The following is a 288,358-nucleotide window of genomic DNA, read 5'->3' on the forward strand; positions in this document are numbered from 1 at the left end:
ATTTACCCTAAAGATACAAATAGAGTGATCCGAAGGGACGTGTGCACCCGAATGTTCATAGCAGCAAAGTCCACAATAGCCAAAGTATGGAAAGAGCCTAGATGTCCATCAACAGATGAATGGATAAAGATCCTTCAAAAGAAATGAAATCTTCCCTTTTGCAATGACATGCATGGAACTGGAGGGTGTTACGCTGAGTGAAATAAGTTAACCACAGAAAGATAATCATCATATATGATGTCTCTGATATGAGGAGTTTAAGAGGCAGGGTGGGATTTTGTGGGCAGTAGGGAAGGAAAAAAATGAAACATGGGATAGGGAGGGAGACAAACCATAAGAGACTCTTAATCTCAGGAAACAAACTGAGGGTTGCTGGGGTTTGGGGGGTAAGAATAGGGTATTTAGGTGATGGACACTGAGGAGGGTCTGTGCTATGGTGAGTGCTGTGAATTGTGTAAGCCTGATGATTCTCAGATCTGTACCCCTGAAACAAATAACACATTATGGGTTAATATAAAAGATATATATTATATATTATATTATATATATAATATATATTATTTTAATCATAAGCCTACTAACATCTCAAAGTTGAGTCACTCTACAACTCTAATAGTTTGTGCTGTTGCATCTGAAAAAGCGAAGAATGTTTGTAAAATCAGATTAAAACAATGTTAAAAAAATTTTCCTGGCCCACCTTCTAAACTTGCAAGATGCCTACTGTGATAGGCTAACTAGTAACCTTACCACAGAGATCCAATCCCTGATTCCCAGAATCTGCGAGTATGTTACCTTACATGGCAAAAGGAATTTTATATATGTGGTTATTTAAAGGATCTTGAGATGGGGAGATTATCCTGGATTATCCGGGACACCAAATATTATAAGGTCTTTGCAAGGGAAGTTAGATCAGAGAGGAAAGAGATTTTTGGAGATGCAAGATGTTTGCCTTGAAGATAGAGGTAGGGAACAGGAGCCAAGGAATGAAACTCTAGAAGCCAGAAAAAGGGAAGGAAATAGATTCCCTTCTGGAGCCTCAAGAGGGAGCACGATGTGACCTACACCTTGATCTTGGCCAGTGAAACTCATTTTTGACATCTGAACTCCAAAACTATAACATAAGTTGATGTTGTTTTAAGCCACTAAATTTGTGCTAAGTTTGACAAAGGAAATGAACATACCTGGATTTCTTTTTTTTTTTTAATGAACTTTTTTTTTTAAGATTTTATTTATTTATTTGACAGACAGAGATCACAAGTGGTCAGAGGGGCAGGCAGAGAGAGAGGAGGAAGCATGGTTCCCTGCTGAGCAGAGAGCCTGATGCAGGGCTCGATCCCAGGACCCTGAGACCATGACCTGAGCCGAAGGCAGAGGCTTTAACCCACTGAGCCACCCAGGCATCCCACACCTGTATTTCTATAAAACAAAGCAAACCAAACCAAACTATAACTCTCCCCACTCCAAAAAACAAACAAACAAGCAGATTTAGCAATGAGTGTGATGGACCTTATATAAAGTTTGAGGTTTGAGATTACTGCAAAAGATCTGATATTTTCTGATACTCCTGTACTAGACACTTTCTTCGAAGGGTGTGAGGCTCCGTCCCCCTCACTCAGCCTACAGTGTATCCGCCGTCATCGCCACCTGGCTCTCTCTCCACCCGCTCCTTCCCATCGCCTCTGCCCTCTTTGTCGCACACCTACTCTGTGACGGGCGCTTTCTGACAATTATTTTATTTCATCTGCACAATAATTCTGGGAAAGAGAATTCTTGCCCCATCATGCAGACGGGGCACTGCCATGCACTTTGTTAGCTTTGATATCTGTGCAGCTGGAGGGAACTGCTATGCAAGTAGTTCCCAGTGAGGTCACTAATCCAGAAATGACAACTGACCTCTATTTTGTACAACAAAATGATGGTGGCACCTGGTCAGAAAATATCCTCCTCCTGAGCAGCTTCTCTAACTCTCAATGTGTTCCCGTAGCACACTCTGCTTAATGTCCTCAAACAAAAGTAATAATAATCGATAAAACTAAGCAGCTACGATATGCCAGACACCGTACAAAACGCTTGGTTTGCACCATCCAAATTTGTTCTCCCAAATATCTTAATAGCTGGCTATTACTACTGCTTCCATTGTACCTATAGGGAATCTGAGCCTCAGAGAGGTTGGGTACATCATCACCCACCTAAGGAGAGGTAGGTAGTACATTTGACCTCAAGGGCTCCAGACCCAGCACTCTTAATCACTATGCCATTGTACGTGCCTTTTATGGATCCATTTTTCCCACTGAGTATACGCTGGAATTACTTGGACTGTTTGGTTTTGCTTTTTGTTTTGTTTTGTTTAAAATAATAAGCAGACGTCAATCTAGACCATTTACATCAGAATCTTTGTGCCAAAAGCCTGGGCACTAGTGTCTTTAAGAACCCAGGTGGATCTGGAGGGAAGGCAGTACTGTAAATCATTGCATCATTTTGTCCCGGAGACTGGGTTTAGACATTTCTGTCTCTTGGTATCCAGCACTGTGTCTGACGTGCGGAGAAAAACTTGATAAAGTTTAGTATTTATTACACAGTAGGAACCAATCAGACAGGAATCAATCATTTATAAACAAACATTTATTCAGTGTCTAGTGCACACAAGGCACTATACTGGGGAATAATGATATAAATTAAACATTTCCAGATACACGATTCTAATATTTCCAGTCCTTCCTTCCACAGTAGGGTGAGCAGCAGGGGAAGAGTCTATTTCCCTGTAAAAAGGAAAAGTATCTGAATTCTAAATAGAGTTACTGTTTAGGCCAGCACGGTCAGGATTCTAAACATCTGACAGAGTAAAAATAGAAAATTCACTATACTTACATTAATTGGTTTACTTTCTGGTATATCTTGCTTTCTTTGCAATTTCTACATAGACACTGCTGCCAAGTCAATGCGCAGTGAGTGGTGTGCGTGGTCTTGAGGCAGCAACGCCGTACAGTAGTCACGTGGGGAAACAGGAAGGCACATCATTTGGTGAAGAATGTGTCACCGTGGTCCCAGCAAGGGAGTGTCACAGTGGTCCTAGAGCCCTTCGGCAATCAGTGTGAACCACTACCACAACGTCTCCCTCTTGGGATAACCGTGGAGGAACCTAGGCCTGAACTGAGGAGACATGAGGTTGAGTCCTGTCTTCTGTGCTTACTAGCTCGAAGTTCTAAATAACCCATTTCAGGTTCTCTTTCTGTGAAAGGGGTTAATATTCTCCACGCAAGCTCAGGATTACTATGAGGATTTAATGGTATAATTATATAGGAACACTTCATAAAATATTGTGTATAAACAAATCATGGGGTCAGTAAGGCCAGTTATTTCCCCTGATTCAGATTCCTGAGTTTGTAGGTTATTTCCAGAAGCCTCTGAGCTGGGAGAGATGTTCTCTCCAGGCACCTTCCCCCACCCCTGGCTATGCAAGCCGTGGGGACTAAGACGATCAACAGCTGGGTGACCTTCCACAGCAGAGCTCCCTCCCTGGGCTCTGCACCCTCAGCTGACATCCCACTGATTTGGAGTTCATCACTAGACGTCTCGCTCTGCCTACAGGATCCCCCAGGGAAAACCCAGGCATATGGTTCTCCTGGTAAGTCTTCAGTAAGTCCTGGTTGTTCTAAGCATAAAACTCTAACTCCTGAGCTTGGCCAGCCTTCCCCATCCCGGGCGTGCTTACCTCTCCAACCTCATTCGTCCAAGCCTCCTCCTATTACGTACGCTGCTGTCCTAAGGAACTACTTGCAGTTGTCCCAACACAGTGGGGAGCAAGGACTCTAGAACAAGGCGGCCTGGACTCCGCCACTTGTTAGCCACGTGGGTGCAGGCAGGGTCGCTGACAACTTTGTGTCTCAGTTTCCTCCTCTATAAAATGGGATAACAACTGTACCCAACTCAACATTTGAAGACATTAATTTAACTTGCCCTAAGATAGTTAGCTTAGACCACTTAGGTAGACTAGGCAGTCTAAGTCTACTTAGTAGACTACTTTAGTTACTTAAGTTGCTATTTAACTTAGTACTTAACTTACTACTTAAATAATTACTTAAGTAGACTGTCTAGTCTACTTATGTGGTCTATACTTACTATGGTAGGTTAGTTAATAGATTGTTACAATGATTAATAGTTAATCATTCCTGAATATCACTATTTTTATTATTGTTCCTGCCCTTACAACTTTCCTCTTCCCCTTTCCCCTTATAAATAGCGTCAAGAGCTCCCATTTATCACAAGCCTTTAAAGATTGCAAAGTACCACCCCCAGGAATTTCTAACATAGTGTTTTTATTATTACAACTCTAATATTACCCAACTTTACAGATGTAAAAGGTGAGGCCCAGAATCCAAGTCGAGTGATTTCAGCCTGCTTCATCTGCACGACGTTTCTACTTCACTAATTCCCCCTTCATCTGGGGAGTCCGCCATTTCATCACCTCTTCCTGGCGCCCTGCCTTGGCCTCCTGAGACTAGCAGAGGCGGTGTCCTGCGCTCCCAGGAAGAGGCACAATATGACAGCAGATTTCCACTGCCGCATTCAAATGTTCTGTCCACTAGATAAGATCCCTTGAGAAAAGGAATCTTTTTTATTCATTTTTTAATTCATTCGAATTCATTATTCATTTCTGTGCCTGTTTCCATGAAAGACTGAACGTAGACTCAAGCAATGAGACGGCTATGGGGCCTGAGGAGAGGGTTCTGCCAAAGGGAGAGAAGTTCGTGAGTAGCCAAAGCCGAAGAAATGCAAAGGCAGCTTTAGCTCACTTGGGAGCAGCAACTGCCTTTGGCCAGATGCCCCTGGGCTGGGACCTACGGCCTGCATTGCCATTTGGGGTCAAGAAGGCACAGCCCGCGACCCCAACACATCTTCTGTCGGGGCAGCCAGTCTTCCCTGAAATGCAGTCAGAGCCTTTCGCATCGGAAGGGGAACTGACAAGTACAAAGTGTGCTAATCCGTGGACAAGTGCCTTCATATAAATTCTAACTCCTACAATTCTCATGATAACAATTTAAGGCAAACTTTATTAACACAAGCTTGCACATGAAGACAGCGTCTAAGATTGGACTAAGGTCAGAGAAAGTGCCAGGCAGCACAGGATTCACACACAGCTCTGCAGGACTCCCCAGAGCTGGCTCCTCCCAGAACATGGCTGGAGGTTCTCTGGCCGCCTCCTCTAGCGCTGTGACATACTGTCCACAAGACCCTTAAATGCAAAAGTTATCTGGTATGCGGGTTAAGAAGTCAACAGTAACCGAGTTGCATAACAGTGTGCCTGTTGAAAGTGAAAGATAAAGGGAAAAACAAACCAAATGCCCATCAACAAATAAATGAATAAACAAAATGTGTTTTATCCATACAACAGAATATTATCCAGCCATAAAAAGGAATGGAGTACGATACATGCTATGACATGGTTGAATCTTAAAAATATTAATGCAAGATAGTTGGGAAGAAAGGCAGACAGGGACAAGCCCCGCCCCCCCGCCCTTAATGGAAACCACCCTTAAAAAGCCAAGTTTATTGAGTGATAGTACAAAGCTCCCAAAGACGGAAGGGACCCGAGAGGGTTGCCACCAGAATTTTCTAGGTCTAGAAACTTTTATGGGTTTGTTGGTGGGCTGTTTTGTTCTGATTAACCTTCCATGAGGGTTTCCTTAACCTCCATTAAGGGTGGTTTCCATTAAGGGGCCAGTGGGGGCTCTGCTGTTCTCAAACATTTGATAAATTACTTGTTATCTTAATAAAACTCTTCTGTATGGGCAAAGAAAAAACTTCAGTGTTTTTCAGAGTAAATGATAGTCTTGGAAGGTTGGTTCTTCACTGGTTCCAACTGATTGCAACGATGGATGTCTTTAATTCATCAACCCGTAATTAAAACAATTTTATTTAATCATCTTCTAGACTAGTATTTATCATCCAACATGCCACATCTCTGTTTACTTCCAGTATTATGTGAAAGTGACCATTTTTATTGTTATTTCATTTGATTAAATAGTCCCAACCATTCTTATAAGTGGAAGCTGATGGAAGCCATTACTAGAACCTCAGCTGGGTCTATTGTCCAGAACAGCTATACCCGGCTTCTCTATGCGACCTGGGCTGTTTCACAACTCCGGGAGTGGGGCTCCTATGAGCACAGAAGGAAACGGAATCCCTTTTTTTTTTTTTTTTAAAGATTTTATTTATTTATTTGACAGAGAGAAATTACAAGTACACTGAGAGGCAGGCAGAGAGAGAGAGAGAAGGAAGCAGGCTCCCTACAGAGCAGAGAGCCCGATGCGGGACTCGATCCCAGGACCCTGAGATCATGACCTGAGCCGAAAGCAGCGGCTTAACCCACTGAGCCACCCAGGCGCCCCCGGAATCCCTTTTTTATGACCTATCCTCGGAAGTCACAAAATGCCACTTCTGCTGTAGCCATAGCAACCCAGATGTTTGGGGAAGGAGCTTGGAACCCATCATTCATGAGGAGAGGTGTCACAGTAAGGTTGTAGGAAGAGCACGGAGGATTGGGGGTAACATTGCACCCACTTGGGGAGAATGCCGTCTGCCACAACCCCACGGTTTGTAGCCTTGCAGAGTTAAGAAAGCTGACTGCTGCTATACTCCAACCAGAAGGCCCTACAAGCAGAGTAAAATCAGTGCTACTATCATGTAAAAGTAGAAAGCTTCTGTCGCAGATGGAGTTTGCAATTTCTCAAATTTCCTCACAGCAGGAGCCATCTAAAAAGATAGCACCGAAGGCTATAGGAAAAAGATCAGAATTTTCACGTGTAAAAAGCACGTCTTCCCAAGATCTTTAGCTGTTGTTTCTTATGTGTGGAAATGACTGGAAGCAAACAGAAAGCAGACCCGCAAATCTGAATAGAAGAAATTGGTCAAAGGAGCCCCAAGCCTGGCCTGTAACAGCTTTCAAGTGCTGGAGTAATCTCAGGGCACTCAAACGCCCACCAAAATAAGCGGACTTCGAAAGCTGGGCGAACTCCTAGAAGTGCATCCATCATAATCCTCGCTTTGGAGAGGAAAGATCCAGGTCCACAGAGGACAATGGACAAGAGAGATTCTCCCAGAAAGCAGAGTCAAATCGGGAATTTCCAGACTGACCGACCATCGAGCTCACCCCTGTGCTCGGGCCCAGAGTCCTCCCCACGTCCACAAGCAGACTCTGATGATAGCGACGGGCCGGCGACCACCACATCCCCCACTCTCCTTTCTCCGAACGGTCGTTTCTTCCCACGTTTACCTGCTGCTTCGCCACTGCAGTGTACTCGGCGGTTGGAGGTAGATGACGTCCTATCTGCCTCCTGGAATGTGGTCACTCTACTGCGAAGAGAAGAGCCATGATGTGGAACCACCATGAGAAGCAAAAAGACAGAAGGAGCCTGAGCCTAGTGGGTCATTAAGGGAGTGGATATAAAGGGGAAGAGAGACACGACGATAAAGATTCGTCCCAAATTTCTGTTATTTTACTTCAACTCCAAGGAGTTAAAGCCTGAGGAACTGGATGTGAAGTACTTGGCACAGTTCTTGGCATACATTAAGCACTAAATGTTACCTACTGCACAGAAGATTATTCACAGGCACAAATTCTACGATGCAACACAGTTACTCTATATTAACTGTATTTTTGTACAATAACTTAATTTTTGTCACAAGCCCCTTTTCCACCCAGTGACAGAAGCCTTCTCGGTCCGTTCAGGGGGTTGTCCCCCGTTGGTCCTGCAGGCAGGATGCCAAAGGGCTCAGGGAGCTCCAAGACAGCAGGTGCTCTGGGGACAAGAAAGTGGGTGTAGCTGGCCTTTGCTCAGCCTCCCCACAATGACACCGGCTGACCCGACCTCCCCACAATGACACCGGCTGACCCGACCTCCCCACAATGACACCGGCTGACCCGACCTCCCCACAATGACATCGGCTGACCCGACCCCATGTCTGTCAGGGGTTCTGTCAGTCAACTCTTAGGTCATCCCTGGGCGCTATTCATTCCCATCTCAAGACCTCATGACACTCAGTTGTCTCAGCCACTCAGGGCCTCTCTGACGTAGGAGAAAACCTGTTTCTTCTTCCAAACACCAATTGTGGGACATTAGATGGGGCGCCTAAGGCACTTCACCTTTTATACTCCACTGTCCCCACTTCCTGCCGGACCAGGGAAGCTCTGGGGGCCTATCGGCCTCTTCCCTGCATCTGTAAGGATGGGCCGGAGGCTTAGGTCCTTTCTCCCCTAGACCTGTGGACCCCTGCAGTGCATTCATCCGTCTCTCCCATCGAGAGAATTTACGGGAAGCGTGGCCGGAACCACACTTCCCAGTTCTTTCTCCTGCAGTAAGGAGACAGGTCCACCGGCAGTGGTATTCTTTCAGATCTTTTGTTTATGCCCAGAGCTTACAGGGCAATTCTTATGTATTCTGCGTTCTTTTCCCCCTGAGGACACCAATTTGCTAAGGTTTGGAGGGAGAGGATCATAAAGTTCAGGAGATACTAAGAACAATGAAATCTTTAGTATCAAAATATTGTCCCACTACATAGTTATTATCATTGGTCACATTTACTGTGAATTCATTGATTCGAAGGGGCTTTGTAGAGCAGTAATTAAGCACCATGACTCTGGAGGCTGCTGGCTCGGGCTCAGGCCCCAGCTGCACTACCTGCTGTCTGACCGTGGGTGATTGTTTTTAGCACTTTGATTCCTTCATCTGTGCCACGGACACGATCACAGTACGTTCCTTACGGTGCTGTTTTGGGCGTTTTGAATGAGCTAACTAGTGTCAGAACAAACTACGTAAGGACCATGCACATAGGAAACGCCATTTGTTTGCCGCTGGGACTGTCAGGCTTGTCGTGTTCTTCCAGCGTGTGGCAGCGGTCCCTTACCGAACACGGGCGACTGGTTCCTACGATTATGGGAGAAAACAAGCACCGTGTCTCTTCTAAATGAAAAGGTTGTATGTGAGTCCGTTAAGATGACACCATAATCTCTACTCTTGCAAGCATTAAAGGCACATACGGGACATGAACTTAGAACTAGGGAACCATATGCAGGTGGGAAAGGCTGGCTATCATCATTTCCACACTCAGTTTATTTTTATCCCATCAAGTACCTCTCTGCTAGCACAAGGCCCTGCTCTAGAAACTGGGAGCACAGCCTGGACTCGAGGTCCCCCCAGTCTGGTGGAGGAAGACAAACATAAGTGAACTGAGGAAGAACAAGCAGCTGCCAAAATGGTACCACGTCTCTGCGAAAACAACCCTCCTCCTCTGCCTGTTCTGTAAGACATTCTAGAGTCTTTCTGGAACCCCGGACACCCGCTTCCAGACAACAGAGAAAAATTCTTCAAACCCAGCGATGCTGTATGGGGGGCGGTAGGGGGAGATGAAGGAAGCCTCTTCCGAGAATCACCACATCAGGGGAGGGAGACACAGAGGCCACGGAGAGGTCATCCTGCGCAGTCTCCCACACGGCTTGTGATCCTTCCCCTAGTTGTGGTTTCATGGTGTTTAGTTGCCAATAGTGCCCCCTACCTGGGTACCAGGCAAAATGGCACGTACACCTCTTCAGACGGGCAGCCCCTGGCTGGGATGTAGGTAGTGTTGTCGTTAGTGTGCTGGAGGAAAGCAAGACTCAGGGTGAAGTGACCCGCCCACTGCCACAGACACTGTCATTCCTCCCTAGAGCTCTGACGTGTGCACAGAGAACCGCAGGACACATATTGCCACATAAAACGGTCTCCAGTAGATTCGTGGCCTCAAAGCAAGCACAGCCTAATAACCATTAGTCCTCTAAAAACCTCAGAAAGCTTCATATGGTTTAACTCTTCCTTGGGCTGTAATAAAATTAAAAAGCCCAAATCCACTTCCTCGTGAATGAGTAAAAACTGGACTCTGTCGGCACAGTGAGGGCGAAGCGGACACATGTACCGGGTTTTCAGCTCACGTTGCTCCTGAGTGTCCTGCTGGGTGTCAGGCACTGTTCCAAGGGCTGGGGATGCAGCAGCAAATAAAGCCAAAAGGATCTTTGCCTTTCTGAAGCCTATGTCTAGCAGAAGAAGAAAAGAGAAGAAGAGAAGAGAAAAGAAAAAAGAAAAGAGGGTGGGGAGAGAGGGGGGAAGGAGAAGAGAGGGAGCAAGAAAGGCAGGAAGGAAGCAGGAAGGTGACGGAGGTTCTGGTGCGGAACCATGGAGTCGGTGAGGGGGAACGGGGTGAGAGCCAGCTACTCCACGCAGCCTCTCCTACTCCGCCCATGTCTAATGGTGCAACCGGAAAAGGCCATCGCGGTGCCGGATGCATCCCAACAGCACTCTTTCCCTGTCCAGGAGATCATGGCTAACAGAGCTGCTCTTCTTGGAGAGGCTTGGATGAACGACTTGAGTCTATTTGCTTTGAGAAAGTCAGTGACATGGGGGACTAGGAAAGTTCCAGATGGGAGGCTTCTCCTACACGGATTGGTAATATCCTGTTATTGCTAAAGCTGTTTACCTTAGGAGGTCCAGACAATCTGGCAAGTACCCCACTGGGAGGAGGAATTGGACAGCTCTCCCTTTGCCGAGTCACTTGCCAGTTCCACAAACACACCAAGTTGCATGCCAGATTCTTTGCCTGTGAACTCTCCACCCACAGAATTTCACTGCCATAGGAAACTGAGTTTATAGGGGAGGGAAAGTCACGGGATAATAGCGCTTTGTAGGGCAGACACATCAGATCATGCTTCAGAGAACATTTGTTTTTAAACAGGCCTATATTCATGCAAACCAGGCTTCAGAGATTTTATTTTATGGTTTGAAATAAAAAAACCACTTTCACATTTATTATTTCATGATCGTTTTTTATAAAGGACATTTAGGAAGCATATTGTAAATGGATCCCTCAACTGCCTTCAACGTGTTAAATTTCAGTTTCTTACTACATCGTGAAACTGGTCTTCAGGCAGTTCCTTCGTATTTGTGCTCTGCTTCCCTTTATCTCATGACCTTCAACCCCTCAGGCCCTCAGTCCCACAGTTGCACCCTGGGCCCTCTCATCACCAGGAATTACTCCACCACTCGCACCTTAAATTCAAACAATCCTGCCTCGGGACCCGCACCTCTTATATTTCTAGAACCCAGAAACTTCTCTAGACTTTCTTAGGGTTGCCGTAACAAAGGACCACAGACTGGGTGTCTTCAACAACAGAAATTATTTCCTTACAGTTGTGGAGGCTGGGAAGTCCCAGATGAAGATGAGGCAGGTTTGATTTCTTCTGACGCTGCTCTCTGCTGGCTTAGGTTCTCCAGAGCAGAACCAATAGGGTATTTGTAAGTACAGGAGATTTGTTATAGGAATTGGCTCTTATAATTATGGAGGCCAAGAAGTCCCACAATTTGCTGTCTGCAAGCTGGAAAACCAGGACTGAGAACCAGAAGCTCCAATGTTTGAGGGCAAGAATTGGACATTCCAGCTGAAAAAGAGAGAGCAGATTTAGCCTTCCTCCATGTTTTTGTTCTATTCAGGCCCCCGATGGCCTGGATGGTGGATGGCCTCCTTGGTGAGGGGAATCTTGACTTACTTTACTGATTCAGTACTAACCGGAAACTCTAACAGACACACCGAGAAGTCATGTTTTACCAGCTATCTGGGCCTCACTTATCCCAGGCAAGTTGAGATATAAAGTTAATTTTCACAGCTGCTTTTTTTGTCTTCACATGGTCCTTCTTCTATGTGTCTCTGCCATAGCTACTCTCCTTAGAGGACGCCAGTCATATGGGACCAGAGGCCATCCCATGACTTCATGTAAGCTTTATTACTTCCTTAAAGAAGCTGTCTCCAAATACAGTCACATTCTGAGGTATTGGGGGTAGGATTTGAACAAAGGAATCTGGGGGAACACAATTCATCCCATAACCTTCCTTCCTACCACACCAGGTCTCCACTTTATTGGGACATTCAAACCCTTGAGCCCATCCCCTTACATGTTCATTTCCTTCTCTGCACAGCCTAGGACCCTTGTCTTCCACTTCAGCAACCTTCCTAACAAAAGACACGATACCACCAGCCTTCTTCCGGTGACCTTCTAAGAAGACACAAATGTTGGCTAAATTCACCTGTTACGTAACTGAACAAATATGAATTTGCTCCTTGGTGAAGCACAGATAAGAGACTATGCCAGGTGGGATTGTCAGCTGAAGGAAACTTGATCAGATGCAAATAAGGAATCATGGGTAATAAATTCCAAAGCTGTGACTGCCCAACTGTGGGTGAGTGGGTTTCTTTCTTTTTTTTTTCTTTTCAGCATAACAGTATTCATTGTTTTTGCACCACACCCAGTGCTCCGTGCAATATGTGCCCTCCTTAATACCCACCACCTGGCTCCCCCAACCTCCCAGCCCCCGCCCCTTCAAAACCCTCAGGTTGTTTTTCAGAGTCCATAGTCTCTCATGGTTCACCTCCCCTTCCAATTTCCCTCAACTCCCGTCTCCTCTCCATCTCCCCATGTCCTCCATGCTATTTGTTATGCTTCACAAATAAGTGAAATGATATGATAATTGACCCTCTCTGCTTGACTTATTTCACTCAGCATAATCTCTTCCAGTCCCGTCCATGTTGCTACAAAAGTTGGGTATTCGTCCTTTCTGATGGAGGCATAATACTCCATAGTGTATATGGACCACATCTTCCTTATCCATTCGTCCGTTGAAGGGCATCTTGGTTCTTTCCACAGTTTGGCGACCGTGGCCATTGCTGCTATAAACACTGGGGTACAGATGGCCCTTCTTTTCATTACATCTGTATCTTTGGGGTAAATACCCAGTAGTGCAATTGCAGAGTCATAGGGAAGCTCTATTTTTAATTTCTTGAGGAATCTCCACACTGTTCTCCAAAGTGGCTGCACCAACTTGCATTCCCACCAACAGTGTAAGAGGGTTCCCCTTTCTCCACATCCTCTCCAACACATGTTGTTTCCTGTCTTGTTAATTTTGGCCATTCTAACTGGTGTAAGGTAGTATCTCAATGTGGTTTTAATTTGAACCTCCCTGATGGCTAGCGATGATGAACATTTTTTCATGTGTCTGATAGCCATTTGTATGTCTTCATTGGAGAAGTGTCTGTTCATAACTTCTGCCCATTTTTTTATGTGATTATCTGTTTTGTGTGTGTTGAGTTTCAGGAGTTCTTTATAGATCCTGGATATCAACCTTTTGTCTGTACTGTCATTTGCAAATATCTTCTCCCATTCCGTGGGTTGCCTCTTTGTTTTCTTGACTGTTTCCTTTGCTGTGCAGAAAGAAGCTTTTGATCTTGATGAAGTCCCCAAGTTCATTTTCGCTTTTTGTTTCCTTTGCCTTTGGAGACATATCTTGAAAGAAGTTGCTGTGGCTGATATCAAAGAGGTTACTGTCTATGTTCTCCTCTAAGATTCTGATGGATTCCTGTCTCACGTTGAGGTCTTTTATCCATTTTGAGTTTATCTTTGTGTACAGTGTAAGAGAATGGTTGAGTTTCATTCTTCTACATATAGCTGTCCAATTTTCCCAGCAACATTTATTGAAGAGACTGTCTTTTTTGTACTGTATACTCTTTCCTGCTTTGTCGAAGATTATTTGACCATAGAGTTGAGGGTCCATATCTGGGCTCTCTACTCTGTTCCACTGGTCTATGTGTCTGTTTTTATGCCAGTACATGCTGTCTTGGTGATCACAGCTTTTTTTTTTTTTTTTTTTTTTTTTTTTTTTTTTTTTTTTTTTTTTTTTTGTAGTAAAGCTTGAAATCAGATAACGTGTTGCTGCCAATCTTCTTTTTTAGGTTAGGATAAATATTCAGAAAGGGGAGTTTTGTCATCCCATGTAAAGGTGGGTATAAGGTCATGCATGCGTACCTGGGAAGCACATCCATACGTGCATCACATGTTGTGTCATTAACAAGGCAATGTGTGTTCCTCTTTAGGCAGAGATTTTAACATTACGATGGGATTACTTTAATCTGCGCATACTCCATAATCCATCTGCACAGGTGTGAGTCTGTGGTCAAGCCCAAACTGGTCTAGCCACTGGAGCTTTCCCTGTTGTTTGCACTAAAAGATAAGGTTAACATTTCTGTGAAGAAGGGAGGAGTCAGGGGGGTCTTGCTGGTGATCGTTTTAACCTCATTAACCCTGTGGGGCACAGTTTCAGTTGTATGTCACTTTTCAATCCTAAATCCTAGATGGACATTGCTTCTGGAGAAGAATCACACAAGTACCCAAAAGGCGCTACAGCAGATGAACAAGTTACAGTCTAGTAGAGATGCGCACTCCTTAAAGCCAACTCAACTCCTGGGGCCCCAGGCAAGACAAGTAGATAGTTCCTGCCTCTACCACTTTCCCAAAATTTCTCCCTACACCACTTGCCCCCTCATTCTCAACAGATGACTTTGCTCCCTATATCACAGAAAAAATAAATGCCATCATCCAAGAAACTGCTCAATGCCATGTTCCAGATCCATAAACATTTGCTTCTAGTCCCTTTATCACCCCCAATCTATTGGATTTGGAATCTATTTGATTCCAAAACTCCTGTGTTCTGTTTCTCTCAGGGGGAGGAGGTAGCAGAAGCGGCAGGAGAAAAGGAAAAAGGTGTTATCAGATGGTTATTTCTAATCTGTAGCCAAGCATAAAAATAAAAACAAAATTTGTGTTCATGTTTTAATACAAAGTTTTACATTTATTTATTTTGTTTTAGGAGATTTAATATAAAACCGTATCCTATCCAGTGCTATTAAAATTATGTAGGTTTCTACACCGTATCATATGCCTGAAGCTAATAAAACACTGAATGTTAGCTACAGCAGGATTACAATAGAAAACTTAATATCAAAATTTAAAAAATAAAATCATCAGGGACAAATAAAAAATATGTAGTTTTCTTCTTTCTTGAGAGGATATTATAAGATCTCGGGAAAGTTATGGGTCAAGCTTGAAAACTAAAACCTACCCCGTTGAGCAGCGGTTGTGTGTGTGCATGTGAAGCAGATACGGGCTGGGCCACGGCCCTCAAGCTGTTTTGTAGGGCCAAGGTGGAAGCCTATCCCACTAGGTATCCACCGTGTAGCATTTGGATAAGGATTCCAGGAGTCCCCGGCACATCCCCATCAGGCTTCGCCTTCCTTTTCGGCTTTTTCCCAGCTCTTTGCTTCTTCTTAAACTCATAAAAAAAAATCTTTCATGCTTCTGTTTGTTGGCTCCTTGTGTGCAGTTTCATGAGGCAATCACATAGGAATCACTTTTCTCTCATACCACGGTCAGCTTCGAGCTGTCGAAATGATAGAACTTAACTCGGCCATCACATTTGAAGCAGAGGAGAAAGTCAGGAAAGCTTAGCTGCCAACTTGGAGAAGGTTTAGATCGTGCGTGTGAGATTTTATGACTCACTCCTATTTTTCACAGTACAAATTTACCTTCTCAACCGAGAAAAAAAGATTCATTTCTAAGCATTCACTCTGCATTACTGCAGATCTACATATTGCTAACATGAAAAATCTGGCAGTGTTTTCTAAGGTTGACTTCAGTATCTCTCACATGTTCACGTTTTTACTGACTTTCTTCATTCCCAAGCTGCTTTCCATCTATTCATTTTCCTTCAATACAGACCCAAGTGGTTTTATGTTCAAGTTCATGCTCAAGGCCACATTCCTATAAAGAGAGCATTTAAAACACCCAGAAATAATGTCTCACATGGTTCTTCCACACCTGGTCATAGAAAAATCCCAGAACTCCATGTAGAGACGACTCAGGTTAATTCCACTGCACCATCCCTAGTGCCTCTCCATGTCCAGAGGCCTTCCGTGTAATACCTCCCGTTACAACAACAGGGTGAGCTACACCTAAATGAATGAGGACTCTGATGTCTAGAGACTCGCTCATGGTCAGGTACATAGCTAGTGGGGAGAGTCAAGTCTACTAAATGAATATTTCTCCAGTTTGAACTTTATTGTAATTTTTTTGTTTGTTAGTTGAAGTTTTTTTTAAATTCCTTTTCAGTGTTCCAGAATTCATGGTTTATGCACCACTCCCAGTGCTCCATGCAATATGTGACCTCCTTAATACCCACCACCAGGCTCACCCATCCCCTGACCCCTCTCCCTTCCAAAACCCTCAGTGTGTTTCTCACAGTCCACAGTCTCTCATGGTTCGTCTCCCCCTCCAATTTCCCCCAACTCCCTTCTCCTCTCCATCTCCCCATGTCCTCTGGGTTATTCCTTATGCTCCACAAGTGAAACCATATAATAATTGACTCTCTCTGCTTGACCTATCTCACTCAGCATAATCTCCTCCAGTCCCATCCATGTTGATACAAAAGTTGGGTATTGTAATTTTTATTTTTCATCGTGCTGATGTCTTTGCTTACCAGGTTGCTAACTGATAAAGACCCCCAAGACAATATCTAGAAAAGGTCTATCACCTTTTGTTGTAATCTAGACAGTTATCAGTTACGAGTCAGAGAGATGTTTTACTTTCATATCCTTAGCCTTCTAGGGCAACTCTATGGGGAACAGAAGTGTATTAAGTACCTGCAGCCACGCTGCCTTTCGTCTGTGTAATACAGCCAGAAATGGGTTAGGACCAAAGAGCTGAGGACCAAGGAAGGTCAGAAAGCAGAACTAGTACCAACCAAGATTTGTTGTATACTTATCTGATGTTTTCACTTTTCCCAGCACTTGCTTCCCAGAAATCAACACAAACCATCTGATATTTTATTACTCCCCGCAGCACAGTGATACCAAGGACAGAGCCAGAGGGCTGCAGATTAGAAATCTGTATTAAGGCCACCTAAGGAGATGATGCCCTCTTGTGATTTCCCCATTACAAAACATTATCCTAATTATATGCCTAACAGTCATAGTCATGAGAGATTTCCCCACATACACGAGCACTTTGGCCTACTGACATATATTCAATTTAAGAGAAGACAAGTAAAGTATTTATAAATAGTAAGACAATAAATTATAATATAGTTGACAAGGGACTCTTCTTTTTACAGTGAAATTATGTCAGTTTCATTAAGAGCAACAAAGTAGCAAGACTTGGCATTTAGCCCATTCTTGCGTGGAGGAGGAGAAGGTGACCTTCCTACAACCAGGCTGACTCTGAAAGAGAGAGTTTAAGGAGCTGAACCCCAACAGGCTCAGCTCCTTACCCAAATGCCCCTGGGACTTCGTCTCTCACTTAACTTTCTTGGCTTTGCTAAAGGTGCAGACTCTCCTGCTTCCTCACACTTCCATTCCTGGTGGCTGCCCCACCATCACCACAATATGCCGTCAACCACCACCAGTGCCTGTAACCTGACATGAGAGCAGAGGCAGCTTCGTCTATACAACTCACACATACTACTACCAGAAAAAATGCCCAAATGCCTGCCCTTCTATGAAGTCATGGCTTCATCTTTTTAGGAAAGAGAACACATTTTCTAAACAGCATGGTGAAATATTGTACCTAAAGGCTGGATGAATAAGGCACAATTTAAACTTGAATGAAGAGCCAACACATCCTAGAATCCTAGTCACCTCTTTATTTTCAACAAACAATTCGCTCATCAATTTCCCATAGTAGTAGTGATCTTCCCAACATCATTCTCTCAGGTCATATTATTACAAGGTCAAATCTGAAGGCATTTACAGAAACAGTAGTACCCTTTGAAGATGGCACCAAGGAAGAAAACACTGACGCTGTCATCTTTGCCACTGGTTAGTCCTTCTGTTTACTCTTCCTTGGGGAAGCCATCCTCAAAATCCACAGCGACAATCAGATCTCCCTCTACAAATATGTCGATCTCCCCTCCACAGCGGAAAAAACAACACGGCCATTATTGGCCTCCTTCAACCTCTGGGAGCCATCATGCCAATTAGAGAGTTGCAAGGACACAGGGCTACCAGGGTTTCCAAGGGTGAGGAGAAGTGTGATGGGCTGGAGAACTCAAGAGCAGAGCCTCCTGGCCATGACTGTGCCTCAGTTTCCTTTTCAGTGCTGCTTAACCTCTTGGTCTGAGCCTCCAAAACTCAGGTGACCTCACTGCTTTGCTTCCTTCTCCCAAAGTTAGCTACACCACTTGAAACATAATTCAGGTAGATCCACAATGATCCTTTACTAAGGTGGTTTGTAGGCAAAGTGCATTTAGCATATGTTAGTTCAGGTGACTCAGGCTTCCGGATAGGCTTGAGCAATTTCTACAGTTCATCAGGTATCACTCAATTTTTAATTCATTCTCTACAACATAAGTACCAGATCCAGCCAATGCAGGTAAAGCTTCATCTAGTCCAGAATGTCTCAGTCATTTTACTACTCATAATCCCATTTCTACACCCTCACGCCCTCAGTTTGGGCTACTCATTCCCACTAACTACATCCAAGTCATTCCAAATTTCATCTGTCTGAACTCTTCTATAGAATGCGAGGTCCAGAGTCTGATTTTGAAATCCAGCTGAAACAGAATAGGGGCTGGATTCAGGTTCCTCTGACCCTAACCACCAAACCCAGCATTCTTTGACAACTAAAACTCTACGCCCATTGAGCAGCATATGTTGCAGGAATGCTGAGGCAGAATGTTGACCAAAAAAAGGGACTTGACTACAAAGACCAGCAAAGACCAGACCAAACCAGTCCACACCAAGATGTAACCCAGCACTGAACTTTCACCCACTTCTCCCTCATTATAACACTAAAAATCATGCCCATGGGTAGAGATTTAACATGCTAACTGGACATGCAACCCATGCGGAAGCATGACTTTTGGTGCCAATAAATCTCTGCTTCAACCTGCTTAACCACCACCCCTTTCCCACCAAGGCCTTTTCAAAGCTCTCCTGACCTCTCCCTGAGGAGCCAACCTGAAGTACTGTATCTTGAAGATTATTTCCATTATTTAAAGTTTTTCAAATATGCATTCAAATTAAATGATTAGATGAAAGAAGTTTGAGAGATGAAGATAGGACTTTGCAGAAGCCACAGTCCAAATGTTGGAAGAGATTGAACACCCATGACGTGAACTCTCCTCTACTCTGACACACTTCACTTTGCTCACTGCAAGCTCCTAACTCCTGTCACTACTCTCTAACACTCTTTATGGTGTTTTTGTCCTACATCAAATGACACTTTTATTGACGACTTTTTGTTTCAAGGTCCTATGCTAGGCATGGGCATGTCACCAGAGTGTAACATGTATTCCCTTCCTCTGAAGAGTTTAAAGGGTAATTGGAAAGACAAGACAAACAGGAAATTAAATAATAATGCAAGCGATAATAGTAACAGTGCAAAATGACAAGCAGGGCTGAACATGAAAAGTTGCCATGAAGAGGGAAAGAGAGAAAGCAATAGTACTTCTAACAACCTGCTTATGCCAGCCTCTGCACTGGGTAGTTTTATAGTTTAAGCTGTCTTGATGGCAACATTATAGAACTCATGCTGTTTCTCGGAGTTTTGTCTATTCGAGGCTTCCAAATCTTGATTAGAATAGAAGATAGTCATGTAATGTAGGAATTTACTACTATAACGTATTTCTATCGAGTTGCTATGATTAATAGCCCCATCCCATGAAAAAGAAACTTACAACTCATAGGCAATTTTTTTATTCTAGACTTTATGCAAGTCACATAAGAATTTAAGAGTATCTCAACCCCACACTCTGGAGTAAGAACCAGACGGCCTTCCCTGTAGCTAAGTCAAGCACAGACAGAAGTAGCACTACCTGAAAAGATATGAAGCAGGGTGTTTATATGAATGTGCCGCTGCTCCCTACTAAGGAGCTGACCAAAGTAGCCAGAACCCGGAACTTGTGTAACCAAGGGTACCCAATCTAGCGTGGTCTGGGCAAGTTTATATGCTGGACTTTGCCAGTCCTTTAACTCAGCAGTTCTCATGCCTGGGGAAGGTTTTTGCTTTCTTTCCTTCCAGAGCTAGTGGGTGAGGTGAGGTATTACAAGGGAAGTGATTAATTCCTGGACTTTGCCCTCCATTTCTGACCCAGCAGGTTTAGGATAATGCCTGTTCATGGGAAACTGTTTTATGTTGCTTCATAATCCTTTCAAGTTACTCTTGGTGTTCACTGATGTTTAAGAATCTTTAATGCTCAAATGCATGTGTCAGGGAAAAATAGATTAGGTTTGGCTTCAGTATAAGCAATTAAATAAAAGCCACTTTTAGTGATTCACCACTTGGTATCTCAAGCTACTTGCTTACTTCTACCACGAGTTACAACATGCACTGTTAACCTAAGGAAGCTTCTCTTAAACAGAAGAGCATATTTTTTGTGCCCATATTTTCCCGACCAGCTGTGCTTTCTTTCCCAATGATCATGCTTTAGTGCTAAACGAGTGTGGTTCCAAAAGTACTCTCTGCCGAGTAACATATGCTGCTGTTCCAAGTACATCAGCTAATTTCTCCCTGCGGCCACCTTCTGCAGCAGTCTACATCCCTGTTTTTCTGCCTGAAAAAAAGGATTTAGAAATCAAATAACTTTCTCAAGTTCATGCAGCTTATACCCTCTGGAGCTGAGTTTCAAACCAGGTCTGTCGGAGTCGAAATCACTCTTCGTTGGTTTTTTCCTCTTAGTCGTCATTTTCTTTTCTGTCCACATCTTGAACAACATCGTATTACCCACAGGAATCTCTTAGTCTTATTCCTGGCCCTGAGGACTAAGGAAGTTGAACCTTGGTGCTAGGTAGATTTCTATCTAGACTTTCAGCTCATCTATCAGTCTTTGGATAATTCATTGGTTTGACACACCACTAAAAAGACTAACAAGTTTGCTGTTTGGTAACTTTGACTCTCATTATGGAGACTATGCATAAATGTTGGCTAATGTTTATTCATTCATCTCGTTCTTAATAATATTATGGCTCTGAGACCAATTCCCACATCCCCCTACACCATCAAGCAATTCTCCGGACACCAGCTGGGAGTCCTACAATTCAATTCTGACACTGTCTACCCAGAGATTGCATCAGATTCTACGGGTTAAGAGTTCAGTCCAGCAAGGCTGTTGCCTTACCCACTTCAGATACCAGTGACAAGATTCTATGACCAACTAGCTATAGCTTGGAGGTTCCTATGACTCCCTCCTTGGGTTCAATTTATTTTCTAAAAGGCTATAACTCAGGAACAGCCAGATGGAAGGGATGCATAGGTCAAGGTATGGGGAAAGGGTTGGGGCTTCCATGCCCCTCTTCACAAATGTCCACTTTTCACCAACCCAAAGGCTATAACTCAGGAACAGCCAGATGGAAGGGATGCATAGGTCAAGGTATGGGGAAAGGGTTGGGGCTTCCATGCCCCTCTTCACAAATGTCCACTTTTCACCAACCCAGAAACTCCCCAACCCCGTCCTTTTGGGCTTTGATGGAGTCATGAATTCATGAAGTCATTGGCTTTTGATAGGAATGTCCAGCCCCTCTCCCCTCCAAAGAGGCAGAAGGGTAAGACTGAAAGTTCCAACCCTCTTCAGCACCATGGCTGGCTCCTCTTGCAGCTCCCCGCCATTCTTGGGGGACTTGGGGAACCAAAGTCACTTCCTTGACATAACGAAAGATACCTTTACCATTCTCATCACTTAACAAATTTCAAGGGTTTTAGGAACCCTGTGCCAGGAATGAGGATGAAGAGCAAATATATATTTCTTATTGTAAATCAAAAATGTATAAATGCTTGCTTTTTATTGTAAAGATGGATTTATATCCCAGAAATACAAAGTCTCCAATTGGAAAGAAAATATTTCTCTTACTGGACATCTCCCCCCTCCCCAGGTCTGATCAAACCCCTTAGCAAGGATGTCACAACAGTTGATATTATCAAGAAGGTGAGGACGGTGAGAACAAGTACAACAATATTTGTCCAAGTTTCATAACTTGGGTTTGACTGCAAGGAAGACTTCTAAAGATATCATCTTTATTTACAGCCTTCTGCTTTACTAGGTTTCTGATTCTAAAATTGGGTCCTATTTCTAAAGCTTCAGACCACTCAGTAAATAATCTGGTAAGAATATGTGTTTGCACTGGGCACTGTGCTAGGAATTGTATCAAGAAAAATCCAAAGAAGAATAGAAAACATGGCTCCTACACCCTGAAAAAAAATCTATCCTCTGTTTTTGAAAATGAAATATCATTATGCAATTACAATGATAATGGTAACTAAGGCATGACAGTGTCAAAATAAAATAAGATGGAGATTAGGCTTGAAGATCCCCAGAGCGGACAAAGAACTAAGCCACTTAAGTAAAACTTAATCTAGCTTAGTTCATAGATATAAACGCAATTTAACTTGGATTCTTCTTCGTTACTGTCTCTAAAAATCATAAATGAAATGTATCCTCTTCCTAAATGATATAAGATAATCACTTTTAACCAATCCCCTGCCATCCGGCAACTTCTATTGTAATAATCACTGTCACTATCATCATTGTAAGGGTTAAACAACTTCCTCATTTTCACTTTATAAGTCACCCCCATAACATAACGCCTCTGAGTTTTATACCACTTTTGGGTTGGAAGTCTCCCTGTTCAAGACTACTTTGTTTCTCACTCAATGAAATATTCATATCAGGTAAATCTCTCTGAATTTTCTTTTGACAATGGATAATCAGTACAGTGAGAGTTAAGATGTCAAAATAAGTGGGTGCTTCTTTGAGCCTAAGGAACCCCTTGGAATGAAAAGAAAAAAAAATCATTTTACTATAAAAATAGTCATTATATAGCATTAAGGAAGGCACATGTTACGATGAGCACTGGATGTTACACACAACTAATGAATCATTGAACACTACATCAAAACCTAATGATGTACTATATGTTGGCTAACTGAATATCATCATCATCATCATAAGCCATCATATCACAACTTTGACTTTTGTGGGCTTCGACCACTATCTTGTGGGCTTCAACCAGCAAAACCCACAGTGGCAGAAATAATGACTTGACACTACCAATCACTCAAGAGAGGTGAGAGGGAGCTCCCTGACTCTTGTGGTTATTAATGCAAAGACTTTAGGTAATATAGTAACATACGTCATGCAGCGCGGAGGACTAAGTGCAGAGCAGGAGGTTACAAGCTTCTTAAAGCAAACAAGGCAATTGATCATAAGCAATTCAGAGGGTAAGCTTTACTATTTCTGGATATAAGTTTTCCAGGGGAAAGGCAAAAGCAGGCAAAAATCCCAAAAGTTTGGTTGAGCCTGTATTAGATAAGCGAAGCATGTCCTGTTTCCCACAAGACAGAAAGCCTTTTTCTGCTAGAACTTATTAACCCATGATTGTATTCCCACAGACTCTTATCCCACCAGAAAATGTTAACTCCTGTGCTTAAACAGGGTACTTCTTGTTCTCTGATGCAAAGATCAAATAACCTTTGAATCTCTTCTAACACCTTCAGAAGTCAAGCCAGAAAAACTAGTGCACAAACATACGAAGTTTCATAAAAACAAATGCGTGATAATCTTCAAACCCACTTGATTCATCGGTAGATAACCATCACGACAGAGTGATCTGTCATCATCACTACAACATTTCATCATTACACATAGCATTTTCATAAACTTCAAGCTTTCTCAAGCAACTTCAAAAGGTTTTTTTTTGTTTGTTTTTAAGTGATAATGTCTAAGGGTCTTCTGTGTTACTCCTTGGCCAGTAAGTGTTGGGTCTTCTCTTGATGGTATTCTGGGTTTGGAAGGGATGGTGAAATGGAAGGGTACTCATTTTAATGCTCACAGATGGTATCCTAAATCTTAGAGACAGACCACTGTCGGCAGTCATTGAGGAGTACAGCTGGGAAAGTAACAACGAAGACCACTTAAATATAAGCTGCATGAGGGAATGTATCCTTAATACTCAGAACACTACCTGGCACCATCAGGCATTCATTTACTAGATTAATGACTGAAGAGTACGGACGAATGGAGCTGAAGCTACAAGTGAAAGGCATCGTGTGCATGCTCCTTGGTCATCAGTTCCCACCAGCTCCATGAACCTTATCTATTTGCTGTTTTGCTTATTTAATGTCCTACAACTCAACACACTGGGTAGTGTGTGAATGAGTGTGTGTGTGTGTGTGTGTGTGTGTGTGTGTATAATAGTGAAATTACCTTCTATGTGTCTGTCTCCTCTACTAGACTCTGTACTCTGTCTTACAAATCTTTGTATCTTTAGCAACTAACTCAATACCTGACACAACGTAACAATTATGAAATACTTCTGTTGAATTAGTCAACTACAATTTGAATACATCTATTAATATTCTTCACAATTTTTTTTTTTGCCCCAAAATAAAATAAGTCGGTTGATCTGTAAGTGGTTCTCAGCAAGCCACGACGGGCTACTTTCACACAGGGGCATCCTGAGACATACGGGGACAGTTTTCTGTTTTCCTAATGCCAGCAAGGCATCACTGGTTCTTACTGACCAGGTACCAGCGGAGCTAAATCCACAGGAATCACTAGTCTAGTCCCACACATTGAAGAATTACCCTGCTCAAACTACCTGTGAGACCATTCAGAATTTGATTCCCTAAAGTCCTTTCTAGTTCTAAAACTCTATGATGCTAAGTGGAAAATACATTTTAAACATTATGGTTTCAAAACGCAGACATGAATATCAAGCTAACATCACCTAGTGAGGCTCTTGCTTTGCTTCCGATTTGCCTTGAGCTGTGTTTCTGGCTGACACGTTGCTCTCAAGTACAGTATGTGGACTGTATGAACAAAAAGGCCAGTTTTTCTAGTGTGAACCCCAAACTACTATCCTGGTTCCTCATGGATCCCAAAGTAGCCCAGGGAATCTTTTCTGGCCCTTATGCACCAACGCAGTTCCAGCTGATAGGATCTGGGAAATTGAATAGGGCCAAAAGACTCTTTAATCCGCCCCCCAAAAAATCTATCAAAGCCCCTAAGACAAGGGATCTTCCTCAAATGAGTCATTAAAGTGACCTTGTTTATTCCCGAAGTCTCCCGCTCCAGAAGGAAGGTTCTGGTAAGCACTGCCATTTTCCTGCTGACTTAACTTGCTTGTAACTTGTGTAAAATAAACTCTTCCTCACCTCATTCCCTTAATCACAGCCCTTTCCTGAGACAGCAGAACAGTGACCTTGCCCTTCTGGAAAGGAGCATGGGGTGGAGGGACGGATAACTCGGAGCCTATGGCTCGCTCTAACTTTTAAGTCCATGTTTGTCATCAGTTCATCCAAGGGTCAAAATCACAGTGATTCACAGCCAAACTGTGTTTCACACTCCTGTGGCAATTTTCACCTGTTTGCTAGCTCCAGGATGAAACAGACAATCTTTTTCCTAAGTTCTAGAACATATCTTTTTTTTTTTCCTCAGCAGAGTATTTTCACTTCATTTTATTTTCTAAATGTTTTTGATTGAGTGATTGATTTTGTCCTAGTTCTCCCATCCATTCACATGATTACGTCACAAGGTAAAGCGTATACCAACTTGCTGTATGTCCATTCCTATTTTTATCCCTAATCACAGTCTATTACAGATTACTTGAGTGATGGTACGTGTGTTATGTCCATACAGATGCAGAATTTTTAAAAATCATTGTTTATCTTTGAAGTTAGAATCATATCGTGGGCACTTTTCTATGCATGCTTTTTTTTTTTCCTTTCTAATACTTTATGGGGTATTTTCCTAAGCCATCTGTTACAGCTCTAATTCACACTTTTTGGTACCTGCAAAACATCTCATGGAAGGGATGGAATAATTTGTCCAACTCTCAGACAAAGAACATCCACTCTATCCCCAGTTTTTTGACACTTCGAACAACACAGAAATAAACTTCTTTATGTAATATGTAGAAATACGCTTGTATTTTGATTTTTCTAAGGTAGATACCCAGGAATAAAACTGCTACGTCAAACAGTATAGATATTTTTTCTTTAATAAGAAAACTGGGAGCACGTTATCATCATCACTATCGTCATGATTTAAGTTACAAAAGATAAGTCCACAAAAGGAAATGTTTTATATAATTTTAAATCACTGATCCAGGACCCACAGATAGAAGACCCACGAAAAATACATCTTTGGAAACGAACACAACACTCCTTTGGATATGAAACTCAAGATATAGAATACTTCTTAAGTTTGTAGCAGGAAATGCAATGGACTGTCTCAGCCGAACTCAGCAGTGCCTGTACAAGACGTCCCTCTTGAGACGTTAGCTTCAGAACGGGCACACTGAAGGGACTGCACCTTTGTTGTGCTCTGCAGGAACACCGGGGATCTGGTCTGCATTTTCAAAGGCCGCTGTCATTTCATACAAACCCTCCAGCCATTAAGAATTGCCAGACAGGACAGCAGAGTGTCACAAGAGTTAACCATCCCATCTCTTGTAAGTCAATTAGAAGACAAAACCAAACCCAAAATGTCTTCAAAATCCAGAGCAGATCATGCTTCTCTCCGAGGAAGAGTTAGAGAGACTGATGGGACAAGATATGCATCATTTTTACCAAATGGCAGATGTAGATTTGATCTGCAAGTCTGGTGGAGGAGACACTGCTCTCACTACCCCTGCTGACCTGCAGCAGGTTACAGCTGTGGGCAAGCCAGCAGTCTGCACTCTCTCCACAGCGCCACTTTAGAAGACTTTAACACATGAAGACATAAACCACTGTATTATTCAGCAGTGCCCTCTAGGGTCATCACCCAAGAAGCAAGGTGCAACCTCACTCAGTAGGAAACATGTGTAGGATAATTTAACACAATCTGACATGCTGACACAATCCTACCCGCTATCACCAAACAAGATGTTTTAGCTCCAATCTGTTTCACCTTACTCTTAGCTACTACTCTAAGACTTCATATGTCAAAACAAAAAAGCATAACATTATGACCTCTAAGCCACTGCTTATCCTGGATTCTAGTAGCAGGACTTTTAAAACTAGCATGAATTGGGGCTCAATCAGTTGAGCATGCCTTTATTATTACTGGCCAACTAGAATTGACCTATATTTTCTTCTTATCCTGGTGATCATACCACTTACAAGTTTAACTGAATGTAACCTTCTTAAATTATGAGCCCTTGTGGTGTATTTATTACTCTTCCAAACCAGAAATGGAGACAAATTTCTCCCTAGGACCATCAAGGAAGGAGCCCTCAGCTCCCCCATCAGCACCCGGGGCTGAAATTCTACTTAAACTATTCCTTATATTGTTATATGAAAACAAGAATCATTATTGTCATACGCTAACTTAATATTGAGGGACAAAATTAAAAATTAACCCCCTATATACATATCATGTATTATATGATCTACAACATACTATTTTATTAGTGAATACTGGTTTAATTATACATAATACTATATACAATTATACATTAAGCTATTTGCCCCATTCACCTAAGCATGTACATTAAACTCTTCAACTTACTTAATATATATGATGGTGTAGCCTATGTGAAACCCCAGACCACATGAATAGTCTATACCACATATCATCATTAATATCACATGGTATATCACATTACTGATTATCCATAGCACAAGTTAATCAAATTAATCCTTGTCACTCTGTTTATTATAGCCATTATCTTCCCTTAATCACCAAGCTTTGAGAAACTAGCAACCTACAGGTTATACACTTCTTTCCTCTCCAGCCCTATAATATGTGTGTATGGGGTGGAGGAATGGTTAATGCGAAACTATACCTGGCATCTGGTTCTTACTTCAGGACCACCCAACCTAAAATCGTCCATCCATTCCCTTAAATAAGACATCCCAATAGACTAATGACGGATCAGCTCGTGCTCACACACGAGGGTGGTACCACGCATATGGTATTTTTTAATTTGGGGGGATACTGTGACTCAGCTATGGCCATCAAAGGTCCTAACATAGGTGACTTGCAGCTGATCTTAAACTGAATATTATTTACCAACATTATAACTGTAAAGTATTAATTGGTCAAGGCTCATAGGACATATAAAAACTTCATTATAAATCTGTACACATATTATCTGCAAAAGAAATTAGCTTAGCAAACCTCCTCATCTCCCAATAGACTTTTAGTTGGGTATAATATATGTTTATCTTGCCAAATCCCCAAAATTAGACTCTGTAACACATACAAGACCTAAATAATCCTAACTATTCCATAATTGATATCTCTTCTGCCATTATAGTTTCAACCAAAACATATTGTAGCCCAACTCCTAATTAAATAAAATTTAAAAGCACTAATTTTTTTCTAAATATTAGGCTTCATGGGCTAGAAATCCTTTTTAAATTTTTATTAAGTTTAATTTCACCCCTTTCAAAACTGGCATAGCACTTACTATTTCAAGATTTTTATGGAAAGGAATTTCTCTAGATCTGATTTAGATAGTGTAGCTTAATAATTAAAGCAAGGCACTGAAAATGCCTAGAGGAGCTTATAAAACCCCATAAACTCATAGGCTTGGTCCCACTCTTTCTATTAATTTTGTATTAAATTACACATGCAAGTATATGCATCCCAGTGAAGATGCCTTCTAGACCAGTAAAGGTACAGGAGCAGGTCTCAAGCTCAGTAAGAAGTACTTCATTATGCCTTGCTTAACCACACCCCCACAGGAGACAGCAGTGATAAAAATGGTTCTAAATGGAAATGAGACTAAGTTACATTAATTTATTTTTAGAGTTGATAAATTTTGTACCAGCCACCCCAGTGATGCAGTTAACCCAAATTAATAAAATTTTAGTGTAAAGCATGTTTAAGATAACTTCATAATAAAGTTAAATTTTAATTAAACTCTAAGAAGCTGCAACTAAAACCAAAACAACCTACAAAAGTGACTCTAACATTTCTGGTTACGCAGTAGCTACGACCTGGGAGTAGATAGCCCACCATGTTCAACCCTACACCAAAATAACTAATATAACCACTTTTTCACCAGGATACTACTAGCAATAGCTCAAAACTCAAAGGACTTGGCAGCATGTTCTGGGATTGATAAATCCAGATAAACCTCACCACCTCTTGCTAATCCAGATTATCTACCCCCAGCTTTAGCAAACCCCCAAACAGAATTATAGTAGGCATAAATATTAGCATAAAAATATTAGGTCAAGGGGGAGCACGTGGGTGGCTCAGTGGGTTAAAGCCTCTGCCTTCGGCGCAGGTCCTGATCTCAGGGTCCTGGGATCGAGTCCCGCATCGGGCTCTCTGCTCAGCAGGAAGCCTGCTTCCTCCTCTCTCTCTGCCTGCCTCTCTGCCTGCTTGTGATCTCTGTCTGTCAAATAAATAAATAAAATCTTTTTAAAATATTAGGTCAAGGGATAGCTTATGAGGTGGGAAGAAATGGGCCACTTATTCTACTTTAAGAACATTAAATATTGTGCAAAAACCTTTATGAAATGGAAGACAAAGGAGGAGTTAGTAGTAATTTGGTAACAGAGAGCTTCATTTCATTAGCCATGAGGCATGGACACACTGTCACCCTCCTCAAATATCAATTTCATATTTAAGACAATTTATAATTTATCTAACACGTGAGAGGAGACAAGTGTGCTTGGACAAACCATGGTGTGAACAAAGCACCTTGTTTATACTCCCAAGACCTCTTCTTTAAGAGACCACTTTTTTTTTTAAATATTTATTTATTTATTTGACAGACAGAGATCACAAGGAGGCAGAGAGGCAGGCAGAGAGAGAGAGGAGGAAACAGGCTCCCTGCTGAGCAGAGAGCCCGATGCGGGACTCGATCCCAGGACCCTGGGATCACAACCTAAGCCGAAGGCAGAGGCTTCAACCCACTGAGCCACCCAGGCGCCCCTAAGAGACCACTTTTTAAGATTTTATTTATTTGAGAGAGAGAGAGAGAGTGAGAGGGCAAGCAAAGGGAGGGTTACAGAGGGGAGGGAAAGAGAGGGAATATGAAACAGACTTGCACTGAGTGAGCCTGAGGCAGGGCTTGATCTCACAATCCTGAGACCATGACCAGAACCAAAACCAAGAGTCAGACACCCAACCCACTGAGCCACCCAGGTGCCCCTAAAATGACCACTTGGAACTAAAGCCAATCAAAACTTAACTGCACCTAACAATTATATTTAAATGAAATAAGATATGTATTTACAAAGACAAATATAGGGAGTAGAAATCTTAATGGGCACTATGGAGAAAATACTGGAAGAGAATGATGAAATAAGTATTTAAAGTATTAAAAAACAAAGTTTATCATTTTACCTTTTGCATAACGAATTAACTAGAACAATTTCATGAAGAAAACTGAAGTCAAATATCCCAAAACCAGATGAGTTACTTTCAGAACCATTAAGTAACAAATTCATCTATTTGGCAAAATAGTGAGACGGTCAATAAGTACAGGTGAAAACCTGATGAGCTAAGGATAGTTGACTCTCCAGAGAGATTTTCAGTTCAGCTTTAAAATTAACTAAAAAGGTAATAAGTCCTACATAAATTTTGATATTAATCTAAAAAGGCACAGCTCTTGAGACATAAGAAGTAACCTTCCTTAGTGGGTAAATATTTACAAATCACACTTAGCTTAAAATCAGCCTTCAACATCTGTACCCCAATGTTCATAGCCACAATGTCCACAATAGCCAAACTGTGGAAAGAGCGGAGATGCCCTTTAACAGATGACTGGATAAGGAAGATGAGGTTCATATACACAATGGAACATCACGCAGCCATCAGAAAGGATGAACACCCAACTTTTGCATCAACATGGATGGGACTGGAGGAGATTATGCTGAGTGGAATAAGTCAAGCAGAAAAAGTCAATTATCATACGGTTTCACTTACTTGTGGAGCATAAGGAATAACACGGAAGACATGGGGAGATGGAGAAGAGAAGTGAGTTGGGGGAAATCGGAGGGGGAGATGAACCATGAGAGACTGTGGACTCTGAAGAACAAACTGGGGGTTTTGGAGGGGAGAGAGGTGGGGGGTTGGAGGAACCTGGTGGTGGGGATTAAGGAGGGCACGTATTGCATGGAGCACTGGGTGTAGTGCATAAACAATGAATTCTGGAACACTGAAAAGAAATTTTTAAAATAAAAATTTATCCCCCCCCAAAAAAATAAAAAATAAGTAAATAAATAACCCTTCTTCTATTTTTTTGAATCCAAGCATCATAACCACAATGCTGATATGACCATTTTACATATCTCTTAGGAAAAAAATGTATCACTAATGCTAGCACATGCATATAATATGTATCAATTCCCATTACTAAAGCAAGTATCCTGCCACAAACTTTAAAAATATATCTGATAAAAGAATTACTTTGATAGAATAAATAATAGAGGTTTAAACCCTCTTGTTTCTAGAATTATAGGATTACACCCAATCCTCAAAATTTAAAATCTCCGTAATATCATATCACACCATGTTAAAGTCAGCTAAATAAACGATTAGACCAATACCCCATGGTTTATATTCTTTCCATACTAATAAATCCTCTTATCTTTATTATTACATCACTTACCATTATTACAAGCATGATAATCATTATGTTAAGCTCACACTAATTAATAATCTGAACTGGTTTCAAGATAAACATAATAAACCATATTCCCATTCTAATTAAAAATTGTAACCCATGACCCATTAAATATTTCTCCACCACATCTGTACTTTTCATAAGAGCTATTATCATAGCTATTATGGTCAATGAACAACTACTGAAGTTTTCAATTCAACAGCACCCTTTATTATTATAGTCACCTTTATTAAAAAACCTGAATTTTCCCCATTCTACCTTTGAGTACCAGAAGTTACACCAGATATTCTATTAACGATCAATTCTATCGGCATGGGACAAAAACTTTAAAATATCAGTTTTATATCAAATTTCACCATCAGTTTTATATCGAGTTTCACCATCAACTAATCTAAATATATTAATTCTTGCTATAGTATCAATTATAGTTAGGGGAATGAGGAGGACTTAACCAAGCACAGCCATAAAAATTCTAGCCTATTCATCAATTGGCCATGATTTAGAGACCAAGCATCACAGCTCTAAACCTATTCGTTTACATTCTATTAACATTTACTACATGTGTACTATTTATTTACAGCCATCCACCACAAAACCTCCATACACATGAAATCATGAAATAGAATACTTATAATTACTACTATGGTTTTTCTGATTATATTATCCCTAGGAAGCCTAGGTTTGTTGTTGTTTTTTTTTTACTCAAAACTAGCAGCATTATTATACCAACATTAAAACTACCCCAGCCCTACTTAATCTATAGTTCTACACACAATTATTATTCTACCTCACTATCCTTTCCATCAATAAATAACAGAAATAAAATTACAGTTTGCAAACATAAGCCAAGTAATTTTTTTTACATCCATTCAACATTGAATCAACATCAGTCCTTCCCCTAACACCAAAATCATCAGTGCCCGACTAGGAATTTGGGTTAATGTAGGTGAAACACCTTTAAAACTCTGTGGTCCTGAAATATAGATTGTGGGCTATCTTACATCAACTAAATGCAAATCAAACACTTGAATTAAGCTAAATCCTCCAGTCAACTGTCTTTGGTCTTTTCCAAGGTTTAGAGGAGAAAGATGGGGCAAACATGACAAAACCAAAGCTCCTTTTTTGAATTTGCAGCTCAATCTGTTATTCACCACAGAACTTGGTAAAAACAGGATTCAACCTCCGTCTTTAGATTTAGCCTAATGCTTACTCAGCCACTTCATCTGCTTCCATAAACCACCTGCTATTAACAAACCATGAAGATGTTGGCACATCATGGTTACAGTTCCATGCTTGAACCAGAATGGGAGGAACCTCCTTAACTCTTCTTACTCATGCTGAATTAGGTCAACCTGGAGCTTTATTAAGAAATAATAAAATTTACGCAAATAAATAAGTAAAATCTTTTTTTAAAAAAGAAATGATAAAATTTTTAACATAATTATTACTGTTCCCTTGTTCATAATAATTTTTCCAACAGTAATATCCATTAAAATTGAGGGCTTCGGCAATTGATTAGTACCATTAATAACCACAGGCTCTGATACAGCATTTCTTCAAACAAACAATATAAACTTTTACTTCTACCATTATTCTTTGGTCTACTTGCCTCATCAGTAATTAAGGAGGTACTGACACAGAATCAACAATACGTCTGCCCTTAGCCAGTCATTAGTCCCCGTGGCAGCTTCTGTATATTTCACTATCTTTTCTTTACATTTAGCAGGTTCCTCATCTATGTTAGGTGCAATCAGTCTTGCTACCACCATTATCAATCTAAAACCACCAACTGGGTCTCAACACCAAACACCACTGTTCAACGTGTTCTATTTATCAATGTAATATTATTACTGACATCCCCAGCAGCTGGTACTACTATATTATGACAGATCCCAAGTATCATTTCCTTTGATCCTGAGTGACCTAGTTTTATATCAACATCTATCCTGACTCTTCAGCCACACAGAAGGATATAACCTTATTTATGGGTTTGGAATAAGTTCACATATTGTTGTATATTATTCAGGGGGGAAAAGGCCTTTAGATATGTAGGAATAATATGAGTCATATTATGTTGGGGAGTTAAAAATTACTCACAGATCTTCAGCTGCACAGGGGTCAGAGCCGCTGACCCCGGCATCGTTCAAAGGTTAACGACACTTGCGACACTGATATTACAGCTGGCATAGTTTAGTTTAACCAGAACAGTACACTAAGTACCACACACAAATTAACCAATAAAAGCAATATGTAGACATATTTACTCAGTAGCATTAATTCCCAAGAACTTCTCCCTTGGCTCATTTTGTGTTTCTGTTTCATTTACAGCGAGCTCCAAACTCTTGATTTTTCTCCCGTTGGGACTCCCTTCCTGCCTTTTGGCTTTAGTAGCTCGTCTTGGCTTTGTTACATTCAACTTTTTTATTTTGAAAGAGTTTGAGTTGACTCTCTCCACTTCTTGACACATCAGGTAGGGCACTCTTCCTTAGTTCTGACCTCTTGGGACAGTGAGCCTATTTAGGCCAGCTACAAGATGTGTGTCACCTTGGTTTCCTCCTCAAGGAGATTCAGATAACTTGCCCTCTGTGAGATGTGCTTTTCTGAGTACACAAAGTGTCAAAAATTTATCAATTTAAGAAAAAAAAGTCTACTTCTGTTCAGCAATACCCTGAGCCCCCCAGGTACCCCTCATTCACACATGTTTAAATAAGAATACCCAGTGTCAGAAATCAATGATCTCTTATGAAGCTTTCTTGAAGGAACTTTATCGAGCTGTGGGACCTGCTAGTTAAGGACTTGTTTGACTTGGATTTGTCTCTATTCTGTTGGACTTTTAAACTTTATTTTACATCATTCTTTGTCACTGTTGCACCTCACTGGGGCTTATGATTTCGGTGTGTGAGCGGATGATTAAGCAGATGAACTAATAGCCGATAAGCTTTTCATTAAGATCACCTCACAGGAGCCCCGCAACACTCCGAACAATGTCATTTCTCCAAAGCAGGGGTAAATCGGTAGCCAAATCTGGTCCCGTTTGTTTCTGCATGACTTGCAAGCCAAGAATGTTTTTCACAGTTTCAAACAGTTTGGGGGAAAAAATCAAAAGAAGATGAATATTTCATAACATATGAAAAGTATATGAAATTCAAATTTCAGGGTCTATCAATAAGTTTCATTAGAACACATTCTCACCCATCAGTTTACATACTGTCTACAAGGGTTTTCGGCTACAGCGGCAGAGTGAAACCTGAAATATCTGCTGCCTGGCCCTTTGCAGAAAAAGTTTGTCAAGCCCCCGCTCTAGCCTTCTCCGAGAGGAAAGGAGGCACCAGGCACCCAATCTCCCTGGGCACGTGCAAGATGATGATCTCTTTACAAACTTGTACAGGTGCCTCTTCCATGCAGTTATGGGGACTGAACAAGTCAAGGAATAGAGAAAAGACACGGAGTTGGTCCAGTCTCAGTGTTTGACTCAAATATTCCTTCAGGGAGTCTCAGTTGACAGGCTGAATGACAGACATTCAAACTTCTGCCTGGAAACCCCAAGCTGCAGGGTCTAGAACAGTCGTCAAAGGCTGTGCATGGGGAGTGTGGCTGGGAATTAAGAGTGAGCTTGGAACACACCTGATCGGCCTCCGAGGAGTGCCGTACTGTCTGAGCTAAACTGCTCTACCAGACGTCCTCTCTAACCGGCCCCCCGCCAGAGAATAGGAAGGAAACTGCATAGGTTTGGAAAAGGGGGGCCAATGAAGCAGGGAGCGGCCACTGCCCCAATCAAGCCTGGGCAGTTGAGATTCTGAAGATGAAAAAGAGCTTTGCAGAAAGCTACAGCAAGTAAAAGCTAGGCTGGAATGTCCGGAGAGGGACCAGAGTCAGCGTATGTGTCCGCCACAGATGGAATATACTCCTGAAAAGGTCAGAGAGGGGAAGAGTGGCCTTTTTCACCTGCTAGAGGGAGAAGACAACAGGAGAGGCTAAGATGGAATTGGGTGTGTGTGTCCTGCCCCTCCTTAGATGAACAAGGCTACAGGAATGTTCCTGAGGAAGAGATCCTCTGGATTAGCATTCAAACGAAAAAGAGCTCAATGAAAAATGGGAGGATATAAGATCAGGTCATCTGTGTTGAGTCACAGACCTGTTCCCCTGGGGCAAATAATGCATTATATGTTAATAAAAATAACTTAAAAAAATCATGTGGTCTGAACTGAAGCCCTAGAAAATTTAGTGATCCCTGTGATTAAAAGAAAAAAATCTTACCTATACCCCACATTTACCATTTGGGAATTGCTACCTCTACATGCTGTGTGTGTGTGTGTGTGTGTGTGTGTGTATAAATATACATATACACATACATATAAATATAAATATCCCATAACCCTTGTAATAACTGAGCAAGACAAATGGTTGTAGTGTAGTATCCCTATTTCATTAGCAAAGGAACCAAGAATTAGAGAGGTTAAGTGACTTGCTCATCTGACAACATGGAGATCTGACGTCTTGTCTATTCACTTTACTGTATTTACTTTACAGATGAGCACTAACATCTCCAAAAGACATAAAAAAGTGGTTCCTCCAAAATGAAATATATGCCAGTTTGTGCTAAGTATCACCTGCTTAATGAAGGAATTAATGGGGAGAGTAATTGAGGTGTCATAATTTAAGTGATACAAGAATGTGCTTGATAGGGAATGAATTTTTAGAAATTTCACTGTATTTCAGGAGTGGGAGTTAGGTGCAGCTTGATTAATCTTATCACCATCATAACTTTACCTGGTACTAATGGGTCAATTTATTAAACTTGATCTTTTCCATGATGGTGCACTGTCTCCCCAAATCAAAGAAATACCAATTTGCGAAATCCAGGCCTTTGACCAAAAGTCAAAAGAGAGAACTGGAGGAAGGAACATAGAGAACCCATTTTTACTGCTGGGATATGTCAATTAAGCAGCTAGATTTCTATAGTATTGGGGGGCTACTAGGAGATACCCCTCAAAAAATTAGGACTGAGTAAAACAGGGTAAGCTTCAAAATAACACAGCAGAAAACCAAGTCATCTAGGGAAAACTTCCTGACGCCAGGCCACGTACCTAGAAGTGTAAGCAGCGATCATGTTTACCTGGACTGAAGGGAAAGCAGGCACTGGGCAGCCAGGAGACTGGGCAGAGCCCCGCCTACCTGGGGAGCTGGCGGTGTGGGCTCACTTGTGAGAAGACCAGGAAGTGAGTTCCCCTTTAAAAGCAGTTCCTCCCCCAAAATAAAAAAAAATATATTAAAAAAAAAAAAACAGATAAAAGTAGTTCCTCCCATTTTCCAATAATTTTCATGGAGTGCTGGCCCAGGGAAAACATTCTCCTTCCCAACTGCCCAAACGACCTGAGCCGGACGTAAACATACAGAAGGGAAGGTAAAGAAAAAGGTAGAAGAGGGAAAGGATGAGACTATAATGGGTTGAGAGGGAGGAGGGGCACGGGGAGGGAATCTAAGGTTCCTACCAAATGCAGTCAGAGTGAGAGCGACATAGAATTCAGGGAGATCTTTTTTTCCCTGAGAAGTAAGGGACAAGTTCTTGTCATCCAAGTCTATTTCACTACATATTTAGGTGGTGTTGCCTAAAAAGAAAAAAAAAAAAAGAGAGAGAAATAATAGTAAGGCCTAAAGATCGTGTCAGAAACAGGAAAAGATCAGGAAATCTAATTTTTAAAAAAGAGAATGGAGGTGGAAGGCGCAGCTAGTGGAAAGAAGTTTTTAGAGAAGAGACGGACTTTTCTTTTTAACTGAGACGATGAAGAACATTGTAGGGAGGAATGGGGGGATTGCTGCTATGCTGAAATGCGGACGTGCCCTGACCTTGTTCCTCATTGAGTCTCGTGTCAAAGAGAAAGAAGAAATAAATGTGTGTGAGCACGTACACGTGCGTATTTGTTTCTTCATCCATATACACATATGTGTTTGCGGGTACTGTGTGCATATGTGCTTTAGTTGTGAATCTCCTTTTCTTGCTCATATTCACTCTCTCTGGTAGAAAATCAATGATGAAAGGCCAAAAGCAAAAAAGATAAATACATATGTTGGACCATCCGTCTCTTAATTTGGGGAGTTGACTAAATACAAAGTGCTGCTTTTTTGGGGAAAAAAAAAATTCTCTTTAGAAATCAGAGAGAGAGGCGCCTGGGTGGCTCAGTGGGTTAAGCCTCTGCCTTCAGCTCAGGTCATGATCCCAAGGTTCTGGGATCGAGTCCCGCATCGGGCTCTCCGCTCAGCAAGGAGCCTGCTTCCCCCTCTCTCTCTGCTGCCTCTCTGCCTACTTGTGATCTCTGTCTGTCAAATAAATAAATAAAATCTTTAAAAAAAAAGAAATCATAGAGAAAAAGCAAAATGTAGTTAGATTAGTAAAAAGAGTTCTGATCTATTTTTTAATATTGCTTTGTCAGTGCAAAAATAAAGGTTTTTAAAGATTTATTTATTTGTTTGTTTATTTGAGAGAGAGAGGGAGAGCTCCAGTGGGGGAGGGGCAAAGAAAGAGGGAGAGAGAGAGAGAATCTCACACAGACTCCCTGCTGAGCACAGAGCTCAATCCCACAACCCATGAGATCATGACCTTAACCAAAATCAGGAAGGGGACACTTAACCAACTGAGCCACCCAGGTGCCCCCAAAGTTTCTAAGTAAGCCAAAGAATGATATAAAAAGGAGAAGAAGGAGGAGGAGGAAAAAGAGGAGGAGAAGTAGTAGTAGTAGTAGTAGTAGTAGTAGTAGTAGTAGTAGTAGTAGTTGTTCTCGGCAGTACTGTTGCTAGTAATATTCTTTGGGCCTTTGCACAGGCAACCATGGGGAAGAGAGTGGCCATCATCGGAGCTGGTGTCAGTGGTTTAGCCTCCATCAGAAGCTGTCTGGAAGAGGGGCTGGAGCCCACCTGCTTTGAGAGGAGTGAAGATGTTGGGGGCCTGTGGAAATTCTCGGTGAGTGGGACATCAGTGCAGAAAACCAGGAAGTGAGGTGTGACGTATGTGAGAACACACTGCAGAAGCACAAGCCTCCAAACCAGATTCCACGCGGTTATAGCCCCTCTTAGGTTAGAATCTACAAAACACAGGAGCAGGTTGGAAAGTAAGTTGCTTGCTCACTTCAGAAGTAAATGAGATAGTGAGCTAGTTTTGTAGGTTCTATGTACAGAATTCACTGCTGGTAAACCATTAATAACTGAGCCACTTCTGGGAATGAAGTTCAAGGGCAAATATTGGTTAGGCTTATGTAATGTAACTGTACGAGTTACTCATTTAAAAAACAGAGTTGTTCTCATTGTTTTGTTAAGGTTAACTAAAGGTCCACTTAATGACCACGGTTTTAAGGTTTCAGGCGCTGTTTGGCCTTACAAAAACCATATAATTAATGATACTGCCAAAGGAGGAACCAAGAAGAAGGTACACTGATTTGAAGTTCTTCAATGTCCTTTAGTCTCTGTGCATTCATAATAATGACTCTGTCAGCAGACAGGCCTTCATGCAACCATTAAACCACTTCCTCTGTTGCCTGACAACCTCATCGGCAGGTGTGAGGGGCTTGCCCGTGCCCCAGCTCCCTCACTGTCCCACACCTGAGGAACACTGCATGGCTAAGCCTACCCCATATGTCTTCTTCTTCTTCTTCTGATAGACCATTCATATATGCAAATTTGGGAGGAGCAATAACCCTTTTTAAGCTACCATTTCCTCCTCAAGTGCAAAATAAGTATTATGTTTTATACCTCAAATAGATTGAATTTAAGGAGACAGTATCTGTGACAACTCTTTAAATATTATAAAGACATGAGAATATGGCTATTTTTCTGGGCTGTAAAGAATTCTTGAAACCCCTCAACATTTTGTATGATGTCGTAGAGCCTGACTGTGTTGCTGAAATGTGCTGACAGGGCTTCAGGTGAGCACTCGGTTGATTCTTAGGGATCTTCCAGTGAACGCTTTCTGCATGCCTAACACTGTTTCCCATTGAATTAAATTTTTACAACAATCCTATAAGGGAGGTATGAGTTTTGACAAATGAATCTGAAACCTTAAATAGAAAAAAAAAGTAGTAAACAGCTGGTAAGTGACAAAGACAAGATCCTGATTCAAGCTGGTCTGTCCCTCCAGCCTGAATGTTTAACTCCTCGGTAAACTGCCGGGTGCCATTCTGGTACATGGCCTATTGAACCAGCAGGATTTGCACAGGAATCTTGGCCAGTCCCCGTATTCAGACTCACTTTGCGGAACGTTGTTGGCGGTAGGTATTGCCCATACAGCTCTTGAGAGCAGCTACATATCCTGCTGCTCAGGAAAGACTTTGACATTTGAACCTGGCATCATAGATTGATGATGTCCTCAGCTGCAAACATATGCTTCTCTAAAGAAAAAAAAAAAATAGATAGACACCCCAGAGGTGGAACTGAGACCCAGAGGCTGAAGCCTTAAGACACAGAAGATTATTCTTAAACCTTGAAACCTAATAATGTTTACCCTACTAGATTTCAGAATTGGGACTGTTAACTGCTTTCTTCCTTCCATTCTCTCCCTTTTGGCATGAGAGCATCTATAACTGGCACCCAACACCTGTCTCATTGTTGTCCTTTAGTAGAGGAGAATTTGTGTGCTAGTCCACAGGTCCACAGACAGAGAGGCATTGTGGCCCAGAAAGGTCATACCCAGAGTCTCATTCATACCTGATTTGGGTAATTGAGGTGATGCAACTTGGGACTTTTGAGCTGGTGATGTAGAGATGAGATTCGGGACTTGCTCTGATACTGCAATGGATTGAGATTTGGAGGTGAAGAGATGGGGTGAATGTATTTTGCATGTGGAATAGATGTGAATCTTTAGGGGCCAATGGCCTGTGGTAGGCTGAACAACTGAACAATGGTCCCCCCCATAGGTACCAGGCCCTAATCCCTGGAACTCACAAATGTTCTTAATAAGGAAAACTAAGATATGATTAAGTTAAGAATCTTGAGATGGTGAAATTCTATACTATGTGGTGTGCTAAAAATGTCATAGCATGTATGCTTTTAATAGGAAGCAGAGGGAGACTTGACACCCAGAGATAGAAGGGGAAAGATAATGTGACCACTTCAGCAGAAAGAGAGATTTGAAGATGCTCTGACTGTTCTGACCTCCATCTTCAAGAAGGAGGAAGAGGCCATTAGCCAAGGGATGCAAGTGGCCTCTGGGTACTGAGAAGGCCAAGGAATGCTGGCATCCACCACGAGCTGGAAGGAAACAGAAATGAATTTTCCCCTAGACTCTCTGGAATGAACACAGCCCAGTGAAACACCTTGATTTCAGCCCAGTGATACTGATTTCTGACTACTGGCTTCTGGAATTCTCAGAAAATAGATTCCTGCTGTTTTAAGCCGTTAGGTTTGTGTTAACTTATTACAGTACCCAGGAAACTAATACACTGGTTACTCAGAGTTTCCTAATCACCTCTGTGAGAGGGTCTGCACCGCAGGTGGTGGCATAACTTCCCCTATTTCTCAAACACCACTAGGAGCCTACGCTGTATGCCTAGAATTCACATTATGGGATCATATTGTAAAATCCTGTTAATTTTGAATTTTCATTACCTTTGATTTCTAAAGTCAACACTTTACATTCTCTCAGCATTTTTCCCCCTTTGAGAGGTATCCAAAAACTTCTTAAGTGTGAAAAAATAAAGGTGCGGACCATTCACCACTATGGCTGTTTCCTGTCGCACCTCCCTGTGCCCTCCTAGTTCTCATGTGCAACACTGATCTCAAGCCAGAATGATGGATTTCCCTCACCTGTTTTGATCACTGAGAAAATAGAGTACTTTAGGAGTAGGCCACGGGTCAAAGGGAAATGTCTCTTTTTCCCAGGAGATCCCAGAACAATACATCAATAAAGTGTCCGGATTTGGGCCCAAAGTTTCATGAATAATCCTCTTTTTTTCTGGGCGAATAACCCTTTGTTCACCTCCCCTGATTTTATTCCACCCTTAGGATCAATTTGTTTCTTAATGTGTAATCTCTACCAAGCTTTCTAACCTCACCCAAACCCACAAATCACAAAATTACTAGACAAAAATAAATTGTTTTTATATATTTTAGAGTTAGCAAACTGGCTCTTTTTGTACTGCAGCTAATCTATTTTTTTTAAAGATTTTATTTATTTATATGACAGATAGAGATCACAAGTAGGCTGAGAGGCAGGCAGAGAGAGAGAGGAGGAAGCAGGCTCCCTGTGGAGCAGAGAGCCCGATGTGGGGCTCGATCCCAGGACCTTGGGATCATGACCGGAGCCGAAGGCAGAGGTTTAACCCACTGAGCCACCCCGGTACCCCTAATCTATTCTATTTTATCTATGCAGTTTTTTAGATTTTAATTTAACATTTTAAAATCATGATACTTTACATAAAAATCTAGAGATCTGTCCTCTTTGAAAAATCAGAAGATCATCCAACACTGTATTTCCCCTTACTCAAAGTAATAGCTGGCCTCTTTTAAACTAAATTTAAATTCTCTGTTTCATTATTTTCATTTTTGGCCCATTTCCTCATTTCTTGTAACTTTCTCTGCACCTATAGAATGTGTTACATACAAACAGCAATCCTTTAAATTACATGGAACAAAAGTCACAGCCGTTTACAGAATCTTTCATCTCCTTCTTCATATGGTTTTATGATCTTTTTTGTTTAAACAAGCCTTCATGTTTATATTGTTAGAATCGTGTAAATACTGGTCACTGTGGAGCCACTCAGTAGATTCTGATTACATTTTCTTCCTTGAACAACTTTTATTTGCACTGGAGTTAGTAATTGCCTTGTATGCTTTGTTTAACCTTACAAATACTATCTGTGATTCATCCCGGACCAAGCTCTCCCTCCAATTATGGTTCTCTTCTCAATAGGTTTAAACACACTGGCTGGTCCATCTGCTTAATTCTTCTTTTAATTGTCTCTTAAAGATAGTTCTTCTGCTTGTCTTCCTTCTCTAGTAAGCGCTGCATCACTGCTGCAGGGATAACCCTCTTTTTTGGAGCCCTTATTATACTATTATTTCGTTTAGTCTCTCCTGTTAGTAGATTACATTCAGACTACATCCTCTAGTCGTTCTCTGAGAAGTTACACATGTGAAAAAAAAAAGACTTTAGACCTTGTATGTCTTATTACATCATTGTTAGATCTGGATTCTTATTTGATTAGACCGAGGCTTAGCTTTGGGCTTTCTTTGGTCTGTTACACCCGTCGTCATTCATCTATGTTCAATCTTCTAAGATGTTCTCGCTGGGTTTTGTTTGTTCTTACTTTTCTTTCTTTTTTTACTTCCCTGTGGCTTCATACCTCTGATACTTTTACAGTCGTTTTAATAAAGACTTGGGTGAAAGAAGAGTTAAATACATCTATATGATGAAGTTCTAGAACCTAAGTGAGGTTCAGTGGGCTGAGGTCCAGAGCCAATGACCAAGAAAGAATTCTTGAGACATCTTTGGTGCAAAATGATGGTTTATTAAAGCACGGGGACAGGACCCGTGGGCAGGAAGAACTGCTGCCCCGGGTTGTGAGAGATGGCAGGTTCTGTACCCTACGTGGGCAGGAAGAGCTGCTGCCCCGGGTTGTGAGGGATGGCAGGTTCTGTACCCTACGGTTGGGGAAGGTGAGGGGAAGGGAAGTTTCAACGGAGTTTTCGTGTGTTAAAGAGGGCCTACAAGGTGCCAAGATATCGGAGGCCTTGCCCTTGTGGCTTGATCAACGTTGTCTTTAGGCCAGCCATTAACATCAAGATAGTTGGGAGATTCTTGGTGGGGGTCACAATCCTGCTATCAGTCGTCTTTGTTAGTGAGATTTAGGTTTAGATGAGGTTTAACTATATTTACATTCCCTTCTACCTCCGCCTCCTCCAGTTTTGTTTATCATCGGGAGGGAGACAGTAGGGCTTGAGAAACAAAGTTATTTGCCTCTGGAAATTTGTGCTATTGATAAGGTCAGAGGTGCCTGAGGAATGCTACACATATTACTGAGGGGGAGTGGATGGAGAGGGGGTGCAAGGTACCAGCTTTTTTTTTTTTTAAATTAAATGTATTTCTTTTCAGCATAACAGTATTCATTATTTTTTCACCACACCCAGTGCTCCATGCAATCCGTGCCCTCTGTAATATCCACCACCTGGTACCCCAACCTCCCACCCCCCCCGCCACTTCAAACCCCTCAGATTGTTTTTCAGAGTCCATAGTCTCTCATGGTTCACCTCCCCTTCCAATTTCCCCCAACTCCCCTCTCCTCTCTAACTCCCCATGTCCTCCATGCTATTTGTTATGCTCCACAAATAAGTGAAACCATATGATAATTTACTCTCTCTGCTTGACTTATTTCACTCAGCATAATCTCTTCCAGTCCCGTCCATGGGTATTCATCCTTTCTGATGGAGGCATCATACTCCATAGTAAGGTATCAGCTTTTGCTTTGTCTTCAGCCAACCTCCTGCTCCCTCATCATATATAATTGGTCACGTTTAATCGGAAGCTCGGATTACTTTTCTAACCAGAAAAGAATAAATCTACTTCCATTAAACAAGCAGGGTTTTGTTCTTTGTTGACCCCTCCCTCCAAAAAAATTATATTTAAAAATGCAATTGTTGACTCTCTAGTCATTCCCTAATGAACTTTCTACCTGATCAACTAAGGATCGGTCTATAAATATGGGCTCTGAGAGGCACTATGTAACACTGAGTAGGAACAGTAAGATGTCCATCATTGTTTAAATTGTTTTAAAAAAAGAAAAAGAGCAAGTCACAGATGATGTATTTAATTATGCTGCAGCTCCGTCCTCAGCAATCAGGACTTTGGGGGCCTAAGAAAATCTGCAGATCAATCAAGACTGATATCCTGGAGCAGCCAGTTGCAAAACTACCTCAAACCTGTCTCAAAGATTAGTATCATTCTTACTTTACCTCCCTTGGTGTAATATTACATAATTTTCCCCAACCGTGGCTTTCTCACTTCTGCCCTTATATTAGTTTTCTAAGTCTGCATAACAAATTACTGCAAACCGACCAACTCATAACAACACCCATTTATAACTCTCAGTTATGTAGGTCAAGAAACACAGCGTAGTTCAGCTTCCTCACTTTAAGGCCTCACAAGGCCAAAACCAAGGCGTGGCTGGGCTGGGCTGGGCTCTTACCTACAGGCACTAGAGAAGAACCTGCTTCCAAGTTCACACAGGGTGGTGGCTAAACTCAGTGTCTTACAGATGTCAGGTTAAGGTCTCTGTTTCCTTGCTGGCTACAAACGGGGGGATTCTCTCATCTTCTCTCATGATCTCCTTGTGAGTTCTTGATCTTTTGCAATGCTTTTTATCCATAAATACAGACTAGACTACTAATGCTCAGGTCACTCTTTTGTGTCTAGCACAAATAGGACAACAGATAAATATCCAAAATTACATAGGGAGGAGCATAAAAGCATTCCAAGACAAAAGAAGTACCCCCAATTGGCACAGCTTAATCTCCAAATATCTTTTGGATCAAAATTCAGTCTATCAGATCCTCTCAACCCCTGAATTTTTCCAAGATTGTATCTGAACTTATGGAGAAAAAGGACTTATATGACCTTGGGGTGGAGGAAAGCCGAAGTTTCTCAAATCCAAACACAGATTCTGGGACTATTCTCTGGCCCCTCTAGTCTCTTGGTGCCCCTGTTGTATTTGTTATCATTCATGCTTATCCTTTAGGAATCTTAAATTGAAGACGATAGTTGATGAACTTGGAGACTGTCCTCTCTTAGCTTAGAGGCCAAATGACCTTGCTGATTAAACGCTACTTGCCTCCTATGAACCTCCCCAAGATCCAGTTTTCCCATTAAGTTCCTAAACCAAGTAGGCCGCTCTCCAGCTTTCTCCTAAAACACCACTTAGCCCCCTCCATGGCAACTCTCTGATAGGTGACCTTCTACAAGTCTCAGATAATTACTATGCTTCTATGGAGCTAATAAAACACTGTACGTTAATAAAGATAAAAAAAATTTTAATTTCTGCATTTCTATTGGGAGCAAGTGGGAGCTCCCCGTTTTGCTCGAACTAAATGTGTTCAAGAGAGCTAAGCTACGATCCTGCCTCTTCCTTATCACTGCTCCTTGACTCCTCTGTGGCAACTTCCCCCTACCCAGGTTGGTCCAGGGCGAGTCTTTAAGATAAGTGATATCTTATCAAAATCTCCAATGTGAAAACAGAAGCTTCTCTGCCCTCAGTGTTTGACATGAGGTATGTTAATCTTGACATTTCGCCCGAAGAAGAAACATTAAAGAAGAAACATTAAGACGGAGTGACTGACCCCCACCCTCCTCCCCTTTCTCCCACCCAGTCCTCCACACTTCCCCCTTCCGTTTCTTTTAAATCATTGCTTTTCAAACTAGAAATTAGGACCTATTAGGGTGTTATGAAATAAATTAATGAATCGATCTGCATTTTTAAATGGGAAGGATAGAACATATTAGAATGCAACTCAAATAGTTAGGTATGATTTATTCATAAAACTTATGTTGTGTGTGTGTGTGCATGTACTGTGCTGCAATATAAAATACATCACTAACTATAGGTTGTGGCCAAAAACATTTGAAAAACACTATTATAAATGTACCGTAAGTCCTCTCTGCCCTAGGTACGTAAGAAAATATTATGTTCTAATTCACCAGAAGTACCTCATGATATGCTAAAGAAGATTTTTTTTTACTGTGGTGAGCATACCTCAATAATATTTATCATGTAACCATTTTAAAGTGTGTAGTTCTGTGGCATTAAGCATAAGCTTAATGTTGTACATTGTTGTACATTGTTGTACAATCATACCATCCTCCATGTTCAGAACATTTTACAGTCCTCCCAAACTAAAACTCTGCCAATTAGACAATAACTCCCCTTCTTCCTAGCCTCAGGCAACCACCACTCTTTCTGTCTCTGTGAATTGGATAACTCTGGATATCTCATATAAGTGGAATCATGCAGTATTTATCCTTTTGTGACTGGCCCATTTCACTTAGCATAATGTCCTCAAAGTTAATCCATATCATCATCACATATATTAGATTTTTCCCCTTCAATTCCAGTTATATATTCCTAAAAAGGCTTAATGAAATTCAAAATTTGTTTCCCTTAGAAAAAATGTTAAGAAAGATATATTCGTCCATATTCTAAGTTTCTTTGATTAGCATCAAACTGTTTAAGTAAAGTTAATTTATTCCTCATCTTACTGAATTAACTTATGGGTAAAGGTGAGTGATAATTATTTGGAGCTGGAACTGACCATGGGAAGTTCACCCATTGACAAACTCTCTTCCATTTGAAATGATATATTTACAGGACCACGCAGAGGAAGGCAGAGCCAGCATTTACCAGTCTGTCTTTACCAACTCTTCCAAAGAGATGATGTGTTTCCCAGACTTCCCATATCCTGATGACTTCCCCAACTTTATGCACAACAGCAAGCTCCAGGAATATATCACTGCATTTTCCAAAGAAAAGAAGCTCCTGAGATACATACAATTTAAGGTAAGAGGCTATCAAAAGATTAGTTTGAGGCATAACTGTGAGGAATTCTATATTTATTAGCAGATTCTTATTTTTCCTTTCAGTATTTCTTCCTTATTGTCAACATTTTTAATATTGTGGTCCCCTGACCCTAGATTCAGAGAGTACATTGGAAATTTATAAAATACCACATATTCAGTTCTTAGACAAAAATGTTATTAACTTAGAAATCAACAAGAAATAAATAAATGTAAAATAGCCATGAATTTATAAATTCAAAACTATTTTTTTCTGAACAATTTATGGCTCAAAGAAGAAACTGCAATGGAAATCTTTATATCTGAATGATAAATTCTACGTATCAGTACTTGTGGGAAGCATAAAGACCAAAACTTTCATGAAGATTACAAGCTTAAATACTTATTTAGAAAATAAAAAGTTTCAAAAACAAGATAAAGAAATTAGGAAAATAAAAGTGGAATAAACCCAAAGGAACATAGAATGAACAAGATAATAAAAAGAAATTAATGAAATAGAAAAGCATAATAAGATTAGAGAGTTCATCTTTTCAAAAGGAAAAATTAGATAAAAAGCTGACAGTTTGAGGAAAAAGGAACAAAGATGCAAATAAATAATACTAGAAATGAAAAAAATGGGTAAAACTGATGTGGGTGAAATAAAAAATGTAACAGGAATACTATAAAAGTGTTTGCCAAATAAGGTTTAAATTGGTTACAGTTAAAATCTTTTTTTATTTAAACTTGCCAAAACTCACACAGAAAGAAGTAGAAAGTCTGAATAGGTCTTTTGGAACTTAGAATTCTTTTGAATCAGAAACTAAAATTTTTCCCATTAAGAAAAGTTTCCACAGGTAATTCCAAATTTGCAACAAACAAATTATTTCAATATTTTATAGACCCCAGATACTAAAAATCAAAGTATGACTTCCCAACTTATTCTGTGACATTATAACCTTGACATCAAAAGCAAACAAAAAGAATAGGAAATAAGAAAATTCAGACATAGTTCCCTCATGAATGTCAGTGGAAAAAATTCAAAAGTGAATCCAACAAAATATTTTAAAAAATGAACCATCTTCACTGAGTTGAGTTTGGGCTAAGAATACAGAATATTTCAATATCACGAAATATAAATATGTAATTTAGTGCAAAACCCTGTCAAAGGAAGAAAACAACACATTTACTAACTTCTGAAAAGGCATTAGATAAAATTTAACATCCATTTAACATTTAATGAAAGAAATTAATGAAATAAACTACCTAAAAGAAAAGCAAAGCAAAGAAAAAAGAAAGTGAAGTCTCACCAGACTAAGATTAGAAGGGAATTTTCTTGATCCACAGAAACATATTATCTTAAATCTGCACTGCTCAATGCGGTAGCCACTAGCCAAAAACTGAGATGTGCTGTAAGCTTAAGGTACTGGATCTCAAAATCTTCAGCAGACGAATGGATAAAGAAGATGTGGTCCATAAATACTATGGAGTATGATGGCTCCATCAGAAAGGATGAATACCCAACTTTTGTATCAACATGGACGGGACTGGAGTGAAATAAGTCAGGCAGAGAGAGTCAATATCATACGGTTTCACTTACTTGTGGAGCACAAGGAAACGTGGAGGACATTAGTAGAAGGAAAGGAAAAGTGAAGGTTGGGGGGGAATCGGAGGGGGGGAATCAGAGAGGGAGACAAACTGTGAGAGAATGTGGTCTCTGAGAAACTAACAGAGTTTTGGAGGGGAGGGGGTGGGGGGTTGGGTGAGCCCGGTGGTGGGGATTAAGGAGGGCACGGATTGCATGGAGCACTGGTGTGGTACATAAACAATGAATCTAGGAACACTGAAAAAATAAAATAAAAGTTAACAATAATAGTAATAATAAGCTTCTTGGCCTTTTGGCTAAGATCAAGTGTAACATAATAGTAATAATAATAATAATTAACATAAAAATGTCAGGGAAATTGGTAGTATACAAGATCAAGATATAAAAGTCAATTGCATTTCTGTAAACCAGCAGCCAAAAACCAGAAACTATAATCCAAAAAGGAACCATTTATCATAATATAAATAAATGCATAGTCCTAGACTTATTCTAAATAAATGATATGTAAGATTTTATGGATTCATAAGTGCTTATTTTATTGTATTTCATAAGTAACAGGCATTATACAAATCTGTGTACTGTGTACATTTCACACTGTGTTTAATCAGTATGAAATGCTATACATAATAAAATTTATAAGAATGACTTGTACCAAACAGAGGTCCTTTTCCCAATACAATCAGAAGAGCTGAAAAAATATTTTTGACAAAAGAACATACCAAGCTACAGGCAGCTGTTCAGCTGTGAATAAATATTTACTGATAATCCAATCCAGTGAAACTCAGTATATGGGCCAAATAACATCAACATCTCCTGGGAGTGCATTAGAAATTCAAATTTTCGTATCCTATGCCAGATCTACTGGTTCAGAACATCTGGGACTGTGGCCTGGGAATCTGTACTTTAATAAGCTTTCCTGGTAGTTCTCATGCACACTAATTTGAGAACTCATTCTCTGAATATAGATGATGTCTTTCATTTAAGACAATAATGTTAAAAATTAAAATAACTAAAGAGATATGTCAAGAAGTAGTAATTGTTACTACAAAAATGACTGGCCACCAGATTACTTAGTACATGTGGTACACGCCACATGTAAGCTATGATTGAGTTCACTGTCACATCTCAAAGAGGGGAGTCACTCAGTACAAAACATACGGGCTCTACCCAAGAAGATATGTGAGGATAAAAATGTATATTTACCTGGGCATCTAGGTGGCTCAGTCAGTTAAGCATCTGCCTTCAGCTCAGGTCATGATCCCAATGATGAAGTCCCATAACCTAAGTCAGGTTCGGTGGGGTGAGGAGGTTCGGAGCCGACGACTAAAGAAAGAATTCTTAAGACGTCATTGGTGCAAAATGGTGGTTTATTAAAGCACGGGGACAGGACCCGTGGGCAGGCAGAGATGCGGCTGCCCCGGGTTGTTAGGAGTGGTTGGCTGCCCCGGGTTGTTAGGAGTGGTTGGTTATATACACAGGAGTTGGGTAGGTGAGGACAAAGGGGTATTCAGAAGGGCTATTGGGGCAAAGAATACCATCAGAATAAAGACAATTGAGAGTCTCCTGGTGGAATGTTACATTCCTGCTATCAAGCATCCCTGTTAATGAGATTTAGGTTTCTGGTGGAATGTTACATTCCTGCTAATCTCAAGGACATTTGCAAACCAAGGGAGACTCCTGTCTTGCAGGATTGTGATCTCAGCAAGTTAACTATTTATCATTTTATGGCAGTCAGGGGTGCCTGAGGAATGCTACACCTATGGAGGGGAGCGGATGGAAGGGGGGGGTGCAAGGCGCCAGCTCTTGCTTTGTCCTCAGCCAGCCTCCTGCTCCCTCATCATTCCCCCCTGAACAATTTTGACCCTTAAATCTTTAAGGTGGTTGAAGGTGGAATTTCTCATCTTCTGTAACTTCTTCGTGCTGAATAGGGGCGTAGAGCTGTCCCTACCTGCTCGGGTCAATATTGGTCAGGGTAGGAACGGATAAGAGAGTTATGAAAGGTGGAGGCAGCTGAATCCAGCGCTGACAGTGAAGAGGCGTCCTCGCGTGTGACAAGGATCGTCTGCCGTGGTGTAGTCATTGTAGCAATGGAGTCTCGGCACCAAGTAGAGAAACATGGAACAAAGCAACATAATAAGGCGATAAGAATAAGAAGCCCGAAAAGGAGATTCGGCCATAGTCCTCCTTCAAACCAGGAACTTAACCATTCACTGAGAGAGAGAGAAGGATCTTGTAGGGCCTTAATCTGGGTATTCATATCTTTTATTAGTCCTGTGACATTTTTGTGATAGTCTGGAATGTACACACAATATTCTGTCTTGATAATTGCACATGTGCCACCCTGTGCTGCTGTCAGAACATCTAAGGCCATCCTATTCTGTAGGACTGCCTGGCGTATTTGTGACACTTCGGTATTAAGCAGGGAGATGCTATTTAGTGGATCATTAAGTGCCTTTGTAGTATATTTATTAAGCGCTTCTACATGCCACATGACATCCTCTAGTCCCGCAGATGGAACAAAAATGGATGCTAAGTGATCATACCATTTAAAAACAGATCGTGTCCATCTCTGTTTCAAGTTGGAGAGATTAGCTGGAGTTGTAATGGTTTTAGTAATGCGCCCATGGATCCAGGCAAATCCTAAAGTACAGCGACCTATCCACCCTGGAGGAAGCCAGGGCCACAGGTTGGTTCCACATATCCAGTGGGTTCCGTTTAGAGCTGGCCATCTAATGCCAGGTCGCCTTACCCAATCAGTAGCAAAACATTCAGTAGCCTGGAGTACTATTATTTGGGAACACATTTCTAGTGATAGCCATCCCAGATATCGTGTGTTATTTGCCCAAGTACCACTCGTATGATTCCTTTGTTCCCAGCATAAAACTGCCTTTTTACTGAGCTGTCCAATCGTGGGTGTGAACCACAAATATGTATCTCGGATCTGATATATGCCATCTTCAGTATAGCGATAAGGAGGGTTTTGTAACTTAGGCCCATATTTGATTGGGGAGTTATGGCTTGATAGCAATCCCCTTTCCTTCCAAATAGCTCCATGGGCATGTAGTACCAGGAAAGCATACTTGGAGTCAGTATAAATGTTAATTCTTAGACTTTGGCAATTGCAAAGTGCTAGTGAGCACTATGGCACACCTAGCTTTTCTTATTTTTTTCTATGAAAACTACTGTCATCAGAAAACCAACTGTCATTCATATTTTTAACAGGGGCATCTTAAATCTGGACAAATAGAGTAAGCAAGATTAATAACCTTTTTTGCTCTATAGAGAAACTATAATCTTTTAGTTCATTTAGTCCCATGTTACTAATTCTGGTGAATGCGGCTTTAGTCCGTTTTGGAAATTCTTACCCATTTCAGTTTTAGGATTTTCAAGCATATCAAATATCTGTATTTCTCCTGAAAGTCCTTTATAGGAATCTCCTTGAAGATAAAACTCATTTTACAAGAGAATTAAAACAATTATAAATTACAAAAACTCAGAATGGATATGGTTAGAGCTAAAGAGACACGGGAGTTTACAATTTAGCTGCAAGGAAATCAGGTTATTTCTGTGATACATAACATTTCCATAATTACAGTATCAAGCGGTGATCTCTCAAAACGTTAAAACTTTAGGAAGTGCGTAGAATCTCTAGAATAGTTATAGTATTTTCCCAAATGTAATCCAAGGTTTATCATTGGTTCAGTAGTACTTCATGAGCAACTTCACATACCAAGGAAAAGCCTGAGTTAAAGAGATTTACGATTTAAATCTTGTCAACATTTGCTAAAATCTTAGAAAGTTTTAAAGCACATGCCTAAATATAATTAGGGATGTTAAACACCTGATAAAACTGAACATAGAAACTCTCGTTTTTCTGGGCAGGCAAAGAGAAAACCATTTACATTTTCTTAACAGCAGATCAATTGATCTAAGAAAACATTGTCCTTTTGAACAGAGAATTTCAGTCTTGTACCAATGTACCTTTAAAACCCATTCATTTCAATCTTAATCCATTCTTGACCATAGCTAAAATTCCTTTTCTGAAGATTTCCCTTCACAAACCTTTTTCAACTTTCCTTTGCATTCAGGTTTTGTCCAAAGCCATTTCCTTCTAAACAACCATCTCATTTAGGACAAAATTACCTTCCTTTACCTTCAACAAAATGTATTCCCCTTCCTTAAATCTTTCTTACATATCTCCTACTTTCCTACATACAGTTTCCCTTTATTTCCATCAGTCTTAGTTACACTAAGCAGAACTTCGTATTCTTAGAAACACCTTTAGTTATTAACCAATTGTGAACTGTTACAACAGAATTCTTCAGGTGGCAATTTATGAATCAGTTAAGTGGCAAACAAGTTTACCAACAGATTTAAATACTCTTAGTTTCTTTGCAGTAAGAAGTCAAAAGCACAAACCTACATTCAGTAATTAACGACTTAGCATTTTATCCTGTTTGGTTAAGACCTAGATGTCCACAATTTAATTCCATTTGTCATCCAAGCAAAACTTTAAAACTTTCAGGTTACCAAAGACTTTGAAAGCTACTTCAGCAATTACCCATTAGAACTTTGAGACAGACAATTAACCATCAGTTTAGTCATTTCTTTGCTAACAAATTTTAACAAGTAACACAAGCTTATTTGACCTTCAGTAAACTTTGATAGAATAAAAGCTTCACATTTACTGCTGTTACTTCAAAGACACGTCTTAATTAAACCAACAAACTTAACTTAGTTCCAATAGTGATTTATGTTCCACCTGGGCCCACTCCACTTTGAATGTTTACCTGAGACATGCGTGGGAAGATCTGGAGTGGGGAGTGTTAGGTCCAGGGGGTACTCTTCTTGCTCCTTGACAGTGAAGAGAGAAGGAGCCGTGGTGCATGATCTAGAAGCTAGTCATGCAGGCTGCACGCACCTTGGTGCAGAAACACGTAAGGGGGGAAACAGAGGAAACAAAGTGCTGCCACGAGGCAGAGAAGGGATTCCCGGTTTCAGAGCTCATAAGCCCCAACAGAGAAGCAGACGCCATGCTTTCCCAACAGCAAGGGGGGAGGGGTTAGGCAGTCCAAGTCGGGCCAGAGAACACAGGGAAACTTCCCCGAAACAAAGAGAGTTTCGGCAGCTGCTTGGGAATATTCCTTATAGTCTCTGTCTCGAGTTAGACCAACCCCAGTTGGCTCCAGTTATAGCCATTAACACGGGAAGTGAGTGAGGGAGAAGCACCCACATCTATTAGGAGTAACAGAGAGAAATAAAGCCAGAATCCCCTTTGCTAGGGATAGCCCAGCAACCTGGGTTTACTAGAAGAAGGCTTATTTACGTAATTACCATCCAATATGTCAGGAGAAAGTTTACTAGCTGACTCATTTGGGCAAACACATTTCGCAAAAGCCCCTTAGTCTGGGGTCCTGGTATAGAGCCAATAAAGGCCTAGGTATGAGCAGTGAAGGTATCCTAGGTCCATTTGCCCTGTTTCCTGCAGAGGAGATCTAACTGATAGATCCCACTGAGGCCATGCAGTGTTTCAGGAGCTCAGTCCTTTCCTAAGTTTTGCAATCCAAATTATTTCCAGTGGGTTAAAAGGCACCCCAAGGTAGAGTCCTTGGGAACTGAAGAAGTCTACTGAGGCCATGCTTCCAGAAAAGTAATGAAGGTCCATTACCAAATCCCCCCTGACTCCTGGGTAGCGTCCCACGCAGGATATGTCAGAGGTTCCTGTGTGTCAAAAGCGACCAGAGGCGTCCCTCAAGATATCGCTATTGATCACCGCCATGCCTTAAAAGGCCCTGGAGGGGTGCCGGCGTCCCTCCACTTCCCCATCGCATCCTAGGCTACAGATGGGTGCCTGGTGAATGGACTAAAACGCTTGTGCCATGCCATCGTCTGTCCTGAAGACTGCATACTGTCTTGCCATATTAACCCATGGAAATACTAGAAAAGTTTGGCAAGGGGAAATTACTCAATTTCATGGCTTTAGGCGGTTTGCAGAAGACACTGACGAGAAACAGTAAAGACTGAAATCCATCATGGTCTATGCGACATTCCAACACATGTGGTCCTTACAGCCAACTTCCCTAGGAAACGGTCCCCTGTTGCGTTTTAATTCAATCGGGTACTGGTTTCGGCCGGCTCCCAGTGGAGGTCCCGCGGCCAGAAGTGGCTAGACCGGGCATGTGGAGGGGATCACATTAGATCATTCAGGAGGAAACCTCACACGGGAGTCTTAAGATTGGCAGCCGTCCTGGTGACTTAGTTGGCTGTCCCGTGCCCAAGAGAGACAACTTTCTATAAGAACAGGAATAGAGTGAGGCCATCAAGTTTCTGGGTCTTATTGCCATTCCGGCCAGGGTACTAGCTTACAGCCAAAAGGCAGACGCTCTCCTCCCAGTAGAGTAGCCACGGGCTAGAGGATTACAGCCTGAGCAATTGACATGCAAGTGTTCCAATAAGACCATACTTCTTGAAAAGCCCCTGAAATCAGAGTAAACAGAAAGAAAGTACTCACCAATTTTGCACCGAAGCTCAGAGTCCAAATGTAAAGACTCACAGCCCCACGTTGGGTGCCATATGATGAAGTTCTAGAACCTAGGTGAGGTTTGGTGGGCTGAGGTCCGGAGCCGATGACCAAGAAAGAATTCTTGAGACATCTTTGGTGCAAAATGGTAGTTTATTAAAGCACGGGGACAGGACCCGTGGGCAGGCAGAGACGCGGCAGCCCCGGGTTGTTAGGAGTGGTTGGTTATATACACAGGAGTTGGGTAGGTGAGGACAAAGGGGTATTCAGAAGGGCTATTGGGGCAAAGAATACCATCAGAATAAAGACAATTGAGAGTCTCCTGGTGGAATGTTACATTCCTGCTATCAAGCATCCCTGTTAATGAGATTTAGGTTTAAAGACAATTGGGAGTCTGGTGGAATGTTACATTCCTGCTATCAAGCATCCCTGTTAATGAGATTTAGGTTTCTGGTGGAATGTTACATTCCTGCTAATCTCAAGGACATTTGCAAACCAAGGGAGACTCCTGTCTTGTAGGATTGTGATCTCAGCAAGTTAACTATTTATCATTTTATGGCAGTCAGGGGTGCCTGAGGAATGCTACACCTATGGAGGGGAGCAGATGGAAGGGGGGGGGGTGCAAGGCGCCAGCTCTTGCTTTGTCCTCAGCCAGCCTCCTGCTCCCTCATCACCAAGGTCCTGGGACTTAGCCCCATGGCCAGCTCCCCACTCAGCAGGGGGCCTGCTCCTCTCTCCACCGTGCCCCACTCATGTTCTCTCTCTCTCTCTCTCAAATAATCAAATAAAATCACAAAAAATATATATTTACCATTTGATATTTTAATTTTTTAATTTTAAATTTGTAATATGTATTTTTTAAATTTTTTAATGTTTCAGTTATGACTTAGAGAGAGAGAGCTAGAGAAAGAGAGAGAGAGAGCACATGAGCAGGGTAAGGGGCAGAGAGAGAAGCAGACTCGTGGCTGAGCAGGGAGCCCGAGGCAGGGTTCAATCCTGGGACTCCAGGATTCTGACCTGAGCTGAAGGAACAGGCTTAACCGACTGAGCCACCCAGGCTCCCCCATAATATGTATGTTAATAATGGATGATTTTTCCTAAGGCACTGTTGAGGACTTTTTCCATACTATTTTGTCAAGTTGGTGTCAAATGTACCTGCTAGCATGGAAAAGGCAATCTTTCTGTATTTCTTTCAGACCCTTGTATCGGGTATAAATAAACGTCCTGATTTCTCAGTCACTGGTCAATGGGATGTTACCACCGAAAGAGATGGTAAAAAAGAATCAGCCGTCTTTGATGCTGTGTTGGTTTGTTCTGGACACCATGTGTACCCCAACCTACCAAAAGAGTCCTTTCCAGGTAAGGCTGAAATTTAGTCTGCCGTCTACACATCTGGCATGAGGGAATATCTTCACAGTATTTTTTTATATATTCAAAAGTACAGATCAAATTAAAGCATGCTTCTGTTATTACATGGAATATATCTGGACTGTTAAAGTTCCATATTCTTTTTAACTGCATTCACCCACAAGTCTTTTACAACAGTTTTTTTTTTTTTAATGGAAACCAGATGATTCCTATGTTTCCCACTTTTCACTCAGGACTAAAACTTTTTAAAGGCAAATGCTTCCACAGCCGGGATTATAAGGAGCCAGGAATATTCAAGGGGAAGCGAATCCTGGTGATGGGCCTGGGGAATTCAGGCTGTGATATTGCCACGGAACTCAGTCACACAGCTGAACAGGTACCGTTTCTCAGGTAGTCAGGAGCTGTCTCTGAGGGAACCGAGACAGCTACCATTTGGAAGGTGTGATAAGGAACTAGGGAGGGGGTAGTGGTGGGCAGGGTTCTTGACTGGAAGACGAAGCAGTTTCATGCATCTCAGGTTCCCTCCATAACAGGTGAGGTTTTGGTTTGGTTTTTAGTTTTTGTTTAGATTTATTTATCGATTTGAGAGGGGATGTGTGTGCAAGCAGGGATAGAAGCAGAGGGAGAGGGAGAGGGAGAGAATGTCAGGCAGAATCCCTGCTGAGGCTGAGGAGGGAGCCCCACATGGGGCTGGATCCCCCAACCCTGAGATCATGACCTGAGCCAAAATCAAGAGTCCGGCTGACTGAGCCACCCAGGCGCCCCAAGTGAGGTTTTAAATGGTTTGGTGTGACAAAGGCAGAATATCACTAAGGAGTGATGTCATTCAACAATCTTCTTCAGGACAATTTGGTATCTAACGTGTCAGCAATGCCTCTGACACTAATGTGGATTTAGGGTTAAGATTATGACTCTGACACTCTTGAGTTTAATACATCAATCCCTCTGACTGTTAGTTTTCTCACAAAGATAAATAAAGCAGATAGAATTCGAACCTACATTTTGAGCTTGGTAAGTAGTCAAAGCATTTACATATGATGTCAGCAAGAGAGTTCTATGTTCATTCGCTCACGCATACGGTCGTCCCATACTTCTTTGCTGAGAGCCTACTGTGTGCCACACTGGCTTGAGTGCTGGAGAGAAAGCGGAGAATAAAACAGACACGATGCCCGCCCTGAACTCAGAGTCTAGTGTAACATATAGATATTAAATAAGTAAATGCACGAATAATGTGAAAATTGTGAAAAGTGCTAGTAAAAAAAACAAGGAAAAGCGTGGATAAGGGCCTCAGACAAGGAAGTGGGAAGGCCCTTTCCAGCTGATGGCATTTAAGTTCAGAGCAAAAAGTTGAGAAAAGTGTTCCGTGTCAGGACTCCAGGAAGAAGATCTTAAGCAGGAAGAAGCTTAGAGTCTCAAGAAACGGAGACAAGACCCCTTCGTGGCAACACATCGGGTCTGGAAAAGGCTGGTAGAAGGAGAGGCTGTAAAGGAAACGGAGAAGAGGTGAGACAGGGCCCACAGGGGGAAGGGAAGGAGTTTGAAAAACGGCACCTGCTAGTGGAAGATCCTTTAGGACCGACTGCCCAGAAGCCCACAGATAGGAGTTCTAGCTCTAGAGGCTATGCCTACTGACATCACATTGGGCATCCGCGACACAGGTCCATTTTATTCTTTTTTTTTTTTAATTAAATTATTTATTTTCAGAAAAACATTATTCATTATTTTTGCACCACACCCAGTGCTCCATGCAATCCGTGCCCTCTCTAATACCCACCACCAGGTTCCCCGACCTCCCACCCCCCGCCCCTTCAAAACCCTCATTTTATTTTATTTATTTATTTATTTTTTTAAGATTTTATTTATTTTTTTTTTATTTGACAGAGAGAGATTACAAGTAGGCAGAGAGGCAGGCAGAGAGAGAGAGGAGGAAGCAGGCTCCCTGTGGAGCAGAGAGCCCGATGCGGGACTCGATCCCAGGACCCTGAGATCATGACCTGAGCCGAAGGCAGTGGCTTAACCCACTGAGCCACCCAGGCGCCCCAAAACCCTCATTTTAAATGACGGTGATACCATCGGTGAAGCCAGGCGATCAGGACAGGACAAATGGCATAACAACATGCTCCTGTCTACTGTTCAAAGCACTGTCGGAGACAGTGTAGAGACACAAAGAAGTCAACTCTCTGCCCCTCTCATCAAGGAACTTAAAATCTACTTGGAAAAAGTACATGGGTAGGACGTAAATTAAACCTAACCTCAAGAGTTAAGCAGAAAGTCTAACAACAGTACAAGAGCTGCCCCTGGAACAAGGGACGCCCAGGTGATGCTCCAGGAACGTGCGGTTCTGATTCTGGAACTGCGGGCCTCACAGAGGGGGGAGACCTGAACCAGGCCTTGAAGGATATCCATGAGTCGTACGGTTGCGGAGGAGGTGAAGAGTGCTCTTAAAAGGGAGAACGGCCTTCAGGACAGTGTGGAGACCGGAGTGAGGACAGCATAGTCCACCTCGTGGTTCATCGTGCTGGAACGGAGATGGGTCACAGCAGCAGTTCGTGGAATGCCCACGCTACTCCAGTGCTCGGGTGTAAACGTGCTCCTTCAATTGTGGGAAGAAAGTACGCTGGGTTTTATTATGCCCATTTTACAGAAAAGATAACTGAGGACTAGACATGTCCATCGTCGTCTTGAAAGTACGGGGGAAATTAATGAAGTGTTAGAGGACTGAACGTCAGACCTGATTCCAAGGAACAGAGCAGCTACAGGACCTGAAGACGGGAGTCAGGTTATGTCGTTTATTTTAAGGGACTGAATGACTGGCTAAAGAATTTGAATTTCTTTACAAATGATGGTAAATCACCTCAGCTTCTTGAGCTAAGGAAAGATATCATGAGGCCATAGTTTTAAGAGATTCATCCATTAGCTGTATATATGATAAACTAGCGGAAAGCAAGGCCAATTTCAGGGGCTCTCAGCAGTTTGATTCCCTAGTCTCTCCTTTTTGCTTCCTTTATAGCTAAACATAATACATACATACTTTGAAATAGCATTATATATAAAAATTCTTTTTTAAAAATGCCTGAAAACCTATACCCTTAGGGATTATCATGATAGAAAGGGAGGGAAGGAACACATTCTCCGCATGAGGTGGTGGTGGTCCTACCACATGGTAAGCACACTGCGTTAAATTTCACGCAGGTCCTGGCGGGTACTTCTTATCTCCATTTTACCGATAAGGGAACCGAATATTAGAGAAGTTCAAGAAATTTTCCCCAAACCACATAATTAGTAAGTAGCAGAGCCAGGATTTGAGCCTATAGTACTCTGATGCCAAATTTCTTGCATTCTCTTTGCATTCGCTTTGGGATGAGTACCTCTGAGGCAAGGGAAGGAAGTTACCCTCTACCCTACTCCAAAGCTGTCCTTCTGGATTGTCCCAAGTTGGAGTGAGAGTTTGGACTTTCATATCCCTGCATCAAACAAACCCTGAAGACAGGGAATCCGGAAAGAGAACAAGACTTTGGGGAAGGCCTTCCCTTTTCAACCAAAGCAACTCTCAAAGAGGGCTAATGGCTGATGGTGGCCTTCTGGCAACACTCCCAGTAGCTGCTGTGATAACTCCATTCCAAAAGTCAGATCTGAGGGACATACCACAGTACCCACTGTAGATGGTCACTACTTAATGGTTAAATTGCTGGGCTTTTGTTTTAAGGTCATCATCAGTTCCAGAAGTGGCTCCTGGGTGATGAGCCGGGTCTGGGATGACGGCTATCCATGGGACATGGTGTTTATCACCCGGTTTGAAACCTTCCTCAAGAACAACTTGCCGACAGCCATCTCCGACTGGTGGTACATGAAGCAGATGAACGCGAGATTCAAGCATGAGAACTACGGCTTGATGCCTTTAAACGGGTAACGCCGAGTTAAATACAACATGCCTGCCAACTTTTATTTCAGTGTCAGCATCTCACAGTGTGTGTTGAAACTCCCAAACCAATCAAAATAATATTAGTGAAATAACCACGTCTCACATTTCAGGGGATGAAGAACTGCAAAAATGCAGCGTGATTTCTTGTTTCACAATCCTTGTTACCAGATTTGCACAGCTGGAAAATTATATAATGAGTCAGGAATTAGTCCCTTAAGCAAATATAGTAATAGTTAGGTTTTAAGCACTTAGTGTGACTCCGCAAGGCTCTGACATGCCTCATCTTATCCTCAGAACAACTATGGGGAGGTCTCTATTATAATCCCCATTTTAAAGATGAGAAAACTGAGGTTCAATGTACTGAATGAATTCACCAAAGTCCCATAGTCAGAAGGCAGAAGCAATATTCAAGACGAACCCAGATCTGCTGACTCCAGAGCCCCTCACTCTTAACCACCTTGTTTACTGACTCTCACTTCATGGCAAAGTTCAGTTCAGCAAAGCAGGACTTTTCCTGCTATGCTCTCATCACCTGCCCTTAACTGAAATGTGCAACAACATCTATACCTTCAGCTTCCTCCTCACTTGTTCCTATAATATCCCCCTAGACATATTGCTCAGACACATAAGAAATTACTTTGATGTGTGTTGAAAAATCCAAATTATAAACTGTTTACATCAAAGTTAACTTACTCAACAAATATTTAAGCATTATTATGTGTCAGGTCCTGTGTAAAGCCCTGTGAATACAGCTGTGAACAAAACACAGAAAATCCTTGTCTTCGTGAGCTTACCTTCTCGTAGTAGGAAACAGACAAGAGACAAGTGGCAGGAGATCACATACCGCTAGCATCCCCAGAGACGGCCTTCCTGAGAAGGAGACTTTTAGGCAAATTCCTGAAGGAGCTGAATGAATGAGCCAGGAGGATGTCCGGGGGAAAATATCCCAGAGGAAACGGTTCGTTCGCTGCCTCTTCAGGGCCATGACTGGAATGTTCAATGGCCTTCTCTCCCTGAGGAGAGGGGGATGGTGAGAGCAGCAGGAGATGAAACAAAAAGACATCAAAATGGCCAGATGGCATTGGGCCTGGTAAGCCCTCGTAAGGATTCTGGCTTCTACTTCGAATGCAATGGGAAGCCAGAGCAGGCACCTGAGCAAGCCAGGGACAAGTTCCAAGTTAATCCGAAGAAATCACTCTGGCACGGTGGTCATCACTCAGTGGATAGAGGTAGGTCAAGGAAGGAAGTGAAAAGACTAGGTACCAGACTATTGTCAAAAACCCAGATGACAGAAGTTGGTGACATGGACTAGGACCGTTAGCAGCAAATGCTCAGCAGTGGTCAGATTTGGGATATATCTTAAAGGTAAACCCAAGCAGGACTTCCTGTTAGATTGGCTAACAGATGTGAGAACAAGAAAGAAGTCAGAGATAGCTTCCAGACTTTTGACCTGAGCGAGGATGCCAGGATGGAGTTGACAGTTACTGGGATGTGGAAGACCACAGGGGGAGTGAAATTTAGTCTTAAATATATCAAAGTCGGAATGCCAATTAGTCATCATTATAAAAGAATGTTGAGTAGCCTAGGGATACAACAAGACAGAAGGGAGAGTGAAACCATAGTTTAAAAATGTGGATTCGCCAGAGTAGAGATAGTACTTTAAGCAATGAAACCAGATGACATCTCTTAAAAGAATGAATGTAGGTGAAGAAGAAGAAAGGTCTGAGGGCTGAAGTCCTGGGGTATGTCCTCGTATAGAGGTCAGGAAGAGAAGGAGAATTCAGTAGGAGACACTAAGACAGAATAACAGATGGGTAGGAAAGGAATCACGAGGGAGAGGAGTGAAGACCTGGAAGCAAAATGAAGACAGTGTTTCAAGAAGGAGGAAACCATCAACTGGGAAACCCTGCGGGTAAGCTGCGTAAAATGAGAAGTGACAGTGGATCATACCATCAGGCAGTTTGACCATCCTGGTGGCCTTAACAAGAGCGTTTCCAGGTGGCAGTGGGGCCAAAAGCCTGATGGCAGTGGGTTTAAGATAAATGGCAGGTAATTCTTACAGTTGAATCCAGCCTTTTTCCAACCAGGATTCCACCCCACCCCACTGTTTGACTCGGTTTTGTCCCAGGTAGACTCTCCCTGTGGCTCTCTCTCTCAGCTCCCATAGTAACATAAGACCAAAGCCTTTTTCTTCAGTGTTACTCACTTTCACCCCAAAGTTCAGATTTATTGACACTCACTAAATAATGCTGGACAAAAAATAATAAAAAAATTCTTTTCAGACTTCCACCAACCAAAGATTTGAATTGGGCCCCTCCTTCCTGTGTAAATCCCTGGCACTCCCTCCCTCACCTGACCTGTGTCTTTGTCTGCAAGGGGCTCACACCCCACCCCACCAGAGAGCTCAGGCCAGATCTTTGTATTATTTTGGTTTCCCAATGACCCGAGATGGGCATGACAGCTACTGTCATTCCAGATGAGAAAGATGAGGCAAGAGAAACAGAAACTTTAATTCGAATGAGGTTCACAGTTAATAAGAATTGAAGAAAAAAAATCCAAATGCCCAGCTAAGTACCCAGATTTAGGATCTTTCCTGGTACATCTTTAACAGGGGAGAGGGCATGGGTGCTGATTCTGGGATTTGGAGGTTTGAAGGGGAGAGAAAGATCATGGGAAGTAGAGAACAGATCAGGAAAAGGAGCTTCTCTTACTTCACAATACTGCCTTACTTCAGTTTTGTTTTTCAAAACTGAAAAGTTGAAAGTTGGTGAGACTCCATGGCACAAGGGAAAAAGCTTGGGTAGTTTTCTTCTTCCTTATTAGTTGATTATTAATTATTATGGAGCAGAAAAGCAAAGAGGAAATGTTCCTGTTCTAGCAGTTGTCTCTATTCCCCATACAGAACCCTGAGGAAAGAACCTGTGTTTAATGATCAACTCCCGGCTTGCATTCTGTGCGGCACGGTGTCCGTTAAGCCGAATGTGAGAGAATTCACTGAGACTTCAGCCATTTTTGAGGATGGCACGGTGTTTGAGGCCATCGATTGTGTCATTTTTGCAACGGGCTATAGTTATGACTACCCCTTCCTTGATGAGTCCATCATTAAGTGCAAAAACAATGAGGTCACCTTGTTTAAAGGCATTTTCCCTCCTAAACTGGAGAAGCCAACCATGGCAGTGATTGGTTTTGTCCAGTCCCTTGGGGCTACCATTCCCACAGCTGACCTGCAAGCCCGCTGGGCAGTACAAGTAATAAAAGGTAAGTAGACTAAGAAGGTCATCGATGGGGAAGAGGGATGTCAATAAGAATGCCTTTGAGTCTTTGTGAAAACAATAATAACAACGGGAAAGTCCTAGGTCCTATTGAGTTTTGAATGTATAATTCTATACTTTTGGTACTATCTTCTAAAAGCTTTTAAAAATATATCACATTGGATTATCATATGCAATAGCACAAGATATTATTCAAGAAGTATTTTGTGATTCATAACTCCTTAGAGCTGTAAAATCTTATTAACCTTGAGAACACTAGAGCTTCTGGTCTTAAATGTATGACAATTCTATAAAATTATTATTTCAAAACTCAATAGAATGACCTTGCTTGAAAGGTTAATAAGAGATGTTTCCAAGCCAATATCCAGCCAACTTCAAATATTCACAGTCATGGAAAAAATTATGATTGCTGGGAAGTCAGTGTTGTTTCTGCTCTATCTTCCTCCCTGTCATGTATCAGATAAGAACAAGCAGTGGATCATTAGAAGCAGAAAGTACTAGGAGTAGCAGATCATCAGTCTCTAAGGTAGAGGAATACTGAGAGTCTGTATTAAGAAAATAGTGAAATAAGTCAAGCAGAGAGAGTCAGTCATCATATGGTTTCACTTGTGGAGCATAAGGAATAATATGGAGGACACGGGGAGCTGGAGAGGAGAAGGGAGTTGGGGGAAATTGGAAGGGGAGACAAACTGAGACAGACTGTGGACTCTGAGAAACAAACTAAGGGTTTTGGAGGGGAGGGGGTGGGGGGTTGGGTGAGCCTGGTGGTAGGTATTAAGGAGGGCATGTATTGCATGGAGAACTGAGTGTAGTGCATAAACAATGAATTTTGGAACACTGAAAAAATTTTAAATTAAATTTAAAAAAAATAATAACAACAGCAGCAAACTCGATTGAGGTCAGGAAAGGAAAATGGGCAGCATTCTCCAACAGAAGTTACAAGGCTCAAACCTTAATTCATATTAAGGTTCGAATGCAGTTACATGAAGATTCAAATCAGAAGACAAAAGTCCATGGTTGTAGAACAAAAAAAGGTGTCAAAGTTTAATGTGCAAAGTTTGTTTGGTCCTAGAAAAGGGAGCTTAGCAGGTTTACTCCCTTTGAAATCATATGTAAGGCTTCGGTCCTACCTGACTTGCTGGGATTTAAGTGTTCTTTCATACAGGAAGTTGGAGACTGCCACTTTGTGTCTGAGACCCGCTTCATCGGCAGGCCGTCACCAATATCATGCCAGCAGCATACATCAGTGATCCCTTTAAATCTCCTCCACGCTTTCCTCCAAGTCAGAGATGTGCCGCACCATACAGCAACAGGCAGGAAGGTGGTGGCATGAAGCTCCACTCAGAATTAGGGCTCAGGCTCAGGGAGACTGACATTACAGGGTCAGACACCTACTCTGCGGGGATCATTGTCACTTGGGCTCTGAAGAAAGGAGACAAGGCAGAGACCAAATGATAGAGAACTGATATTCAAAGCAAAGACTCAGCCTTAGAGGAAATGAGTGATAAGGCGAATAATTCAATATGGGGGAATTTAAATGCCAGAACAGAGGGGCCAGATACAGGCACCCCCGGCAGGAGCTGGGGAGCTAGTGAGCACAGTCTCTTCCTTCTTGATCTGACTTTCTGCCCAGGGACAGGACAAGGTCCAGGGTCTGGAACACGGCCATGCCTACCTACAAAGGCTGTTCAGGTGACCCAGCCTGAGAGGACTGCGGGAACGAGGAGTTAGGCCACCATTGTAGGTCCTGAGCCACCAGATCTGCGATTTCTAGTCTTCTTCAAGGTGATCCCAAAATTGCCAAAGAAACTACCCTAAATTTCAAGTACCTCTGGGCACAAAAGCATGCTTTGGCATGGGTTTCAGAGAAGTCTGTAAACCTGTTTCAGAATAAGCCTGCTATCTGGACAGTCCCAATCTGGAGCCGGTGTCTCGGGGCTCCCCCGAGTCCTCCGTGTCCTGAGCACAGCTCCTGTCTTCCGTCTCACCCAGAAACTGTTGGCTCTTCAGAGAGACAGTTGGGACCTAAATAGACTCTGCAACTTACCTGTTGGAAATTTCCTTTTTCTGACAAAGTAGGGTAATTTCCTATGAACTTTTTCCCCTTAAATCTAAAATAGAGATGCTGATAAAACTTTGGCTATAAACTATTAGATAACATTTTTAAAATACAGCTGAGAGACTAGAACATAATCCTTAAAACTGATTTTAAACATTTGCTAACTGGTTTAAGAGCAAAGATACAAAGATACAGAGCTATTTGGTTCTGGGTTTTTAATTATGTCACGTTTCAGTTCTGAGAAAACTGGAAATGACTTACATGTTTCTCTCAAAATGACCACCTGTTGATTTGCTCAAGATTTTATTTTGCTAGGCAATGACCTGAAGAAATGGAAATACTAATGTGATACATAAATCCTTATTAAAAAGGAAAAATAGCAGGCTGATCTTCTGCCAGACTTATTAACGATTATCATGCCTTTCCCCTCCCTCCCCCACCTTTTTTTAGGAACTTGTACTTTGCCTTCCGTAACAGACATGATGAATGATATTGATAAAAAAAGAGGGAAAAAGCTCAAATGGTAAGAGCACCTATTGTGAAAAAGGTCTAGGGTTTCCATAGAAAAATCAGAACCCATGAATCCTTGTAACTCTCTTAGTCTTAAATGGTCCAGAGTGAGTTCTCTAAGGTGACAGCTCTGAGCAAATCCATCCACTCAGCAAGTATTTATGGAGGATTCCCTTGGCCCTGACACAGTCCACAGTCCCGTTTCATCCCTCCATGACTCCTGCGATATATGACAGAAAGAAGACCTAGAAAGGATTTGAAATCAGAGGAGTCTGGGAGTACACGAACGTGGACTTCTATTTTCCAGCCCATAAATCATCTAAGGTACAGAGGTTGCCGCCAACCAGATGGCTCTAAGGAACAGGACTCAGCAAATGAGAACAGTCAGGAGAACAGAGCTCTAGTCCTACTTCTGTCACTAACTAGCTCAGCGGCCATGAACGAGCTTCCTGAGTAAGAGATCATTTCCACTGGTGAACGGGGATGGAAAGGCCTTTCTCTGCATGGTATTGGGGAATGTCCAAATGAGATCAGCATGCAGGTCTCTTGGGAAAGGCTACAAAGTGCAGAATAAATAAGCGAGGTCCCCTTACCAACACAAGGGACCGACGTCGATTCCCTCTGATAAAAAGATGTGAGGCGTTTTCCCTGTTCTTGTTCCTATAAAACTTGTACACAGAGCTTCGGAATCCACAGTGCTGTTTCCTCTTCCCACCTCTAGGTTTGGCACCAGCGAGACGGTACAGACGGATTATATTACATATATGGATGAACTTGCCTCCTTCATCGGGGCAAAGCCCAACATCCCATGGCTGTTCCTCACAGATCCCAAACTGGCTGTGGAGGTGTTCTTTGGTCCTTGCAGCCCATACCAGTTTAGGCTGGTGGGCCCAGGCAAGTGGCCAGGAGCCAGACATGCCATCCTGACCCAGTGGGACAGGACCCTGAAGCCCACGAAGACGAGGGCTGCCGGGACCCCTCAGAAGCCTTGCTTGCTCTGCCGTTGGGCCAGGCTCCTCATTCTCCCTGCTCTGTTCATTGCTGTTTTCTTTGCATTGATCTAATTATCATTCGTCCCGGGCTTCTGAAAGTTACGGACCACACCCAGGAAGGAACTTTTCTATTTAAAAATTAAAAGTTTCACACCTCCTACTTTCCTACTCAACAGACATTAGTCAGTAAAACTGTACTATTTCCAGGCTTTTAAATAAGCCTCTTTAAGAATCATGCGATGATCTAAAGACAGCACTAATCATTTCTCTTTAGGTTCCACTAACATCTCATCATCACAATTACGCTCTTCACCTCTAATCTCAATCGTCTCCTAAAACATTTTGACATGTTTCTTTTCTCCTTCCATCAAGGTTTGAAATACATACTTTAAATCTAAACAAAGAGCAAATTCAGCGGAATAGTTATGGACATCCTCCGGCCACCCCTGCAAACCATTTTCAGGAGGATCAAGTAGAGAATTTGGCTATTAATTCTATTTTTGTTCTACACCAAATCCTCCAGGCAATGAGTCCTGATCCCTGGCCAAAGAGCAGAGCACGGAGGCCTGGTCGATAACGAAAGTTAACAAGAGGGAACTTATCATAGCTATATTCTCAGGACACAAGATTTCCAACATGTAGCAGCAAAACAAGGTCAACAACAATGAGTAGAACATGAAATATGCCTTTTGGATGAATGAAATGTCTCAAATAAATAAATAAACATTTAACCAAAAGCATTACCAAAATTGCTGCCTTTATTACCTGAACTTCTGGGGTAACAGCATAAATCTAAAGTTTGATTTTTGAAAGTATTATCACATTGTATAGTTAAACCTCTGATAGTTTAACATTTTTTAAAGTTTGCCATTATAGAGCAGATAAAATAATCTGTCCTCGTCATCAGTCACCAGAGGGCTCCATACATGGTTACGTTGCCTACTTCTTATGATGCCTTCACTTCTGAAGCCAGGGGGGCAGCAAGATACATATACGGGAAAGGAACAAAAAACCACACTTTTCTTTGTACCTTTCCTTCTCTTTTTTTTTTTAATTCTCTTTACATTTTTTTCTTTGGAGCTAAGATATATCATGGATGTTGTTGTACACAATTTTAAATATTTCCCTTTCCCTAATTGTTTAAGATAACAAAGTAACATTCTGCTTTTAAGGGCTTCTCACAAGATGTGAAACATTCCCGAATGTTCCCAAGTGAAACAGAACTTCTCTTGAACTCCATGTGCTAGCTGGAATCAGATAATGAGAAATTAATGACAGCCCATGGAGTTTATTTTGCTTGATGTTATCAATACTAGCACAAAAAATAAACTGCAGATGAAAATGGTACAATCCAATTTGCTATTTTTCCTCGTGTGATTAAGTTTTTGTAAACACTGATTGACTCATAAAGGATATGATATTCTTCCTAAATTAATGTAGCCAATACATTCTCTTAATGATCACTTGTTTTTATGTATTTTACTGACAGAACTAAATGTATATTTATACCTCAACAGACACACAATTTGGATACATGAAGCACAAAAGATCTTTTCACTCGCAATGTCATCTCACAATTCTTACCAGAACTTTAAAGTGCATGGTCAGATATTAAAACTATACCCAAATAAAAATCAATTGCCTTTTTGCAGCAGACACAGCTACACTGACAAGCCTCAGAGCTGACTGGCATGATCGCAGGGTTGTTGACTGCACCATTTTCCAGGACAGGCAACAGGGATCTGAGGCAGGCTTTTGGCTCTTCGGCCCTTCTAGAGGTCTCAAGCTCCTGACGCCAAGCAGTTGTTCTCAGCCAAATACTAAGCCAAGCGTCAATGTATAGATCTACCCATCTTCTCGCTCCTCTGTTCCTTTCCCCTTCCTCTTTATCTTCCTCTTCTTTCTAAGTATTCTTTCTCCCTTTCTCCTTCTCTAACTTCTTTGTCTTCCTTCTTCCCTTCTGTTCTTTCTTCTGCTTTCTCCTTCAGTAGGAATGACTGGAGGAGGAATATTCACTTTAAAGGACTCTTGGATCTACCCCAAATGGTCTTTCAAGAAGTGAGCATATTGGGATGCCTGGGTGGCTCAGTGGGTTAAGTGTCTGCTTTTGGCTCAGGTCATGATCCCAGGGTCCTGGGAATCAAGTCCCACACTGGGTGCCTTGCTCAGTGGGGATCCTGCTTCTGCCTCCGCCTGCCCGCTCCCCCTACTTGTGTGCTCGCTCGCTCGCTCGCTCTCTCTCTCACAAATACATAAATAAAATCTTAAAAAAAAAAAAAAGTGGGGCACCTGGGTGGCTCAGTGGGCACCTGCCTTTGGCTCAGGTCACAATCCCAGGGTCCTGGGATTGAGCCCCACATCGGGCTCTCTGCCTGACAGGGCGCCTGCTTCTTCCTTTCTCTCTGCCTGCCTCTCTGCCTACTTGTGATCTCTGTCTGTCAAATAAATAAATAAAATCTTTAAAAAATAAATAAATTAAAATTAAAATTAAAAAAAAAAAGTGAGCATATTCCCCTACATGCAATTACCCAGCCAAGCTCAATGTTACATGAGATCCAACCCCAACGATCATTCCAGGCACCACTCAAATGTCAAATCTATACAAAAATACAATCCTTTGTCGCTCTCCACCTCCCGTCCTGCATTTTCCCCCCATGGCATCTGACATAGTCGCCCTGTGTTTGTGAGTGATCTCTCCCCTCTCTAGAAGTAAGATCGGAGAGAGAGAAACACTGTCCATAGCTGTTTCCACAGTGCTTGGAATCGTATCTGGCACCTCATAAGCAGCCAATAAATATTAGCTATTCTTGTGGAAAACAGGCATTATTCAGCCCCAATCAAATGTTCCAGACACAAAGCATTAAGTGTAAGGTGATAAGAGACTGTTTTGCTATGGGTGGCTCCCTGAAAGTGTAGCTTTTATTATTATTCGGCTATGGCGAGGCCAACAGAGCAGGACACGATCGCCATTGAAAAGATGGGTTGTCACTACTCGCGGATCCCAAGAGCAGGGGCATGCCCACCGCACAGGGAGCTCCAGGGTCAGACAGGAGGCCGAGGGAAGAGAAAACATGGGCAAGAGCCTTTGTTGGTTGTGGCTTGTTTTTGTCTTTGGTTTTGGCTTTTGGTTTTTCTTTTGGCGGGGAGGTTCTGTGAGAAGGACCAGGGGAGGCAGCGTAAGCAGGTTTAGGACCAACTGGTTTGAGTAATTTCAACGGGCTCTGGGGTGTATGGAGTCGTGCCTAGTTGTCTGGTAGCTGGAGTGTGAGAGCCAGCAGAGGAGGGATGGGGGTGTGAGCTCTGGGTTGGTGGCTGTGCTTATGAAAGCCACATTCCTTGGGCCCGGTGAGTCTTTTGCTCTCTGTACAGATCAGCTAGCCCTGGGAAGGGCAGTCAGTCCCACCACAGCTACTGGGACTCCAAGATGACAAAGCATCAAAAATACTGAATAAAGAGACATGATTAATACGGTGGTCAAATCCCCCCTGGGCTGGGGCTGGCAGGGGGAGCAGGAGTCAAACCCTAGGGAAGGGAGGGGTTCCTAAAGCCAAATGACAGGGATTCGATGGGGTAGCAAAGCCCACTCACGAGAGCTTACGTCGGTGGCAGAGGCCACGAGAGGGCAGGAGCAGACGTACAACATGAGTGGGAGAGCCTCCTGCTATCTTAAAGCCAGAAGATTCAGTAGAAAACTATCTGCTCTCAAGAAAATTCGTTGAAAGGGGAACATCTAATGCTGGCCTTTCACACGTGGGTCATTTTGTTACTCCAAGTGAAAGTCTTGCAAAACTATGTGTGCTATATACATTTTCATCTATAAAATCAATCTTTGGGGGCACCTGGGTGGCTCAGTGGGTTAAAGCCTCTGCCTTCAGCTCAGGTCATGATCCCAGGGTCCTGGGATTGAGCCCCACATTGGGCTCTCTGCTCTGCAGGGAGCCTGCTTCCTCCTCTCTCTCTCTGACTGCCTCTCTGCCTACCTGTTATCTCACTCTGTCAAGTAAATAAATAAAATCTTAAAAAAATAAAATAAAATAAAATAAAATCAATCTTTGTCTATTTGAATAAAAAATATATAAAGTCCTTTGGTCAGGATCTTTTCGCCAAATATTTTTAAAATACATAATTCATTTTCAATTAATTTTTCCTATTCTATTGTGCTTAATTACAAAACACTGGAGGTATCACAAGTGCTTCTAACAAGGAATTAAGTGTCCCCTGAGCCCCACACTTTGAAGGTACGGCATTCTGCCTTCCCAGTGACCATTTTATTACGATTGTGGCCTGTCAAGGAAAGCAAGAAGCCTCTGGTGACCAAGCAAGGTTTGTACTTCAAAAAACAGGACAGTAACTTTTTCTAAGTCATTCATGCAACACACATTTATGAAGCATTTTGTGGGCTGGGCCTTGTCTTAGGTGATCAACACATAACCTGTCTTCACAGAATTTACAGCCTGGGAGGTAAGAACAGCCATTAACAAGTTTATATTTAAATTTACTCCTTTTCAGGCTGCTTACACCTTGAGTGATAAACATTGTTCATTTTTAGCTATTCTTTTACTTGTCTTCAAAAAATCCGATTCTGCAGGCCAGTGCTAATATTACCATGCAGTAATCGGAAGAAGACAGTATAATCCCAGAGGTGACACCCCATTAAATAAACTCAAGTAGCAGGAGCTGCTATTGTCAGCAACAACTGCAAGAACAAGACTGATAGTGCTTCATTAATCGGAAATAGGAAACATTAATATTAAATAATAAATTCTGTGAAGACAGGTTAAAGTGTTTATCACCTAACACAGGCCCAGCCCTAGAAAATATTAATAATATTAAATATTAATTAGGTCTCTTTGCCAGCATCTTAGATCTGTTCCTCCGGCACTAACAGACAGCCTACTCTGGCCAAGCCACCATGCTAGACGCCATGCTAGACAGAAAAGCCGAGTTAGAAATGGTTCCTGTCTTCAGGCAGTTACAGTCCAGGATGTAACAGAAAACTGAAAAATCTAACTTTGCTTTCGATGAGCAGAAACACTCATACACATCCAGCCTCTGTAACCTCAGTTACCAAAGATTTTTAGAAACTGCTAGTACCTGCTATCATTTTCGAGTTTAATAAAGTATTAAAGCATAATCAATCCCCACATAATCCTTTGACATGGGTCATCACAAGATAATTACTGTAAGTTTTATTACAAAAATAAAAATTCATAATATCTTTATCTTTATCCTAAAGATACGGCTGCAAGTTCAAGGTTTTGGGATAGATCAGTTCTTCTAGTTCCGTCATTGTGAATCTGGGCCTGCGCCTGTCATCTTGTTTGGAGACAACACCCGGAGTATAAGTGCACGGACTTTAGGAATAGGAGTTTGGGCCAAGCGGCCTCCTGGCTCAAGATGCTAGAGGTCAGTGGTCCTCAGCACAATTCAGTGCAATGCCCCCTTTTGATAGCAAGTGCCTTGTAAGTTTTGTGTGTACGAAATGATTAGAAAGTCCGATTTACTTGTGTGTGTACGAAATGACTAGAACGTCCAATTTACTGGCATTGATCAATGCTACTGGCCCCACAAAGTCAGCCTTTTGCATTGGCTTCCAGAAGTGACTGGGAATCGGTAAGAGACGCTCAGTACCTTCTCTGAACTTTTCCTCATCCTGGTAGTGAGACTTCTCCATATACAGCTTCTCAAGCTGGACACCGCAGGCATAACCCCTGATTTCCTTCTTTGCCTCATGCATTAGTTTGCTAGAGCTGCCATAACAGGAGACCACGCCTGAGTGGCTTAAACAAAAGAAATGCATTTTCTCACAATTCTGGAGCCTACAGGCACAATATGCAGGTGTCAGCAGCGTTGTTTTCTTGTTGATGACAACTTTTCCTCCCTGTGTCTTCACGTGGTCCTTCCTCTGTGTGCGGCTGTGTTCACATTCCCTCTCCTGGTAAGGACACCAGTCCTATGGGATTGGGTCTACCCTAAGACCTCATTTGAACTTAAATATCTCTTTAAAGATCTGATTTCCAAATACAGTCACATTCTGAGGTATGTGCATTAGAACTTCAGCACAGGAAATTGGGGAAGACACAGTTCAGCCCCTGACCCCTCACCACCTGCCTATGCACAGCGTCAGCAAATGTTTTCACTTCCTTCTACCTCCACAGTTCCGTCTATTATTCTTGAAAAAAGGTTTAAAATGATAGACCCGGGCAAAGACAAATTTGCGCATTACTTGATTCATTCACATTTATAAAAGTAATTGGGAATACTTTAAAGACAGAAGAAGTTTATCTTCTTGAAACAATCCCTCTTTTTTACAATTATACCAACTGAAGACATTACTCATTTTGATACTATTTGAGAGTTAAAAGTCAAGTAATGAAAGGAAACCCCTATTCCTAAGTCATGTGGCAAATCAGCTGCTGCCTGAAGTGCAGAGGCACATGATTAACCTGGTTCACTGTTCTCACCATCTTTAGCAGATAACCTTTGTGTTCTCCAAGCGCCTTCAAGTTGACCTTGTCCTTTTTTTAAGAAGAGCGTGAAAGCCAGCCAGGACATGCTCCCCGCCCACATCACAGAAGAGGAAATACACAGGAAGGAGTGGTACATCCAGAGATCTTCCAGTTCCCTGGCAGGGTGTGGGCTAATCCTCAACACAAAGCATTGGAGGGAAGCACTTACAATCTAGAAAACCATCTCTCTCTCTTGACAGTTTCCTTAGGTTAAGATAACACTATTTAGGGGCGCCTGGGTGGCTCAGTCTCTTAAGCCTCTGCCTTCAGCTCAGGTCATGATCTCAGGGTCCTGGGATCGAGTCCCACATGGGACTCCTTGGCTTGTGCTCTCTCTTGCTCATTGTCACTCTCAAATAAAATTTTAAAATCTTTTTGCAAAAAATATAACACTCTTTAATAAAGGAAGTTCTGACTATGATTTCTAATCTTTAGATGGTGCCTACACTGCTCGAACATTTTCCTGTAGCCTTTGTCTCTACTGTATTCACAGCTTCTCACACTCAGTTACCAGTTTAAGTTTGGTTGAAGCGCTGAAGATAAAGAGCTCGCTAAGTTGGAAACAGGAGCTGGTCAGGATAATTGCCTATTTCTGATTGCCAAAGGGATTATGCTGTAATACGATAACCGATGTGGAAATCCATAGCCTCCTGCATGTTGTGTAACTGGGTGGGTGTCTGACAAACTGAGATTTCAATTCTGGTTGAGTCCACGACACAAGTATGTAGAAAGCCTAAGGTACTCCCTGACATTGAAAAATCCGTGACAGTAATGGGGCTTTACTTGGAAGTTGCAGGCTTGTCCTTTGGCTTTTGTGCTGCTTGGAATATTTTCTGTGTCACTCAAATATCCACTGCTTTCATCTTTCTTCTGCTTTCACATCAATCCCAATAAATAATCTGTGATTCACTCTTTTTTTAGAAGATTTTATTTATTTATTTGACAGACAGATATCACAAGTAGACAGAGAGGCAGGCAGGGGTGTGGGGAAGCAGGCTCCCCGCTGAGCAGAGAGCCCTGATGCAGGGCTTGATCCCAGGACCCTGAGATCATGAGCTGAGCTGAAGGCAGAGGCTTAACCCACTGAGCCACCCAGGTGCCCCTGAAATTCATTCTTAATAAAGATTTCTGAAAACATGTCATTTCTTTTCTGGGTTACTGGTCCTCTAACTCTTGATACAGGGGAGGCTAGGACATCAGCTATAGGCTGCTGTAAAGGGAACAGATCCCCCAAATCATGCAGGCCACAGGCTTAAGTACCTAACCAGCTGGTCCCAGGACTAACACCACAGAAAGGTGGCCAGTGATTAAAGAAAAATTCCAGTCTGCAACTTAGATCAGCTCCTTGTTGATATCCATGAGGAGCACAAGTCGATTTTTTGGTCTTAGCAATAACAATGACAAGACGATGAGTTTCTGGGTAGTAGCAATAGTCGAATTCTTGCAGACATTTCTGGAAGAACACGGTCAGTCCAGATGGCCCATCCATTTCGAGTCCCGCCAGAAGCAAATGGCATGTGGGAGAGATTCCGCATCTGACTGAAGAGGAGAGAATACTGCCCAGAACCAGACAATATCAGAGCCCCAGTCGAGTGGCCTAAGGATCAGAACAGAAGTTCAGTTCTGATTTCAAAAAGAGGGTAAAAGTGCAGTCATAGAGAATGGGTGTGTTAGTCCAGGGTTCTTCCAGAAGGAGAAGCCAACAGGACTAAGCAAGCCAGGATTTTATTAGGAGAAAGCCTACCTGTGAACGGTAACAGGGAGACAGCGGGGAGGCAGGAACAGCGGTCAGGTAGGGCGCTGGTCTTCACAAAGCAGGGGCAGGACAGCTGGCTGAAGAGTCCTAGACCACTGAGCAGTCTAAGAAAGGTGTGTCAAGGCCAGGCCCTGGGAGAACTGCAGACCCAAAGTTGGGCATCAGATGAGTCCTGTGTCTATAAGGAATAGACATGTGCAGTGTCCCTGCCGCCCTCCGTGATCAGCCGGGACCAGCGCAAACGAGCACGCATGGCCTCAGTTTAAAGGCAGTGTGGCGTGAGCAGCTCGGGCCCTTGGACGCTAACGCCGCCGCCGGTAGTTAGAAATCTGCGCTTTCTCGTGGCTGCGGAGGGCCCAGTGCAGCAGGACTTCTCAAAAGGCTTGGTGAGGAGACCAGTGAAGAGCTTCTGTCGGACACGAGTATTACTAAAGCAAGACTCCCCCCAGACCCTGCAGCGGGCCAGTGTGCGCTTCCCCCCCCCGGCCGTGGACTGGCTCAAGGATCAGCTCAGAGAGCGGCAGCAAAACCAACAGATGGAAAATTCTCTGTGTATAGGCAAACAGGAGCCTCTAGGGGAAGGCGTAACTGGAAATATTAATCTTCCTTTCCCAAACGTGTATAAATTAAAGGGAGGCACTAAACTAGCAAGTTAAGACCCAGAGCTTTCAATTAAGAAAATAATGACTTCCTGAAAACTTTCCAACAAGATAATGGCAAACTCCTATCCAAGTGTGCGTCCCTTGCATCCTCACATAACCGTCGTCCTGGCAGTGTTCCGGGTTATTCAGTAACATTTCATGTTATCCCCCTCACCTCTCCTCAGTCAGTCTTCTTCCTGCAGAACAATAAACACACTACGGGAGGCAACATAATCTGCTGCAAATAGCATTTCGGTGCTAATGCTTCCAGCTCCAAAACCATTATTCTGTTTTCCAGTCCAAAAGTCTCAGTAAAAATGATAATATTTAGGATAGAATTCATCATAATTATTAGATGTTTATTACATGCTAGAGTCTATCCCAGGCCCTAGGAACTACCAGTGAATCAGATAGAAATAGTCCCTACTATTACAAAGGTTACATTCTATTGGAGGAAAACAATGAATAAAAAATATATACATTTTTATATGTAAAAAATATATATTTTTATATTTTTATATAAAATATATATATATATATATTTTTTTTTTATATGGGTGGTTCATTGGGTTAAGCCTCTGCCTTTGGCTCAGGTCTTGATCTCAGGGTCCTGGGATCGAGCCCCACGTCAGGCTCTCTGCTCGGCAGGGAACCTGCTTCCCCCTCTATCTCAGCCTGCTTCTCTGCCTGCTTGAGATCTCTCTCTCCCTGTCAAATAAATAAGTAAAAAATCTTTTAAAATATATATACACAAATTAATTGTTTAAATATCATAGAATAATAGAAAATAAAGAATATAATAATTAAAATATTTCATCTCATATTTCATGTTATTACACTTCTAGTATTATCATTATATATTATATGTAATATTCTTTTTTTTAAGATTTTATTTATTTATTTGACAGAGAGAGATCACAAGCAGGCAGAGAGGCAGAGAGAGGAGGAAGCAGGCTCCCTGCTGAGCAGAGTCTGATGCGGGGCTTGATCCCAGGACCCTGAGATCATGACCTGAGCTGAAGGCAGAGGCTCTAACCCAGTGAGCCACCCAGATACCCCTATATGTAATATTCTTTTAAAGAATAAAAGAAAGACTGGAAAGAAAGAATAAAGGGCAAAGAAAGTGATCTGGTCCAGTCCTCTAGCTTTAGAGACACAGGAAATACGCAATGTTGATGGTGACCAACCCCAACAACCCCACCAGAGTAATGCGTGCACTTGTCTCAGTCTCTCCCCTCCACTGCCACTCTTCTCTGCACAGACACATCCATGAGAGGTGACCTGTGAATGCTGGAACCGTAGTGCCTCCTTTGTCCCCACATCTCCTGTGACTCCTCAATAGCTCATTATCAAGTTATTCACACTGAATCCCTGGTGCCCACAACTGGACTTGGCAAGTAGTAGGCATATATATATTTTAATCAATGACTAAATGAGTTAGTGAATGAATTTAACTGAATTGAATAGCAGTCTGGGGAAACCAGGCTTGGTTGATGCCAGGGGTTTTCAGCTATGGGGATGCCTTTGGTTAAGCAGTAAGTCATCTTTGTGGAGTGACTGACCTAATCTCCAACTCAAGAACCTTCTCAGCATCTAACTCACCACCTTCCCCACTGCCCCCTCAGCCAAGTCAGAAGAAAAACGTATGCCAAAATCCCATGGATTTAAGTGGATTCATAACCCAAAACTAGTTTCACATAACACAAGAGATGTAGAGAATGTGTTTTGCAACCAATTGCAATGACAAAAAAAAAAAAAAAAAAAATTTGGCATGGACATGTCTGAAAAGGAAAACATAGTGTATTATATGCAAAACAAAGAAGAATGGGCCCAAGCATTCCTGTGGAAAGACATGACGTCTGTTCCAAATCCTGTGGTACAGATAGTACTCAGGCAGATAGCTAATCACTGTTCTGTGTCACAAAAAGGAAACACTTAGGGGTCATCAGGTTAAATCCACATTTATTTACGGAGCTCCTGATGAATACCCAGCTCTCCACTAGGTGCTGATGAAGATAAAATTAAAAGTATACATGATAGGAAATATGAAATATCTCTACACAGGTCATTAACATTCATGAGACCATGAGCAGACAATCCCTGGAAGTCTGCAACATTGAGCAGTGTGGGACACAGTGTTTGATCTCTCGGAGCTCAGCAGCAGCGAGTGCAGGGGTTAGGAAGCCTCCTTGGGGACAGTAAAGTTTGTTCTGGGTCTTGATAAGACCATACAAGTCTTATACGGAGAAGACTTGTATGGACAAAATGAAAGTGGAAGGGCCCCCACCCCCAGCATCAGGAAGAGGAGAAGGAATGTGGTATGCGTGATGGGCATTCAGGTGTTCGACATCCCGGCAGGCAGGGTATGTGCAGAGAAATGATGAGAGCAGTGTAAATGCCAGTGGGGTGAGGCTGTCACCCCCAAAAGAGAGGCTCGACATGACGGGTGGATCCGGAAGATTAACTTCCCCGATACTATCTGAAGTCCCAATCGCTGAGAAAGACAAAGAAACGTACCGCTACAGCGAAAGATCTCCACGACAAGGATCCAGTAGAGCTTATGTTCACTGGTGAGCAGGGCAGTGTCAAGAAAGGGAAAAAGTCACAGGACAGAGGAAAAGGGATCCTGCCCTTTGGTCCCTGTAGCCTTCCTCCCATGGCCCAGGGCATCCTCCCGGCTAACGAGAGGGGTCACTGCAAGGTGATGTACCATCTGATCTGGTATCGGCAGAAGCTTCAGGAAAGGAAAGTCTAAATCTTTTTCCCTGTCTCCCTCCTTCTGTCCCTGGGATAAGACAGAACCAGTGAGGCATGGGCCCAGACAAGCATGTACAGGAGTATGTCTGTGGTAAGAACAGTCCTGGATATGTGATAGAATGAAGCCAGAGATCCAGAAATAGTAAGAAATCAAGATCTCTGCATACAGTTGCAGATGCTCAAAAACTCCCTTAAATCTAGCAAAATGCAATAGTGAGAATTACAAGATACTACATGATATGGAAAATATCTCCAGATCCTCACGCATTCTGCAATAACCATCTTGTCTGGTGAGCACCAGGCTTCCCACACTTTACCAGGAGGTCCAAAGTAAACTCTTTCATCCCCTCCAAAACCCTAGTCTGTTGCCCAGCGAAGCCAAGCAATAGGCAGGCACCCTGTGCAAACCACTCCTGCTCAGTTTGGTATCCAAACCACAGACTACTTACGGAATTTGAAAACTGGGGAAGTCCATAAAAAGTCCAAGAGCCTGACCAGGTAGTTGCTGTTGTCCCATCATCTTGTAACAAACTTAATCACCTTGAAGGGAGGAGCAGATTGTACCACCTCTTAAATTCTTTGCAGCCCCTTAAGGAGGCAGAACTCTGTATTTCCAAAGCACACTAGAATCCCCAAGTAATCACCCATTTAATAAAAATATACTTATTGAACACAGCTATGGGCTTAGCAGTGCCCTAGGTAGAAGAATAGGAAGATCTTTGGTCTTTGAGGTAAAGAAGTTCACCACCTAATGGCTGAAACAGGGCACCGTTAAAGAATAATTTAGAATGAAAGCATACAAATGACCCACAGCTACTGGAAAGGTGCTCAGCATCACCCATCTTCAAGGAAACGTGAATCAAAACCACAGTAAGACTTACCCCCCTCCTACCAGAATGGTTCATGAAAAAGACAAATAACAAATATTGGTAAAGATGTAGAGAAAAGGGGGCCCCTGGCTATTGCCGGCGGGCGTGTAAGTGGGTGTGGCCACTCTGGAAAAGAGTATGGAGATGCCCCCAAAAAAGTAAAAACAGAACTACCCTATGATCTAGCAATTGCACTCCCGGGTATTTGCCCAAGGAAAACAAAACAGTAATTTGAGAAGATACACACCCCCATGTTCACTGCAGCATTATTTACAATAGCCAAGATATGGAAACAATCTAAGGTCCCCTGACGAATGAGTGGATAAAGACAACGTGGTATCTATAAATACAATCAAATATTATTCAGCTATAAAAAAGAATGAAGTTTTTTTTAAAGATTTTATTTATTTATTTGACAGACAGAGATCACAAGTTGGCAGAGAGGCAGGCAGAGAGAGAGGGGGGAGGAAGCAGGCTCCCTGCTGAGCAGAGAGCCTGATGTGGGACTTGATCCCAAGACCCTGAGATCATGACCTAAGGAGAAGGCAGAGGCTTAACCCACTGAGCCACCCAGGCGCCCCAAAAAGAATGAAGTTTTGCCACTTGTGACAATATAGCTCAAACTTGAGGGCATGATGCTAAGTGAAATAAGTTATAGAGAGAAAGACCAATACCATGATCTCATTTATATGTGCAACCTTAAAGAACAAAAACAATTACAAAAAACCCCCAAGCTCATAGACACAGAGAACAGACTGGCAGTTGCTGGAGGTGAGGAATAAGGAGCAGGGAAAATGGGTGAAGGGGTCAAAAGGTACAAATTTCCAGGGATAAAAAAAAATAAGCTATAAGTATGTAATACATACACAGCATGGTGACTTTAGCTAATAATACTGTATCATAGATGTGAAAGTTGCTGAGAGTAAATGTTTCAAGTTCTCATTATAAGAAAAAATTTTTGAAACTGATAGATGTTAACTAGGTTTATTGTGGTGATCATTTTTCAATATATAAAAATATTACATCACAACATATACCTGAAACCAATATAATGTTACACTTTAATCATGCATTAATTTAAAAAAATCCTTCTTACAGCAAAAAAAAAAAAAAAAAACAAAAAAAAACGTTTAGAATGCTATAAAACTGACTAGAAAAAGATTGGGAGGTCAGAAAAGAAAGAGTCTGGTGGAAACTGGAATTTTGGGAAAAGCTACTAACAACATCACCACCCACATGAGTGTTAAACCGTAAGCACACCGGGAAACAAGCCTAATTGGAAACATTTGCTCTGAGTCACAGCCTTGGGGAAACAATTAGGGAAAAGTATGTTTGCATTGTGTAAGATAATGGTTCATCTTGGTAGACTTGTCTTTTAAAGTAGAACAGCTCAGGGGCACCTGCGTGACTCAGTGGGTTAAGCGGCTGCCTTCGACTAGGGTCAAGGTTCTGGGATAGAGCCCCGCATCGGGCTCTCTGCTCAGCAAGGAGCCTTCTTCTCCCTCTTTCTCTCTGCCTCTCTGCCTACTTGTGATCTCTGCCTGACAAATAAATTTTTTAAAAGTAGAACAGCTCAGTAAGTAGAATTGAGTCTTACAGAAGGCTATTCTGCATTTACACTGTACGCAGTTTCCAGAAAACAGACCCTGATCTAAGACAGGAGCCACCAGAAAGAGAGCCAGCCATATTTGTAGAGGCTGAATGGGCTTCGGGGATGCGATCTGAACTGGGGTAAGAGCATCTCTTATAATAAGCAAGGGGACCAGATCACTTCTCTCTCAAGCCCGACCACTTCTGCGCGTGAGAGAGGGCACCGGAATGAAGACGCCAGCACAGCCGTTCCGAGACGGTGCCGAGCGAACCAGGATGGCTGGCCACTCTGCTTATGGAAAATACACTCTCCACCCACCTGACCCTCTCCACCGTCAAAGTTCCACCGTTAGAAATACATTCCTTTGGATTAAGACACTGATGTCTCGTAAAAGCCAATTCCCCTTTCCTGAGATGCTTATCAACCCTTTCTCAGTCCTTCTCCACTAGCCTGTTCTCCAGATCCCTTGCAAGGAGACATCATCACCTGGAGAGAAGGCTTTGAAGGTTCGGAGAGAAGGTAAACCTCCCCCTGGCTCACATGCCGCCCCCTTGAGTCACACGCTCCTCCCCGACTCACACGCTCCTCCCCCAGTGAGATGCTCCTCCCCCTGACTCACACGCTCCTCCCCCAACTCACACACTCCTCCCCCCAGTCAGATGCTCCTCCCCCAACTCACACGCTCCTCCCCCAGTGAGATGCTCCTCCCCCTGACTCACACCCTCCTCCCCCAACCCACACACTCCTCCCCCCAGTCAGATGCTCCTCCCCCAACTCACACGCTCCTCCCCCAGTCAGATGCTCCTCCCCCTGACTCACACGCTCCTCCCCCAGTCACACGCTCCTCCCCCGACTCACACCCCTCCGCTCTTCCAGCTGCGTGCTCACCCTCCCTGTGCGCTCTCAGGGCTGTGCGTTGCTCCCGCGGTCCTGGGGCCGACGGGCTTTCCTCTCTCTCTCTCTCTCTCTCTCTCTGTCCACTTTTCTTCTCATGCTTCAAGACAAGCAGGGATGCGCACCGTCCTCCAGCCCCTGCCCGCAGGGTAAGCGCGTTGCCCCTCTGAGCGGGGCAGACCCTTTCCTAAGCCCCGGCCGCTGTCGGTCGCCGCCAGAGCGGTCCCCCCGCAGCGTCCTCGCGGCCTGCGGGCGCCCGACCTCACGCACGCCCCGGGCACGTGCGCACCTTCCCCTGCCCCTGCTCGCGGGAGAGGAGCCGGCAAAGCGTCAGTCCCAGCGCCGGTCGCTGCGGACCCTGTGGTCTGAGCCTAGGGCGCGGGCGTTCCGGCGTAGCGTCGCGGGAGCAGCGCGGCGGGTCCCCCGGTGCCCACCGAGTGACCGGAGGAGTGTGACATGCTTAGCCACTGCCTGGTCCAGGCGCGAACGGTCGCCCGAACGCCGGCGGGCGCCGCGGCGGGGAGCCAGCGCCCCGTCCGCACCGGGGGCATTTCGCCTGCCGCGTCCTGCAGTCGCCCGAGACCCGAGACGACGCACCGCTCGGGCCGGTGTCCTCCTCCTCTTGTCGCGCATCCCGGCGCCGCAGCCCGCGCCCGGCACGCGGTGAGGCCCGGCAGGATCTGCGGGACGACCGTGTGGACGCGAGCCCTCTCCACGCTTCCCGGGTCGGAGCTCCCCGACGCTCGCTCCACGAGCCGTTAGAGAGGACACGCCGTGGAGACATCAACGTTCGCTGCTTTAATCAGCTCGAACAGCTCCGTGTCGGCCTCAGTAAACAGAATCACGGCCATGGTTACCCTACAAGGGCGTTAGGAGACAACGAACGGAAGGTAACACTTTCTGAAGAGCTGTGGGTAGTCTACGTGCGTTCCTTGACCTCCGTCTGATCCTCAACCAGGTCTTGGAAAGTCTAGTGTGAACCTCAGGCTGCTGCCGCCTCCGTGGCTTGAGCTACAAGAAACAGCAGGGAGCTGGGAGGCCGTGGAGAGCTGGACCATCCAGGAGAGGGACTCCCTGCTGGTGGGGCTGGGGAGGAGCCCGGGGAATCCCTTCTCCCTGGTCTGAACCCATTTCTGCCTCCTGGTCCTCCATCACAGCCAGGGTCACAGCTGAAGAGGCAGCTCCAGGGCACTTTGAAAAATGTTCTCCGGTTGCTTCTGTCTTGCTCACTTTAATCTACCACATAACTCTGGGCACATTATCATGCATCTGATTAAGTACCTGAAGTACCCCCACTTGTATCCCCAAAGGTGCTGTCAGGCTGCAGGAACTTACAGGGAAAGATCCCTGAGCTCATGACTTTCCTGATCACTTTCGGGTAATAGACATTTCTGTGGTCTTGTTAGGTCACAACTACACTCTTAACTCAGAAAATGGAAGATCTGGTCTCCCATGTGAAGATCAAAAACTTGGACTTCATTTAAAGTTCTGATCTTTTCTCTAGTACCTCCACCTGGGTCTGATGCCAAGGGAGCATAAGGTCCTGGAAGGGGGCCTGAAGCTTTTTTTTTTTTTTAACCACTTTATGCTTCCACTCTCCTTCCCCATGATGCCAACGCGAGAGGCTTCTGAAGCTCCCAGGAAGGCCAGGAAGGGAGTTAGGAGGGAAGGGAAAGAGAGGTTAAAAAAACACTGAGCAGGGGGCAGGGTGGGGTGGCCAGAGATCTAGTTTCACTGGTATTATCATATTGTAGCTTCCAGGTCTCTGGGCAGGCAGATGTTTATAACTAGTTCTTACTTGTATGGATGTCTTGGCTTATACATCAGGGACCCCAAACAATGGTGACCTCTCCCCAGCTCTCTTGACCCAGAAGAATGGACTCTATCCTGGCAGACACTTCTGTAGCCCTAATAGAGAGGACCTAATATGGCCCCATATTAGCTCTCTTTTGGCGAATCACATCAGGCCCCCCAGGAAACCTTTATATATGCTTTGTCTCAATAAACTCTGGGGTTCTGGCCAAACGCAACACAAACACAATGCCCTATCACAGTCAGCTAGCCCAAATCCCGCCCTCTTGATTTCCCAGGCAATATGAGGTAGACCAAAATTCCACAGAGCCCCTAAACTGCTCTCCAGGTGGCGGGATCGAGCCCCACGACATGTTTGTCTCAAGAAGCAGGTCTTTTGATTCCACTTCTTCGATTGAAAATGACACACAACTCACCAACAGCTCTTCCCAAAGACACCTACTCCAAAGATTCTCTCTCATGTTCCACGTTCTTGACTCTTACATTCTCGGTTCTATGAGCTGCAACTTCTCATTTAACAAACGCTCTCAGCAGCAAACTAAGTCCACTTCTTGACAACTGGATGTCAAACAAGAAGTCCTCTTGGGCAATTTCAATGCATTTGTGTCATTGCTGGCTTTTATTTCTATTTTTGAAAAGCTTTACTGAGGCTTACTCAAGTGAATTAAGAGAGTCGTGGAATGTTAAAAGGACTTGAGTAATCATGAAGTTCAGTTTGTGCATTTCACAGAGGAGAGATCTGAAGGCCAGTAAGAATGACCACAAAATACACAAGCAGGAGAATACATCGCTGAGGACTTACTGTGTTACCACTGGAGAAGTACAGAGAATGTCGGGTGGTCTAAGAATACAGGAATGGCTTCCACTTAACACCACATAAACCACTGGTCTAGACAGTGCCTAGTGACACTTGGTACATTGTTCCCACCCCCTCTGGGTTCCCTCCTCCAGCACAAGGATGAGAAGGCTAAAAACTGTATTTCTAAGACTTCCTTGCAGTTAGGGTTTGGATGTGATTTGGGTTTTTCCAGGGAGATAGATACCTGGGCTTGGAAGGCAAAGGGAAGCAGAGGCTGAGTTTCTGTGACTGTGTTGATCTATAATCATTTTCCATCAGCCAAACTCTGCATCCCACTCCCTGCTGGTGTAAGGGAAGCAACAGCAGTTCCCGTCTCCATCAGACGGTAGCTCCAGAGGCGTGAGCTCACAAGGCTGGTGGCAGGTGCACGCTGGTTTTTGCTCCTGGAGTCCTTCCATCTGTGGCATGAGCCTAATTCCTGTACTAAGTCCCATTCTTTGTGAAATAGATGGGCTGCTGCTGTCTGCACTAAATCAAGAGTGATATGCATGTAAATCACAGCATAAAATTTCAAAGTTGGAAGGACCTTCTTTGAGGCATCAAGTCTATAATCCATCAACAGGTTCCCAAACATCGATTTCCTAAATCTCTCTTATGTTTCTCTCTTCTCCATTCCCCTGACCCTGCTCTACTCTAGACCCTCAGCGTCTCTGTTCTAGACTATTGAAATTACCTCCTGGTACCCCTGATTCTAACCACTATCCATATGAATCTAGCTGTCTGGCTTGACTTCTGTTCTGCCTAGCATCCATATGGATCTGACCTTTTCTGATCTTGTCACTTCCTTGCTCAGAATTCTTGAATGGAACACGATAACCTAGAAGATGGTATCCAACCCACTGAGGGCGGCACTTCAATATCCTTCAGAATCTGGGCTCTGCATGTCCCATTTACCTTCTGCTATCCCCTATGACTCCAGCAACACAGAACTAATTGTAGCTGGATCTATCAAGTTCTTGTACTTTTCTGTGAATTTGCACATAGTCTTCTCTCTGCCTGTCATGTGTTCCTTGCTCCTTGACTACCTGGCAGGCCTCTATTCTTCCTTCAAAACTCAGTGCTCTTCTCACTTCCTCTTGAAGCCTCTCTTAGTCTTCTCTTAGGAGGATTCATGCTTCCACTTGAGGGCTGGCACTCAGTAAATCAAACCTCCATTGCGACCTCAATCATCTCTCACCATTAGACCATCTGCTTCTGGATGGACAGCACTGGGACCTTTCGTCTTTGCATCCCCAAGAGACTACTGTAACACATAACGTGGTAAGTACTCAGAAAAGGGAGGGGGGGGGGCAGAAGGCGAGGTGGGAAGCAGCGGCAGGGACCCAGAGACAAGACTCAGTGTCTCTACGGTGCTGTCCTCGGACTTCACTAGTTTTGCAAACTCAACATCTCCAAGTGTTAACTCAGCTCCTCACATCATGCCCTCCTACATTTTCAGAAGATTGAGGATTCTTTTCACAATTAGCCTAACAAACAGTCCAGGTGCACAGCCTCTGTGTATATACTCTGTAGTTCCAAAGCAAAAATTAATAAAAGAGCCATTGTTCCTTTAATCTCCCAGAGGTTTCACCTTACAGCTTCGCTGAACAGTATCAGTTACTTTTATTTTTTGGAACCAGAACCAGGAACCTCATTCTTGCCCTCCCCTGTCCCTTTCTTCCTCTGCTCCCCATCACCTCCCCTGGTCTGCTGTTCCTACCGCACTCAGTCCTTCTCGTCCAGGTTTTACCAGGACTCTACGCCATGAAATATGCAAGGAAAAGGGAATTTTTACTTTAAGACTAATAACTCCACCCCCTTCCTCAATTTTTACATCAAAAGACATTGTTAAACACCATCTTCTTCTACATTTAAAGAACTGCTGGTTCTCTGGGGGAAAGGAAGTCAGCTCATTAAGACTAAGACCTCTTAGAGCCAAGCATTCAAAGTGAGTAGGGGTGATTTGGAACAGTGGGTTTCATACAGAAGGCTTGAGTTCCGGTTCCAACTCCTTTACTTATTAGCTGTGAGATGTCGAAGAAGTAACCGCTAACATTCTTAGAGTGACTATTGCTACATTTGTAATGGAGAGCATTAGACTGATGAACTTCAAGGGCCTTCCTGCTCCAACATTCAATGACTCTGCTATTTTGAGCATCTTGAATAAGCAGGAGAAATAGCCAGATTTATTATCTTATTATAGCAAGAGTGGTAAAAATGATGAGCATAGCTTGTTAACTTGCATTTATGTTTTCTTGTGTTAAGGTGAGGATCCTGACGCGCAAACCTTGACTGGTTCTTCCTACTGAAAAATCCCAAGTGTTCAGGGACACTCTTCTAAAGAAGCTCTCTCCAGGCCCTCCTTCCTGGCAACCATGGGGAAGAGAGTGGCCATTGTCGGAGCTGGTGTCAGTGGCTTAGCCTCCATCCGGTGCTGCCTGGAAGAGGGGCTGGAGCCCACTTGCTTTGAGAGAAGCAATGATGTTGGAGGCCTGTGGAAATTCTCGGTGAGTGGGACATCACTGGGATACCAACAGAAGGGAGATGGGTCGCTCCCTAAGTCAAATCTGATCAGTTCTATTCGGACTTGGGTGGTAGGTCAAATAAGCTCCAGATCTGGAAAGTAAAATTTTATCTCTCCCATCATGCTACCGTCCAATCACTTAAAACTACTTCATACTAGCTCAGGAAACATTGTTACCTGCATTGTTACCTGCTCTCTGCAGAGCCCAGATCTCAAGGCTTGAAAGGGTGCCAATGTCCGCAATTTGTAACAAAAACAAAAATGTACCACTGCCTCCCCCCATGTAATGGAATGGATTCTATCCCTGTTCACTACTGCTCAGAAAACCTAGAAACATGGTGGGTGGGGGAAAGGAAAGGAAACAAAGGAAGAGAAAAAATTAGACCAAAGTCAGAAGTTCTGAGTTATAGTCTCAACCTTAGGTTTTCTGGGAAGATTAATTTCAGGCAAGTCCTTTCTGTTCTTTCTGGACCTCAAATGCTCATTGGTCAAATGTCAAGGTGGGAGAGTAGGTATCCTCTAACATGCCTTCCAACTGTAATGGGATGTGATGTTATAATTCACTTGTGTCTATTGCAAAGATATTGTATGTTATGATAAATGGTTGTGCATGTTGTGTGAGTGACTGTTGAATAGTTTCCAAACTCCAAAACCAGAGAGAAAAGTGATTGCCTTTGCTATTCAGTCTCATTGTTGGACAAATGATATAATCAGAAAATATTCATTATAAAAACAATTTTTTCAAACTTTGAAAGCCAGGTCAGGGAAACTTCCATCCTTTCTGTCCTGAATTTCCCAGCCATTGTGACTGGATGTAGATGACACATACTGACATGAAGACGTCATATCCACACCATTCTCCTTGTAACCAAACTCTTCTGTCTTTGTCTCAGTGCTTGCCCAAACTACAACAATACATTACTCTAATAGAATATATCAGTGCTAACTTAGGACATATTCGTTTTCATCTCAAGAGGTTTTTTAGGAATGCTTAGGTGGCTCAGTGGGTTAAACCTCTGCCTTCAACTCAGGTCATGATCTCAGGGTCCTGGGATCGAGCCCCGCATCGGGCTCTCTGCTCAACGGGGAGCCTGTTTCCCCCTCTCTCTGCCTGCCTCTCTGCCTACTTGTGATCTCTGTCTCTGTCAGATAAATGAATAAAATATTTTTTTAAAAAAGAGGTTTTTCTTTTTAAAGTGAGAGGTCCTATAATCCTGGATGTGTCATATGAGATATAAGATCATTTCCATTAGGAAGTAATCAAGAGCTATTATTTTTTAAGGATGTGATTTTATTTCTATTTGTTCAGGGAGATGTGGCTAACTTAGCCTAAAAGATGAAATCGTTCTCTATGATCTCATCAGCAACAACTAAATGCTGCTTGAACATCTCTTTGGGCAGTTTTGTGCCAAGTACTGCGATGAAAAATATGAAGTAAGCCATAATACAGGTCCTTTGATAGAAAATGGGCAAAAATTTGTTTGATGGCAAAATCTTTCCTGAAGTCAAATGGTCAGAAAACATGAGTTGAACTTGACATTAGGCTAGTTATAATCTTCCTTTGTGCCACTCTGTGTTTCACTACAGAAGTTTTCTTGCCATTGACTATAGGGTGCGGTCCCAGATCTCACTAGAAATGTAATGGAGAGAAACCCAAAACTCTACAAAATCCAAAATACATCTAGCCCTAAGAGTTTCAAATAAGAGGTTATAAACCTGAGCAACAACGAGACAGCCCTTGGTGGCCGTTTAACAAACGAGTGCCTGGAGATCTAGAAGAGGGTGGGGGTTTGCTACGAAAACGTAAGCAGGTCCAGGAAACTTCCTGCAAGGAGAGCACGTAGCTGAGACTCGAAGGATGTTCTCAGACAGCAAGAGTAGAGGACTGTTACGTGACACAACACCAGAGAGTGATAGTCCCACTGCAGTCTGTGAACGGCACCCCACGGACAGTCAGCGGCGGTGTGCAGGACCGGTGAGAGAGGTTTCTAGGTAGGAGCGACCATCATGAAAGGCACAAAGGAAGCAGTGGACATGGTGCGTCCAGGGATCTGTAAGTACCAGTGCCAAGATCACCGAGTTTACTTAAGGAAGCAACAGACGACAGATCGGTACAATCTAAGACTCTGGGTTCTTTGCAAGACGGGATAGCGCTTTCCCATAAGGTCACTGGTTATAAGCAGAATTCTACTCCAACAGCCCCATGGGCATGTAAACACAGAAAAATACTCTAAACTTTAGTCCCTCCATATCCTGCACCTGTTCTTCTTGTCGAAGAAAGGTTGCGTGGTGCATACAATCCACTCTGAGAAAGAGATCTTTAGAAATATGTGTTATGTAAGCTTTTATCTTGCAAGTCCTGTTAGGCAGGACTTTCTTTCAGAAGAAAGAAAGAAACCTAATAATTCTGAACTTTTCACCGTGTGCTTTTTCCACAAAATGGAAACCAAACAAGGTTTAAACACTAGCAGGCTGCATGGGAGCATGTTTTAAGTTTCATATACTCCAAGATTAAGGTCTCGTGTCCTCAGAAGACTTCCATGCTGCTGCAATACAAAAGGGGAAAACAGTGGAACCAGAACCATCTGGACGTTTGCTCCACTCACCCATTCATTTATTCACTCAGCAAGTATTTGGGGAGTGCACCGTGCTTAGGCCACGATGTTAGGGAAAGCTGCAGGTAAGAGGTACAACAGGCAGCCAGCATTTTAGAATCAGAGAAAACAAGTCCTAGATTAACTATAAATATCAGTGAATATGCGATTAGGCCAGTAAAGACGATCAGAGCTCAGCAGAGGTGGAGACAGGATGACTGCTGGTTGGTAAGAAAGAGACAAGGAAAGGCATGATGGAGGGACAATTTTTGAGCGGGTCCTTGAGGGTATATTTGGACCAGGAGAAGTGGAATTGCCGAGCAGAGATGGAATCTGAAAGCAGCTCAGGGCAGACTGTTGACATGCACTCACGACATTCTAGATCAGCCTCTGACCTCGCCCTCCGGTTGCCTACGTTCCAGTGGGAAGACGAGAGACATGGACACAGTCATAACCCAAGACGGGCCATGATAACGTGACCGTGGCTGCTTGGATCTCTGGGTCTAGGGCAGCTCTCTCAGCCAGAGGCAGAGTTTTACTTCCTCCTCCCCACTCAAACCCCACCACATGCTGAAACTGAAAATACGAGCTCTGAAGCAATCGTCTGCTGTTATGTAATACATCTGTTTTCCTTCGGGTGTAGAACAGTCCTTCAGGGAGAATTCCAGGGGCTGCAGGGGACACATTCTTCCTCCTCCTGTTATGATTGGCTGTGGTCAAGAGGCAAAGAGCAGAGATTCATTCAGGGTGGAAATAACCCAAGGCCTTTCTCTGTTTCCCAGCAGTCTTATGTTTTTGTTAACCAGTCGCTGCCTGAAGCTCAGGCCTCCCTCCCTTCAGTCCACACCTGAGAAAACTCCCTCCCTTGTCTCCTTCCACAACCACCAACAAAAGGTATGGCCATGGGTGAACAGGAAAGACTCAAACAGGAAAGACTCAAACCTCAAAATCCACCAGGCATGAGCCATCACCCTTTTTCTGACCTTAGCAGAAATTTCAAAGCGAGGCTTGTAGGAAAGTCAAAATCTCTTGAGCCTGGCTATTTATAAGAAACACAACAACCGTGACTAGAAGTTTTATCTTCAAACGGAGGCCACAAGCAGCCCCGCCCCAGACATAAGCCTGTCAGGCCTTCCTGGCACTTTTTGTCCGTGTCTTCTTGAGGTCAGTATGGGGCTACAGGGAGATGGAGATCTTGAATCCGGCAGGAACATGGCATTTCTTTGGTTTCCGAGGAAGCAGAGGCAGCCAGCTTGTTAAAGTACTTTCAAGGCAGCACATTGTGTGAACTTTTATCCTCCTTAAAACAGAGAGGAAATGTTTGTTTTTCCATTTAGCCTTCAACTACTTCTCAAAAAGAAAGCCATTTTTCAGTGATGTGGCTTCACGATGCACTGGCAAGACTTAATACAAGTTCTGAGGCATCTATTTCCTATGTGTTTGGTGAGGGGCGAGGAGCACTAACCGGTGGTTCAGGGACTCCTCAAGCACAGAATCCATTCCTGAAAGAGCAGTGGTTCCTGGGCCAGCAGCCTGAGCATCGCCTGGAACTGTGGGAAATGCAGATCCTCAGGCCCCAAGCCAGACACACTGAATCAGAAATTCTATGGATGGGGCCAGGAATCTGTGATTTAAGGGGCCATTGGGCTGATTCTGACTAGGCCAAATAAACAAAGCCTCCACTTCAAGAGAAGGTTCTGTTGCTGGTTGATTGTTCGCTGAATGCTGTAGAGCCGAGCAAGGAGATTCCGAACTACCACCGCCTGTGAACCACTTCGTTGTGTTGTGAGCAGGAGATCAGAACCAGGTGCTGTGACTGGAAACAGAAAGAAAACTCTACGAGACCACAAGCAGTGTTAACGCAGGGGTAATTCCAGTAAGAGAGCTAAGGTGTAGGCCCCCGCTCTGTGCCATGTGCGATGCTTAGTGCTTTCTTTTCCACATCTTACAAGAGCTATGAATTGTTTTAATGTCCTTTTTTTTTTTTTTTACATATTAAAAAGGTTTCAGTTGAAGTAAAATTGACTATTCACTGAAGAGAATGCCATTCTTGACTTCCTTTTTGAGCTTTATCCTTCTTCCTAGAACCAAGCCGAAGAAGGCAGAGCCAGCATTTACCAGTCCGTATTCACCAACTCTTCCAAAGAGATGATGTGCTTCCCAGACTTCCCGTATCCTGATGACTTCCCCAACTATATGCACCACAGCAAGCTCCAGGAATACATAAGGACATTTGCTCAAAAGAAGAACCTTTTAAGATATATACAGTTTGAGGTAAGGGGCTTCTAACTGGTGCTGTTGATCTCAGCATGTTTATCCCTTGGGGGGAAGCAAGGTATAATATTCGGCTCTAGAAATCAGAGCCAAGTATTAGGATCGCTCGCCAATCCAACGTTGGCTTGGATTTTAAAGTATTTGTGTCTCGTTGGTTTTTTCCTCTGAACATGTTCTCCGCTGGTCTCTGAGAGCTTTGAGAACGCAGCAGAAAACACTAGATGTGCTTACACCGTCAAAGTGCACACTCCGCCGTCACTCTGTCACGTTTTATAAACAATCCCAAGTTCTCCAGTCCATACTTAGACTTCTTGAGTTCAATGCCAGTGAGGTGTGGTTCAAGAAGCTGTGGCATTCTTTGGAGGTTCTGCCACCATGAGGAGAGCGACATTTTAAATGAGTGACTAATGCAGTCCTTGCTCTCATCCGCCCCCCACTTGGTTCCTCAGATGCGGAGACTCAGCAGCCATAGCAGAGAAGACTGGGCTCCGCAAATAACAACAGTGCTTCGCATTTGTTTAGAGTTCCTAATCTCCATTCAGTACTGCTGATTGCAAACATACGTATGTAGTGAGAAAAGTAACCAAAAAGACTTATGAACTGGGATTGTATTTACTGTCACCAAGGGCTTTCTTTTCCACATCTTACAAGAGCTATGAATTGTTTTATTTATTATTTTATTTATTATTTTTTTGTTTATTATTATTTATTTATTGTTGTATTATACTTAATATAATTTTATATTTATCTACATAATAGTCATACTATGGAAGTGGCTAATATCTCCAAGGGAGAGTATCTGTACATTGCAAAGGAGAAATGAGGACTGATAACCCCGAGATATTCCCGTATTTATGGAATTGATAGAAAATGGGGTCGGAGAGAAAGAAGCCAGGAATGCCAGTTGAAGGTGGTAAGCAAATGACATGGCATCTTTCACAAGAATATTCAGTGTAATCTACCCCATACCTACTAACTAGATGTTAAAAAAGTAAATATGTCCCACTGAGTAATTTTCCTTGGGAGATTTGAAGAATCACTATCACTCCTTATTTTAATGTTTTCCCATATATTTCTCAATGATCAGGGAGGTCATGGCAGTGATTTCCTCTACAGAAACACGGTGAAAAAATTAAAACCCACAGAACTGTAAATATAACTGTAAATTTCTTTCTGGTTTTCTTTAAGACCCTGGTTTCTAGCATAAAGAAATGCCCCAACTTCTTAGTCACCGGACAATGGGAAGTTGTTTCGGAGAAGGATGGGAAACAGGAATCTGCTATTTTTGATGCTGTGATGATTTGTTCAGGACATCATGTGTACCCCAACCTACCAACTGATTCTTTTCCTGGTAAGTTGGAAAAATATATAATATACTAAAATTTATACACAAATGTCAAGGGTTGCACTACATCTTTTCCATAGATGGTACATAATAATTATTCTTAAGTTTCCAAAGATTTCAAAACAAAATTTGGGAGTCTGATGATATGTGAGATATAGTAAGAATTGGCCTCTTGAACCCTTATGCTAAAAGAATCAAGGACCTACTAGTCAGAGATCAGATGAAGACCTGAAGAGGAAGTATTTCTTTAGAGAAAGGGTTTTTAAAAGTCATCTATAGGTACATTTTGTAAATTCACTTAAGAAATTTCAGTGTGTGGGGGTGCCTGGGTGGCTCAGTGGGTTGAAGCCTCTGCCTTCGGCTTGGGTTGTGATCCCAGGGTCCTGGGATCGAGCCCCGCATTGGGCTCTCTGCTCAGCGGGGAGCCTGCTTCCTCCTCTCTCTGCCTGCCTCTCTGCCTACTTGTGATCTCTCTCTCTGTCAAATAAAATTAAAAAAAAAAAAAAAAGAAATTTCTGTGTGTGTGTGTGTGTGTGTAGCACCATACTCTACTACTGTACAAAAGTGCCAAACATCAAATAAACGCGATACACAAGCAACCGATCTTTCTCCTCCCCTCTGTCTTTCCTTGCAGCAGAAACACATGTCCACCATAACATATTAGACTTCCCATCTGCAGGCAGGCTGTTCACAGGTCAAATAATTAAAAGAGTAAGATTCAGGAAGAATAGAGGATTGAAGGCCTGAAGGTTAAGAGGCAGTATATTTAGAGGACCTTAGACGAGTCACTTAATTTCATTGTCTTGATTCCCTGTCTTTTAAAAATAGAGACACTGGTATCTGCCACTCAGAGATGTTATCCAGATCAGATGTTAGACTGTAAATCTTTTAGCAGAGGACTTGGCCCACCGTGAGGACTCAACAAACATTGGCTATTATTACTGTCAAAACACAAGTTCCCATACTGTAGGCTTTTTAGGGCCCTGTAAGTACTTAGTTGGGGGTGTAGTGTCAAAAGCCACTGAAAGGATAAATGCACTTTAACTAGGAAGATTTTTTTTTTAAATGAAGACTGGTAATAGGAATTTTTCAAAAAATGAAAACTGAGTCTTCATCATTTCTTCTGAAAAATCAACTCAAAGTACTCCTCGTGTTCCCCTCAGGCCTACACCGGTTTCAAGGCCACTACCTCCACAGCAGGGACTACAAGGACCCAGAAGCCTTCAAGGGGAAGAGGGTCCTGGTGATCGGCCTGGGGAACTCTGGATCTGACATTGCCGTAGAGCTCAGTCGTCTGGCTGCGCAGGTACACTTTGAGAAATGAGCCTGGGGTACGCCACCCTCTTAAGTCAACGCTGAGGCCCTGCGGCTCCAGTTGGCCATGTCCTGAGACAAGGGCTCCGCCTGGGCATGTGCCCGTTGAGTCATGGAGGACTTGAGACATCCTCCAGGGAAGCAAGGTGGTGTGGGCCAGGCGAGCAAGGAAGTACATTCTGTCCCACCCAGAGGCAAGCGTGCCTGTGTGTGTGTGTGTGTGTGTGTGTGTGTAGATAAGAGTGCATTTTTTTTATTAAATATTTTTATTTATTTGTCAGAGAGAGAGAGGGGGAGAGAGTGAGCACAAGCAGACAGAATGGCAGGCAGAGGCAGAGGGAGAAGCAGGCTCCCCGCGGAGCAAGGAGCCCGATGGGGGACTCGATCCCAGGACGCTGGGATCATGACCTGAGCTGAAGGCAGCCGCTTAACCAACTGAGCCACCCAGGCGTCCCAAGAGTGCATTTTTTAAAAAAATTTTGTGCTCTGATGGCTTCCAAGCAAACTGTTGCTAGTTGGTGCTAGTTGGGATCCACCCTTATATATTTCACAGCATGTCTTATCTCCTCCCACACAAAAGGCATTGATTGTGCTTATCATTCCAAAGATCTGAAAGACACATGCGATCTGGTTCTTGCTGTCATTTATCCAAAAACTCAACAGCCAGGACTCAGGAAACACGGGGCACAGGTTATATGCCAGAATCATGTCAGACTAGAAATAAGCACAGAAATAAATCAGACTTCTTCTTGACTTCCGGGGGCAGTCGGTGGGCGGAAATGAGAGGACAGGCAAGAAAGGAGCTGATGAAGCCTCAGTAACATGAGGTACAGCAACAGCAGCACCACAGAAAGAGAAGATAGCTTAGCCTGGATGAAGTCAAGGAAGGCTTCCCAAAGGACTCTAAGCTAAATCATCCATGACCAACAGACCTTGAAGAACTTAACCTATTTTTAAGGAAACACATGCTCAATAAACAAATTCTTAAGTGAGTATAAATAAAACTTAAGGAATTTTTTGACGTTCGATTCCCTTGGGTTGTCACAAAAGCATCGTAACAGACAAGCAGCTGGACTTGTCTCAGAGCTGAGACGGCTGCCATGGTTTGGGTCCCGAGCAGAGGTCATGGAGTGGGTGTGTGAGAAGGATGGAGAGAGGAGACTTCAAACAGAAAACTGAATTAACTCTTTGGTATCTCCTCAGCCCAATTTCAGGTAGAGATTAAGCTATATTTCTCCCACCCAACCCAGCAACAACCACCATCCACCACCACTGAGGCTCTGGACTGGCTGGTCCCCTACCATCGATGTCTCTGACTCTGTGAAGATTAGGCCTGTCACAATTAAAGACACAGCCCTCTTGTTCCAAGATGACAGGCTCTCATTATTTCAACAACTGTGAACCAGCCCTCTGGGGTATAGGGGCAGAGTAGTTCTGTTTCTATCTAGTTTCAATCATGGACTTTTCATCTTGACCCAACTCTCTAAAAATGTTTCTGCCTAGATACTGGGGAAATGTATGGAGAGGCCCACAGTACGTGTCTGTTGTGTCATATCTGCTTCTTTCTTACAGAGTGGTATTGAAATCCGTGTTGCCTTCCCCACCAGGTCATTATCAGCAGCAGAAGTGGTTCTTGGGTCATGAGCCGGGTTTGGGACCATGGCTATCCTTGGGACATGGTGCACGTGACCCGTTTCGCAACCTTCCTCCGGAATGCCCTTCCTTCATTTGTCTCCGACTGGTTATATGTCAAGAAGATGAACACATGGTTTAAGCATGAGAACTACGGCCTGATGCCTTTAAATGGGTACTATAAGTAACTCCTATTTTCTCATCCCAAAAAAAGTGGGGCAGTAGTTTCAGTTGAAATTTTTCTCCGTAGGTCTAACTTAAGTCATCTCACAAAGGTCATTGGGATTAAAGTGAGGACTGCATAAGTGACATGGTATACTCAGAGGTCATGCATGGGGTGAAAATCTTACTGAAATGACTCTAATGGTGAGAGGTATATGGGAAAATACAAAATGGCAAAGGAGCAGGCAGCTGGATGCCTCTGACATGCAAGATTCATTTATGGGAGCTTCAAGCTATAGCACAGAATCTTGAGGGCTGAGCCAGTTCATGAACTGTCTTTTGAGGAATACCTTATCCACGCTACAGGTGATGGAGATAGCAATAATAATATCTACTCATCAAGACTACTGTGGTATGCAGGAAGAGCAAAAAAAAAAAAAAATTAAGGCATTTTGGGAACTATCAAGCTTTACAAATATTGGTTCGTATGAATCTCAATTTTCTAGTATGCATCTAAAGAGCAACGAACCAGGTAGTGTTAATCGACATGTCTCAGAAAGCAGAAAATCTCACAATTAAAGTGCACTCCTCCTCAACCACACAGTCTAGTGTTTTAGCGGGACAGTCAAGACCCATGAAACATGTAAAACCATCACTACTGCATTTTACACACAAGGAAACAAATACAGAGAAGTAGCCACTCGTGAGAGACAGAGGTAGATTATAAACCTGGGCCACCTGGTTCCAAATTCTGCCCTCAGAACCACTGATTATGTCTAGGAATTAGTTTTATTCTCATCTGTTTGGTGAATCACCAAATCGTGTAAGTGCTCATAAGGAAATCTTCGAGCTTCAAAGAGCCAAAAGAGGCAGCTCAAACAGAAATTCTTTTTTTTTTTTTTAAGATTTTATTTATTTGACAGAGAGTGAGAGAGAGAGCACGAGCAGGGAGGGGGGCAAGGGGAGAAGCGGACTCCGCACTGAGCAGGGAGCCTGACGAAGGGCTCGATCCCACAACCTCAGGATCATGACCTGAGCGAAAGACAGACACTTAACTGACTGAGCCACCCAAGCGCTCCTCAGACAGAATTTCTTAAGGACTGTTGCAGGCAATAGAAGAAAACCTGCCACAGAAGAAGAGCTCAGTGGTCCCCATGCTAATGTTTCACTCCTCAGCTTTGGTTCTAGTGCTCTGAACTACTGCAGATATTTCCTGGAACCAAAGTATGTTACAGCAAAAGCCTTTGTTCCTTGTTTCTGAACAGTCCCCTGAGGAAAGAACCTGTATTCAATGACGAGCTTCCATCCCGCATCCTGTGTGGTACTGTCTCCATCAAGCCCAGCGTGAAGGAGTTTACAGAGACCTCGGCTGTGTTTGAGGACGGGACCGTGTTTGAGGCCATTGACTACATCATCTTCGCAACAGGCTATGATTACGCCTACCCCTTCCTTGATGACTCCATCATCAAAAGCAGAAACAATGAGGTCACCTTGTTTAAAGGCATCTTCCCCCCCAAAATGGAGAGGCCTACCTTGGCTGTGATTGGTCTTGTCCAGTCCCTTGGGGCTGCCATCCCCACGGCTGACCTGCAAGCTCGCTGGGCAGCTAAAGTGTTTGCAAGTAGGTGGACCATTCTGTCTTTTATCCATTTAGTCAGTGAACATTTATTGAGCACCTACTATATGCCAAGTACTGTGCTAGATGCCAGGAATATAAAGGAACTAGACATACTCCTTGATCTTACACAGTCCCAAAGAGAGCCAGGGGAACGTTACAATAGGGGAAGTCTTAAGGTGTTCTGTAAGGACATATAAAACAGAGGCAGGGAGTGGCAAGAAATAGAGAAAGGGACTAGACCGTGGAGGGCCTTGGGAACTGTCTTACAGAGCTTAGACTTCTCATAGGGAAATTGGAGGGACTTTGCAAAGATTTTTTATTTTTTTAAGATTTTATTTATTTATTTGACAGACAGAGAGATCACAAGTAGGCAGAGAGGCAGGCAGAGAAAGGGGGGGAAGCAGGCTCTCTGCTGGGCAAAGAGCCCAACACAGGGCTCCATCCCAGCACCGTGAAATCATGACCTGAGCTGAAGGCAGAGTCTTAACCCACTGAGCCACCCAGGCACCACATACTTTGCAAAGCTTTAAGCAAGAGAAAGACAGCGGTAGGTAGCAGCGATGTCAAGACACACTGTGGAGGTGAGACGGGTCCTGAGGATGTTGTGGGCGACGCTAGAGACCTTCCCGGGGCCAAACTGTCAGAACCGCAAAGTCAGGCCACGCTTACTCTGTTGACCATCTTCTCCTGCTCCCTCCACTCTAGACCCCATGATCTCCAGTGGCCACAAGTGAGCTTTTGTGAGGAAATCAAGAATATGAGGGTTAGGTGAAGAAAAGCAATGTCTCAAATATACTGACGTAATTTACAGCAGTCATACTCATCATCCTTATTACTTAAAGCACCTTTTTATTCAAGGGCTGAGAAGACTGGGCCAATCTAGATACACTTCCCCTAACATATTGTCCATAGAAACTTAGACCATAGGTAACGAAGAAAATGTTACAATCATAGACTCATATGTTTTCTGCAAATGTCATGGATAAGTAAGCAATGTCAAGTGTACCACAAAGAATCATTATTTTAAAAACCCTGTCATGAAATCATTTATAAGGGTGCTTTCTGTAAAATACTTCCACTGTGTTTTTCTCGTAAAGGCACGACAATGCCAAGCACCTGGAATTTTACCAAAAAGGTTGGCTACAGTTCATAAACCCAAGGAATTTACATGAAGCAAAATATATCATTTATTCATTCATTGCATAATTACTGAGCACCACTACATGCCACACTCTGTCTTGGCACTTGGGACACAACATTGAACAACGCAGACAAGAATTTTAGCAAACACCTGACTGCCAGGTCTGGCAGGCTGTGTGGAAGGCTGCCCACGATGAGGACGTGTTCTGCACTGTGAATGTCACAATAGCTTCCTGCCACTGTTGCAGGGCCAAAGAGCTATATTTGAGATAGATAGATAGATAGATAGATAGATATTTGTCAGATGCCCCCTCCACTGACAAACTGTAGCAAAACACGAACAGTTTTCTGAGGGCCCTGAAGATCCCTTCTGGTTGCAGGCTGATGGAAAACCCATGCCTCCTTCCATGGGTCTGTTCCCACTGCCATGTACCTTAGAGTGAACTATTTTACCAGATTATTTCTCGAAAGAATTTTCGATAAGAGGATGCAAATAAGAAATACAGAGGAACTGTTAAGCTATTACGTGCATGGGGTGTATCTCAGACATGCTAAGGATTGGGCCTGGCACGACGTCACAGGTAGATGAAACCGGGTGAGTTGGAGCCACAGACTTCTCTGCTGTCACCATCTCACTGCAGGCCAGCTTTGCCACTCACAGAGGGAGTTCAGTGCCTTCTCAAGACTATTTCTATAAGTTGTTATTCTACTAAAGATACCCAAGGCGGCTCCTCTTGATACAAAATTACTTAGGGACATAATTCATAAATACCAAGAAAAATTATCATGTCATTATATAGTTCTGATTTTTTTCATCTTTTTCAATATTTCTTTGTTTCTTTTCTAGAATCATGTACCTTGCCAACTACAAGTGAAATGATGGATGACATCGATGAGAAAATGGGGAAAAAACTCAAGTGGTAAGACTGTACTTGCTAATGAAACAAATCCTAAGTTTTTCCTTTATATGTAGGAAAACATTTATGTATTTTATAATATTTTGACTAGTCAGAGTTCACACTTTTGGAACACTTGCTATGATCAAGCAATATTTGATAGGAAAATAATAGTCATTACACGTCACACAAGTGTATAGAGCACATTACACTCTAGGGTAGTTTCTCAAATGAGGGTGATTCTGGACTTTTGGCAAAGTCCAGAGACATTTTTGGTTGTTGCAAGTATAGAGGGCATACTATTGGCATCTAATGTGTAGAAACTAGGATTCTGCTGAACATCCTACCTTGCAGAAGGCAGGCCACCTAAACAAAGAATTATCCGGCTCACATGTCTCCAAGAAGTCCTTTCCAACAGCCACATGCCCGCCAGCAAGTTAACTAGCCGGGAACAGAGCACTGTAATAAGAAAACCAAATGAAGAACTAAACTGAGTTCACCTGCCCTGCTATTTTCTTCTAAAAGAATATTCATTTCTGATTCATCCAAACGTGGGTTCTTAGGTACACCATAAATGGGATTTGTAGAAAGTCATTCACATGGCTAGACATCCGATACTTACATGTAACTTTTTATGTTAATTACTTCTATAGAAGTAAATCCTTTTCAAATTATGTATTAAAATCTGTTGAAAGAATAATTAGATCATGAATCCCATTCAGGTGAATAGGTGGCTGCATAAGAAGTTTCTCTGCCCTTTAAAGCTCTGACACCTCATTCACTGAGAGCCGCCAAATAGTTGCCAGGGAAGGGTCTAGAGCAGAGAAGACCTGGAAACTTCCAGCTGCACAAAAGCTCCCCGTATCTCATGCAGTTCACAGGACAGCTCTGTGACGTGGGCACTCCCATGTGCTAGCAAGTTACACAGCCTCCTCCACTCACCACCCTTTGTATCATGGCCAATAGGAATATGGAGGAGGAAGAGGAGAGGCCCCAAAGTCAACCTCACTTCTTAAAAGGTAGCCTTTCTTCAAGGCTCATCAAAGTAAATGAGGCCATGCCCCCAAAATCGAACATCGGATCTAAGCGATGTTCTGTAAAGAACAGCCATGTGTTAAAGGGTGAGCTAAGTTAGTCAGTCATCTGGACACACAGAGGGCAGTTCCCTCCAGGCCTGAGGCAGAAGACCAAAATCACATCAAACTTAGACAGAGATTAGGAAGGAAAAGAAAAAAAAATCAAGTCATTTATTGCCAAAGAATGGTAAACGCAATGCTGTGGAGAAATAGGAGTGGGATAATTCGGGAGGCGCTGACTAAAATGCTACTTTTCTAAGGTAGAAAATAAGAAATCAGTGCCTGGTTTACAGCCGTGACACTGATTGCGAAGTGTCCTTTTCTTTCCTCAGGTTCGGCCAGAGCCAGACTTTGCAGACGGATTACATCACGTACATGGACGAGCTGGGCTCCTTCATCGGGGCCAAGCCCAACATACCGTGGCTCTTCCTGACTGACCCCCAGCTGGCCCTGGAGGTGTTCTTTGGTCCTTGTAGCCCGTACCAGTTTCGACTGATGGGACCGGGGAAGTGGGATGGGGCCAGAAATGCCATCCTGACCCAGTGGGACAGGACAGTAAAGCCAACCAGGACAAGAGCTGTCTGTGAAGCTCAGAGACCCCAACACTTTCATAATTTGCTCAAAATGCTTTCATTCCCAGTGCTTTTGCTGGCTGTTTGGCTCACATTTTACTAATGAGAAAGCCCATTATTCTCAGAGTTTAGCCTGGAAGTTTTATCACAGATATCTATGTAGTTTAATTCCAGATGTATACACATGTGCATACGTAAGAACTCATAGCTACGTCTTCCCCTCCTGCAGATATAAAAATGAATTCTGGCCCATTTAACTGAAAGTCTCAATAAAATGGAAGATACCCAGCCTCTCCCTTTCGGATGAGACTCTATACTCTAGAAAGGGTTTTCATACGATGCATTGGCCAGTTTGGAGGTGCCCGAGGTGAGGAAGAGGAAGGGGAAGGGAGTGAGCGCAGATGTGAGAGACGGACAAACGTCAGTACATTATTTCAGGGTGTTTTATCATGAATCATGATTTCCATTTTATCATGAGTTCAATCAGAAATGACATCACAACAATAATGAATCTTCCAACCCGTGACACAGTGTATCTCTTCCTCTACTTAGATCTTCTTTAATTGCTCTCAGCAGTGTTTGTAGTTTTCTGTGTATAGTTCTTACCCATCATATGGCAGATTTATCCTAACTATGTGATATTTTTGGATGTTATTAAAAATGGTAGTTAAACATTGTTTACAGCTTATATTTAGAAATGCAATCATTTGTTCTAGTAACTTTCTTATAGATTCCATAATACTTTCTACATAAATAATCAATTTGCCTAAAAATAAGATATCTTTACTTCTCCAGTTTCTATTTGGATATCTTTTATCTCTTTCGCGAGCCTTATTTCTTTGAAACTCCAATATAATGTTGAATAGAAGTGGTGAGATCAAACATCCTTGCCTTGTTCCTGATCTTAAGAAGTGATGTTAACTATAGATATTTCATAAATACCCTTTATTAAGTGGAGGAACATTTATTAACATTTGTTAAGGATTTTTGCATGTATGTCTATAGTAAACATTGATCTGTATTTTATTTTTTGTAATATTTTGGTTTGGCCTTGGTATCAGTGTAAGAGTGGGCCCACAGAATACGTCAGAGAGTATTCTGTCCTCTTAAATTTTCTGGAAAAGTTTATCTATAATTGGCATTATTACTTTCCTAAATGCTTCCTAGAATTCACCAGTGAAACCATCCTGGTCTGAAGTTCTTTGTGGAAAAGTTTTTAAACTATACATTCAGGTGTTTTTGTTTGTTTGTTTGTTTGTTTGTTTTAGAGAGAGGACACAGGGCAGAAGAGAGAGAGGAAGGAGCAGAAGAGCGGGGGGGCCGGCTTCCTGCTAGTGGGGGGCCCGATGCAGGATTCCATCCCAGGATCCCAGGATCGTGACCTGAGCCGAAGGCAGATGTCTAATGAGTTCTTTAATAGGTATAGGACTACTCAGGTTATGTGTTTCTTCTTTTTGTTTTTTAAGATTTTATTTATTTATTTGACAGACAGATCACAAGTAGGCAGAGAGGCAGGCAGAGAGAGAGGAGGAAGTAGGCTCCCTGCTGAGCAGAGAGCCCGATGCGGGGCTCAATCCCAGGACCCTGAGATCATGACCCGAACCAAAGGCAGTGGTCTAACCCACTGAGCCACCCAGGCACCCATGTGTTTCTTCTTGAGAGTTTTGGCAGTATATGTTTTTTAAGCCGTTCATTCACTAAGGGAATCATCTAAGGGAAGTCAGTGGAGATACGACAGTCTTTTCAACAAATGATACTAAAGCAACTGGATATTTATGTGATATGAAGAGAATTCAATTAATACTTTGCACCATATACAAAAATTAACTCAAAATGGATCATAGAACTAAATGTAAATCTTAAAAGTATAAAACTTCTAGAAGAGAACATTAAAAAATAGTCTTTCAATTAGGGAAAGATGTCTAAGTTATATCAAATCCACAATCCATGAAAAAAAAATTTATAAACTAGGGTTTATCAAAATTAAGAAATTCCACCATTGAAAAGACAATGTTAAGAGAACAAAAGAGAGATTACAGATGGGGAGAAAACATCTGCAAATATTATATCTCACACAAGATATGTATTTATTAACCCAGAAAAAATAAAAATATATATCTATACAAAAACTGGTATATAATATTCACAGTACGTTCATTTGTACTATCCAAAAGCTATACATAAGCCAATGCGATCAAAACGGTGATGGATAGCTAAACAGCACACGGGGGCTTCGAGAACAAAAAGGACAGAGCTGTGTCGCTGCCCTAAATAGTCTTCATAAATGCAGATTACTCCTCAGAAATTGGACTAAATGCATTGTTCACTTCATAAGCATGTAATGCGTGTAAGTATACATAAATACATACGTATACGTGCGTGTGTACCATAAGCATACGTGTGCACACATATGTGCATAGCAGGCGTGGTGCATCTAGTGTATTTCTGAAGAGTACTACTACTCCGTATGGGACACGTGTGTATCGAGCGAGAGGGCTGAGCATATATGTGTACATACCTGCCACAGTAAGATACGATCGAGGTTATAGGAAAGAGATGTGAAGGGGTCGTGTATGGGGAGAGAGATTTTTCCGGGGCATTTTTAAAAAGGTTTCTCTGAGGAAGTGTCATTTGATGTGGACTATATTCTTCATGTCCCGGGAGGGAGTTAAAGGGGCCATCCTTACTGAGAGACGCCCCCCTGCAGAATTCGGGAGAGAGACACAAAGAAGCAGGCACATCTGAAGAAACGGTGGAAGTTCGTCATGACTTCAGGGAGAGTTGGAGGGGAAAGACAAGGAATGAGCCTGGGGAAGAAAGCAGGACCCACCAGTGGAAGAAAGATGCTCTCTCTGAAGACTTAGCAAGTATCTGGGCTTTGAGTAAAAGATAAAGAATTTTTTTAAAATTCTTAAAAAAAAAAAAAAAGATTTGGAACGAAGAGACCAACTTACCAGGCTACTATCAAGACCAAAGGCAACCCCTTGGGCATAACACCCTGGGCTGTGTCTACTGATTTCTTTAAAGAGATAAGACCACGACCTGGTAATATAAAATCTCTATAACCAACAAAGATGTAGCTGGATGCAGTATTCTAATGTGGCTTTTAGTAAAAAAATAGTTGGCGGCAAAATGAATATGAGGGGTCAGTTTTTTAAAGCCACAAGGAAGTGACAACTGAAATTCCTGTGCAATTTAAAGTTTACATCTTACGTCACAAGCTTGTTCCCTGGTCGTCACTTACAGTTAATAAGGTTTAACTTCATTTTCTTTTCTTACCTTATACAAAAGAAGTATAACCAGAGACTCCATGTCTGTTCATTAGTCACTTCTCCCTGCAATGGGGAAAAAAAAGTCATCTTCAGGCATTTGAAGCATTGATTCATCACGGGGCCTTCGCTAACCACACTGCTAAGCATCTGATGAGCTTTGCACCTATTAAGGGACTGACTCGTATTACAAATCTACCTTAAAGCATTACGGAAGTCCTTAAACATCCCAGCCTGGATGCCTTCAGGGACTAGACTCATAAATAAATGAATGAAGCAGGCAGATTCCATACCAATCCTTCTACTAGCAAAGCAAACATAGGGAAGTTAATGCCAGGCCACCCCCAACTACTGTCCACACTGCTGCAAGTGTGGCATGGCAAGTCCATCTTCAAAGCCCTTCAAAATCTTCCCATCATCCTTTGGACAATGTTCAAGCTCAAGGGCATTCAAGGACCTCCGTTAACTGGCCTTCATCTCTCTCATTCTTACTTCTCCCTGCTTCCCTCTTTCTACTCACGATGACAGCCTGGTCCTATTTCCTAAACTCATACCACTATGATTCTTACTCTCTGCTTTGGCCCATGCTGTTCCCTTTGTCACAGATATCCTTCACCTCACACACACCTCCATCCACCACCATCCACTTGGATAACTCCTGCTTTTTTGTTATTTATTCTTTCTCCATAATGACTTTCTCCGAAGGCCATCATCCAGACTCCTTTTTCCATAAACGCCCATAGACTGACTTACCCCTTCCTATAGAAAACATGCTTTCAAGAAAACAAACCTGACAAATTAATTGGCACTCAATTTTTAAAGATATATTTATTTATTTATTTGAGAGAGAGTGCACAAGAGGTGGGGAGGGACAGAGGGAGAGGGAGAAGCAGGATCCCTGCTGAGCTGGGAGCCCAATGCAGGGCTTGATCCCAGGACCCAGGGATCATGACCTGAGCTAAAGGCTGACACTTAACCAACCGAGCCACCCAGACACCCCTACACTCGGTTTTAAATGAATAATGACCCTTCCCAAAGTTGCCAGACTTAGCAAACGTATAGGACAACCAGTTAATTTCAAAATTCAGATAAACGATAAATAATGTTTTAGAGTAAGTGTAGCCTGTGCAGAATTTGTATTTTACCCAGCATCCCTATCCCCTGAGTATTTGGATTTTGTCAGGATTTCTCAACTAGAAGGTGAGGTCCTGTGCTTATGCCATAGGAGGGAAAGAAGTATCAAAGCATCACCTAAATGAAATGGATAAAGACCCAAAAGTGGGACCTCATGAACCAGTCAGCAAATGAAGAAGAATTTGCCTGGCCAGAGCCTCCCACCACTACTGAACCATGTTCTGCAAGAAGGGTCTTGTCCTACGTCTGTTCAAATGCTCCTTCTGGTGATGGAGGAGCAAGATGGCGGAGGAGTAGGAGACCTAAATGTCATCTGATCCCAGGAGTTCAGCTAGATAGTTACCAAACCATTCTGAACACCTACAAATCCAACAGGAGATCGAAGAGAACAGCAGCAGTTCTAGGAACAGAAAAGATGATGAAGTTTTTGAACGTAGGTGAGGTTCGATGGGGTGAGGTTCAAAGCCAACAGCTAAGAAAGAATTCTTAACACATCTTTGGTGCACAAAGGTGGTTTATTAGAGCACAGGGACAGGACCCATGGGCAGACTGAGATGCTGCACCGGGGATGTGAGGAGGGGCTGGTTATGTACACACAAGTTGGGGAGGTGAGGACAAAGGGGTGTTCAGAAGGGCTATTGGGGTAAAGAAGACTGTCAGGATATTGAAGGCCTGGTTACTCTCAAGCCAAGGCCATTTTCCCTCTAACGAGTCACTAACATAAAGGCAATTGGGGAGTCTCCTGGTGGAATGTCACATTCCTGCTATCAAGCATCCTTGTTAGTGAGATTCAGGTTTAGAAGAAATTTAACTTTATTTACTTTTCCTTCTACCTCCGCCTCCTTCAGTTTTGTTTATGGAGAGGAGGGCGACCTTAGGGCTTGAGGAACTGAGTTATTTGCCTCTGGAAATTGGGCTATTGATAAGGTAACTTCTTTGTTGTAAATCTCAAGGACATTTGTAAACCAAGGGAGACTCGGCCTTGCAGGACTGTGATCTCTGCAAGTTAACTATTTGTTCTTCTTTTAGCGCAGTAGGGGTGCCTGAGGGATGTCACACACATTACCGAGGGGAGCGGGTGGAGAGGGGTGCAAGGTGCCAGCTTTTGCTTTGTCCTCAGCCAGCCTCCTGCTCCCTCTTCAAAGCAACCACTCTCTGGAAGGTCGGATGTGCAGAGAAGTGAATCCAAGGTCAGCCACTTACCAGCAGGTGAGAGAGCAGCGGGGCCAAAATCAGAACGCTTAGACGTCTGCTGCGATGCCGGCCGTCGCTCCAGAGACGAAGCAGGGCGTGGAGCCCTCATGGGGCCGTGTGGTCTCAGGTCCCTCGTGGTCCCAGAAAGACCGGGGGTGTCTGAGTTTGGCAGAGCCCCCGGGTATGGAGCCGGGCAGCGGGGGGAGAGATGGAGCCGAGCAGTGAGCTCTCAGCTCGGCGTTTCATAAACTGTGACTCGAGGCGGAGTCGGGCCACTACTCTGGGAGCAGGGACCCCACCAGTGGCAGCTCCAGGGAGACTCCCCGCTTCCTCCTACGGGAGGAGGGGCCCAGGGGTGCACTGCCCGAATCCGCTGGGTTTGAAGAGTCCACGCGGGCCGCGCGACAGAGACAGAAACTCTCAGTCGCAGGCCGGGGAGCTCGAGTGCAGCCGAGACCAGGGAGAGGCAGGGGCTGACGGCTTTTCCCCGGGGGCGCACCGAGGAGCGGGCCCAAGCTCTCGGGCTCCGCCGGCGAGACCAGGCAGCCGCCATCTTCATTCCCGTCCCCCAACGCGGTACGGAAAGCGCTCAGGGAACAAAAGCTCCGAGCGCGAACCCCAGCGGATTGATGAGCCCCGCCCCTGGCAAGGGTGTGCGGTTCTGCCCCAGGCAAAGACGTTTGAGAATCACGGCAATGGGCCCCTCCTGCAGAAGATCAGCAAGAATGTCCCCCCAAGACCAAGTTCACTGATCAATGAGCTACGGGAAAGCAGAACATAGAATTCATGGCTTTTTTCCCCATGATTCTTTAGTCTTTGAAAGTTAAATTTTTTAATTTTATTTTTTCTTATTCTATTTTTTTAATTTTTCCTCTTTCCTATTTTAACCTTTTTAAACTATTTTATCTTATCAATACCTTTTTAAAAATCTTTTTTAACTTTCATTGTTATACTCATATTCTGTCCCTTCATTGTATTTAATCTTACTTTTTGTGTACATATAAGTTTTTCTTTTTTTAAATTCTAGGATACAGTTTCTTCTAACAAATCAAAATATTCCCTTAGTGTATGGCTTTGTTCTAGTCTCCTGCTTGATCACATTCTCTCCTGTGTTTTTTTCTTTTTTCAACCAACTTCTTACCGTATCAGTTCCTTTCTTAGAATCTTTTTTTAATTTTCATCTTTACAGTCATATTCTATCTCTTCATCATGTTTACCCTTATTTTTGCATATATATATATATATGTTTTTCTTTCTTTAAAATTTTGGGAGGCAGTTTCTTCTAACAGACCAAAATACAACCAAAATCACATATGTGGCTCTGTTCTATTTACCAGTGTATGTATGTGTACACACACACACACACACACGCGCGCGTATATATCTTTTTTCCTCCTGCCATCTCCCCCCAGTTTTGGGTCTCTTCTGATGTGGTTAGTGTATATTTTTCTAGGGTTGTTGCTACCATTTTAGTATTTTGTTCTCTCATCCATCTAGTCTTATCTGGATAAAATGACAAGGTGGAAAAACTCACCTCAAATAAAAGAACAAGAGGCAGTACTGACAATTAGGGACCTAATCAATATGGACATTAGTAAGATGTCAGAACTAGAGTTCAGAACGATGATTATCAAGGTGTTAGCTGGGCTTGATAAAAGCACAGAAGATACTAGAGAATCCCTTTCTGGAGAAATAAAACCCCTTTCTGGAAAAATAAAAGAACTAAAATCTAACCAAGTTGAAATCAAAAAAGCTATTAATGAGGTGCAATAAAACATGGAGGCTTTTACTGCTAGGATAAATGAGGCAGAAAAAAGAATTAGTGGTATAGAAGACCAAATGATGGAGACGAAAGAAGCTGAGCAAAAGAGAGACAAACAACTACTGGGTCACAAGAGGAGAACTCAAGAGATAAGTGATACCATAAGATGAAATAATATTAGAATAACTGGGGTCCCAGAAGAAGAAGAAAGAGAGAGAAGGGAAGAAGATATATTGGACCAAATTATAGCAGAGAATTTCCCTAATTTGGGGAAGGAAACAGGCATCCAAATCCAGGAGACACAGAGAACCCCCCTCTAAATCAACAAAAATAGGTCAGCATCCCATCATCTAAAAGGAAAACTTACAAGTTTCAGAAACAACAAGAAAACCCTGGAAGCAGCTCAGAACAAGATGTCTGTAACCTACAACAGAAGAAATATTAGATTGGCAGCAGACCTATCCACAGAGATCTGGTAGGCCAGAAAGGACTGGCATGATATTGTCAGAGCACTAAATGAGAAAAAGACTGTATCCAACTAGGCTGTCATTGAAAATATAAGGAGAGATAGAAAGCTTTAGGACAAACAAAAACTAAAATAATTTGCCAATAACAAACCAGCCCTAGAGGAAACATTGAAAAATGTCCTCTAAGCAAAGAGAGAGCCTGAAAGTAACAGACCAGAAAGGAACAGAGACAATATAGAGTAACCATCACCTTACAGGCAAGACAATGGCACTAAATTCATATCTTCATATCTTCATATCTTCATATCTAACCCTAACCCTGAATGTAAATGGGCTAAATGCCCCCAATCAAAAGACAGAGGGTATCAGAATGGATAAAAAAAAACAAGACCCATCAATATGCTTTCTGCAAGAGACTCATTTTAGACCCAAAGATGCTTCCAGATTTAAAGTGAGGGAGTGGAAATCCATTTACCATGCTAATGGACATCAAAAGAAAGCTGGGGTGGCAATCCTTATACCAGACAAATTAGATTTTAAGCCAAAGACTATAATAAGAGACAAGCAAAGACACTATATCATATCTAAAGGGTCTGTCCAACAAGAAGATCTAACAATTTTAAATATCTATTTCCCTAAACCAATTAACAACAATATCAAAGAAATACATCGACAATAATACAATAATGGTAGGGGACTTTAACACTCCCCTCACTGAAATGGACAGATGATCTAAGCAAAAGATCAACAAGGAAATAAAGGCTTTAAATGACACACTGGACCAGATGGACATCACAGATCTATTCAGAACATTCCATCCCAAAGCAACAGACCATGTGGAACATTCTCCAGAATAGATGAACAGATCCATTCTCCAGAATGGAACAACAGAAGCACGTGAAACATTCTCCAGAATAGATCACATCCTGGGTCACAAATCAGGTCTGAACTGGTACCAAAAGATTGGGATCATTCCCTGCATATTTTCAGAGCATCCTGCTAAAGAATGAATGGGTCAACCAGGAAATTAAAGAATTAAAAGAAGGAGGGCCTTGAATCCAAGCCACCTAAGTCCACTTTTAATCGCTGCACCAAACTGCAAGTCCTAAACTCCATTGTGGCAGATGTGGGAGGAAATTGTGGGACACTGATCAAGGTAATTAGTTTGATGAGAATTTTTGTAACAGTTGAACCAGTTTTTCATGTTTCTACCCATCACCTTCTAGCACAGAGACTGGGACCAAGAGTATTTGCTCCAAGATTAATTCTGACAGAACAAACTTCAAAGTCTTTAGAAGAGTATGTTTATTCTCATAGTTTACCATATCCCGGCACTCTTCCTAGTCTTAATTCCCAAATAAATTTTTGCCATTTCCTCAAATGTCCTTTTTCTGACTGCCCAGCTCTTCTGTTTGAAAAATGTAGTCTGACAATTTTTGTCTTTAGTTGGAATACTTTATCACTTTCATTTAACCTCTCAGTCCACCATTTTTCCATTTATATTCAATCTGCCTCACCTGTTCTACTTTTCCTTTTCTCCTCATATACTTACTCTTGAATTAATGAAATATATCCTTCCTTTTCCACTAACTCATTTGTTGTCTTTTACTATTCTGTTGGGAGTTTCCTTAGGGACCACATTATGCATCTTTGGCTTCTTAAAGTCAATGAAAGTTCTATATAACACTTTGAATTTATTTACTACCCTAATATCTTTTTTAGTGCTTTGGGCATGTACCTCATTAGACATTTTGGTTTTTTCTTCATGCCATCAATATTCTTATACACATATTGACCCATTCATTCTTCAGTATTTCTATGCTTCCATCTGGGATCATTTCATTTGGTCAGAGAACTTTGATTTTCCTTCAGTGTGGGTCTGCTGGTAACTATCTTAGTTTTTTTCCTTTTTTGTTTTTTTAATGAGTTAGTGATTCCAATACCATGCTGTTTTGATTACTATAGCTGTGTAGTAGATTTTTACATCAGGATACTTAAGTCCTCCAGTTTTATTCTTTTCAAGATCGTTTGACTATTCAGGGTCCCTTGAAGATTCCAGAAAAAATTTAGTATGGGTTTTTCTATTTCTCAAAAAAATGTTTATTGGGATTTTGGTAGGAATGACAATGAATCTGCATATTGCTTTGGTAATACTGGAATTTAACAATATAATCCCTCCCAATCCATGAACATGGGATGTGTTTTCATTTATTTATGTCCTCTTTAATTTCTTTTAGCAACATTTTATAATTTCCATTGTACAAGTTTTTCATCTCCTTGGTTGATTTGTAAGTATTTTATTCTTTTTGATGCTATTATGAATGAAATTGCTTTTGTCATTCCTTTTGTCATTTCCTTGGCTCACTGCTCGTATACAGAAAAGCAACTGATTTATGTGTGTTAACTTTTTATCCTACAATTTGCTGAATTCATTTATCAATTCTAACAATTTCTTTGTGGACTTCTTAGGACTTTTTTTTTTTATTAAGATTTTATTTATTTATTTGTAAGAGAGAGAGAGCGAGTACAGGCAGACAGAGTGGAAGGCAGAGTCAGAGGGAGAAGCAGGCTCCCTGCGGAGCAAGGAGCCCGATGTGGGACTTGATCCCAGGACGCTGGGATCATGACCTGAGCCGAAGGCAGCTGCTTAACCAACTGAGCCACCCAGGCGTCCCAGGACTTTTTTTTAATATGTAAGATCATATCATCTACAAATAGAAATAATTCTACTTCTTAACTATTTATATATCTTTTATTTACTTTTCTTAAGTAATTGTCATGGTTAGAACTTCCAGGACTATGTTACACAGAAGTGGTGAAAAGAGGCATCATTGCCTTGTTCCTGATCTTAGAGGGAAAACTTTCAGTCTTCCACAGTTGAGTATTATGTTTGCTATAGGATTTTCATACACAGTTTGGACATGTGGTGACAGTTTCCTTTTACTCCTATCTTTTTTAGTGTTTTTGTCATGAAAGTGTGTTGAATTTTGTCAAATATTTTTTCTGCATCAACTGAGATAATCATGTTTTCTCTCCTTTGTTTTTTGATGTGGTCTGTTACACTGATCAATTTGAACATGCTATACCATACTTGCATTTGGGGAATAAATCCCACTTAATCATAGAGTATAATCCTTTTAATATGCTTCTGAATAATTTGCTAGTACTTTATTGAGGATTTTTGCATCAATGTTCATAAAGGATACTGATCTGTAGTTTTCTTTTTTTGTAGTGTCTTTGGCTTTAGCATTTGGGGTAATTCTGACCTCATAGAATAAGTTATGAAGTGTTCCCACCTCTTCAATTTTTTAGGAAAGTTGGAGAAGGATTGGATTAGTTCTTTAAATGTTTGGTAGAATTCATCAGTGAAGCCGTCAAGTCCTAGGCTTTTCTTTTTCTTTTCTGATGTCCATTTGTCTATTTCTTTGTGATTTACAATTGGTAGCTTTTTTGTTTGTAGGGATGTGTCCATTTCATCTAGGTTATCCAATTTTTTCCCACACAATTGTTCATACCACTATCTTACAATTTTTCTTATTTCTGTAGAATATATAGTAATCCCTCATTTAATTTCTGATTTTAGTAATTTGAGTATTCTCTCTTCTTGTCTTTCTTTTTCTTTCTTAGTTGATTTAGCTAAATGTTTGTCAATTTTGTTGATCTTCTCAAAGAACCAAGTTTTAGTTTCATTGATTTTCATTACTGTTTTTATTCTCTTATTTCATATATATTTCATTTATCTCTGCTCTAATCTTTATTATTTCCTTTCTTCTGCTGGCTTTGGGTTTAGATTGTTCTTCTCTTTTCTACTTCCTTAAGTTATAAAGTTAGGTTTTTTATTTGAGATCTCATTTTTTAATGTAAGCATCTATAGCTATAAATTCCCCCCTTAGCACCACTTTTGCTGTGTCCCATAAGTTCTGGTATGTTGTTTTATTTTCATTTGTCTCTAAGTACTTTCTAATTTCTCTTGTGGTTTCTTCTTTGAGCCACTGGTTGTTTAAAATGTGTTGATTTCCATAATTTTGTGAATTGTCTGGCTTTATTTATTTATTTCTAAATTCATCCCATTATGTAACCACAACTTCTCTAATGAGAAGATATTTTTTATCACATTTATCTTCTTAAATCTGTTGAGACTTAATGTGTGCCTAACATATACTCTATTCTGGAGAATGTCCCATGTAGACTTGGAAAGAGCACTTATGCTCTTTTCATTGGATGGATGTTTTGTACATGTCTGTTCAGTCTAGGTGGCTTACTGTGTTGTTTAAGAATCATGGTCTTAAGAAGAAATTTTCTGTTGAAATAAATAATAGAAAGTTAAAATTAAAGGAGGAAGAGATATGACAGTTGATATATACATTGTTCTTATGAGAGTAGCCATAATTGAGGGATCTTGGACTCTTTCAGGAATGGCTCAGGGAAGTGACTGCAGGGCCCAGACCAGGTAGATGGGTGAGGTAATGGATCTTTCTTTCTTTCTTTTAAAGCTCCTTAATTCTGTGGTCATTGATCATCTTTGTTGTGTCTTTTACTCTTGTCATGGAGTTGCTCTATTTGACAGAGTAAGACTTTTATCAGGATCCAATTCAATTGGGGAAATTTCAGAAAAATAATGATTCCTGAATACCCTATTTAAAACTATCAAACTAGGGGGGGGGCACCTGGGTGGCTCAGAGGGTTAAAGCCTCTGCCTTCGGCTCAGGTCATGATCTCAAGGTCCTAGGATTGAGCCCCACATGGAGCCCTGCATCAGCCCCGCATCGGGCTCTCTGCTCAGCAGGGAGCCTGCTTCCCCCCTCCCCCTCTGCCTGCCTCTCTGCCTACTTGTGATCTGTCAAAAAATAAAATCTTTTTTAAAAAATTATCAAACTATCCTCCACTCCTACATCTCAGACCTCACTTTTCTGCTTTATTTTCCTCCTGAACTCTTATCACCAGCTACTCTACTTGTTTATTCTGTTTTATTAACTGCTTACCTGACTCCCTTCACTAAAAGGCAAGCTCCGTGAAGGTAGGGAGTATTCTTTCTTCTGTTCATTTCTGTGTCTGTAGCTTTTAGAAACGTTTGATACCTAAGACATGTTTGATAAATATTTGTTGAATGAATTTATGTTTAAAAAAAAACTCAGAGTTCTTAGATCTACTGGTCTTGTTGAAGAACAAAATCTGTTATCTCTCATTTAGACAATATCCAAGGTACACAAAGGTTTTCCATCTCCTTGATTTAGGCTTCTTAATTAATGTTAGTGTTAATAACTGAGATTATAAGCAAAAGGAAATTATCCAAAATAGAAAGAAGTTTTAATTATGAAAAATAAGTCATTTCTATATCAAGTCAAAAAGAGGCCAATGGACAGGAAGATCTTGGCAGTCCAAGAGGTTCATCTCAACCAGTACACACACAAGCAGAAACATCAAGTTGAGATATAGGTCTGGGCAGGGTAAGCAAACTAGGAACATTGACAGTGGCATGCACAGATCCAGATGTTGTCAAGTTTAAGACAGCCAGGCCAGAGCAGGAATGTAAATTCTAGGAGACCAGGAACATAATCTGTTTCACTCATCTGGGTACAATCATATGCCAAAAATGGTGCCTAACTCAGAGTAATGAATTAGACAGATAACTAACCCATCAACTAAACAGAATTCACAAACCTTTAAAGTGTTGCTATAGATATAAAGATATTGATATACTAGAAAGTGAAAAATCAAATTGAGAATAACAGAGTGTCATTCCATTTTTGTTCAGGTGTGTATATGGGTAGACAGACAAATGTCTGGAAAGATATACCAAAATATCCATGTTGGTTATAATTATCTCTGTATGGTGGGGTTAGGGATAATTTTAACTTCTTTGTATATTTATTCATATTTGCAGCCTGGTTGATGAACATTGGTCACCTCCATTATAAAAAGGTTTTTTATACTATGCATATATGTGTAAGTGTATGATGGTGTCACTGTAAAGATTATTACCCTGGACCTAAGAACATAAGCGTCTTGCTTAATCTCAGAACTCCTAAGGAAGGCTGGGGAGTTTTAGTTTGCAAAACGCTGAAGGAGCAGGAAGCTCCTCCCATTTTTCAGGGCCTCCCCCAACATTTTTTTAAAGCACTCTGACTGCCTCTGAGCCCACACCCAACAGAGAAAACTATCCTGTAGAAGGGACAGCACCAAAAGGCAAAAGAAAGGTAAGGAAAAGCTCAGCACTCCAAAGACTGTAATGAGATTTGGCTCCTATGGCTGTTATTAAATGGTTTGGCATTATTAAATGGGTTGGTTTTAAATACTAAACCAAGACATCATAAACAAAGTCTGCAGTGAATTGTGACCTGACTAGTGAGGTGATTTATTAAGTTATTGCTACTTATTATACTTACTGCTACAGTTTCAAGATAATTACTGACCACATCGTGAGGGCTTTCTTACCTTCTTGTCCCAGCGAAGTAATATTGATTGATCCACTCCTTAACAGAAGACCATGGCGAAGAAGGTGGCCGTGATTGGAGCTGGGGTCAGTGGCCTGGTCTCTCTGAAGTGCTGTGTGGACGAGGGACTGGAGCCCACTTGCTTTGAGCGAACTGAAGATATTGGAGGGCTGTGGAGGTTCAAAGTAAGTGAAATCTTCCTGTTTCCCGAACAGACTGTGCTGACAGATGGGCCTTACTGGGGATTTCCTAAGCAACTTTGATCAGAGTTATTTCATGCCGCCACAGGAACTACAGAAATGGGCTGTCATCTCGCCCAGATCATCATCCTGACCCAGCCGGGCATGCAGAGGACCTTTCCATACGGAACCTGCAACTGTCTTGCAGCCCACATTCTTGTGATTCTCAAAGCCACATACTAATATTGGGGAACATACCATGAAACAGGAGTGCCAGGGACTCTCTTCAAGATGCCACAGTATTCCAATCACTGAGCAGATGCTTTTTCAGAGTGTGCTCTTATTACCACCGACTGTCTTTATCTGACAAGCAAACATTGTTTGCTTAGCTTTATTGATGACACTGAAGGGTGACTGCCAGGAAACTCCTTAAAGATATTATCGTGCCTTGGGGGCACATTCGGTTAAGCGTCCAACTCTGTTTCAGCTCAGGTTTTTGATCTCAGGGTCGTGAGATGAGCCTCGTTGTCGGGCTCCACAGGCAGCGTGGGGTCTGCCTGAGCTTCCTACTCCTTCTGCCCCTCCTGCTTGTGCACGCCCTCTCTCTCTCAGATAAATAAATCATTAAGAAAAATAAAGTAAAATAAAAAGATACTATTAAATATATTCATTCAATTCATTCTATTAGCCAAACCTAAAAATTGATAATGCTGTCCACTCATCCGATTTTAGATAAAAATCAGAAAGATATATAGATAGACAGCTGTATAGATTCATAGTTTTTCTTTCCTATGGTCTTTTGAGTTTAAGGACAAGCCTGCCACCTCCTAAGTGTGAGATCTTGGGCAAACTTATTTACAAGCCTGGGCCAGTTTTCTAAGTGTAACTGGGATAGTAATAGAACAGTGTGATTATTTCACAGTGCTGTTTTGAAGATTAAGGGAGATAAGTCATGTAAAAAACTTAGAGTGCAATAAATGTTAGTTGCAATAACTATATTTATATTTTATAGACTAAGCAAACAGAAACTGAGGGAAGTTAAGTAACTTGATCGTGGTTACACAGCTTAGAAGAACTGGTATTCAAACTCAGGTGTCTATGACTTCTAAACAGCTAACCCTCTCCTTACAACCATGCCCAACTTGCATTTTTGCTCAAAGAGTTTAAAGAAAAGTTCCAGCTCAGCACTCCAGAGCAATAACTTTAGGAGTGTATATCAGGTACATCTAAGTGAAGGATCGAACAGGTGAGAACACTCTAGACCGAAGCAAAAGGTTTAGGGGCACCTGGATGGCTCGGTGGTTAAGCGTCTACTTTGGCTCAGATCATGATCCCAGCATCCTGGGATCAAATCCCACATGGGGCTCCCTGCTCAGTGGGGAGCTTGCTTCTCCCTCTCCAGCTCCCCTGTGCTTGTGTTCCCTCTCTCACTATCTCTGCCATAAGTAAATAAAATCTTAAAAGAAGAAGAAGAAGCAAATGGTGTAATATGCTAAAAGCAGATGCTGGTATCAGCAGACACCATCCAGAGGGTCTGCCTAGAAGCCAACCAGTTAGGGGGAAGGCATGGCATCTAGCACATGGGCTTTTTGCCAGTCTGAACTGAATTTTATGCCAAAACAGATTTTTTAACCTCACGTTTCTCAAATGTCTATGACTATAATACACACCCATAGAGTTTTTTAAAGATACTTAACACCAAATAGATTAATTAAATAAATAAAGATACTTAACACCAGACTGGACTTACTGAATCAAAATCTTTTGAGGAGAGGAACCTATTTTTTTTTTAAAGATTTTATTTATTTACTTGACAGACAGAGATCACAAGTAGGCAGAGAGGCAGGCAGAGAGAGAGGAGGAAGCAGGCTCCCTGCTGAGCAGAGAGCCTGATGCGGGGCTCAATCCCAGGACCCTGGGATCATGACCTGAGCTGAAGGCAGAGGCTTTAACCCACTGAGCCACCCAGGTGCCCGAGAGGAACCTATTTTTAACAGGAGACCCAAATGAATCCTAGGATGAGACAAGTTCGGCAAACAAATTGCACAATTACTGAATTTTTAAAAATCTATTCATTCAACCATGCAAACACAATCAGAGCTAGGGATGGAGATGTTGGTCCTTATACAGGACATGGAACTTGCAGAGAGGAAATTGAAGAAACAGCTAGAATCACATTCCTTACACACTAACAACTGCTCATTAGAAACATTCTAGCTTTTCCTGAGAGGTGGTTATTCCTGCCTTAACTGAAGATGTATTTTTTATTGTTGTTCACTCTAGGTTCACATACAGATTCCACTGGCATTTTTTTCACCCAGGTAGATTTTCTTAACCTAAGGAAGAAATGTGAAGTTATAACAAATTAATATTTAATAATAAATTTGTCACTGTTTTAGTACCTGATTTGGAACTTAATATCAAAAAGCCAAGTGTCCCTTTCTTTATTATCATCAATTTGACAACAGAACAGGTGAGAGCTATTTTGAATGATCTGTCAAATATATGACTTGATGAATTCCAGGAAGATTTCTTTCTGCCCCAAAATATTTTTCCTCCTATCCTATTCCCAGTTCCCAGTGTCTAATGTTTCAGAATTAAAGATACCTTCCTATGGATTAGAAAAGGAAAGTTAGATTACAGTGTGAACTAATTAAATTTTATTAGATATAAAATGCTTAAGTATGTAATTTCCTGAAACCCGTAACAATATCACATTTTGAACCTCCCCAAACCATATCTAGTTAAAAAAACAAACAATTTTCTCAGCTCAGACAAGACAAGAAATCTCCCAGCAGTGTGAAACATACAGGATGCAAGACTTCACAGGCGGCCCGGGGAGCCAGGGCCGGTCTTGTTACCAGCAGCCTGGGTTGCCAAAGGGAGAAGGAACGAAAAAGATGCTGGGAGCCACCATGCCCAGTCCCCTGGGGAAACTTTGCCTCTTCGCTCCTCTACCATCCAGAATCAGCTCTTAAAATAAGTAAATATTCTATATTTACACACAATCCTTCTAAGGTCACTGAACATATTTAGCGCTGACGTCACCTAAAACAAAATTTAAGGAGACTTGCCCCAGGCCCAACTCCTACTGCTGAATTCTTCCAAAAGGTTCTCCAGCGGCCCCTTGTGGCAGTTTTGGAACATGGGGAGAGTGGGTAATTAACATATTTTTAGCATTTTTCCAGCAATGAAAAAGTACTTGCCACGCATCCTCATTTTTTTTTTCTACAATACCCCTAGAAAGTAGTGTTGGGCAGCAAGAATTCCAGCCCCCTCAAACGTCCTTCCAACTGGACTGAGTCAATTGACATAAGACAAATTAGCAGGAGAAAATCACATTTAGGCATCACACACACAGAAAACCCACATTACCCTGTAAATTCCAAAGCCAGGCAAAATGAGGAATGGATGTCGTTCTGAACTAAAGAGAAGGGGGTGTGGTTCTGGGACTTCAGAGGAAAGAAATACACTTCACAGGACCACAAGAACAGTAGATGCTTGGCAGTAAGATACTTGTCCTACGGTTCAGATGGGTCACTCGGGTAAAATTTATCTCTGCTAATAACACTTATTCTGGGAAATACCCCCAATTTAGATTCTTCTGTGTGGTTAAGGAAATACAAAATTTCTCTTGAGCCCATAGGGTCTCAAGTGCTTTCAGATCAAATAATCCACATGCCCAAGTGGCATGTTTGGGGGATGTGGGGCGGCGGGAGCTGTCCTGAAACCTTTCAGGTTTCAGTATGTATAATGATTATCCTCATGGACCTATGAAGAGGAAGCTGAGATTTGGAATGAACCACCTGTCCAGAGGAACACAGGTGTGGAAAAAGCACAAAAATGAAGGTCTGTAATTCCTGAGCCTGCGTAGTTGATCATCTTACTGAGGTGTTAAGAGAGGAAAACATGACCTTCCTTTAGCCACTAACCTTCTCTGCCTCTTTCATTGTTCCTGACACCTGTGTTCACAGGAAAATTACCCGTATACATTGTTTTTTACATTTGGATATAAATATATCTTTTCCCAGCTACATATATTCAATTATTTTAATTACTCTTCATATAATAGTCTCTAAATATCTCTCCATCTTGGTTTCTTTCCTCTAGATTAAACCTGAAATTTTACTTTCTCTCTTAAAATGTGACTCCCACAAGATCCAATATTCCAAACCAATTTATTTTTATAATATGTATATTTTTCAGAACGAAAGAGGTGTTTGGCATTGCTTCAGACAATGGGAAATGAATTGGACCAATCACTGCCCTCAAAGAATTTATAATCGGTTGCTCTAAGAGTTGCCCTCTGTGACTTATGCTTCACTTGGCCGGAGTGGTCTGCCTTTTCTGTGAGCCTCACACTTCTCTACAACAATAAAGGCTACTTACCCCTGGGAGGGGCGGGGCAGAGTTCCTAGAGACTGACTCAGGCCCTGCACCCTGGTACTGGAGAGAAACACCCATATGAGCAGAGATTTCCCTTCTACGTGTAGGTATCTCTTACAGAAGGGTAACTTCTGCTTGGCTTTCAGAGCTTCCCCTCTGCCTGCTGCTTCTTAAAAATAATCAGTTTAAAATAATCCCCATGTCAAACGGACATACTCCAGGGTGTCAAACTCGGTTCCTCTTCACGGTTTGGGAACAAACAGCCATTTGCTCTCCATAAGAAATGACCGCCTTTCCCTTGTTGTACTGTCAGGGATTTCCCCAGGTTAATTTATCCCCAGAATCAAACACAGCAAATTCAGCGTACAGTAGAACTTAAGTGTTTGTACCTTGCTGCTCATTTAATAGAACCAAATTTAACATGGTAGATATCTGTAACTCTCCAAGCAATGAAATATCAAATACTAGCCATGGTCCTTAATTAAGCCTGTTCACCAGTAGCTTAAGATATACACTGGTTAACTTGCCATATATTTTTTTAAAAGTAATGTTTGTGTATAATAGAACAGAAAAAAAGTCTATAGCATCCTACTACCAAAACATTTACTTATTCCCACTATGCTACTGAATGTCCATTTTAGTATCCTTAAGTCCTATCTGCAGTGATGAAAAAATGTTTCTGGTTAACATTACATGTTCTTTCATACTTTCAACATATTAAATGATTTTGTACGATATCCCCAGCATATACTAGGTTCTGTTTACCTTAAAAATAAAAATTGCCAATTATTTTACCAGCAAAAAATGGGCTTGCTGAGGAATAAAAGAGAATTGCAATCTGGCTGTGGCAAACCATAGGCAAGTCCAGAGAACAAAGCAAATGGACTTTTTTTTTTTTTCTTTAAGGAGAAAAGGGGTAAGTTGGGAAGATTGTTCTGAACTGAAAGTCCTTTGAAATAAGCCAGGAGTTCAAGGTATGGTGGCTTCTCATTGGCTGAGCTGTTGCCCAAGGGGGTGAGGAAAGTGTCTCTTCCTCCAGAGGAAGAGTAGAAGCATCCGTGTGCGAGGTCAAGCCCATTGCTTCCTGCTGGGTCTGCAACTGACCAGAGGTGTTGGGGCCAAAATTTCACACCTGCATTTTAGTGAGGCTTTCCGTCACTAAGTTTCATAGTCCTGAAAATGCACAGCAGTCACTGCAGTCTCCAGATGTCCCGGCAGGAGCAGAGATACTCAAGAGAACCCACATCAGAGTGCAGTTTTACAAGTGTTATGGGCAGCATGGAAACTCAGCAGTGCAGAATAGGGCAAGCTGCCTACAGGGTGTAATGCTTTCATTTGTCTTGACAAGGAGCGGCGATCAGGCACGAGAATAAGGAGAAAGAGTGTTCTAGGCAGAGAGAGTGGCATGTGCAAAAATACAGAATCTTGAGAAAGCTGACATGCTTAGAGAAGATAAAGTCACACCATATAGCTGACTGAAGGACACAGGATGATGGGTGGTGACTGATGAGGCTAGAGAAGAGAAGACAGCCAGGGTCTTTTCATGAGAAATGTCACTTCTCTTGAAAAGTGACACTTCTCTTGTCCCGTGTCAAGGAGTATACGCTTTACCCTGAAGGTGGTACAGAAAGTGGGCAAGACTGGGGTCAGGGAGTTTAACTGGGGGTCACCATGGGTGATCAAAGCCAGAGATCTAGAGAGACACCAGACTAGTGGAGAGAGAGAGCAGAACACAGTGAGGGTCTAATAAACATGATGGTTCCCATGTTCAGAGCCTAAGAATCAGTAGCGGAGCCCTTCTAAAATACAGATGGCTGGGCCCAAACCAGACCTACTTACATTTTATATTTTTTCAAAGATCCCCTGAATCCTTGTAAGGCAGCTAGTGCACTGAATGGCATTTGGGAACCACAGTTTTTGTCCCAAACAGTAGCACAACAACATAAAAATAATTTCAGTCTTATTCATTTCAAGCAATGGAGCAGATAGATATAAGGTCCACCTGAAAGAGTGAAAATTTGGAAAGACAGAATATTTGTAAAGAAATACAACTGTGTTATTTCCAACTGCTTAGAGTCACCAGCATGAGAACAAAATATTGATTGATAGAGGTCAACATCACAATGCTTCACAATGAAAATGACGAATCTGCAAGTTTTTGTAATTCACATTTGTAATAAGTTAATCTATTTTCACTATATAAGCTTGCTCCCTCCAGCAGATTGAATATTACCCTTATAATCTTCCTTAAACTTAGATTAGCCTTTACAACCTTCTTATTTTTACATAGTCAAAGGTAAACTTCAGTCCAACCTTTGATCAAAAGGTCGTAAAGTCTACATCCCTGCTCACCAAGGTAATTTGATTTTGCTATATAGTCTTCTGACATTCAGAAAATTCCATATGAAGAGAATATTTATCATGTGACCACTATTTTAAACAGATAAATTGTAATATATTCTGTCCACTAGGAAATTCATACTATCAGTATTTGTGCTTAAATATCATTTTTGGTTTTTTACATATATATATATATATATATATATATATATATATATATACACACACATATATTTTAATCATCTTTTTTTTAAGATTTTATTTATTTATTTGACAGACAGAGACTACAAGTAGGCAGAGAGGCAGGCATAGAGAGAGGAGGAAGCATGCTCTCCAAGGAGCAGAGAGCCCGATGCAGGGCTCAATCCCAGGACCCTGAGATCATGACCTGAGCCGAAGGCAGAGGATTTAACCCACTGAACCACCCAGGCGCCCCTTAATCATCTTTTTTTAAAATCAGCTCCACGCTGGGTATGGAGCCCAATGCAGGGCTTGAACTCAAGACCCTGAGATCAAGACCTGAGTTGAAATCAAGAGTCAGACACTTAAAAAAAAGAAGAAGAAGAAGAAAAAAGAGTCAGATACTGAGCACCCAGACACCCCGGCCCTGCTTATATTTTTAATTACGTCTATGAGGTACATTTATCTGTTTTGAAAGCTGTGTCGTCCTGTTTGGGGCTTGTCATCTCATTCTGTGTCCATCTTTCCGTCCTGAAAGTCCAGATTTTCATTCAATGTAGTAATAAGCTCCCTAAAGAGAGAAACTGCGTGTCCTGTTTTTATTCTTGTCCCTAACTCCAAGCTCAGGGTCTGGACAGGAGAGATGATTGATATCTATTTGTTTATTAATAAGAATCATTTTTTTTTTGTAAAACCTCACCAGACCCCATTTTTACCCAGATTTATCTAAACACATAGACATCTGCTTCGGCCAACATAGGAAGAATTACATACAGAAATAAAGCGTTTTTTAATAGCTGTATGCCAATTGACCACAATAAAGATTATTACATGATCTTCAGGGGAAAAAATTGTGATGTCATCATCAATTATTGACAAATGACACCAATATAACTCCCAGAGGGGAGTCTTGCCAGGACTCTGAAATTACTATAGAGCTCGGACATCAGAACCGTTTGCATCACTCCAAGTGCCCTTAAAATTGACCTGACAGAGGAACCAACCACATTTCAAAGCCATTTTATTGGTGCCTGAAAAAACTATCATGTCGGCTATAGTACAACCATCTTAGCGTAGCTATTTCAAATCTGTGACTGGTTTGGTAGGATTAATCCTCATGACCTATAATCGTAGCAACAGAGGCAAACATGTGTTGGGCTCTTCTTATATAAAGTCAGGCTTTGTGCTAAGCACTTTATCTAATCTCAGCCTGACAACAATTGTTCAATGTCATAATTATTAGTGAACCTCATTTTACAGAGAAACTGAGGAAATTGCCTTAAGTGACTTGCCCATGGCTATAAAGCCATTAAAGGTGTTAGAATCAGGATATCAACCCCCGTCAGATTCCAGGACTCTCAAGTTTAACTCTACTCTGTACTACTTATAAAGTTATCTGGTCTTGAGGAAAAAATTGGTATTTCTTTGCCTCATGAAATATAGTTGATCCTTGAACATCATAGGAGTTGGGGCCACAGCTGAAAATCTACATAGAACTTTTGTCTCCCCCAGAACATAACTACTAATAGCCCACTGATGACCAGAAGCCCTACCGATAACATCAATAGTTGATTAACATACCCCTTGTATGTCACGTGTATTATAGACCATATTCTTACACTACAGCAAGCTAAAGAAAAGAAACATTATCAGAAAATCCTAAGTACTGTACTGTCAAACACCCCAGTGTAAGTGGACCCACGCAGTTCAAACCCATGTTGTTTGAGGGTTAACTACATTTCCAAGTTTGAGACCTTGGTTGGATAGGAAAGTTCGACACTTAGTCTTACCAAGGACATTGTGTTCCACCGTGTGGAAACATCCAGAAATAATTTACAGATCAGTATGACTTTAGTATTGTGCAACTTGCAGCTCCTCTCTTACACATTCCTTCTCTCTCTCTTTCTCATTCATTCATTCATCCATTCATTCATTCACGCCGACCATAGGCCAGGAGCCAAATGCCTTTCTGAACATGAACAGGAAAAACACATTTAACTTTACCAGTCCGGAATCAAGGCTCAGATGATACCATTGCTAAGATTTCAGGAGAATCCTTAAAAACTGATTTAAAGACTGATTTAGCAAGTACTCTACACACTGCTCTTAAATGACATAATCTGAACACAAACATTGTTTTAGCTTTGGTAACTCGTCTTGGTACTAATAGTCCTGAACTTAGGACATAGCAAGGCCCAATGCACATAAAATCTTTGCTGATAAAAGAGGTGAGATTCCACAGTTTAGTCATTAAGTCTTTGAGATCAGGGTCAGCCAGCTTCCTAGGTGATGAGAATTTTCTGGTGTGGTGTGAACTGTGTGTAAGTGTTTGAATGCTAAGGGAGTTTGCATTAGAATATGAAGTGGTTTCCCTCTCATACAAAAGGATACAACAACCCTGAACTCTGGATGAATAAATTCTGGCATTTGAATATTCAAACACTAGCCTCAAATTGCCCAGAAGCATTTATTGAGGACTTCTCAGGTGACGTTACTTAAATGTTCTTATGCAAGCCTCTTTGAGAACCTGCTGATTTCAGAGACATTGAATCACTATACTTGGCTCTTATATAATTAAACACAAAGAATATTATCTGTATGCACAGTGCTTAGAGGAAATTATAAACTCAACCATACTATGAGCTACCTCCGATTTTATCAAAGCGTACTCACCAACATTTACATTCAAGTTTAAGATTTGATTGGTACTAATGTTATTCACTTTTATCACTTGAGGACGGTTGATTTGCATAAAGCATAAAATGAAGATGGTGCGTTCAAGTTAACATGCGAAAACTCCTTGCCCCCAGAAGTATTCATTTTAATTGAAATTCTCCCTTGGGTTTTCTGACCCGTATCCCAGAGTTTATTGGTTCCTAAAGGAAGGTGGGTGTAGCCTCCCCAGGGGAATTTTCAGAATGGGCCTAATTGCCCCAATGGCTGGCATTAAGTACATAGAGACCGGGGATATTAATACCCTGCAATGTGGCAGAAGAAGGATCGTCCCCACTCTCAGTGCCACCAGCGGTAATAATCCCACCAGTGAGCAACACTGGAGGGCCCCAACTAGGCCCTGTTACAGGGGATGATGGAGCACATGTACGAAACCCCATCACCCAGACACGGCCATCATGCTACGACAATGAAAGAGGATCACGTCTCCCAAGAGTCAGGTTTGGATGAAGTGTGAAACACCAAGGGATTATTTTTTTTTTAAGATTTTATTTATTTATTTGACAGAGAGAAATCACAAGTAGATGGAGAGGCAGGCAGAGAGAGAGAGAGAGAGAGGGAAGCAGGCTCCCTGCCGAGCAGAGAGCCCGATGCGGGACTCCATCCCAGGACCCTGAGATCATGACCTGAGCCGAAGGCAGCGGCTTAACCCACTGAGCCACCCAGGCGCCCCTTAATAATAATCCCAAGGGATTATTTTAAATGCAACATGATTATCACTCTTTTTATTTGATTCTTCAGGAAAATGTTGAAGAAGGCCGAGCAAGTATCTATCAATCTGTCATCACCAACACGAGCAAAGAAATGTCCTGCTTCAGTGACTTTCCAATGCCTGAAGACTTTCCAAACTTCCTGCACCATTCTAAGCTCCTGGAATACTTCAGGATTTTTGCCAGAAAGTTTGATCTTCTAAAATATATTCAGTTCCAGGTATTGTATTTTGGAGGGCAATGGTTTTCTCCACATGGGTTCAGTTCACATGTAAACAAAGAAGTTACTCTGGTAAGGAAAGAAATTGTGAAGAAAACAAAGTATTCAAATCCAATTTTTTGCTGGAAGAGCAGAATAGAAGACCTAAAAGGTAGTGATATTATAGATAACACACACTTTAGCAGAAGAGGAAAATCACCTGTTAATACTAAGGGCTTGACTAATGATATGGAAAATGAAACTGCAGTTAAGCTAATGTCTGTAACCACTACGGGTTCCTAGTCTCGTTTCCCTTGAAAGAATAGCAGGAAAAATCAAACTACTGTTTCATTTTCTGACCTTCTCTTTAGAAATGGAATTTCTAAGAAAAAAAATGTACTAAATGAGCTCACAGTTCCATTCATTTCATAAGCCTGTAGAAACTATTTTTGGTATTCAGGGAAGTGGCAGAGTGCATTGTCTAGCAACATAAGGACGGCTGGATCATTTTGCATACTAGCTTTCCTCTGTTCCCTCAAAAACAAAGAATCAACAAGAAGAAAACAATATTCTCACTAAACATGCTGAATTTTTATCAATAACCTACACTTCGAACACTAGTAACTATGCTTAGTAAATAAAATTCTCTCTCTGAATAAATGTTAGTGAGCTAATTTTTTTATTTTCTTTTTTTAAATCTAAATTCAGTTTAGTTCAGGGATGGAAATTAGTCATTCATCAGTTGCATCAACACCCAGTGTCCATTACAGCATGTGTCCGCCTTAATGCCCATCACCCACTTACCCCATGCCTCCACCCCCCTCCCCTCGAGCAACCCCCAGTCTGTTCCCTACTGTTAAGAGTCTCTTATGGTTTGCCTCCCTCTCTGTTTTATCTTATTTTATTTTTCCTCCCCTTCCTTGATATTAATGTTTTGTTTCTTAAATTCCACATATGAATGAAATCATATAATTGTCTTTCTCTGACTGATTAATTTCACTTAGCATAATACCCTCTAGTTCCATCCACATCACTGCAAATGGCAAGATTTCATTCTTCTTTATGGCTGACTAATATTCCATTGTAAATACATAACTTCGTCTTCTTTATCCATTCACCTGTTGATGGACATATGGGGTCTTCCCATAGTTCAGCTATCGTGGACATTGCTGTTATAAACATTGGGGTACATGTGCCTCTTCGGATTACTATTTTTGTATCCCTTAGGTAAACACCCAGTAGTGCGATTTCTGGGTCGTAGGGTAGTTCTATTTTCAACTTTTTGAGGAATCTCCATGCTGTTTTCCAGAGTGGCTGCACCAGCTTGCGTTCCCACCGACGGTGGAGGAGGGTTCCCCTTTCTCCGCATCCTTGCCAACAGCTATTGTTTCCTGAGTTGTTAATTTTAGCCATTCTGACCCCTGTGAGCCATTCTGATCACTGTGGTTTTGATTTTTATTTCCCTGATGCTGAGTGATGTTGAGCATTTTTTCATGTGTCTGTTAGCTGTTTGCCTTTCTTCTTGGAGAAATGTCTGTTCACGTCATTTCTTGACGGGGGTTTTTGGTTTTTGCTGTTGAGTTTCATAAGTTTCTTATAGATGTTAGATACTAGCCCTTTATCTGATTGTCATTTGCATATATCTTCTCTTATTCTATTGGTTGCCTTTTAGTCTTGTTGATTGTTTCCTTTGTTGTACAAAAGCTTTTTATCCTGATGAAGTCCTAATAGTTCATTTTTGCTTTTGTTTCCCTGGCCTCTGCCTGTGCTCTCCTCTAGGATTTTGATGGATTCCTGTCTCACATTTAGGTCTATCAGAGAACTAATTTCTTTGTGACACTTCTCATTTCCTCAGTAATTTCAGTTTTGTTCCAGGTTTGTATTATATTAATTTATAATAGCTGATTGCGGTGGAAATCTATATTTGTAAATGCCATTAAAATGTATCTAATGTACTACATTAGAAAACTATTACTCATTTCCTGGTGGAGCCATCCTACGAATAACAGATTTTTTTTTATGCCGGAAGCTTTTACAGGTCTTTGTCCATATGACTATTAATTTATTTAACAGATATATTGCCCTCTTATGATATGTACTTTTTATTATCTGCTCTTGGAAAGATCAGGCTAAAGTTGCAAGAGAACTATTTTTCTTATTTATTATATTACTGCTCTTGGGTTTCCTGGAGCTTAGAGAGGGGCTGGAGACACTCACTTCCATTATTGGTCTCTGAGTTGGTATAAGCTACAAGATGTTAGACTGTAAAAGGCTCTGTTGAATTTGGTTGGTTCTCAAAGCAAATTTTGAATAGCAGTAATTCACAGTACTTTAACTAATCTATTACCCTAAACTGCAAATCTGATATCTTTAATCTCAGCCAAAAATGCCTGGACATTTTATAGTCCCTTGCAAGTTTTATGCTAATAATCTCCATATATTTTTTTTCAATTGAAACACCTTCAAAAATTGCCAACCCAGCATTTTTTAAATATCTGAACATTTGAAAAGCATGTACATGGGAGTCAAATACTCATAACCAAGAGAAGCATGCCATTATTCTGGCAGTGAGAAAAACTTTACTTCCACTTGACGTTGTTTGTTACACATCAAAGATGTCTTAAGGAGGGCACGTATTGCATGGAGCACTGGTGCATAAACAACGAATCTTGGAACACTGAAAACATTAAATTTTTTAAAAAAGATGTAACACCTTTATGGATACTTCTAAGTATACTTCTAAAATTCATAGACTTCCAGACAGTGTGAGCTACATTAAAAAAAATTTTTTTAAGCATAAATTATTTCATCCAAATGAGATCATGAACTATATTGCTAACATGATGTACTCTGTTTGAAAAACATAATGTGAACAACTACCATTCACAGGATGCCAGACACGATGCAAAGCGCTTTGCCTGAAATATCTTCTCTAACACAGAGGCTTTGCAGAGGCGGACACATAAAAGATTCTTAATAAATACTGACCATGTGATCATTTGAATGATGGGCATGTGTTCCATATCTTGCCCAGACTTTGTGTTTCTTCTGTCTCTCTCTCTCAAGTCCTTTTTCAGTCCTTAACAGACTGGTTCCCATGGCTGAGTCTTGTACAAAGTACCATAGCCTTGGTAGCTCCCTGCCAAAGAAGAATGAGAAGGGGACACTTAGCAGTCTTTGTCTTAAGGGGCTTGAACAGGATTCAAACGGAACCTACATCAAGTCATACAGTGCACTCCACCCATTCCCACTCCCAGGAAACTCAGTGAGGCCCCTGTTATGCCAGAGTAATGTTCAATGATGGCTTCTCTGTGTTCGTTCAAGACAACTGTCCTCAGTGTGAAAAAACACCCGGATTTCTCATCCTCGGGCCAATGGGAGGTCGTGACCGAGTGCAACAGCAAGAAGCAAAGCGCCGTCTTTGACGCAGTTATGGTTTGCAGCGGCCACCACATCCTCCCTCACATGCCGCTGGGATCCTTTCCAGGTGAGGCCCGCGAGGACTCCCAGCTTTTCAGAGCGGGGGTTGTTGGGGAGGAAAGATTTTCTCTTACCTTCCAACATTCTTTGGGCTTAGTCTAAGGTTTAACATGAAACAGATTAATAGGGAAAATGAAATGACATGAAACAGATTAATAGGAAAAAATAAAATGCAATTATGCATGCAGAGAGTCCATAAGAATATGAGACCCTCAGGCAGTCGGGCGGCTGCTGTTCATGTGCCATTCGGAGCTAAAGAGAAGGATGTCGGGGCGGGGGACCACAAAGGGAAAGATGACAATTCACAGGGAGATGAAAAAGGATAAGTGTTTGGTAAACTAATGTTTGCTGAACCACTCAGAAACGGTGGGACACAGAGAGGAATTTCAACAAACAGACTGCTGTGTTCCTCCCCGTCTACCTCACCCAGTTCCTATTATACTGTAGTTATCCAGGGTGACAGCCCCCTTCCTGGGGCAGGTCCGCTATCTAAACTTTTTTAGGCAGTTAGGGGGGAAAGTTAGAGGTTTTTCTAAGCCTTCTGTTTCTTAAAAATTGTTCGCCTAACATTAATCCACATGCCAAGGAGACACATTTTGAGGTGAGAAATTTTGCAACCCTACAGTGTCCAGGAATTTTATATGGAGGTTGGACTGACAGGCAGAATTAGCTACTGCAACTGGGCATAATATTAAGATCTGGATAGAGCTAGAAGGATAAAAGTCTCCACATACCATCTTACAGTCTTCATGACACAGGGACTTCAGTAACTTCCTCCAAAGTCACTGAATCTTCCCCAGAATTTCAGGGCATTGTCACGCAAACCGGTTCTCTGTTGAAGAGGCCCTTATCACCACGTACCTACCTACCTCGGCCTTTATCTATCCCGCCAAACACTGATTTTTCCATGTCCTTGGAGAATTTTCCTCAGAGCCATGCCTTCAGACAGGTTATTGAGGAGGTTCCATGGAAATAAGTTCTCCTACAGGACAGGGATGGGTGCACAGAGAGTGACAGGAAGAGTACAGACAAGGGAACCCTGCAGCCATCTGACCTGGTGTCTCCCAGGCCCTTCCCTCATCAAGTGTGCTTCCCCCTGCAGGCCCTCAGGAAGACAAATAACACAGTGGTTCACAGTCCGGGTCTCACATTCAAACCACCTGTGGACCCTCTAACATCCTTATGCCCTCCAATGTTCAGTTAGTATAGTGTAGGCCTAAAGCAGTTAAGAGTTACTCAAGTGATTTTAATATGCAGCCAGGCAAGGGGCAGCTGGAAGACAGTTGGTTAAGCCTCTGACTCTTGGTTTCAGCTCAGGTCACGAGACTGAACCACCCCCCTCCCCACCCCCAGCTCCCTGCTGGGGCTCCACGCTTAGTGCAGAGCCTGAGAATCTTGCTCCCTCTCCCTCTGCCCGTCCCCCAAGTTCCACACCCACTTGTGCTCTCTCTCAGATAAACAGCCCTTTTAAAAAAGGTATGCAGCCAGGTGTGAGCTCTTCCACTCGAAAGCACTGATTCTCAAAGAAGAATCACCTGAAGGACTTTTAAAAACAACCTGGGAGGCCCCATCTCAGGCATTCCCAACTCAGTAGATTCAGCATTTCCAACAAGTGCCCAGGTTCCAGCTAATAATGCTGGTCAAAGGACCCCACTATGAGAACTAATGACCCAAAGGTTCTTTCAAGAAACCTACCATAGGGGCACCTGAGTGGCTCAGTGGGTTAAGCCTCTGCCTTCCAGTCAGGTCATGATCTCAGGGTTCTGGGATGGAGTCCCGCATCAGGCTCTCTGCTCGGCAGGTAGCCTGCTTCTTCCTCTTTCTCTCTCTGCTTGCCTCTCTGCCTACTTGTGATCTCTCTCTATCAAATAAATAAAATCTCTAAAAAAAAAAAAAAACCACCATAAAAGATAAATATTTAACAAACTCATATTTTTCTGGGAAATCTACAGTCTTGTCTTCAAAATGGCTTATCCAGTACGTTACCAACTTATCCTGCAATGTGGAAACATCTTCACTTTCTATGTGCCTGGTTTTTAGTTTATTTTACTTTTTGTTTGCTTTTGCAAAATGAGAATGATAAATATTCTAATTATTACACAAGTACCATAATAGCATTTCATAATATGTTCAAACACATTTAAAAGAATACATGTGCTATGTGATATTAAAGTATTACTATACAGTCCAAAATGAGATAAAGCCAGCATCTGACTCGACTCAATTTATCAAAACCATTTTATTCTCTAATAAATATGTACACTGAAACCCCTGAAATCAACTCTTTTGGTCCTATTCCATATGCATACGGGTTCCATATGCTTTCAGTCTGTCAGCTGGCCTTGCCACTGTAACCTCCCTAAGGGGTGAGGAGGCCAAGCAAATGATTGACTCCAGGAAAGAAAATCTGACGGCGCACTTTTATTGAAATTGACATAACTCAAGGACTTCTCTCTTACTCCCCTTGAAGGTATTGAGAGGTTCAAAGGCCAGTATTTCCATAGCCACCAATACAAGCACCCAGAGGGACTTGAAGGGAAACGGATCCTGGTGATTGGACTAGGAAACTCAGCCTCAGACATTGCCGTTGAGCTGAGTAAGAAGGCTGCTCAGGTATGATGTTCTCTATTCATCGTGTACCATGGAGGAGAGAAAGGAGAAAGGGCATATTGGAATATCCCCACCACATAACCAAGGTTCCATTACTCGTTAATTGGTTGGTCGGTCGGTTGGTTGGTTGGTTACTACAGTGTGGTATCATAAAAAATCTTGAAGTCAGGAAGCTAAGGTTTACCTCCTAGTCCTGCCACTAACCAACCATGCTAACCCAGAGCACGTATTTTACTGCTCTGAGCCATACATGGGATATATTGTCTACACAGTAGATCCTTTCCAAAAGGGACAATGCCCTGACTTAAGCAGCATTCCTTTCTGCTTACCAGGTATTCGTCAGCACCAGACACGGCTCCTGGGTCATGGGTCGGATCTCTGAAGGTGGCTACCCCTGGGACATGGTGTTCCACACCCGGTTTAGGTCCATGCTCCGAAATGTCCTGCCACAAATGATTCGAAAATGGATGATGGAACAGCAGATGAATCAGTGGTTCAACCATGAAAATTATGGCCTTGAGCCTCAAAACAAGTAGAGTTATTTTGCTTTTTTATGGTATACTCATTGGTAAGCAAGGTTGTCAGAGTGCCTCTTTATAAGAGCTCAGTTGCTAATGTGGTATTTCAAATCACAACTTAACAGTAAGAGTATTATCGACATCCTGGAATTTGAATTCCAAATTTGTTCTGTATACCTTTTAAAAAGTAAATACTTAAGAAGTTGAAGTAGAAATATTGGGAAATTTTTATGGCTAATATGCCATTGTGTATATAACACCCCATCTTTTGTATCCATTCATCTATCCATGGACAGTTAGGTTGCTTCCATACTTTGGCTATTGTAAATAATGCTGCAATGAACATGGGAGTGCACATGTCTTTTCAAATTAGTGTTTTCATTTTCTTTGGGTAAATACCCACTAGCAGAACTAATGGGTCATATAATTCTATTTTTTAAGTTCTTTTTTAAAGATTTTATTTACTTATTTGACAGACAGAGATCACAAGTAGGCAGAGAGACAGGCAGAGAGAGAGAGGAGGAAGCAGGCTCCCCGATGAGCAGAGAGCCCAACGCGACACAGGGCTTGATTCCAAGACCCTGAGATCATGACCTGAGCTGAAGGCAGAGGCTTTAACCCACTGAGCCACCCAGGCACACTTTTTTCTTTTTTTTTTTTTTTTAAGGTTTTTTTTTTTTTTTTCCATATAATTCTATTTTTAACTTTTTGAGTAACCTCCACTGTTTCCCACAGTGGCTACACCAATTTGCATTCCCACCAACAGTGCATTTAGGGTTTCTTTTTCTCCACAACCACATCAATAATTGTTATTTCTTCTGTTTTTTGTTTTAGCCATTCTGGCATATGAAGTGATATCTCATTGTGGTTTTGTCTTTCTCTGATGATGAGTGATGCTAAGCATCTTTTCATGTGTCTGTTGGCGATCTATAAGTCTTCTTTGGAAAAACATCTATTCAGGTCTTCTGCCCATTTTTAATTAGATTACTCAGTCTCAAAAAGAATGAAACCTTGCCATTTGCAACAACATGAATGGACCCAGAGGGTACAAGTTTAGGTGAAATAAGTCAGTCAGAGAAAGAAATATACCATACAATTTGACTCGTGTGTGGAACTTAAGACACAAAAGAAACAAACAAACAAAAAACCAGACTATTGAATACAGAGAACAAACTGGCAGTTGCCAGAGAGGAGATGAGTGGGGGGCTGGAGGTAATAGACAAAAGGAATTAGGAGTACATTTATCTTGATGAGCACCGAGAAATATATAGAACTCTTGAATCATTATATTGTACATCTGAAACTAATATAACACTATATATTAATTATACATGAATAAAAAAATAAATTTAAAAAAGAAAAAAATATTATGAGCTGCTCTAGAAAGCAGAACTAGGATCATGGGAAGAATTTCCTAGTTCCCAAAGCTGTCCAACATTGGCAAAGGCTGCTTGAAGAGATTGAAGCCTTCCTTTCAGAGGGGTGTGGTGGGAGATGTGTCCCAAATTCTCCATGTGATACCTCATGCTTTGCTAATTCTGTACACCATAAGGGCTCTTCCCATGAGCAGCTTTTGAGAACATACTCACTATCTCTTTGCCAAGAAATAAATCTCTACAGAGCTCAAAGTTATATATCACTGATCTTATAAACACAAGCAAACAGTATGAATGTTTATTTTTCTTTAGTCGATAACAGGCTCCTTCCCTTAAAAAAAATACAAAAACAGAAGAACTTTGGAATCTTTCAACAAATACCATGTGACTGCTCAGTTCTGAGATCTGATACATGTACCATGTATTGTCTTATTCTTTTTTTTAAGATTTTATTTATTTATTTGACAGATAAAGATCACAAGCAGGCAGAGAGGCAGGCAGAGAGAGAGGAGGAAACAGGCTCCCTGCTGAGCAGAGAGCCCAATGCGGGGCTGGATCCCAGGACCTCGGGATCATGACCTGTGCCGAAGGCAGAGGCTTTAACCCACTGAGCCACCCAGGTGCCCCGTATTGTCTTATTTTTTTTAAAAGTGCTTCTCAAATCTATGAAAAGGGGAATTCCAGAAATACAACCAAACTTTGCTCTATCACACATGCTATCACATGCAGAGACTCCATGGATATTTGGGATCAAAAAATATCCCAAACTTAATTTCATACATTGGTTTATATGCTGATCCCTTAATAAAAGTTTCAAAACTAATGGGGATTTAACAAATTTTCCTTTCTTACTTATGATCAGATTGAGATTAAGTAGAACAGCAAGATAAAACAATAGTGGAAACGTTGAAGGGGTAACAATGACTGGAATGACCATAGCCATGGTATTTTGTTTAAGCCCTTGGGGATGCCTCCTTTTTTGAAATGTCTTTTGCTCACACGACTTACATGTTTTCTCTTTATTGAAGGGAGAGATTTGTGACATGAGAATCAAGTCAGATAGTAAGGTTTGAGGTAGATCAACTAGTCAAGGCAGAAAGTTTTATGGATAGTTGAGAAATCTCTATTTGAAGAGCCAACCCCATAAAATATCAAGAGAGTTTCAAGACTCACCTAACATCATTAAATGTTCCTTCTAAGTGTTTTCTTCTTCGTGTTTCAGATATCTTATGAAAGAACCTGTACTAAATGATGATCTTCCAAGTCGTATACTCTACGGAGCCATCAAGGTGAAACCAACAGTGAAAGAGCTCACAGAAACTTCTGCCATCTTTGAAGATGGAACAGTGGAGGAGAAGATTGATGTCATTGTCTTTGCAACAGGATATACTTTCTCATTTCCATTCCTTGAAGATGCACTTGTGAAAGTAGAGGATAAGATGGTCTCACTGTATAAATACATGTTCCCTCCTCACCTGGAGAAGTCAACTCTGGCATGCATTGGTCTCATCCAACCCCTAGGTTCCATTTTCCCAACTGTTGAACTTCAAGCTCGTTGGGCAACCAGGGTTTTCAAAGGTATGCGAGTGGGAAAGTGAGGGGCTGAGGGTTTTATCTCTGATGGAGTTTGCTCAATAACAGCTTTAGATAAGGAGGCTGGCAGGAAGAAGTTGCCCAAACTTAGGCAACACTCGTGAGATTAATGTCCTAAAAAGTTAGTGGAGAATTTGCAAAATAACAAATATAGAGATAAAATAATAACAATAATAATAGTAAAAATAATAATAAAGAACTGTAATCATCCCTTTAAGATATTAGAAAGTTCAGAGAATTTCAATTTTCATAAAGCTAAATGCATATTATCCTTTCCTAAAATCATGAAGGAATAGTTGAGAAAGAAAGGATCTCTGACTCCTGACTTCATCTATACGATGTTTATAATTTCCTCTGAATATGTGCAAATCTAGAGACCCCTCTACATTAACTCCAAATTAACTCTCAATATGTTAAGAAGCTCAACCTCACAGATCCTTACAAAGTTATAAGGCTATTGAAAGGCTTGGTCTAAGGATCTGCGTAGCACTTTGCATTCCTCAGGAGGCCACTATCTCCCTGACCCCAGGTGAGCTCAAGTGAGCTCAACCAAAACTCATTGAATACCGAGCCTTGTACTGGAGTCTGGTGGGACAGACAGCAAGACGAACAGATCATTTCCACATACCAAGATAAATGCTCTGGTAGAGGGATGCATGGAGTGCACAGAAAGAAGGAAAAGGGTGCTTTGCAGCGTGTTGGGATAAATGAGGACACGTGGTCAAGAAAAACCTGCTAGATGACCAAGTTTCTCAGGTGCAGAAGAGAGAATCTCTTGAGCCAAAGCATCGAGGTGTGATGGATATGGAGAATTACAAGCTATTTCACATTCCCAGAACATAACGTACGAGGCAGAGAGGGATGAGAGATTTTTAAAGAATAATCTTTCAGAGACAACTATCATAGGATCTCCCTGATTGGAGGAAGTGGAGATGCAACATGGGGGGTTGGGGGGTAGGAGAAGAATCAATGAAACAAGATGGGATTGGGAGGGAGACAAACCATAAGTGACTCTTAATCTCACAAAACAAATTGAGGGTTGCTGGGGAGAGGAGAGTTGGGGGAGGGACGTGGGGTTATGGACATTGGGGAGGGTATGTGCTATGGTGAGTGCTGTGAAGTGTGTAAAGCTGGTAATTCACAGATCTGTACCCCCGGGGATAAAAATACATTATATGTTTATAAAAAATTTTTAAAAAATTAAAAAAAAAACACAATAATCTTTCAGGAGAAGGGCCAGGACACAGAAGCCTTGTAACGTATGCTAAAAGACTTACAATATAAAATGTAGATCATTTCTTTCTAAATCTGGCCATACATAAAAATCATCTGGATCCTTAGGGACCCTGATTAAGTCTGATCTGAGGACCTAAAATCTCCATTTTAGAAAGCTCTTCAGCCAGAGAACCCAATGAAAGGTTATAATCAAGGAATAAACATTACCAGACTTACATTTTCAATAGATTATCTCAGCCCTGGTGTGGAAGACAGGTTTGAAATGAGAAAAGAATGGGGTCTTTGAGACCAGTGAGAAGGCCACTGCAAGTCTGCTGAACCATGATGCAGCTGAGCCTGGCAGAAAGACTAAATGGAGAAGACGATAGAAATGTGAGAAACGGGGATAAAATCCACAGGACATGATGACTGGCTGAATGTAGAAAATCAGAGAGAGAGAGAGAGTGGAATCACAGATGACTTGCAGATCTTGGCCATGGGAACTGGGTGGACAGCAGAACCAGGAATAGAGAGAGGACATGTGGAGGAAGATACAAGTCTGACCAGGAGAGCTTCAGTGAGGCTCGGTCTTGGACGCATTGACTCTGGTATGTCTGATGACTAACTACATCCAGGGGAAACTGACCATTTCGCCGTTCCGAGAACACCCACGGGCAGGGATGGAATCACAAGCACACAGTGATAACTCCTGCACCAATCTACCTTCTCTGCCCCCACTGCTTGACTTTACTCCCACCAGGTTTACTTCAACAGCCTCTTAACTGGTCTTGAGACTCACTTTGTAGACTCACTTTCCTAGAGCCCATTTCCCAAAATTCACCAGCTAGAAGGATCTTTCTAAAAGGAAAATCCAATCTTGTCACCACCTACAGAAAACCCTTCCATGGCTTCCCATCACCCTTAAAATAGAGCTCAACCCACCGGGCATGATTTCTGGCTCTTCAGGCTCACCTTCCTTCTCCAGCCTCTTCCCTTACGCACTCCACCTCAGAGGTCTCACTGTACCCTGGGCTCCCCGAAGGGCAGACCACACAGAACTCATCCCACCCTGGGAGTTCAACAACACCAAGCTGCCTTGATCGTCGTAAGATGCGTAAATGGCCAAGCTTAATGGTAGGAACCAACTACTAGAAAAAGCAATGATACTGAATCAAACCCACCACTCAAACCAGTCCTTTATTTCTAGGTTTGTGTACCTTGCCCTCAGAGAGGACTATGATGGCGGACATTATCCAGAGGAATGAAAAAAGAATCGATCTGTAAGAATTTTTTTTTTAATTCCTTACATAAAGCAATGTTTCTCAGGGTGACCTAACTACCCACAAGAACCACCCACCTGTTTCTTAAAAATGCAAATCCCTGGGTCCCAACACAGACCAACTGAATTGGAACCTCAGGATGAATCTGGAAATTTGTATTTTTATGTTCTCCCCAGGTGATTTTTTTTTTAAAGATTTATTTATGTATTTATTTGACAGAGAGGTCACAAGCAGGCAGAGAGGCAGGCAGGGAGAGAGGCGGAAGCAGGCTCCCCACTGAGCAGAGAGCCTGACACAGGGCTGGATCCCAGGGCCCTGGGATCATGACCTGAGCCAAAGGCAGAGGCTTAACCCACTGAGCCACCCAGGTGCCCCTCCCCAGGTAATACTAGTTTAAGAACCAACTCCATGGGGCACCTGAGTGGCTTAGTCAGTTAAGCATCGGCCTTTGGCTCAGGTCATGATCCCTGCCTCAGGCTCCCTGCTCAGCGGGGAGTCTGCTTCTCCTTCTTCCTCTACCCCTCCCTGTGCTCCTGCTCTCTCTCATCTTCTCTTTCAAATAAATAAATAAAATCTTAAAAAAATAAAAAAGTAGGACCAACTACATAAAGATAGAAATTTTACCAAATCGGGACATTTTTCCTGGACTTTGTATGATGTCCATGTTAGATTCTGTGGTGAGAGAGGAAATGGGTGAGAGCAGCAATAACAGTGGCCATGTGTGTCTCTGAAAAGTTAGCTGGGGGACGTCCTATCAAAGTAAATCAGAAGGAGTTGGTCAGAAGCCAAAGTAGATGGATGCTCTGTGATAGGTTAAATGGGGTCCACCGGGGACCAAGCACCTTGGAGAGTAGACTCGGGGACCTGACATCACACATACGGGTTGTCTCATGGTCAGATTCTAATTAATCTAACAACTACTGAGAACCTGTTTTATGCCAGCCAGAGTGCCAACTACTTTAATAATTTAAGGTGCAAATATTAAGCATCTCCTCTGTGCAAGGCACTGAGCAAGGGTTCATATGTGTCAGCACACGAATCTTCGCAGCCATCCTGACTAATGAGTATTGCCGGGAGAACTGAAGCCGCTACTAAACATCCAGTAGTAATCGCGGTTATAAACCTTGCCCCGTTCCTCAGACTTCCATGGCCCGCTCTCGATTTTACAGCTACTCTCAATCTGAGACGGGCCTCCAGACGGGATACGTTCGAACCTTCCACCAGAGTCATTCGAACGTCCTTTCCTCACTCAGCCCGTCATTCCTCCAAGCGCTGTCAAACACCTCCTGTTCTTCTGGGACTTGGAACATTTTGTGAATCTGCCATTTTTTACTTTTTTCATTAAGGTTTGGAAAGAGCCAGAGCCAGACGCTGCAGACCAATTACATCGACTACTTGGACGAGCTCGCGGCAGAGATAGGTGCGAAGCCAGACATCCTGTCTCTCCTGCTGAAAGACCCCAGACTGGCTGTGAAGCTCTATTTTGGACCCTGCAACTCCTACCAGTACCGCCTCACTGGGCCCGGGCCGTGGCAGGGAGCCAAGAGTGCCATCCTCACCCAGAAACAACGGATACTGAAGCCTTTGAAGACCCGGGCAGTAAAAGCTTCTCGGGATTTCCCGGTTTCCTTCCTGTTGAAAATCCTGGGGCTTCTTGCTATTGTCGTGGCCTTTGTTTTCAGCTTGAGTGGTTCTAATCTGTCAGCGTAAAGCTTTTGACTTTACTGTCAGCCAGTTCCTATTTAAAAAAAAAAAAAAAAAAAAAAGACTAAAAGAAAAAATGGGAAATCTAATGGATTCTGTATTTCAGAGTTGAGAGGACAGAGAGAGGGGGTTGTAAAGAATTAGCAGAATTCAGTCCACGGAGAACACCAAAATGGTGTCATAAAATTTCCTTGCTACTCTACCCTTCCCTCAAGTTCATCAGATTCTCCCAAAGGACAATTAAATGGCACTGGATAAATAGTGCTGCCAGGTCCCAAAGAAGGCGCTTGTGTGGAAAACATAGGACTACACAGAAGGAAAAGCAAGCCCCATGGTTGAAAACATTGGAACATTTCAATGGTGGGTAAATATTTAAACTCCTGCACGAATGTTCCCGATAGTCTCTTACCCAGACTGTATCTGGTAACAGAGTTCGCAGGGGTCAGGTCATGGTCCATTTGCTCAGCAGGGAATCGCTCAAAAATCCTGGAGGCGAAAAGGAGAGGCTAGAGTCAGAAAGCGTCAGCGATGACCAGATATTAAGGATATTAAGGGTATTACGGGCATTAAGGAGGGCACATGCTGCACGGAGCCCTGGGTGTTGTACGCAGGCAATGAATCTTGGGACACGGCAAGAAAAAGAAAGTAAAGCCAGTAGGCACATTTCTGACATTTTGACAGAAGCACCTTGTAAAAATAAAAATAAAACTGCGGTAACAGTTAGACACATTTAGTACTTCACAGATCAGACGTTGTGCTCAGGGTACACCGCGTGTACTAGCATCCTTTAAATCTCACAATAGTTCTGTGATGTGGATGCAGCTGTTCTACCCATTTCACAGATGGTGAGACTCAGAGCAGTTGGGTAACACGCCCAAGACCACACAGCCGGTCTTATCGTGGAGCCGGGACTAGAACCCAGTTTTGCTTGATTCTGGGACTGTGGATCATAACCTTTCCCCAGAATATACTTATTTACACAACCCCTATTGCTGATTAATTACTTATTAACAGTTTATTTTATTTATAATCACATATATGTTGCTTCTGGAGGAACTTAACATAGATAACAGCACTCTTCTTGCAAATATGATCAATTAATTTTTTTCATAATATTTGGTTTATAGTCTGGCCAGATTTAAGAAGCATGTGAAGGCATTTATAATGAAAGACACCTATACAAGAATATTTAAGGTAGTATTTTGAAATTTGAAAATTTTGCAAATTTTTTTTCACTTGAAAAATTGAGTTATGGACATTGGGGAGGGTATGTGCTACGGTGAGTGCTGTGAAGTATGTAAACTTGGCAATTCACAGACCTGTACCCCTGGGGCTAATAATACATTATAGGTTTATTTAAAAATTTTTTTAATTATTAAAAAATAAATAGAGGAAGCAGATTCAAGGTTAAAGAAAGAAAAAGAAAAATTGAAATGATTTTTCATTTCATCTTCATGAAATGAAAAAATTTGAAAAATTTATCATTTTTTCATTTGAAAAAACAAGCGTTAGGGAAGAAGTATATGTCCTACTTAGGTGAAAAGTATTACAATGATTGAGCCTTTTATTCACCTCTAACCTTGTAGGTAAACAAGACAAAAGGTAAAACAATATGCAATCTTGTCCTCTGATGAAAGGAAGCGTACCATTTTGTTAGGAGACACATTTTCTTGGAATTGAAATCTGAAACAGATACTAGCAATTCCATGTCCATAGACCTTGAGCAACAGAATAAACATCTGGTTTAGTAACCCACCGCAGCCATTCTCTTGGTGAACTGTGCTTTGGGAGATAAGCTCTGCCCTAAGCCCTGACCAAGGCCTTTTGAAGAGGGAAAGGGTCAGAGATTAAAGATTTAGGCATATTTCTCCTCTTACTCTTCCAAAGTCTGTGTGGACACTGCTCTTCACTTTGGCCTGGATTTGTCCCTGAAGTGCCCACAGCAATGTAATGGCAATCTCTTGACAGTAGAAGCTTTATTTCTTCAAATTCCATCGAAATGACACTAGCATTTAAATGCAACATATTTTTTCATTGTTCCTATGAGTGGTTTCCCTTGGAAAAAAATCACAGGTAATGTATATACTTCTTGATTAAAAACCTGATTTGCTAATTATTAAAGATTATTTGTAAGCCATTATATTATTATTATTAATAGTAGAATATATCAAGCGTGTATGGCAAGACTAGGTGAACTATTGCCTGTGGGTTAAAGGCAGTGCACTACCCATTTCCATAAATAACGTTTTCTTGGAACACAGCCGCAATACACATCCCCGGTCCGTGGCTGCTTGCAAACGGTAATGGCAGAGCTGAGTGGTTTCAACAGAAACAGTACAACTCACAAAGCCTAAAATATTTACTAGCTGGCCCTTTGTGGAGAAGGTCTGCCAATCCCTGCTTTGTAATATCCAAAGCATTGTCCTAATTATTTTCCTTAACTTGCCTCCTTCATCATTACCCCTCCCAGGGAAGGACCGCTGGTCATCATCCTACTTCTACGGTGGGCTAGACTGGGAAACACGTGTTGGGCTGACACTGCATCGGTGGGGGGAGATAGCTCCATTAGGACAAATTTATTATTAAATGTATAACCTTGAAATTTTTAGAAAGAGCTTTATCTCTTGAAATCTTTCCAAATATTCTGTTATGTTTTTTAAAAAATAAAGAGTTCATTTCCAGAGCCTGAGACTGACTAAGGAGGGCTCACCCGGATTTGTTCTTCTGCCTCTATACAGCCCGAAACGGGAAACCCTCCCGGACAAACCACCTAAGATAGTTTGCTGTTCCACACTATGACCCACAGACTAACTGCATCAAAACATCTCAGGGAGCTCGTAGAAGTGCAGATTTTTTAAATACAAACGCAGTAATAATTCAGACCTGCTGAATGAGGGTCTCCGCCACAATGCCCAGTCTTGCCAAGTTCCCGAGAACATTCCTGCGCACATTCAGTTCTCGGGGCCAAATTCCCCTGCAGTTCAGCCCCGGTGCTTCTGCCCTTCACAGGGTTCTCCTGCAGAGGATGTTGACCAGTTATCACCCTCCCCCCAAGTCTCTCCCTGTGATGATCCCTTTACTAACCCGTCCTCTTAACCACCCTTCTCTCTATGATAGCTGCTCCGTTTTTCTTATCAAAAGCCAAATATGTCCCATCTGCTCTTTCCAGAAAAATTAATATATTTCAAAAAATAAAACTCTTGGGGCGCCTGGGTGGCTCAGTGGGTTAAGCCACCGTCTTCAGCTCAGGTCATGATCTCAGGGTCCCGGGATAGAGCCCTGAATCGGGTTCTCTGCTCAGCAGGGAGCCTGCTTCCCTCTCTCTCTCTGCCGGCCTCTCTGCCTACTTGTGATCTCTGTCTGTCAAATAAATACATAAAATCTTAAAAAAAAAAAAAAAGAAGAAGAAGAAAGTCTTAAAAAAAATAAAATAAAACTCTTGGACTGTGACATGTAACAAAATTTCTAATAATGAAGGTTTCAAAAGCTTAACACAGAAAGAACCCAGTGTTCATATTACAGTAAGGATAGCAAAGGAAGACTTTCTCTTATAACCAGTCCTTCACCCTGGAAGATGCTGCTGCTGGCACGCAGCCCCCAGTGCAGAGCTGTTGGCCATTTCCTGGAGGCAGAATGCGTTTACACAGACCGTAACTCACTTTCTTGTCCCGTCTGCCTTACGATCAGATTATGGATCAGTGAGGTTTATAAGAAAAAAAAATCTCCTGGGATTAGATTCTTGTAATCCAGGACAGATGCCAAAATGAGATTGAACATGGAAAACTTCATTAAGGAAAATGCCTGTGTGAGAAAATAGGGAAAGTACAGGAAAGGCTGGAAGAGTCATCGGAGAGCAAGGCCAGTCTGCCTCGGAGTGAGGGAGACAAAACAAGGTTGGGGTGGAAATGTCCTTGACTGCTGTGCCGTCCAAGGAAGATACAGCAGAGCCACTGGGGAGTTCACAAGCCATCAAAGAAAATTAAAATTAGCCACTCGGGAAACGACAGGTGTTGGCAAGGATGTGGAGAAAGGGGAACCCTCCTCCACTGTGGGTGGGAATGCAAGCTGGTGCAGCCACTCTGGAAAACAGCACGGAGGTTCCTCAAAAAGTTGAAAATAGAACTACCCTATGACCCAGCAATAGCACTACTGGGTATTTACCCTAAAGATACAAATGTAGCGATCCAAAGGGGCACGTGCACCCGAATGTTTATAGCAGCAATGTCCACAATAGCCAAACTATGGAAAGAACCTAGATGCCCATCAACAGATGAATGGATAAAGAAGATGTGGTATATATACACAATGGAATACTATGCAGCCATCAAAAGAAATGAAATCTTGCCATTTGCGACAATGTGGATGGAACTAGAGGGTACTGTGCTAAGTTGAAGTAAGTCAATCAGAGAAAGACAATTATCATATGATTTCACTCATATGTGTAATTTAAGGAACAAAACAGAAGATCATAGGGGAAGAGAGAAAAACATAAAACAAGATGAAACCAGAGAGGGAGACGAACCTTACGAGACTCTTACTCATAGGAAACAAACTGAGCGCTGCTAGAGGGTGGAGGGGGCAGGGCTGGGGTAACTGGGTGACGGTCAATACGGAGGAGCGCGATGTGATGAGCCCGGGTTTTACATAAGACCGATGATGCACTGGCCTCTACCACTGAGACTCACAGTACACTATATGTCAACTGAATTCAAATAAAAATTCAAAAAATAAAAAAAAATAATAAAGTAGCTTGTAGGCTTGTAGTCCAACTCTAATTTCATCTCCCATCAATATACATTATTTTAATCCTAGTAATAAGATTAAATATGTTTTATATAGTTTAAACTTTTTTGTGTGTTTTTAAATATTCCACAAAAATTTTACCAATATACTATTGATAAAATCACTATAATTTTTCATAAAACAAAGCCATTAACTAAAAAAATCTACTACTGGGGTACCTGGGTGGCTCAGTGGGTTAAAGCCTCCGCCTTCGGCTCAGGTCGTGATCCCAGGGTCCTGGGATCGAGTCCCACATCGGGCTCTCTGCTCAGCACGGAACCTGCTTCTTCCTCTCTCTCTCTCTGCCTGCTTCTCTGACTACTTTTGATCTCTCTATCAAATAAATAAATAAAATCTTTTTTTTTAAAAATCTGCTATTGCTTCCTTAAAAATAAACTTCTGAAATAAGGAAAATTGGTTTTAGTCAGAATTTGTAAGTGACTGGCCCTTAAATTGAAACAAACATGAGTTTCTGCCCTTTCTGAAAAAAAAAAAAAAAAAAGAACATTAATCAATCAATCAGTCTATCATCACTAAAAAATACACCTGTGGAGAAGCCTTGTCTAGGTAGGGAGGCTTTGGATACTTTTTTTTAGCAGGTGGGGGGTGATAGGTAGGGACCTGTGGCTGTTTTCACTTTGTTTTTTAGAGAGAGAAAGAAAACAATTGCACTGGGTAGGTCTAAATTCAACTGGGACTAAAACTAAATAAATGTTCACTTTCCCCTCTCAGATTCTCTAGCTCTAGCTCTGCATCAGAGCAGGGTGAGGGAAGGAAGAGAGGGGAGACTTCAGAAGATGATTTAGAAATACAATGAAGGAGCCAGAAGGATCCATCTGGTGCATCCATCCATAGAAGCGAGGTATGGCACACTAACCACCAATCCCAAATCTCAAAACCTTGCAATAAGACAAGATTCTTTCTTTCTCATGTTATAGATCCACTGGGGGCCAGGCTCTGCTCACCAGAGTCACTCAGGCGTCCAGGCTAATGGAGCAGCCCCGCTGAAGGTAGCTGTGACACAATGAAGACAAACAAAATGCTCTGGGGTCTCATTCTGTCCATTAACCACTCTGAGCCCAGAAAGGACGCAGATTACCTTCGCCCACAGTTCACGGACCATGTTCCCAGCCAAACATTCACAGACAAGAAGTTCAATCCTATCACGCTCCTGGAAGCCACAAAGTCCAAAATCGTTCCTAAAAACCATTACTGTCTAGCAATCTGACTTCTGAGGGTTTAGGTCCACTTCAAAAAGGGGCCTGGATAGCTTTCCCCATCCCACGACCTCAAGGACAGCTGATTTACAGTAAGCACTAAAAATGGCAGAAAAAGGTGCCACTGAAATAATTACTACAAGTCTCTTGCTAATTATGTAAAATGAGACAATCTGATAAATAATCGTGTTTATGCTCAACCAGTATTTTAAGTCCTTTGTTGCTACTGATGGGAGCAACTTGCCTGGTCAGGCCCCGTGACCTACAAGATGTGTGCCAAAAATGCATGTACGTATCAAGGCCAGGGCCTGAGTACCGAGGTTCCAGACACTGATTGTGGCCCCACTCTCACAGGGTCCCCGACTCAACGTAATAGGTATTTTGGTTTTTTAAAAACATGCTTAAACTAATAATACTTTTGAAGGCTTACTTTCTGGGTCAAAAGTAAGCTTTGAACCCATCCAAATATCATCATCTTCATAGCTGCAGGAAGGCATCTGAACTCAGCACAGAGAACTATGCTGTCCCCACGCCGTCTTTAATTAGCCAGAAATAAGGTAAAAGGTATGCCTCGTGAGTAAGCCACAGACTCAGAAGTGCACAAGGCCTTCTGGATACAAAGCTTAAGGGTTATACTATAATGAAATCAGGAAGAAGATGTTTATTCTTCCAGAACCTTCCCCCTGCTTCAGTCTGACCAATCTATCCTGGAGTTCCTTCTCTGTGCCTGTGGAAGTTATTTCAATATTATGATTCAATGATCAAGACCCCTCATCTGGCCTGGCGATGATGTCACCGTTGCCACCATCACAGCCATCACCGTGTGCACGGACAAGACTGCGTGGCTTCTCTCCTCTAAAGCCAACCACATCTGTCTGAGTGGGGCATTACCATATTTATTTTAATGGAGGAAACTGAAACTTCAAAAAGTTTTATAATTTTCCCAAGATTTCTCCTGTAACAACTGCTAAAGACAATACACCAGGCCAGGACTTGTGACACCGAAGGTCATGACCTGCCCACATATTTGTTATATTTCCTAAGTGTCTGGGTAATCATCTGCACTTTTTAAAAAAGGCTTTTAAAGATGAACTGGACAATGTGGGTGATGTACAGTTTAAAAACAACAATTCTCTCTAAATGTGAAATGGACGAAACCCTCAAAAAGTGAGTCTTCGGTATAGCAGCTGCTGACCTGATTGTCTTACTGTATTTTCTCGCGTCGGAGACTGAAACTGATGAACAATGAAGATGCTGCTGTGGCTCCTTGAGTTCGTTCCTATTTTTCTGGGGATGTGTGGGTCTGAAGGTCATGTCACGTGATGTGAAATGTTGGAGTCCAGGAGTGAACAGTCAAAAAAGAATTCTTGCAACATCTGTTCAGAAAGTGGTTTTATTACAGCATGGGGACAGAACCCATGAGCAGAGAGGACGGTCGCTAACATATATCTGGGGGAGTAGAAAGAAAGGAAGTTTCCAAAGGGATTTTTTTTTTTTTTTTTTTTTTTTTTTAGTAGACCCCATACCCGGTGCAGGGCCCAGCGTGGGGCTTGAACTCATGACCTAAACTGAGATTGACAGGACATGTAACAGACTGAGCCACCCAGGGCCCCCAGAGGGATTTTTTTTATACATTAAGGAAGACTTACAGGATCCGTTCTACTGTCAAGCTAAGGTGCCTTTTGCCTCCAGTAAATATTAAGGTGAAGCAGTTGAGTGCCCAGAGGAAGGTCACTCTGCCCGTCTCAAACACTTGTCAGTGGGCTCTCAGTTGCAAGGAAATTTAATTTTCTTACATTTCTTTTACCTTTGTTCTCCACACCATCACCCACCAGGCAACATTTCTCTTAGCATTTCACTATTGCCATTAATAAGGTTAAAATGTAAACGATGACTAACCTTAGGTCCCAAATTCTGCATAACATTCCTTATCTCTTAGACCTAGCGCATCTGGTGTGCTGGGCACTCCGGGGCCGACACCGGCTCATCCACTTCAATCTCTACAAGCTCCAGAGTCCGACTTGTGACAGCAGCTGTCAGAATTCCAAGCACATAAAGTAAGTGACCCAATGCAATCTCCGATTTCTTTGAGTCAGGGAGGAGGGGCCCACACTCTTCCTGTTTTGTTACTGTGCTTCAGGACAGAATCACCCTGGCAGAAAGGCCCCCGCTCAGTCTGTGACCCGGGAGGAAGTATAAAACCGTTCCCTGCTCCCAAGTACAGAGAGTGTTAGAAGCCGGAGTCTTTGCAAAGGGACCGTACAGTCAGATATCATCAAGTCTTCTGCACACATTGGTAAGTACACTGCTGGTAGATTAGTAAGCGGTGAATCAAAAGGAAAAACTTGGATTCCTAATACAAAGAAAAATCCGTAATTTTTCCTAAGTGCTTCCATTGATGTAATCCCTCCTAACACAGTGTCAGACATGGCTTGGGGAGTTGTCTTTGGTAAAGTTGGGAGAGAGAGGTAACCCACCTTTAGAATCTAATTTATATCGGTGTGCTGTCCTTCTTCCTGTGGTTAAAAATGCTCCACTCTGGGGCACCTGGGTGGCTCAGTGGGTTAAATCCTCTGCCTTCTGTTCAGGTCATGATCCCAGGGTCCTGGGATGGAGCCCCGCATCGGGCTCTCTGTTCAGCAGGGAGCCTGCTTCCTCCTCTCTCTCTGCCTGCCTCTCTGCCTACTTATGATCTCTGTCAAATAAATAAAATAAAAATCTCTAAATTAAAAAAAAATTCTCCAACCTATGCACTATGACAAAGCTTCTTGAATATCTATTGTCAGATCTCTTGTGTTAACCCCACTCCTGGCTGAATTCAGTACACATTTCAACTATCAACTACCTCTGCTTTTGCTCCTCACTCAAAAAACATGTGCTTTGGGGCGCCTGGGTGGCTCAGTCACTTAAGCAGTTGCCTTTGGCTCAGGTCATGATCTCCATAACCTGGGATCCAGTCCCACCTCTGGCTCCCAGCTCAGTGGGGAGCCTGCTTCTCCCTCTCCGCTTCTGCCTCTCCCCCCGCTTGTGCTCTGTCTCTCTCATATAAATAAATATTTTTTTAAATGTGCTTTTCTCGCTATTTTAAAATAATTTGGAGAACCTCTGCATACCATTTGGGGAATGGCAGGCCTGGCCTCATAGGCTGACCCCCGCATTGTCCTAGGAAACCCACCTGGACACTCCATCTGACCTCGGTAACTCACATATTTGCACTTCACTTTTTTGAAGTAAAGGAAGCAGTATAGATAATGCCCAGGAAGAAAACAAGTTTCTAACCCCCATGGTTAAAAACTGGGAACTTTGACACATAGGCAGGGATTCCCGACTCACTTAGCAATTTCTTGTTGCTTAGTTTATTTTACTTGTTATTTACTTGTTAAACTTACTTCGTAAAAAATGAATTCACTTTCTACCAGTGACTAGACCTACTTTGTCAATTCAGTTATATTTTCTTAATTTTGATTGCTTATTTATTTTAGATTCAGTCGGCTTCGAGGGGGCTTTCTTCATTAAAATAATGTTTCTTTAGAACCCTGCAACAAAGGAATGGCCCAATTTTTACCAAATATTTATATAAGGAGCAACAACGTTTTCTATGTTATTTTTGTGTTAGCAAGTAAAAAGACCCCCAGTAATCAGTGGCCTTAGTGTCCTTTCCGCCCTAGTAAAACTGCCTACAGTGTCATTGATCACTCTGTCTGGAATAAAAGAGGGCAATTTTTTTTATTTTTTTAAAGATGTTATTTATTTATTTGATAGAAAGAGAGAGAGACGAGTGAGGGGGTAGAGGGAGAAGCAGACTCCCCGCTGAGCAGGGAGCCCCACGTGGGGCTCAGTCCCAGGACCCCGCGATCATGAGCTGAGCCAAAGGCATACGCTTAACCCACGGAGCCATGCAGACGCCCCTACTTAAAGTTTTTTGATCACACTTTGGTTTCATGTAATCACCCATACTCGACCTCCTTGTTCCCAACACGGAAAGGCAGCGACTACCTTGTGCGCTGCTGTGTTCACGTAGTCTTGCAAGTTTGCCTTCACAAACATGGGAACTACTCCACTGACACCCTGGGAAGACAGCAGGCAGCTGTGAATCAGACGAACACTGCAAGAAAGGAGGTGATGGGCGCCTGGGTGGCTCAGCTGGTTAAGCCTCTGCCTTCAGCTCAGGTCATGATCCCAGGGTCCTGGGATCGAGCCCCGCATCCAGCTCCCTGCTCAGCTCGGAGCCTGCCTCTCCTTCTGCCTCTTTCTCTCTCTGTCTCTCATGAAAAAATAAATAAAGTCTTAAGAAAAAAAAAAAGGAAGGAAGGAAGGAAGGAAAGAAGATGGGGACCTGAAGCCCATTTTGTGCTCTTCTTTTTCTCTTTCTCTATTTCCTTCTCTTGCTGGAAGACAACCTTCAGATACACATTTCTATTTTACACTAACAGCCCTGATTCCAAATATTCTGCAACTTTGTCTCTGTCAATAAACCCAATATTGTCAGGGTAGATATCTACAAAAGTGTCAGTTTAAGGAGAAATCTCCTAGAGCTGTAAAAATAACATAGTAACATCCATGTCCTACATGCTCAGCTCAGTGCTATTAATACATTAGCGGATACATTCCTAGAACAGGTTCTACCTCTAGCTTCACTGTAGAGAAAAGGAAACTGAGATACTGAAACAGATCCGTTGCCTAAACTCATATGCTGGTAATAGACCGGCACTGAACTTCACACCCAGGTCTGACTCCCAGCTCCTGGCGGTCCTGTGAGGAGATACACTGCTCCGAGAAGGCTGGCTGCCTCTGGTCTGCCCTGGGTTACAGTGATGGCCAGAGAGAGGATTTCTATTTATTGTGAATTTGCTAGAAAGTCCTTTGGAGAAAGGAAGCTCTGACCCACGATATTAGCTCCCAGTAAATATTTGCTCAATTCATTTTTTTTTATTGCAAAGCGTACACGGTGGTGAATTCATTCATTTACCCACCAGGGAATCAACTTATTGCCAAGAATTTATGAAACTACGAGTCCAGTCCAAGTGTGCTACCATAGAAAATAAGAAGAAGGGAAAACAGGAGATGAGTCAAAGAAAATGTCCTGTTTTGGGGAAACGCATAGCCTTAAGCAGAGAGAGTAATGGACATGATGCAGTGAACCTGCACCATCGTAGCGTCTCTTGTAGGGAACATGCTACCTCGTGTAGGTATCAAGAGGATGGCAAGCTCACTGTGGACCTGAGTGGTGACAGAGGCCTCTATCGACCATCTCTAGCCCCTATTCCTACTGCTGTCCCTGGAGCTCGTACCTCCGTCTTCTCCCCACTGGTGTTCTTTTCATGCTTAAAACCCTGAAGCAACTAGAATTCCTCAGTATTGATTTCCCACCGTCCCAAACTCACAATATAAGCCTCTTCCCTTCATGCTTTTATTGCAATGTGTACGCGATACACGTCTCTGTCTTAGCACGGGACACAGAATATTGTAATGATTTATCTGTCCATCTGACTTCTCCACTAGAGTGATAGCAACTCTAAAGAAAGCATCACACCTCATTCATCTTTTGCAGCTCCAATACCTTCCCTAGGACTTAGGATCACAGAAGCCCCTCACTGAGTGTCTGATGGCTGAACTAATTAGAATGAATCACGGAATCGGAGTTGAAAGAACCCTATACATCATTTGATTCCACTCTACCTAATCTCCTACTTAGAATATTTCCCTCCAAAATCATCCTACATTCTCTGTCTGAACAAATATCAGAGCCTGAGATACTAGAAAGTACTTATATTAAGCTAAAATTTGCCTTCATCTAATGTCTTCAGTCGCACCACTGGCCTTAAATCTAATCCTTCTGTTTGCAATGATCCTTCAAATGTTTATGGGTAAATGTTTACAGAACTGCGCCAGGCCCCTGGAGTAAGAGCTCTCACAGTAGCCTCTTCTGCAGAGGGAACCCAGTACAATTGATTTGCTTGCCCAAGGTTAGTTCACAGGGAGCCAGGTCCCTGGCTGGCTCTCCTTCTGACTCAGCTCACTGTTGGAATGGATGCATTTCTCCTCCTCTTTCTTTCCTCTCTCTCTCTCTAAATTAATTCCTGAAGTGTCACTGACATACAATGGTACAGGTGTCTTTCTTCCTACAGAATCAGCTTGGTGCTTTCATTCCAAGTATGTCCCTAAAGCTATAACACCCTAGTCAATGAAACACAGCACACTGGTTCTTACTCGGGATTTGACACAGATGTGTTTGGTCCCAACACCCACGCTCACTCCATTACACCAGCTGCCTCTCTAAATGTGGGAGTCACTTTACTTCTCTAGGACCCCAGGAGAGGACAACTGTATAAGGTGGTGACTGTAGGGTATGCATCAGGACCTAGAGTATGACTTCCCCTATAAGGAATCTACCGGCTCTTCCCCAGGCAATCAGAGCGAGTTGCTACTGGGAAGCAATCAGTCCTGCAACCCTTTTATTTAACACCTGGAAGAAATGGGGCTTACCATTTCATTCAAGAGCTATTTCTGGAGAACTTGTTGTATTACGTTCCTGGTGCTTCCCTGGCCAGAGGGACCTAGCAGAGAGCAAGCAGGGGACCTCCCGAGAGTTGAGCTACCCCGCTCACGTTCCCAGTCCTAAAAAGCAAAAATGTATCTCCAGTTCTGCGGCAAGAGCTCATCTGCAGGACGAGAAAAGCATCTACTGGGTGACCCATGTGCATTCAACACTCACTCACTTGAGGAGATAAAACTGTCCCCAAAACACACTAGGGCAACACCTAAAACCGTGTGGTTTAGTGCTGCGCGTGCATGTGCTGACCAGAACGTATGGAATTAAAAGCGCAGAGGCGCACCGATGCCGAGGCAGCAGAGGACACTGGTTTTGTTTTCTGAGCAGCCACACAACAGCTCCCAGTCACTGGGCACCGCGGCGCGCCAGGAATGGCTCTACGCCAGCTGACGTGTGTCCCACCCTCTATTCTCACCAAACACCACAAGGAAACTACCACCGCTTTGTCCATTTTTAGGGTCCGCGGAGGGTTAACTAACTTGCCCAAGATCACGAGGCGGAGCTGGGGGACTGGCTTGAAGCCGGGCACCCTGCCAGAGCCTGGTCGCTGAACCAACGTGCCATGTGGCCTCCCGGCATTCTGTCGTGGCTCGGGGACAGAAGATGCGCCAGCTGGGCCAGGAGGGACAGGGCCACCTTCCCTGGGGTGGACCCACATCTGGCGGGGAGAGGAGGCGTGTCCGCACAGCGCCTCGCTGGCCGTGGCCTCCCTCCGCGGGCGCGGGTCCAGCAGCCGCGGCGAGAGGAAGGGGGCAGCAGGGCGGGGGTCCCGGGCTGCGCGGGGTCGGCTCCCGCTCAGGGAAGCATTTGCCGGAGCCCCACCTGCTGTGGCCACTGGGGCTGGGCTCCTCGTCCCAGGTCCTCTCCGCCGCGGCCGTGGGGCCCCGTGTCTCGTCACCACACCAACCGGAGCTCTGCTTTCGAGTTTATTTAAAAAGGTGTTTGACGAGGTGATCCCTCCCGGCCCTCGACGCCGCGGCCGCTCCGGCGCTCGCCCAGCGCAGGGTGAGAGCCGTGGCCTGCGGCCCCCACGTGCACACCGGGGACAGCTCCGGGGCACTGAGGGGAGCCAACCTGGCGGCCGCGGCCAAGGGCGGGGCGGGGCTTCCGCTTGGGACCGAACAGCCGAGCTGTGCTTTCCCCACGCAGGGGGCCATGGCCAAGCGGGTGGCGATCGTGGGAGCCGGGGTCAGCGGCCTGGCGTCCGTCAAGTGCTGCCTGGAGGAAGGACTGGAGCCCACCTGCTTCGAGAGGAGCGACGACCTCGGGGGGCTGTGGAGATTCACCGTAAGTAGGGGTCGCTCGGCTCTGCGAAGTATCCACGGGTGGGAAACGCTTGAATTCCTCTCATAAGGCTGCCTGCCCTCCGGGGGGAAGGGCGACAAGCGTCCGCGGACCAGGGAGCCAGGAGCGCGAAAGACATTGATAAGAGAAAGGAGCTGCGCCCAGCCTGAGCGGGGGAGGGGCGGGCACGAGCCACCGACAAACTTCACGTGGAGCCCAGGGCAAGAGAGGACGCCCCGCAGGGCGGCAGCGAACGGAGTGGCTGGGACGGGCCACGCCAGCGCAGACCCGGGGGGCAGGAGGAGACCCGGGGGCAGGAGCAGACCCGGGGCAGGAGCAGACCCGGGGGCAGGAGCAGACCCGGGGCAGGAGCAGACCCGGGGCAGGAGCAGACCCGGGGGCAGGAGCAGACCCGGGGGCAGGAGCAGACCCGGGGGCAGGAGCAGACCCGGGGGCAGGAGCAGACCCGGGGGCAGGAGCAGACCCGGGGGCAGGAGCAGACCCGGGGCAGGAGCAGACCCGGGGCAGGAGCAGACCCGGGGGCAGGAGCAGACCCGGGGGCAGGAGCAGACCCGGGGGCAGGAGCAGACCCGGGGGCAGGAGCAGACCCGGGGGGCAGGAGGAGACCCGGGGGCAGGAGCAGACCCGGGGCAGGAGCAGACCCGGGGGCAGGAGCAGACCCGGGGGCAGGAGCAGACCCGGGGCAGGAGCAGACCCGGGGCAGGAGCAGACCCGGGGCAGGAGCAGACCCGGGGGGCAGGTGTGAAGCAAGGCCCGGCACCACGCGGTCCGCGCGGGACTGTGGGCCTCTGTCTGGGACTGAGCTGCGCGACCCGCTTCTGTTCCCCGTCCTGCCCCGTCTGAGCTGAAACCACACCGGGCTCGTGCGGGATGAGTTCTAACCTCATCCTAAATCCAGGCAATCCCAATGTCGGCCCAGAACAATTCAAGTGAAGGATGTGAGTTTGGAGCCTTTTTTGTTCCCTGAGCAGAAGAAAGCAGCATCCCCTCGGTGGGACTGCGGGCCGACCAGGAGAGGAGAGTGGGCAGGAGAAGAGGGGACGAGAAAGCCCAGGGTTAGGGTTAGGGTTAGGGTTAGGGTTAGGGTTAGGGTTTCACGTCAGAGCTCCCAAGCCCCTCCTTGCCGTCCTCAAGAAAGCAAGAACACTTCCCATGAGCCTTACACGCACGGACAAGAACGCTGGCAGGAATAGGGAACAGGAGCAAGGTGGCGGACATCCAGGCCTCAGAGCCCATAGGGGCTAAGAGAAAGACAAGAATTTGGAATTTGCAACTGAATAAAATAGTTTCTATCTCAGCGAGCAAAGCTCCAGGAAGCGACGAACTAACTAGACAGATACGGTTGTCCCAGCATAGGCCAGCTTGGCTCACAGAAAGTTCTGTGTATTCTGAAATGTGTCTAACCACCAAATGTGACCATCAATACGCAGAAACCTCCCCAAGGGCACTGGGGGAGAGGGCACATCTGTTCCCATGTTTCAAAGTCCATACATTCCATTGGGGCAGCAGAAACCAAACACCCGTGCTGTCACCCTCCCCTCCGGTGCCCATTGAAGACGCTGCTCACCCGGCACAATACACCTGCCCTGAGGAGCCTCCGAAGCCCTCTTAACCTGTACTTAAGACAAATAGGACTGCTCTGCCAGAGCTGGGATTTGGCTTGCAGGATGAAACTTCCCAGCTAGCAGGGTAATTAGCAGACTTATTTGGCTGAACAGTCAAAGCAAAAGAGAGTCCAGCAACCTGGGGTTATTGGACAAAAATGCACCTGCCACAGGTCACGGACACGCAGTTATTAACACGTAAAGTCACTGATCTAAGGAGCAAGAGGAATGTGGTCCAGATCCAGCTGTGCCCGCCTCAGGCAGGTCAAATGCACAAGCGCCTTGGAGGACACGAAAAAGGGAGGGAGGCGTCCTACGCTTTCTAGAGACGTCCCATCCTCCTCCTCCTGCCCCAGCCTGCGTGCGCATGCGCGTGCGTACACACACACACACACACACACACACACACACACACACACAGGCTCGGTTAGCATTATCTCTGTGCTCAAAGCAGATGGCCGAGCTCAAAACCACAGATTCAAGTGTCTGCTCTAGCAAGGGCTGTACTCACCAGAAAGCTCACGGGCAGGTCCACGGTGCCTGTTCCGGGCAGGAGGGGCCATCCTGCAAAAGCAGACAAGCGATCTGCAGAAACCCAAGAAAACACCTATGGAGACCACTTCCGTTTCCAAACAGGAAGGCGCGCCAAAGATTCCAGAGATTATAAACCACTACACTCAGTTCAGTTCTGTCTCTTGCAGCTGCCACAGCCTAAAGCAAAAAGGAAAGAGACAAAGGTTGCAATGCCAAAAAAAGAAAAAAAAGAAAAAAAGGCCATTATTCGTGGGGGTGGGAGGGGGTGGCAATCTTTAAAAGGAAAAGACCTGACTTCTGTCCACGAACTCAAGTGGGGGCTGGAGGTATGTATGGAAAGTCTAGTTTACAACCGACTTTCTTAGGCTCTTGAGGAATAAGTTTCATGTCACCACACACAGATTACCTCAATTATAAAGTGATATGGAAGGAATAAAATGTGAGGAATTCCCTCATCACTCACAATTAATAATACTCTTGGAGAATCTTAGTACAGGAAGGGATCTTGGGGATGATTTTCCTATAGAACCACACTGGGGTCATCTCGAGGGAATTATATGCCACTGGTAGGAACACATTCAGCGTCTCCTCACAACCCTGAAACATCGTCTAGGACCTGATCACCCTCCTTGGAATGACGTTCCTCCTTGATGTGCATCAAGGTCTTCTCCTCTGCACATGCATCCTTTCATTTATTCTACAAACATATATTGAGCCCCAACTGTGTGCCTTATGGACCACATATTTTTAAATTCAATGAGGGTAACGAAGGTGTGGAAATTTCACCCCTTAAATCACTGAACAAGTGTCTCGGTTAATTCTTCTTTAGGCTTAGTAAACCTAATTCTTCTGGTCTTTCTTTAAAAGGCTATTTCTAAGACCTCAATTATCTTGGTAGGCTTCCTTTCATTCATACGTTCAAGAAACATTTATTGAACTGCTATTATGTTTCAACGGGGGTGCACCTGAGAGGCCGCCATCCTCTTGGGGGTTCCTCACATCACCTCTGAGTATTCACAGCTCGCATGGGCTGTAGATCCAAGAACGGGGCACTGTCCTCCTGCGAGACTCTCTCTGCCTCTCACTGGGGGGAGAAGGAGACAAAGAAAATGGATTCCGGCTGCTCAAAGGAGGGAAAAGGAGGAAATGATTGTTCTTGGAGAACAAGAGGCGGGAACGTCTTGTAGGGAGAGAATGTCTCTATTTACGAGTGACTTCTATTATCATTTTACATTTATCGGTAAATGAGGATGGGGACGGGCACCTGGATGTCGAAGTTGGTTAAGTGTCTGACTCTTGATCTCCGCTCAGGTCGAGTCCCGAGACCGAGGTCCACATCAGGCTCTGAGCTGAGCATGGGGCCAGCTTGAGATTCTTTCTCTCTCCGCCTCTGCTCCTCCCCTCATTCGTGCTTTCTTTCTCTCTCAAAAAAAAAAGTTAATTAGTTAGTTAGTTAATAAATTAATAATTTTTAAAATGAGGAGTGGGAGACCTCTGACCTGACAAAGCTTTCTTCCCATTGCCTAGAATCCTCTCTGAAGGACCCAAAGCTTGAGAAAGTGAATCTCTGTAGTAATCGTGGGAGAATGATACGAATGACCATTAAGATTTACTGAGAGTCTACCAGACACTGCAGAAAACACGTCACAGCTACCGTTTCAGTCCTCCTATGGGATATTACTATTCCTATTTATATCTGAAGAAACTGAGACACAGAGAGATTAAGAAAATCCCGAAGGTTACCCAACTACAAATGGAGAGCTTGAAGATGAACCCAGGCAGTCTGAATCTGGGCTGTGTGCTCTCAAGAACTACAGGCATTTCCAGAGTCTGGCTCAAGAATGGGCAGGCTAATTCTAGACTGTTCATGGGATCCCACCAGGTGTCCTAGTGAATGATGGCGACCTTCCCAGTATATTGCAGGACCAAAATGGACCAGGCAGCCAGAAGCCTTCTGTGCGCTTCGCCTCGCCCTCTGCCCACAGACCCTCCCTCCTCTCCTCCCGCTTGGTTTTCCCCCAGTGGCCCCATCAACTCAGGAGGCATGTGTTTGCCTCCTTGGAGTACCAGGGCAATTGGCAGACCCACACAGGGATGATGCAGCCCGAGATCCCAGCAATGCCTGGGAATCACTGGGGCCACAGGCACACACAGGAGGGGAAGGCCCAGGAGCTGCAAACCATTCAGAAGGGGCACGGACCCATACCCTCTATATATAAACTGAACACTCCAGACCATGTGTTTTTCCAGGAAGAAGAATCGGTGGGAAGAAAGAGAGACAAGAGCAAAGAGGTGGTCTTGGACGCCAGCCCCAGGGCCAAGTTTCCACTCTGCACTATGGTTCTTCCTCAGCTAGCATCTGTGATACATTATTCCAAGATAGGCTTCAGTTTTGCCTGGAAGGTTTTCCTTCCTCTTGCCTTTACATCTCCCAGAGTTTTACAAAAAAGTTGTTGTGGGGTTTTATTTTTTTTCCTTTCTATTTATGTTTCTTTGTTCATCTGTTTTAAGTTCCCGTAAATACATGGTTACTGGCTTATCCAACCTCACAAGCCCCATTACTCTTTGCTATTGAAACATGCCATTCCAACATACTTGAAAGTTTTTGACCCATTTTTATGGATATCTTTACAATATGTATTATGCACATCTCTACTCCTCTTAGTCTATATTCCAAATTTAGACTTTTATTATCGTTAACTAGACATTGATGGTATTAACCGAGCATGAGTCATTACGTCATGCTCCCAGATGCCAGAGGACAGTAAGGGAGCTGTGGCCTAACTGGCCCAGAACGTTCAGAGCTGTTGTTTCCTCTATAGACTATAGGTTCTTCCCTCCTGCTTCCTCTTGCATCTCCATTTTACAGCTGTTTCCCTCTCTTTTTTAAAAGATTTTATTTATTTATTTATTTATTTATTTGACACAGATAGAGACAGAGAGAGGGAGCACAAGCAGGGGCAGTGGGAGAGGAGAAGCAGGCTTCCCTCTGAGCAAGGAGCGGGATGCGGGGCTCGATCCTAGGACTCTGGGATCATGACCTGAGCTGAAGGCAGAGGCTTAATGACTGAGGCACCCAGGCGCCCTTTTACAGCTGTTTCTATTCCCTTTCTTCCTATAACCCAGAAGGAACTTCGCTTTTAACTAAATCAAACCAACCTCGTTTTAATACCCAGCTTCAAATTTAAAGCTCTGCTATTCACTAAGGCAGCCACTGGCCACATGGAACCATGGAATTGGTTGACGTGGCTAAAAATGGAAATTTTTATTTCATTTGATTTTAATTTAATTTTTTAAAGATTTTATTTATTTGACAGAGAGAAACACAGCAAGAGAGGGAACACAAGCAGAGGGAATGGGAGAAGGAGAAGCAGGCCTTCCGCCGGGCAGGCAGCCTGATTCGGGGCTTGAACCCAGGACCCTGGGATCATGACCTGAGCCAAAGGCAGACGCTTAACAACTGAGCCACCCAGGCACTCCAATTAATTTTAATTTTAAAACCAATCCTCAGTTCAGTTACTGAAACGCTTTTAAGTATATTCATTAACAATTTGGATATATGAATACCCTTTTACAATTCACATTTAGCATTTGAATTGAGAAGTACCATAAATACACTGGTATTCAAAAAACTTGCTATGCATAAAAGAATAAAATGTACTTCATTAGTAAATTTTTATAGTGATGACATGTTGAAAGTATAAAATTTAGATAGAGTGAATTAAACACAGTACAGGGTTAAAATTAATTTCACCTGGTTCTTTTTTTAAATTTTTAAATTTAAATTTAATTTTTAAATATGACTACCAGAAAATTTTAAAGTGTGTATGTTCCACCACATCCCTGTCGGTAGGACTATTCTAAAACCTTGTTACTCAGAGTATGGCCCCCGGCCCAAAAGCATCTGCAGGGGAATTTGTTAGAAATAGAGAATCTCAGAGCTGTGAAGTGTGTGAGCCTGAAGAATCACAAACCTGTGCCCCTGAAACAAATAATACGTTATATGTTAATAATAAAAATTATTTTTAAAAAATATAAAATATTAATATATATAATATTTTTAAAAATAAAAAAAAAAAAAAGAAATACAGCATCTCAGACCTGAGGCACCTGGGTGGCTCAGTCCCAGTTGAACATCCAACTTCTGGTTTCAGCTCAAGTAGAGATCTCAGAGCGAGGGGTCCGTGCTCAGCTCGGAGTCAGCTTCTCCCTCTCCCTCCTCCTCCCACTCTGCGCCGTCCTCCTCCTGCTCGCACCAGGACACTGTGCTCTCGCTCTCGTTCTCTCTCTCTCTAATAAATAAATCTTTTTTTTAAGATTTTATTTTTATTTATTTGACAGAGAACACAAGTAGGCAGAAAGGCAGGCAGAGAGAGAGAGAGAGAGAAGCAGGCTCTGCACTGAGCAGAGAGCCCAATGCGGGGCTCGATCCCAGGGTTCTGGGATCATGACCTGGGCCGAAGGCAGAGGCTTTAACCCGCTGAGCCACCCAGGCGCCCCTAAATAAATCTTAAAGGAAAAAAATCCCTCAGGCTCACACAGACCTACTAAATCAGCATCTGCATGTTAATAAGATTCCCCAGGTGATTCTTAACAAGGTTAAGGAACACTAACTAGAGAGCTGTGCTTCTCAAACTGTGGAGAAGAATCAAGTTCATGTTTTGTTGTTTCATTTTCAATCAAGTATATACAATTGCATTCGTAAGAAAAGTAAAAAAGGAACTATGAAAACAGTGAAAATGAAATGAAGAAAAAGGTCAAAATATAAATTCAAAAGTCATATAGAGTCAAAAGACATAAAATAAAATTCAGCAAATGTCATTAAATGTACAAATTTTTAAAAATTCCAAATGGTGGGCCCATTTTTTCTTTGGAAGTGTATACGTACGCAATTAAAATAGAAAGTCCCTATTACACTTGCGGCTTTTAGCCAAATAAAACATGGTGTGTGGAGTAATCTCCATATGAAACACCTGGAGGCACACTCTTAGTATGTGTTGGACATATTAACATTTAAAGATTTTTAAATTATTTTTATTAATGTATAATATATTATGAGCCCCAGGGTACAGGTCTGTGAATCATCAGGCTTACACATTTCACAGCACTCCCCATAGCACATACCCTCCAATATTTAAAGTTTTTAATGTGACCATTAAACTAGCTTCTTGCTTGTTATTGTATCTAATCTGGACTGGAGGCAAAACCATGCTCTTCTCAAAGAATACTGTGTATCTAAACTGTTTCTAAGTTTTGCCTAAGAGCACACATAAGGAGAGAAACAGTTCACAAAGGTACATTGATTGGAAAGGAAGAAGAAACTTTAAAGCAATCTCAGGAAGTTCAGGACTTTTTTTTTTTTTTTTTTTTGGAGAGAGTGAGAGAGAGAGAGAGAGAGAGCACGGGCTGGGGGCGAGGGGCAGAGGCAGAGAGAATCTCAAGCAGCCTCCACACTGAGCCCAGACCCCGACACGGGGGCTCAATCCCACGACCCTGAGATCATGACCTGAGCTGAAATCAAGAGTCAGCCGCTTAACCGAGCGAGCCCCCCAGCTACCCCCAGGACCTTCTTGTAACTGCCTTCCAAAATGAAGCAAGTAGGGCTGTATTTTCAAAAATTATTCTCAACCTTTTATCAGTAGCCAGTTTATTCTCTAAGGTTATAACTAAACATCAGTTATCTTTCTTTTTTTAAGATTTTATTTGAGAGAGAGAGAGTGCACACATGGGAAATGGGCAGAGGGAGGGGAACTTGCACAAGCTGGGAAATAGGCAGAGAGAAGGGGACAAGCAGACCCCCTGTTGAGCAGCGAGCCCACCCTTGGTCTGGATCCCATGACCCTGAGATCATGACCTGAGCCCAAGTTCGACACTTAACTGGCGGAGCCACCCAGACGCTCCAATATCATTTATCCTCCGAAGAAAGAAAATGACAAGTTGTATGGATTTTTGGATAACAGTTTTCAAACTAACCTTAAAACTTCACTAACATAGTCCCACTGCCCATGACTAGGACACAACTCGACCATTAGAGCCCTCCTCACAGGGACCAGACAAAACTGAGACTGACCCGAGTCTCATTCAACACATAGGAGTCCACATGCTTGGATACTGAACAACGGCGAATTATCGCAGTGGAAGTTTCCAGATGCTTACTCTCAATTTCTGTCCGTCGCTTGTCACAGAGGCTAATGAACAAGTCAGCTCTGTCTTGCTGGGCCAACGTCGTCTCTGAGTCACACTGCTTTAGCTCTTTTGGCAGAATAAACGAGCAGGATTTAAATAGTCACCCTGGGGTCGCCTGGGTGGCTCAGTGGGTTAAGCCGCTGCCTTCGGCTCAGGTCTATGGGTCTCAGGGTCCTGGGATCGAGTCCCGCATCGGCCTCTCTGCTCAGCGGGGAGCCTGCTTCCTCCTCTCTCTGCCTGCCTCTCTGCCTACTTGTGATCTCTCTCTGTCAAATAAATAAATAAAATCTTTAAAAAATAATAATAATAATAAATAAATAAATAGTCGCCTGCCCAGAAGTCTTTAGATTCCAGTTTTCTAGATTTATTCTGGACAAAAAGACTGTCAGAGGGGGAGCCCCAGACAAGCAAGATACAGTGAACTCATTACTGATGAGCTGATGAGATTGGCAACATTAACCAAATCCACAACGATGTAAAAAACAAAACAAAACAAAACAAAAAACCCACAATGATGTGTTTACAATTTTATTGTAATCTGTAATCACTGTAATCACCACACATTTCATGCAGATCTAGATTCACATCCTTTGAGAGAACAAAATGAGCCCTCCTCCACGTGTGACGTTTATGTTTGCCTTAGAAAAAAAACAACTATATGTAACCAAAATGGTAAATAATATTAAAATACTAAGGACCGGCTCACCATTAAACTCAGAATACCCTTCATAATACATCCCAAAGACAGAAGTCATGTATATTAATGACTGCATGTACCAAAACTGCTTATTATTCAACCTGGTGGGAGTTGTCTAAGATCCTGATATTTGCCATTTATTCAGGTCGAAACTGGGGGAGGGAAATGAATCTTTCACCACTTACGCAGTAGCCAGTCTGGACAACTTTGACCTGCTTCTTCTCCCAAGACCTGAATCCAAACAGCTGCCCCATCCTGTGCCTTCTGTCTTTCTACTGCCTCAGTTTCCACGTCTCTGTTTCAACACCACCGCCTCTGACTTCAGCCATGGCTCGAGTGGGTTTCTGGTTCAGGCTCTTCACCACCCTTCCCTTCCAGACTTCTGTCCTTCATCTTTTCTAGAACAGGAATTATCTTTTCAAAATGTAACCGGAATCACTTCCTCATTAAAAACTCAGAAGACTGCCATCACCTTCCAATAAAATCCAAATTCCTTAGCTTTAGATGCAAACTCCTTCCTGATCTGAACCCCCTTCTGCATAGTCCTTTCAACAACGCCCATGGAAACCAAACTACCTAGCAACTGTCCATCATGCAGACACAACTTCCTAGTCTATTTCCATATTTTCCGGTATTTTGCAGTAATGCCATGTGAATCTGGACAGGTGAGTTCATCCTGGGTTTGTTAACATGTAACGAATGAAATTACAACTCTCGTCATAAAATTCAGTGTTCCGTGTTCACCCCACCTCAAGGGCAGGACAACAAATCCCATTAGAAAGGGTAACCTTAATCTCTGTCAATGTTTAAAATGCCTAAAAATTAACATCCATTCCCCATGTGTGCACACGTGCACAAATCCATACACACTCACGTGTGTGCACTGTTTGTGCAGGAGCATGTTGAAGAAGGCAGAGCCAGCCTCTATAAGTCTGTGGTTTCCAACAGCTGCAAGGAGATGTCTTGTTACTCAGACTTTCCATTCCCAGAAGATTATCCAAACTATGTGCCAAATTCTCAATTCCTGGAATACCTCAAAATGTATGCAAACCGGTTCAACCTTCTGGAATACATTCGGTTCAAGGTAAGACACGAAACATCAGTCAGTAGTCAAAAAGTACTGCCTACCTGCTTCCTGTTTCTCTCAATTGCCTCGCCCTTGGCTCTGTAGATGAGATCGTGAACTGGCAAGATTGAGGACACGGGGCTGGATTCCTCCCCTCGTACTCACACCCACCCTAAGTAAATCGGAGAGTGGAGGTGGGTACTTTCTGTAAGAATTCACACGTATACACTTTTAGTTTGTCATAATTTCATCCGAGAACCCAAAGGGACCTGAAAATATCAAACCACATTCGCTGCTTGGGACAAAAGCACATAGGGACATTGATGACTTCTACCAGTCCCTAGGTTCCTCTCTTCTTGAGCATCCCTTCATAGGAAAAAAACATGTGCAGTGGCCCATACACAGAAGGACCTCACTATCTGAAGGAAATCTTCTCTAGACATCCTTGGGAATAGAAAAATCTTTGAATATGGTGCTTTTCACAGGTCTTCTCCCCCTCCCTCCCCATTTCCAAGAACAGAAACAGGAAGAAGACAGGACAGAGGCAAACTAATACACTCTCTTTTTCCCCATTCTTTTCCTCCCCAAGAAACAGGACAATCCATGTGCTTTCCTTCTCCTACCTCCCCCTCTCCCTGCTACAGACGGGGATGGTAAGGAATTTCTAGGGAATTGAAAGCAACATGAATGACCAAAATTAGCCGTAAGTAAGATTCGTATTCACAACCTTAAAGGTACTAACCAACAAGTCACTAGTACCTTGAAGGGATGCCTGCAACCGCATGTTCACTGCAGTATTAGTTATAATAGTCAAGACAGGGAAACAGCCCTAGTGTCCACCGATGGGTACACGGATAAAGAAAATGTCCCCCACACATACACACACACTGGAATGTTGTTTAGTCAAAAAGAAGAAGCAAATCCTGCCATTTGCTACAACATGGATGGGCCTTTAGAGTATTATACTAAGTGAAATGTCAGAGAAATACCAAAAAAAAAAAAAAAAATCACCAAACTCTTAGAAACAGAGCAGATTGGTGGTTGCCAGAGGTGAAGAGTGGCAGCTGGGGGACATGGGCCAAGACGGTCAAAAGGTACAGACTCCCAGTTATGAGATAAATCAGTTCTGGTGAATATAGTTCATGGTATTATAGATTTGAAAGTTGCTAAGAGAGTAAATCTTAAAAGTTCTTTTCACAAGAAAAAGAATTATAACTATGCAAAGTGATGGGTGTGAAATAGACTTACTATTTGTTGCAATTATTTTGCAGTTTATACATTGTACATTTATACATTACACATACTATACATTTATCAGATCATTACATCATATACTTTAAACTTACACATGTTGTATGCCAACTATATTTCAACCAAATTGGGTAAAATGAAAGTATTCCCATTTTCCAAAGAGTATTTTACTCCACTTCCTTATCTTGCAAGGGATACAGTAAAAATGAAACACTATCATAGTGAATGGATATGATTCTCAGAAATATTTTTAATGCATCAGAGTTCCTGAATCTGATGAAGTTCCTTTACTACATGCTACCCCAAGTCTATTTTAAAATAATTGGAAAAGAAATGATTAAAGCTAGATTTTCACCCAAGTTTTAAGAGGATATACACATAAGAGATTTCTTTCCTGTGCATTCCAAATATTTAATTACAAATAGTTCTTTTTTAAAAAAAAAAAAAAAGATTTTATTTATTTATTTATTTATTTATTTGACAGACAGAGACCACAAGTAGGCAGAGGCGCAGAGAGAGAGGGGGAAGCAGGCTCCCCGCTGAGCAGAGAGCCCGATGCGGGGCTCCATCCCAGGACCCTGAGATCATGACCTGAGCCGAAGGCAGAGGCTTAACCCACTGAGCCACCCAGGCAACCCTAGTTCTTATATTTAAGACAAAAGTAAACTCTATTTTGAAATCAATTAATTTTTAATTAACTGAAAACTTAAATTTTAAAAAGAAAGAGTTCCTAATACAAATGTTGGAGTCCAACAAGTGCTTCAAATATTATAAACCAAACAGTGACCCCGTTAGGAAAGACCTGAGATGCCTGTCTTCTCTGAAAACTGAAAAAAGACAGGCAGCAAAGTCTCTTGGTCAGTAGAGTATTTATGCTCTTGGATTTGACTTGTACATTTATTTTACATATTTTCTGAATCAGAACCCTGCACCCATAAACATATATACATACTTGAGTAAAACAAACAAACAAAAAAAATAGACTGACATTTGGACTCCTCCAGAACATTCAGGCCATAAAGTTAGCATTTTCCAATCATTCTCTGGATCTGGGAAAACTTCAGCAACATATTCTATAGGACCTTTCATAAGGTCCAAATTTATGCTTTCAATTTATATTACCCACATCTCTATTGAAGCACAGCTCTGGAGATATATACATAACAGAAAGATCATAGTTCTTGGTTCTATAATTTACTGTGAGAATTTGAGCAAAATCATTCAAACTTTTTGGATCTCATCACTTCTCTTAAATACCCCATCACAACTATAAGCTTAGAAAACTTGCATCCAGAAAACTATGGTTAGTCTGATAACTCGATTCAATTTCTAAGTTTATGCTTATTAATTATGGTGAGTCTGTGCTCTAGAACATTTCAAATGTCAGCTGTGGCCAGCAAGCCCTTACCAGAAACTTCACAACAATTAATTGTGACTATGATTCTTTTTTCAGACTAAAGTCTGCCAAGTAACAAAATGCCCAGATTTTACTGTCACTGGCCAGTGGGAGGTGGTCACTCAGCACGAAGGAAAACAGCAGTCTGCCGTCTTCGACGCTGTCATGGTCTGCACTGGTTTCCTTACTAACCCGTATTTGCCACTGGACTCTTTTCCAGGTACAGCATTTTCTGAAATTGACCCTAATTTGTCTCTTGGGAGCCAGGCTGCTACTGGCTTAATCTGGGAACACATTTCTATGCTTCCTCCCTTCAACAGCTAAAGTTGTGAGGTAATAAGGATTTTTTCCTAACCAGCACTTTCTGGCCAGCTTTTGGCTTTCATTTGCTCCAAACAACCAATATGTGCCCAAAAAAGAGAATAAGTAACTAGCCAGCAGTTTTGAGCCTCACTGAGGTTCAGTGTCTCTCTGAAGTGATGGGCAACACTCAGAAAGTCTTATAAGACATGGGATGCTTATACAGGTGGTCAGCCTCAACAGCAGCAAACAGCCAAGGCTGAGTTAGAGGCCTGGACCACCTTACCCAACAGCAAACCTCATGGATCAAACAAACAGAGCTCTACTGGACTGGCAGACCTTCCAACACTGGTCTTTTTTTTTTTTAATATTTTATTTACTTATTTGAGAGAGAGCATATGACTGGGGGCGTGGGAGGAGCTGCAGGCAGAGGGAGAAGCAGACTCCTCACAGAGCAGGGAGCCCAGGGCAGGACTCAATCCCAGGACCCTGGGATCATGACCTGAGCCAAAGGCAGACGCTTAACCAACTGAGCACCCAGGCGCCCTCTCAATACCAATCTTACCAGCCACTACCAACTGGTCGTTTGAAATCCCTGGCGAGTTCATCGTTAAGGAGACTTTGAGCTCTCAAGTTCTGGGACTTTAGATTTGAAAAGGAGTCCTCCAGATCTCACCACCGCCCTCTCTGCCTCACAACAGGCTTGTGTAGTACAGAGTACACACATCCTAGGGTCATTGTTAACTGTTAACCAAAATTCAGATTCATTGAAGACTTTCAGAAACTTGTGTCTGGAGGCACATTGATCTGGAGGAAATTCCAGAGATGTTCCAAAAAGTCTTAGTAAAAATAGCAGATATCATAGAATAAATGAACAACTTTCCAAGATAACCACTTAATTCACTCAGATATGTATGTTCTAGTGTGTTTACTAACACAAACATGTTCACCTAATAAAATGCTTATGCTGCCTCACTGTGACAAAAGAGTGAAAAATATTAGTCTGATAGGAGACTCAGCCATAGGGTCTCATTTTTGCTTATTTGTGATCAAAGGATCTTGGTTTTGAGAGAATCTAAGATAATTTAACGTCCCGGGGTAGAATTATTATCTATGGATATTATGGAAAATAATAAGGATAAAAATTCTAGGATTCTCCTCAAACTTGTCTAGCTCTCCCTCCTCAGCCAGTCCCAGGTCCACTTTTTCTGGAAAAAATAGGTTCTTTGTATAGAATGTATTACTTTTGATTGATTGTGTTAATGCAACCTTGAGAGTATTTTCCAAAACTATCCATTCACATTTAATGTTTCAGTAAGAAATTTGGCCTCAGCTGCCTGAGATACCCTTTCTAGTTAGAACAGTAGATCTGACCCCAGTATAACGAACACGATCCCTTTTTCTGAGAGCTAGCTCCTGCTGACTCAGCACACTCAGCCTTAGTTCTAGTCAGTCGCCAAGGTAAACTATCCGTGAACCTCCCCAACCCACAGGGACCTTTTCAAATAAGAAACACATTTTAGGGGCACCTGGGTGGCTCAGTTGGTTAAGCGACTGCCTTTGGCTCAGGTCATGATCCCAGGGTCCTGGGATGGAGCCCAGCATCAGGCTCCTGCTCAGTAGAGAGCCTGCTTCTCCCTCCCCACTCCCCCTGCTTGTGTTCCCTCTCTCACTCTGTCACTCTCTGCCAAATAATAAAGTATTTTTTAAAATAAATAATAAAAATAACCAAAATAATCCAACAAGAAGATATTAATGGAACAACATTTATGTTTCATTCGCTGATCCTATACAATTATTTATTTGTGACTTTCTTTTTCTATAGGTATAAATATCTTTAAAGGCCAGTACTTTCATAGCCGACAGTATAAACATCCAGATATATTTAAGGACAAGAGAGTCCTTGTGATTGGAATGGGGAATTCGGGCACAGACATTGCTGTGGAGGCCAGCCACCTGGCTAAAAAGGTACCTTTCTTCATGTGACTTAATGAAGAATTTTATCTTAAGATGCATGCCTCGGGATCCATGAATGTGAAAAATGATGAAAGAAATAAATATGCCTAAAGCACACACACATTTTTTAAAAAAACAGATTTTTTTTAAAGATTTTATTTATTTATTTATCAGAGAGAAAGAGAGGGAGCACAAGCAGGGGAAGCAGCAGGCAGAGGGAGAAGCAGGCTCCCTGATGAGCAGGGAGCCCCATGCAGGACTCAATCCCAGGTCCCCAGGATCATGACCTGAGCTGAAGGCAGATGTTTAACTGACTGAACCACCCAGCCACCCCCCCCAAAAAAGATTTTTAAACCATTTTTTCTTATGTGTTTATAAATTTTTTACTGCAAATTCCAAGAGTCACTTTTCCTCCAAGACCAACTTCTCTGACCTCCTGTTTTTGTCATTTTCCCGGTCATCCAACAAGAGCTACCGGAGACATCTGGGTCTTACTTACCTAGACCCATCAGTGAGAAAATCCTGTCCTTTTTCCTTTGAAGATTTCCCATCGCTTTTTCCTTCCTTTCTTTGTTAATCTCCACTACCCTCAACGGGTCCGTACAGTAAGGTCTGTACAATGAGTCCATACAATAATCCCCCTAATAATAATTGTAGAAATGATTCATATTTATTGGGGCTTCCTCTGTGCCAGGCACTTCACTAAATGCCTTACTGTCTGACCTCAGTCATCAAAAGAAGCCGTGGGAGTGGGTCCCGTCAGTACGCTTGACTGTAGTGAAGAAATGGAGGCTTACAGAAGCTGAGGAGGATGCCTGACATTGTACCACTAGCAGATGGCCGAGCCAGCCTTCAAGTTCAAGTCCCTCCGGCCCAACGCACCTGTTCCTAATTCTACCCACATCCCCGCATGCCCACTCCCTCCCCCACATGCAGTGACCCATCCATACAGACACCCTAACACCCACAAACAAATCCTCTGACAAGCCAGCTCTCGTTATGACACTCTCATGTTTAAAGACTTCTAATAACTCGCTAAAAAAGAAATGTCAATTATACTCAAGTAAAAACAAAAAAGTGGGAAAGAGAAGCAGAGGAGACAGATCTGAGAAAGCACGGGCCACTTTTTGATCACGTTGCCAAACCAAGGAAGCTAGGAAAGCTCTGCGGGCTCTGTGCTCCTGCCAAAATGTACAGGAAACTCCTACTAAAATAGAACGGAATGGAACGGGATGGATAAAATAAAATAAGCAACACAAAAGAAAATATTAATAAGAAATTGCAGGTGAATTAGCCTTGCATTATAGGGTTCTCCTTAATTCGATTCAAATCTGCAATTTCAGCTTTATCCCCCACTACTCTGAGCCCTTTCTGGTTCTGCATCTCTTTTCCCCTTTCCTCGTACCCGACCCCTCTCCTCCTGCAGTGCCTTTCCTCCTTTTTTCACAACCCGCAAGAACATGCCCAGCTATCTCACCCCAACACAGTGATCTCTGCCTGCGACGAATTTAGGTAATAATTTTAATGAACATTCCTCAGTTGGCAGCAGGAACAACAAATCAAGATGAGTTGTGCCCAATGTTGTGCCAGGCACTGGGAATCACTGAAGAACACAATAGAAACAAGATTTCTGCCATCATGGAGCACAGGGTCGTGGGGGACACAGATGCCAATGAAATAAGTACAGATAATCAGATCGCTGATTGCAAGAGTGACAATAGCCATGAAGAAAAAGAACTGGGAGTGTGGGACTATAATATTCCTTTCGGGGACTTTCAAAAAAAGGACCTGATTGATAGATGGATCTGGGGAGACTAACAGTTTGGAGGAGTTATCCTGAAAGAAGAAAAAGGAGGTCCTGAAATAAAAAACAACACAGTCTCGCCCACTATGACCACCACATGTGGGCAGCACGTTATTGTTTCTATTTCTGTAATGATCAGAAATTTCAAATTCAGTCAGCTGGTAAGCTCAAATAGCAACTCTGAAAAGGAAAAAAGAGCGAGAGAACTCGTCAGAACGAATTGGGTTACTGAACTCTGTCAATTCCAACAATGGTTTCTATTGAAACTCTCTATCGACAACTTTCAGTTGTTGGCATACCTACAAAATTGTAACCACCTGCTCGTTGTTTTTTCACGTGAAACTTTCAGCTCCCCTCTCTTGTCGCAGTACCTCACTCACGGCAATGGCTGGCAGATAGTAAGCTTGTTACATGTTCTAAGGCATTTGAATACTCTAGATGCTCAAACCATGATCTCAAAAGAATAACTTAAAGATGGGAGCTGGAGGAGTCAGAAATATGTGGTTGAGGATGTATTTTGAGGGTGGTATTTCTCGTGCCATTCTAATTGTGAAACTTCCTGAATTTCTGGCAAAGCCAACCCTGTTCCCTGGCTCAGACTGAGTGGTTTCTTTGATTGTTTCTAGGTGTTTCTCAGCACCACAGGAGGGGCCTGGGTGATGAGTCGAGTCTTTGATTCAGGGTACCCATGGGACATGGTGTTCATGACTCGATTTCAGAACATGCTCAGAAATTCTCTCCCAACTCCAATTGTGACTTGGTTGATGGCAAGAAAGATGAACAGCTGGTTCAATCATGCAAATTACGGCTTAATACCAGAAGACAGGTAAATATAGTGTATCTGCTGAGGGCTGTTGGGCAGAAGGAACCTTGATCCTTCCACTGGCATATCCAAACCAGGCAATTACACAACCATGTGACTGAACATGAAAGAAGACATCATACAAAGGTACTTCATGAGCCCTAACTGTGTTTGAGTTCTTGGTAAGCGAAACTATAAATTTCATCTTGTCAATAACCCTTTAAAGTATTATTATAGTCTCCTGTTTATCCTAGGTAAACTGAGGCTTCACAAAGTTCAACTACTTGCCCAAGCTCGTTTAGTAATAAGCGAGCTCTGTGAGCTAGGCAAGTTGCATAAGCCTCAGCTACAGCGATCCAAAGAGAGTGACTTGTCTATGACTACTTTGACATAAGCCACACGCCTTGTTTCACTGTGTGGGAAAAATCAAATGCTCTGTTGCCCCTTGCCACCTCTCCAACAGCAATGCCTTCTTGCCCCTGTCAAGATGACCTTGATCTCAGTCTGTCCTAAATTCAGTCTATAATGAGTGACCACCTACAACTTACCTCATTAGCAAGAACTGAAGGCTCTGCTTTCTCGTTCATTAGTTTGTACAATGACATTCCATTACCGGCATGGCACCTTAGCCTGGAGATCCTGTCTGATCTATCTCCAGACTTCACTCGGGGCCGCATGGATCACGGGGCGCCCAAGCCCCCGCTGATGGCACACAGCCCCCTTGTGTGCGCACACACACCCGCTTCCTCTGGCTCTCTCCAACCTTCTCTCATGCATCTTCCTCTCACCCTGCTCTCTGCTTGCCTCTGCTGTCACCATCTCTTCCTTCCATATTTCCTACCTACCCTCTTCCATGTCCTACCTTGAAGCCCCTTGGGGGTTTTGACTCTTGGCACCAGAACTTTGTCTACCATAAGCTTTGTTTAACCTGGGTGGCAGCACAGGGACTACAAACCATAAACCTTAAAAGATGTGAAATGAGCCTAAGGAGCTATCATCCCTTCACTCTTGGATTTAATCTTTTATCATTTCCAAACTTCTTACGTACATACTATTTCATGCTTCCATGTCATTTGGCTTGCCATGTTGTTTGGGATATTGGAAATTTTGAGACCAATCCCAACCTCTCCATCTATTTCATATGCTCTTCATCCTACCCAATGAACTACGGATGCAAGCATCAGTATCCCTGTTTTACAGATGAATAAAACCCAATGGGGACCAAATGACTTCCTCAAGCTCTGTTAAGTATAAACATTAGGATAAGAAGCCACCCTTGCTCCTTCCTATTCCAGTGCTCTTTTCCATTTTAGCCCACTGTCTCTTTCTGTGCTTCACCATAACCTCAAAATGGCTCAGCTCATTTAAAATCATCTCACAAAGTACTTGCTTAGTGAGCCCAAAGACAGAGGCAGAAAAAGATCATTCTGCCCTTGTTCCTTTTAAACACATGCCTGCTTTCCTTGTCCCATTGCTCCCTAGGCGGAGAGAGCTCCCAGCAGTTCTCAGCAGCTGTAGAAGTCCCCGGCTTCCCTTGGAGTCCTTCAGCACTGGGTTATCTCTAAAGACACTGATAACTGAGATCTGAAAGTCAACAAGGGAAACGGGAGCCAGGGAAAGCTCTGACCCCCCTCCTCCATAGGCTCCCAAACACTAGCAAATGGTAAACACATTTCATCATCTTGGACACTCATGAGTCCTTCCCACAGAAGGGGCTTGTCCCATGGCTGGCACCTCCTGCCTGGCCAAGGGGAGAATCCCAGAATGAAGAAAGGAAGGGAAGGGAAAGGGACAGCTGGCCTCACCGGCCCTGGCAGTCTCGTCCCTGCCCACGTTTCTGTTTAGGACGCAGCTGAGAGAGCCTGTGCTAAATGACGAGCTTCCGGGGCGGATCATCACCGGGAAGGTGCTCATCAAGCCAAGCATAAAGGAGGTGAAGGAAAACTCTGTCATATTCAACAACACCCCCAAGGAAGAGCCTATCGATATCATCGTCTTTGCCACGGGCTACACCTTTGCTTTCCCCTTCCTGGATGAGACCATAGTCAAAGTTGAAAATGGCCAGGCATCGTTGTACAAGTACATTTTCCCTGCGCACCTGCCACAGCCGACTCTGGCTGTCATTGGCCTCATCAAACCCTTGGGCTCCATGATACCCACAGGAGAAACCCAAGCGCGATGGGCTGTCCGGGTCCTGAAAGGTATGTTCACGAGAAGCTGCAGGGCACATGTGGTTTTGGTTTGCCATGTTATTTGGGATATTGGAAATTCTGAGACCATCTCCCACTTCTCAAAACAACACAGTCTTTAAAAGCAGGATCCATTCTATTCTTCATGGAATTACACTGTCGTAACGAATTTGAGCCATTACCAGCACAAAAGATAAATCAGGGGTCAAAAAATACAAGTTGCATCTACCTGTTATTTTTGCAGAACGAACAGGTTCAATTTGAATGGAAAGTTTCAGTCAGGGGAGTGGCAGAACTCAGCTGTGAGGTTTTGTTTTATGGGTTAACTAGGGAGATGACCCAGAGGATACAACTTCTCGGCTGGTAACATTATTACCAGGGCCATACCTCCAATCCGTGTCGGCTGCTACCACTTTTTTTGCCAGAAGAACAGATAAGTCGCTGGGTACTAAGAGTGAAACGTGAGCAGTGGTAAAGCATCTTTACCCAGTAGGCAAGCAGGCCTAAAGTTAAATTGCCTTTTTTGTTCGTACGTTGCACAGGTATAAATAAGCTACCACCGCAAAATGTCATGATAGAGGAAGTTAATGAAAGAAAAGAAAACAAACACAGCGGGTAAGTTAACTAAGTTAACCCCTCATGCATCTTTTTTGAATCATCACTCAAATGGGTAAAAACAGTGGCAGAAGAGATGAGTTCAAGGAAACGGACTCAGTGGGGAAAAAATCTAGGCTAGCCTGTTTAAGGTGAGAGGGGGGAGTTGAAGTGTCCCCAAATTGTCACTTCGGACGATGGTCACCTAATGCCACCTGGAGTCTGGATTCTTTTTTGTTGTTCTTGTTATGTTATGTTAGTCACCATACGGTATGTCATTAGTTTTTGATGTAGTGTTCCAAGATTCACTGTTTCATATCACACCCAGGGGTGGAGTCTGGATTCTAAACCAAATATAATTCAGTCTCATCTCCCGGATATGTTATTCATGCCTTATTTATAATCAGGCAGAGCTATGCACAGCACTCTGATGCCAGCAGAGACTGCTCATTCATTCATTCGACAAATCTTTCTCCAGCTGTGTTATTTATTCAGAAGCTACTCTAGAGTGGGACTCTGCTAACTCTGGCCTGCAGGCCAAACCGGCCGACCACCTGAATTTTTCTTTTCTGAATTTTTTCTTAATAATTTTTGAAAGATTTTATTTATTTATTGAGGAGCGAGAGAGAGAATGAACAGGGAGAGAGGCAGAGGAGGAGGGAGAAGCAGACTCCTCACTGAGCAGGGAGCCCGATGCAGGACTCGATCCCAGGACCCTGGGATCATGACCTGAGCTGAAGGCAGGCCCTTAACTGACAGAGCGACCCAGGTGCCCCTCTTTTACATTTTTAGATGGATGGACAGAAAGAAGAATATTCTGTGATATGTGAAAATTACAGGAAATCTAAATCACAGTGGCCATAAACTTTTATGAGAACATAGCCACACTCATGGTTGCTTTTGAGTTACAATAGCAGAGCTGAGTAGTTGAGACAGAGACCATAATATGGCCTAAACACACTTAACATCTGGCCTTTTGCCCAAATAAGTTTGTTGACTCTGTTCCCTGGAGAAGAGGCTTCCTCTTATGCTCTACTGTCTGGCTGGTACAACATCAAAAACTAATGACATACTGTATGGTGACTAACATAACATAACCAAAAAAAAAAAGTTTTAAAATGATTGCATTTAAGAATTGTTATCACTTCTCTAATTTATACATGTTTGCAAACTTCATGCTGATCTATCCTGGACAAAGTGTTAAATCCCCAAATAATAAACACATTTTAGATGTCTCTTTTTTACCCTCAACCTGGAGTATAAACCGATCTCCATTATAGAATTCTGCTGTAACGCAGATAATGAATTAGAACTGCACAGTGGAAAGGCTTCTTGTCATAGGGCAGTCAGTGATTTCAGGGCTAGACCAGCAGTACAGGCGATTCCACCCTATGGATTTTTGAGGACTTTTCCATTTTACAAATCCAACAATAATTGAGTTTTAGAAAAATTTAGAAATAGTGAAGTTATGTAAAAACTTTTTTTTCTAGAAATTACCAATTATTTGACAAAAGAACTAAAGAATGCCAGCTGCCTTCATGAGCATTTGGAGCACTACGTATACACAGTGTCTTGTCAAGGAGCGCATCTAGCTTTTACATGCATATATATAATGAGACCATCAGACAGCTATGGGCTGGGAGGGAAGGACACACAAACCATTTCAAATTGTCTGGTGTTGCTGTTTACTTTTGGCACTTTTACTTATTCTGGATTATCATTATTTTACCTTTTTGTCTTCTTTATCCCCAATTTTCCTTTCCTAAAGGTTTGGCTTGTGTTACTGCAAAGCTTTACAGTCAGATTATATCACATACATAGATGAACTCCTGACCAGTATCAATGCAAAACCCAACCTATTCTCTCTGCTCCTGACGGACCCGCGCCTGGCTTTCACCATCTTCTTCGGCCCATGCACGCCGTACCAGTTCCGCCTGACTGGCCCAGGGAAATGGAAAGGAGCCAGAAATGCCATCTTGACCCAGTGGGATCGAACATTCAAAGTCACCAAAACTCGAATCGTACAAGAATCCCCATCTCCCTTTGCAAGCTTACTTAAACTCTTAAGCCTTCTGGCTTTACTTCTGGCCATTTTCCTAATTTTCCTGTAAAAAAAAAAAGATTGCCCAGGTGGTTTGTCCAATGCCCCTCATAGATTTACAGGGCTCTGGTCCTTCCGTTGCCACGTCATTCTCTTCATCATAGCCGTGAGCCTTACTGGAGTGGTGATGGCCATGGCCCGTCCTTCCCTGGCTGCCACTGGTATTGCTGGGCTTCTCCTGCTGCCCCGGCTTCCAGTGCTAGAGGAAGAGAAACGGTCATGATTTCTGTGCATTTGAAGGCTGCTGGGAAGTTCCATGTTCCCTTTACGAGAGAGCTGTTTAAGACAGCACTCAGCATTCCCAGCTCTCTCTCATATAAACCATTTTCATAGGCCTCAACTAAGCCCCCTACTTCACAAAAGATTTCGTTGTACCAGAATGATCCTGTTATGGTATCAGCCTCAGACATAAAAAGAAAGGAAAAAAAACTAGAAATTCAATGTTTCAAGTGGTCTTTTATGCTCTTTTTCCAATTTGGGGAAAAGATGCAGGCAAAGAGAGAAGAGGACGAGGTGTCCACTCCTCAAAGCCATCAAAGAAGTGAGGGTTCAGCAAATTCCCCGGAACCTGTCTAAAGGAATGTAGGGACCGCAGAGAAAGACAAAGACCATACGATTTCACTTATACCTAGAACCTAAAAAACAAAGTAACAAGTAAACAAAACAACAACAAAGAAACAAAATCCAGAAATAGGCTCATAAATACAGGGAACTAGTGGCTGCCAGACGGGGAGGGGTGGAGGAATGGGAAAATAGGAGAAAGGATTGAGAGGTAGAGAGTTCTGGCTACGAAACAAGTAGGTCACGGGGACAAAAAGTACAGGAATAGAGTCAATAATATTATAACTTTGTATGCTGACAGATGTAACCATGCCTATGGTAAGCATATATATATATAAAATCATCATTGAATCACTATATTGAAAAAAATTATCTTAATAAAAATAAAGGGATGATCCTGCCTGGGAGTGCTTATTGCCCTAGAATGCACTCTACAACAAAATGGGGTTTTGTTGTAGGCATAATAGCATAATGTTATGCTATTATAGCATAATAGCAACATTATAGCATAATGTTGTAGGCATAATAACAGCCCAAATCAGATCTACCCCACAGAAAATCAACCACCACCACTAGTTCATTGAGCCGGGCTCCACAAGATGAAATGTCCATAAAAACCCAAAAGCAAGGGGTTCAGAAAGCTGCCAGATTGGTGAACACATAGAGGTTCGGGGAGACTCATGCCCCTAGAGAAGACATGGAGGCTCTTCCCCCCGTTCCCATGTAGCTTGCCCAATGCGTGTCTTCCACCTTGTTTTTCCTGGGTTATATCCTTCCATAATAACCTGGTTCTCCAGCAAATAAAATGTTTCTCCAAGTTCTGTGACCTACTCTAGCAAATTAATCAAACCCAAGGAGGGGTCACTGGAATCTCCAATCTATAGCCGGTCCTCGGAAGCACAGAGAACAATCCGGGCTGAAGCGAGAGTGGAGGCCATCCTGAAGGACTGAGCCCTTCCTCTGGGGAGACTTTATGAGGGTTGTAAGAGAATATTACGAACAACCTTATCCCAATAAATTCGACCTGACCAAACAGACACAAAGAACCAAATCTCCCTCAAGAAGAGAGAGAACTTCAGCCCTGTATTTGCAGTTAAAATTCTCTTTGAGCACCTCTCTCAAGGACTAACAATTCCATTCACCCACAGTTTTGCTCTGAAACACAAAAGAGCTCACCTTGTTCCTTTGACCTCTCCTCCCCCCTGTCATCTCACAGTCCTCAACCCGTCTGTCCTGTCAGTGTGTCTCTCTCGCAGAGCAGGGGTCTGCGGGAACTGTCTGTGAAAGCCCAGGCTCCAGAGTCACCCTGCCAGGCTTGAATTCCACTTCATGGTTTTTAGTTCAATGAAATCCCACTTGTCTATTTTTGTTTTTGTTGTCTGTGACTTTGGTGTTCTATCCAAGAGATCATGGACAAGACCAAAAATACCCAAAAGTCTCCAGTGAATCTCTCCTTGTGTCTCAAATCCTCACGGCCTGAATTGCATCAGAGGCAATCATTTCGGGGGGTTTGGGATTCCCCTTTGACTAAAGACCCACCGCTGGAGCAGGGGGAGGACAGCCTTCCAGGCTCAGAGCTGCCGGGAGGAATGGAGGAATGAATGGATCTCTGACCAACTTCTCTCCTTTCACCATGATTGTTCTCATAATACTCAGTGACTTCACAGCCAAGTGTGCAATCCTGCCCCATCATGTCCTCTCCACTCCTTAACCCGGTAACCTCTAACGATCTTATCCTCCAGCCGCCTCAACCACTCACCACTATGTTCACCCTCTAGACCAATGATGTCCCAGAGAACTTCCCACCACCACAGAAATGTTTCATCTTTACTCTCCGACGAGATAGCCACCAGCCTCGTGTGGCTCCTAAGCACTTGAAATGTGGCTAGTGCCAATGGAGAAATGCATTTTTAATTTTACTTAACGTTAACTAATTTAAACCTCAACTTAAATAGCTCCATATGTCTAGTGGCTATTGTATTAGCCAGTGCAGGTCTTGACCTTGTCGTTCTCGGCAAGAGCAGCTCTTCACAGGCTGATTCGCAAACATTCCTTTCTCCACCAACTATGCCATTGTCCTCCAGCTAAGTTCTTCTCATTCAACATTCTAACATTCTCTTCTAACCGCTGGGACTTCCAACCCAAACACTTGGCCATCTTCTACTTCACACCTCCCCTCAGTTTCTTACTTCCCTCGTTAGCCAGCTTCGACTTCGGTAATATCATACTTGCATGGGTGCCCAACTCATTGCCCCTCTTGTCCATCCATAGTTGCACGGCAGAACTCTGGCTCTGGTCAAAAGCCAACTCTCTACCTACTTCAAACCTCCTCCTGAGCACTTGACTTTGAGCAGAGGAAAAACACTCAGCCCTCTAACTGATCACTCTCCAATTCATGGCAAAACTACTGCCCCCAAATCCTGCTAGACTGCCCTACTCCCCTCCCTCCCCAGTCTGATCTCCTAGGTGAGACCATTTTGTATCATCACCTCTTCCCACATCCTCCGCCACTTCCTTCTCAGCTCACTCTCAGATGAGAAATAGTGACAATGAGCAGAGAACATCACCAGGTTCCCACCACCGCACTTCCCAGTCCACCTGGGGCTGTGCCCATATGCCCTTCCCTATTACTAAGGGTGACTACCTGTGCTCTGCAGGGCAATTCCTGCTAGCGTTCTGGATTCCAACCCTTCACACTTACCTAAGAACCTCTCTCCTACAATTAGTCCAATTACTCTCCCAAGTTGTTGACCATTCCCTTTCTCCTGGACCACTCTCCACCATTATATGGCATAATATTCCTGTTTTCTGAAAAACCCTCTCTGACCACACATTCCCTTCAACAAATGCTTTTATGTATCAGAGTAGCGTGATCTAATTCGTGGTTTTAAAAGATCATTCTGGAAAGCAGATTATAGGGGAGCAAATGAAAGTAAGAAAGCTAATTAAAAGGCTATTTCAGAAGAACCATTCCAGCAGCAGCAAACCAGGTAATAAGGACCCATCCTAAACTGGGCCCTTGGAGGCTGGAAGACTGTGACTGCACAGACCAAACTAAAGAGACTTTGCAGCTAAATGCAATTTGTAAATTTGGATTGGCTACTTAATCAGGAAAAATAGAACTATAAAGAGGGGTGTGTGGTTCAAAATATACAAATCAATTAATGTGACCCACCACATTAACGAAACGAAAGATATATGTCATATAATCATCTCAATAGATGCAGAGAAATCATTTGACAAAATTCAACACACTTTCATGATTAAAACTCTCAGCAAAGTAGGTACAAAAGCTATTTGTCTTAACATAATGAAGGTCATAGATGACAAGCCTATAGCTGATATCATCCTCAATGGTGAAAAACTGAAAACGTTTCCTTTACGAACAGGAACAAGGCAAGGATGTTCCCTCTTGCCCCTTACAGTCAACAGTACTAGAAGTCCTAGCCAGAGCAATTAGGCAACAAAAAGAAATAAGAAGCACCCAAACTGGAAAGTAAGAAGTAAAATTACCTGTTCACAAATAACATGATCTTACAGATAGAAAACCCTAAAGACTCCAAAAAACAAACAAAAAAAACCCTGCTAGAACTAATAAACAAAACCACAGTGATTAAAACAAATAGCACTGGCATTAAGAAAGACGTAGACTGGGGCGCCTGGGTGGCTCCGTGGGTTAAAGCCTCTGCCTTCGGCTCAGGTCATGATCTCAGGGTCCTGGGATCAAGCCCCGCATCAGGCTCTCTGCTCGGCAGGGAGCCTGCTTCCCCCCACCCACTGCCTGCCTCTCTGCCTACTTGAGACCTCTCTCTCTCTGTGTCAAATAAATAAACAAAATCAAAAAAATAAAGGGGGGGGGGGAGAAAGATGTAGACCAACAGAATTGTGAGCCCAGAAATTAATCTTCTACAAGCCTTCCAAGAACACATAATGTGGAAAGGGCAGTCTCTTCAACAAATGATGCTGGGAAAATTGGATACCCACTTGCAAAGGAATGAAATCAGAACCTTATATCACACCACATACATACAAAATCGACTTAAAACGGGTTAAAGACTTAAACATAAGACCAAAAATATAACACTCCTAAAAGATAAACTAGGGGGGAACCTCTTGACAGTCTTCTTGGCAATGATCTCTTGGATATAACACCAAGGGCACATACAGCAAAACCAAAACAGACAGGTGGGACTTCATCAAACTAAAAACCTTCTTCACAGCAAACAAAACAATTAACAGAATGAAAAGACAGCCTACAGAATGGGAAAAATATTTGAAAACCATACATCCAATAAGGGGTTAATATCTAATATCCAAAATATGTAAGAGACTTCTACAACTTAATAGCCAAAAACAAAACATACAATCAAAATAGAATCTGATTAAAAAATGGGCAAAGTTCTTGAACGGACATTTCTCTTAAAAAGACATGCAAATGGCCAACAGTTATATAAAAAGGTGCTCACTGATCATCAGGGAAATGCAAATCAAGACCATGGTGAAATATCACTGTCAGGATGACTATTATAAAAAACACAATAAAAGTAGCAAGATGAATACCCAACTTTTGTAGCAACATGGACGGGACTGGAAGAGATTATGCTGAGTGAAATAAGTCAAGCAGAGAGAGTCAATTATCATATGGTTTCACTTATTTGTGGAGCATAACAAATAGCATGGAGGACATGGGGAGTTAGAGAGAAGGGGGTTGGGGGAAATTGGAAGGGGAGGTGAACCATGAGAGACTATGGACTCTGAAAAACAATCTGAGGGTTTGAAGGGGCGGGGGTTGGGAGGTTGGGGTACCAGGTGGTGGGTATTATAGAGGGCACGGATTGCATGGAGCACTGGGTGTGGTGAAAAAATAATGAATACTGTTTTTCTGAAAATAAATAAATTGAAAAAAAAATTTTTTAAAGTAGCAAGAAATGCTGAGGATGTGGAGAAATTAGACCACTTGTACACTGTTGGTGGAAATGCAACATGGGGCAGCTGCTGGAGAAAGTGGTATGTAGGTTCCTCAAACAATTCAAATTAGAGCTACCCTGGGGATCCGGCATGGATCCACCCAGTAGCCCTGAAATCAGGATTTGACAGATAAGGAGATGAAGAAAACATGCAACACAATACACTATACAATACAACGGAGTATCATTCGGCACTGAAAAGAGAAACAGAAACAGAAACAAAGACAGTCCTGCGATACATGACAATCACTGATGATGCACCTGGAGACGACGTCATGCTCAGTGACATAAGCCAGGCACAAAAAGACAAAGCCTGGCTGGCTTAGTGGGTTAAGTGTCCACCTCTTTATCTCAGCTCAGGTCTTGATCTCAGAATCATGAGTTCAAGCCCTGCTTTGGGCCCCATGCTGGACGTGGAGCCTACTTGGGGGGGTAAAAAAAAGACAATCTGTATGATTCTTCTCTAAAATAGTTAAACTCAAAGACAGAGTAGAGTGGTGGTCGCTGACCGGGGGCAGAAGGAAACAGACAGTTGTTCAGCTTATATGAAGTTTCAGTTCGGGGCACCTGGGTGCCTCCGTTGTTTAGGCGTCTGCCTTCGGCCCAGGTCATGATCGGAGTGTCCTGTCCCTCTGCCTCTCCCCCTGCTCATTCTCTCTCTACCTCTCAAATAAATATATAATCTTTAAAAATAAACAAAGTTTTGTCCTCTCTGGGCTCAGACCTAGTTTGCAGCAACATGGCTAAACGCACCAAGAAGGTCGGAATCGTGGGCAAATGCGGGACCCGTTATGGTGCCTCCCTCAGGAAGATGGGGAAGAAGACTGAGATAAGCCAGCACGTGTACACTTGCTCCTTCTGTGGCAAAACCAAGATGAAAAGACGAGCTGTGGGGATCTGGCATTGCGGCTCCTGCATGAAAACCGTTGCTGGTGGCGCCTGGACGGACACCACCACTTCTGCCGTCACAGTAGAGTCTGCCTTCAGAAGACTGAAGGAGTTGAAAGACCAGTGGACGCGCCACCATTTGAAACATTGCTAGCCTATAATAAATGGGTTAATTTATGTAACAAAAATAGATAAATAAATAAAGTTTCAGTTACGCAAGATGAATAAGTTCTGGCAACCTGCTGTCCAACACAGTACATATAGTTAAAACACATATCATGCACATAAAGATTTGTTAAAAGGATAGATCTCACCTCAAGTACTCTTACCAAAAACAAACAAAAGGACACGAGGAAACTTCCTGAAGGCGATGGGTATGTTTATTATCTTGATTGCGGTAATGGCTTCACAAGTGTATGGAATGCATCCAAACTCCAAACTCATCAAATTATGTTCATTAAATATACACAGGGTTTTTCTGTGTATGTTATAGCTCAGAAAGAGTTGTGTGCCAATAAACTAGCCATGGGGTAGGAAGGACCCCAGACTTAATGCAACTGCCAGTTTCCATGGTATGAAGAGTCCCAGCCCGACCAATGCCCAAGCTACTGCGGTTTCACTGAACTTGGAGGTGGAAGGAACGCACGCCTTCTCACGGCACAAGCCAGCTCTCACGGCATGCCACTGGCTAAGAACGCTTTGGAGACAACTGAAGAAATGTGAAAGTAGCCGGGGTATGTTGGATGATATTATCGAATTTGTATCCCTTTTCTTAGATGAGGTAATAGTAGTGTGAATGTGTGGAAGAATGTCCCTGTGGCACCTGGTGTTTAAAGACTACACTCAGGGCACCAGGGTGCCTCAGTCAGTTAAGTGTCCGCCTTCAGCTCAGGTCAAGACCCCAGGGTCCTGGGATCGAGTCCTGCATCAGGCTCCGAGTTCCAGAGGGAGTCTGCTTCTCCCACTGCCCCTCCTCCGTTCCCTCGATTTCTCTCTCTCTCTCTCTCTCAAATAAATAAAATCTTCATAAAAATAAAGACTATACTCAGATGCGTGCGTGTATGTGCACACGTGTGTGTGTGTAAAGAGAAGAAGAAAATGTACCAAGAGGTGGATGCCTGAAGATATGGGTGAGGGAGACACTGGTGCTCATTAACAAAACTGTTTTTCTTTCAACTTTTATGTGAGCTTAATATTTTTCAAAAGAAAAAATTAATTTGTTCCAACAGAGGATTGCATATACAAATCTGTATTTTCATTTTCTTTTGAAGAGTCTAAAATTGCAGTTTGGGACTTATGCTCTCAAATAGCACCATTACCTAAAGCTAATAGACTGGAGATGTGCTTTCCAGTCGATCTTAACCCGGCCCTCTCCTCCTTTGAGTTACACTCCTGACCCCCGTGGACATCTGCATTCCTGCTGCTGGTCCAGAAACCATTCAATGAACGGTGATGGCTAGCTTCCAAGCACTCGGTGCAGAAGGAATAAAAAGAAGGAAGGAAGGAAGAAAAAAAGATGGTGCCTATTTAGTATTCTATTGTTGCTTCTGCAATTATTCTTTTTTATGGTGCCCTAGGCTAATATTTAAAACTAATTTTATGCTTTCTCGATCTCATTTTACCAGTTCCCTCTGCTCACCCTTTCCAAAAGGATGATGCTGCTTAAATCCCTTATAAGCTCTGGATTTTAAAAGCCTATTTCTGGGGTGAGAGAGCTCTAGACATGAAAGAACTGATGAGGTGACAGTCACCTAAGTTATGATCTCCTTTGCACCGCTCCTATGATGGCTCAAGGGACTAACCATGCAAAAGAGGGGGCAGCCAGAACTGCTCAGGACGGGCTGTGACGTTGGCGGTGACTCTGGCACCCTCTAAAGGCCACCACGAGGAGAGCAGCCACTTAACAAGCTTTCCCTGAGGTTTGGGCTTTGCCGGAACTGTGACGCCCCGGAGGGTGGGGACAAGGGGCAAAAGTAGTTTCCGTTCTTCGAATCCAAAGCCGGGATTCCGACTCGTCATTTAGCCCTCCCCCGTGATTACGGAAGTATCCCGCTCCCGCCCTACATAACTTTGTGTCTTCAGTGCGCAGGGGACACCTTCTGCTGTCACCAGGATGACTGTGAAGGCAAGTGGTTTTCCACTCTGAGACCACTCGATCAAAGTCCGCTTTCCTTTGTTTTCCTCTCAGAACAAAGAGTTTGTTTCAAAAAAAAATTTTAAGGCAAACACTGTCTTTGTCTATTTGCTTTGAGAAGTAATTTGCCAGAGTGGCTGCTCTGTCCCTACAAGGTAAGTGTCCTGGATTATTCTTCTTGGTGTTGCCTTTTTTTTTTTTTTTTTTTTTAAATGGGGCGAGTTTTCCAGAAACTGCTTCTGCAGAGGATAAATATTCTCCTCGGTGAGTGCATTCCTTCAGGATGAATGTGATTCTCTTCTTCAGGAGCCTCTCGATTAGGGTTCAAGTAACAGAATTAAGGAGAAAGTCAGAAGGCAAAGGAGTATTATAAGGAGACAAAGTTAGGTTGTAGGGAGAACCTATCCGAAAGAAAGGTGTCGTGGGAATAACAGAATCACGAGACTTTCTCTAATTCTCTTCTCACCTCTGGTTTCCTCTGACAGATGAGATAGTAGTGCCAGGCATTGGGAAACATCAAATTTTCCACAGTTTGGTAATAGGAAATAGTATGACAAAATAAGTGGGTGCTGATAAGAAGTATCAACAGATGAGATCCCAAATTTAAATAAATCATCATCACAACCATCGCATGATTTGCAAATCACCCACGTCTCTCCACGTCTCAAGAACAATTCCTACGTTTTCTGGTCTGGCAGGAATGGGATGGGGTTTTCATGTCATTCAAAGTGCAGTTCAGGAGTTCAGGGCTCATCTCTAGCACGGGACTCGTCATAAGCAAGCTTGGAGCCACCGGGGACCTACACTGCTAGCACCACCGAGGACCTACACTGCTAGCACCTTTCTAGTGTAGGAAGAGCTTACACACACCTTACGTCCCCAATCCCCGCCCCAGCCCTCCGGGCCTGCAGTATCTCTCCTGCCTTTCAGTTCACACCTATTTTGGTACCAAATACTTGGCATTCGGGCGTAAAAACAATTCTCTTGGGCTGGAAGGGAAAGCTACTAGAAACCTCTGTTTTACACACGTGGGAACAACCGCACAGGGGAAAAGAATCTTGTTTACATATATACACTGGCTAGAGGCAGAGCGAGCACTAGAACCCACATCTTCCGGTTCCCGATTCACTTACAACCTCCCTCAGTGCTTTTTTAAATGTTTGCCCTCACTCAGAAGTTCATAATCTGCAAGCGTTGTGTAACTTTAAGAGGCGTAAGTTCCCAGTTCGTTTTTGCTGCCTGCACCGCCTCTTAAGCTGGTGTGTAAAGGGCAAGGTGTTTCCACCTCGAGAAACACGGCCCTTCTGGGTGTCTCGGCCTCCGGGCGGCCGGCGCAGCCAGCGGCCTACCCGGAGCGCAGCGCTGCTGCGGGGACGTGACCCCACAGGCGTCCGCCTCTCTGCACACGGCGGCATCTCCTTGTGGACAGTCTGTTTCTGTTTTTTATTACTATTACTTAGTTACTGGGTCGTCGTCTGTGGGTCCCCCACCCTTGGCTCAGTGACTGCACTTAGAGGTGCCCAGGGCTCACCTGCTGAATGAATGAATTTGCTTCCAGTCTGTCTACGGTGGCCCGTTTTGCACTTGACCAGTTCCGTGAGCCACCGTCTTCGGCCTTACTATTGCAAAGAAAGCACAGCTGAGAGCTACCAACTTCGGGTTTCTGCCTAGTGGCCTGAAAACTCCAGTGTTGTTATTGGTGGAGGCCACTTATTTCCGATTAAAAACGGTCTAGAAATCCGACTCCTCAACCCAAAGGAAACCACAGGTACCTATGCCTACTGGTGAGAGGCAAACTTGCTGGTTAATTTTGTCTTTTCTAGGAGAAAGAGGAAGAGGGGGAGACAAATGGGGCGGTAGGGAATGAACCCTGATATCTGGTGCTAGGCATTTTTGTCTAAGTAATTTACAAATAAGCAATTTAAATAAGTTTAAATAAATAATTTAAATAAGTAATTAAATAATTTGACAAATAAGTAAATAATTAATTAAATAAGTAATTTAAAACTCGGACAATTCTTCAACATAGCTGATTTGTTGGAATTCGCTTGAGTGGTTAGTCCATCCGTCACTATGAGAGCTGTGTTGATATTTGCAGAAGCCCGAATTAGAATACCAAGAAAAACTGGTTATAAATCCCTGTGACACACCACCCGCAGTCTCTACTTTCCACAAGACCTCACCTAGAATGTCCCATAGAACTCTCCTTGAGGACTTTGTTCTATATTATGGTCCATCTTTTATTGCCTCTGTGCAAGATTAAGACCCGCCCTTAATTCGTGGAGTATCTTTGATATATGGCAGGAGATGACCCTTGACTAGCTATTCTTCAGGACTCTAGATGTTTTGAAGAAAAACTAACCGTTTTGCTACCCACGGGTCCTAGGGTCTAGAACGACGAGATAATAGCAAAGGAGAGCATCTACTATGGAGGGCATCTAACATCCAGAGGAGCACCTGGCTGTCTCAGTGGAACAGCAACTCTTAATCTCGGGGTCACAAGTTCAAACCCCATGTTGAGCATGGAGCCTACTTAAATAAAAATTAAAAAATAATAATAGTAGTAAAATAAAAAATGTTTAAAAATTAAACAAAAACAAATAAAGTCTCAACAGGATCAAGGTCCTGACTATAGTAGTTAACATCAAGAACTGAATTTATTTTTTTAAAGATTTTATTTATTTATTTGACCGAGACCACAAGTAGGCAGAGAGAGAGAGAGAGAGAAGCAGGCTCCCTGATGAGCAGAGAGCCCGATGCGGGACTCGATCCCAGGACCCTGGGATCATGACCCGAGCCGAAGGCAGTGGCTTAACCCACTGAGCCACCCAGGCGCCCCCCAAGAACTGAATTTAAGTGAGCACTTACTGTGTAGGAGACACACCTCCACAGTCCTTCCTACATATCAATCATTTAACTTCATAACAAATATTTAAGATATTATTATTATTTCCATTCCTTTTCATACTAACAGAAAACTGAGGCCCAGAGAAGATTAAGAGCTAGCCCGAGCTCACACTATATTAGTGAGTGGTGCTAAGATTTAAGCCAAACACTCTGATTTCCAGAGTCTGATTTCATTTTCAACCAAAATGTGAATCTGCCTCAGCTCAGAGAGGGTGTGCAGACCACTCCAAGAGTTCTATGACAGGAGGTTCCTTCCAGTCTTGTCGCTCAGCCCGGCCTTCCTCCAACAGAGTACCATGGCCAAGCGAGTGGCAGTGATTGGAGCCGGTGTGAGTGGCCTGTCCTCCATCAAGTGCTGCTTGGATGAGGACCTGGAGCCCACCTGCTTTGAGAGAACTAACGACATCGGGGGACTCTGGAAGTTCACTGTGCGTACTTGTATCCTCCCACACCCATCAGTCCTAAACTGGCTGTCGGCTTTGTCCCTGCTCTGGCATGGTGGCCTCAGCCTACCTTGGTGATCACGTAAGAAAGCAGCTCACTACAACATCACAGCCCGTGTGCAGCTGACACCAGACCGCCTCCTGCGGTCTGACAGGTGATGAACCTGCGGACTCCGCAGGGCAAGGCCAGTCGGAAGAGGGAGGAAGGAAGAGTTCCATCTGATTCACCACACACGGTGTTGGCAGTTACGTGATTTCTAGACCATGGACACTTTGAGACAAAGTAACAGTGTCACCTAGGTTAGGGGAGTGGCATTGGTGAATACTGAGCAGATGAGGCTTTTGGAAGGATGGAAGCTGGCTTCAGGGAGTGAGCTCCAGCCCACAGGATTATTCAGGTCTTTGGGAAGAGAATTGGCAGGAGTGAGGCAAGAATCCAGACCCTGGCAGGTGGGGGTGGGAGGTCTGGGAGCTTTCGCCTTATCACAATATAAAGAGCCAAGGCACTGATTAGTCCTTCTAAGGAGTGGAATGGGCACCCTGGGGGGATACACCTAGGGCTAGTCCAGCTGTTAGGTGACTTGAGCAACAGAAGTAGGGGCTGGAAGTGGCTTTAATACCAGCTGCCTCAGCAGGGACCTAGGCTTCCCTCCTGTTGGTGGGACCTAAAGTGTCAGGAGACAGAAGGTCTGAGAACTGGATGCTGCAGGGGTAAGAGAAAAGCAACGTTCAGTGGGAGCTGAAGGTCGAGGAGAGCACTTCAAACTCTCTGAGGGAGGGAGGGAAGTCTTCATGGAGGAGGCGGCCTCTGCCAGTCTTTGGCAGATGGTGAAGGAAATGGAATAAGCAAATGTGTGTAAGCAGGTGTGGTCACAACCCTAGGATTACAGTGTGCTGGGGGGAAGGTTTTTCCAATGGACTGTGACCCTGATCGAGCCACCAAATGTCGTATGGAAAGAAAAGACGGTCTGGTTTGTGTACCTTCTGCTACTTGACCCCACAGTTGGTTTGGTTTTCTTCCCCAACTCTAAAATAATAGAGAAAATTTTTAGAAAATAATATTGAGTTAAAAAAAGAAAGAAAGAAAGGAAGGAAGGAAGGAAGAAAATGAGTGCCTGGATGGCTCAGTCAGTTAAGAATTTGACTCCCACTTCGGCTCCAGTCACGATCCCAGGGTCCTGGGATTGAGCCCGTATCGGGCTCCACCCCGAGCACAAAGTCCGCTTCGGATTCTCTCTCCCTTTCCCTCTGCCCCTCCCCCCACTGGCACGTGCACGCTCGCTCTCTCTAAAGAAAGAAATCTAAAAACAAGAAAAAGAAAATATACCTAGACAATAAATACAAAAATCAGTGAGGCGTTCTGTGAGCCAAGGCAAGAGGACGAGGTTCCTCATGACTGGAGAGTTTGAGGACGGCAAAAGAAGAAGAAAACAATAAGCCAGGCAGACTGTAGGCCCCGTGGTTATGGAATCACTGAAAGGCAGTGTTAGTCTTGGAGGCCTACTAAATCTAAATTTTGTTAACTTCTTTGTAGTGTGAGAAATATACGGTGTTTAATAATTCCAGTCCCACCAATGATTTCTGACAACTATAGCATGGCGTTCTAATGCTGTTTTCCTGAAACTCTTTGGAATTACAAGTGGCATCTCTTTTCTTCCTGCCTCCCACACCCCATCTAGCTAACTGTGTTTCACCACAGGAAACTTCTAAAGATGGGATGACCAGGGTCTACAGGTCATTAGTGACGAACGTCTGCAAAGAAATGTCATGTTATAGCAACTTCCCCTTCCAAGAAGATTATCCCAATTTCATGAACCAAGGAAAATTTTGGGCCTATCTCCAAGAATTTGCTGAGCACTTTGACCTTCTGAGATACATTCGGTTTAGGGTAAGACAACGTGGCTTACGGAAAGGTTACTAATGGGGGCTGCCCACTCAGCAAGCTAACGGAAAGGGCATCCTAAGTAAACTTATTCCTGATTTTTATTTTTTCTCTCTGTATGAATAAGGCAGATGATAAAGACTCCTCACTTCTCCTATTTCTCATTTTTGCTCAAATAAATCACTAAGACATACACTTTCCTGATTCCTCTTCTGAATCCAAATTCTTTTTTTTTTTTTTTTTAAAGATTTTATTTATTTATTTGACAGAGAGAAATTACAAGTACACTGAGAGGCAGGCAGAGAGAGAGAGAAGGAAGCAGGCTCCCTGCCGAGCAGAGAGCCCGATGCGGGACTCGATCCCAGGACCCTGGGATCATGACCTGAGCCGAAGGCAGCGGCTTAACCCACTGAGCCACCCAGGCGCCCCTGAATCCAAATTCTTATTCAGGGTGAAATTTAGAGATTTTTTTCCTTTGAGAGGAAAGAAGAAACAAATTTAGTTCATGAAATGTGCTGGGAAGAAATGACTAGGAATCTGAACTGCAGAAACTATGATGAGCCAAAACTGTTCCCACATTTTCCAGATGCATTCGGTATTGTAGCTTATCTCCTTCCCGCTGGAAATAAGAACTAAATGTTTCCTCCTTCCAGGGAAGAAATGCAAATGTTTTGGGGCCTACCATGTAGGACTGCTTTTGAGACTTTTACAAGTTACTTAATTTTTTTATTGGGGAGATCAACTAATATTGACAGACCTCTTACCCTGAGATGGGCTTGGCCCATGAGCATGGTTACCATACCAGCCATTACATGAGGTCCCAAGGTGACTGACAGAAAGTGAGTGGGGACGCCCGGGTGGCTCAGTGGGTTAAAGCCGCTGCCTTCGGCTCAGGTCATGATCCCAGGGTCTTGGGATGGAGTCCAGCATCCGATTCTCTGCTCGGCGGGGAGCCCGCTTCCTCCTCCCTCTCTGCCTGCCTCTCTGCCTGCTTGTGATCTCTCTATCTGTGTCAAATAAATAAATATTTTTAAAAATATAAAAAAATATCAAAAGAAAGAAAGTGAGTGTTGTCTGCTACTTTCAGACCACGGTGCGCAGTGTGACAAAGCGTCCAGACTTCTCCGAAACTGGCCGGTGGGATGTTGTCACAGAGACAGAGGGGAAGCAGGAACGAGCTGTCTTTGATGCTGTCATGGTTTGCACCGGACATTACCCGAATCCCCGTTTACCCTTGGAGTCCTTTCCTGGTGAGTCATTTCTACCTGAGACCATGTCTACTCTTCTGGGCTCTTCTAGAAAAAGTCATTTATTTGTAACTGAAAATAATTCCTAATGACTAGAGACAACTCTATGTTCACCTGCAGAAATGCAGTGTGCAAAATAACTTTGCAAGGTGTAAAGAACTATGGAGAGGTCTTCTTATTTACTTATTAATATAAATGCTGCTATTACAGAAGCTTTAACATGGCTGTCTGATTCAAGTTCAATGATCACATAAGGCTTGTGGGTCATTTAAAAAAAAATACAAGCTTTTGAATTTTGTCACTGAATTACAGGTCATTTGAATCAGTAGTGATCCGTAATTCAATAACTTAAAGGAAGTGAGAGTATTAAAAAACCTGACAGATTTGTTTTTAAAGAACAGAGCAGCAAGTATAGATCCCAGGAAATATTTTCACCCTTCAAAATGGTCCCCACAATAATAATCCATACATCTCTTATTGCCAAAGCCATCGCCACAATGGAGTTTTAGAAATTCCTTTTGGAAATGCTTTTGACTCTAACAGCTCATTTTTTTTTTTTAATGTACAATCGACCTTTGAGCATCTCGGGGGTTAGGGACACTGATCCCCTTAGTCAAAAATCCCCGTGTAACTTTTGACTTGCCCCAAAAACCTTTACTGATGGCCTGCTGTTGGCTAGAAGCCTTATTAATAGTATGAACAGTCAGTTCACACATATTCTGTAGGTGTATTATATACTATATTTTTACAATAAGTTAGAGAAAAGAAAGCGTGATTAAGGAGACCTCAAGGAAGAGAAAAAAGTACATTTGCAGTGCTGGGTGGTATTTATTGAGAAAAATCCATGTGTAAGTGGATCCGCATAGTGCAAAGCCGTGGTCGTCACGATTGGCAGATCGCCATGTTTAGAGTTCAAATGAGGAGGATGAAAATGTAGCAGCTACTCTTCTGTCACTTAGAAGTGGCTTTAAAGACAATGGAGGAAGTGAAGTTTTGAAACTTCATTAAGGAACTGAAAGAACGTTTAAGGACGAGGGTGAAGAAGAAAGCTTGCAAACCTGAGCCAATAAAAAAAAAAAAAGAAATGTAAATCTTACAAATGTAATCTCAAATTAACAAAATCTCCTACTTTAAACAAATGTTTTAGGGATCGAGCGAGGCTCTGCATAATTTTGCAGAGAAGCAATGGTGTGAATAGTGGTTGGGCTTCAGACTTGAAACAAGCCTGGAGCCTAAATGAACAACGACACGGCACTGAAGAACTATAGAACCAGCTCTCGTAACGAAGGTTCCGTGGGGAGGTGTGTTACGAGTGCCAGAGCACTGGTGTGTTTGGAAGGGAGTGTCTTGTCAGGTTTGGCTCGGTTTACCCTTAGTTCCACTTGGACTCTGACTAAAAGTTGCTACTGCAAAAGATCAGCCAAGAACTGAGCCGTGGGGAATCCGTGTGGCAGTTTAAAGCGTGTCACCCGGAAGAGCTGGTTCCGAGGGAAGAGACTGGGCTAACATAAGACAGAATCACACGGTAGTCTGAGATCATTTCAAGAGCAAACATTTCTATATGTTAATGACCTCTGGGGAAGAAATGATTAAATCAGATGTATCGGCGTGCTCTTCTCTTTTGCCCCAAACCCAGATTATGGAAAAGGAATTCACACATTCCGATTTCAGAGACTCTTCCTGAGAAGGTCTATGATTATGACCAGACTCTAAAAGGATTTGTGACAGGAGGACCCCAGGACAGATACCCCAATTTTCTTTGTGTTCCCAGAATGCGGAATGTTGCTGAGGGACATAGTGGAAGGTTTCCAAGGAGTCCTGATCTGCTACAGTTCCCTCCGGGCAATGGCCCTGGAGACGTGACCTTTAGCTTACTACTTAGGAACAAAGTTCTGAAGTCAGCAGCCCAGACCACATCCCAGCACTAGTTGCATAACCTTGGGTAAACTTCGCCCAGGGACTCCGTCTCATACAGCGGTCCTGAGAATCCAGTGAAACCATCCACGTAAAATACTCAGCAGAGGACAGACCACTTAGTGAGCTCTCCACCAACAGTAGCTCCTGCCACTGTGACTTGTGACCTCCTGGGAACTAGTACGAACCTCTGAGAGCTGTTCAGAAGAAGCTGCTTCCTAAGAGACGTGTGATGCCCGCAGACTCAGAACTACTCAGCCCTCTGTTTCAACTCCTGTCTCGGCACCCATCCCACTTCAGAGTTCGAGGTCCTCCTATGTCCCAGGGGGGAGCCCCAGGGCGGGTAACACGGACCCGAGTTGCACATTCCTCTCCCCATGCAGAAGTTGTGTAAGACGGACTCTCCAACCGCATATCAGAGTTACAGATGAGGGATGTGAATGCCTAATTGTGTGTGATCAGTTACTCATAAATGTCTTTAGCTTTGTGAGCATTGTAAATGGAATTCAAAGGCCTGGTCATCCTTCCCCTAAGACAGTTGCTGTGATTTCCCAAACCAGAACATTAGGGCAGTAAGTATGAGATGAAGAAAGAGACATTTAGTGACAAGGCAAACTAAGTCCCGTGCCCCTCGGCAGATTTTGAGGGTGTCACTGAATAAGAAGACGATGCAATAATTGAAGATTATAAGGATGACTTTAAATTATCAGTGTGTTCTACTTTTAGGACGTAAAATAGATAATTACCTTCAGAAAGACTTCTGTTAAAAAAAAAAAAATGTTTGATGTTTCTGTGTTAAATTGCCCAGTTGTCTGAAAACTTCTTTCCCCTGAATGTTGCATTTCCTTGGCATCGAATGATGCATTTATTATCTGGCATTAAATGTCCCCAAGTGAGGGGACGTGGATCCACAAGTGCTCAATAGTCCCCAGTTCTCCACTCCCTGGCGCTCCCCCCCATACACGGGCATGAGACAGAGAAAGCAAAATACAGTTAAAATGAAAGCTGAACCTTGAGGTCATTTTCCATGACAATAGTTTATGTTTAATATGAGATTATTGAATGAAATTAGTTACCAAACAGCCTTATGAAAACAGCCTGAAAGAAAAGAACTAGTGTGATGATAGCTGTGGGCTATGACCACGGCTCGGGGTTTCCTAACCACTGCCAAGACCTGAGATGCTTATTTTAAAGGCAAGTTTGTGTGGCATTTACAGAGTAACAACCTCCAGAAGTGGGCCCCTGGAATCCCAATGTTTAACAAACTCCCCCAGCAATGTGATTCTCATGGAAACTAAAGCCTTAGAGTCATTTCCACTGTCCAGCAGAGGCAGCCTTGCCCCCTGGTTACCATGGGCAACCTAGGTTCAGGCAATGCCTCTGACTTCTTTGGCCTGGTTACCATGGGCAACCTAGGTTCAGGCAATGCCTCTGACTTCTTTGGCACCGGGCAAACCGTGTGTCCGAAGTCCTTCTTTCTCCCATGGAAAATGAAACACTCAGCACTTTCTTCCTAGGGTTGCTTGAGGATGAAATCAGCTAGCTGCTAGCCATGGAGTGCCCAGCACAGGACCCTGAACAGAGGGCTCAGTGGGACTTAGCTCAGGGTGTTGGTATGAAAGAATTCTGCCTGCTCTTTTGCAGAAAAAGAAATGGCGTGTGGGGGGGGGATTACTGGTACCAAATTAAATATAATTACTTGCTATTTCCGGAGCAAACTCAATCCCTTAAGTCATTTGAGGGAGAAAAACAGCTTGAAAGGTAGCACAAATGGGAGTCATAAAACCAGAATTTAAATCCTGTCTCTGGCACTTATTAATTATATGGCCTTAAGCAAATCACTTAGCCTTTCTAAGCTGAGTGGATTTACCTATAAAGACAGGGATGAGTAACTCCCATCTCCAGGAGGATTATTACAAATCTGACTTGAGAGAATAACTCTGGAGGTCCCTGGCTGACCACAGTTCATTAAGATTTTTTTGGTAAAGGGTAGAACTTCCTGCTAAACCGTAGCGTGAATTCATTCTTTGAGTAATAGTGATGCAATTTACTGTGCACAAAGCGATGACAGAGTGATACTGGAAGAGAGACAGGGGAAGGTAGTGGGACATAACCTGGACGTTAAAAGTCCGGGATCTTGCATCAGAATACTTGCATTTTAATTCCCAGCTCTCGGGCACCTGGCTGGCTTAGTCAGTGGAGTGTGCGACCCTTGATCTCAAGGTCATGAGTTCAAGTCCCACGTTGCATGGGGAGCCTCCTTAAAAATTAATAAATAGGGTGCCTGGATGGCTCAGTTATTAAGCGGCATCTGCTTTGGCTCAGGTCATGATCTCAGGACCCTGGGATAGAGCCCCACGTCGGACTCCCTGTCAACAGGGAGCCTGCTTCCCCCTCTGCTCCTCACCCTGTTCTCATGCTCGCTTGCTCACTCTCTCTCTCTCACTCTCTCTCAAATAAATAAAATCTTAAAAAAAAAAAAAAAACTGTGGGTGAATTGTCAAAAAAAAAAAAGACCCCCATTTTGCGTATATGTATGGCAAAATGCGCAGTTCTGTTTTGTAAGGAAAAAAAGACTTTCATTCTACCTTCCTCAGCTTGATAGGCAGATTAACAGGGAGAAAGGTATACAGATTTATTAATTTTTAATACCAATCCGGGAGTATCATAGAAAATAATAAATACCAAAAAAAGCTATGAGATTTGAGAGTTTACATACCATCTTAATAGGGAAAGGGGAGGGGCTGTAGGCAATCCAGGGGACAGGAAATGAGCCGAAGGCAGAGGCTTTAACTCACTGAGCCACCCAGGCACCCTAAGGTTACTCTTTTTAAGATGGCTTTTCTGGTGGGTCGTCAGGGTGGCTCAGTTGGTTAATCATCTGCCTTCAGTTCAGGTCATGATCTTGGAGTCCTGGGATCGAGCCCGGCATCAGGCTCTCCACCGAGCGGGGAGCCTGCTCCTCCTCTGGCTTGTGCTCTCTCTCTGACAAATAATAGAAAAAATTCTTTAATAAAATATTGGTGGGGCACCTGAGTGGCTCAGTTGTTAAGCATCTGCCTTTGGCTCAGGTCATGATCTCAGGGTCCTGGGATCAAGCCCCGCATCGGGCTCCCCATTCAGCGGGGAGCCTGCTTCTCCCTCTCCCACTCCCCCTGCTTATGTTCCCTCTCTTGCTGTGTCTCTCTCTGTCAAATGGATAAAATCTTTCAAAAATTTTTAAATTAAATCTTCAAAAAAGTCTCAAAAAAAAAAAAAAAGCCTTTTCTGCTTTTCACTAATCACCACGGATCTTTCACAAGTAGTTTTAAGACTAATGTTGAACTGGGGAGGAAGAACTCAGGACAGCTGGGCGCACTTGCAGGCAAGCTCAGCCACAGCCTGTCAAGTTTGGGTCAAACCCCAGGCCCCGAGCTTCATAGACTCCAAGGGTCAAGGTCTCACAGTGGTCTCTTTGCAGCCCCTCCAACCTGCCTTCATGTCCCAGGGACAAAAAACGCCACAGCACTCTACGTCCTTTCCTGAAATTCTCCCACTTCCAACTCCCGGCTACTTCGACTCCAATCCCCCAAAGTGAGTGAGGGGGCTAGGGATCCCAAAATGGATCTGCGTACACATTCTTTGCAAATTCTGCACAGTGGGCTTAACACATCCCTTGGAATATGGCCAGGACTGTATTCAGCTTCCAGCTTTGGGGGCCTTAGGAGGCAAAGAATCCAATTAAAATATTGCATTACACATATTACCGATGCAATAAATGTTATTAAGTACATGAATCAATCATTGTATGATAGGAGAATGATGTATTCTGGGAGACAGTTTCATTTTTTTATTTTTAAGATTTATTTCTACTTATTTTATTTCTTTAAGATTTTATTTATTTATCTGTCAGAGAGAGAGGGAGAGCAGCAGGCAGAGGGAGAAGCAGGTTCCCCGCTGAGCAAGGAGCCTGACACAGGACTTGATCCCAGGACCCGGCAATCATGACGTGAGCCGAAGTCAGTCACTTAACTGACTGAGCCACTCAAGCTTCCCTATTTCTATTTATTTTAGAGCGAGAGTGGGGGGAGGGGCAGAGATAGAGAGAGAGAGAGTCTTAGCCTCCCTTCCAAGCGTGGAGCCAGATGCGGGGCTCGATCTCACAACCCTAAGAAAACCTGCACTGAAACCAAGAGTCAGACGCTGAACCAGCTGTACTCCCCAGACACCCCCAGTTTCATCTTTTTATTTTAAAATTTCAGAAGTACTTGAAAGCTTCCCTTTCAGGTTCCTTGTCAGACCTTCGTCTCACCCACCTGTGGGTCTGACGGTCACTGACCCCATCCCTCTTGTTCTTCTGCCGCCTCGGAATTCCCATGGCTGCAGCCACCACTGCAAACACCTCTACTTCCTGGTACTCCCAGTCTTCATTTACACAAATCCATGCTTTATGTCTTTTTTTCTAGATGCCAAGAAGATAGTTACCAAAAATGAACCAAGAGATATTCTGAGATCCCTTCTCATGTTCATCAATACCATAATCATGGTCCTGCTATTAACAGAGTGTTCGGAACTAGAAAGATTGGTAGTAACCCAAACATAAATAATATAAGAATGGAGTATAAATAAGCATAGGGTATAATAAAGCATTAAGCATATCATAAAGAATAAAGTAAAATAAGCATTAAGTAGAAGTAGCAAGCCTAAACCACAAAAAGAATTACTTTATGTATAAGAGAACTTGCCACAAAATTTCTTGTGGAAAACTGTAAATAAATTAAAATTCAGTTTGTAAATATGTTATATACACAAGCCATATTCTTACAGACTATATCTGTTGGGTAAAATACAGTCTAAGTCTTGCTTACACTGTTCAGGATCGTGCGTGAGAGGTTTGTTTGCCGTGAGCTCGAGTCCCCCCAAGTAACTGCTTTCGAAGGGAGCACTCGCGCGGCATACGAATTCTCCCGCATTTGTCAGTCTCCTGCAGGTCGTGCTCAGTCTGTACCTGGGCTCCCAGAATCCGGTGGAGAGGGAGATGGTGTGCTGCTTCTGCTTGCTTCAGTGAGCAGCAGGAGCAGAAGACGGACGTATTTCTGGAACTTTCCTTTTCCTCCAGACCCTATGCCTGCATCCTAGGGAATTACAACTTTAGATTCTTCTGATTTTCTGATCCCTCCTTCCCCTCAGGTATTCATAAATTTAAAGGCCAGATCCTGCACAGTCAGGAGTATAAGAGCCCAGAAGGCTTTCAAGGCAAACGCGTGTTAGTGATCGGTCTTGGGAACACTGCAGGAGACGTGGCCGTGGAGCTGAGTCGGACGGCAGCGCAGGTACCCCCGGGTGAATTCACGCCCTCACCCCATTGTCATTTCTGGTGTCTGGAGAGAGGCAGACATGATGACAAACACATTGGCCAGTTGCTAAATCATCTGAACGTAGCATGAGTGAAAAATTCCACCAGTTACAGGAGTGAACCATCTCCAAGAGGGGGCTAGGAAACGCCACGGATGTCAGACCAGGAGGGACTTTTCAGAGGTAACAGTTTCAAAAACAAGACCAAATGGGCCATTCATTCCACCCAGACCAATTATCTTTCTTTTACACTTTCCCTCTGCGATTCTGGCAAAACTCCCATATAAAGTTAGAAAAGGGAAGGTTTTTTCTGACCACATTTGTTTTAAAAGAAAAGCAACCTTTACTCTGCCACGAAGTATATTTAATGATTTTAGAAAGTCCAAGCACAGATTCACAAATTAGAAATCTGTTCCACTTTAACATAAATTATAGGACAGTGATTCGATTTGGAAAGAAGAGATTTTGATTTAACCCAATTAAAATAGCTCTCCCAAAACATCACTTTAAATTCGATATTACTTAGATGGGGAAAAAAACTGCCTGATGAATAGTGCATACCTACAATGGCAACAACAGAAAGTCATTTATAGATCTGTGTACAAATCTACCAGTTAGGAACAGATGTTAGGAATGAAATCTTGCCATTTGCAGCAACACGTATGGAGCTAGAGAGTATAAGGCTAAGCAAAATGAGTCAGTCAGGAAAAGCCAAATACCATATGATTTCAGCCACATGTGGAATTTAAGAAACAAACAAACAAACAATGGGGGAAAAAAATAAGAGTGGAAAAGAGAGACAAATCAAGAAACAGACTCCTAACTATAAAGAACAAACTGGTGGTTCCCAGAGGGAAGTGGATGGGGGGATGGGTGAAACAGGTATTGGGGATGAAGGTGTGCACCCCTTGCGATGGGTGCTGGGTACTGTATGGAAATGCTGCATCACTATATTGTGCACCCAAAACTAATAGAGCACTGTAGGTTAACTAAGTGGAATTAAAATTAAAAACTTTAAAAAAAAAAAAGGGTCAGATGTTATAAGAACATTTGAAGCACAGGAAGGAAAAATACTACAAGACGATGTCCCTATATTTATCCTGCCTTACTTTTTAGGTACTTCTCAGTACCAGGACTGGTGCCTGGGTTCTCCACCGCTCTTCAGATGGGGGCTACCCATTTAATATGGTGATTACAAGAAGATGCCTTAATTTTATCACACAAGTTCTGCCCTCGCGTGTACTAAACTGGATTCAACAGAGGCAACTGAATAAAAGATTTAACCATGAGAATTATGGATTAAGTATTACAAAGGGGTACTTAAATTTTTTTTATTTAATGGGAAAATTATTTTTCATTCTCTTTTATTCAGAAGTCAAAATCTTCAATAATTATAATGCTGCCTTTGTTTATTCTGTTCTGACCTTAGCTCCTTAATTCTTTTTTAGATGTTATTTACGTATTTGACAGAGAGATCACAAGTAGGCAGAGAGGCAGGCTCCCTGCTGAGCAAAAGAACCCAAAGCGGGGCTTGATCCCAGGACCCTGAGATCATGACCTGAGCCGAAGACAGAGGCTTAACCCACTGAGCCACCCAGGCGCCCCCTTAGCTCCTTAATTAAGACAATGTCCATCAGGTACCACAGCAGTCCTTGAGATGGGAATATTCTCTGTCTGGTAACAAAAGTAGGAATTCATTAGGCTAGAAGAAAATGAAGATAAAAACTTTTCATTTCAAGCTTAAAAATCAAGAAATTAAAATTGGCTTTCAGGAATTTTGGAATGGCTATGGTGTACATATGGAATATTTACAGCATCAAAAGTACAGATAACTTTTCATCAATGTTGTCTCTGGCTAGATGATTAGAGGGTGCATTTCCAACAGGAATTCCTAGAATTACATGTTTTAATATACATCTCTATAAAGTTGCACATTGCAAGAGAAATGAATATTGAAATGAATATTTATATATATATTATATATAATATATTCATTATATATTATAATATTCATTATATATCATTATATATAATGAATATAAGGTCATTAAAGGTGCCTTTTATTTTATGCTTGACCCAAATATTTTTCTTTGGTAAGACAGCTCTCAACTTATAAAGAAAATTAATGGCAATGGATGATTTGTTTTTTGTGTTTTTTTGAGAGAGAGAGTGAGAAAGTGTGTGTGGACGTGCGTGAGCAGGGGAGGGAGAAAGAGGCAGAAGGAGGGAGAGACTGTCCAGCAGGCTCGACTTTGCAGCCTGATCCACAGCCCCCTTTGGGTTGACCATATGACCCTGATGACCATGAGATGACTTTGGGATGACCATATGACCATATGACCCTGAGACCATGATGTGAACCCAAATCAAGAATCAGTCACTTAACTGACTGAGCCACCCAGGTGCCCCCAAATGTCTATTTTACAAAGACATTATGTCTGCTGTGATTAGACAGAATGATGTTCATAATGAAAATACTTGTCAGCATAAATGGATTCAGATTTTTTTATTTTTATCCAAAAATTTCTTGGTAACTTCCTCTTTGCCTCTTGTCAATTTTTTGAGGCCTGGGTGAGGGGAGATCAAAAAATGATTATTAAATGGATTGTTGCCTACTCAATCCTGATGCTTCGAGGAAAGCATTGCTCCAGAAATTAGTATCAAGAGAATTTTAAACCCCAAGCAGGAAAGAATAGGTGTAAACATTGTTGACATGCCTTCTACCGGAAAGTAAGAGGACAAAACGTGTTATTGCAACAAAGTTGGAGAGGCAACTTTGAACTAGACATTGGTCAATTCACTCCCTATGCTTGACAGACACTCTTCCTTCAGTTGACCAAATGAAGAGTTCACTCCGGTATCTCATAGGCCTAAGTACAATGAATAATTTTCTCTTCTGTGTCAAAGGAAAATACCAAAATTCATTGTGAATGACGAACTGCCGACCTGTATCCTTTGTGGGACAGTCACCATGAAAACCGGCGTGAAGGAGTTTACAGAAACCTCTGCTCTCTTTGAAGACGGAACCGTGGAAGAAAACATCGATATTGTGATCTTCGCGACAGGATACACATTTTCTTTTCCCTTTCTCGAAGAACCTCTTAAAAGCCTCAGTACAAAGAAGATATTCCTATATAAGCGGGTCTTTCCTTCAAACCTAGAGAGAGCAACGCTAGCTCTCATTGGCTTCATCAGCCTTAAAGGATCCATCTTGGCGGGCACGGAGCTCCAAGCACGCTGGGCCACGAGAGTATTCAAAGGTACTTGACTCTTTTTAAAGCCCTGTGTGACCATCTGAGTCTTCAAATGAGTGCCTTGTGATTTAGCCCAAGCGGCACAGATGTAAGCTAAAGTAATATAAAATATCAAGAGTTTAACGGATACTTAACTTCACCTGTGGGTGATATTATCCGGTGGGTGTGCTCGTGTCGCTAACACGACAGAGTGGAGAAAAGGTTTCTGATTCTCTGGGTGGAGTAAATTTGGACAACAACATATAATCCCATCTCTCAGATTCACTGAAATTACGGAAGCTTCGGGATCCCCTATTCTGTTCTACTCTAGTCTAGTCTGCTTTACTTACTTCTAAATCTTTTTTTTTTCTTTTTTAAGATTTTATTTGACAGGCAGAGATCACAAGTAGGCAGAGAGGCAGGTGGAGAGAGAGGAGGAAGCAGGCTCCCCGAGGAGCAGAGAGCCGGATGCGGGGCTCGATCCCAGAAGCCTGGAATCATGACCTGAGCCTAAGGCAGAGGCTTTAACCCACTGAGCCACCCAGGTGCCCCTGCTTCTAATCTTATCATTTATTTCCAGAAGTAGAATTTTGAACCACTTCTGAAGAAAGTTATTGGACTAATGCACACTGTGAATAAAGTTAAGTTCTAAGGAGATAGTAACCTTTGAGAAATGCCTAAAAAAATTTTTTTGGTACTGGACACTAAACTGTCCACTTTCACTGTAAGAGCACAAATGATGGGAGTCAGGACTACTGGGGTCCGATCCCAACTCAAACTCATCAGCTTTGTGAGGACCTCTCTGAAGCTCAGAGCCTTCATCAGGACAGAACAACAGGAATAATAAAACCTCTTTCCCAAGAATGTTGTAGGACGGATGTCTGCCACGCGCTCAGCACCGTGCTTGGCACACAGTGAAGGTTATTAATTGACAGCCGTCATTCTTCTCTGGCTGTTATTTTCATACCTCTCTAAAGCAGGGCAAGTTTGAGATGAGTAAGCATTTTAAAGAACTGCACTTGCGTGATTTTTTAAATAAAAACAGGAATCACTACTGAACTAATCAGCTGTCCTTTAGCAGAAGTGGGTCCTTCATGAATCAAAACAATCACCAATAATTTACAAATAGCACATAATGCAGTCTTAAGGCGTGTCGACTTTTATCACACTGTACAAATGTAATAGACATCCAATGCCACATGTTTCCATTAAATGATCACAAATTTTTGTTTAAGGCCAATTAAAGAGCTTTGACAGCATTATTCGATTATAGTGAAACCACAGAAGACTCTTAAGTACGGGATGATACTTTGTTTGGGCTTTTTAAGTGTTTGATAATGAGCCCAAAAACGCTTATCAGAATGATAGCACTGGAAATGAAGCACGATTAGCTCACAGCCCCGGGGTACTCCCAGGCTTCTCCAGAGAGCCTCGGGGGCGATCCGGGAACTGCCAAGGAAGGTCCTGCCCACTCTTCACCGGATAAAGTGATGCAAGGGACAAGGAGCGCACAGAGTGAAGGCGGAGCTAGCTCAAGTACACGGGGACCCCACGCTCTGGGTCAGCACTCGGCTCCCAGCCAGGAGAGCGGAGCGCGCACCCTGAGACCGTGTAGGTGGGAGGCTGAGACACCGCTTCTCACCACTGGAGCAGTCAGAGCCTCCGCGAGGCCCAGACACCGGCAGGCAGGCTTATAAAAACAAGGTCGTTGCTAGTATTTCCGCTGAACCAGCGACTGGGTCTCACACGCACGGACACAAACAGGTGTACACAAACTGCATAATACAGACATCGTATATGAATATATACGGGACACGGGCAGAGAACGCAGCTGGAGCCGGTGCCGCTGAGGGCGGGGCCACAGGGTGTCCATCCTCGTTGTGCTGGCAGGAGAGGACGCTTGTGACTGGGTCTGGAGGAGGACTTTGCCTCCGGAGATGACCTCTAATTGCAGGCTGAGCTTTGAGTGTTACATGTCCTAAGGATAGAGCAGTGGGGGGGACAGAAACGGGGCGGGGAGAGCTTGAAGGAAAAGGTACAGGTGACATTGATGTGTTTCCAATTGTCCTCACAGGACTCTGTCGGATACCTCCATCCCAGAAGTTGATGGCCGAGGCTACTAAAAAGGAGCAGCTCATAGAAAGGTAGGACATGACATGCAGCTCATTCCAGGAAAACCTACCAGGGTATTTCCTTACACACACACACACACACACACACACACACACACGTGCAACCCATTCCTAGAGAAGCACTATGGCAGGCTGGAGGTCACTGCGCTAGAGTCAGAAGAATATGTTTTCAAACTTAACTCTTCTACCAACTAGATCTGTGGCCTGAGATGTGTCCGTGGGGTCACCCGCCACGTCACCTCAGCAGAACTCAGAGCCCGGCCCCCAGCAGACGGCAGGCGTGGGTGCCCCGGCCCCCAGAACTCCACTGTGTCTTGGCTCTCCTCCTACCTCTCGGGCTGCTCTTTCTCTGAATTTACTGGTGGGTCTTCTCCTTGCTCCTGACAACCGGCGAAGCCCGGCCTGACTCCTCAGACCTCTTCTCACCTCCTCTAACTCACCCCTCGGGGGCCTCGTCCCGGCCTGTGGCTTTACATGCCATCGTACAGCGTGGCTTCCGTCTCTCCCCCCAGAATTCCACTCCTAATCCAAGTCCCTCCAGGTATGTCCACTTGGGCACCACTGGGGTCTCTCAAATCGAGAGTGTGTCTACGCACGCACGCTCGCCCCCATCCCTGGCCCACGCATCTCGCCCGCGGGCTCGTGGGCGCTTCTCCCCTCGTCTCTGGCGCCTCATCCCAGTCGGTCCACCGAGAGCCCCAGAGCCGTCCTTTTCTCCTCTTTTTCTCTCGGACCCCACATCAGCAAACACCGCCAGCACCTACCTTCAAACAAATCCAGAATCCAGACCCTTCCAGCTACCCCCACAGCCACCCCAGACCAGGCCGCCGTCATGTCTCACCAGGACACCGGCTGTCGCCCCTGCTCTGCTCCCCGCGTCCGCTCTGTCCTACAGTCAGATCTTGATACCGCAGCAGGAGTGAGCAACGCCGACGGCTCTTCTGTTCGGAGCCCTCCGACTGCTTCCCATTTCACTCCCAGAAACTCCCCTGCGAGCCTGCGGCCCTCCACAGCTTCCAGCTGGCTCTGGGCCGCCGCCGTCCGTCCCCCCAGCTCACCCACACTCCTCCAGTCGCCCCAGCCTCCTCGCTGGCCCGCAAACATGCCAGGCACAGCCCCTCAGAACCTCTGCCCGGGATGTTCTCCCCACCAGAGAGCTCCCGGCGCTCACACCGACCTCGTAAGAGAGAAGCCTTCTCTGACAACACTGCCTGAACACGGCAGCCCAGCCAGTGCCTGCGGTGCCTCGTCCCCCTCCCTGCCTTTACGTTACTTGATAATACCTATGACCACCTGACTATCTATTTGGCTCGGGGGGGGGGTGGTAATTTTTTTTTAATTCTATTTATTTGAGGGAGAGAATGTGAGCAAGTGAGAGTAGAAGAGCACAAGGGGGTGGGGGAGGGGGAGAGCATCGGGAGAGCGAGAAACAGGCTCCCCGCGGAGCAGGGAGCCCGATGCGGGGCTCAATCCCAGGACCCTGGGATCCTGACCTGAGCTGAAGGCAGACGCTTAACCCACTGAGCCACCCAGGCGTCCTGGCTGTTAATTTCCTCACTAGAATGTAAGTTCTTTGATGACAAGGACTTTGTTTTATTCGCTGCTGGCCCCCTAGCACCTAGGATGGTGCCTGTCACAGGATGGACGCTTAATATTTATTTATCGAAAGAATACATGAATGAATGAATGACATAGGGACAGTATGAAAGTTTACTAACAGCCGCAATAGGTAGGAATAAACTTTCACATACAGTACTCGGGTCTGCATCATGTTCAGGGCTGTTACACCACAGATGACCGCCTCAACTCAAAATTAACATAAAAAAGTAGGCGGCCATATCGATGCTTTCTGATCATGTTCATTCATTCAACTGTTGTATTTGGACTGACCAGATTTTTACCTCATATCAAATTCAACGACCCAGACCATGATCTGGAGCCCCTGTCCAGTGGCCTCCTTTTACCATTCCCTTTAATAAAATGAATTATCCTCACCAATACCCTTTGTACATAAACTCCTCTCACTTTTTTCCTTTGCAATGTAGAAAAACATTCCCAAACATGGTTTGACCCCGATAAGAAGAAGTAAAACGGTGGGAGGAGGGGTGACTTATAACTTGAAAATGGAAAATGGTCCATCTTTTTTCCTCTCAGGGGTGTGATGAAAGACAGCAGTGAAGACAAACTTGAGTTCATTCAGTACCTGGATGACCTTGCTGCATGCATAGGCGCCAAGCCCAGTGTCCCTCTTCTGTTCCTCAAGGATCCCAGACTAGCCTGGGAAGTTTTCTTTGGACCATGCACTCCTTACCAATACCGCCTCGTGGGCCCTGGAAAATGGGATGGAGCCAGAAATGCCATCCTGACCCAGTGGGACAGGACACTGAAACCCTTAAAAACTCGAATTGTTCCTGATTCCACCAAGCCTGCCTCCATGTCACACTATTTAAAAGTTTGGGGGGCACCTATCCTACTTGCCTCTCTTGTACTCATCTGTAAACCTTCACTTTGTTTGAAACCAGTACGAGATCATCTACAGCACAGAATTTCCCCTTACCTAATGCGTATTTGGTGAGGACGAATCTCAGTCATCACGGGAGTCGTGCCCAGCCGCATTAATTCTATCTCCAGTTCTCTGTGCCCCCTCCTCTCCTCTCTGTCTTACCTGCTCTCATCCAAGCTCAGGTCCGGTCATTTCTTACCTGAATTACTGTACTGTCCTTTCTCTCTAGTCTCAGTGCCTCCTTTTCCTATCCATATTCTACTCTGCTACCTAAGCAACTATGCTAAAATAAAAATAGCGTCATTATTGCCATCAAGATCTCGGTAAGAATAAGATGAAGCTCAAATTAGGTAATTTGTGGACATTCTGACACGGAGATTATTACAAACGGTTTGGGAAGAGGGTAGGGAAATCATAGGGATAATAAAATACTCCCAGCTAGTAACTGAGATATTTTTACCATTCCTGGGCCTAATGAGGCAAGAGGAGAAAACAATGATGAACGAGAAAGAGAGAGAGTGGAGAGGGCCACCTCTCAAGGGTTACGATCTTCAGCTGACAGATGAAGGCAGTTTGTGGTGACCCCAAAAGTACAGAGCTTGGGAATAAATTCTCTAACTTTATTTCCTTCTGTCCCTCTCATCCCCGGCCCATGCTCCCCAATGGCCTAACCCAACCAAAACGGAAAGGGCAAGGTTGCCAACTGTTGTAGATTGAATTGTCTCCCTCAAAAACATACATTCAAGTCCTAACCTGTGGTACCTTACCTTATTCGGAAATAGGATCTTTGTAAATGTCATTAATTTAAGATGAGCTCATGCTGCAGCAGGGCGAGCTAGATCCCATATGACTGGTGTCTTATAAAAGGAGAAGACGACACACACAGAGACGTAGTAGAAAATGCCAAGTGAAGACAGGCAGAGGTTGGAGCGACGCACCCGCAAGGCTCCCCCAGACGGCCGCTAGGGAAGCGGCATGAACGGATTCTCCCGCAGAAACTCCAAAGGGAACCAACCCTGCCGACACCCGGATTCCAGACTTCCAGCCTCCAAAACTGGGAACGAATAACCCACTTGGTTTGTGACACTTTCTCACGGCAATCCTAGGGAACTGACAGACGGACCGATGCTGTCCATGGCGGTCAGCCTCCAACAGTGCAGAGAGACAGCAAAGACCGTGGCAGGACAGACAAAAAGGATCCTGTGCAGACACGTGGCTTTCCCGTTTAAAATCCTTGGAAGTGTCTCCTTCATCAGAGATAGTGGTCCAAATTCCTTAGCCTGGAAAAGGAACCCTTCGTGATCTGGGCCCATTTGCCTAATGGCCGGAATCCCGGCCCGCAACTTCCCAGCCCCACTCCACCCCTCCCCGCCAAGACCACCAGCCTCTGAACCGCACCGCACCTCCTCACTTCAGCGCGAGACATTGCCTCCGCTGGGAATCGAACTCCCGCTGCCTTTCGAGAGAGGGCTTGATGATCTCCGGTGAAGCCTTCCCTGGATCCTCAGAGCAGGGCTGACCCCCACTTTGTAAGGACGTCACCCCATGCCCTGCCTTGTCATTGCCCTTTCCTCACTGTCGCCTACACAGCTGACCCTCGAATGTCACAGGTTTGCAGGGACTGGGTCTACTCAAGCATGGATTTCTTTCCTCGATAAATACAGTAGAGCCCATAACTGTATTTTCTCTTCCTTATGACTTCCATAGTAACACTTTCTTTCCTCTAGCTGATTTTATTGTAGGAATACAGTGTATCATACAAACAACACACAAAACACATGTGCGAGGCTTCCGGCAGGCAGTAAGTTACTAGTGTAACAGTACTGTTGAGTTTGGGGGGTGGGGGGTGTCAGAAGTTATGCAGATTTTTTGACTGTGCAGGGTGCACTGATGATGGGTCAACTGTAACATTCTTTTTGAATCTGTCTCCTAATGGTGAATTACCGAGAGGAACCGAATCTGGTTCAGCTAAAACACTGCCTGACACCAAGTGCTGCCAAATAAAGGATTGTTGATTCAGCAGTGGCCTCACCCACCGACACTTCTTGTCTGTCCTCTTCTACCCACATGCTTCCTCCTGCCAACAGGAGACATTTCCTCAGATGACCTCAGCCGCGTAAATGAACAAGGACCATCCACCAACAGCAGGCAATCCATGTGGCAACTGCAGTAAACTACAGTAACTGGGACCCCTGGGTACTGGTTGAAAGCACTAAGTCTAGAATTTGATCTGGATGATAGACCCAGTTCTGCACGAGCGGGGAGGGCTTGGCCAAGTGACTCTCTGACCCTCAGTATCCTCATCCAGAAGATGAGGGAAAAGTGCACAGCAGACAATATAGGGTTTTAGATACACAGTTATTTGACCATTAATAGCTGAAGAGTCTGAAGACATTTTCAGTTTTCTGAATTAAAGAATTTGAAACCAACACTAGCTCTTTTCCCCTTTGCCTCATCAGAAAACATGGCCTGGGGTCTCCATGAATTCTCTGGTAGCACTTTCCAGCTGGGATCACTCTTTTGTCCTTGTGACCCCCACCAAATCCCTGAGGCCTCACCAGGCCACCACCACCACAGCCAGATGGACCTTCCAGAAGGCAACAGGTGAACATCAGCCAAGAAGGAATTGTTCTCAGTCATTAGGAGTGGAGCTCCTAACATGACTTGATGAGTCTAGCTTTTTACTAACAACATCACCCAGTAGAAGAGACACCTAACTACAGATCTTCAAATCCAACTAAAAGTGACCCACTATAGCAATGTCATGTTTAGTCATCTGTGCCCAAGCTCTTGAGGAAGAAAGCAGAGCTGAGATGTCTTTATTAGCTCATTACATGATATAATGTGATTTTTTCCCACATATTAATTTTTAGATGAGAAATCACACTCAGAGAAGTTAAGTACTTTCCCTGGGTCACAGAACAGAGATTTGAAGCCAAACATACGCAACCCTAATGCCCAGCCCTCCTCACCAATGGCCTTGAGAGCAAACACTTCCATTCACTTCTTACCACCTTGATTTGCTTTATGGAAGAAGCTCCAAGCCAGACACCTCCTTCCTACCCCGTGAATAGACTTCTAAATTCCGAGCTCATCACATGCCATGACCCCAGTTCTTGAAAAACAAGACGCGTCATGAAAAAGTCACCGCAAGTAAACCATTTTAAATGGGAATCGAAATTTCATAGTAACTAGTCCGGGGAGAGTATCTGGGTTTTATGATGATGGGAACTTGAGAAATAAAGCCAGAAATTATAAAAATAAATTATCTTAGTCTGTTATTTAACCAATTTTTTATTATAATTGTAGACCTGTACATCCTCGCTTAACCTCTATCTATAGTGAAATGAGTGTTTTGGACTCGGTCTTCACTCTTTATTTTATTAACTGTCCAGAACCAGGTGAAGAAATTGGCTACTTAGGCGTGGGGACTCCAAGACCCCAACACTGTACCCTAGCAAGCTGCTATTTAACTGTATCCCTATGTCCCACTGTTGGCTTTTCTTTTGGAGTTATATTTTGCTAATGCATCATCAACATGCCCAATAAAAAACCCTCTACTCTCACATTCCTCCCCTTTTATTTCTCAGCTTGCCATTTTATCAGCTTCCCACCTCAAAGGGTCATCAACATGCTTTAGCTCACCTGCTGACTCTTCCTTGGAAACAGAAAAGAGCTGTGGGTAAAGGCCAGCAGGAGAAGCCTGGACAGGTCCACAGTAATCCAAGCCGCCATCACCTCTTAACCCTCTCAGCAGCCTAGGAGAAAGGTACAGTTCTTATTACCCTCATTATACAGATGAGGGAATTGAGGAACAGAGGTTACTTAATTTGCCCAAAGCCACACAGCAACTAAGGGACTGAACCAGGGCAGATCTTTGTTCTGGAGTCCCCGCAGTTAAGTACATATCCCTACAGAAAAGGAAAATTTTTCCTCACCCCCTTCAAGGTTCCTGGCAGAGGCTGAAAATTAACCTGACAAAGCCAGATTAATAGGAGAAAAGTGTGCAAATTTTGTTGCATTTTTACACACACACAGGAGCCTTTACAAGAGAATGAAAGCCTGAAGAAGGGACAGGAGCAGGAAGCTTTATACATCCTGGACAAAGAAACAATGCACATGTAAAGAACTGACAAGACAGAGAGGTTTGGACTAGGGGTTGTAAATGGTGAAGGAGCTAGGAAGGTAAGGGTTGGTTTAACAAGGCTGGTTTGTACAGACTTCGAAGCCTCACATTCCCTGTCTTTGGTGATGATGCTGTCTTCCTTTCTCCTGGTGCAGACAGGGTATCCTTCGCATGGGAGATTCGTCACCTATTTCAGGGAAGGGGCAAGGAGTTGGGGGAAATCAGAGTGACCTTCCTACATCTGCCATTTTCCCAGATCCTTCCAGTTTAAGGTATTCAATGTGCCAGGGTGCCATGTTTTGGGATAGTGTGTCCTGTGTCATCCTAAAGTTAGACATACAGGTGAAAATGAGAGTTACCTGCTCACACTTAAGAATAATTACACAAAACAGAGAAATAAGGCCAAAAGAATACATGCATACCCTTTCGATGTCCCACAGAAGCATTGTTTAACAATCCCCTCAAAGATCATTTCATTTTCTGGGAGAATTTATCATTTTCTGACTTTTCTATTTACTTTTAATTAGAGGCTCATATTCTGCAAAGTTATGTTAACTTTTTTATGTCCAATAAAGATGCAAATGATTTCTCTCTAGTAGAAGAGATAATCCCAAAGGTTATGGTCTATTGCCCTGTAAAACATTAATCAATTTTGCTTCTAACCTAGATCATCTATTCAAAGATTTCTTTCTTTAACTGCCTATGAATACCCAGTTCCATAAATGCTCTTTGAACTGCCCTGATCGTTGTACTGGTTCCCTCACTGATTAATGAGATGATTAAATCATTGACAGGTATCCATTCTGCATTTGCAAAAAAAGGTTGTTTTTAACTTCTGAAAATTACACACTCCAAAAGTGGATGAACCATTTACAAGGGTTCCTCTCAATAAGTCTTTTTTGCGTATTTAAAGCCTAACAGACTTGGGTTTGAATATGACCTGGTCCACTCTCTAGCTCAACAGTTTGGGAAATTCACTCTCTTAAAGTCCCACTCTATGTCCAGGATAAATATTTCTACTACACAGAGTTCGTGTGGGCATCAAGTGACATAATATATCCAGTACCTAATACAGCACCTGAGTTCTAGGGAGTGATTAATACACACATCACTTGCAATCCACCTCCTCCCAAGGGGATGCCAGCAAATGTCTCACAACTGGCCTTCCAAAAGAAAGTCCTGTTTGTGGTGCTTGCAAATACTCCCAGGGTGGCTGATTTCACCCCACCCACCAACCTGAATGCAGAATTTGGAAGAAATACCTACAATTGGTCCTTGCACAAGCTGACCCACTGTCCTCCCATTCTTCACCTGGTAAAGTCTTCTCCTCTTTCAGATCTCAGCTCAAACACCTCTTCATCAGGGGAGCTGCCCTGATCCTCAGACGAGGTCGTGTCCTATTATTTTGTTCACTGTACTGTGTGTCTTTGCTTCAGACCCATCTCGTACTTTGTAATCATGCATTTATGATTATTAATTACCTCTATCGCACCCATTAGACTGTAAGTGCCAGGAAGACAGAGACCCTATCTGTTTTGCTCTCCATTTTATCCTCAGCACCTAAGTCAATATGTGGTGCGAAAAAGGGGCTCAATAAATATGTGTTGAATTAATCAAGCAAATAAGCAATTAAAATGGACAGGTGGGTGGATGGATGCATGGATGCATGGATGGATGGATGGATGGATGGGAATGAGTTCTGTCCCTCTTCCAAATTTTGCACAGTTTCTCTCCTTCTAACTGGGGCTCAACCTGCCTCCGAATGCTTTTGTATGAAGTTGCTCAAATCAGTCTTCTTTAGAAGCAAAACATTCTCTGGTGGCTAGAGAACCATAGTACAGTGGCATGCTTCCTGAATGCCTAGGATGTCCTGAACAGCAGACATACTTCATCTGCCTACTCGACGCCCAAGGACTAAGTGTCACTTGACTTCTTCAGGGTTGCGTTCCATCAGTGAAATAGATAGTCCAGTGCCAGCCACACCTCCACGGACTGTGAACTTGCCACCCACCTGCTGCGCATCCAGAGTCAGCCTCTGTCACCAAGGCAGTTCTCCCGAGTCCCCTTGGAACTTCGATCCACATCCGATTTCCTTTCCTTCTGCCTGTGTTCCTTGCCACTGCTCATACATAATGCCATCTATCCAAGCTATAGATTAAGATCAACATTTGCTCAGCTTGACTCTTCCAGAGAAATCATTTTTATTTGTAATCAGAAATATTTTCCCATAGTCAGACATTACCATCTCCACTATCTACAGATATATTTTTTTGAAGATGGATTTTTTCTTTTTTGAGGGTGGAGGGGCACCTGGGTGGCTCAGTGGGTTAAGCTGCCTTCGTCTCAGGTCATGATCTCAGGGTCCAGGGATCGGGTCCCACATAGGGCTCTCTGCTCGGCAGGGGAGCCTGCTTCCGCCTCTCTCTGCCTACCTGTGATCTCTCTCTCTGTGTCAAATAAATAAATAAAAATCTCTTTAAAAAAAAAAAGCGAGAGTGAGAGAGAGAGAGCAAGGGTGAAGGGCAGAGGGAGGTAGGGAGAAAGAATCGCAAGCAGGCTCTGGCCCAGCACGGAGCCTGAAACAGAGCTGAATCTTGTGACCCCGAGATCACAACCCAAGCCAAAATCGAAAGTTGGTTGTGTAACCAACTGAGCCACCCAGGTGTCCCTGAAAATGGATTTTTAAAAATGCACTTAATTCAAATATATGAAAAATGATGAAGAAAATAATTTAGGTGACACAGACTTAAATACATGAAGTAGACATTCCCCATTGGGAAAAGTGCAAAGCAAGGCAGAAGGCAGCAAGCTTTTATAGGATAAAAAAAAAAGAGGAGAAAAATAGAAAACATCTGACTGGCTGGGTCACAGAGTCACACCTCTTTAGGATGAGAAGGAGCAAGGAAATAAGTGTGGAGCGCAGAGCTGGCTTAGCATCTGGGGACGGTTGACTGGCACATCGTGTGCCCACTCAAGTGAAACATTTACAAAAACATGAAATTTTTCTAAAAAAGTTTCCTAACATGGCACCCCAGGCAGGAGTGGCCTAGAAATTTATTTCAATGAGTGTAAGGAGTTATTACTGTCAGTGAAGGACCTAAGCGCACTATTTAGATCTTCTTATTCGGGGCGCCTGGGTGGCTCAGTGGGTTAAGCTGCTGCCTTCGGCTCAGGTCATGATCTCAGGGTCCTGGGATCGAGTCCCGCATCGGGCTCTCTGCTCAGCAGGGAGCCTGCTTCCTCCTCTCTCTCTTCCTGCCTCTCTGCCTGCTTGTCATCTCTCTCTGTCGAATAAATAAATAAAATCTTTAAAAAAAAAAAAAAAAGAATTTAGATCTTCTTACTCAGGCTTTACCATATACAAATCTAGACCAAAAAATAATAACAAAGTTTAAACAAAAATAATTTAAATGTGCGAGGGGTCAGCTTATGTGATATCATATTATGATTTACAATAAGAAACATCCTTTTGGTCTTATCCTTATTTCTGGCACAGTTTCTAAAACCCTGGGAACTTCCTAAGTGAAAGAGTGAAAAATATGTCTTTTGGACCCATAACAAGCCCTGTTCCACTACACCTGAGTTTATGTTAGTGCAGTGACTTTGGAAAGCCCCTAAGAATGAGGAATGGTTGCCAGGGGAACCAACCAAATAATTAGTGGGTTGCAATTTCAGCTGGAGATTGAGTTAATAGTGACTAATGACTAATGCTCTAACCAATTTGCTGTAGTGGAACCTTAAAAACAGGAAAAAAAAAAATAAAAGGACAGGATTCGGGGGCCTTCTGGGTTGGTGACCACATGGAGATGCTGGGAGAGGAGGGCCACTCCCACAGAGGGCACAAGAGCTTTGCACCCTTTCCCTTTTAGGGGAAGAAAAACTTCTCCTCCTTCCCTCAAGGTCTTCCAGGTGGCTTAAAAATTTAATTGACATGGGGACACCTAGGTGGCTTGTTGGTTAGGCATCTGCCTTTGTCTTGGGTCACGATTCTGGGGTCCTGGGATGGAGACCCTAGTGGGGCGCCCTGCTCAGCAGGGAGTCTGCTTCTCCCTCTGCCCCTCCGCCCTGCTCATGGGCATGCGCTCTCGCTCTCAAACAAATAAATAAAATCTTTTAAAAAAATTTAAATTGACATGAGTCCTATTAGCAAGAGACAAAATCAAAGTTCTATTACATGTGCACAGAGGCCCAATAATGAAATTGAGACCCAAAGAAATGAAAAAGGCAGGCAGATTTTATACATCTTAGACAAAGAGAAATCTGTAAGGAATTGACAGAGAAAAACTTAACTTTGGGACGCCTGGGTGGCTCAGTTGGTTAAGCGGCTGCCTTCGGCTCAGGTCAAGATCCCAGCGTCCTGGGATCGAGTCCCACATCGGGCTCCTTGCTTGGCGGGGAGCCTGCTTCTCCCTCTGCCTCTGCCTGTGTTTGCTCTCGCTTCTCTCTATGACAAATAAATAAATAAAATTAAAAAAAAAAAAAAGAAAAACTTAACTTTGAGAGCTCCATTTAGTAAGAAATTCTAAAAAGAAGGTTTAGAGGGTGGTAAATATGTAAAAAAAAACAAAACAAACAAACAAACAAAAAAAACCAGGTTTGTTTGGCCAGCTTTTTGGCTCTAAATTTCCTATCTCTGATGCTAAGGAGGCCTCTTTACCTCCTGGTGGAGGGAGGGTACCTTTCACATGGGAGCTTTATTTCTTGCTTTCTGGTGACAAAGGGGAGTGGAAAGGTCAGACTATTTTTTTGCCTTAGCTACTTCTTAAGTCATTTTTATTTAAAATAATACGCCAGAGTGGCACATTCTGGGCTGGCCTGTCATTGCCCAATACGACCCATACCTTACCCTATGCATCTGGTTGTTCCTGAGTTAGAGCCTTTTCTAATAAATCAGTAACCCAGCAAGGACATTTTTCTTGAGGTGTGTGAGCCATTCTAGTAAATGAAGAGAACCTGAGGAGGGCATGGGAGACCCTCCAATCTATAGCTGGTGGGTCAGAAACACAGTTGACAACCTAGACTGGAGATCGGACCCCTGTGTTGGGGGTTGGGATGGAGGGAGTCTTGTGTTCCAGAACTGCTTGATATAAGGAGAACCCACACACCTGGTGTTAGAAGTGAGGGAGTGTTTGTAGCAGAGCATTAAGGACAAAGGAGACACGTGGGGCACCTGGGTAGCTCAGCTGATTAAAGCTCTGGGTTAGGCTCAGGTCATGATCCCTGGGTCCTGGGATCGAGCTCCATCCACATAGGGCACTCCGCTCAGTGGGGAGCCTGCTTCTCCCTCTGTGCTCCCCCTCTCTCTCTTTCAAATAAATAAATAAAATCTTAAGAATAAAGAACAAAGGAGACCCAGAGGACTGTTTTTACTTTATAGGACAATGCAAGTCACCTAAGTCAATTGATTGGGGTGAATCATTAGCTTCATGAGACTTTGTAAATATTTCATGAGGCATTGCAAAATTCTTTCTGACAGATTTTTGCAATCTTGACCATTTAGCACTCTTATGTACAAAGTGTGACCTGCAGGCCATATGCCGCCAACTGAAGCTTACCGTACAGCTTGGGATCTAATCTGAGGAACCCCGAGTCCTAGTAATGGACAACTGATCTACTTAGAGAAACTCAGCCTGGGGTGCCTGGGTGGCTCAGCTGGCTAAGCGTCTGACTCTTTATCTCAACTCAGGTCTTGGATCTCAGAGTTGTGAGTTCAAGCCAGTTCAGGGCACCCCGTGGGAGCCTACTTGAAAAAAGAAAGAAAGAAAGTCAGCCCAGCCCTAGTCTGACCCTTGTTGATCAGGTATTTCTGATCAGAGTTCACCAGTGTGGAAGGACCAATAAAGTGTCCAACCTGCTGTGTGTGCAACTTCCTGGGAGAGGCAAGTGAAAAATCCAGTCTGGTCCTCAACTTGAGCCTTTCTGAGGGGTCATGGTTCAAGCTGGCGCTGAAGCAGTTTTCCTCAAAGCAACAGGCTATGTGGCTTTCTACTTCCTTGGCTGGGAATGAAATAGGGTTCCAGGGATAATCCATAATTCCACATTTTTAAAATATGACTAGAGTCGTTTTATCACTTATCATATGATTTATATTTTTAAAAGTATAATTTAAATGAATGAATGCAATTTTAAGAAGCATTACGAGACAAATCACATATTGCAAGGTCGATCAAGGATATTAAAAATAAACCTGCTGTAAAAGTCTCTTGCTGACGAATAAAATGTGTTTCAAAGCTCGGTGTTACCATTAGATGCTTCCGCCATGCAACTTCTGAATATTTATCTCTCCGAAAGGAAATCCTTCAAGTGAGGGAGAAATCATTTAAAAAGGAAAAATAAAAGGAGGAAACTTCAGAGATTGCATTTCCTAGTTCAAAAGCCGTACACGTAGAAACTTTAGAAGGAAAAAAGTAAGGTATTCGTTTTCTCGGGTGACCCTTACCCACACGCGTTCTTACATCTTGATCCTCTCCAAGCTGAGCTCACTAGAGCAGCTCTTCAAGCAGGCTCTGGAGTCCCCTCGGGCACAGCAATCAGCGCGGCGGCCGCGCGTCCTGCAGGACAGAAACAGAACGACCCACACACCCCCCAGGCACAGAGTTCGTCTGACCTCACTTCGTTCACACCAGGCCATCTGGTCTCCCTCCACCATCCTCGCTTAATTTGCAGGTGCCCGGCAGGGAACAACACTCAGCAAATCAGACGTAACGATCCACTGGCAACAGCCCAAACAATAACAGACAAAAGGGGGGAAAAAAAGACCAAAGCAAAGAAGAGAAGCAACCGAGAAGTAGGAGAGGCAGGAACTGCGGCTCCAAGAGAAGGCAGCGCGGGCACCAGGTGGGAGAACTGCGCCAGCGTCGCAGCTTCGGAGAACCCGCCGACTGGAGAGAAGACCAGCGGCCACTGCCAGCAGCGTTCCGGGGTCCCCACGCCTCTGATGGTCTGGGAGGGCAATGCTAAGTGCCCACCTAGACTCTAATCAAGACACATTAATTGGACGACATCAGCTTCCTCTGGGAGGAAATCTGGTTTCTGGCAGCGGGTGTAAAATCTATGAAAGCAAACTCAGAAACGACCTTTTCAATTAAAAATAAACTGCAACACAGGGGCGCCTGGGGGCTGCGTGTGCGACTCCTGATCCCGGCTCGGGTCGCCATCTCAGCGGCAGGAGCTCGACCCCTGCATCAGGCTCTGCGCTGGGCGTGGGGCCTGGTTGGGATTCTCTCTCTCCTCTTCCCTCTATACCCCGTCCCCGACTCGCAGTCTCCCTCTCTGTAAAAAAGTTTAAAATAAGAAAATATAAATAACGAACTTGATTTTTGCTTTTGTGACCGCAAGCGAGGTGCTCGAACACGCAGAGAGGGCCGCTCGGCGGAACTGAGGCGGCTTCCGGCCGGTCCCTTGTCTCGAGGTCCTTTTCAGGGCACCAGGTAGAATCGGTCTGACTGAAACGTCTGCTTAGACGCGGCGCGGAGAAAACACGTTCTTGTGCTTTTTTCGTGTCTTTAAACCGCCCCAAACCGCAGGAACCGCCCGACGCGGCGGGGGCGGGGGCGGGGGCGAGAGCGCGCGGCGGACGCTCACAGCCGAAGCCACCGCGGCGTCGACTCGGAGCAGAGCCAAGAGCAATTTGGTTCGAGTCGAGGAAACAGGATCCCGGCCGAGGCGCCGCGGCGGGTCTGCAGAGACGAGGGCGAGGCGCGCGGACGGCGCCCGGGGCGAGAGTCCGCGGCGGAGCGACGCGCTGAGGCGGAGGCTGAGGCGGAGGCGGAGGCTGAGGCGGAGGCTGAGGCGGAGGCTGAGGCGCAGGCGGAGGCGTCGGGCCGCGCCGGGAGGGCGGCGCTCGCTTCCTCGCGCGACGGGCGGGAGCCGAACCCCCGACGGAGCGGAGCCCGCGCTGCGGAGACGCCCCTCGCCTCCGCCTCCCGCCGGTGAGCCCCCGTCGCGGCGCCGACTCCATCTTAAATGAGGGTTTATTTTTGTCCAAATGGTACAAGAAGCCGCAGAACCTGTGAAAATCTCGGGGCCCAGAGGCACGCGGCGCCGCAGGAGGCAAAGCCTACGGCGAGTGCAGGGGAGACGGGGAGACGGGGCGGGGGGAGACGAGGGGGCAGACGCGGGCCCAGGGCCGCCCCGCCGGGGAGGCGGGCGATGGCCGGGGAGACGCCACAGCTCCGGGGACCGGACGAGGCAGCGTTTCGGCCTAGACGGGGCCGGGCCGGAGGGCGGACGAGTCCTCGCCGCGCGGGCGGGTCGGGGACGACCCCGCGTCCTCCGCGAGCAGGAACCTGCCGCGGGGATTAGAGCCGCGGGGGGCGCGGCGGCGAGACGCGGGATCACGTCAGGGTCGTGCAAGCGGCGAGTAACACGAAGCCCCGGTGTGACACTGAAGGAACCGGGGCCGACCCGCGGCACAAGGCAGCGTATTCGCGCCGACTTCTGAGGTACGTCGGGAGACGTCGAGGGACCCGGGCCACGTGGGATTCCCGCTCCGCCGCCGCCTTCCCTCCCACGGCGCCGCGCAGACAGCGGGGGCGTCGCCATCGGAGGAGCGGCGCCTGCGGCTCGGAAACGCGGCCGAGGAGCGCCCCCTGCCGACGCCGCCGGGGACGCTCGCCGAAGTCGGGCTCCGGGAGGCGGCGTTGAAGGACGCGGAGTGAAGCCTCCGGCGGCGCCGCGGGCCCCGCCCCCTGCGGGGATCACCTCGGGCCGCCGCACCTGGCGTCTGTATGACGCTGTGTGAGGAGACGCGCTCCCGCGCCCTCCCGACGGGCCCTTTCCAGCTTCCGTGTTCTGGTAACTGAACGGCCGGCCTCTGCGTTTCCGGGGGCGGAGGGGGACGCGACCCCGAATGGATGGACTGGGCTAGATCAGTGAATTTTTTTTTTTTAAGATTTATTTATTTATTTGACAGACAGAGATCACAAGTCGGCAGAGAGGCAGAGAGAGGGAAGCAGGCTCCCCGCTGAGCAGAGAGCCCGATGCGGGGCTCGATCCCAGGACCCTGAGATCATGACCTGAGCCGAAGGCAGCGGCTTAACCCACTGAGCCACCCAGGCGCCCCCAGATCAGTGGATTTTAACTCCCCTGTCGCCTGCTTCAGGGGACAAAGAACCTTGAGTGGGAGGAAAAACTAAAGCCTGGCCGAGCCACAACCCCACGCACACTCCCACTGTTTTGTTCTAGGTACTGGGATCCCCAGTAATATTTTATTGGGGAAAATGACGCCCTGCTAAAAATTTGGAAAAGAACTAACGGAAAAGAACTCTGCATACAAATGCTAAGCCCGGTGGTCTTGCCCCCTCTCATCCCTGGCTCTGCATCCAGGCCGCGATGCCTCCTGGGTAGCTGGGCCCTCCCATCGAGGACTCCTGGAAGACAGCAGGATCTCGTGAAGAGAGCCCCGGCGACAAAGAACACTGCATCTCCGCACTGAAGTCAGCAGGAGTCCTGTAATGTTGTTCTGTGCATCGACTGATGGTACAGGTCACTAAAAGCAATTCTAGGACGGGCCAAAATAGCGCAGTACAAGTAAGCAGGTGCGGATGTTCTGCAAAGACCACGCGTACTCCGTAGAGATCTTTCCTGAATGTGATTCCTCTCAAATGAGCTTCTGGCAAAAGTCCAGCTCCCGGCAGAGATGTGGTCAGCTCACGGGACGTCTGCACTTCGGCAATCAGCTCTGCCAGCAGCTATAGAAATAGTCGACAATGATGCGAACCCAAACTTCTCACCCGTAGAGCTTGCCTATAACAACTTTAGCTTGAAAGATTAGAGCTCACATTGCCGACTGCCCAAGCGGGGAAAAGAAAGAATCATAGTAACAGTAAGACTTCAGTGAAAGGTTTTTATTTTCATTCTAGCAGTAGACTTTGTGGTGGGCCCTTGGAGATATTCCAATCACAATATGTAATCCTGGGTGGTTATATTAATTGACCTGCTTGTTTATTTCATCTGAATCAGTTAAATGTTGGGCGATACCTGCTGAAAATGAGTACATGAAACAGGTGTGGCCCCTGCCCTCTCGGCACTTAGGTTCACCTGGAAAGATGGCAGTCAAACAAGTCATCATCAAATAAATGCAAAAGCACAGATTGTGAAAAATGCTTTGAAGGAACAGTCCAGGTAGAAGAACGAGAGAGGGACCTACTTTAAGCTGCAAAGGGAGGTGTTAAGGAAGCTCCTTCAGAGAATGTGACATTTAAACTGAGATGTAAAAAGTACTAAGACTTCTCCAGCTAGAGAGTGAGGGATTAAAGGTATTTCAGGCAGAGGACAGGGGGTAGGAAGTCCCTGAGGCAAAATACTACACAGCACAAGGCTGGGAGTAAGTCACATTGGCTGGCAATCAGTGAGCAAGATTTGGAAGCACCAAAGGCAATTAAGCCAAAGAAATAAGGACCTTATAGGTCATGGGAAAGAGGTCTGCTTTTACCTATGTATTGTAAACCAAAAGTACTAAACAGATCTTTGTCAACAGCTTTGTTAAGGTATAACTGACTTATAGTTTATCCACTATAAGTCTACAGTTTGATGAGTTTTCATCAACGTCTACACTTGTGCAACCATCATTACAATCACCCAGAAATTTCTTTGTGCCCATTTTGCACCTATTTACTCCGACCCCAACCCGAGGCAACCACTAACTTGATGTCTGTCTCCATAGTTTTGGTTTTTTCTAGAAATTTCATATAAAAAGAATCAGACACTATGTAGACTTTTCTGTCTGGTTTGCTTCATGAAGAACAACATTTCTGAGGCTCGTCAATGTCACGGTGGGTCCTGGTAGTTTGTTCTTTCTGATTGCTGAGCAGTATTCCAAGATGTGCAGGAAACACGTTTATCCATTCACATTGATGGACATTTGGATTTTTACCAGGGGGTGTCTGTTCCAAATAAGGTCACTGTTCCAAATAAGGTCACGTTCATCTACAAGTCCTCCTGTGGACACATGTTTTATTTGTTTTGGGCAGAGTCCTAGAAGTGGAATTGTTAGGTTCTGCGGTAAGTTCCTATTTAACTTTAAAAGAAGCTACCAAACTCCTTTCCTGAGTGGCTGTGTGACTCCACATCCTGACTGAAAGTGTACGAGGCTCCCTGTTTCTCTACATCCTTATCAACACTTGTTATTGTCTAGCTTTTTTATATTAGTCATTTTTTTTTAATATGTAATGTATAATTGGTTTCAGGGGTACAGGCATCTTCGTCATACTAATGGGTGTGGAGTGGTATCTCTTTGTGGTTTTAATGTGCGTTTCCCTGGCAAATAACAGTGTTGAACATCTTTTCTGTGCTCATTCTCTCTGTGTCTATATTGTTTAGTGAAGTATTTATTCAAATCTTTTGCCCATTTTTTAAGGGTTTGATTTTTTATTTATTTATTTTTTTAGATTTTATTTACTTATTTGCCAGAGAGAGAACACGTGCACACAAACAGGGGGAGTGACAGGCAGAGGAAGAGAGAGAAGCAGTCCCCCTGATGAGCAGGGAGCCCCATACAGGACTTGATCCCAGGGCCATGGGATCATGACCTAAGCCAAAGGCAGATGCTTAACTGACTGAGCCACTGCCCGTTTGTCTTGTTATTGAGTTGTAAGAGCTCTTTATATATTCTGGATATAAGCTTATTAGATATATGATTGTAAGTATATCCTCCCAGTCTGTGGCTTATCTTTTCCTTCTATTATATAGGGATTCAAATAAATGGGGATGACAATATGCGAGTTATGAGGCTATTGCTCTAATACAGGCTAAAGATGTTGGTCTAAATAGGGACCATGAAGGCAGAGGAGAACTGACAGATTTCAGATACATTTGGAAGAGAGAATCCAGATAGACTAGATGTTGTTTTTTTTTTAAGATTTTATTTATTCTATTTGACAGACAGAGATTACAAGTAGGCAGAGAAGCAGGCAGAGAGAGAGAGGAGGAAGCAGGCTCCCTGCCAAGCAGAGAGCCCGATGTGGGACTCGATCCCAGGACCCTGAGATCATGACCTGAGCCGAAGGCAGCGGCTTAACCCACTGAGCCACCCAGGCGCCCCGATAGACTAGATGTTTGATATGAAGGAAACAATATCAAAGATGCTTGTGATTTTTTGGTATGAAAATAGATTGGACAGAGGCACTATTTTCTGATATGGGGGAGATGGTATGCAAGTTCTGTTTAAGAATGGGAGCATCATGAGTTCAGTGTAGTAAGATGGGACTTGTGGTTTTGAGATGTTTGTGAGACATCCAAACAGAGCTCTCCAGTGACCAGTAAGAAACGAAAATGGGCATCTAGAGCTCAGAGAACATGAATAACAGTGAACATTATGAATAATAATTTTATGGGCTAGAGTCTTAGAAATAAGATCATTGGTCCAATAGATAAAATGATAGATACTACTATTAAAAGAACAAAATGCAACTGAGAAAAATGTTAACGATCTTTTTGGCTTTGTTCAATGATTTGTGAATTGGTCAGCGCCCGATCTAGCAGAAAGGAGCTCTGAAGTGCTGTACCAAGTGAAAGACTTTGACAGGCAAAAGGGAGCAGAACAGGCAAGTCATACTAGACAAAAAGGCTTGTTGGTTACTGCAAGGTCACTCTCCTTTAGGGAATGGCAGGGGTCTATCAGACAGATTCCCTAACTCGTGCTCATCAGGTGATTCCTGACGGACTGGTTTAAGATTCCATTTCTGGGAGAGCCGAAACTGTTAAGTCTCAGTTTAGTGACATGGGCTTAGTTTTCCTGACTTCATTTTGGCCTGCTGTCCTGTTTTTAACACTATCAAATGCTGTTCAGCATCCTTTCTCCTTCACACTCTTGCAAATCTAGATAGTATCAATCTCTTCTTTTTTTTTTTTTTATTCCAATTATAACGAAAATACACAGCAAGATGGCAGGTGGCTGGAGTGGAAGATCTGGAAAACTTCATCACCAACCACACTGACCAAACATGGCTTCCTGCTGCAGACAGAAGTGATTTGTCCCTTATCCTACCTGCCTGTCTTGATTCAGAGAAACCTGCTCCTAGCAGGGCTGGGCCCAGGGAGTGCCATTTTCCAAATCTGTTCTCTTCCTGGGAGTCTGGGACGGGCTGTACGGTTCTCCGGCTTCTGAGAACGAGAAGCCGGTAGAGAGAAGGGAAGGATGTTGCAGTCCTTTCTGCCAGCTTCATGCCCGGCCCTGGCCCTCAGTAAGTGTTGATGCCAAAGAGATGAAGCCCCTGGACTTGGGGCAACATAGGCAGTAGGACGCTGAGCAATGAGGCTGGCATGGTCAGGAAGTGAGCAGCACCACAGCTGGTAGAAGCTGGCCAGGAGGTAGCTGGCACTCGGAGCATCTCCCATATCCCTCCAGACCACAGTACAGTTGGGGAGATACAGAGGAATCTGTGGGAAGAGGTCAGTTGGAGCCCATAGTTCACCTGTTGTCAGTGTGTCCGTACCCAAAACTTTTTTGCTTAAGAAAAGATACACAGCTTGCCAGCTTCAGAACCCTGTCCAGACTGAGGCATGGCACTCACTTATTCCAGTACCTTTATTTCAAATGGCTCTTTATACAATTTCCATCTCTTGTATTTTAATATATAAACAAATGTGAAAAATCAAATCTCATTTTGATTTCATATCTACCTTATTCCTGGTTGAGCAACTGTGATATTATGATTTATAAGAAATATATATATGGTCATTCAGATTACCAAAATATATTTTTCAACTATATCTGGTCTTTGAACACAGTTCCTGGCTCCCAGTTCCCAAAACCCTTGGAATTTTCTGAGCAATAAACAGTGGAAACGTCTTTGATCATAATATTTCGTCTCCTGTACTCAGGACTTGCTATAGAGCCATAAAAGTGCAATGGGTATCTTACTATTTGCAAGTTTCTTTCCAACACAACTGGGCATGTTAATGATGTTAAATGATAAAACTGGGATTTTCAGTTCTATTCCTTGACCTCCAGAGAGCAGAGAGGGATAGATGTTGAATCAATTGTGCCTATGTAATGAAACCTCCCTAAAAACTCAAAAGAGGGCACCTGGGTGGCTCAGTTGGTTGGGCGACTGCCTTCGGCCCAGGTCATGATCCCAGAGTCGCGAGATCAAGTTCTGCTTCCGGCTCCCAGCTCAGCGGGGAATCTGCTTCTCTCTCTGACCCTACCTCCTCTTGTGCTCTCTCCCCCTCTCAAATAAATAAATAAAATTTTTTTATAAAACTCAAAAGAAAGGTTTTGGAAAGCCTCTTGGTTGGTAAACACATGGAGATTTGAGGAGAATGATAAGTTCTAATAGGATATGGAAGCTCCATGCCCTTCCTACATACCTTGCCCTATGAATCTCTTCCCTCTGGCTCTTCCTGAATTATATCCTTTTATAACAAACAAGTGATCTAGTAGTGAAATGTTTCTCTGAGTTCTGCAAGCCACTCTAGCAAATTAATCAAACGAAAGGTGGGGGTTGTGTAAACCTCTCATTTACAACCAATGTGTCAGAAGCCCAGGGAACAAGTTAGGACTTGCAACTAGCATCTGAAGCCAGGGAGCTGTCCTGTGGGGCTGAGCCCTTAACCTGTGTGATCTGATGTTATCTCTGGGTAGGTAGATAGTGTCAGCACTGAGTTGAACTTTTAGACACCGAACTGGGGTCGGAGAATTGCTTTGCTTGATGGTGGTTGTGGGAAACCCCCTCTCCACACACACTGGAACTGGTCCCACACTTTGGAATTAGGTGCAGAAATTTTAGCAACTTTTTAAGTAAAAGGGAAAAGGGCCATTTGTCTTTCTTCCTTTTGGATTCTACAATTACTACTGTTTGTTCGTTTGCTTTTAATTGATTTTGAGAGTTCTTTCTGTTATAGAAACATTAACACTCTGTTTATGATGTATGTTTGCAGCACAGATTTTTCTCCCAGTCTGCCTCTTGTTTTTTAATTTTTGTTTATGGTAACTTCAGTCATGAAAACACTTTTAATTTTATAAGCATACTTCCGTTTATCTATTTCTTTGTGGCTAAGTTGGGTGCCTGTTTGTGCCTTCCCCTCCGAAAAATTACTAAGGCAATCTTTGTTTTATCTTAACACATTGTAGTATATTTTCTTATGCTTAAGCCTCTAAACAATTTGGAATTTATTTTATGGCACACTGTGAGATAAGAATAAACTTTTTCTTCTAAATTATACCTGCTTTTCTCAAAATCATTTATTAAATATTCTATCCTTCATCTTGGTTTTGAAATGCCGCCTGAATAGACTAAATTCCCATAAATACACAATTGTTACCAGATTCTCTAAAGAAGATCTAGACAATCTTCTTTACAGTAAGAGATTACAGTAAGTCCTGATAATAAAATCAAGGTATCAGCATATAGGAGTGCTTACCTACTTCTTCGCAAGGGGTCATCGCCCAGCTCAGGGGGAGATGACGTCAAGCCATTACAGAAGAGCTACTTGAAAAGGAAGGTGTAGACCACATTACATTACATTTACTTCCAACTGAATTAAATTTATCTATTGACCCAGATTTTCATGATGCTATTAAAGTACACGTTCTACATTAGCTTCAATAGCTCTGGGGATTCTATGAAGCTGAACGGCAAGGTTCAGAATAGACTCCTGACCACAGAGGCAAAGGCCAAGGAAAGATCAATAAAAACTGCAAATAACTGTGTGGTTAGAAAAGAGATTTTAGCACAAGGGAGTGAATAAGATGTTGGTCAATAACGGAAGAGCAGTGCCTAATTCTGCCTCGTCCTGTAAACCGTTTACCTGAGAGACCCCAACTTGGAATTTACCCAGGAGAAGACTCACTGGCCAGCATTTGAGATTTAACAACGGGTGAGTCCAAGGTCTATAATCTGTGGGAAATGGGAAATTGGCCTTTAAGAAATGGAATAGACTGGGGGCGCCTGGGTGGCTCAGTGGGTTGAGCCGCTGCCTTCGGCTCAGGTCATGATCTCGGAGTCCTGGGATCGAGTCCCACATCGGGCTCTCTGCTCAGCAGGGAGCCTGCTTCCTCCTCTCTGCCTGCCTCTCTGCCTGCTTGTGATCTCTCTCTGTCAAATAAATAAATAAAATATTTAAAAAAAAAAAAAAGAAATGGAATAGACTGAAGCTTAAATCCAGCCGGATGGGACCATTTTAATGGGGGTAAAACACAAACAAGTGCTGTGGATTAAAACCACTGAGTCTTGAAAATCCTGGAGGCAGGGAGAGTCCCACCTTTATTTGAGGGCCCTGCTCTGTTGATGTAGTTTTGGAACACAGTAAAGTTTGGTGGGTGAGGTCTGGAGCCCACGACCAAGAAAGCATTCTTGAGATGTCTTTGGTGCAAAATGGCAGTTTTATTAAACCATGGGGACACCACCTGTGGGCAGAAAGAGCGGCTGCCCTGGGGTGTTGAGAAGTGGCTGAGTCTATACCCCTCAACTGGGAGAAAGTAAGGAAAAGGGAGGTTTCAAAAGGATTTTCATATGTTAAAGAAGACCCTCTGGATGCTGGAGGCCTGGCTGTTATCAAGCTAAGATGGTTTTTCCCTCTAGAAAGGCATTAACATTAAGATGTTGGGAGATTCCCGGAAGAACACCGCCCGCCCGCGGTCCACCCAGGAGTGGGGGTGGGGGAGGCTGCGGGGTGACTGCTTGTGTTTTGTCCTCCCCAGCCTTCTGCTTCCTCACCACTAGGAGGGTGTTCTCAGACAGAAAAAGGTTTAGAGTTGATTTCCTTATTTGAAGTTCTTCTATTACTCTATTCCTAAGAATGTAAGAATGAAGATTTTGAGTTGAATCAGTTTTTCCAATGTTTTTATTCAAAAGCAGAGCAATTTACTAAATCCTTTCTTCTCAAAATCCATGATATCAAAATAGCTCTGATAAGTATCATTGTCTCCCTTTTGCAGATGAGGAAAACTGAGGCTCAGGGTGCCTGGCTGTCTCAGCTGGAAGAGACTGCAACTCTTGATCTCTGGGCTGTGAGTTCAAGCTCCACATGGGGCATAGAGCTTACATAAGAAAGAAAGGGAAGGAAGGAAAAACAGAAAAGGGAGAAGGAGTGAAGGAAGGAAGGAAGAGGAAAGAAAGAAAGAAGGAAGGAAGGAAGGTAAGAAAGAAGAAAACTGAGACTCAAAGAAGTTAAACAACCTAAAATTAGGGTATGGCATGACCATGGTTGAAATCTTGGTTCAGCTGATTCCACACCAGCTAAAGTAAGTAGGGAATGGATGGAAGGGCTAAGACAATAGATGTTCACTAAGTAGGATGTTCTCCCTATGTGGCAAAAGAAACTATTAAAACACTGATTTTAGTGGCGATTGGCTGGCTCAGTCAGTGGAGTGTACAACTCTTGATCTTGGGGTTGTTGAGTTCAAGCCCCTGTATTGGGTGTAGAAATTATTTAAAAATAAATTTTTTTTTATTTTTTTAATTTTTATAAAATATTTTATTTATTTGCTTGACAGAGATCACAGGTAGGCAGAGAGGGGAAAGCAGGCTCCCCGCTGAGCAGAGAACCCGATGCGGGGCTCGATCCCAGGACCCTGGGATCATGACCTGAGCCAAAGGCAGAGGCTTAACCCACTGAGCCACCCAGGCATCCCTAAAAATAAAATCTTTCTTAAAAAATGGATTTTATCTAAATTCCTCTACCGAGAAATGAGAGGAAGCAGCAGTGTTTGTTTTCAATAAACCCAGGTACATAAATCATCCTACAACGATAGTTACTTATTTAAGAAGTTGATACTTAGCAATTTAGATGACTTTCAATTTATTGTTGTATTTTTTGTTCTTGGGCAACAAAAGGCAGGCTCACTAACCCAGCCTAAGATGCCAATGATTTTCTCAAAATTAATGTTGTTATTTAATGTTGGCAGACCTATTAAATTCATTTTAAGCACATTTTCTTATATGTTATTAAAGGTAGGTGAATCTATAGTACTGGGACTTGGTTTTGTGATCATACAAGCAACAGTTAATGGGCAGTAAAGCCTTAACCAATGTGTGGAATAGGCCAGGTCAGGCTATGTTGGTCAGAGGAGGGATCAGGGCATATGCTCAGGGCATCTGATAAAAACTAAAAGTCCTATTAGGTGGAAAAAGAAGTACTGAATGGGTACTTTCCTGAGTGAGACAATTTTTAAAAAGAACAAAATCAAGGACTAACTGTTAACTTGCAAATAAAAATGCTAAGAGGATGGAAGAAATAAATCAAAACACCAAGGCAGGTCACCTTCTGTGAAGTGGGGGGACCAGCCGCCCCGCTTCCAAGTTAGGCACCTGAGTCAAGGCTGTCAGTACATCCCGATGTGCAAATCCCCTACCACCAGGAAAATGTCCCTTTGCCCTAAAGAATAGCTCTAATTCCTCCCAGAGGAAGAGGTTTAGAGTCACAGTCCTAAACTGAGACAGTTGCAAGTGATTTCATTAATCCTTTGTTTTCCTAAGCCAGCCAAGTATTTGATTCAGAATATCAAATCATACTCTTCACTTACTCTAAGGGGAAGTCTGTTTCCCATCCATAAAATGTGTTAGCGACGCACGTGGGTGGCTCAGTCCGTTAAGCATCTGGCTCTGGCTCAGTTCCTCAGTTCAGGATCCGGGGGTCCTGGCATCCAGCCCCTCATCAAGCTCCCTGCTCAACAGGGGGTCCACTTCTCCCTCTCCCTCTGCCCCTCCCCCTGCTCATACTCCCTCTCTCTCTCTCTCTCATCTCTCTCAAAAAGTAGTAAAATCTTTTTTTTTTTTTAATGGGTTGACTTGAACAATATCTTGAACCCATCTGGCTCAAGAACTTCCATGATTCTCTAAGAGTGGGATCGTAGGAAGAACTGACAGGAGAGCACTTCTAACAGGGTAAGGGGAACCTTTCCCAGAAGGACTGCTCACCGTGCACTGAGAAACATGAACAGGTCAATGAGTATAAGAACAGCACCTGAAACAGAAGAGGCGACACATTAGGGCCACTTTGTACTTCCCCATCCACATTCAGAATCCCATATTCTGTTCTAGGAAACACATGCTCACAACGGTACCGATAACATGGAAGGTAATCAGAAGAGGGCGGTCAGGACAGTGAGGCATGAGGAACCTTCGTCTGTCAAGAACATCAGAAGGCTGGGGGTTGGGAAACACTTGGAACTCCCAGACGAGAGGGGTCCTCCCACAGGCTGACCATCCAAACTACCGAGGAGTGCAAACCAGAGAAAGAAACTGTACACGGACTGACCGCCCAGCCTCTCTGAAGATTGCCGGGACCAGTGTCAGTCCGCCTCAACTCTCCGTTTGCCTTAGTGACCCGTGACAGTCCAAGTTTCTGGAGATCATCTACCGTCACCAAACTCTTCTCCCCATACAGCCCTGTACTACCTGACCGGCCCAATCTTCCTAAAGCACCCAGACTTTTCTACTACATCCTGTGAAATTCACTGAGGTCACTGGCAAACATCTCCTTTTTTCCAATACTTCTCTGAGCATTCCCTACTGTGTGATCCCCAGTCGTATCTGAGGGTACATGGCTCCTCCTGGAGATTTCTCATGCAAGTGAGATTCTTTTCTTCCACATTCAACAGACCACAATGCCAGGGTTTGGTTCCCCTCCCCGCTCCCACAAAAATTCAGCTCTCTAAAGAACATGCCGTTGGAATCTCAACTCCACTACCTCTTGGTTTCGCAACCATCTGTCAACCTCCCATTGCTCACCCTCGCTCCTGGAGGCTTTAAAGCTCCTGCTTTTCTATGTCCCTCATTGGCATCAACTGTTGTCACCTGTCTTGGTGACCCCACAGCCAAGTCTGAGCCAACCAACAACTTGGCCTCTCAGGTCCTGGACCCCTTCATCTCCGATGAGTACTTCCTGTCTTTGAAATGCTACTCCGGCCCTCCCATTCTCAGACCACCATTTTCCAGGTCTCCAGATTGCCTGCTCCCCTCAGGAAGCCTTCAGCCTCCCCAGAAACCCAGCACTTCCACTGTCCAGTTTTACTCTCCTTACCCATTTCTCCAGCTTGTCCTCTTATGGTTCATCATTATAATCACCCCCTTGATCGCACCATGAAGTGCCCCGCCCCTCTCTTTATTTTTCTTAGTTGGAAGCAAAATTTGCTCTGGTGATAGATAACCCAGTCTCTACCTACCCAGCACCTGCACCCAGACATCCAAAAGTGGTTCAATTAATGAACATACAGCAGTGCTGACTGGTTCTAACTTTAAAATCATGGTCACGGGGGCACCTGGGTGGCTCAATTGGTTAAAGCCTCTGCCGCTCAGATCATGATCCCAGGGTCTTGGGATCGAGTCCCGCATCAGGCTCTCTGCTCAGCAGGAAGCCTGCTTCCCTTCCTCTCTCTCTCTCTCTCTGCCTGCCTCTCTGCCTACTTGTGATCTGTCTGTCAAATAAAGAAATAATTTTTAAAAATCTTAAAAAATAATAATAATATAAAATAAAATCATGGTCACGGGTCTCAGTGACGTTCTTGACAGGGTGGAGCAATCGCACGTTGTGCCCTAGTAAATTCACCTTTCCTCTCACCCAAATGTCTGTTTCATCCTTCTTTCTCTTCAAAGTTCTCCAAAGCCCATTTTCCCAGCCCCTCTTGGCTGTGTCTTTCTTCCCCCAAATGGGGTTCAGTTCTCAGCTCTCTTCTCTTTGTACCTACACTCTCCCCAAAACTTATCCAGGCCATGTATTTAATTACCAAGTGTACAGTGAACACCAAGAGTTACTTCTCCTTGAGGCCCGAGATGTGGCCATCCTACCAACAGCTAGCTCCCCTTGAATGTCCAACAGGCACCTCAAATTTATCACAGCCAAAATCCCTGTTTCCCACACCAAAACTCTGCCTCTCCTCCAATTATGTCCATTTCATTTCCTGAGTTACTCAAGCCAAAAACATAGGAGTTATCCCTGGTTTCTTTCTTTCACTCACTCCCTCCACCCAATCTGCCAGCAGGCTCTGGGTACTTCGTAACTAAGGAACGGAAACCGACTCATCAAAACCTTCACAGCAGCCATGTGAGCCCAAGCTCTCACCCCTACTGTCTCATCTGGACAAAAAACCAATACTCTCCCTGCTTCTACCCTCACCCTCTGAATCCATTCTCCCTTTGGCTGTCATAAAATGTACACTTCCCTGCGCGCCTGGGTGGCTCAGTGGGTTAAGCGACTGCCTTCAGCTCAGGTCATGATCCCAGGATTGGGCTCCTTGCTCAGCAGGAAGCCTGCTTCTCCCCCCACCCCCACTCCCCCTGCTTGTGTTCCCTCTCTCGCTGTGTGTCTCTCTCTCCCTCTCTGCCGAATAAATAAATAAATATCTTTAAAACACACACATACACACACTTCCCTACTTGAAAACCTTCAATAGCTTCTGTACCCACTTATAATGGATTCTAGACTCCACAGAAAACCTTCTCTGTTCCAGCGACCCGTGTAATGCCTGGCCTCACCTCCTACCCCTCTCCTGCTCTATCACCAGCTCTGGCCTCGCAGTTCTTCTCACGGTGACCTGAACATGCGCACGGGAAGAAAATCACTCTTCCCCCCACTCTCTTAGGTGTAGTGCCTGGGGTCCCACAAGATGACAAAGGACAGATCAATCAGAGAAAGTATTTTACGTATTCATACAGAAGCCTTTATGGTAAGGGGGTGGAACATGGGTAGAACCGGGGGCTGTACACCGTTTAACGCAGAGCAATGAACCGCAGCAGTGACGAGACGAAGAAAACGGCTTCAAGGACTGGTAAGTTACGAGAAGTTAAATCTAGGAGAGGAGCAAATGGAAGATAAAGGCTATTAGAAGATTTGTTACACAGACCCAATCTCACACAGCCTCTGGCACTGGCAATGAGACTGTTTCTAGTGATGAGAGTCCTCTTCTTTCTGGTTCGGAAGGAGAGGGGTAGACTTTCACTAAGAGAAGTGTATCCTCCGTCCTAGACACGAAGCAGGTGGATACACAGCTTCCCCTGCGTCTGCTGTTTCTCAAATGCCTTCAACTCAAAATAATCCCTTATGCCAAAGTAGCACATTTCAGGGGGGCATAACCTGGTTTCCTTCACATGCCAAGCCTTTCCTGCTCCTCAATATTGTACTTAACTGTTTTCACCCCTTGGACTGTTCCCCAAGGTTTGCTTGCCATGATCTTTTATATCATTAAATTCTCCCCTGAAATGTCACCTCCACTGAGGTCCTTTCTGATCACTACATCTAAAATATCCCCGTTGCTTTTATCCTGATTTATTATCTGAAATTATCATGTGGGTCTCGTTATTTTTTGTGAAGTCACCCACTAGAATGTAGTCTCCAGGACGGCAGCATTGGCCTCCTGTGAGCTACCGTCACCGCACCTACAACCATGCCTGATAGCTGCACTGTTCAACAGATACACGATACTTAGAGAAATGGGTCATTATCAGGCAAAGAATATGTGGACACCTTTTTATTAAGAAAACGTTACTTTCCCTTCTAGAAAAATTTTCATAACTGCATGAAACGAGCCTATGCTGAGCATTTTGACAATCTGGAAAAATTTTGCTTAAGGACACATTATTTTCACAGAGACAATTGTCAAAAATGTTGGTTGCCCAGCATATTTTCCCTCTTCCTGACAAAAACTCATTTCTTACAGAGAAAGGATGCTCCCTATCGTGCATAATCTTGAGGGGACTGGAAATGAAGCTTCCCTTGTCACTCTACGGTACCATACTATCCCCTGTTCCTCTCCCCTGACCTCTCTCCCAATCTCTCTCTCTCTCTCTCTCTCTCACACACACACACACACACACTCCAAGCTAACAGGTGGATTTATGACACAAGTCAGAATAACGACATTTTTTTTCCCCCTCCAGGACTTTGTACATGGAGATTTGTGACTGAAAGGATTGAAAATGTATTTGGAGGACATTTATTACAGCAGCAACACTGAGACAACAGATGTTCCTAAGCCTGATTTTCTAGTTTTCCATCAAGTCTACAGACTATACAGTATGCCTCCCCCTTTATGTCTTAAGTTAGTCAAATTTATTTATGTTGCTTAGAACCAAAGAACAGCATTACAAAATTGCCCGAATTTCTCTATAGAAGGATATAGTTTGAACAGACATTCTCCTTGGGGTGCCTGGCTGGCTCATTGGGTAAAGCATCTGACTTTTGATCTTAGAGTAGGGAGTTCAAGCCCCATGCTGACTGTAGAGATAACTTAAAAAAAAAAAAAGACATTCTCCTCCCAGGTTCCAAATTATAACTTATTTTTACATTAATACTTGGACTTCCTGATCTCTTTTTCAGAACCTGTATTTTTTTAGTGTCCAGACTGCTCAGAATTTAAATAAATGTAAGTGGGTACTTAGTCATGCTGGTTTGTCCTTTATATTTAGCTGCATTTAATTATATATGATAAATGCGAGAAAATTCTCATTAAAAATGAATTTTAAAATTTAAAGGCAATTTGCATAATACATTTGGAAATAAGTTACCCCTAAAATAATACTTTACATTTCCATAAGTTTGTTTTGGTAAACATGCACGTACGTGCTTAAATGAATTCCCAAAAGCTACACGCAAACTAAAAACAGTAATTATGTAGAAGGAACCCTCTTGGGAGTCAAAGATGACTGTAGTTTATCATGTCCACTATGTGTACTTAAAAATAAAAAGCATAATTTTAAGAAAAATTATGGAAATTTTAAGAAAAATTAATTTTAAGCAAACTCAAGGACACAAAGTTTGTCTTTGAACTCTTACATATATGCAAGCACAAATACAGAAGCCCCGGGGACAGTGAGAAAATCAGGAAGGTATGTGCTATATCATGATGACAGGACGACCAACCATAGTGGCTTGTTCGGGAAGACAGTCACCCAACATGGTAGTGACCCTCGTAAAAAAAACTGTTTTAGCCAAACTTTGACAGAGTAACTGCTGATCTAAGCAGTAAATAAAGCTTTGTAGGGCACAGGTGGTCACACAATGCTAGACGTTGACGATACAACCAGCCTTTATAATATTCATTCACGTAACAAATATTGATTGATCAGCTGCTGTGTACTAGTGAGGGAGGAGAGTTGGAAGAAAGGCAGGCAGGGACAGGGTCCCTTGCCCTAAGAAGAAACCACCCTCAAAATGATTTTACACCACCCTGGAAGGAGCCCTCCACCTTTTCCCACATGATAGATCGATCACCTGACTGGGTGATAGGCACCTGGAAGGTTAATCAGATTAAAACAGCTCCTGCCAACAAGCCCATAAAGACCCCTAGAATCAGAAACTCAGGTGGCAACCCTCTCGGGTCCCCTGCCTCTTTGTGAGCTTTGTACTATCACTCAATGAACTTGACTATCACTCAGTCAGCCTCGCATTGCCGCCCACCACTGTTCTTCTGGTCTACCTCTTCATTCCTCAAAGTGGCATGACCAAGAACCACGGGCACTGGAGGAGGAGACTCCCGTAACACTAACATTATAAAGATCCTATACTAAAGGAGGCACAATTCTTGCCCTCAAGTACCTTAGCACGCTAAAAGCAGAGACAAGGAAGAGACCACCAGAATAGTGTTAAGTGAAAGTTGAGTCCGTGGGTGGAGTACCTAACCCAGCCGTCAGAGGGCAGGGTAGTTTTTCTAGAGGGAAGGACAAAAGAAAAAGCTAAACTTGGTAAGCCATGGAGAGCAGGATGTCATTATATGACTGGAAGCGTTTCTTTCCCAGAGGCACGTAAGATGCGTTTCAACTTGGTAGCATCTCAGATTCAGTTAAATGCAGTGTTTTCTGAAGGACTGATCTGGGTGCTCTGCTGAGCCAAGCTGGGAAAGCGGTGGGGCCGGTGAGGTCAGCACCAGAGGAAGCGGACAGGTGAGCTGCGATACTACTGTGGAGAATGATGATGGTCACTAGGATCGAAGGCCCAGCAGAGTCCGGGCGAAAGATGGTCTGATTCTGGATCTCCTTTGAAAGCAGCTGATGGACCATAAGATGTGGGTGTAGAAGTAGGAGAAGAATGAAGGGTGACGGCAATATTCTAACCAAGGTAACTGGAAAAATGGAATCTCCATCTCCTAAGCGGGCAGGTGCACGGCCCCAAGTTTGCTGCTAACACAATGACTGACTTCAACAGGCTGGGGCTCTTCCCTTAGCCTCAACCCTCTCATTTGTACGGTGAGAAATTTCAACTAGATCGAAGGTCCTCCTGCTGTGTCTGGTGTGTGTGCCTCTGCAGGCCATGCAGGAGAAGGAAAGGCAGGCAAACCAAATTGTGAGCTCTGTATATTAGGAGTCCATGTAAAGTCTTATTCAAAAACAGGATCCGAGGGTGCCTGGGTGGCTCAGTCGGCTGCCTTCGGCGCAGCGCGTGATCCAGCCCCCCATCAGGGTCCCTGCTCCCAGTGGAGTCCGCTGGCCTTTCTCCTTCTGCCCTTCCCCCCACTCATGCTCTCCCTCTAACTCTCAAATAAATAAAATCCTTAAAAATTAAAAAAAAAAAAAAACACAGGACTCCACTTCTCAAATTTAAGAAAATAAACCTACCATCACCGACGTGGACCGAATGTTCTTGTCCCCCCCCTCCCCCCGTGCCAAATTCGCCTGTTGACGCTCTCATCTCCAAAGTGATGCAATTTGGAGCCTTCAGGAGGCAGGTAGGTCATTAAGTCTCCACAAAAGGGGCATCGGCAAACCAGGAAGAGGGTCCTCACCAGATCACTGCCCAGCACCCTGGACTAGCCGGCATCCAGCTCTGTGAGAAATCAACGTTTCCTGCCCACACCACCCCAAGTCGGGTAATTTGTTACAGCCGCCCCAGCTGACAGAAGCGACCTTTTTACCTAGGTGACGCGGGAGACCCCGTCCACTCCAGCTTTAACGTTCTGGCAACAAGTTCAAATTGTTGGTACGGACGAGTAGCATCAGTCCGGCTCTCAGCTCCCACGCCTGCGACAGCGAGCAGGACATCTGAACGGGCTGCGGAGACCTGTCCCCGCAGGATCAGCACGGCCCTGCCCACTGTGCCCGCCCAACTCCGGCGTGCCCTGGCTGGGAGAGGATCCGGAGCCGGTGGGAGTGCTGGGGCAGTGCCGCCCCGGGTTATTCTCAGATTTCGTTACTGACTTCTCCTGGAATGGAAGTTTCAAGTTCCAGCGGCGGGTCTCCTTTTAAGTCTCTCTCAGGGTTCAGTCCCCTCCTTCCTGACTCGAGCCTTGGGGCAGTAATGGGAAGCGTCTGAGTTATCAGGGTGACGCACTTCAGGTGAGTGAGAGCAGGTGAAACAGGAAATCATTATGATAATAAGGGTCAGGGACACACCCACAGGTGATAAGACGGTGTCTGGAAACCAGCCAGGGTCTTTCCGGAACAGTAATTTCTCCTAAAACATCTACATGACTTTCAGGTTCCTCCAGTATTTTAACACAATGTTTTACTTCAGTGTGGTCCATGTGTATGATGGGACTCGGGAATTTCGGAGTTGGCAGCTGCGTTCATGCGGTCTCCCATGAGAGGGGCGTGGGGTGAGCAGAGCAGAAAGAACCACCCCGGTGGTCAAAGCACTACAGAGGGGGAGGACGTGACACTGACCGGAAAATGCCTTCTGGAACAAACTCGCACCAGTGTGGCTGCTGGGCCATGTGGCAGTCCTATTTCTAATTTTTTAAGATCTGCCACACTTTTTTCCACATTGGCTGCACATTTTGCATTCGCTCCGGGAGCATACAGGGTTCCCTTGGGCCCACAGGCTGGCCGGCACTGGTCTTTGGAGGTTCTCCGACAATAGCCATCCTGAGGGGTGGGACATGTGCTCGCTTTGGCAGCACATATACTAAGGGGTGGGACATGATTTCACTGTGGCTCTACTGTATTGTGGTTGTGATCCGCATTTCTCTGAGAGCGGTGATGTTCTCAGGAGCTGTGATGTTGAGCACTTTTTCATGCACTACTTCTCTCTAAGAGCTCTCAACCCCTTTGTGTTTACTCCAGCATTGTTTACAATCGCCAAACTAAAAACAATTTAAATGTCCGTCAATGGATAAGTAGTTTTTGGTTTTTGGTTTTTTTTTTTTTAAGATTTATTTACTAGAGCACCTGGGTGGCTCAGTCCGTTAAGCACCTACTGTTGGCTCGGAGGGGGTCCTGGGATCAAGCTCCGCCGGGCTCCCTGCTCAACTGGGAGTATGTTTCTCCCTCTCCCTCTGCCTCCTCCTCCCCTCATGCTCTCCCACTTACTCTCCAATTTCAAATAAATAAATAAAATATTTTTTAAAAAAGATTTTATTGGGTGCCTGGGTGGCTCAGTGGGTTAAAGCCTCTGCCTTCGGCTCAGGTCATGATCCCAGAGTCCTGGGATCAAGTCCCGCATCGGGCTCTCTGCTCAGCAGGGAGCCTGCTTCCTCCTCTCTCTCTGCCTGCCTCTCTGCCTACTTGTGATCTCGGTGTTTTAAATAAATAAATAAAATCTAAAAAAAAAAAGATTTTTATTTATTTATTTTGAGAGGGGGGAGGGGCAAGGGCATAGGGAAAAGGGGAGGGAATCTTTAGCAGACTCCGTGCTCAGTGCAAAGCCCAAGGCAGGGCCAATCTCTCAACCTTGCCTGAGCTCAGGACCAGAGCTGAAACCAAGCATCAGTCACTCGACTTACTGTGCCATCGAGGCACCCCAATAAGTGGATTTTAAAATGTGGCACATACATACAATGAAATCCTATTCAGCCTTAAAAAGTAAGGGAATCCTACAATATGCAACAACATGAATGAACTTTGAGGGCATTATGCTAAGTGAAAGAAGCCAGCCACAGCAGGAAAAATACTGCACCGTTTCACTTAGAAGAAGGGATTTCAAATAGTCAAACTAATGGAAGCCAACAAAAGAACTGTGGCTTTCAGGGTGAGATGGGGAAATGGGAAGTTGCTAGTCAACCGTATAGAATTTCAATTATGCCGGATGAATATGTTCTAAAGATCTGCTCTACGACATTATGCCTGTAGCCAACAATACTGTATTATACACCACAGATCTGTTAAGAAGGAGATCATATGTTATGTGCTTTTACCACTGTATTTAAATATACATAATATAGTATTTTATATATTAAAATGTATTTATATTATACTAAGTAATCTCATTCATATATATATGTATATACATATATACATATATATATATATATAGACATTGGCACATTCTTCGCATAACATAGTGGTCAAGGATCATATCCAAGGATCTTGGGAAAGTTATTTAACTTAGACTCTGCCTCTGTTTCTTTACCTGTAAAATGGGGCAGTAATAGCACCTACTTCAGAAGGATGCAATGAGGAATAAATGATTCATGTGTGTGGAATAGTGAAAGGCATGAGATAAAAAGTTCACGTGGGCGTTAGCTTCTATTCTTGCTATGTTTATCCTGAGGAGTCATTAATAAGATTAAGAAACATCTAAAAAAAATTCTTCTCCCAACAGCCCATGGGCAAAATTCCCTTTTCTTGTCTCCACAGAAGCACTATGCACCAAGATGCTTCTACCCATCAGGATATTCAAACCACCAATTATTAAAATTTTTATTAAAACCATTTATCTGATGATACATCCATACAAGCGAAGGGCTTACTGTTGCACTGAGCCTTCTCTTAAGTTCCTAAGGGCCACAGGACAGGTGCACAGTACAGCTTAAGTCAGCTGAGATCCCAGAATGAGACGGGCAAAGTGATGAAATGAGCAAAGAGAGAAGCATTCTGGGAAATCTTGGAACTTGAACAAAGGGACAGTAGAAGCAAGGAGCTACTGAACCTGTTCTTTCTCTCTCACCTTACCCGGGGTCACAGAGAATGGGAAAGGAGTTGCTCCTAAGAAATCTTGAGCTGCTTTTCTCTCAGTCTGAGAGAGTGACTATTTTTTAGAGTGAATATTTTAAAACATAACAATGTAAACTCTCCTGCTTAAAACCCTTCCATGCCTTCCCATGTCACACAGTGCCATCCATCAGCATTTTGGAATGAGTGTGGAGGGGTTAGTTTGACACGAGGAAGACAGAGGGGTTCCCTAGAGGAAGATGGGTTTATGGGAACCACACTTACAGGGTGAACAGTTACAACTGAGAGGAACATTGTTTCCTCTCAAAACCCTCCCCATTTTTCTCTCCCTGCCCACTTCCCATCCCCAGAGGTACAGGATCCCCTCAGGACAATGTGAGTCAGAACTCTGCGGACTGCATCCCAGGCCTTCCCCTTCAAGAAGCTAGTGGAAAGGGGCACCTGGGTGGCTCAGTGGGTTAAAGCCTCTGCCTTCGGCTCGGGTCATGATCTCAGGGTTCTGGGATCGAGCCCCGCATTGGGCTCTCTGCTCAGCGGGGAGCCTGCTTCCCCCTCTCTCTGCCTGCCTCTCTGCCTGCTTGTGATCTCTGTCTGTCAAATAAATAATTAAAATCTTAAAAAAAAAAAAAAACAGCCAGTGGAAACCTGTGTCCCAAGTCAGAGCACCCTGCACACAGCAAAGCTCACCTGGAGCAGGACAGGACAGAGGCCGCTCCTGACTCTGCGAGCATAAAGGCACAGCAGAGCCCAGCGTTAGGAGCCATGCTCAGACACCCACTGTTCAGGTCGAAGTCTTGATTTAACCACTTTCAAGTTGTTAATAAATCTTTCTGAACCTCAGTTTCGATCTGTAAAAGGATGTATCTACCTGAAAGTTGATAATTAAGTGTGACCCCGGCACATGGTAACAGCTCAATAAATGTTGGCTATTGTTAGTATTCAAACCTCCATTCTAGAAGCTAGAAGTAAACCTCAGCTCTCCCGTACAGGAGAGTGAGCCCAAGCTTCCTGCTATGCTATCAGCCAGGATGAAATTCCAGATACAAGTTAGGTACAAATGTAACAATAACCGTAATTCCTTTCTGTTCCTCTAGTTCCTGACTGTGTCACAGTGTAATTGCCCCTAGGCCACAAGAACCCACGGATAAAGTGAAGATGGGGTTTCTGCTGCTTGCACCAGCCCTACGCCGCACACCCCCCCCACCCCACCCTGTATCCTTTCTCCCATACTGCGAACTCCCTACCTCCTCCAAGCCCTTTGCTCTCTCCTGAAATCTTTAGCAGATGGTGACATTCCCACCGTGTGTCCCACTCCCCGAGCCTGTCCTGCTGCTTCCCAATCACTACACACGGCTTCACTCCTTTTTTTAAAGATTTTATTCATTCATTTTTCAGAGAAAGAGAGAGAGCTCACGAGTAGGGGGAGCGGCAGGCCGGGGGAGGAGAAGCAGGCTCCCCACTGAGTAGAGAGCCTGCGGGGGCTCGATCCCACACCTGAGCTGAAGGCAGATGCTTACCGACCTGCATCACGCAGGTGCCCCCAAATGGCCTCAATCTTTAGGTTTCTGTGCATACCCTGCGCCCCTCCCTGCCATCCCTACTTCATGGGAGCCTGGCTGTGAGCCAGCAGCCCTGCCCAAGGAGATCTTCTCTTTCCTTCCCTTCTCCCGCCCCAGACCATCCGTTGTCTCCATGGCTCCTGCTGCCGGTCAGGGTGCTCACCTTGCCTCCATTTTTCAGGCAGAGGCTAAGCCGTGTCTCAGGGTTATTCTCGGGAGTCCCAGCAGACGAGCCCCAGAGAACCCACCTTCTTCCCTCTTCCCAAGGTCCCCGGGAACCCACAAGCCCCTGGGGTCCCCCAAGCAAAACGAATGCCTTCATTACATTGTCTGCCGGTGCCTGATGGACACAAGCGTAGACCCCATCCATCCTGGGATTTCAAAGTAGTCCCAGTTTTATCGAATTTCCTTTTGATGAAGGCAATCATATATACTAAATGTAATTTACTTTTTGCACACGTTTTATATACATAAATTCAAAATTAAAGAAAAACATCTTTGCCAAATTATCTAACTTGATGTTGGGTCCCCCATCTAGAACAGGCCGCGCTGGTTTCCGAGTGTGGGGCATCACTGAGGAGGGGAAGAAGGAAACAAGGATTAAAATATGAGAGATGATTGTCTACAGGAGAGCATATGAATCTTCACAGAAATACTCACTGAGAACCTCGTAGATCCAAGGACACGCTAAGTGATGGGAGGGAATATTATGCCTTCGACTAAAATAGGCTCCTTGGCAGTGGGGTGCTCATAAAATAGTAGAGAAGACAGGTTTTGCAAATATCTTAATACCCAGGAGGTCATAGGGGCTGCTATGATTATAGTGCCAATTACGGTGAGGAATTAGGAAGTTCCAATCCATGCTCCGCGCCACCACCAAATGAACTTGTTGAAACGATGATTTATTTCCTCGTGTCATTCCCTGACTTAAAAATCCTCAGTGACACCAGAACCCTCACGGAAAGACCAGGCTTGGCTTACAGGGCGCCTGAAGCATCAGCAAATGCTTCCTCCAGCATCAGCCTTTCCACCCCCAAATTCTCAGCCCCTTACACACAGGCCCCTTCTTCTAAGCCTCTTGGCCTGTGTGTTTTGGGTTTGCTTACTGTCCCCCATTTCTTCTTCTTTCTCCACTCTGCCCAGTTTGGCCTAAATCCAAATCATCTCTTGAGTCTCAGTGAAGACCTCCATCAGGAAGCTCTCCTGATCTTCTCAACCGGCGTGCGTGCCCCTCGGCGCTCCCACGCAACCCTCCACGGTACGCCACTGTGTCCACTCACCACACTCTTACACAAGCTTTTCACAGACAGCAAGATAATGAATCTTTCTCATTTGTCTCTGCGCCCTAAGTGTCTCACATTGCCTGGAACATATTTATTCGTTTGTCAAATGGACGAGGGAGGAGATTCTTCCCTCTGAAATCCGTTTACCACGCTTTGGCCCGCATGAGCCTCACATTTTTGAGAGATAAGGGGCCCAAGTTACCATCTAAGGCTTTAAATGTACCAGACTCAGCATCCAGGCCTCATCTTGAGACTCAGGGACCACACAAAACAGAGTTGCACGGACCAGCTCTAGAGCTGTTGGTCATGCTAGGCATCCCCGTGCTGACTAAATGGGCCAGCAACCAACATAGATTGTCCCCAGGACCCTCATTCCCATACGGCCCCACTGTTTCTTTCCCTCCCGTACCTGTGGCTTCCTTGCATCCCTAACTCATAGAACGTTATTTCAGTTCCTTAGTCATAATGAAGGCCTGCTTCTGGTCTGAGACCACTGTAGCCTGGTGGGGGTTAGCCATTTCTGCAGCTGATGACCTAAAGGTGTGTGGCCAGGGTGAAGCTCTTCCTCATTCCCAAGAGCACTTCCAGACCTTTCCTGTCCTTGAAGTATCGCTCTGCTTTTGAGAGTTGCTCTATCTCTGACATCTGCTTCCTTGGCATGCTCACATTCTTGGACCACTTGGTAAAGGGGCATCATCTTGGGAGTCCTCAACATCCATAGCGGATAACCCTTCTAACACTGGGGTGTCCTATTGTCTTGATAACTCAGCAATGGCTACTTCCACTTCATCCAGTTACCATCCTGGTGATCACACCTGGACGCAGTTACCACCTGGAATTATTCCACTGATTCAATGAACTAAGTAACTCGTCCTCTGACTGGGGACGCCCATCTTTCAAGCACCATTATTTCTGATCCCAGAGGACAGCCTGCTACTTCTTGAACCTTTCATTTCTCTCAGTCAGCCTTTTCCTGACCTTTCTCTCCCTCTGAACCGAGGACACTCATGTGGTTGATCATATGTACAGTTCTTTCGTGAATACTATCATTCCCAAGGCACACCTATCTTCACATTCTAAAGATTTTTATTTATTTATTTGACAGATCACAAGTAGACAGAGAAGCAGGCATAGAGAGAGGAGGAAGCAGGCTCCCCGCTGAGCAGAGAGTCGGATGTGGGGCTTGATCCCAGGACCCTGAGATCATGACCTGAGCCAAAGGCAGAGGCTTTTTTTTTTTTTTTAAGATTTTATTTATTTATTTGACAGAGAGAGATCACAAGTAGGCAAAGAGGCAGGCAGAGAGAGGGGGAAGCAGGCTCCCTGCCAAGCAGAGAGCCTGATGTGGGACTTGATCCAGGACCCTAAGATCATGACCTGAGCCGAAAGCAGAGGCTTAACCCTCTGAGCCACCCAGGTGCCCCCTATCTTCACATTCTAGATCAAGACTATGATTATCCTCTTACCTCCTACATTGGGACAATAAGCAAACTCGGATAGAACGATACACATCATTTATAAGGAACCACAAAAGTTCTCACTCTTCAGCCTCAGCTGAGCTTTTATGATATCTCTTATGTCTCCTTATGTATTTTGAATTTAACAAATTTTATCAATTCCCTTCCCCTCTTCTAGTAATTGATCTTTATCAAATTCTAACCAATTGGCATATCTTCTCTTTTACCTAAATTTACCCTAATTCTCACCAACTTCCTTCCAATTTCAGAGGATAAGAAATCCTTCTCTCCTGTGTCCCCTCCTGTGTCGTGAAGCACACTACCCCGTCAATCAGCTACCCCTCTCCCCTGTTACTAACCTCTCCATCTTAACTAGCTCCTTGCTAGGGGGAGAGGGGTACACAGCAAAAATCATCTGTAAAGGACCTTTGCAGGCCATACAGCGTCTGCCACAACTACTCAACTCTGCTGTTGTAGCATTAAAGCAGCCTTGGACGATACGAAATGAAAAAGCATGGCTGTATCCCAACAAAACCGTATTTATGGGCAATGAAATTTGAGTTTCTTATTTCACATGCAATAAAATATTATTCTCTTTTGTATTTTTTTCAACCATTTAAAAATGTAGAAACCTTTCTTAGCTCATGCGTAATTAAAAAAAAAAAAACAACCCCACAGGCCATGGGCCATGTGTCATGAGTTGCCAACCCCTGCCTTAGCTTGTGTGGGGAGGGGGTGGGGGGCGGCTCTCAGAGTATGGGCCGTATCAGCACCACATGGGAACTTGTTAAAAATACTAGTTTCCCTGCCCCACCCTAGACCTTCTAATTCAGAAACTTTGGGCGTGCAACGCGCAGTCTGTGTCCTAACAAGCCTCCCAGGCAATTCGGATATTCAGGTTGAGAACTACCAGCCTACAAACAAAGCCCTCCTTGTTTATTCAAAAAAAAATTTTTATAGCTTTTTTTTTTTTTTTTTTTAGGATTTTATTTATTTGACAGACAGAGATCACAGGTAGGCAGAGAGACAGAGAGAGAGAGAGGAGGAAGCAGGCTCCCTGCTGAGCAGAGAGCCTGATGCGGGGCTCGATCCCAGGACCCTGGGATCATGACCTGAGCTGAAGGCAGAGGCTTTAACCCACTGAGCCACCCAGGCGCCCCTCCTTGTTTATTTTATAAGCAAGTTCTGCTTTCAAAAAATGAAAGCATACGACTTCGCACATCGAATTCTTTCCTTCTCTTTCCTCCAAAACTTCCAAGTGACCTGTCAGCCCTGTGCTGTCTCCATTTGTGCACCATGTCTATAAAATCAGAGTAAGAACAGCCCGGAGGAGTTGTAAGAACCACACGAGACGGCTGGTGTGGGGAGGATTTCAACTCCACATCCCTCGAGAGAGACACGTGGAAGGAGCAGTGTCTTCGGCCCCACACTCACTCCTCCCGCAGAAGAGGAGAATGCGCTGGGCCCTCTGGTTCCTTCCCTCGAAGTCAAGGGAGAAACGATCCCAGGGAAACACAGCTCCAGAGAGCAAAGCTCAGTTCTTGGAAGGGGCCCTCTGGGAATCAGAACAAGACACATCTTCTGCAAACGGATCGAGCCCAGAGCAGGGCCCACAAGGACACCGCTGAGTCCTGTTTCTTCAGCTCCTAATGGAACCACTCTTTTTTGGTCTCTGAATTGTCAAGGTCTGTCAATTCCCTAATAAACATCCCCTCTGATTCAGTGAAATCTATCAGATGACTTCTGATTAAAACTTCCAGTCACTAGTGAACTGTCACCCACGGGGTCCTGTACTCGCCCAAGGCTTCCGGGACAGCACTCCCTGATCTCCCTATCTGTCTGCTAACACTACCACAACGGAAAAGTCCTATGGGGTGTGTTGTTCTAAAATAACCGTGCTGGATTTGATTTTTCCTGTCCACTACGACTGAGAAATGCAGCCTCTAATGCAGATAACAATCATGCCTCCAACTTTGCTTTTGGAAAAAGGACTAAAAAGACAAGAATGTGCAAAAAAAATATGCCAAGTGTGAGCCATGTGAGAAGTGCTGGCGGAACGTCGGAGAAAGTGGAAGAGTCCGAGAGGTCGTCGCAGAGGTGCAAGGTCGCATTTTTATAGGAGGTCGGGGACGGAGAGAAATTTCAAATGAGGGAACCGCATGGGGACGGTGAAAAAAGTCTGGAACGCGTGGAGCGGAGAAGACTTGAGAGTTGGCACAGAGGCACACTGAATATGCCACGCTGAGCCCCTTCAGGACTGAGTTTTTTTTTAATTTGACCCTTTGTCTTCAACAGCTCTAAGCGAGTGCTCTGCACACAGCAGCAGATTATGAAATATTTGTTACATGAAAAAGCCAGTGTGTGAAATTACACTTATTCATGCTTAGCTCAGTGATTCAGGGAGCCTAACACACTGTGAGGAGTGCCAGCAGACGGGGTGGGCAGGCAGTCAAACGAGGAAACTTTCATACGTTATCGTTTCTTGCCTGATGAGCTCATCAGATGAGTCAGAAACCATTTTTCCCCAACGTTTCTGAATAGTCAGACGGCAAATGCAAACCTTATTTGCCTGCACCAACTTTTTACTTTTTTAAAAAAGATTTTATTTATTTGACACACCAAGAGAGGGAACACAAGCAGGGGAAGCGGGAGAAGGAGAACCAGGATTCCCTCTGAGCAAGGAGCCAGACGTGGGGCTTGGTCCTAGGACCCCGGGATCATGACCTGAGTCGAAGGCAGACGCTTAACAACTGAGCCACCCGGGCACCCCTCCACCAACGTTTTAAAAGAAAAACACAGTGATCACAAAAATCAACATGTTCATTTTAGAGAACTTGGAACATACCCAAAAATACAATAAAGAGAACTGAAGTCTGTGTAATCTCTTTAATTAATGATGTAATATTTTAGCAAGAATATTTTCTCACATCATTAAAGATTCTTTGAAAGTACAGGGTTTTTTGTTTTGGGGTTTTTTTAAACATTTTATTTTATTTATTTGTGGTAGGAGCACAAGCAGTGGTGTTGGGTAGAGGGAGAAGGAAAAGCAGGCTCCCTGCTGAACAGGTTGCCCAATGCAAGGCTCGATCCCAGGACCCCAGGATCATGATCTCAGCTGAAGTCAGATGCCTTAACCGACTGAGCCACCCAGGCACCCCAAAAGTATGGGGTTTTTTTTGATGCAATATTCTGTTAATGCATACATCAAACTATTTGCAAAACTTTAGCCATTTATTATTGAACACACAGCTCCTAAATATTCATGATACTTTTGTAAATGTATCTTTAAATATCTCTGTCATGATTTCCATACTCGAGTCCTAAAAACCATCTTACAAATGCTAATAAAGCATAAAAGAGAGCCAGAAAACATAGAATACTGTGTTCATATGAAATCTATAGGGGCATCTGGGTGGCTCAATGGGTTAAAGCCTCTGCCTTCGGATCAGGTCATGATCTCAGGGCCATGGCATGGAGCCCCCACACCGGGCTCTCTGCTCAGCAGGGAGCCTGCTTCTCCCTCTCTCTCTGCCTGCCTCTCTGTCAAATAAATAAACAGAATCTTAAAAAAAAAAAAAAAAAGAAAGAGAGAAAAGAAACTTATAGGCTCTTCTTTTTTTTTCCTATTCAAGATTTACTTATTATTTATTTTAGAGAGAGAGAGAGTGCAGCACAGGAGTGGGGTAGGGACAGTGGGAGAGAACCTTCAAGCTGGCTCTCCACTGAGTGCAGAGCCCCACATGGGGCTTGAACCCACAATTCACGAGCTCAGGACCAGACGCTTAGCTCACTGAGCCACCCAGCACCCCTACAGATTCTTCTAAAAATAACACATTCCTATCATACATTTTCAGTCAAAATTCCAGCACAATTTTGAGAGGAATGTGACAAACTGATTCTAAGAAACACAAAGAATAACAATGGCACAAGTAGCTAAGGCAGTTTTGAAAAAGAAGATCCAGGAGGAGGACTTCTCTTACAGACATCAAGACACACCACAAAGCCGGCAGTGAAAATGATTGAATGCTGGCACAGGAATAAACAGATCAATGGGATAAAACGGGGATCCAGAAACACACCCACATGTACGTGGAAACTTCAGATACAATAGAGGGGCATCTCCAACAACGAAGAGAAGATAGATTAGTCAGGAATTGATGCGGGGAGGCTGTCTTGCTTCCTGGAGAAAAAGCCAATTGAGTCCTACCTCATACCACACAGGAATGTTAACTGTAATAGATCAGGTACTCTAATCTGAAATGGAAACCAATAAAGACAAGGAAAGGGTAGAAGAGTATCTTTGTGACCTTGAATTGGAGGAGTTAGTAAGGAAAGTCTCAAAACCACAAACCATCAGTGAAGAAATCGGTAGATTTCAGTATTTAAAAATTGAGTTTCTTTTCAAAGAAGGACACCATAGACAAAGTTAACAGGCAAGTGGCAGCCTAGAAGAACATATCTGCCACCTCCAAAACTCAAGAAATTCATATGTAGAATAGAGAGGGGTGCCTGGGTGGCTCAGTGGGTTAAGTGTCTGACTCTTGGCTTCAGCTCAGGTCGTGATCTCGCAGTTGTGGGATCAAGCCCCATATCGGGTGTTGTGCTCAGTGAAGAGACTGTTTCAGATACTCTCTCTCTCTCTTTCAAATAAATAAATACTTTTAAAAAGAATTAAAAATATAGACTATAGAGAGAACTTCTATACATCACCAAGACACAGGAAATCCAGCAGAAAGAAAACTGGACAAAGAATTAGAACAAGCAAATTATGGAAGGAGGAATATGAATGTCCAATAAATCCATGAAAACATGCTCAAACTCTCCAGTAATCAAATAATGCAGTTAAAATAACAATGAGATACTATATTATAAAAATTTTAAAGTTTAATATCAAGAATTGGTAAGAATATGGGAGCTCCCGGGTGGTGCTGTCAATTAAGCATCTGTCTCCTGGTTTTGGCTCAGGTCATGATCTTAGGGTGGTGAGGTCGAGCCCCGCTGCGGGCTCCAAGCTCAGTGCAGGGTCTGCTGGAGTTTTTCTCTCTTTCTCTCCCTCTGCCCCTCCCTGTGCTCCCGCTCTCCAGTTCTCTCGCTCTGTCTCGAAAATAAATAAACAAACCTTTTTAAAAAAAAAAGAAAGAAAGAAAAGAACTGGTAAGAATATGAAGGAAAGGTGAGGCGCCTGGGTGGTTCAGTCATTAGGCGTCTGCCTTTTGGCTCTGGTCACGATCCCAGAGTCCTGGGATCAAGCCCCGCATCAGGCTTCCTGCTCTGCAGGAAGCCTGCTTTTCCCTCTCCCACTCCCCCTGCTTGTGTTCCCTCTCTCTCTGTGTCTCTCTGTCAAATAAATAAATAAAATCTTAAAAAAAAAAAAAAGAATAGGAAGGAAAGGTACCCTCAAAGGCTATTGGTCTGCAATGGTAAACCGATGAAACCAGTTGTTAGGCAACTAAACATGTCCCAGGAATCACACTGCTGGGAATTAACTCTAGAGAAACTCGCACACAGGTCGTTCCTGGAGTCTGTCTGAGGGCGTGCATCTCAGCACTATTGGCACAGGCAGGGAGTCGGAAGCAACCTGGGGGCAGGAAGTCAAGGATGTGACTCTCTTAGGCATGGTGCAGGCATTCAGGGGGAAACCAAGCAGCTGCCAGCCATAACGAGGAGATACACACGTTCAGCCACGTGGGGAGCTCTAAAGACATAGTGTCAAGTGGAAAAAGTGTGAGAAACCAAATAAAAGCGATCGCACAAGCCAGTGCCCATTTAAAACGCTCTAAATCCATGTAAATCTGAAGCAATGAGAGTGGGGTCAGGAAGAAAGGAAAAAGGCGACATCACTGTTTTTGCCAACCCAGGACGACAGCATTGACATCATTGTTCATGGAGGAATCAACGCTGTTTGTGGAGAGGAAACGCAGAACTCTCAGAGTAATCAAACAGGAGGGTTTGGGGGAGAGGGTGGCCTGGGTAGCCCCTGCAAGCAGAGTGAAACCTAAGCCAGAGTCAATTCTGCAAATGCCTCAAGGTCAAGAGGAACAACCAATCACAAACAGCCAACAAGGCTTTCCCAAATATCGCATCCCTGAGTAACAGCCAATGAAGTAACGTCCTTGGTCTGTCCTCTGTGAAAACCCTGCCCTTCGTTCCTGCCTGTAGACTGCTCCGAACTGCTTCTAGTTTGGCACTGCCTGATTCAAATCCGTGTTGGCTCAGATAAACAAATAAACTCCTAAAATTTTAATACACCTCAGTTTACCTTTGCTACTGCGGACAGGAAGTAGGCCTCACCAGTGGGCATGAATGAAGAGGAGGCAGCACGGAGGTTCTCAGGAACGCAGGGCCAGCCGTTTGTCCCGGGCGCCCTGATTAGGGGTGCGTTTGAACCCACAGCCCTCTGGGATGAGCCGCTTTTCAGCCACCATATTTTCAAATTCGTCTCCATTAAACTTAGTAAAGCCCCACTTCTTGGAGATGTGGATCTTCTGGCAGTCAGGGAACTTGAACCTGGCCCTGTCTAGGGCCTCCGTTACATGCCCCCTTTTCTGCAGCTTGGCACAGATGGACATGATGATTGGGCCAATGTTGACCTTGGCCACTGTGCCCTGGGGCTTTCCAAAGGCACCTTACATACCTGTCCAGAGCCTAGACTGGGGATAACATGAGGTCAGACATGAATGTCCACTGGAAGATCTGTCTCCAAGGCCCCTTAGGGCAAGCCCTATAAGCAACAGACTTCATACCCTGCCAAGGAGGTTACGGTTGGCAGCCGTGGCACACCGGCCCCCACGGGGAAAGAGCACAAAGGGCTTCACTGGCTGCAGAGTGTTTACCTTTGAAGAGACCAGGCGCAGCTTCTTTCTCTCTCTCACACCCCACATCCAGTCCAGTAGGAAATTCCTCATCTTCCAAACACATGCAGAATTCAATCACTTCTCCTCCTTTGTATGGATACCACCACGGGCTTGGTCACCAAACCCTCTTCCCTGACCTTGGCCCCAGTCTCCTCACCAGTCTCTTTTGCTTTTACGTTTTCCTGCCTTTGGTCTGCTTTCGACACAGCAACCAGAATGAGCCTATTGAACCAAAGTCAGATCATATCAACTTCTGCTTACGATTCTCTGGTTCCTTTCTCACTCAGAATGAAAGCAAGGGCCTAACGACCCACAAGCCACCCGAGCTGCACACCTAGCTTCTCTAGGCTTAGCTGCTCATCTCTCGTCTTGACCACTCCCTCCTGTCACCCTGGCCTCTTGCTAACCTAGCAGATACCAAGTGCACCCCTCCTTCACGCCTCTACGGGGGTTTATTCTGTCGAGAATGCTCCTTCCCTAGAGTTGCAAACAGCTTGCTCCCGCGCTCGTTCAGCTCTCCATTCAGAAGCCTCAGTGAGACCCCGGACCACACTATTTAAGACTGCAGCCCCTCGGATAAAAGATCTGAACAAACTGGGCGAATGATCTCAACAGACAACTTTCCAAAGAACATACACAGATGGCAAATCATCCCAAGAAAAGATGCTCGACATCATATGTCATTAGGAAAATGCAAATTAAAACAACTAGTAATAATAATAACGGACAACACCAAATGCTGGTAAGGATGTGAAACAATAGGGACTCTCATTCACTGCAGGCAGGAACGCCAAAAGCCCAGCCAGGAGCACTGGGGGCAGTGGCCCACGCCTGGAGTCCCAGCTACTTCGGAGGCTGAGGCAGGAGGATGCCTTGATCCCAGGAGTTCTGGGCTATGGTGCCCTCTGCCATTTGGGCATCGGCACTAAGTTGGGCATCAACATAGTGGCCTCCCACGAGCTGGGGGGACCATCAAGTTGCCTAAGGAGGGGTGAATCGGCCCAGGTCAGAAATACAGCAGGTCACGGGACACCTGGGTGTCTCAGTCAGTTAAGCATCTGCCTTTGGCTCGGGTCACGATCCCAGCGTCCTGGGATCGAGTTCCACATCAGGTTCCTTGCTCAGTGGGGAGCCTGCTCCTCCCGCTACCTCTGCCCCTCCCCCTGCTCGTGCTCTCTCACATGCTCTGACAGGTACATAAATAAAATCTTAAAAAAAAAAAAATGCAGCAGGCCAAAACACCTAATCTCGTTAAAATGATACAACCACTGTGGAAGGTCTTTTGACAGTTTCCTGCAAAACTAAACAGACCTACAACACAAGCAACTGCACTCAGTTATTTACAAATGAGTTGGAAACTTTGGTCCACACAAAAACCTGCACGTGGATACTTAGAGCAGCTCTCTTCACGACTGCCAAAAACCAGAAGCAGGCAAGATATCCCTCAATAAACAAATGGGTAAACCAACTATACCTCTGTACAATGCACTAGTACTCGGCGGTAAGGACAAAGGAGCCGCCAAGCCACAAGAAGACACAGAGGAAACCTAAACATGTACTTCTAAGTGAAAGGAGCTAACTGAAAAGGCTCCATGTGGTGTAAGTCCAACTACATGCCATTCTAGAAAAGGGAGAACTGCAGAGATGGATTGACCTATGATTGCCAGGGACTGGAGGACAGGCCGAGATGAAGAGGTGGAGAACAGGAACTTCAGACAATAAAACCGCTCTATACAGTAGCACAGCGGTAGAGACACGACACTGTGTATTTGACAAAACCCGTAAGACTGTACAATACAAACAGGAAGCCCTATTGTACTCTACGGAGTCACTTAATAATAATGTGTTAATATCAGCTCATCAACTGTAACAAATGTATCACACTAAACCGAGATGTGAGTAACAGGGGAAGTTGTTGGGAAGAGATTTATATGGGAACTCTGTACTTCCTGCTCAGTTTTTCAGTAATGCTCTAAAATGCTCTAAAAAATGAATTATTTTAAGTGAGACACAAATTGCAGCTATTCCCACAGGCACCTCCTATGCCTCTTTCCTGCTTTACCTTTCCCTGGAGAACTTATCACCATTTAACATAATGTATTTTTTACTGATTTACTTTGTTACTATCTGCCTGAAACACCACCCCTCCCTTACCCAGATGCTAACACCCAAAAGCGAGATCCACCAGAAAAAAACATTTTAATGCTTTATTTTGATGCAATTTAAATTTAAAGAAAAGTTGCAAGAATAGATCAAAAATTCCAATATATCATTAACCTAAATTCATCAGTTGTTGTTTAAAACCCCCTCTTTTTATTTATTTGTTTGTTTGTTTATTTATTTATTTGACACAGAGAGACAGAGAGTCAGTGCGAGAGGGAATACAAGCAGGGGGAGTGGGAGAGGGAGAAGCAGGCGTCCCACAGAGCAGGGAGCCCAATACAGGGCTCGATCCCAGGACCCTGGGATCATGACCTGAGCCAAAGGCAGATGCTTAACGACGGAGCCACCCAGGCACCCCTATATTTTGTCCCTTCGGCTGCAGTGGCTTCATGTCTCTCTTGCTGTCACTGTCCATCTAGCTTACGTATGTCTACATAAATGCTCTTATGCACATATAAAGATATATAAAGAACACAAGATACATTTATATATATATATATATATATATGGTATGTAGAAAAGACATGATGAATATATACATATATATTTAGTTCCATATCATCTGTTCTATACATTTTTTCTACATATAGCACATCTAATTGTAATAGCTGTAATTACCCAAATCTCAAAATTAAACAGTTATACAACACTATCATCTAATTCACAGTTCATTTTCAAATAACATCGGTTGTCCCAGGAGTGTTTTTTATAGTTCTTTTTTCCTAATCCAGAGCCCAGTCCTGGATTATGCGCTGCATTTAGTAATCTGGAAAACTCCTCAGTCTTTCATTGGTTGTGGTGGTGTTCTCTCCTGACCTTGACATTTTTTAAGAGTTCAGCCCAGTTACTTGGCACATGTCCCTCCACTCATGTTTGTCTATTTCCTCATGATCAGATTTGGATTATGCATTTTTGGCAGGAACCCTACCGAAGTGGTATGTCCTCAGAGCATCATATCAGGAGATACAAGATGATGGTCTGTCCTAACGTGGGCGATGTTATCTTGCATGTCCTACATCCAACAGATTTCTCCAAAAAGGGAATTTTGTATATTTCATTCACTGCTGTATCCCGAAAACCTAGAAGAGTGCCCAAAATAGGCACTGAAAGAACGTGCTGGGTGAATGACAAAGTGACTTTCAACTCTCTGGAGCTGAAAAGACAAACAGAAGGAAGAGGAAGAAGGAAGAACAGGGAAAAGAGTAAAAGCCTACGGGTTACATCTGTGTCAGGGCGCCTGGCTGGCTCCGTGGGTTAAAGCCTCTGCCTTCGGCTCAGGTCTGATCTCAGGGTCCTGGGATCAAGCCCCGCATCGGGCTCTCTGCTCAGTAGGGAGTCAGCTTCTCCCTCTCCTCTGCCTGCCTCTCTGCCTGCTTGTGATCTTCTCTGTCAAATGGATGAATAAAATCTTTGAAAAAAATCATCACTATGTACATTTTATGTTCATAAATATTATTTAGAAGATTTCCAGGACAATTCTATTAATAATACCACTAATAGCATGAGATTTCCAGAGTCGTCATACTCTTGCTAGTGTAAACTTATGTTCTAGTGTACTGATGATACAGACTTGACCCCCATAACAACTCATTTTAAGATGATCCTCATTCTCAAAAGCTTTTTCAACTCTTTCAGAAGAAAATCTTCTAAATGATATACCAGAGGAGCCTCAGAGGCCTGTTTCATAGACTACCAACTTTTATTCTAGTACCGTTAGTGGCAATGTAGGTCTTAGGTAAATATAATTTACCTCAAGACGTCTCTAATCTGGTTAATAGTGCCTTGCAATTAAAAAATAATGTAAAAAGAAAAATGGTCACATATTCAAGCAATGTGCTAAGGGAAGAAAAGAAGGACACGAACATATTATCCTAAAGAAATTCAATTTTTTCAACCAAACAAGCAAAAGTCAATTTTGATTGGTTTGGTGTCCATCAATGCTTACATGTAAGTGCAAAGGAAAACTATGTGAAGCATTTTGTTTTAAATCATATTTTACTTTTTTTTTTTCTGAGAAAGAGAGAGAGAGCAGGTATGCACTCACACAGCTGGAAGCGGGGCAGGAGAGGGGGAGAGAGAATCCTAAGCAGGTTCCACACCCAGCAGGGAGCCCAACATGGGGCTCAAACTCACAACCCTGAGATCAGGACCTGCGCCAATATCAAGAGTCAGATGCTTAACCCACTGAGCCACCCAGGCGCCCCTTAAATCATAGCTTAAAAGCAATATTGAAAGTGAACATTTGAAGCTTGATTTTTAAGTATTAACATAATTAATAGTTACATTTTAATGTAAAGAAGAATTTTTCTCTTTTGATTTTCAAAAGTTTTACTGGCACCTGTCTGGCTTATCTGGGAGCTGTAAGCTCTGAGCCCCACACTGGGTGTAGAGATTACTTAAAAATGAAATCTTGGGCACCTGGGTGGCTCAGTGGGTTAAGCCGCTGCCTTCGGCTCAGGTCTGATCTCAGGGTCCTGGGATCGAGTCCCGCATCGGGCTCTCTGCTCAGCAGGGAGCCTGCTTCCCTCTCTCTCTCTGCCTGCCTCTCCATCTACTTGTGATTTCTCTCTGTCAAATAAATAAATAAAATCTTAAAAAAAAAATGAAATCTTGAGGTGCTTGGGTGGCTCAGTCAGTTAAGCGTGGGACTCTTAATTTTCAGTGAAGTGTCGGACTCCTGATGTCTACTTGTCATGATCTCAGGGTTATGAGCTTGAGCCCTGTGTCGGGCTCTGGGTTGGGTGGGAGGCCTCCTTACGATTCTCTCAGGGCCTGAGTGACTCAGTCTTAAGCAACTACCTTCCGCTCAGGTCATGACCCTGGGGTCCTGGGATGGAGCCCCGCATCACGCCCCCTGCTCTAGGGGGAGCCTGCTTCTCCCTCTCCCACTCCCCCTGCTGATGTTCCCTCTCTCTCTGTCAAATAAATAACTAAATCTTAAAAAAAAAAAAAAATTCTCTCTCTCCCTATCCATCTGCCTCTCCCCCACTGCCAGCACACCTGCACACCTACTCTTAAAAAAGTAAAAAATAAAAATCTTTAAAAAATTAAAAATAAAAATTTTACTGACACTGAAATCATCCCTGCTGTTGACAGCTTTTCCCCATCTCCCTACAAGGCAGCGGGAAGCCCATATAAGTAAGTCTGTGAGGCACTGATTCTTCAAAAGCCAAATCTTTTAAAAAGTTTCTGGCCTCATTGTTTCAGTCCCGCAGGGATAGAAAATCTGTGTGTAGTGATTTCCCATATCCATTTGGGAGTTCATTATATAAACAGATAATGACACATCCCACAGACAATACTTGACTAAATATTAGGTATGTCTTTTTTTTCTTATTTATAAATTCTTTCATCAGGAAAATGCAATTCTGTTTGTCTGACATAAATTGGAATGACATGAAATCAAGTCTGTTTGCTAATTGTGTTAAATCTGGATGTAGATTCCTATTTTCTACATGTTTCCTCCTGCCTCCTCGAGTTAATATTTGGCAGAAAAATCCTTTTGCCCTGATGCGATTAGAAAGGAAGTACGCTTGGAAGTGGCATAAATACACACCAAAAAATTAAAATTTTAAAAATTTATGTGCAGACATGATTAAAGGAGGGATTCCATTCATATTTACGTGTCATCTAGAGGGGAAAAAACATCTGTATTCTTTAAATTTTAATTTTTTTCAGTGTTCCAAAATTCATTGTTTATTCACCACACAAAAACCATCTGTGTAAGAACAGTTTACACTCAACGGTGACATGTCGCCTCAAGGAATGATTTTAGCCCCACCAAATGCTCTGATCAGCACCAATTTAATGTCCTCTGCCTCTAACCCTTTAGAGTATCATTCTTTTCTGACATTTAGACAACATTCCTTTTTCTTTTTCTGTAATTAGTCATTCGTTCCCCTTTTTTGGTTGGAGGGGAAGGGAGAGGGAGGGAGAGAGAGAATCCCAAGCAGGCTCCACGCCCAGCACGGAGCCCAGCGCGGAGCCCAGCGCAGGGCTCGGTCTCACCACCCCAAGATCATGACCTGAGCTGAAATCAAGAGTCGGACACTTAACCGACTGAGCCCCTCAGATTCCCCAATTCTTTCAACTTAAATATTTCAGGAAAGATCTTGTTGTGGTTTGACCAAGGGAAGTGAGCCACATTCAGGGCCTTAGCCTGCTCAGATGGGGCCCAAGGGACCAACGTTTCATTCCTGAAGGGAGCTTCCTATCCCAGAGCAACAGCACCATTTTCCACTACACGGTATGGACAACCAATCAGGCGTTCTAATACCAGGAATCTTTTTAAAAGATCAGTTTCTTCATTTGAGAGGCAGAGGGAGAGCAAGGGAGAGAATACGCAGCAGACCCTCTGCTGGGCACAGAGCGTTCTCGGGGCTCAGTCCCCACCCGGGGCCCCATCCCAGGACCCTGGGATCATGGCCTGAGCCGAAGTCCAAGAGTCGGCCGCTTCACTGACTGACCCACTCAGGCGCCCTTGGGAATCTCTGCATATTTTCCTTAACAACTACAACCACAACACCACCATCCCAGTTAGACACAACACGCACCATTCGAACCACCTCGGGGAGCCATTTTTACATCCAAGCCGCCCACAGGGAGAAGCACATAATCACCTTCTCCTCCTCCCTCCTCCCACTCCCTCTGCTGAGGGACGGAACACCCAAGAAAGGGAACAAGTGGATAAGACAATTTAAGAAATGGTGGGTGAAGTTTGAAATCTGTTTGAAGATGCAAAGCTTCCACACCGTCAGACCCCAAAACCATGGAAACCCTCGGTTCTCACTTGAAATGCCCCCGTCCCCAGACTCTGTACTGGCCGGTGGGCACGTGACCACATTATTAATTGCTACTGTTCGTTCTCTTTACCTGGGAATCTTCACGTTTTCTCAGTCTTCAAAAAAGAGGAAGACCTTTGCAAACTAATTCCGTGTCAGGAAAGTTCATTTGTAAATGTTATTTTTCTAGGCAATAGCTGAAATACACCACTGGCCTTCAGCATCTACAGGATTCTTACAATACATTCCATCATGACTATTATTTAATTAGGTCTGCTGGTAGTGTACACTCTGCTGTCTGAGAAGATCTCGGTATTTGTTCACTCATCATCTGTTTCCCACAACAAAAGGAAAGCTCTGTAACTTCAGGGACATTTATTTTTTATCTTTTCCTCTGCTTTATCTGTTGCACCTAGAACATAACAGGAGCTCAATAAATACTTGCTGAATGAGTAAAAACATGCCAACAGCCAATAAATTTTTTTTTACTTTTTTTAAGTTCACTTAAAAAACACCTGGGTGGCTCAGTCGGTTGGACATCTGCCTTTAGCTCAGGTCATGATCCCAGGGTCCTGGATCAAACCCCACATCAGGCTCCCTGCTTCTCTCTTTCCCTCTGCCTGCCACACCCCCCGATCAGGCTCTCTCTGTCTGACAAATAAATAAATAAATAAATAAATTTTTAAAGGGGGGAGGGCGCCTGGGTGGCTCAGTGGGTTAAGCCTCTGCCTTCGCTCAGGTCATGATCTCAGGGTCCTGGGATCAAGCCACACGCTGGACTCTCTGCTCAGCAGGGAGCCCGCTCCCCTCACCCCCCCCACTACTGCCTACCTTTCTGCCTGCTTGTGATCTCAATCTCTCCGTCAAATAAATAAATAAAATCTTTAAAAAAAAAAAAACTCATTTATGCAATCTCTATACCTAACATGGGGCTCACACTCACAATCCCCAGGTCAAGAGTTGCATATCATCCAATTAAGCCAGCAGGCACCCCACAAAATGTTTTTCTCCCTCTAGAAAGCTACCTGAGTGTCTCTCTGCTGGACATAAAATCCTAAACTGTTTTAGCTGAGTCACTAGATCATTGCTTGATGAAGTCAAACAACAGTTCACTAACAATCAGCCTCAAAAATATTCCCGTGACTACAGTTTGCTTATGTCATCCAGGTTATCCCTCAGGGTACTCACGCTATTCCCCTGATGCAAATCTAAGACATGCACAAGAGGTGAGTTCAGACCAGCCAACAGCTCTCGGAAACCTTTACAAGCTTCTTAATTATGATGTTAAAACCAGGAACCAACAATTACTCTAACATGGTTTGGGTTACCCCCAGTCCAAAATATGAGCACAAGCAGATACACAGAGGAAATGCTGAGCTAAGCCTGGCTTTCTTGAAAGCAGAGCCAAACAGGGATTTTCCGTAGGTACGGTCAGCCCAGGAGTGGAATTGGGCGATTCTAACCCATCCATGTCATGTCCTCTATCTCGGTGCCTGTCAGAGACTCACAGAAGAAGGACCAGCTCTGGCAGATGGCGGCCAATAGAACAGTTGGTTCTTACGTATCTAACCTGTTCATACATGCCAGTGCTCCCTCTTACCAGCAGTGCTTCTCCTAGTACCAACCTTACCCAGATTTCTGGGTACTTTTTCCTCTTCTCAGAGACTATCTGATGTTATTTTGACTTGATTTTACTCAAATGGAAATGGTAAAAAAGTGTTTTCCAAACCTGGCTGACCAAAAGAATATCTGCCATATTTATTTTAAAATGCAGCTTCTGGGGCACCTGGATGGCTCAGTCAATTAAGCATCTGCCTTTGGCTCAGATCATGATTCCAGAGTCCCAGGATCGAGCCCCCCATAGTGCTCCCTGCTCAGCAGAGAATCTGCTTCTCCCTCTGCCTCTCACCCTGCTTTTGTGCTCTCACTCTCTCTCTCTGAAATAAATAAATCTTTTTAAAAAATTAAAAGATAGGGGCACCTGGGTGGCTCAGTGGGTTAAAGCCTCTGACTTCGGCTCAGGTCATGGTCCCAGGGTCCTGGGATCGAGCTCCGCATCGGGCTCTCTGCTCAGCAGGGAGTCTGCTTCCGCCCCCTCCGCCCCCCGCCTGCCTCTCTGCCTACTTGTGATCTCTGTCTGTCAAATAAATAAAAAAGAAATCTTTAAAAAATTTAAAAGATAAAGATAAAAATTAAATTAAATTGAAAAATAAAATAAAATGCAGTTTCCAAGGACTGACTAGAATAATCACAGATGTGTAGATCAGCATCCTAACCCTCCTAGAAAGCACACAGCAACTAGAAAAGCAAACATAAAACAAAGAGGGATGCCTGAGTGGCTCAGTCAGTTAAATGACTGCCTTTGGCTCAGGTCATGACCCAAGGGTCCTGGGATCAAGTCCTGCATCCAGGTCCCTGCTCAGTGGGGAGCCTGCTTCTCCCTCTGTCTGCTGTTCTCCCTGCTGTGTTCACACTCTAGCCCACTCTCTATCTGACAAATAAATAAATAAAATCTTTTTTTTTTAAGTAAAACAAATATGGAATTAGTATACACCAATGTTCATAGCAGCTTTATTCACAATAGCCAAAAAGTGGAAACAACCCAAATGCCCACTGAAAAACTGAAAGATGAACCAATGAGCAAAAGGGGTCATAGATGTAGAATGGAATATTATTCAGCCTTGAAAAGGAATGCCATTCTGATACATGCTACAACATGGATGCTTGAAGACCCTTGCTAACTGAAGCAAGCCGGACATGAGAGGACAAATATCGTATGATTCTACCTATATGACATACGTAGAGTAGCCAGAAAGTAGAACAGTGATTATCATGGGCTCAGGGGCAGAGTGGGACTATTCAAAGAATCACAAAACAACCCAAAACTTTGGGAGTGGTATGTTCCTATAGGAACAGAGAAATAGAGAGTCTTTGGGTTATAAGTCCTCAAATGTTCCCGTCACCTGTCCCTCTCTTGCTGTGCAATAATCTGCAAAAAGGTGGTTTATGAAAATCTAACTCATTCATTGTTAGGCAGTTAAAAAGAAAAAAAAAAAAAAAAAGAGCTGGCAGTGGATGTTAAGATAGGAGAGGAACAGGGGACCCTGAGTTTGTCTGGTCCCTGGACCAGTTATCAAATCATTCTGAACACCTGCAAAATCAGAGATCTGAAAAAAAGAAATCCTGCAATGCTACAAATTAAAAAGGGACCACTTTTCAGACAGTAGGAGGTACAGAGACTTGAATCTGGGGCAATATAGTGGAGGATATGGCAAGAGGAGGGAACTTAAGGAGGCTACTGCAAAAGCACAAAATTACTGCAGAGCACAAAATTAGAACGTTAAGAAGTCGGCGCCAGTAGGGGATGTCCCTGGTTTAAAGGTGCTCAGGTGGGGAAGCAGGACGGAATCCCAGATCGGACGGCGTGGTCTCAGGAACACTGGGGTCACAAGAAGAACAGGGGTGCCTGAGCGCATCAGAGTTCCCAGGCATCGGAGGGGGAAAACTAGCTGAAAACAGCCAGGCTGGCATCGGCTACATGCTCGGTGTTGCACAGCACGTTCTGGAGCCACTTACACTGAGCCCCGCCCCAGGGAGGTGCACTTTCCTAAGTACAAAGGTACCTGAGAATCTGCGTAACAGGCACCTCCCTGAGACCAGCAGGACTAACTGGCTAGCCCCAGGCGTACTGAACACAGAGAACTACAACTTCGGCTCCTAAAAACAGTATATAGCAGTTGTGGTTGGGTTTTGCTATTTGTTTTTATTTTTTTCTTTAACTCTTTAATCTTTGCTTTATTTTTTTTTTCAGTGGTCTTTTTTTCAATTCTTTTTCAATTTTTATTTATATATGTTATATATTTTTCAATTTTTGGTTTCCATCCATTGTATTTTATTTCATTTTATTTTCACATGTATTTAAGTGTCTTTCTTTCCTATTTTGGGATCGAGCGTCTTTTAACAAGCAGACCAAAATATATCCCGGACCTCATATTTTGTTTTGTTTCTGGTTTGATTGTTTTTTTCTTCTTTGTTTTTGTTATTTTTTTCTGTTGTTGTTGTTGATATTGCTGTCTTTTCTCTCTCTCCTTGTCTTTTCGGGCGGTAATGACGAGATGGAGAAATTCACCACAAAAGAAAGAACAGGAGGAAGCACTCACTGCTAGGAATTCAATCAATGCAGATATAAGTAAGATATCTGCACTAGAATCTGAACCACAATTACAAAGATACTAGCTAGGCTCTCAAAAAGCAAAGAAGACACCAGAGAATTCCTTACTGTCGAAATAAAAGAACTAAAATCTAATCAGGCTGAAATTTAAAATGCTGTTACTGAGAGGCAGTCAAAAACGGAGGCTCTAACAGCAAGGATAAAGAAGGCAGAAGAGAGTCGGTGACACAAAAGACAAAATGATGGAGAGTGAGGAAGCCGGAAAGAAGAAAGAGGACTACTGGACCACCAAGGGAGAAATCAGAGATCCCATAAAGTGAGATCATATCCAGATAATAGGGGTCCCAGAAGATGAAGAGGGAACCACGGCAGAAAGGTTTCTTGAACAAATTACAACGGAGAACTTCCCTAATCTGGGGAAGGCAACAGGCATTCAAATCCAGGAGGCACAGAGAACCTCCCTCAAAATCAAAAAAATAGGTCATCGCCTTGACATATAATAGTGAAACTTGCAAATTTCAAAGAAAAAGAGAAAATCCTGAAAGTAGCTCAGAACAAGAGGTCTTTAAACTATAAGGATAAATACATAAGGCTGGCAGCAAATCTATCTGCAGACACTTGGCAGGCCAGAAAGGACTGACATGATATATTTGATGTGCTAAACGGGAAAAATTTGCAGCCAAAAATATTTCATCCACCAAGGCTATCATTCAGAATAGAAAAAAGAGATAGTTTCCAGGATAAACAAAAACTAAAGGAATTTCTTAACACTAAACCAGACTTGCAAGAAATATTAAAAGGGATCCTTTAAGCAAAGAGAGAGCTCAGAAGTAACAAAGACCAGAAAGCAACAGAGACAATCCACAGAAACAGTGACTTTACAGAGCCTGGGGGGCTTGGCCTATTAGGTGTCTACCTTAAGCTCAGGTCATGATCCCGGGGTCCTGGGATCAGGTCCCATGTCAGCCTCTCTGCTTGGCAGGAGCCTGCTTCTCCCTCTCCCTACCACTCCCCCTGCTTGTGTTCTCTCTCTTTCTCTCTGTGTCAAATAAATAAATAAATAATCTTAAAAAAAAAAAAAAAAAACCCAGTGACTTTTTGGGTAATACAATGGCACTAATTCATATCTTTTATTACTCTGAATGTACATTAAAAGTATTATTCACCATGATCAAGTGGGATTTATTCCTCGGCTACAAGGGTGGCTCAGTATCCACAAATCAATCAGTGTGATACACCACATTAATAAAAGAAGGAATAAGAACCTAATGATCATGTCAATAGACACAGAAAAACATTTGACAAAATATAGCATCCTTTCTTGATTAAAAATTCTCTTGATGAGAGAAAGAACATACCTCATTATCATAAAACCCATATATGAAAAGCCCAGAGCAAATATCCTCATCAGGGAAAAACTGAGAGCTTTTCCCTTAAGGTCAGGAACACGACAGGGATGTCCACTCTCACCACTGTTGTTCAAGATAGTACTGGAAGTCCAAGCCTCAGGAATCAGAAAACAAGAAGAAATGAAAGGCATCCAAACTGGTAGAAAGAAGCCAAATGTTCATTCTTAACAGACAACATGATACTCTGAAGGACCCCAGGTCAGAACTATAGTATAGCCTATAAGTTTTAACATTCTTTTTATGACCAGCTTATGCTAACTGAGAAACCGTGGCCAGCTGACCATAGATAAGGGAGGCAGCAAGCAGCATAACAGGATAACGAATAGCGAAAATCTGTGTTTAACCCGGCTGTTTCTGGCTTCTGTATAATAATGCTTCTAATGCTTTGCTAAGAAATGAAAAATTGCTTAAACCCTCAACTCTAAGGAGCGGGAGGCTGGCTGAGGACAAAGCGAAAGCTGGCGCCTTGCACCCCCCCCTTCACCCACTCCCCTTGGTAACATGTGTGACATTTCACAGGCACCCCTGACTGCCCTACAAGAAGAGCAAATGGTTATCTTGCAGAGATCACAGTCCTGCAAGGCAGGAGTCTCTCTTGGTTTACAAATGTCCTTGAGATTTACAACAAAGAAGTAGCCTTATCAATAGCTCAATTTCCAAAGACACATAACTCAGTTTCTCAAGCCCTAATGTCACCCTCCCCTCCATAAAAAAACCGAAGGAGATGGAGGTAGAAGGAAAAGTAAATAAAGTTAAATTTCTTTTAAGACCTAAATCTCACTAACAAGGACATTTGATAGCAGGAATATAACATTCCACCAGGAGACTCCCCAATTGTCTTTATGTTAGTGCCTCATTAGAGGGAAAGTGGCCTTGGCTTGAGAGTAACCAGGCCTTCAATATCCTGATAGTGCTTTCATTCGCATGCGTGGGCTAATCGGCCAGTTCTGCTTCTGTAAGATTGCTTTGTCTGCTTTCGCGCGCTGTCCCCTGACCCAATTCACTGACGCCAAGTATGCCTGTTCAAACTGTCAACCAATCAGCTCAGCCCCACCCGAAACTTGTTTGTACCTGTCTATAAAAATGCTGCACTACCCCAGCCGGGTGTGCTCGGTTAGCTGGAGCTGCCGACCACCCGCCGGTACCTGCGTGACAATAAACCTCTTGCTGTTTGCATCCAGTGGCAGTGTTGGATTCTTGGGTAAGGGGATCCGCGGGTCTTTCAACTCTATGTAGAAAACCCAAAAGATTCCAGCAAAAAAAAAAATTGTTAGAACTGATACAAGAATTCAGCAAGGTCACAGGATATTAAATCAATGTGCAGAAGTCGACTGCATTTCTAAACGCTAACAATGAGGCAGAAGAAAGAGAAATTGAGGACTCAATCCCATTTACAATTGTACCGAAACTCATAAGATACCGAGGAATAAACCTAACCAAAGAGGTAAAGAATCTGAACTAGGCAACTATAGAACACTCATGAAAGATACTGAAGAAGATCCAAAGAAATGGGAAAACATTCCACGTTCATGGGTTGGAAGAACAAAAATGTTTGTGTGACCTAGAGTAATCTATACATTCATTGCTATCCCTATCAAAATACCAGTAATATTTTTCACAGAACTAGAACAAATAATCCTAAAATTTATATGGAACCAGAAAAGACCCCAAATAGCCAGAGGAATGTTGAAAAAGAAAACAAAAATTGGTGGCATCAGAATTGCAGACTTCAAGCTCTATTACAAAGCTGTCATCATCAAGACAGTATGGTACCGGCACAAAAACAGACACAGAGATCAATGGAACAGAACAGACAACCCAGAAATGGACCCTCAGCTCTACGCTCAACTGATCTTTGACAAAGCAGTGAAGAATGTCCAATGGAGAAAAGACAGTCTTTTCAACAAATGGTGCTGGGAAAATTGGACAGACACATGAAGAAGAATGAAACTGAACTATTTCCTTACACCACACACAAAGATAAAATAAAAACAGATGAAAGATCTATATGTGAGACAGGAATCCATCTAAATCCTAGAGAACACAGGCAGCAACCTCTTTGACCTCAGCCACAGCAATTTCTTGCTAGACAGGAATCCAAAGGCAAGAGAAACAAAAGCAAAAATGAACTATTGTGACTTCATCAAGATAAAAACCTGCACAGCAAAGGAAACAGTCAACAAACATAAAAGGCAACCTATGGAGTGGGAGACTCACAAATGTCTTATCAGATAAGGGCAGGTACCCAAAAATCTCTAAAGTCCTTATCAAACTCAACTCCCAAAACAAAACAACAACAAAAAATCCCATCAAGAAATGGGCAGAATGGGGGCGCCTGGGTGGCTCAGTGGGTTAAGCCGCTGCCTTCCGCTGGGGTCATGGTCTCAGGGACCTGGGATCGAGCCCCGCATCGGGCTCTCTGCTCAGCGGGGAGCCTGCTTCCTCCTCTCTCTCTGCCGGCTTCTCTGCCTACTTGTGATCTCTGTCTGTAAAATAAATAAATAAAATCTTTTTTAAAAAAAAGAAAGAAAGAAAGAAATGGGCAGAAAGGGATGCCTGGGAGGCTCAGTCCATGAAGTGTCTGCCTTCAGCTCGGGTCATGATCTCAGTGTCATGGGATCGAGCCCGGCATTGGGCTCTCTGCTTAGTGGGGAGCCTGCTTCTCCTTCTCCCTCTGCTCTCCCACCCCCTTGTGCTCTCCCTCTCTCTCCCTCAAATAAATAAATAAAATCTTTAAGAAAGAAAGAAGGAAGGAAGGAAGGAAAGAAGGAAGGAAGGAAGAGGCAGAACAGACATTTCTCCTAAGAAGGCATACAAACGACCAAGAGACACGAAAAAATGCTCCACATCACTCAGCATCAGGGAAATACAAATCAAAACCACAGTGAGATGACACCTCACAGAGGTCAGAATGGCTAAAATTAACAACCCATGGCAAGGATGGGGGAGAAAGGGGAACCCTCTTATACCGTTGGCAGAAATGCAAGCTGGTGCAGCCACTCTGGAAAATAGTATGGAGGTTCCTCAAAAAATTTAAAATAGAGCTATCCTACGACCCAGCAATTACACTACTGGAAATTTATCCAAGAGACACAAACATAGTGATCTGAAGAGGCACGTGCACCCCAATGTTTATAGCAGCAACATCCACAACAGCCAAACTATGGAAAGATCCCAGATGCCCATCGGCAGATGAATGGATAAAGAAGAGGTAGTTACGTGCGTACAGTGGAGCATCACTCAACCATCAAAACATTGAAATCTTGCATTTGCAATGACATGGCTGGAACTAGAGAGTATCATGCTAAGTGAAATAAATCAGAGGCAGAAAATGCCATATGATTTCATTCACATGTGGAATTTAAGAAGCAAAACAGATAAACATAGGTGAAGGGAAGGAAAAATAAAATAAGATGAAAATTGTGATGGGGGCAAACCTTTAGAGACTCCTAACCATAGCAAAGAAAGTAAGGGCTGCTGGAGGGGAGGGGGGGGGGATGGTGTAACTGGTTGACAGGCATTAGGGAGGCACTTGATGAAATGAGCACTGGGTGTTCTATGCAACTGATGAGTCACTAAATTCTACCTCTGAAACTAATAAAAATAAATAAAGAGATAATAAAATTTTTTAAGAAGGATCTAGCACAGCATTGATACAAATGTACTTTTTTAAAATGTAAAAACAATGACAAACCACAATGAACAAATCACACTGACCAAGGGGGGGAAAAAAGCTATAAAGAAACCGGTGAAAGTGGTCGGTATAGGATCACATATAGAGATGTGAAATCACTATGTTCCTCACCTGAAACTAATGTAACACTGTAACATTGAACATCAACCATACTCAAATTTGAAAATTAAAATTAAAGGAGGTCAGTCAGTTCAGTGTCCAACTCTTGGCTTTGAGTCACGTCATGATTTTTCATGGGTCATGGGATCAAGCCCCATGCTAGGCTCCACACTCAGGAGTCTGCTTGAAGATTCTCTCCCTCTGTCCCCTCCCCCCTCAAATAAATAAGGAAATCTTTAAAATTAAAATTAAAAGAAACAGGTATATCTAAAATTTTCACCATGAATTTAAGAAATGTCAATAAAGTAATTGCAACTCTGGAAGACACACTCCAAGCAAAAATACAAGACCTCTGGGAAGGGATGATAAGATAATCTTAGGAGATAAAATTCAAAATGAAAGAAGTACAGGGGAAAAGTAAACCCAAGAGAGATGAGAATGAAAAAAGAAAAAACAGAGAGGGAACAGACCCAGAAGAAAAATACCGTAAGATTCCTAAAGTATAAAAATAAGGAGAGTGAAATAAAGATTTTAAAGGAAAGATCACGGGTGCCTGGGTGGCTCAGTGGGTTAAGCCTCTGCCTTCAGCTCAGGTCATGGTCTCAGGGTCCTGGGATCGAGCCCCACATCAGGCTCTGTGCTCCCCTCTCTGCCTGCCTCTCTGCCTACTTGTGATCTGTCTCTGTGTCAATAAATAAATAAAATCTTTAAAATAAAGAGGAACATCTACAATACAAGGAATGTCAACATTTACGTAATTGAAATCCTTGAAGAAGAAAATCAAAATAATGCAATAATAAACAGTGCAGGGTATTCAAGAAAACTTTCCTGAAACGAATGAGGACATGAGTGTACATATTGGAATAACTTACTAAGTACCAGAAAAAAACTCATCCAAAAAGGCATATCCTAATAAAGTTATCAGACTCAAAGATTAAATCATTTATATGGGAGAAAAAAAGTCAGGATGGCCTCAGATTTCTCCACAGCAATACTCAATTCCAGGAGACACTGGGGATTTGACTGGATCCAGATTTAGCTGGATTTGATAATTCACTGAGTAATCACTTAATTCAACAAACATTTAAAAACCATTTAGTAAATGCTTGTCTACATGGATAACAGACATATCATCTGACAAGCCACCGTTTTCCTAAGGAGCAAAACCATGTAGCACTGGGGCACTTGGTTGGCTCAGTTGGTAGAGCATGTGCCTCTTGATCTTGGAGTTGTACATTCAAGCCCCACATTGGGTGTGGAGATTACTTAAAAATAAAATCTTAAAAACAAAGAAACAAAAATAAAACCCATAGGGTATTTAATTTATGTGCCCTTGGAAACTTCGGAAGCTCACAAACTAACGAGAAAACAAACAGTACACAAATTATCACAATACAATAAAGGAGTTAAAACTCAAGATGGAAACAATACATTCAGGAATGGCAAGAATTTAGTAATTCTGCTGTTGGGGTACTTACCCCAAATGGCAAGAATTTCAGGGACAGGTGAAAGAGACTACATTAGGGACAGATTATTATGAAATTTGACTTTTAATTACAGGTGATAAAGTCAATGGAGAAAAGTTAATTTTGGGAGTACTAAGGGGAAAGTGAGTTTGCGTGCTGTGGGTGGGTATGATCTTTATTGGCCCTCAGACGCACAAGGATGAGTTAATCACACTCGACAGGTCATGCATGGCTTATCACCATTTTTTTGTCTAGTCGAAATTTTTTTTTTTAAAGATTTTATTTATTTATTTGACAGAAAGAGATCACAAGCAGGCAGAGAGGCAGGCAGAGGTGGGGGAAGCAGGCTCCCCGCTGAGCAGAGAGCCCGATGTGAGGCTCGATCCCAGGATGTTGGGATCATGACCTGAGTGAAGGCAGAGGCTTAACCCGCTGAGCCCCCCAGGCGCCCTGGACAAAAATTCCTTATTTATTCTCTTTTTATCCTCAAAGTCTCTCTCAATCCCCTTAACTCCTTAAATCCTTTAACATTTAATGATATTTTCTTTTCTTTTTTTAAAAGATTTTTATTTTATTTATCTGAGAGAGAGAGATAGAGAGCATGAAGCAGGCAGAGGAGGAGAGGGAGAGGGAGAAGTAGACCCCCAGCTGAGCAGGGAGCCTGATGCCGGGCTCCATCCCAGGACCCTGAGATCATGACCTGAGCCAAAGGCAGACACTTAACCAACTGAGCCACTCGGGTGCCCTAACACTTAATGATATTTTCATCTGTGTATTTTTTGTTCTTGTTTGTGTGTGTTCTTACAAAATGTGCATGTCTTTATTTTATTATTTTAACAACGGTATAGTTAACATACAGTGTTACTTAGTTTCTGGTGTAAAATAAAGTGATTCAACAATTCTATACATTAGTCAGTGCTCATTGTGATAATTATGCTCTTAGCCAACCTTGCCTATTTCACCCATCCCCCTACCCACCTCTCCTCTGTAACCATCGGTTTGTTCTCTATAGTTAAGAATCTGTGTTTGGGTTTATCTCTTTTTTCTTTGTTTGGTTTCTTAAATTCCACATGAGTGAAATCATATTGTATTTGTCTTTCTCTGACTGACTTATTTCACTTAGCATTATACTTTCTAGATCTATCCATGCTGCACATGGCAAGATTTCATTCCTTTTTAGGGCTGAGTGATAGTCCATTTTATGCACTTTATCCATTCATCTATCAATGGACACTTGAGCTGCTTCCATAATTCAACTATTATAAATAATGCTACAATGAACATAGGGGTGCATACATCCTTTCAAATTAATATTTTTTGTTTTCTTTGGGTAAGTACCCCAACAGCAGAATTACTAAATAATATAGTATTTCTGTTCTTAATTTTTTGAGGAAACTCCATACCATTTTCTACAGTGGCTGTACCAACTGACATTCTGATCCCCAGTGTATGAGGTTTCCCTTTTCTCTGCATCCTTGCCAACACTTGTTATTCTTGTGTTTTTTATTTTAGCCATTCTGACATGTGTGAGATGCTATCTCATTGTTATTTTGATTTCCATTTCCCTGATGATGAATGATGTTGAGCAGTTTTTCATGTGTCTTCGGCCATCTGGATGTCTTTTGTAGAGAAATGTCCGTTCTTGTCTTCTACCTGTATTTTTTTTTTAATTCAAGAGAGAGAGGAGCAGATGGAGAGGGAGAAAGAATCTTCAAAATGGATGCTTAACTGCCTGAGCCACCCAGGCACCCCTTTTCTGCCCATTTTTAATTAGACTATTTGTGGGGTTACTGGTGTTGAGTTGTATAAGTTCTTTATATATTTTATTTTTTTTTTAAAGATTCTTTTTTTAATTTATTTATTGACAGAGAGAAATCACAAGTAGGCAGAGAGGCAGGCAGAGAGAGAGAGGGAAGCAGGCTCCCTGCTGAGCAGAGAGCCCAATGCGGGACTCGATCCCAGGACCCCGAGATCATGACCCGAGCCGAAGGCAGCGGCTTAACCCACTGAGCCACCCAGGCACCCAGTTCTTTATATATTTTAGATACTAACCCTTCATCAAATAGAAGAGTGCCTGTATTTTTCATTAACCTAAATGGTAGTGTGTCACATAACTCATTCTCTTTTACTTCTTTTTTTTAACTAAATATTATGATTTAAAGATGGAGCCACATGGCAGTGTGTATATTTAATCTGTTTATTATATTGTTACATTGTACTTAGGAGTATACATCCCTCAAGTCTCACTCTCCACTCTCCCGTGGATGGACACCCAGTTGGCACAGCTCCTCACAGTTCTGACCATATGACAGAACAAAAAACAACTTCACTAAACATCTCCGGGTGTCTCATCACACATCTGTAGAACACGTCCTTGGGAATTCATACTCAGGAGCACGATTACTGTTCACAGGGCGTATGTGTACTTAGTTTGATGGGATCGTGCCAGGCTGCCCGCAAACCCCTGCATTACTTCACACTCTCACCAGGACTACAGGAGGGCGGCTGAATTCCCTCACCCCACCTACACTTTCTCACATCTGCTAGTCCCATCAATATAAACTGACATTTCATTGCTGTTTTTATCTGCATTTCTTTCATCACCAATGATGAGCTTCTCTTCGTATGCTTATTATCGCTTCAAGTTTCCTCTTCTAGAAATTTCCTTGAGCCGTATTTTTAAAAATTTTATTATTTATTTGGGAAAGCGTGAAAGAGAGCATGAGAGGGGAGAAGGTCAGAGGGAGAAGCAGACTCCCCATGGAGCTGGGACCCCTATGGAGGACTTGATCCTGGGATCTTGAATGAGCTGAGGGTAGTCGCCTAACCAATGAAGCCACCCAGGCACCCCTTTGGGCTGTATTTTTAATCCTTAGTCCATTTCTTCCCTCACTGGCGTTGCTATCTTTCGCTGAAGTATTATTAAGTATTCTATATATTAATCCTTAGGTTGGTTTAGACACTACAAATACCTTTTCTTATTATTTCATCTGTTAACAACATTTACAGAAATACTCAGTTTTAATATAATCACATTTGTCAATTTTTTTCCTACGCTTGAGGCTTTTGCTTTATTTGGTTTAAGAAAGTCGTCTCTGAACCAAAATCACAAAGATATTCTCCTACATGCTCTTCTTTTAACTTTATCATTTTACCTTTTACATTTAGATCCTTAACCCACCCAGAATCCACTCTCCCATATGGTGTTAGGTGGGGATCCAGTTTTAATTTTCTTCATATAGTGAGCCAATTTTCCCCAACTTATCTTTGTAACAGTTTGTCCTTTATATCCATTGATTTGGGGCCAATTTTTTTTTTTTTAATTTAACCAGCAGTTTTGCAGAGAAGAAAGTTTGGAAGTAAGGATACCAGGGAAAAGCTATTGCCCCAGTGCAGACAGAAGTAAGAACTTGACCAAAGACAGTAGCTGGGGGGAGGGTGAGCAGAGAGGAGTATCAGATTTGAGCGATAATTCTGGGGTTGGGAATGTGGGATGAAGTGGGGAAGAAGAAACACCTTCAGTTTTGAAGCCCATACATTCTGCGGCTAGAGATACCCCTACTGCGACATGGGCAGGAATGTGAACAGGTCTGAAGGGGAAAGATGAATACAGTTGCAGAAGTGTTAAGGTTGACATGCTTTGTTTGGCCTTCACATTTAAAAAAAAAAAAGTGTGCAAAATTAAATAACATCATTTAACAACTGGGAGATTTCACTTAAAAACCATGAGAGACTATGGACTCTGAAAAACAATCTGAGGGTTTTGAAGGGGAGGAGGGTGGGGGGTTGGGGGACCGGGTGGTGGGTATTAGAGAGGGCACGGATTGCATGGAGCACTGGGTGTGGTGCAAAAAACAATGAATACTGTTACGCTGAAAAGACATTAAGAAGTTTAAAAAAAATCTATATTTAGGGGTGCCTGGATGGCTCAGTCTGGTGGGTGTCTGCCTTCGGCTCAGGTCATGATTCCAGGATCCTAGGATCGAGTCCTGCACCAGGCTCCCTGCTCAGTGGGGCGTCTACTTCTCCCTCTGCCTTTCCCCAGACTCCTGCGCTCACTCTCACGCTTTCTCTCTCTCTCTCTCTCTCATGAACAAATAAAATCTTTAAAAATAAAAAATAAAATTCCGTATTCAGCTACTTTCTAAAGATCAGAACCAATGTGATACCAATGGCCTGGCTTCAGCTGGTGGAGCTGATCACCAGCTCCCAACACTTCAGGTATTCCAAGCTACTGAGGGCCCCTACAGTCTTCACTAGACCTTCAATTTTTCTACAGACATTTGGGATGAAGATCCTGGTACTACAGAGTGATGAGCTGGTAAAAGAAAAAAGAAAAAAAAAAAAAAAACACAGGTGTCTGCCAACAAACAGACTTGATTTGAATCCCAGCTCAGCGATTTACTTAACTGATCTAAATCTGTATCTCCTTATTGCAAAGTGGGCAGAGTATCGGTCTTATAAGGGTTTCTGAAGAGAGTTTGAAGAATGCCTGTAAACCTCAACAATAATTGTTAGCAAATGCTAGCTAGAAAAAAATCAAATTAAAAATTGGAAATGGAATTCCAGAGCTTAGGAGAGAATCAGAGCACTGAGCCATGGCTCCATAAGGCAATGGGATATGGTTCGGTTCTAGAATCCATGACTTTCTTGGTGTCATTCTCCTCTCTTCCACATCCCTATCCCCACTTCCCTAAACCCTAAAAGTTCACATACAGAAAGAGGTCAATACATGTTTGTGGAAGGAAGGGAGAAAGAATGACAAAAGGGGCTGGGTGTAAAAAAATGGGCATTTTCTTTCATTTGTCAGAAGGAGAGTGCTAGTTACCAACTTACCTATGTTTGTTCCTATGAACATAATCCCACCTCCTCGCCAATAAAAAAGTTAACTAAGGCATATAGCTGCAGTGTATACTCCCAGTCCCCAAGCAGAGATTGAGAAAAAGATACACATTTACTCATGTTGGCTACAAAATATATCTCTAGGCCTCCTTCAGTAGAATACTATTTGGACAGTATTTAACAGAACTATTCCTTACAGGGGTACCTGGGTGGCTCAGTCTGTTAAACACCTGACTCTGTCTTAGCTCAGGGTTCGATCTCAGGGTCATCAATCCCAGCACTGTGTTGGGCTCCATGCCGGGTGTGACATCTACTTAGAACAAACAAACAAACAAAAAGTGTTATATGTAATTAACAATACCAACAAAAATCAACCAAAGAATACAGAGATATAACAATTCTGATTTAGTGCAAAAAGCTTCAAAGAAAAGATGGTTTTGTAGGAGGTCGTTTATCTTTTTTTGTTATACATACATAAATATATATGTATATATTTAACTTCTGGATTCTCCACAGCAACATTCAACTCTGTAAACACATTTTTCTCATGCTTCTGCTAAACACATTTTTTTTAAGTCGCTACATTTACTTTAAATTCATTTCTTCAGAACAGCCTGGTATTTGCTCTTTTTATGCTATGTCAATATTTAAGTTTTAAGTCTTCCCGATGTCCTAATAACTGAGTATCAAATTGCACCTGGCGTATCCTGTTAAGTGTGTTTCTGATTTCACTTTTCCTTACAGCTAAGGAAAATTATCATATTAAATTTGAAAATGCATTAACTCTCATTTTTAAAAAACCCCTAAACTGAGTTAAATTACCAAAAATGTTTATTAATATGTTATCATAGAATACCATAAATTTTGGAAGGGTAGTTTTCCCATACAACTGTTGCCTAAAGATCCCAGATTATTCTTGGAAAGAAACCAACACCAGGAGAAAAAGCAAAGGATAGTTCACAGGGAAGGGAATGCCACGTTGTCCTCTTATCACAAGAAGGAACAGACATGTGCTTTGAAGTCACCTATTATTAAGTGCATAGGTATTTAAAATCTAATTGTTTTATGCTGTCTCCATCGAAAGATTACAGTTCATATTCTCAAGAAGCCAGACTCAAAGACACAGAACTGTAAGGGGATTACTAGTGTCATCCCATTTTGTTTGCTCATTTTCCAATAGGGAAACTGAAGAGCAGAAATGTGACTGGTTTCTGGTGACCAGATCATGTGCTCTTTTCAAATCCCTTTGCCTCAAGCAGCAACTGCACCAAACATAGGTTACTCAATAAATGGGTGCTAAATAAAGAATGGGACAGGGCCATTCTCATTGTGTTTACGTTCTAGATGTGGTAGTTTTGCCAAAAATAAAAAGATTGCTAAAACAAAGCAAAACAAAAATATAATGTAGAGTGTGTTACTGAGAAAAACCTTTTTAAGAACTTAGTATTGTGGATTTTTTTTTTTAATGCATGGAAAGAACATAATTAACTCCCACATATCTATCATCAATCTTAAACAACCATCTGCCATTCTTTTTGTTTTTTATCTTAATTCCAGTTAGTTAACATACAGATTAGTTTCAGGTGTACAATACACTGATGGACCAGCTCCATACAACACCCGCTCATCTCCGCAAGGGCACTCCTTAATCCCCACCACCTATTTAAGCCATCCCCCCACCCACCTCCCCTCTGGTAACCATGAGCTTGTTCTTTATAATTAAAAGTCCATTTCTTGGGGGCGCCTGGGTGGCTCAGTGGGTTCAAGCCTCTGCCTTCAGCTCGGGTCATGATCCCAGGGTTCTGGGATCGAGCCTCACATCGGGCTCTCTGCTCTGCAGGGAGTCTGCTTCCTCCTCTCTCTCTCCCTGCTTCTCTCCCTACTTGCGATCTCTGTCTGTCAAATGAATAAATAAAATCTTTAAAAAAAAAAAGTCTATTTCTTGGTTTGTCTTTTTTTTCCCCTTTGCTCATTTGTTTTGTTTCTTAAATTCCACGTATAAGTGAAAGCATATGGTATTTGCCCTTCTCTGACTCATTTCCTTTAGCATGATCCTCTCTAGTTCCATCCATGTCCTTGCGGTCCTTGCAAATGGCAAGATTTCATTTTTTTATGGCTAGTAGTCCATTATTCAATATTCCATATATTCCATTATATATGCACACATATATATTCTATTTGATATGAATATATATATATATAACGTCTTCTTTATGCATTCATCTATCCACGGACACTTGGGCTATTGTAAATAATGCTGCTATAAACATAGGGGTGGCATGTACATCTTTGAATCTATGGTTTTTGTGTTCTTTGGGTAAATACCCAGGAGAGGGAGAAGGAGAAGCAGGCTCCCCACTGAACAAGGAGCCCAACGCCAGGCTCCATCCCAGGACCCAAAGATCAATACCCACGCTGAAGGCAGATGCCCAACCAACAGCCACCGAGGTGCCCCTGATTTGTTCCTTTCATTTTTTTTTTTTAAGATTTTCGTAGTTTATTTGTCAGAGAGAGAGAAAGAGCATAAGGGGGAGGGGCAGGCAGAGAGAGAAGCAGGCTCCCTGCTGAGCAAGGAGCCCCATGTGGGACCCATCCTGGGATCATGACCTGAGCTGAAGGCAGATCCTCAACCAACGGGGCCACCCAGGCATCCCCCCTGTTTTGTTTCTTAAATTCCACATATGAGGGAGATCATATGATAATTGTCTTTCTCTGACAGACTTACTTCAATTAGCTTAACATCGTCTACTTGCATCCACATCAATGCAAATGGAAAGATTTTTTTTTTTTTGATAGCTGAATAGTGTTCCATTGTATATCTACATCACATCTTCTTTATCCATTCATCTGTTGATGGACATCTGGGCTCTTTCCATAGTTTGGCTATTGTGGACATTGCTGCTATAAACATTGGGGTACAGGTTCTGCCATTCTTATCACCTATGTATTTCCCCATTTTCTTCTTGCTTTATCTTGTTTGGCTAGAACATTATTTTTTTAAAAAGATTTCATTTATTTATTTGACAGACAGAGATCACAAGTAGGCACAGAGGCAGGCAGAGGGGGGGGGGAAGCAGGCTCCCTGTTGAGCAGAGAGCCCAATTCGGGGCTCGATCCCAGGATCCTGGGATCATGACCTGAGCTGAAGGCAGAGGCCTAGCCCACTGAGCCACCCAGGTGCCCCTGGCTGGAATATTTTTCAAGGTTTTGGTTTGGGGTTTTTTTGGTGGGTTTTTTTTTTTTTTTTTTTTTTTTTTTTTGGTTATTTTTTTGTAAGCCCCACGCCCAGCATGGGGCTTGTTCTAGCAACTGAGCCGTCCAGGCATGCCTTGGCTAGAATATTTTTAAAGTGAAACCCAAGGTGTTACATCATTTTACCTACACATATTCTATATATATATATATATATCTAAAGGATGAAGATTTTTTCTTTTTTTTTTTTTAAGATTTTATTTATTTATATTGACAGAGATCACAAGTAGGGAGAGCAGCAGGCAGAGAGAGAAGAGGAAATGGGCTCCCCACTGAGCAGAGAGCCCTATCCGGGACTTGATCCCAGGACCCTGGCATCATGACCTGAGCCGAAGACAGAGGCTTTAACCCACTGAGTCACCCAGGTGCCCCGATGAGGACTTTTTCTTAAGATTCTATTTATTTATTTGAGAGAGAGACAGCAGAGAGAGAGAGAGCATAAGCAAGCAAGCCCCAGAGGGAGAGGAAGGAGCAGGCTCCCCACTGAGCAAGGAGCCCAACTCGGGACTCAAGCTGGGATCCTGACCCAAGCCTAAGGCAAACGCTTAACTGACTGAGCCACCAAGGCACCCTGAGATGAGGATTGTTAAACAATATAACCACAATCACACCCCGTAAAATTAACAATGAATTCTTATATAGGTTAACTTCTAGTCCAAGAGAAATAACTGAGAGTATTCACTAATTAAGATCAAATTCTCGGGACGCCTGGGTGGCTCAGTGCGTTAAGCTGCTGCCTTTGGCTCGGGTCATGATCCCAGGGTCCTAGGATCGAGTCCTGCATCAGGCTCCTTGCTTGGCAGGGAGCCTGTCTCTCTCTCAGTCTCTGCCTGCTTGAGTGCTTTCTCTCTCTTTCTGACAAATAAATAAATAATCTCTTTAAAAAAAAAAAAAAGATCAAATTCTCAAGGGATAGTCTTTTGATAAAGCTAATTCAAAAGAGAATTTCAAAACTAAAGATTCCAATCTCACTTTTCTCTTATTGCTCTGCAAATACAAATCTGGATATTCAAATTCCAGAAGAGGATAAAAATAGGCTATGAATCAAAACTATTAATCATATCCTGTTCTTTTTAGTTAGCCATTTCTTCCTGGTATTTTAATTCAACATCAATTTAATTTATTTAACCATACTTTTTCAGGGGGAAGAAAGCTTTTTTGGGTCAATCATCCAAAATTTTAAATTTAGAAGGTAAATGTCAAGCTGTAGTAGGGTGACTGTCAGAGCCTACGTCCATGACCTTGGACGCAGCTCTTACTTAGTCACTGGGCAGGTCTGGTGTTAACAGTCTATCCTGTGACTCAATCACCTGCCACACAAAGGTAGAACAAAGCACCCTGAGACTCACAGCTACAAATGCAAAAATCACAAAAAGTGTATAAATAAATGGGAATTGGGGGACAGGCCACATTCTGTTAAAAAAATAAAATTCAACAAGTTAATTTCAAGACCAAATTGGTTTTGCAAAGCAGTTCGGGCACGAGAGGTACTTTACCCAGCAACTACTGAGCAGCCCCTCGAAAATAGGTACAGAAAGATTTTTATAGGGAGGAAGGTGGGGCAAAACATTATTAGCTAAACAAAAGTATCGGGTCAGGCCAGTTCATCTTCCCCTACCGGGAAGAGCAGGGCCCTTCTTGTGCAGATTATCTCATCTTCCTTTGTTGGGGGGTGCAGCGAGGGATGGAGAGACTACCTCAGCGGGTCCACCAGAAATATTCCAGGTTGATTGTCTTAAAATTCCACCCTTGGGAGAGTTGGAAACTGTTCTTAATCTTGGTTTGCTAACCTGAGGGCAAGTGACTTCACCTTGGGCCTCTGTTTCTCTTAATGGACCCACACTCAAAGCAGACACTAATAACAGGGAGTTGGGACGCCTGGGTGGCTCAGTTGGTTGGACGACTGCCTTCGGCTCAGGTCATGATCCTGGAGTCCTGGGATCAAGTACCGCATCGGGCTCCCAGCTCCATGGGGAGTCTGCTTCTCTCTCTGACCTTCTCCTCGTTCATGCTCTCTCTCACTGTCTCTCTCTCAAGTAAATAAATAAAATCTTGAAAAAAAAAAACAAAAAAAAACCAGGGAGTCTGAGCGAGCTTGTGACATGCTTGGCTGTGGGTAAACTCAGTCAAAGCACCAATGGTTTTCTTCTGTTGGAATGTCTAGAATGTCCATACACAACAGAAATTCAGTCATATCTGATCACTTTTAATGTTGGAACCAAACTCTTCGAATATAGCATTTATTAAATTCCCAACCTGTTAAATGCAACAAATACGTGACCATCCACATCTGGAACTGAGTAGGAGCAATGTTTTTGTAAAGTTTTTTCCGGCGAGATAAACACAACACCAGGCAAAGTGGGTGCAAGGCAAGATTTATTAAAAACGCTCTCCCGCGAAGTTTCAGGGCTCAAGAGAAGGGGAGCCAGGAAAGTTGCGCCGGGAGGAGGTGGGCACCCTCGGGCGAGGTTCTGCGACTCTGGAAAGCAGAGTGGCGGAAGTCGTGCCCAAGGCAGGGAGGAGGGGGCTTTTAAGGGGTCTTGGGGAAAGCTCAGGGGTCTTTTGGCAAGTTTCCCTTATTTGGATATCCCGCCTGCTCATCGGGATCCCATTGGTCCACAGGAGCCCGGGGCGGGGGTCTCAGATTCCTGCTTGGACCTTTGTTCTCCTGTCCGAGCTCAGGTCTTGTGGCGGGAACTTTCGCCATCTTTGGTAGCCCTTCCTGCCAGCCCAACAGTTTTCTCTTAGAGGGGCCTCTGCTCCGCACTCAGTACACTTCCTGCTGTTCCAAATCTGTACACCCCTACTCGGGGCATGCTGAATTTGTGTGTGTGCAGGTGAAGACATGCAGCACCCCTGCTATCTCCCATTCTCAACTTTGAAGGGAGCCAGAGGACAAGCCATAGGATGGGTCACTAGGGGTAGATTTTTGGTAATGTGAGTGTTTTCTAAATATTGCTAGAGAGGCACTGATCGATATATTTACACATCAGTGAAGCGCTGATTCTTCTGGAGAGATAGCCTACTTGGTAAGGATGTCATCCCTCTTCAGACAATTTTATTTCATCTTTCCCTGGCCTGGAATTTACTAGACCTAAGTAGACTTTATTTTATCATGTAAGCTTCTAATTACCTACCAGCTCGTATACTGGCACATTCTATTAGCCCACAAATTCTTCTACCAGCACATCTTTACTCCCAACAATGCTAACATGAATAAAACAATGTCACTTGACCCTTTCCATGAAGACTTCAGCTATATTGCAGGAGGGATGGTATGCGTAAATAAATTTATCTTACCCAGAGCCAAAATCAAACCAACAACAACAAAGAAATTAATGTTATTGTTAGGAGTTAGTTGGGCAGTTATGTTGCAGGGATACACATAATATAGATAGATAGATAGATAGATAGATAGATAGATCCTAGATAAATAGATAAAGATATACATAGATAAAATAGATCCTACATAAATAAAGATATACATAGATACATATATTCCCATCAAGAAAACATGGAGTCAGGACCAGCTAAGACAAAACAGCACTAACACCCTGTTCTGCAGCTTAGACAAGACCATCAGCATATGAACATTAACCTAAAAGGGAGACGGAGCCACGATCAAAGCTCTGATTGGCACACCTTGGTTGCTTGAGATAGTTCCATGTCATCATCATGAGCTGAGGCAGTTAAGACGTAAATCCCCAGATGTCAGCCCGAGAACACGTCAGCATGTGAACATTAACCCAACAGATAGACCCGCAATCAAAGCCCTAACTGGCGTGCCTTAGCACACCCTGGTTGCTTAAGATAGTTCTGCAAAAGAGCCCCTAGACTTAGAAACTCCAAAGGCAACCCTCTCTGGTTCCCTCCCTCTTTGGGAGCTTTGCACTATCACTCAATAAACTTGGCTTTGCTGCCCACCACTCCTCATCTGGTCTACCTCTTCATTCTTCAAAGCGGCGCCACCAAGGGCCGTAGGCACTGAAGGAAAAGAAATCCTGAGACACAGTCAGTGAGCCCTCTTGCTCCACTGTAGAGCCCAACAGTTAAAACCAGAAAGAGACTAGACTGCTTAACTCAGGCTCTAACTAAAAACCTATTGTGCTTATTTCTTATCGCACTTTCTGGAGACATTGACGAAGATGTTTTGCAAGGAACAGAACATTCCAACCACCAGACTAGAAAAGCCGTGATAGCAACGGAATGTCTACTAGACCACACCCCACACATCCCCTTCCCCACCCATGATTATGGGCCAAACACACACTGACCCGCACCTGTGACCATGCGCTCTCTGCCCTGCTCTCTTACACGTAGCCCTGAAAGCTCTCTGTCAAGCTCTAGATGTCCATCTTGAGGCCAGTTTTTAAGGCTTGAGCCTTGCAACCCCCCCACCCCGCTGCTGGCACCTGAAATGAATGTCTCCCATTCTCTTTTCCAAACCATCATCTCTTGAGTTACTGGCTTCTCTTGTGATGAGTTTATCCAAGTCTGCCCAGCAACAGTGTTAGAAAACCCAGCCAGGAGCTACACTTTCCATTTGCCCAGCATGCATGCCAGGGCTCCCCTTCATCTCCTGAATTAGCAACTATGATAGATTGTTTGGTAACAATGCAACTTGATTAAATTTTCCTTATTAACTATGTCCTTCACCCAATCTGGTTTTTTTGTTTTAAGATTTTATTTATTTATTTGAGAGAGAGACCATGAACAGGGGTAAGGGGCAGAGGGAGACGGACAAGCAGACTCCCTGCTGAGCAGGGAGCCTGATATGAGGCTCCACTCAGAACCCCAGGATCATGACCTGAGCAGAAGGCAGGTCTGAGCTGACTGAGCCCCCAGCACCCCCACTCCATCTTCTCTGTGAATAGAAACAGCGTCTTCAGTATGTTTGCTTTCCCAGAGCAGTGCTTCAGGATCATGTGAAGAGTTCTTTTAAAACACAAGTTCCCAGGAAAATCCCAGATCTTTGTCAGAAACTCCAACAAGTGAGACACAAGAATCTGTTTTGTTGTGTTGTTTTGTTTTGTTTTAAGTAGGCTCCATTCTTAACACGGGGCTTGAACTCCTGACTCTGAGAGCAAGGGTTGCATGTCCTACCGACTGAGCCCGCCAGGTACTCCAAGCTATTGCCACTAAGTCACTCTACAAATTCCAGTAGCGACATCTAGCCATTTATACTTCCACTCAAGGGTGTAATAAGCGTTTACTATGCTCTAGGGCCCCAGCAGAGCACACATGGACTCTGTCTTCATACAGTTTCCAGTTGACATGGGAAAACAGACATTTAATAATGAGTGCAGGGGCACTGGGTGACAGTTGGTTAAGTGTCTGGGTGACAGTTGGTTAAGTGTCTGACTCTTGATCTCAGCTCAGGTCTTGATCTCAGGATCATGAGTTCATGATGTTGACCTCCACGCTGGGCATGGAGCCTAATTAAAACACACAAAAAAAGGGGCGCCTGGCTGGCTCAGTGGGTTAAAGCCTCTGCCTTAGGCTCAGGTCATGATCCCAGGGTCCTGGGATAGAGCCCCGCATGGGGCTCTCTGCTCAGCAGGGAGTCGGCTCCCCACCCCCCACTGCCTGCCTCTCTGCCTACTTGGGATCTCTGTCTGTCAAATAAATAAAATCTTAAAAAAAAAAAACCACACACACACACACACAAAAGCAGAAAAAACAGATCATGAATGCAATAGCAGTTTCTACAAGAAAACTGGAGGCTGTTACACAGGAGGCTATCCACAGGTACTTACCTTAGTGTAAGGATTTAGCCACTTCATTTCTTAATTACACAACTTTGGGAAAGTCCCAGTTCCTTATCCGCAAAATAAGGAGAATAATACCCATCACAGGTTTTGTAAGGCTGAAGAGATACAATGTGTGCAGAGCATAGAACCTGACTAAAAGTAAGAGTTCAATAATTGTTAATTAGCAGTTATTTAAAATATTCATTCACATTTAGGAATATGCTAACGAGGGGGCATGAAAACAGAGGAAAAGGACAAAGTGGGGAGAAGGCCCTGAGGCAAGATGAGCGAGGCAACACTGATTTGGTTGAAAATCCAGTCCTCTAGGGCTGGAAATGGAGAGCCCCACCAGATGAGCGGATGAGGAAAGGTGAGTATGGGGATGGCACCAAGCCTTCAGGTAAAGGTTTTTGTTTTTATTGAAAGGTAATTGCTTTGGGACGCCTGGGTGACTCAATGCGTTAAGCTTCTGCCTTCGGCTCAGGTCATGATCTCAGGGTCCTGGGATCGAGTCCCGCATTGGGCTCTCTGCTCAGCGGGGAGCCTGCTTCCCTCTCTCTTTCTCTTTGCCTGCCTCTCTGCCTACTTGTGATCTCTGTCTGTCAAATAAATAAATAAATAAATAAATAGAATTTTAGGGGGAAAAAAAAGGCAGTTGCCTTTCCAGCAGTTTCCACGTCCCGGTGAGAACATGCCCCATAGGAAGGACCTCCTCCACCACTCTGGGAAGGGGAAGCAAGAGAGGAAGGGCCTGGAGCAGAGCCCCAGCTCCTAATTCCCCGACATGAGGTGGCCCCCATGGAACAGAATCACCACCGTCTTTAGCCAGGCACCAACCAGCAAGGCTATCCCAATAAACAGATTTTGTGTTTATTTTTTTGTTTTTGTTTTTTTAAAATATTTTGTTTATTTATTTGACAGAGAGAGATCACAAGTAGGCAGAGAGGCAGGCAGGGGGGGGGGCAGGCTTCCCGCTGAGCAGAGAGCCCGATGCGGGACTCGATCCCATGACCCTGAGATCATGACCTGAGCCGAAGGCAGTGGCTTAACCCACTGAGCCACCCAGGCGCCCCCCAATAAAGAGATTTTGGATACAAAAATGAATAAATAAGTAAATAAATAATAAAGGAACTGAAGCAATTAAAGGAATTTAAGACAAGGAAAAAACTTGTTAGGATTCAAATTTTAAAAGATGACCCAAAGGGAGGGTGAAGAGAATTTCTGGGGGCATCTGGGTGGCTCAGTCCTTTAGGGACTGCCTTCGGCTCGGGTCATGATCCCAGAATCCTGGGATCGAGCCCCGCATCAGGCTCCCTGCTTGGCGGGAGGCCTGCTTCCCCTCTCGCTGTGTCTCTCTGTCAAACGAATAAATAAAATCTTTTAAAAAAAAGAGAGAGAGAGAGAATTTCTTTTTCCACTTTCTACGGCTTATCTATGCATTTCCGAGTAGCCTGCGCAGCCTCTGCCATCTGGAAAATAAAATAAAAGCGGTGGATACTTTATTACGTCGGTTGTGCAACAGTTTCTCACGGACACACACGCGTCAAGGTTTGTGTACCCGCACGCATTGTTTTTCCTCCCCCTCCAAACCCTTCATTTCCCCCGACCTGGAGGTGGGGGTCGCGGGGGGGCAGAGCACAGCCCCACAGGGCGGCAGGGGCCGGGCGGGGCGGCCTTCCCGCGGGCGAAGACAGCACCGCGCCAGCCCACGCTGGGGTCGGGTCGTGGGGCTGCACCGCGTGCGGGTGCCCGGCCGCCGCAAGCAGGTAGCGCATGCGCGGGGGCAGCGGTTCTGCGCGCCCTGCTCGTGTCCTGCTGGTGTCCTGCTCGTGCGGTGCTCACGCGGGGCTCGTGCGGTGCTCGTGCGGTGCTCACGCGGTGCTCATGCGGTGCTCACGCGGGGCTCGTCTGGTGCTCACGCGGTGCTCACGCCCTGCTCGTGCGGTGCTCAGGCCCTGCTCGTGCGGTGCTCACGCGGGGCTCGTGCGGTGCTCGTGCGGTGCTCGTGTGGGCGGGCCTCTCGCTCCAGCACCCAAGCCTGTGAGCTGGCCTGGCCCCCACGATGCCCCGCGCGGGCCTGTCGGTGGCCTGCACCAGCCAGCCGCCGGGTCACCTCGGAAAGGGGTGCGGCTGGCGCAGAGGTGCTGGGACACTGAGTTGTCACCCACGCCCGTGCGCGCGGGCGGACGGCTGGCGGAGCTGGTTCTCGGGGACCCGCCGTTCGCCGCGTGCAGCCGGGGAACCTGGGCCGGTGACGGCCGCCGGTGCCGCTTCAGCTTGTGCACTTCACGCGTATCCAGCAGAGGGGCGTCCGGCTGGCTCGGTCCGCTGAGCATCACCTTCAGCTCACGTTAAGGTCCCGGGGTCCTCGGGTCGGCCCTAGTGGGGTTTCCTGCTCAGCAGGGAGTTTGCTTCTCCCTCTCTCTCAAATAAAATCTTTAATACAAATATATACAAATTATATATTAATTTTATGCACAAGTATATATACAAATGTATATATTTAATGCAAATATATACAATTATATACGCATATAGATAGATCTATATCTCTCTATATATCTGGCATATTGTATGTCACGTATAACTCAATAAATCTATTGAAAATAATAAAATTATTTTAAAAAATAAGTTACTTTGGGGCACCTGGGTGGCTCAGTGGGTTAAGCCTCTGCCTTCAGCTCAGGTCATGGTCTCAGGGTCCTGGGATTTAGCCCCACATCGGGCTCTGGGCTCAGCAGGGAGCCTGCTTCCTCGCCCCGCCCCCACCTCCTGCCTCTCGGCCTACTTGTGATCTCTCTCTCCTGGTCAAATATATAAATAAAAATCTTAAAAAAAAATAAGTCACTTTGATCCAGACAAAAGTAAAGATAGGAAAAGAAATGAGCCACTACTGAAATAGTTTCCGTGCATGACAGATGGGGGTGAACTGGATTATGATGGCTGCGACTGAAATGGAGAGAGAGGGGGCTTTGGTGATTGGATGGGGAGGGTGTTTGTGGGTAAAGGAAAGGGACCTAGGGGGCTTCTCAGATTTCTGGCTTGAGCAAGCTGGCTGGATGACAGTAGTAGTGCAGGTTGCATTGACTGGAGAATACACAGGAATGAGGCAGGATTTTAACTAGACTGCTTTGGGGACCAATACCAGTGGACGAGAAAGAAGGAAGCAGAGTGAGATGGACTGAGAAGCTGATCTTCATACAGTCCCAAGGAAGTCTCAACATACCGTGCGGAGTTCTGGAACGGAGATGCCTCCAGAATGGCTCCTCAGATGAGACGAAAATGAGAGAGCCAGACCCCTGCACCCTCACACCAATCAGACATCGGGAAGGTGGATGCCTCTGGAAGGAGTAACCTTGGGCAAGGCAGCTTTCTTTAGAAAAGGCAATCCCCAAAGAGGGCTCATACCTGAGGGCAGTCAGCACTCCCAAGAGCTGGTAAAATCAGTCATTTCTCTCCAGAGGGAGGTCTGGGCACCCCAGCTCAGGGTCCTCCACAGCTGACAGCCCTCTCACTGGGTCTCAGGATGCTTGTTCCTCAGGTTGGTAACACCGTTATGAAAGCACCAGCTGCAAATACTATACCAGATTGGGTTTTTAAATATTTTTTAAAGATTTTATTTGACAGAGAGAGAGATCACAAGCAGGCAGAGAGGCAGGCAGAGAGAGAGGGGGAAGCAGGCTCCCCGCTGAACAGAGAGCCCGATGCAGGGCTGGATCCCAGGACCCTGAGATCATGACCTGAGCCAAAGGCAGAGGCTTTAACCTGCCAAACCACCCAGGCGCCCCAATTTAACCAGTTTTATAACCCATATAATCCATATAGCAGTTTGCCATGTAAAATGATGTATGCGAAGGACTTCGCGCACTGCTGGCGGTAACTGGCACCTGGAACAGGATGGAAGGGGTTAATAAAGCAGTGACCGCCAGGTGAACGCCACATGAATGATGTGCCCGGTTGTCAGGGGGCTCTTCAGGACTAACGTTTTAGTTGTCTGCAGCTTGGCTAACCTCCAGGATTGAAAGAATCTTCTCTGGCATCAGGCAAAGCTCCGTTCCTGTTGGTGGTCTCCAGCAAGGATATCTTCTCAGGCAGATAATAGGGACCCAAAGGAGAGTTTACTGGGGAAGTATCTTGGAGCTAAGATCTGTGTCCCCCCTTCCTTGTAGTCCGCAGAAGGTGACCAACTGTCCTATTTTGCCCCAGACTGAGTGGTTTCCTGGGCCATGGGACCTTCAGTACTAAGACCTTGACAGTCTCAGGCAGACTGGGATGCTGGGTCACCCACTCTACTCATGCCTTCTCTAAGTTGGACAAGTAACCTGGCTACTTGTAGCCTAAAAGGTAGCACAAGTTTATTAATCATTACAATGATTAAGACTTCTCAGTTGAAAATTTCATATAGGTAATATTGAATATTGAAATGAAGAGAGACTATTAAATACTTTGAGAAATTTTTTCTCAATGCTTTCAATCACTATCCTTTTTCTCCTTTCTTCCTATTAAGACTGTGCCCTATGAGGTTAAAAATGGCCCAGTCCCTGGAGTATTGGTCCATGAATTCCCGTGTGAAGCAAGCACCTCACGGAGACTCTCAGCAACTCAAAGAAATAATTCTGAAATAACTAATTCAAACAAAACCTCAACTAGGCATGGGCTGCTGATACTTTGTAACACATGAAATTCTTTCTATAGGAAGCCTAAAAGTACAGAATTACTTACAATAGCCAGGATACGGAAGCAATCTAAGTGTCCATGGATAGATGAATGGATAAAGCTGATGTGGGGGTGGACACCCGGGGGGCTCAGTCTTAAGTGTCTACCTTAGGCTCAGGTCATGATCCCAGGGTCTTGGGATCAAGCCCTACATGGGCTCTCTGCTCAGTGGGAAGCCTGCTTCTCCTTCTCCTATTCTCCCTGCTTGTGTTCCCTCTCTCTCTGTCAAATAAATAAAGTCTTTTTTTTAAACAAACAAACAAAAAAAACAATGAAGTGGCGGTGTGTATGTGTGTACATGTATATTCCTGCATGTATAAATAACGGACTACTACTCGGCCGTAAGAAAGAATGAAACCTTGCCATTCATGACATTGGTGGACCTGGAGCACACTATGTTAAATGAAGTAAGTCAGACACAGAGAGGCAAATACCACATGATTTCACTTAAATGTGGAATCAACTAAACAACCAGAAAGAGACTCATAAATAAAACAAACTGATGGTAGGGGATGGGTAAAATAGACGGAAGGGGATTAAGAGGTATAAACTTCAGTTACAAAGTAAATAAATAAATATATATACATATACCGTGATTTATTTATATTTATTGATATATATACTATAGAAAATAATATTGTATTTATACAGTGACAGGTGGTAACTACACTTATC

General features: G+C 43.5%; 6 protein-coding genes, 2 long non-coding RNA genes and 1 other non-coding gene across 20 annotated transcripts; 6 read left to right on the forward strand and 3 right to left on the reverse strand.

The window, feature by feature from the left end:
- The first annotated feature begins 36,759 nt into the window (after positions 1-36,759).
- FMO3 (flavin containing dimethylaniline monoxygenase 3) lies at positions 36,760-67,988 on the forward strand. 2 transcript variants are annotated; one of them, XM_004756690.3, is made up of 9 exons: positions 36,760-36,883; positions 38,288-38,425; positions 46,809-46,997; positions 56,313-56,475; positions 56,718-56,860; positions 60,191-60,390; positions 63,309-63,664; positions 66,188-66,260; positions 66,969-67,988. In XM_004756690.3, the coding sequence occupies exons 2-9, from the start codon at positions 38,294-38,296 to the stop codon at positions 67,309-67,311; spliced, it is 1,599 nt and encodes a 532-aa protein (XP_004756747.1). In that variant the 5' UTR covers positions 36,760-36,883; positions 38,288-38,293; the 3' UTR covers positions 67,312-67,988. The 2 variants fall into 2 exon arrangements, with proteins under 2 accessions (XP_004756747.1, XP_004756746.1); XM_004756689.3 differs by having other exon boundaries at positions 36,766-36,871.
- A 6,744-nt stretch (positions 67,989-74,732) lies between these two features.
- On the reverse strand, positions 74,733-116,445 carry LOC106006209. Of its 8 annotated transcripts, XR_006607967.1 has the most exons (7): positions 116,315-116,423; positions 114,862-114,957; positions 105,333-105,388; positions 100,753-100,864; positions 79,352-79,442; positions 75,493-76,342; positions 74,733-75,345 (listed from the first exon to the last, which is right to left on the reverse strand). It is a non-coding gene; the product is annotated as an uncharacterized LOC106006209 (long non-coding RNA). The 8 variants fall into 8 exon arrangements; XR_006607965.1 differs by lacking the exon at positions 114,862-114,957 and having other exon boundaries at positions 116,315-116,445; XR_006607968.1 differs by lacking the exons at positions 114,862-114,957; positions 116,315-116,423 and adding an exon at positions 107,660-108,425.
- LOC101681442 (putative dimethylaniline monooxygenase [N-oxide-forming] 6) lies at positions 87,282-104,193 on the forward strand. 2 transcript variants are annotated; one of them, XM_004756694.3, is made up of 8 exons: positions 87,282-87,413; positions 92,110-92,298; positions 93,487-93,649; positions 94,807-94,949; positions 96,565-96,764; positions 98,017-98,372; positions 100,357-100,429; positions 101,814-104,193. In XM_004756694.3, exons 1-8 carry the CDS (start codon positions 87,282-87,284, stop codon positions 102,154-102,156), a joined length of 1,599 nt encoding a protein of 532 aa, XP_004756751.1. In that variant the 3' UTR covers positions 102,157-104,193. The 2 variants fall into 2 exon arrangements, with proteins under 2 accessions (XP_004756751.1, XP_012913844.1); XM_013058390.2 differs by lacking the exon at positions 87,282-87,413 and adding an exon at positions 88,644-91,831.
- FMO2 (flavin containing dimethylaniline monoxygenase 2) lies at positions 116,367-141,986 on the forward strand. The gene is made up of 8 exons (XM_004756691.3): positions 116,367-116,498; positions 126,873-127,061; positions 130,365-130,527; positions 132,991-133,133; positions 133,463-133,662; positions 136,247-136,602; positions 139,040-139,112; positions 140,459-141,986. The coding sequence occupies exons 1-8, from the start codon at positions 116,367-116,369 to the stop codon at positions 140,820-140,822; spliced, it is 1,620 nt and encodes a 539-aa protein (XP_004756748.1). The 3' UTR covers positions 140,823-141,986.
- Positions 127,018-131,866, reverse strand: LOC106006210. The gene is made up of 3 exons (XR_006607972.1): positions 131,390-131,866; positions 130,029-130,179; positions 127,018-127,130 (listed from the first exon to the last, which is right to left on the reverse strand). It is a non-coding gene; the product is annotated as an uncharacterized LOC106006210 (long non-coding RNA).
- A 6,779-nt stretch (positions 141,987-148,765) lies between the features above and the next one.
- FMO1 (flavin containing dimethylaniline monoxygenase 1) lies at positions 148,766-177,970 on the forward strand. Its single transcript, XM_004756696.3, has 10 exons — positions 148,766-148,872; positions 148,956-149,111; positions 154,518-154,655; positions 164,590-164,778; positions 167,465-167,627; positions 169,533-169,675; positions 172,094-172,293; positions 174,115-174,470; positions 175,001-175,073; positions 176,821-177,970. Exons 3-10 carry the CDS (start codon positions 154,524-154,526, stop codon positions 177,161-177,163), a joined length of 1,599 nt encoding a protein of 532 aa, XP_004756753.1. The 5' UTR covers positions 148,766-148,872; positions 148,956-149,111; positions 154,518-154,523; the 3' UTR covers positions 177,164-177,970.
- A 5,450-nt stretch (positions 177,971-183,420) lies between these two features.
- LOC101680280 (60S ribosomal protein L37a-like) lies at positions 183,421-183,723 on the forward strand. The gene has a single exon (XM_013058472.1). It carries the CDS (start codon positions 183,421-183,423, stop codon positions 183,721-183,723), a length of 303 nt encoding a protein of 100 aa, XP_012913926.1.
- A 1,865-nt stretch (positions 183,724-185,588) lies between these two features.
- FMO4 (flavin containing dimethylaniline monoxygenase 4) lies at positions 185,589-209,320 on the forward strand. Of its 3 annotated transcripts, XM_004756698.3 has the most exons (9): positions 185,591-185,858; positions 188,901-189,038; positions 190,753-190,941; positions 192,023-192,185; positions 199,266-199,408; positions 200,547-200,746; positions 202,338-202,690; positions 204,738-204,807; positions 206,950-209,320. In XM_004756698.3, the coding sequence occupies exons 2-9, from the start codon at positions 188,907-188,909 to the stop codon at positions 207,368-207,370; spliced, it is 1,671 nt and encodes a 556-aa protein (XP_004756755.1). In that variant the 5' UTR covers positions 185,591-185,858; positions 188,901-188,906; the 3' UTR covers positions 207,371-209,320. The 3 variants fall into 3 exon arrangements, with proteins under 3 accessions (XP_044940526.1, XP_004756756.1, XP_004756755.1); XM_045084591.1 differs by lacking the exon at positions 190,753-190,941 and having other exon boundaries at positions 185,589-185,858; XM_004756699.3 differs by lacking the exon at positions 188,901-189,038 and having other exon boundaries at positions 185,590-185,858.
- A 41,857-nt stretch (positions 209,321-251,177) lies between these two features.
- Positions 251,178-251,310, reverse strand: LOC123393276. Its single transcript, XR_006608025.1, has one exon. It is a non-coding gene; the product is annotated as a small nucleolar RNA SNORA70 (small nucleolar RNA).
- Between the last annotated feature and the right edge of the window lie 37,048 nt (positions 251,311-288,358).

This window comes from Mustela putorius, unplaced genomic scaffold (assembly GCF_011764305.1).
Source record: "Mustela putorius furo isolate JIRA1106 unplaced genomic scaffold, ASM1176430v1.1 tig00000785_pilon_pilon_pilon, whole genome shotgun sequence".
Lineage (NCBI taxonomy): Eukaryota > Metazoa > Chordata > Mammalia > Carnivora > Mustelidae > Mustela > Mustela putorius.

What these genes read in the sequence shown, in the direction of transcription:
- FMO4 (XM_004756698.3), top strand. Translation starts at nt 188,907, where the DNA reads ATGGCCAAGCGAGTGGCAGTGATTGGAGCCGGTGTGAGTGGCCTGTCC. An exon ending in GGGGACTCTGGAAGTTCACT is followed by an intron (nt 189,039 to 190,752) that starts GTGCGTACTTGT and finishes GTTTCACCACAG; the next exon opens with GAAACTTCTAAAGATGGGAT. An exon ending in TGAGTCGGACGGCAGCGCAG is followed by an intron (nt 199,409 to 200,546) that starts GTACCCCCGGGT and finishes CTTACTTTTTAG; the next exon opens with GTACTTCTCAGTACCAGGAC.
- FMO2 (XM_004756691.3), top strand. Translation starts at nt 116,367, where the DNA reads ATGGCGAAGAAGGTGGCCGTGATTGGAGCTGGGGTCAGTGGCCTGGTC. An exon ending in GAGGGCTGTGGAGGTTCAAA is followed by an intron (nt 116,499 to 126,872) that starts GTAAGTGAAATC and finishes TTGATTCTTCAG; the next exon opens with GAAAATGTTGAAGAAGGCCG. An exon ending in AATGAAAAAAGAATCGATCT is followed by an intron (nt 139,113 to 140,458) that starts GTAAGAATTTTT and finishes TTTTTCATTAAG; the next exon opens with GTTTGGAAAGAGCCAGAGCC.
- LOC101681442 (XM_004756694.3), top strand. Translation starts at nt 87,282, where the DNA reads ATGGGGAAGAGAGTGGCCATTGTCGGAGCTGGTGTCAGTGGCTTAGCC. An exon ending in TAAGATATATACAGTTTGAG is followed by an intron (nt 92,299 to 93,486) that starts GTAAGGGGCTTC and finishes GTTTTCTTTAAG; the next exon opens with ACCCTGGTTTCTAGCATAAA. An exon ending in ATGGGGAAAAAACTCAAGTG is followed by an intron (nt 100,430 to 101,813) that starts GTAAGACTGTAC and finishes TTCTTTCCTCAG; the next exon opens with GTTCGGCCAGAGCCAGACTT.
- FMO1 (XM_004756696.3), top strand. Translation starts at nt 154,524, where the DNA reads ATGGCCAAGCGGGTGGCGATCGTGGGAGCCGGGGTCAGCGGCCTGGCG. An exon ending in CCAGCCACCTGGCTAAAAAG is followed by an intron (nt 169,676 to 172,093) that starts GTACCTTTCTTC and finishes GATTGTTTCTAG; the next exon opens with GTGTTTCTCAGCACCACAGG. An exon ending in AAAGAAAACAAACACAGCGG is followed by an intron (nt 175,074 to 176,820) that starts GTAAGTTAACTA and finishes CCTTTCCTAAAG; the next exon opens with GTTTGGCTTGTGTTACTGCA.
- FMO3 (XM_004756690.3), top strand. Translation starts at nt 38,294, where the DNA reads ATGGGGAAGAGAGTGGCCATCATCGGAGCTGGTGTCAGTGGTTTAGCC. An exon ending in ACCAAAAGAGTCCTTTCCAG is followed by an intron (nt 56,476 to 56,717) that starts GTAAGGCTGAAA and finishes CTTTTCACTCAG; the next exon opens with GACTAAAACTTTTTAAAGGC. An exon ending in AGAGGGAAAAAGCTCAAATG is followed by an intron (nt 66,261 to 66,968) that starts GTAAGAGCACCT and finishes TCCCACCTCTAG; the next exon opens with GTTTGGCACCAGCGAGACGG.
- LOC101680280 (XM_013058472.1), top strand. Translation starts at nt 183,421, where the DNA reads ATGGCTAAACGCACCAAGAAGGTCGGAATCGTGGGCAAATGCGGGACC.